The sequence below is a fragment of the Giraffa tippelskirchi genome, chromosome 9 (assembly GCF_054371585.1).
Source record: "Giraffa tippelskirchi isolate mGirTip1 chromosome 9, T2T-mGirTip1v1.2.pri, whole genome shotgun sequence".
In the NCBI taxonomy this organism is placed as follows: domain Eukaryota; kingdom Metazoa; phylum Chordata; class Mammalia; order Artiodactyla; family Giraffidae; genus Giraffa; species Giraffa tippelskirchi.
The window spans coordinates 58,153,008-58,382,685 of NC_137283.1; the positions used below are offsets into that span (position 1 = coordinate 58,153,008).

Here is a 229,678-nt window from a genome sequence, read left to right on the forward strand (position 1 = left end):
CCCACACGGCCAGTCACCACAGCGACATAGCCTCCCAGAACTGGGGCCTTACCCCGGAACCACACTCATCATCGGAATGACCCGATGACCCAGGTGCTGCTGTGGGGACCGCCTCCATCACCTCCGACAGAGTGCGAGCCCCCGAGAGCAGACTCCCTGCCTGGCACTTCCGCCCTAAAGTGGCACCAGGTACGCTGCAGGCACTGAGAACCCACCCTGAGCTGGGCCATGTGGGCTCACTTAACCAGGAGGCCCTGGACCACTCGCTGGTCTCTGCCGCTGACCCAGGGGCAGCGTGGCAGTCTGGGTCCCCCTGACAGGCAGTGAGCTCATATCCGTGTGGCGAGTCCCAGGGGCACCCTGGTTGGCCCGTCCTGAGCCGAGACCCTCCAGGAGCCCACACGGAGGATGCATGTGGGGTCAAGTCACAGGCCCCCACCTTGGAGGCCAGGGCTGGGACCGCACAGAACCCTATGGGCTGTGATGGGTCAGGCCCCAAGGGAGACTTCCTGTTAGGTGAGGAGGAGGGAAGAGGCGGTCCTGGGCATGCATGAATGCACACACGCGCTCATACATGTGTTGGATGCACACAAACACAAAAAAGAAAGAACTGGAAATAATGTATTCGTTGATTAGGGAACTATTAGAAAACTACATCATCACCTTTAAAAGAATGTTTAAAACACAGATCCACGGAGATGCAAAAAGATCTCAGAAACATATTGTCAACTGAAAAAAATCAAATAATAATAGAACAGGATCCCGTTTATTTTTTAAACTACAATTATATATGTATATGTATGTGCATTTCAAAAAAGGTCAGGACAGAAACAGACCATTTAAAAATGATTATGTCAGAGATGGGAGCATGGAACGGCAGGGGGAGGGTTAAGAGGACTTCGGTTCTGATTCTGAACCTCCTCCGCTGCTTGGTCTGGCACAGGGAGCCGCGTGCAGGTCTCCTATTTAGAGCTGGGGTAGCTTTCCAGGCTCGGGGCTGCTCCAGCGGCTCCTTTGTGTGGCCCCCACCCCTTCACATTCACGCCTCTGCCCCCCCCCCAGGCTCCCGCCCCATAACCCGCTTCTGTCAGCCAGGATCAGCCCTCACAGGGACAGGGTGCTTCCCGCTGTCAGCACGCTGATGCACAGAGGCCTGGGCTTGCTCTTCTTCCTGCTGAAAGCTAACAACTGGACCTTTTCCTGGCTCTGAAAATGAGCACAATAGAAGACAGGATTGCCGCTTCTGCCTGATGTGCCGTGGGGGCACACGCCTGGCACCCAGGACGTGCTGCTGTTACCTGCTTGCTCTGCACAGGTGTGGCCAGGTAAGGGACGGTGGGGGCTGACCTCAAGGACCCGGAGTGGAGAGGTGCAGGGGGTAAGGCAAACCCAGCCTAACCCCATGCAGCGTTAGTAAGCATGGCGGCCAAGAGCTGGTCAGTCAGTTCAGTCTCTGCCACCTCATGGACTGCAGCACGCCAGGCCTCTCTGTCCATCATCAACTCCTGGAGCCTGCTCAAACTCATGTCCATTGAGTCGGTGATGCCATCCAACCATCTCATCCTCTGTCGTCCCCTTCTCCTCCTGCCTTCAATCTTTCCCAGCATCAGGGTCTTTTCCAGTGAGTCAATTCTTCGTATCAAGTGGCCAAAGTATTGTAGCTTCAGCTTCAGCATCAGTCCTTCCAATGAATATTCAGGACTGATTTCCTTTAGGATGGACCGGTTGGATCTCCTTGCAGTCCAAGGGACTCTCAAGAGTCTTCTCCAACACCACAGTTCAAAGCATCACTTCTTTGGCTCTCAGCTTTCTTCATAGTTCAACTCTCACATCCATATATGACTACTGGAAAAATCATAGCTTTGACTAGATGGACCTTTGTCAGCAGAATAATGTCTCTGCATTTTAATATGCTGTCTAGGTTGGTCATAGCTCTTTTTCCGAGGAGTAAGCGTCTTTTATTTCATGGCTGCAGTCAGCATCTGCAGTGATTTTGGAGCCCCCCAAAATAAAGTCTGTCACTGTTTCCACTGTTTCCCCATCTATTTGCCATGAAGTGATGGGACCAGGTGCCATGATCTTAGTTTTTTGAATGCTGAGTTTTAAACCAACTTTTTCACTCTCTTCTTTCACTTTCATCAAGAGGCTCATTAGTTCCTCTTCACTTTCTACCGTAAGGGTGGTGTCCTCTGCATATGTGAGGTTATTGATATTTCTCCCGGCAATCTCGATTCCAACTTGTGCTTCCTCCAGCCCTCCATTTCTCAGGATGTACTCTGCATATAAGTTAAATAAGCAGGGTGACAATATACAGCCTTGACGAACTCCTTTCCTGATTTGGATCCAGTCTGTAGTTCCATGTCCGGTTCTAACTGTTGCTTCTTGACCTGCATACAGGTTTCTCAGGAGACAGGTCAGGTGAGCTGGTATTCCCATCTCTTTAACAATTAAAGAGATGGCCACGGAGGGCCTAACTGTTACCTGGAGGCAGGGGCACTGGGCAGCCACCAGGGGTTTGGGCCACTGGGGGTCAGACATGTGTTCTCAGAGATCCCGGGGGGTCTGAGGGGACACAGTGGAAGCAGAGGCGCAGTGAGACGCAGTGTGCTCCCCCTGATGGAGCCCAGTCTCCACGCCAGAAGCCTCTCCAGGCCCCTGGGAACTGTCTTCTCCTGACCTGTGTCCTTACCTACACCCTGCGCCCTGGCCCTCCTCCCTTCCCTCCTGAAAACACAGGACCAAACCAGGAGGCCTCGGGCCATCCAGAGGAGCAGACCCCTGTGGTTTCACCTGCCCAGCACCCTGCCCCCTCCCTGTGGCACCCACCCCCATTTCCTCTGCAAGCCCCGCCCCCGCCAGCCGGGGCCCCGGGGAAATGACGCCCGGCTCCTCCGTCCTCTTTGTGGGGGAGAAGCCCTCGTCCTGAGAGCCTACAGCGGCCAACGGCTGGCTGAGCCTGACCCAGGAGGGCACACACGGAGCAAGCGGGGGAGGAGGTGAGGGCAGAGCATCTCCGACGCCTAGCGCAGCCTACCTCGGCCTCTAAGCAACTCAGACCGGCGTGAAGGCTCTCTCCCGAAGCGGCCGCGGCTTCCCGCTGCCCGCCAGCCCTGCGTCCCACTGGTCGTGTTCCAAAGCCGTGGCTTGGGACCAGGCTCCTCAAGCTTGGAATTCCAGGGCACCCTGTGGCTCCAGATCACTCACAGAAAGGGGACACAAGCCACGGCCCCCGACGGTGGAAAAGCTGTGAGTGGGATTTCCGTGCAACCCGGGGACTCCAGGCTGTCGGCCACATGGGAACAAGTTTCAGGGATGGGGTCTCGGGAGAGAAGGAGGGAGGGAGGCGGAAGGGCCTGTCCACTGGTCACCAAGCAAGAACCTCAGAACACAGGACACCCCGCTCAGCCGGGCCCCCCCAACCCCCCGCACCACTGGCTTCCTAGGCCTCCTCAGGCAGAGACCAGGGTCTCATCTCAGCCCTCTGTGGTCAGAAGAGAAGAGTTGGGCTCAGATCAGGACTCCCCAAGTCACTTGGCAGGTGGGTGGCGGAAGCGGGGTCCCCACCCTCGGCTGCCCCCAGCCCCGTTTTCCTTCTCCTCTCTGCACACACGCCCTCTCCCGCCCCACGTGCTCTTTCCGCTCTGCACACATATGGCCGTTGCAGCACCTCCGGGCCCCCAGGACCACTGGTCACGCTTGACCCGGGGGCTCCCTCCTGCTCTCCCAGGCTGGTCAGCCAGCCCCAGGCCTGGGGCATGAGCGGTCATGATGGCCAACCCAGCACATGGCGGGCCCCCTGGCTTTTGCTGCGCCGTCAGCCACCCAAAGGAGAGGCTCACACATAAGGAGATGGCCACACACTGGCCATGTGATACTGTGGGCACCAGTGTGAGCACCCCGCTGCCCGAGGGCACCCCGGGCATGAGGCCCTCCAGGCACAGCCTTGCCCCTGTGTGTCTTGTCCCCTGCGGGCCAGCCCGGCCTGTCCCCATGGAAGCTGGGCCATGCAGGAGCTGCGGTGGATGGTATAGGCCTCCTGAGACCTGGACAGGGAGCCAGAGCCCCGTCACCTCGGTGACATCCACCAGCCAGGGCGGGTCCAGTGGCCCAAAGGCAGGGAGGGGGCCTGACCGGAGGGGCTGCATTGCACAGAAGGGCAAGGGTGCAGGGAGGGGCCGCAGCATCTTCGTGAGCCATCAGCCACAAATTCCCAAAACCCGGCGAACGTCAAAGGGGTGCTTCTGCAGAGCCTCTGCACCAGGGCTCTAATGAACCGTCTTCGGTTTCATTATGAACAAAAACCTGAGCGAGGTCCAGATCCTGCTCAGGGCTGCCAGCTTCAGCCCTCTGCAAGACACAGTTAATGAGTGCTTTTTAGCAAAAAATGAATGAAAACGCTTCCCACTTTAAAGACGCTTGGAGAGTTCTGGTACCAGCAACTTGGCAGACAGCAAGCCCTGACAATCCCCTGCTGCAAACACACAGAAAGAGTAGATAAAAATCCGACAAATATTCCTCCAAAGGCAAGTAGAGCTGATAGGAAACAGAGGCAGGGAGAGATCCAGGATCTAGACCCGGAGGAAAAGTGGATCAGCCACAAGCAAGAGGGGAGCAGCAGAAAACCGCGTCGCTGGGGTGGCTTGGGCTGGGCGCGGGGGCGATCTGCTCTCAGAAGAGCGGGGCTCAGATCCCGACGATGCTGCAGGGGCCGGCGGGAAAGTCACGGCCCCATGCAGACCCAGCTGAAACGGGGACCCCTTGGAGGGGAGAGACTGAATTACAGACAGACAACAGGCAGACCACACGCAGAGACAGAACGCGCGCCACAATCTGCGGCAAACAGCCCAGGAAGCCGACCGTCTCCTACAGACGTGGACCCAGGTGTTGGGCCTGCCTCCTGCAGGTCGCACTGGAGGGAAGTCAGACCACGGGCTCCAGCAAGCTGTCCGGGAAGTCAGATGACAGCCCTGTAAGGCTCTGCCCCAGATGGCTCAGCAACCGACAGCGTCCCTAACCCTGGCCCTGTTTCCAACTAAGCACCGGCTGGAGAACCCAAGTACATGCCTGACCGCTCTGGGACTCGGGCTCCAGCCTTCTCGTGGGGCTCCCCAACCCCCCGGCCTACCTCTGAGTCCCCTGGGTGCAAGCAGTGCTGGCCCTCTCTCCCACGACAAAGACCTCTGCTCCCTCTTCTTCAGACGGCCTCCGTGATTTCTGTGAAAGGAAAACCTCCCTAAAAGCTGACTGTTTCTGACAATCGTCTCCAAAGCAATGACCCAAATAACACCTTCCAACAATATAAGGGGGTACACATTAGACACAGCTATCACTGCATTTATTCTCAGCAGACTGAAGGAAAACCATAAGTCATCTTCGTACATGTATAATAAGCATTTTAACATGATTTAATGGCCATTCACAACAAAAACTCTTAATAAAACAGGAGCAAAATGGAACTCCTAAGTGTGATACAAAGTATACATGAAAACGTACTACAGAGTCACAATTAACAATGAACCCTTAGGGCTTCCCTGGTGGCTGTCAGTAAAGAATCTGCCTGCAGTGAGGGAGACCCAGGTTCGATTCCTGGGCCAGGGACGATCCCCTGGAGAAGGAAATGGCCACCCACTCCAGTGTTCTTGCCTGGAGAACCCCACGGACAAAGGGGCCTGGTGGGTCACATGGGGAACCACAGCCCATGGGGCGGCAAAGAGTCGGACACAACCGAGCGACTAACACACAATAGGAACATCACCCACTTAGAGTCAGCAACGTGACAATGACAATCACTATCACCATAGCTACTCAACGTTGTATGGAAAGCCTCAGCTTGTGTAGTAAGACAAAAGGAAAATGAATAAGGATTGGAAGGGAAGCAACGAAAATTTTCACTACACACAAATTAAAAGCTCAGCTCCACTGAAAGTCCTGGAGAACCTACAACAAGCTATGCAGGGAAGGACCCGAGATCCAAGCACAGACACAAACCGTGTCTCCAGGTCACAGGAGCCACAGGTACAGCAGTGAGAACATTTCATTTAGAAAGACACCAAGAATGATAACAATACATTTGTAGGATTAGAAGGAAATCTAACAAAAGAAGTGCATGATCTTTCTGGAGAAAATTATAAGACTTCATTGACAAACACACAAGAAAACCAAAGTAAATTAGGCAGATATGTCACAAGCCTGGGTGAGAAGACTCAGTATCATAAAAATGACAGTTCTCCTATATTGATCTATAAATTTAATTTAATCTCAATTAAATTCCAATAGGGAATTTTATAGAACATGCACACTAACCCTAAAATTTATGTGGATGAACAAAAGACTAAGAGTAGCTATAACACTCGGAGCACAGGGGTGTGAACCTGCAGAGATGAGTTATTAAGATTGACCACGAAGCTTCAGCACCCAAAACAGTGAGATGTCGGCCCAGAGAGAGGAGGCCAAAGGGACAGAACAGGGAGCCCAGAAGAGGACTCACAGGAGGAAAGAGTCTGCAGACCAGAGGGCAGGCAACAGGAGACAGAAATCCCTGAAGAAAAAAGGGAAATCGTCAACTCAAATCTTACAGCATTTTTTTAAAGATACAGAATTTAATGGTGAAGAACAACTATAAGGCTTTTAAAAATCAGGAACATATCTTCATGTTTTATGGAATAAGACACAAAATAACAAACTAAAAGAAAAGAAAAGATTGACAACTTTGAGTACACTAAAGTTTACAGCTGCTATAAGACAAAAGACACAATAAACTAAAGAACAAGCTACAAACTAGGAAGGAGGTCGGGTGTGCACATAATTAACAAAAGATTTTGATTCAAAATACATGAGGAGCTGCTACAAGTCATAAAGAAAACGCCCAACAGCCCAGACAGAGAAGAGGCAGAAGGCAGGCACACAGCTCACAGGGAACATACAGAAGGCAGGAACACAGAGTTCGCAGAGGAGGGAAGGGTCACCGGAAAACAGGAGGAAGGTGGGCGGCAGGGCAAGGAGATGGGCACTGAAGGGTGTTTCGTCTATTCTCGCGTGTGTACTGAGCACCTGGATGGGCCAGGCATGTTCTGCCCCTGGAAGTCTGATTCCCAGACAGATCCACCTTCCACATCAACAAAGACCAGACGTGAGAACAGACTCCAAAGCCGTGGGTTTCAGGGCCACGTGAATCAGAGCCACAGATCTGTGGCGTATGTGTAAGTACAGAAGAGGCCTCGGGATCCTTTCAGATCGGGTAGGGGTGACTGATTCCACACCCCAAATGTAGACCTCAGATTGTGAGACTGGAGCATCTCTGCATGAAAGGATGGGGCAGACGGTGCTAAGACCTTAGCAAACCTTTGAACTATGACCCCAGTACCCAGCCTCCAGTACTGGGAACGGCCAAATTCAGATCGAAGCTGCTATGGTTTCCGGGATAGTCTCAGACTTTGGGAGGTGGGGTCATCCGTCCTGAGGGGTCCGAGGGTAACCTGCCTGAGAACGACACTCTCTTGGAGTAACATGGCAGGGTCAGCTCCCTGATGTTCCAGAGCCCTCCTCCCTGGAAGTAAGGCCTTGGGTCCAGGCCTGGCCTCCCACCCCATACAGTCAGACGACTGTCTGGTATGGCAGCCTCCGGAGATGGTGTGAGACAGCCTCTCTGCCCCAGCCCTCACCCTGTAACCAGGCGACACTCAGCACTCGCCATCGAAGCTTCCTTTACCACAGAGAGAGCTGAGGAGCAGTGCAGACGCCCTCAGCCAGGTAGCCGAGCATGGCTACGGCCTGTGCTCTCTGCGGAATGTGGTGCAGCACTGCAGAGTCAAAGCAGACTCATGCTTAGAACAGAGGGCGGGAGACCGGCAAGATGGAATATACATTATTTAGCGAGACAGGAACCCATGCAGGCAGAGAACAAGGATGTGCCTGGGAACGAGAAGCATGGAACTCAGGGCAGCGGTTTCTGCTAAGGCTGGGGCGGGAGGAGGGTGGGGAAGAGACTTGGGGGGCGCGTGGTGAGTCCTGCTGCTTTAAATCACACACACACGTGCACATGTGCGCACGCATGCACACGTACGCATGCACGCACACACATGTGCACAACATATACATATGCACACACGTGTGCACGCACACTGCACGCGTGCACACGCATGCACACACTCTGAAGCACACAGGCAGAATGCTGACCAAGTATGTGTTATCTACCAGGGTTTGTCATTTTACTCTCAATATTGTTTGTGTGCTTGCCACATTTACGATCTAAAACATTAAGTCCACTGTGAACGCGCATGGGACCCAGGGGCTGAAGTGTCAGGACCCTGAGGTGAGACATCTGAGTGGACACCTGTCCCTTGTGTGCTGTCAGGTCCAGGACTGAGCACATTGACCTGCCTCCCAAGGGTGCTACCAGCATCACCGAATAAAAGGAAGCTGGAGGCCATACGCCGAAGCAGCCCAGTTAGGGTTTTCCTAACTGCGGGACTTCTCAGAGCCTTTAACAAGCCAACGCAGAAGTGACTCTCCAAGAACAGGACCACTTCCTGCAGAACAGTGTGGAAAACACCAGTCCACCAACAAGCGTGTTTCCACATTTCCCGCACACGTAGCCTCCTGTGTGCTGGATTCCTGCATCAAAGCCCATGGCAGTCAGGTTTCTGTCCTGCTCCTTCACATCACTGGCCTCACCCCTGCTGAGACACAACCTGCAGGCTGGGCTCCCTGACAGCGTGAGGCAGTGTACTCAGACCCACAGTCCTACATGGAGGCTTCAGGGGATGTGAGTCCTTATCCTGAACCCCTGCCAGGACTCTGGACGCTGACTGATGCCCGGGGCCCAGACCCCACTCAGAGTGGGCTCACACCACCCAGGAAGGCAGGCCCACAGGGCTCACCTCACTCCACACAGGGACATGGCTCCCCTCCAGGTCAGCCCCCAGACTCCCAGAATCAGGTGGTCAGAAGAGCAGCCTGTGTGTGCCTTTCCTGGACACACCCAGGTCTGGACAGATGCAACTGAGCTGGCTATGTGGCTGCAGAAGAGATTTGGTCTTCCCTGACAGACTGACATCCTCGGGGAATTAAGTGCAGGATGCGCTTAATAAATCCATTATCCTGCCACCCAGCTGTGCCAGATGGGAAGACGACAGTGAGAGGAGGGTCTTACACCAGGAGGCCTCCAGAGCAGACAGAGATGGAGCCCGTTAATTGCCAGACCACAGACTCGCCAAAGCCCCCCACAGAACGGGGCCAGGGCCTGCAGAAGGGGGGCTGCAGAGCACGGGACTCATCAAACGGAGCAGGGACGGAAAGCGAGGAGCCCAGTGGGTCCCCCTGACTCTCCCTGCCCAACACAGACGGATCCCTGTTCTGATGTCCAAGCAGGTCTCGCAGGCATGGGAAGAAGGGCACTGACTATGGTCGAGATGGCACCACTGTAGCACAAAGGCCCACTATAGCACCCACTTTCTCTCCTTCCACCTTTCAGCTGCCTAGGCACTGTGTGTGGGAAACCAAATTAATTTCGATTGCATGAGAAGGAAGAGTCAAAAATCACTCAGAGATATTACAGCAACAAAAATGGCTAAGAACCTCCAATCTTTCTCTCCTGCATAAAAGCAGTGAGAACTCTTGTCAAAACTGGGCAGTATCAACATTTCAGAATTCTGAATTTAACTGAAGTGTGCAGCAATCTGCACAGTGTTTAATTTTTACTGATTTCAGTAAGACCAGTGAGTGTTTTGCCATCAGAGTGTGTACCTATCCATCCCTCCCTGCCTAGGGCTCCATGATGCCTTGGGAACCCACACCCCACAACAGTCATGGTGAAAACCAGAAGCCAGGCAGCCAGGGGGTGGCAGGATGTGGTGGGTGCTCCTCTAGGGCCCCACCCTCAGAGAACCATCATTTTTTGTCCTGTCTGGTGGCTACTTTGAAAACCCCACTATCCAAACTGTCTTTATGTGAGCTGACTCCGAGTTCACTCAGTGCAAACAGCCTGTCTCCCGGAGTTATCTGCAAAAACAATCAAGGGCAGCTGCTGAACACTGCAGATGCCGGGATGACAGCTGGGGCAAACGACAGGTTAACAAAAAGCTTGAAGGAGAAAGCTGGAGAGGTGAGATATCCACAGGGACACTGAACTTACAGAGCCCTGGGATTTAGACGGCCACGCCAGAGCACAGGACTGAGTGGGAGCAGAGAAAAGACCCGAGGCGTCTCGAACCTGCACACGCAGGCAGCGAAGCCCAAGATGGAGTTGTAGACTGCAGTGGCAAGAGCTGAGGCACACCCTAACACACACACAACCCCTCTGCAGAGAGCAGGGGAGGTGTTGGTTCCCTGGATTTAGAGAGTCTCTGTGCAAACATTCAGTTCAGTTGCTCAGTTGCGTCCGACTCTTTGCGACCTCATGGACCGCAGTGCGCCAGGCCTCCCTGTCCATCACCAACTCCCGGACTTTACACAAACTCATGTCCATTAAGTCAGTGATGCCATCCAACCATCTCATCCTCTGTCGTCCCCTTCTCCTCCTGCCTTCAATCTTTCCCAGCATCAGGGTCTTTTCCAATGAGTCAACTCTTCGCATCAGGTGGCCAAAATATTGGAGTTTCAGCTTCATCAGTCCTTCCAATGAACACCCAGGACTGATCTCCTTTAGGATGGACTGGTTGGCTCTCCTTGCAGTCCAAGGGACTCTCAAGAGTCTTCTCCAACACCACAGTTCAAAAGCATCAATTCTTTGGCGCCCAGCTTTCTTTATAGCCCAACTCTCACACCTATACAGACTACTGGAAAAACTGTAGCTTTGACTAGATGGACCTTTGTTGGCAAAGAAATGTCTCTGCTTTTTCATATGCTGTCTAGGTTGGCCAGCTGACCGTTAAACTAACAAAAAGCTTCCTTGACAGCTAAGCCAGGGAAGAATCCGCCTGCAATGCAGAAAACCCAGGTTCAATCCCTGGGTCAGGAAGATCCTCTGGAAGAGGGCATGGCAATCCACTCCAGTATTCTGGCCTGGAGAATCCCACCACAGACAGAGGAGCCTGGTGGGCTACAATCCACGGGGTAGCAAACAATTGGGCACAACTGAAGCAACTTAGCAAACACACACATAGAGAGCAATATGCGCGCTGACGGACTTCAAGTGTACATAGACATCACTGGGATAACAGTCATAGACATCACTGGGATAACAGTCATAGACATCACTGGGATAACAGTATAAAAGAAGAGGAAAAAGAGCTACATTTAGCAAAGACTTTGTATACTATTGAAATGAGCTGATATTAACCCAAATTAGATTGTGGTAAATTAATAATATGTTCCCCAGACAAGGTACTAAGAAAATAACTCCAAAAAATATACAGGAAAAGCAATGGAACTAAAATGACATATGAACACATCTGCTTAAAACACACAAAAAGACATTAATGGAGGAACAGAGGAATAAGAAAGAAAGGGCAGAATGGCAGAAATAAGTCTTACTTTATCAGTAATTATATTAAATGTAAATAGATGAAATACTTCAATTAAGAGGCAAAGATTGGCAAAATGGACATTTTTTAAAAACATGATTCAGTCTATAATGTCCACAAGAGACACATTTTATATTCAAAGACAAAAATAGGTTAAAAGTAAAAGTGTGAAAACCTCCACCTCACACCACACACAAAAATTAACCCAGCATACTGAATGAGTCGGAGGTTCCAAGACAAACCTAAATGCAAGGGCTGAAACCGTGAAATGATTAGAAGAAAACACAGGGAGAAATCTTTACGACCCTGGATTAGACAATGATTTCTTAGGTATGATCTGTAAAGTTCAAGCAAGCAACCAAAGAAAAACAGATGAATTGGACGTCACAAAAATTTTAAAGCTTATGCTTCAAAAGAATAAAGTAAAAAGACAACCCACAGAATCAAAACTATTTGCAAATCGTGTATCTGGATAGCGTTCTAGTAATCCAGAATATATAAAGAGCTATTACAATTCAACAACAAAATAAATAGCTCAACTTAAAATGGGCAAAGATTTGAACAGACCTTTCCTCAAAGATCTACACCCAGCAGTTTTCTCTGTAGGTCGGGTGGCACTCGGCTGTGTGGGCCACGATCTCCACTTCAGGCCAGCTGAAACTTGGCATCTCCTGCTGTTCCTGATGGTCTCGAAAGCTCCACCCCCCTCAGTGACCCTGGCCCGTGGGAGATAGTGCTTCCTGCTGAAATCAAACTGTGAATGAGGGCTCTGGTCACTCCATTCTGCCTGCTGGTCCTTTCAACTCCTCCAGGATGCTGCCTTTGCCATTGCAGTGTGGACAGCACCATAGGAAATGACAAGAGAAGCATGCAGTGCACATCCTGGGGACAGGGGAGCCGACCCAGGCCACCCAGCACCCAGAGGACACGTGCCCAGCCCCTGGGGTATGAAGCCAGGGCGCCTGCTGCAGGGGTGCACCCCTTCCCCGCTCAGAGGCAGATTCCTGCTTCTCCCAGAGCAAGGCGAGGAGCTGGGGGACGGAGGAAGTGGAGCTTTCATCTTACGGTGGCCAGCCAGCTGTCAGTTCATCAGACAGCTCACGCCAGTCCTCCCAAATCCAGGCCCACTTCCCAGACACATGGCCCTAACTGCTCACCCAAGCCCTCGCCCTCCCTGACATTGGACAGTTACTGTATGCATGTCCAGGACTTCTCAGTGGGCAAAGGGTGCCAGGCCCACCTGGCTCCAGCCCCAGCTGTGACTTTGTCCCCCTGCCAACCAAAGCCCCACACTGGAACCGCTGACAGGCACCCCATTCCTCGTATCTGAGAATCGTCACGTTGCCTGGGGCCTTCAGCATCACGACCACCAGCCAAGGGGAGAGCCTCCCATGTGTCTGTCTCCTATTTCTCAGCCTTGCTGGTGACAAGAATCTCATTGAATCCTCACAACCAGCCCAAGGTCAGGAGCCGCGGCCATCCTGAGAGCGGATGTGAAACACGAGCTTCAGACAGTGGTGGTCAGTCTCCGGGGACTCAGCCACAAGCGGGCCTGGTCTCCCCAGGAGAGCTCAGGGTTCCCGCGTCTGAGAGCTCATTACTCTGGGGCTGTCAGTCCCAGCTTCTGAACAGCGGGCCCAGGCCTTGATCGTGGCTTTTCCCTGGGATTTTCCCCAGGCAGCTCCTCCTCCGCTGCTCAACAGGGAAACGCAATTCAGCCGATCCAGCTGCTTGCTACCTGGACTTAAGCAACCTGCTTCCTGCTGATGTGACTGTTCCTTTTCTCAAAGGAGCAGCACAGATGTCCTCTTCCCTAACGCCTGAAGTTACATGGATGCTCTTCAGGTTTTATTTTTGCAAAAGGGTGGGGTGGTTTCCTCCAGGGCTTGGAGTGGCTGTGCAGTGACCAAGGATCTGGGCCACCCCGGGTCTCTGGTCTCTAAACTGCCCCGTGGAGGGGGGACCCTGGTGGGCAGGAGCAGAGCACACACCTAGCTTTGCAGTAGTGGAATGACCCTCCTCTTTCCCCCACACGCAGGGCCCATCCGGGGGGCTGCCTGTAGCCCAAGACAAGGACACAAGGATGAGGAGTCCAGGACCGAGGACCAGAGCCCCAGAGGAGCAAGGCTCAGGGGCCTCGGGGTGGGGCCGGCCCCTCCGTCCACACCGCCGGAATGGCTTATACTCACTCTCAGTCCCTGACAAAGGTGCCATCGGCCAGCCTCCAGCCAGGCTCCTGACACCAGCTGGGCCTGTCCTGCTCCTGCTTGTAAAACCCAGTTGTGAAAAGAAAGCAGCTCAGTCTATGCAGGCCCCACCCTGATGCCTGCTGCCCCGGATATCTGACTGGGCTCCTCACCCCTCATCGCCCCCAGAGGATGTGTGATCTGCTGCAGCAGCTCACCCAGAACCACCCCCAACAGGTCTCCTCATCCCTGAGCTGCACACACCCTGCTCCTTGGCTCTGGACTCCCACGGGCCTCCCCAGTTCGGAGTTGAGCCCTGTCTCCTCTCCCACTGTAGAATCCCCGGACCCATCACAACAGACCTGCCATCTCTAATGAGTACCGCCGAGTACTTTCCCTTTGACACTACCTTGACGCTTCCCAAGCCCAGAACTTCAGCGTGTTACTCATCCTTCACTAAGATCTACAAACGTAAAGGCGCAGCTACTGAAAGAGGTGCTCATCGGAACCCACCCATACCAGCCCAGGTACCCGAGCAATGTAGTGGTTAGCGGTGTGACCCCGCTAGCCCTGGAGACAGTCTGTCAGCAGAAACCAGGTGCTGAGAACCAGGAGAGCTGCAGAGACCCAGGCCCGGGGTCTTTGGCTTTGGGATGGTGAAGGGCCCAGAGATGAAATGCTAGACCACCCTGAGAACCGTCCAGCATTGTTCAGATCTAGCACTGCATCTGGACCAACAAGTTACCCCAGCACAGGCCAAGGCTGTGTGGCAGAGACCGCGGGCCCCTCTGTGCACCCTGACCAAGAGCCTTCGTCTGGACAGTGTGCACAAGGATGGTGAAGTGATGGGTGGTGCTATCGGACCACACACGAGATCTGAAACTCCTGACCCCTCAGCAGGTAAAATGAGTCAGGCAGTGACTGAACAGCAGACTTCCATGGAAAACTGCTTCATTTTGTACTGCAAGCCCAAACTTTGTTGTTATGCCAGGTATCTCTTGACTTGCTACTTTATTCATGCGTGTGCACTGCGTTGCTTCAGTCGTGTCTGACTCTCTGCGACCCTATGGACTGTAGCCTGCCAGGCTGCTCTGTCCATGGACTTCTCCAGGCAAGAGCACTGGAGTAGGTTGCCATGTCCTCCTCCAACTTTATTCATAGGTGTTGCGATGTCTTTCAACAGTTTTCTGTCTATGGTTTAGATTAAGTTAACAAAAACTTAGTCTGAAGGACTTAACTGCTGTTGTGCGGTTGCTAAGTCGTGTCTGACCCTTTGCATTCCCATGGACTGTACCATGCCAGGCTTCCCTGCCCTTCACACACAAACTCCAGGAGTTTGCTCAGATTCATGTCCATTGAGTCGGTGATGTGATCTAATCATCTCATCATCTACTATACCTTTCTCCTTTTGCCTTCAATCTTTCCCAGTATCAAGGTCTTTTGCAGTGAGTCAGCTCTTTGCATCAGGTGCCCAGAGTATTGGAGCTTCAGCATCAGTCCTTCCAATGAATATTCAGGGTTGATTTCCCTTAGGATTGACTGATTTGATCACCTTGCTGTCCAAGGGACTCTCAAGAGTCTTCTCCGTACCACATTTCGAAAGCATCAATTTTTTGGCACTCAGCCTTCTTTATGATCTAATTCTCACATCCATACATGACTAATGGAAAAACCATAGCTTTCACTATATGGACCTTTGTCAGCAAAGTGATGTATCTGCTTTTTAATATGCTGTCTAGGTTGGTCATAACTTTCTTTCCAAGGAGCAAATATCTTCTAACTTTGTGGCTGCAGTCACCATGCAGTGATTTTGGAGAATAAGAAAAGAAAATCTGTCACTGCTCCCACTTTTTCCCCTTTTGTTTGCCAAGAAGTGATGGTATTAGATGCCATGGCTTTTAGCTTTTTTAATGTTGAGTTTCAAACCAGCTTTTTTACTCTCCTTTTTCACCCTCATCAAGAGGTTCTTAAATTCCTTTTTACTTTCTGCCGTTAGAGTGGTATCATCTGCATATCTGAGATTGTTGATATTTCTCCTGGCAATCTTAATTCCAGCTTGTGATTCATCCAGCCCACATTTCACATGATGTATTCTGCATATAAGTTACATAAGCAGGGTGACAATGTACAGCCTTGTCATACTTCTTTCCCAATTTGGAACCAGTCACTTATCCCATGTAAGGTTCTAACTGCTGCTTCTTGACCTGCATTAAGGTTTCTCTGGAGACAGGTAAGGTGGTCTGGTACTTCCATCTCTTTGAGAATTTTCCACAATTTGTTGTGATCCACACAGTCAAAGGCTTTATCATACACAATGAAGAAGAATTAGATGTTTCCCTGGAATTTCCTATGCTTTCTCTATGATCCAACGAATGTCGGCAATTTTACCTCTGGTTCCTCTGCCTTTTCTAAACCCAGCTTGCACAGCTGGAAGTTCTTGGCTCACATACTGCTGAAGCCTAGCTTGAAGGATTTTGAGCATTACCTTGATAGCATGTGAAATGAGCAGAAATTTACAGTTGTTTGAACATTCTTTGCCAATGCCTTTCTTCGGGATTGAAATGAAAACTGACCTTTCCATTCCTGTGGTCACTGCTGAATTTTCCAAATTTGTTGAAATGTTGAGTGCAGCACTTTAACAGCATCATCTTTTAGGATTCAAAATAGCTCAGTTGGAATTTCATCACCTCCACTAGCCTTGTTTGTCATAATACTTCCTAAGGCCCACAATTGACTTCACACTCTGGGATGTCTGGCTCAGGTAAGTGATCACACTTACCTCGGGGTTATCTGAGTCATTAAGACCTTTAGGTATAATTCTTCTGTGTATTCTTGCCACCTTTTCTTAATCTCATCTGCTTCTGTCAGGTCCTTACTGTTTCTGTCCTTTATCATACCCATCCTTGCATGAAATGTTCCCTTGATATCTCCAATTTTCTTGAAGAGAAATCTAGTCTTTCCCATTCTATTCAGTTCGGTTCAGTTGTTCAGCCGTGTCTGACTCTTTGTGACCCAATGGACTGAAGCACGCCAGGCTTCCCTGTTTATCACCAACTCCCGTAGTCTGCTCAAACTCATGTCCATTGAGTCAGTGATGTCTTCCAACCATTTCACCCTCTGTCGTCCCCTTCTCCTGCCTTCAATCTTTCCCAGCATCAGGGTCTTTTTCAATGAGTCAGCTCTTTGCATCAGGTGGCCAAAGGATTGGAGTTTCAGCTTCAGCATCAGTCTTTCCAATGAATATTCGGGACTGATTTCCTTTAGGATGGACTGATGGGATCTCCTTGCAATCCAAGGGACTCTCAAGAGTCTTCTCCAACACCACAGTTCAAAAGCATCAGTTCTGCAGCACTCAGCTTTTTTTATGGTCCAACTCTCAGATCCATACATGACTACTGGAAAAACCACAGCTTTGAATAAACGGACCTTTGTTGGCAAAGTAATGTCTCTGCTTTTTGATATGCTGTCTAGGTTGGTCATAACTTTTCTTCCAAGGAGCAAGCATCTTTTAATTTCATGGCTGCGGTCACCATCTGCAGTGATTTTGGAGCCCAAGAAAATAAAAGTCTGTCACTGTTTCCACTGTTTCCCCATTTATTTGCCATGAAGTAATGCGGCTGGATGCCATGATCTTAGTTTTCTGAATGTTGAGCTTTAAGCCAACTTTTTCACTCTCCTCTTTCACTTTCATCAAGAGGCTCTTTAGTTCTTCTTCATTTTCTGCCATAAGGGTCGTGTCATCTGCATATCTGAGGTTCTTGGTATTTCTCCCAGCAATCTTGATTCCAGCTTGTGCTTCATCCAGCCTGGCATTTCTCATGATGCACTCTGCATATAAGTTAAGTAAGCAGGGTGACAATATACAGCTTTGATATACTCCTTTTCCTATTTGGGACCAGGCTGTTGTTCCATGTCCAGTTCTAACTGTTGCATCCTGACCTGCATACAGATTTCTCAAGAGACAGGTCAGGTGGTCTGGTATTCCCATCTCTTTCAGAATTTTCCATAGTTTGTTGTGATCCACACGGTCAAAGGCTTTGGCATAGTCAATAAAGCAGAAATAGATGTCTTTCTGGAACTCTCTTGCTTTTTTGATGATCCAGCAGAAGTTGGCAATTTGATCTCTGGTTCTTCTGCCATTTCTAAAACCAGCTTGAATATCTGGAAGTTCACGGTCATGTATTGTTGAAGTCTGGCTTGGAGAATTTTGAGCATTGCTTTACTAGTGTGTGAGATGAGTGCAATTGTGTGGTAGTTTGAGCATTCTTTGGCATTGCCTTTCTTTGCAATTGGGATGAAAACTGACCTTTTCCAGTCCTGTGGCCACTGATGAGTTTTCCAGATTTGCTGGCATATTGAGTGCAACACTTTCACAGCATAATCTTTTAGGATTTGAAATAGCTCAACTGAAATTCCATCACCTCCACTAGCTTTGTTTGTAGTGATGCTTCCTAAGGCCCACTTGACTTCACATTCCAGAATGTCTGGCTCTAGGTGAGTGATCACACCATCATGATTATCTGGGTTGTGAAGATCTCTTTTGTACAGTTCTTCTGTGTATTCTTGCCACCTCTTCTTAATATCTTCTGCTTCTGTTAGGTCCATACCATTTCTGTCCTTTATTGAGCCTATCTTTGCATGAAATGTTCCCTTGGTATCTGTAACTTTCTTGAAGAGATCTCTGGTCTTCCCCATTCTATTGTTTTCCTCTATTTCTTTGCATTGATCACTGAGGAAGGCTTTCTTATTTCTCCTTGCTATTCTTTGGAACCCTGCATTCAAATGGGTATATGTTTCCTTTTCTCCTTTGCTTTTCACTTCTCTTCTTTTCACAGCTATTTGTAAGGCCTCCTCAGACAGCCATTTTGCTTTATTGCATTTCTTTTTCTTGGGGATGGTCTTGATCCCTGTCTCCTGTACAATGTCACGAACCTCCACCCATAGTTCATCAGCCACTCTGTCTATCAGATCTAGTCCCTTAAATCTATTTCTCACTTCCACTGTATAATCATAATGGATTTGATTTAGGTGATACCTGAATGGCCTAGTGGTTTTCCCTACTTTCTTCAATTTGAGTCTCAATTTGGCAACAAGGAGTTCATTATCTGAGCCACAGTCAGCTCCCGGTCTTGTTTTTGCTAACTCTGTAGAGCTTCTCCAATTTTGGCTGCAAAGAATATAATCAATCTGATTTCAGTGTTGACCATCTGATGATGTCCATGTGTAGGGTCTTCTCTTGTGTTGTTGGAAGAGGGTGTTTGCTATGACCAGTGTGTTCTCTTGGCAGAACTCTATTAGCCTTTGCCCTGCTTCATTCTGTACTCAAAGGCCAAATTTGCCTGTTTTCCAGGTGTTTCTTGACTTCCTACTTCTGCATTCCAGTCCCCTATAATGAAAAGGAAATCTTTTGGGGGTGTTAGTTCTAGAAGGTCTTGTAGGTCTTCATAGAACCGTTCAACTTCAGATTCTTCAGGATTACTTGTCAGGGCATAGACTTAGATTACCGTGATATTGAATGTTTTGCCTTGGAAACAAACAGAGATCATTCTGTCATTTTTGAGATTGCATCCAAGTACTGCATTTCGGACTCTTTTGTTGATCATGATGGCTACTCCATTTCTTCTAAGGGATTCTTACCCACAGAAGTAGCAAAATGGCTGTCTGAGGAGGCCTTACAGATCACTGGGAAGAGAAGAAGAGAGAAAAGCAAAGGAGAAAAGGAAAGATATTCCCATCTGAATGCAGAATTCCAAAGAATAGCAAGGAGAGATAAGAAAGCCTTCCTCAGTGATCAATGCAAAGAAATAGAGGAAAACAACAGATTGGGAAAGACTAGAGATCTCTTCAAGAAAATCAGAGATACCAAGGGAACATTTCATGCAAAGATGGGTTCGATAAAGGACAGAAATGGTACGGACCTAACAGAAGCAGAAGATATTAAGAAGAGGTGGCAAGAATATGCAGAAGAACTATACAAAAAAGATTTACATGACCCAGATAATCACAATGGTGTGATCACTCACCTAGAGCCAGACATCCTGGAATGTGAAGTCAAGTGGGCCTTAGAAAGCATCACTATGAACAAAGCTAGTGGAGGTGATGGAATTCCAGTTGAGCTATTTCAAATCCTGAAAGATGATGCCGTGAAAGTGCTGCACTTGATATGCCAGCAAATTTGGAAAACTCATCAGTGGCCACAGGACTCGAAAAGGTCAGTTTTCGTTCCAATCCCAAAGAAAGGCAATCCCAAAGAATGCTCAAACTACTGCACAATTGCATTCATCTCACATGCTAGTAAAGTAATGCTCAAAATTCTCCAAGCCAGGCTTCAGCAATACGTGAACTGTGAACTTCCAGATGTTCAAGCTGGTTTTAGAAATGGCAGAAGAACCAGAGATCAAATTGCCAATATCCACTGGATCATCAAAAAAGCAAGAGAGTTCCAGAAAAACATCTATTTCTGCTTTATTGACTATGCCAAAGCCTTTGACTGTGTGGATCACAATAAACTGTGGAAAATCCTGAAAGAGATGGGAATACCAGACCATCTGACCTGTCTCTTGAGAAACCTGTATGCAGGTCAGGATGCAACAGTTAGAACTGTACACGGAACAACTGACTGGTTCCAAATAGGAAAAGGAGTACGTCAAGGCTGTATATTGTCACCCTGTTTATTTAACTTATATGCAGAGTACATCATGAGAAATGCTGGGCTGGAAGAAACACAAGCTGGAATCAAGATTGCCAGGAGAAATATCAATAACCTGAGATATGCAGATGACACCACCCTTATGGCAGAAAGTGAAGAAGAACTGAAGAGCCTCTTGATGAAGGTGAAGGAGGAGAGTGAAAAAGTTGGCTTGAAGCTCAACGTTCAGAAAACTAAGATCATAGCATCTGGTCCCATCGCTTCATGGGAAATAGATGGGGAAACAGTCGAAACAGTGTCAGACTTTATTTTTTTGGGCTCCAAAATCACTGCTGAAGGTGACTGCAGCCATGAAATTAAAAGATGCTTACTCCTTGGAAGGAAGGTTATGGCCAACCTAGATAGCATATTTAAAAGCAGAGACATTACTTTGCCAACAAAAGTCCGTCTAGTCAAGGCTATGGTTTTTCCAGTGGTCATGTATGGATGTGAGAGTTGGACGGTGAAGAAAGCTGAGCGCCAAAGAATTGATGCTTTTGAACTGTGGTGTTGGAGAAGACTCTTGAGAGTCCCTTGCACTGCAAGGAGATCCAATCAATCCATCCTAAAGGAGATCAATCCTGGGTGTTCATTGGAAGGACTGATGTTGAAGCTGAAACTCCAATACTTTGGCCACCTTATGCAAAGAGTCGACTCATTGGAAAAGACTCTAATGCTGGGTAGGATTGGGGGCAGGAGGAGAAGGGGACGACAGAGGATGAGATGGTTGGATGGCATTGCTGACTCGATGGACATGGGTTTGGGTAGACTGTGGGAGTTGGTGATGGACAGAGAGGCCTGGCGTGCTGCAATTCATGGTGTCGCAAAGAGTCGGACACGACTGAGCAACTGAACTGAACTGAATTAAATTTACACATTTCTGTCCATTTTAGTTCACTGATTCCTAAAATGTCAATGTTCACTCTTGCCATCTCCTGTTTGACCACTTCCAATTTGCCTTGATTCATGGACCTAACATTCCAGGTTCCTATGAAGCATTGTTCTTTACAGCATTGGACTTTACACCGTCACCAGTCATATCCACAACTGGGTGTTGTTTTCATTTTGGCTTTGTCTCTTCATTCTTTCTAGAGTTATTTCTCCAGTCTTCTCCAGTAATATATTGGGATCCTACAGACCTGGGGAATTCATCTTTCAGTGTCCTATCTTTTTGCCTTTTCATACTGTTCATGGGGTTCTCAAGGCAAGAATACTGAAGTGGTTTGCCATTCCTTTCTCCAGGGGATCACGTTTTGTCAGAACTCTCCACCATGACCTGTCCATCTTGGGTGGCTCTACATGGCTCAGAGTTTCATTCCTAAGATCTTCTCCTGCTTGACCATGTCCAATTTACTAGATTCATGATCGTAACATTTCATATTCCTATGAAATATTGTTCTTTAGAGCAATAGACTTTACTTTCACCACTAGACACATCCAAAACTGGGCATCATTTTCGCTTTGGCCCAGCCACTCCATTCTTTCTGGAGCTATTAGTAATTGCCCCCTGCCCTTCTCTAGTAGCATATTGGACACTTTCTGACCTGGGGGGCTCATCTTCTGGTTTCACATCTTTTTGCCTTTTCACACTGTCTGTGGGGTTCTCAAGGCAAGAATAATGGATTGGTTTGCCATTTCCTCCTTCAGTGGACACTGTTTTATCAGAACTCTCCACTCTGACCTGTCTACCATGGGTGGCTCATAGCTTCATTGAGTTTTGCACGTCCCTTTGCCATGAAGAGGTGCTAGTTATTAGAGAAATGAAAATTAAAACCAGAAAGAGATGTCACCTCACAACCATTAAGACGACCACTATCAACAGAGAGGGAGGAAGGAGGAGAGGGAGGGAGGGAGGAGGAGGAGGAGGTGCTGGGCAGGATGTGGAAAAACTGGAACGTCTGGGCACTGCTGATGGAATGTGCAAGGGTGCACGCACTGTGGAAAACCATATGAAGTGTCCGCAAAACTTAAACACAGCATTACCATACGATCCAGAACTTCTGAGTACATACCCAGAAGAACTGAACACTTGGATTCAGATATTTAGACACCCATGTTGATATAGCAGCATTATTCACAAAAGCCAAGTGTCCGTGGAGGAATAAATGGATAAGCAAAGGGTGGCCCATTCAAACAACAAAATACTATTCAGCCTTTAAAAAGGAAGGACATTCTGACACATGTGACAACATGGATGAACCCTGAGGACACTGTGAGCAGTGAGATCAGCCTGTCACAAAAGGACAAATAGTGTCCAATTCCACTTACAGGAGGTCCCTAGATGAGTCAAATCCATAGAGACAGGAAGTAGAGATGGGGCCAGGGGCTGGGGGAGTGGCGGGGAGTTAGTGTTTATTGGGGCCAGAGTTTCAGTTTCACAAGATGAAGAGTCCTGGACATTGGCCACACGATAATATGAATGCACTTAACACTAGTGAACTGTACACTTAAAAATGACAAGGTCGGTAAATTTTACATTATGTGAATTTGACTACAATTAAATTTTTTTAGAGAAACAATAATTAGACAGTATATCCTTAGTGAAATAAATCTAAGAACTAAAAGAGGTAATAAGAGAGAAACATACCAAAAAAAAAAAAAAGTAACATAAGCAAATTAAAAAAAAGAACTTCCAGGACTTCCCTAGTGGCCCAGGGGTTAGACTCAGTACTGCCAATGCAAGGAGCATGGGTTTGGTCCCTGGTCGGGGAGCTAGATCCCACATGCTGTGGGATGGCAGGGGGGCAAAAGATTATTTTTTAATGAAGAAAAGAAAAAGAACTGCCTGCGGTGGGCTGTAGGCCAGGGGAGCTGTGTGCTCATCTTCTAGCTCTGGTTCTTCCAGGCTGTGACACAAGACAGGGTCTCAGGGCAGTGGTCACTGCAGGGCAGGTCAGACCCCTGGGCTCAGAGGCCCAGTGAATTTAGAGGTCGACCTCCCCCAGCACCTTGCCCCCCTAGGGCAGGTAGGGGGAAAGGAGCTAGAACTTTCCTGAGCCCCCCTTACTGGGTACTCGGTGTGGGGTGGGAGGCTTTCCCAGGGACTGGGGGTCAGAAAAATCAACTGCCACTCAAGGTGCTGGGCACCCCCCCGGGGCTCCCCCTCCTGGGCCTCCCCTCCCAGGACTCCCCTCCAGAGCCCAGGCCTCCCCTCCGGATCCTGGGGCCTCCCTCAGCCCACGCAGGGTCAGGAGGCCTCCAAGTAGTCAGGGTGGAGCACTGCAGGGCCAGCCCCTCAATCCCGTCTGGTGCCCCAAGTGCCAAACCAGTGCTTCCCGTGGTTCAAAGGAAGCCAGAAATCGGGATTTTTATGCAAACTACACAGAAGTCCCTGGTAGCTCAATTGTAAAGAATCCACCTGCAATGCAGGAGACGTCGGTTCCATTCCTGGGTCGGGAAGATCCCCTGGAGAAGGGATAAGTTACCCACTCCAGTATTCTTGGGCGTCCCTGGTGGCTCAGCTGGTAAAGAATCTGCCTGCAATGCGGGAGACCTGGGTTCAATCCCTGGGTCGGGAAGATCCCCAGGAGAAGGGAAAGGCTGCCCACTCCAGTATTCTGGCCTGGAGAATTCCATGGACTGTATAGTCTGTGGGGTCGCAAAGAGTCGGACACGACTGAGCGACTTGCGCTTTCACACAGAAGTCCAACTGTGAGCCCCAAACTGAGATGAACGAATAACGGGAGAAAGGACAGTGTCCAGCCACCAGTTCACGCCCTCAGGCCACGAAGATGACTGTGCAGGACAGGGGAAGGGCCCAAAGGGTGACCAGGGACGGTGACCCCCGCTTGGGGGAGGGACCTGTGGCTCTGGGGGCCGTCAGAGCCCGCAGGTGAGGCTGGCTGGGCTCTGGGCTCCGTGCCTGGGTGGGCGCCTGTGGACAGAGCGTGGTCTGGCCCGTTTCACAGGCTCCGCCGCTGCCTGTGCGGACTGGCCTGCGCCCGGTCAGTGGGGACCGCGTGTTGGGGCCACCCCCTGCTCTGGCTGAGCGCAGACACCCACTCGGGCCGGCGTCCCCCACACCCCTGCAGCCTTGGAGCCCGGACTCTGCCCGCAGGCCGCTCACAGTGCTGCGCTCCCAGGCAGCCGGGCAGCATCACCCATGTGGCCGAGGGTGGCCTGGACCCTGCAGCCCTCAGCCCTGTGCGGGAGGTGACTGCAGGGCCTTCAAGGAGCTGGGTTTCGGAGGGGAAGGCAGGCTGACCCAGGGCATCTGCCTGTGGGAAGGTTGCTAAGGAAACCATCAGAGGAGCCATTCCAGGCTCATTGATCAGTAGAGGGGAAAGGGCCTGGGGAAGAACGGGGGAGGGGTGCCAGGAGAGCCGCCCTGCGGGACACTGCCCACGCCCACGCCCCACTCCCCGCGGCAGCAAAGGCGCGCCAGGCAGCGGAGGGAACACGCTTGAGAGCTGGATCCGAACATGGGCGTTGGGCAAGGGCCTGGCTCAGCTGAGCTGACCTCTAGAACAGCCCTTGGGGCTCCCGGGTGAGCCAGCAGAGCATCCAGCAGTGGCACAGGCGCACGCAGGCGCCCTGTTTTGCTGGGACCGACCCAGCGCGAGGCCTGGGAGGGAACCCACCTGTTCCGCAGAGGACTGGGTTGTCAGGAGGTGTTTGCACTGCGGAGTGCAGAACAGGCCTCCTCAGGGCCCAGGGAGCCAGGGCGCAGACTGATCACAGCTGGGCCCCTCTGCGGTCTGCCCCCTGCGTCCGGGGGCCCCAGGGATGCGAGCGTCCGGCACGGCTCAGCGGCATTCTGGGTCCCCAGGCCCTTTGCCCACCTCAGCCTTCCCACTCTCAGGCCAGCCTGTCCTTCCTGCCAGCCCCTCACCTGCCTCAGACCCTGGTGCTTGTGACGCACATGGGAAGTCAACTTTGCACACCTGACAGCCCACCTCTCTCACTACAGTGGGCGCCCCTGTCCTGCCTGGGTGCCTGGCAGAGAGAGGGCCCCAGGGTGACCACCCACCCCGGAGGTGGCCTGACTGCAGGAGGGCCTCACGGTTGGCAGCTTGCTTTCCAGCCCAACACCCTCAATGCTTCAGCCTCTGTAACTGCCCCCCTGCCCCAGGGATCCCCCCTCTGCCCCGCCCCCGCTTTGCTGAGAAGACCCCTCCCTCTCTTCCGGGGGTCCCGTATTCCACCCCGCCCCCGTGGTTCTCAGAGTTTCCATGGTCTTTGCCTGCCCGGCATGCATAGCAACTGCCCCAGGCATTCGTGGGGTCCCCCAACCCTTGGGCCTTCACCCTCAGTTCCCGGGTGTGATCAAGCCTGGCTGGTCAGGGACTGTGTTTTCTTGAGTAGAGTGCCATCTGACCACGGGGACGTGGTCCTGTCAGAGCCAAAAGCCATGATCCTGGGACGTTGGTGGCAGCTGTTGGAAAGAGAAAGTTTCCCACTTTATTGATTTGCTGGAGTGACTGAAGAGACCACAGCTGGGCACTAGCTTGGCCGGGGGTGGGGGGGCACCTCTCAGAGCAGAGTCAAGGGATGCAGAGAGGCCTGGGGGCCCAACAGAAGCAGTTGCTCCGGACACCCCCAAGGCCTCCCCTTTTCTGCCCCGGGACCCTGTAAACACCCTCCTTTTCTTGGGCCACTTTGAGTTGGTTTACTGGCACTACTGCCTCTGCGACCGAGTTCAGCCCATTCAGGGTCACAGCCGGCTCTCTGGCCCTGTTTCCCCACAAATCAAATGGGAGGACTTTGAAGCTCCTCTCAAGTCCTGCCCAGCTCTGACACATGGAAGGCTGGACACCTAAGATCTGGGCTGATTTGGTTTCAATCGGCATAAGCAGGAAAGGAGGAACAGACTGGCTCATGTAACCAAAGAGTCCAAGAAACAGTTTCAGGTATGGCTTGATCCAGGTGCTCACCCAGTATCATCTTTGTCGCCATCCTCCTCCGGGCTGGCTTATGTTTCAGGTAGTGCCTGCCTGGCCCAGCACTTCCAGTCTACAGTTTAACCCCAGGCTATAAAGAAGGCTGAGCACCGAAGAATTGATGCTTTTGAACTGTGGTGTTGGAGAAGACCCTTGAGAGTCCCTTGGACTGCAAGGAGATCCAGCCAGTCCATCCTAAAGGAGATGAGTCCTGAATATTCATTGGAAGGACTGATGCTGAAGCTGAAGCTCGAATAATCTGGCCCCCTGATGTGAAGAGCAGACTCATTAGAAATGCCCCTGATGCTGGGAAAGATTGAAGGCGGGAGGAGAAGGGGACGACAGAGGATGAGATGGTTGGATGGCATCACTGACTCGATGAACATGAGTTTGAGTAAACTAGGTCAGACAGTGAAAGACTGAAGAGCCTGGCGTGCTGCAGTCTGTGGGGTTGCAGGGAGTCAGCCACAACGTAGTCAGTAAACAACAACCACACCAGGTCCCTGGAGTGCTCTGAGCGGCTCTTGACAGAAACCAGCCCCCCAAGGCATTAGGATGCTCCTGGCACCAAGTTTGGTCACACGGCCAAGTTAACAAGGAGATGGAACCCTGAAATCCCACCCATTGGGGTGTGGGGCGCTTTTGAAAAGCAAAGGAGACCAGAGACGTTCTCCACACGTCCACCTCCCTCCTGCTAGGTCTGCGAGGTCAGGACAGTGTGCGGCACATGACCTGAAGCGCCACCCAGGACGGGCCCCCTGGAGCCTCCCATTCCCACAGGCTCCTGGGCCTGCGGGAGAGGGTCAGAGACGCCCAGCACGGCACTTCCTGCTTCACAGGAGCCTCCCAGAGCTGTCTCCTGGGGCCCCACTAAGGAGATTACGGCCCGTCTTTTAGTGAAACCCCGAGCCTCTGGGCCAGCTCCACTAATCCCGACAAAGGATAACAGGCCCCTAATTAATTCTCCGAATCTGACGGTGGCGCGAACACCAGCCAGTTCGGCCGCCTTAATGAGTTTAATCGACTGGACTTGATGATTTTATTCGAAACCCAGGGCCGCAAATTAAGCTCTTAAAAATGCACTTGAACTTGATTGGCAGCAGTAATCCCAACAAAGTCTGTTTAATCCTTGGGCTGCCTGGGCAGGGGCAGTCCGTGAAGGACTGGGGGCCCCAGAGTGCCTGCCGCGTGCGCAGACCCACTTCCTCAGCTCTGGGGTGAGGTTCTTCTGCCTTCTGACTCCTGGGTCAGCAGGGATCCCGGGAGCCAGGAGGCGGGCCCTGCCCCTAGAGCCAGAGGTGAACTCCTACATACGTATCAAACCCCAACCCAAACCTCTCCCCAGGGATCTTCCCACCGCTCCCATCAGATCCACGTGCTCCTGCTGCTGGGTCTGCATGCCTGCCCCCTGCCAGGAGCAGTGGCCTCGTCCTGCTTGTCACCAGGTCCAAATTCCCCTCTGTGTGCTGCGTGCTGAGTGCTGGTGGTCAGCTTTGCACAGAGGGCCCGCGCACGCCTGTCCCACTGCAGGAGAGGGGTCCCCATGCTGGCCGCAGGGCTCCCCTCCCTGTGTCCACGCCCTGGGGTGGGGGGTGACCCTGCCAGTGCTGAGCCTTCTGTCTCTCCTGGAGGACGAGCCCGGCCAGCGCACTGGCGTACGGGAGACCCCACGCAAGAGAGCCAGTCATCCCAGCAGAGCTACCCTAGAGCAGCTGGCCCCAGCGGACCCACAGCTGACCGCTGGTGCTGGAGCAAGCCCAGCCCAGCCCACACTAGCCCACACTGGCCCACCACCACTTGGAGAGAGAGTCAACGTTCTGTTGGGACCACCCTGTGCAGAGGCGGCCTGACACCCCGACACAGCGGCACACGGGCCCCTCCCTAGCGGGCAAGGCTGCCTCGGTCTCCAGGCTCAGCACACCCCCGGCCTGGGCCAAGCCAACCCCCGGCCCAGCATGAGCACCCACATCCCCGCCCAGTCCGTCACATGGACCCACCAGCCAGGCCCCCACACTTCTCTTGGGGAGCAGGGCCGGGAGCTCTTGTTCCTTCACCACAGAAGGCAATGGGCGCTGTGACCAGCCCTGCGGATCCAGAGGTGGGGATGCCCTGAGTAAGACACGCACGCCTGTGTGCAAGCACACACACCAACACGGGTCACCAACATGGGTCACCAACACGGGTCACCGACACGAGTCACCGATACGGGTCACCAAGCCGGTCCTCTGGTCGCCGGACAGCTCGTACTCCATCATGTGCTAAGAAAGCAGCTTGAAGAGGATGTGGCAAACCAGCTTCTTTATACTTTCCCAAGTGTTTCCCCATCGAGCTGGGGAAATCTCCCAGTCTCCAAGTGTTTGCAAAGCACGCTGTTGGCGAGAACACAGGAAACACACCGCCTACACTGCTCAGGGCTGCCTCGTGGGGCAGCTATTCAAGGGTAGTCGGAGGTCCCATCAGGCAGACCCTGCGACCCCATCTCCAGGTCTGCCCGCGGACGCACCTACCCACCTGTGACAGCGTCAGGGCGAGGCGGTCCCTGCCGTGCTCACGGCAACCCCAGGACAGGAACTGCCCCGCGTGTCCACCTTCGTTTTCACACCCACACGTAGACCCGCGATCTGTATTTAAATAACACCAAGAACAGCTGTGGAGGAGAGTGGATGCCTGCTGTCCATTGACAGGGGACCCCCTGCCCACCCACTCAGCCCTGTTCCTGCTGGCCCCATGCTGCACCTGCCACGTGCACGCATGCATGCCCGGGGCTCCCCTCCCTTAGCGGCTCCTCGCACTGAGCCCTGAGAAAACCCAAAGCAGCGTCTGGGGCTGGCCAAGCAGCTCCACGGCCCGAGGCCCCCCCAGGGCTCCCAGCTCCTCCCTCCTGCGCGTGAGCCCAGGAAGCAGGAGGCTTTGATGAAATTTTCAAGCCCCATGCATCTTTCAGGAGGAGGACTGGACGGGAGGAGACAAGTGTGGAGTGGGAAGCTCCCCGGACGCTCCCTGCAAGGGCTGGGCCTGGGCGGAAGCAGGGCCCTGGGTAAGAGGGGCACCAGTCAAGGCAGACCAGCCACCCGCCTCCCTCCTGCGGTGGTCTAGGGCGAGGCTGCTCCCCACTGCCCAGCCCCGGCCCATAACGCGGGCAGCGGGCAGGCAGAGGGCCAGCTCCCTGGTGCCTGTGTCCTGGGAGGCTGAGGCCGGCCCCAGCGCGCTCACACGCAGGCCGAGCGGCAGCGCACCCTCACCTGCAAGGCTTAGTGCTGACCCTCCCCCTCCCAGGCCCCAGGTTCCACAGGCCACCAGGCGATTTGCAGGCTTTTGCCTGAGAGCCTCCCTCACCCTGTCTGTCTGTCCACGTGTGAGGTCACCAGACAGCCCAGTGGCTGTAGCTGGGGGAGCTCCGCAGAGAGGGAGGTGCGGGGCTGCAGGGATGACGACATGGCCCGGGCAGGGGCAGGGCAGGCCCAGCACTGGGCCCAAGTGGAGGCTTTGTTTCTGGAAATCCCTCTTTTTGGAGGGATGGGCTTTGGGGAGAAGAAACTGGGATTTTACTCACAAGTTTTAAACTTATTATCCGCGTATCACTTTCCTGAAGTCTGTGGTTTGAATTGACCTCTCTAGAAATCTTACTTCACCTGCTCTTTTCCACCTTCTTTTGGTTTTATTTGAGAATGGGTGGGTCTCTTTTGTGTTATCACGCGGGAGGGGGGGTGTAGAATCATTTAAAGTGCTGTCCTTTTGTTTTACTTTTATGTTCATTTTCACTCATAACAACTCAGCTGTTAATTTTCATGTTCAGTCTGCGGTTTCATGTACTTAATACACCATGTCGTGGGTGTTAACTCCGTCCTCACTCATCTCTGCTCCAGCACCTCGCGGGTTGCTTGCCTTTATCTCTTCACCTTGAATCTCATTTTCATATCTTTTATTTTATGATTCTTTTACATTCTAAAGACTTCATCTTTGTTAGGTTTAAGTCCCTTGTTTCGAGATCTTATGTCAGGCGTTCTGATAACATCCATTCTTTCACTGTTATGCTTAATTCTGTGTTTTACCTTCAGCAGCCTCCCTGTGAGTCACCGAGTCTGCAGCCCCTCTTCTCACTCGCCCCTGTGCCTCGGGGGCCTCCTCGCGACCTCAGCTCCGCCTGGGACAGGGTGCGGGAAGCAGGGCTGTGGGCGATCGCAACTTAGACGGGGTAGGGGTGGGGCTGTGGGCAGAGCCAGCACGGTGGGGGTGAGGTGGGCGGGGCACGGGCGGGGGTAGCACAGGGAGAGGCATGGGTGGAGCTAGTAGAGGCCATGAGGGCGGAGCCAGCATGCTGGGATGGGGTGGGCGGGGCTGTGAGCAGAGCCAGAAAGGTGGGGGTGAGGTGGGCGGGGCTAGAAAGGGGAGGGGGCACTATTGGGGAAGCATGGATGGAGCCAGTAGAGGCCACGTGGGTGGAGCCAGCACAGTGGGACTAGGTGGGACCGAGCGGTGGGCGGAGCCAGCAAGCTCGGTGTGGAGCTGTGGGTGGGGGCAGGGCTATGGGCGGAGCCACCCCGCGGGGGCGGGGCCCTTTTCCCTCCACCAGCCTGAGCACCCAGCAAGATCCTCTCTGTGGCTTCAGAACTTGCTCCTGAGCCAAACCCCTCTCTGGGAGGTGGTTTTCCAGATCTGAGGGACATCCACCGCCACCCCCAGAGGGCACACAAGGGAGCGTGTCCTCAAGCCCCGGCTCGCCACCCATCATTCAGATGTGCCTGTGGGGTGGGGAGGTGGGTGTGCCGAGTTCTCCACACAGCACAGAAAGAGGCCTGAGTCGACCTGGGTCCTAACACAGCTTGCCCATGCCCTAACCTCTGCGTGGATCTTTCTTTAAAGGCTCAGGGCAAGATTTTATCAAAATGAAACATCCCCAAGCTTCATTTTTAACGCACGGGGACAATAAGACAGAAAAGGGGGACCACTAAATTCCAACGCAAGACACACGCATCAGAGGAGGACGATGCAGCCTTGCAGAGCACCCCCCACGCCAGGCTAACGGGGGAAACATCCAAGTGATTATGTACATTTGTCCTGGATCCTCCTCCCCTCACGGTCCTGGCAGCCAATTTCAGCACCAAGCTCAGTTCAGTTCACTCAGTCATGTTCGAATTTGCGACTCCATGGGCTGCAGCAGGCCAGGTCTCCCTGTCCATCACCAACTCCCAGAGTTTACCTAAACTCTTGTTCATCGAGTCAGTGATGCCATCCAACCATCTCGTCCTCTGTTGTCCCCTTCTCCTCCCATCTTCAATCTCTCCCAGCATCAGGGTCTTTTCAAATGAGTCAGTTTTTTGCATCAGGTGGCCAAAGGATAGGAGTTTCAGCTTTAGCATCAGTCCTTCCAGTGAATATTCAGGACTGATTTCCTTTAGGATGGACTGGTTGAATAGTTCAAGGGACTCTCAAGAGTCTTCTCCAACACCACAGTTCAAAAGCATCAATTTTTCCACCCTGAGCTTTCTTTATGGTCCAGTTCAGTTCAGTTCAGTCGCTCAGTTGTGTCCGACTCTTTGCGACCCCATGAATTGCAGCACACCAGGCCTCTCTGTCCATCACCAACTCCCGGAGATGGGTGTCCATCGAGTTGGTGATGCCATCCAACCATCTCATCCTCTGTCGTCCCCTTCTCCTCCTGCCCCCAATCCTACCCAGCATTAGGGTCTTTTCCAATGAGTCAACTCTTCATATGAGGTGGCTAAAGTATTGGAGCTTCAGCTTCAACATCAGTCTTTCCAATGAACACCCAGGATTGATCTCCTTTAGGATGGATTGATTGGATCTCCTTGCATTCCAAGGGACTCAAGAGTCTTCTCTAACACCACAGTTCAAAAGCATCAATTCTGCGGCGCTCAGCTTTCTTTACCGTCCAACTCTCACATCCATACATGACCACTGGAAAAACCATAGCCTTGACTAGACGGACTTTTGTTGGCAAAGTAATGTCTCTGCTTTTAAATATGCTATCTAGGTTGGTCATAACCTTCCTTCCAAGGAGTAAGCGTCTTTTAATTTCATGGCTGCAGTCACCTTCAGCAGTGATTTTGGAGCCCCCCAAAATAAAGTCTGACACTGTTTCCACTGTTTCCCCATCTATTTCCCATGAAGTGATGGGACCAAATGCCATGATCTTAGTTTTTTGAATTTTTTTTAAAATTTATTTACTTTAGTTGGAGGCTGATTACTTTACAATATTGTAGTGGTTTTTGCCATACATTTATGAATGTTGAGTTTTAAGCCAGCTTTTTCACTCTCCTCTTTTACTTTCATCAAGAGGCTCTTTAGTTCCTCTTGGCTTTCTGCCATAAGGGTGGTGTCATCTGCATATCTGAGGTTATTTATATTTCTCCCAGCAATCTTGATTCCAGCCTGTGTTTCATCCTGGCATTTCTCATGATGTACTCTGCATAGAAGTTAAATAAGCTGGGTGACAATATACAGCCTTGATGTACTCCTTTCCCTATTTAGAACCAGTTTGTTGTTCCATGTCCAGTTCTAAGTGTTGCTTCCTGACCTGCATACAGATTTCTCAGGAGGCAGGTAAGGTGGTCTGGTATTCCCATCTCTTTCAGAATTTTCCACAGTTTGCTGTGATCCACACAGTCAAAGGCATTAGAGTAGTCAATAAAGCAGAAGTAGATGTTTTTCTGGAACTCTCTTGCTTTTTTGATGATCCAGCGGATGTTGGCAATTTGATCTCTGGTTCCTCTGCCTTTCTAAATCCAGCTTGAACATCTGGAAGTTTTCGGTTCACGTACTGTTGAAGCCTCACTTGGAGAATTTTGAGCATTATTTTGCTAGAGTGTGAGATGAGTGCAATTGTGTGATAGTTTGAACATTCTTTGGCATTGCCTTTCTTTGGGATTTGAATAAAAACTGACCTTTTCCAGTCCTGTGGCCACTGCTGAGTTTTCCAAATTTGCCGGCATATTGAGTGCAGCACTTTCACAGCCTCATCTTCTAGGACTTGAAATAGCTCAGCAGGAATTCCATCACCTCCACTAGCTTTGTTCAGTGTTTCTTCCTAAGGGCTTCAAGAAAATTAGAGATACCAAGGAAACATTTCATGCAAAGATGGGCACAATAAAGGACAGAAATGGTGTGAACCTAACAGAAGGAGAAGATATTAAGAAGAGGTGGCAACAATACACAGAAGAACTGTACAAAAAAGATCTTGACCCAGATAACCACGATGGTGTGATCACTCACCTAGAGCCAGACATCCTGGAGTCCAAAGTCAGCAGGTGGACCTTAGGAAGCATAAGCACCAAGGCTGTTCCTAAAAGCTAAGCCCACCTCGTGCACCAGGGCCTGCGTGTTAGTTTCCTGTGTGCACAGTCACCACAGATGTAATGACTTCAGGCAACAGCCATCTCGATCTCTCAGCTTCCTCCGGTCAGGTGCTGGCCTGGCTCGGCTTGTCCTCTGCCAGAGGGCTTCCCAGAAGGATCAAGGTGCCAGCCAGGCTGGGGTTCACTGAGACTGGGTCCTCCTCCAGGTTCACTCTTGCCGGCTGGTGTGAGACAGAGGCCCTGGCTCCTTTCTGGCTGTCCATGGGGGCCTCCCACAGTGTGGCCCCACTTTCTCACAGCCCAGGAACAGTCTGCGGGGGCACAGCAGACTTGCTGTGACCAAGTCTGATCAGAGAAGTGACTGCTCCACCACCCCACTGCCATGTAATGTAACTGATCAAGGGGGCAGCTACCCTGCTGAACCACAGGCTCTGCCCATTTTCAAAGGAAGGAGATCACCGGGGCTGTGTGCCCCTGGGGACTGCCGTCTCGAGCCATCTCAGAATTCTGCCCACTGCAGCCTGCAGGTGTCTCGGCATTCCTGAGGGCTTCCGATCAACAGCCCTGAACTCTTCATTAATTATGAATTTTGCCTAGCAACCACTGCCAAGCAACAACTCTTCAGAAAGAAATGTTCAAAGAATTTGTTGGTTGCTGTGTGGTGGAGATGAGGAAATGAGTGTCAGCGGGTGCTGGGCTGGCCAGCGTGTGGGCAGCCCTCTGGCCAGGCTGGGCAAGTGTGAGAAAGTCCCATTACCCCCTCTGGATGTCAGGTTCTCACCTGTCAAACTGGGATTACATCTAAACTCTCTGACTTGAAAGATGAGCAGATCCAAGGCTGCAGGTGGGAGGGGCCCTGGGGGGGGTCCCCAAGTGCATCAGGAGAATGACTGATCCCAGCAGACATGTTCTTCCTTCCACACTCACTCAGCACCTGCTTCGTGCGGGGCCCAGGGACCCTCTTCCCCTAACTCATTCACTCGCTCCCTCAGTGACTCACAACTAAAAACCTGTCATGTGTCCAGCATTGGGACAGTCACATTCAGGAGAGGGGAAAGAATGAACAAAATAAATGAGTAATTATATAGCATGTCAGCTGGTAAAGGTTCATGAAGATAATTAAAGCTGGAAGTGGTCAGAGGGCGTTATCAGGGGGACATGGGGCTATAATTTTATACAGAGTGCTAAGGGAAGGTCTCGCTGGAAGAGGAAGCTCTGAGTAAAGACCAGACAAAGGTGAGGGAGCAAAGCAGGCAATGTAAGCACCTGGGGCCAGCGTCCAGACGGGGGCACCAGTAGACACAGAGGCCCTGAGGTGCAGCGACTCTGCCTGACCGGCCGGAGGCAAACTGGGAGGCAGACCCGTCTGGAAGACGCTGTGACAGGGCGTCTGAAGGTGCAGCCCCGGCAAACCCCGCGGGAGTGAGGAGGGCCAGGCACCTGGGCCAGGTGTGAGACAGCTTCCCCTCCCACCACGACAACTCCAAGGAGGATTCTGCCAAAGGACGGCAGGTCGGGAAGGAACGTTGTTCCCTGAGAACAGAAGAGCACCCAGAAACAGCCCCACACGTCCGCAGCTACTCCGTTTATAACCAGGCGATGCTGCAGGTCAGCAGGACAGGATGGTATTTAAGTGTAGACGCATTGTACACACAACGTTGATGTCAGTTCAGTTCAGTCTCTGAGTCGTATCCGACTCTTTGCGACCCCATGAACTGCAGCACGCCAGGCCTCCCTGTCCATCACCAACTCCCGGAGTCTACCCAAACCCATGTCCATCGAGTCGGTGATGCCATCCAACCATCTCATCCTCTGTCATCCCCTTCTCCTCCTGCCCCCAATCCTACCCAGCATTAGGGTCTTTTCCAATGAGTCAACTCTTCACATGAGGTGGCCAAAGTATTGGAGTTTCAGCTTCAACATCAGTCCTGCCAATGAACACCCAGGATTGATCTCTTTTAGGATGGATTGATTGGATCTCCTTGCAGTGCAAGGGACTCTCAAGAGTCTCCTCCAACATCACAGTTCAAAAGCATCAATTCTTCGGCGCTCAGCTTTCTTCACCGTCCAACTCTCACATCCATACATGACCACTGGAAAAACCATAGCCTTGACTAGATGGACTTTTGTTGGCAAAGTAATGTCTCTGCTTTTAAATATGCTATCTAGGTTGGTCATAACCTTCCTTCCAAGGAGTAAGCGTCTTTTAATTTCATGGCTGTAGTCACCATCAGCAGTGATTCTGGAGCCCCCAAAAATAAAGTCTGACACTGTTTCCACTGTTTCCCCATCTATTTCCCATGAAGTGATGGGACCGGATGCCATGATCTTAGTTTTCTGAATGTTGAGCTTCAAGCCAACTTTTTCACTCTCCTCTTTCACCTTCATCAAGAGGCTCTTTAGTTCTTCTTCACTTTCTGCCATAAGGGTGGTGTCATCCGCATATCTGAGGTTATTGATATTTCTCCTGGCAATCTTGATTCCAGCTTGTGTTTCTTCCAGCCCAGCATTTCTCATGATGTACTCTGCATATAAGTTAAATAAGCAGGGTGACAATATACAGCCTTGACATACTCCTTTTCCTATTTGGAACCAGTCTGTTGTTCCATGTCCAGTTCTAACTGTTGCTTCCTGACCTGCATACAGGTTTCTCAAGAGACAGGTCAGATGGTCTGGTATTCCCATCTCTTTCAGAATTATCCACAGTTTATTGTGATCCACACAGTCAAAGGCTTTGGCATAGTCAATAAAGCAGAAACAGATGTTTTTCTGGAACTCTCTTGCTTTATCGATGATCCAGCGGATATTGGCAATGTTGATGTAGTATCACGTAATTTCATAACAGAAAGTAAAGAAGACTGCAACGTGCATTTGCTATCATACAGGTTGAGAACACACAGGAGAAGAATGTCGTGAGGCCTCCTCATGTTGGTCACTCACTGGTGACACCTACCCAGCCCCTCTGGCCCTCCTCCAGATGAAGCCCGCAGCTGCCACTGGCCGCCGAGGGCTGGCAGCCTACGACACGCCTGCGGGCACACGTGCTCCCGCCTCACCAGGAGGGCCAGTGTGTGTGCTCCTACAGCACTGCCAGCACCACTAGCGGGAAGGGAGCCCGGACGTCAGGGCGTGGCAGAGCAGGAGGCGGGGGTGTGGGCATCCCCCCCACCTCTCGCCCCTTGATGCTTGTCGTGTGAGTTCTGTCTCACAGGCCATGCACTTACAGCACCTGCTGTGGTCCACGAGCCTCTGCTGGCAACCTCTGGGATGCACGCCCATCCCACAGACATGGTGGTCCCACTGTTATCAGGTAACTTTCCACACAACACTCACTAAACTAAAAGGGGTGGTGGTGCTGGACTGTTAAGAAAACCCTGCCCAGTGTCCACTCCTGGGTATGCTGGGGAGGAAGGGGAGAGCCCAGTGAACTGATCTGCAGGGACAAACGCCTGCCAGAAGGGGAGCCCCCAGCCAGGACTCTGAGGGAAGTCAGGGGCGTGGGGGAAGCTCCAAGTCACAGGGGAGATGCGATGACCGACGGAATCATGAGCGACCACCGTGGAGACGGGAAAATAGCTTGAGGAATCAAAATGTAAGAAATTCCTATCAAAATCTTACTGTGACATTCGAGGAGAATAAAATTTGTGTGAAGTCTCTGATTTGTGTAGAAATTCAAACAGAGCCAAGACAGCAGTGTCTAGCAGAGGTCTCAGAGGTGGGTTTAATGAGCAGGCAGGCGGGTTGGTCTGCATGTAAACAGCCCTCAGAGCTTTCCGCCCCTCACTCGCCCTGGGCTGCCGACGGGACAGACGTCTGGGTCTGCCATGCACGAGTCCTGAGTGAGGCAAAGTGAGAGGAGACCAGCAGAGGCACACACTGCTTGGGCACCAGGCTGCGGTGCTGGCATCTACAGACCTAAAAATGTCACACGGTTTTTAGTAAAAGGAGAGAGCTCTAAAGTCTCATCAAAAACAGAACAGTGAAATAATTACACTACTTCCAGGTTATAACATACTATACAGCTATTAAAAAGGAAAGGCGTTAACTCTGTGGGAGAAGGCGAGGGTGGGATGATTTGAGAGAATAGCATTGAAACATGTATATTACCATATGTGAAATAGATCACCAGTCCAGGTTCAATACCTGAGACAGGGCGCTCAGGGCCAGTGCACTGGGATGACCCCGAGGGATGGGATGGGGAGGGAGGTGGGAGCGGGGTTCAGGATGGGGAACATGTGGACACCGGTGGCTGATTCATGTCGATCTATGGCGAAAGCCACTACAGTATTGTAAAGTAATTAGCCTCCAATTAAATAAATTTTTTTTTAAAAAACGGAAGGGGCCATGGGACTTCCCTGGTGGTTGAGTGATCGAGACTGCGAGCTTCCACTGCAGGGGGCACTGGTTCGCTCCCTGGTCAGGGAACTAAGATCCCACACGCCTCGTGGTACAGCCAAAAATTCAAAAAACAACAACAGAAAGGAAGGGGCAGGACTTCGAGGACTGACATGGGAGGATATCGGGGTCGGGAAGAGAGCGGGTCTGCTGCACCCTGCAGCCACTGCAGTCACATCAGGGCAGTGCTACAGGTCTGTGAGGGCGACCACCAGGGAAGGCAGGACTGGGTGGGCCCCCATCTCCATGCAGACCCCACAGCCCGGCCACCCAGTGGGAGCTTTGCAGCTGAGATGGGCAGGCCTGTGCTCCCCTCCTGCTGCTCCCGGACCAGCTCTCCAAGAGACACGATCTTGCCTCAGAACCCGACGCCACCTGCTTACTCTCCTCGCAGGCGGGGATCTAGAAAGGGGTTCTAGAAAGCGATCCATGAGGCACGCCCTACATCTGCCCACGTGGTGCAGTCACAGTCTGGGTGGGGAGTGTGCCCACACAGGTGTGTGCTCTGGGTCTGTGATGACCCACGTGCATCCACAAACACCAGACACACACACTCCTGCCAGTTAACAGAGTGACATCTGGGAAGTGAAAGTGGCAGCAGGTAGTGAGAAAGTATCACCTTTTTCCTTTTACTTGACATGCTCCTGGAATGTTTAAAGGATCTTTTCTATCTACTAGTTTTATATTTATAAAATAATTGAGGGATTTGGGATAAAGGTGATAGACTGACCATATGAGTTTCTTTCTGCTTTCACCCAAGACCATACTAAAAGAATTCAAGATGTTTAAACATTTGAACCCACACAGGAAACATCAGAGGCAACGTGGTGGCTAGAGGTTTTCTCACCTTTCGGAAGGTGTGAAAAAGGACACCTGACTTATAGGCCAAGAAAGTCTTGACTCCAAGGGCTGGTGAGGAGAGCCCCTGAGACTCCAGCAGGAAAGGAAAGGGTGCCAGGAAGAAAGAGGGCTGGACAGTCTCCATGCATCCCAGCCAGTCCCCGTGCGGCCTGTGCCTGACTCCTGGCAGACACCACCCTCAGGGCAGGACTGCAGACTTGCTCCAGGGGGTTGCAGAGCGGGGAGGTGAGTGCAAGGGGCACAAGGGTGAGGCCAGGGCCGATGCAGAGGGGCCACCCCCAGACTCCCCACCCCACATACGAGCGGCAGGAAGCAGGCTGTCCACCTCTTCCACCCAGTGGAAGATCAGACATCTGGCATTCCCCCAATAAAACACTGCCCCTGCCAGCTCACCAATTAAAACCCCAGCCTGAAGCACAGAGCATCCAGTTAGCTTAATTGTGAATGGAACGCCAAGGATGACCAGACATGTGCAGAAAGCCCAACATGAAGGACAGAGAACACAATGACCATAGAAAAGGAAAGTGAAGCAACCAAAGCCAAGTAGGAGACAGACAGAAACTTTCCCAAAAAATGCTAATTAGTATTCTTATGGAGACATGAAAAATGCTACCTGCAGTCCATAAAACAACACTATGGTCCTTTTAAAAAACAACAGTACCGAATGCTGGTGACAATGTGGAGCAACAGGAACTCTCACTTGCCAGTGGTGGGAATGCAAAGCTTTTTTGGAATGCTAGAGATTTCTTACAAAGCTCAACATAATCTTCCCATATAGTCCAGCAATCATGCTTCTAGGTATTTACCCAACTGAGTTGAAAACAAATGTCCAGGCAAAAACTACTGCGATATTTAGAACTGTTAAAAACTGGAAGCATTCAAAATATTTGTTAGTAAGTGCATGGATAAACAAATGTGGTACATGCATACAATAGAATATTCAGTGATAAAAAAAAAGAAATGAGCTATTGAGCCACAAACACAAATATGTATGTATATGGAGAAACCTTAAAAGCCTATTGTTAACTGAAAGATGCCAGTATGAAGATATTACACACCATATGATCTCAAATTTACAACATTCTGGAAGAGACAGAACTACAGAGACAGTGCAAAGGTCAGTGATTACTAAGTGCTGACATTTTTAGGTGAAATTATCCTGCATGAGACTATAAATGGTGGATACAAGACAATATGCACTGTCAAAACCCACAGAATATACGACACTACCTGTGAACTATGGACTTTAGTTGACAATAATGCACTAACGCTGGTTCATTAAATGGAACACGTATACCACATTAATGCAAGATGCTAATAATCAGAGAGACTAAGTGTGAGAGGGGCTTCCCAAGTGGCTCAGTAGCAAAGAGTTCACCTGCCAATGCAGGAGATGCAGCAGACGTGGGTTCAATCTCTGGGTCGGGGAAGATCCCGTGAAGGAGGAAATGGCAACCCACTCCAGTATTCCTGCTTGGAGAATCCCATGGACAGAGAAGCCTGGCGGGCTACATAGTCCAGAGGATCACAGAGAGTCAGACACCACTGAGCAGACATGACAAGTATGAGAAAGGCAGGTTCTATGGGGACTCGCCACACAATTCACTCAATTTTTCTATAAATCTAGAACTTCTAAAAACATTTAATTTTTTCAGATGACAGCTGGAAAAAAATGAACTTCAACCCTACCTGTCATATAAAAATTAACTCAAAATGGATCATGGAATTTAATATACATGCAAAACTATAAAACTTCAGAAAAAAAAAAAAGAAAATCTTCAGTATGGGGAGCTAGTGCTTAAACTTGTCAACAAAAGCATGATCCATAAAAGGAAAAATTGATAAATTGGGATTCATTAAAATCAAACACTTTTGCTTACAAAGGACCACATTAACAGAATGAAAAGGGAGGCTACAGACTGGGAGAAATAGCTGCAAACCACAAGTCCAACAAAAAATTAGTTACCTAGAATATATAAAGAACTCTCTAAGTAAAAAAACCAAACAATCCAATTAGAAAATGGGCAAAAGACATAAACAGATATTTCACTGAGGAAGACATACAGATGGCAAGTAAGAACACAAAAAGATGTTCAGTATCATTACCATTAGAAAAACGCAAGTTAAAACTGCAATGAGATAAACCTATCACAATAGCTAACATTTTAAACAATGATAAAACCAAATGCTGGTGACAATGCAGCGAAACTGTATCACTTTCACACTGCTGTGAAACGGTGTGGTATTTCAGGAAAACAGTGGCTGTTTCTCATAACACTAAACACGTAAATATCATCAACTAACTGCATCATGCATTTGTCACAGAGAAATGAAAACTTATGTTTCTGCAACAATCTGAATATGAATATTCAGAGCGGCTTTATTTATAAGCCCCAAACTGAAGTATTTCAGATGTCTTTCAACAGGTAAATGGTTAAACAGACTGTGGTCCATCTGTACCATGGAATCCTGCTCAGCAATAAAGGAGCAGATTACTGACACAGGGACAACAGGGTGACTTTCCGGGGGATTACACTGAGTGGAAGAAAGCCAATCACAAAAGCCTTCACACTGCATGATTCCATTCACATACGCTCTTGAAATGACAAAATTACAAAATTGGAAAAGAGATGAGTGACTGCCCAGGACCAGGGATTGGGGGGGAGAGGAGACTGTAAAGGGTGGTGCAGGGATCCTGGTGGTGAACATTCTGTGTTCTGACTGCATTAATGTCAGCATCCTGGTTGTGATACTTTCCTACATTACCAGTGGGAAACTGGGTGAAAAATACAGGTCTCTCTGCATTATTCCTAATTACATGTGACTATCTCAAAATAGTCTCATTGGAAAAGTCTCACTGACTCAATGGAAAGACCCTGATGGTGGGAAAGATTGAAGGCAGGAGGAGAAGGGGATGACAGAGAATGAGATGGTTGGATGGCATCACTAACTCGATGAACACGAGTTTGAGCAAGCTCTGGCAGTTTTTGATGGACAGGGAAGCCTGGCATGCTGCAATCCATGGGGTTGCAAGGAGTCGGACACGACTGAGCAGCTGAACTGAACTGATCTCAAGATAAACAGTTTAATTAAAAATATAAAACTATGACAATGCTGTTTTTAAAAAATATCTATGTGAGGACTGGAAGATAAAGTTGAAGAAACCTAGCAGGAAGCAGAACAAGAGGAAAAGGAGATGGAAAATAGGAGAGAAAAAAAAATTCTCAAAGAATTAGTCCAGATGGCCCCTCATTTCTTAACTGGAGGCCCAGAAAGACAACAGAGAAGATACAAGGAGATAGAAATTGTTTGGATGCCAGGATTGGGGAAGCCATGTAGAACCGAGCCAGCTCGTGCTGAGTCCCAGAAAGGCTGGGAATCAGAAACTCCGGGTTCCTTGGGGCTGGGGCTGGCTGCTGGGTGGCCTTGCTCCCCACCCATCTGCGCAGGCAGGGCATCCCCTTCCCCACCCACAGAAGATGACAGATGTAGTCTCATGGAGGTGAGGCAGAGGCTCCCAGGGGGCAGCCGTGAGGCTCCTAACTGAGAGAGTGGGGAGCAGCAGAAAGTCTATACATGGGGTCATGAGATTCCAAACCCCACACGCCATGCATTCACAGTACACTCACCAGGGGGAGAGCGTGGGGTCACCACCAGGAGGAACACCCATCTACAAGACCCACCCCAAACACAGTCTCATTCATATGCTTTTAACTGTGTGAAGTATAATCCATGCACGGTGACACACCCACATCACCCGTGTCCGGCTGGATGGACTTTCACTAACTCAGCACATCTGTCCCCACGTCCCAGCAGCCCCTCATCCCCGGCTGGCCCCACCAGGTGCTGACGTCTGATGACACAGAATCCTTTTGCTGTTTTCAGGGTTCTGTAAGTGGAACCATGCGTGTGCACTGTTTCTGCTTAACATCACATTTGTGAGAACTGCCTGTAGGAACCTGTGTACAGATCACTCACTGTCACTGCAACACACTATCCACTGTGGGATACACTGCTTCATCCATCCTACCGTCCATGGGCACTGAGGTGACTTCCAGGTTCAGCTCTTAGATACTCATGTGTTTAATCAGCTTTTAGTGCCTCCCATTTAAATATGAATAGACAGGTAAAGATCACCAAACGTGAAAAACAGAGGGTCTCAGAGGACCTCCAATACAGGCAGCAGAGCAAAACTTGAAAGTGAAACTAAAATGAATATCTTCTGAGCAATACGGAAAGATCCATAAAGGAAACAACAAAGGAAATTCAGGGAACAATTTCTAAGGAGTGCTCAGAAAGTAAATCTGTGGGAGCACAAATTTTATCATTAGGATGACTGGAAGACAAATTTGAGGAAATCTTCCAGAGAGTAAGATAAATGGACAAAGGGAAGAAAAGAAAACCAGACTGTGGATCCAAGATGTCCAATGTTTGAATAACAGGAATCAGGGAGACTAGAGAAAACTCAGCATAGAAAACAATAAAAGAGAACATTCCAGAACTGAATAACCTTAGTTACCACATTGAGAGGCCTCGTGAAGGGCCCAAAGAATGAAAAAAGACCCAAATTAAGACACATCCACACCACAAAGGCTTGCGTGGGGCCAACACAGGGCACATGAGGTAGGGAGGCCAGTGGCATCCACTTTCTCAGAGCAACATGGAATCTGGAGGAGCCCCATATACTGAGGGAAAACATACTCCTACCTGGAATTCAACACCCAGCCGTGTTACTATCAAGGATAAGTGCAAAACATGCATTTTAAAGGGTAACATAAAACACAGGATTTATGAGCACCACGGCCTCAAAAGTTCTGCCTCCCCAAACACATTTATGAAGGAGCCCCTGGAGGATGCACTCAATTACACGAGGGCACAAATTGAGGAGAGGGGCATGGGGACCCCAGATGTGGGGTGCACTCAGGACAAAGGAAACAACACCACCCGCCAGGTTAGCACCCTGGGCTCCAATTTAAGTTGGTAGATTACCTAATGTGTTTGAATAATAACAATAACAAACATAGGGCAATTCCAGGGGGGGAAATGCATAAGGAAACAATGTGATCAGAGATACTATGAACAGGGCACAGGATTTTTGTTTTAAGCTTGATGTGCTATAATTTGAATTTTTAAACTATACACATTTTATTATGTTAAAAAATAAGTACAGAAAAAGTCTCTATTCACAATTCAATTAAATGAGGTAAAACCAATATAAAGGCCCTTGGCCTGGAAATTTTAAAGCTCTCTCTTAAGCAACATTCGGATTAAAAAAGAAATCAAAACCCACACTTGGAATATCCAGATATACTAAAAACAGTACAGTGGAGTTAATGCTCCTCAGAAAAAAATCCATAGCCTTAAATATTCATGTTAATAAACAAGAAGCAATGAAAATAATTGAATTAAATACCCTTACAATTCTGATACCAATTCCAATGTATGTGTTTTTATAACACCACCAAACAATTCTCCAACACCAGCTGGGGGGTCCTGCAATTCAACCTGGTTGAAACTACCTGGAAGGACTATCAGGTCAAGGGCTCAGTCTCACAAGATGTCCCATCCCTGTGCCCTTGCCCCCCAGTCACACATTCAGATCGTCCCTGGGCTCCCCTCCTGCCCGCTGTAGATTGGATGTGCCTACGACCCTCTCCTCGGGTTCGGTTAATTTGCCAGCCAGGCTCCAAGAGCTCAGAGAGACGTGTCACCTACAAGATAACGGATTTATTGCAGGAGATGACTCAGGAACAGCCGAAGGGAAGAGAGGCACAAGGCGAGGCCTGGGTTGTTACAGGAAAGATGACAAATGATAGGCCCCAGGTCAGCAAACTGAGACGTAACTCCAGTCTCGGCTTGCCCAGAAACGGGGTCTTAAACCAGACCGCCCGCACCTGCTGGGGAAGCTCCTGACCCCTCTGCAGGACTACGGCCTTGCAGTGAGCAACCCGCTTCCCCGCCTGAATCACCCTGCTGCCCTTAGAAGCCTTTCAGCCCGCACAGCCCCTCCGGGGCCTCTCCAGCTGCTAACCGGCTACTGCCATTCTCAGGAATGGAAAACGAGGCCCATTAGAGCTTTCAAACCGGCTCAGCTGAATTCCCTTTCCTGACAGGAAAGGGACACAGGCTACCTTCCCCAAGCACACCCCACTCTCTGTGGATGGCCACATGCTCACCCACTAGGAAGCTCTCCGCACCCTCTCCTTGTGGCTTTCTTGGGAGCCCGGTTGAGTAAGTGACAGCCCACGGGGCACTGATGTCAACCTCTGGCCCCTCTGCGCTCCCCTCCTCGGGGCGGGAGGGTAGGCGGCTGTGGAACCGAGTAATTCCAGCCCTCTAAACCCCTGCGAGGCGCCGCCATCCTTACGGGACCAGTCAGCTTTCCAGGTCAGCTCAGGAGCGGAGACGTCCCCATCCCTCCCGTCACTGTGGAAATCCCCAGGTTTCAGTCGCTCGAAGCCAGGCGTGGGGACACAGGAGACACCACGATCCCACTCAGGAGGCTAGACAGACAACACGACCCCAGCGGCTCTCTCTGGCGAACGGCGGGTCTTACGTTCCAGCCCCGGCCTTTCGGCCGAGCAGGGGGAGCGGGTGCGGTCCAGCGGCAGCGGTGTCCTGTCTGGTCTGAAGGGCCGACCGGACTTGGTCCGACCACCAGTGGGCTGACAGGCATGGCCATGAGGAGCTGTCACCTCCGGCCCACCAGCGGGGCCTGGCCAGGCACGAGTGGCCACCGTGAAAACGGCCTTGGCCAAATGTCCCTGCCGCCTGAGGAGGACCACGTCGGAACCGCCCGGCGAGGCTCCCAGGCCCGCGGAAAAGACACGTCATAAACGCCTCCCCGTTGGCATCTCCGACTTGGAGTGGCCGGTCGTGCTGCAACAGACGACCTGCCAACATGCTGCCCAGGAAGGCCCAGGGCTCGGCCGGGCGCTGCCAACTGGCCACGCGGCACTCCACGCGGGGAGGCGGCCACAGGCTCCACTGCAGCCCGGCCCTGGAGCTCGGAGCTGCCACGGGGAGAACCAGCGAGTAGCGGCATAGCCAGAACGCAATGCAGGCACCTGGCCAGCGGGGAGGCTTCCAGAAGCTTCAGTGAGCCCGGGGCCTCCCGGTGAGTTCTGGGTCCTTTCTCTTCAGACTTTCCTCCGTGGACTCTGCGAGGTTCTGTGAGTTCTGGTCCCGTTCTCCTCAGACTCTCCTCCCTGGACTCTGGAAGGTTCTGTGAGCACTCCTTCTGTTTTCCTCAGCGGTGGCTCCACGGCCTCCAGAAGGTTCTGGGGGAACCCAGCCCCAAGTTCAGGACGGAAAGCCCAGGTGTGCGCGGTGGGCGAGGAGCCGCTCCACATTCCAGAGCCGGCCAGACCTCCACGCGCAGCCCTGGAGCGAGCTCGTTGCTCCGGCTCCGCACGTGGGAGCCTCACGCGTGTGCCGTACCGCCGCGGGGCGGGGCCGGACGAGGGCAGCGGGAGGTCGCACCCAGGTGCCTGGACTTGAACCGCTTCAGGGTCTTTCAGGGTCCAGCCGTCTTCATGGTGCCTGGCGACCCAGCTGGGAAGGCAGGGGCCAGGTGGACCAGGTGGTCCTGGAGAACGTGCGCATCTGCTCCCTGACAGGGGTCCCCTGAACGAGGTTTTACCACAGAGGGAAATTTTGTAGAGAATCTTCCAGAAGCAGGAATCGGCCTCCCCTTTTTACTGGCCCAGAGCTGTCCAGGCTCCTCGGGACACCCCTCGGGGGCGTTTCTTGGGGTGGGGAGCAGGGACCACACCAAGAGGCCTGGCCGAGCATCCCCGTCCCCAGGCGGCAGCCCCCACTCCTGAGGCAGTTACTCCCTACGCCTCAGCTGTGTGGTCGTGACAAATACCGCACAAGGGGCAGCTGAAACGACAGACATTTCCCTCCGTGCTGGAGGCTGGACGTCTAAGACCCAGGTGTCCGCAGGACTGGTTCCTCCCGAGGCCTCTCGCCTAGGCCAGTGCATGGTCTTCTCCCCGGGTGTGCACATGGACGACCCCCTGTGCGTGTCTGTGTCCTGATCTCTTACAAGGACACCAGATAGGGTCCACACTGATTTTCAGTCAGTCACCTCTTTAAAGCCTGGTCTCCAAATCAGAGCCTCATTCTAATACAAGGGGTTAGGACTTTCACATATGAATTTGAGCAGAGACATAATTCAGTCCATAACACTGCTGTTTAACTAGGGTTGCCAGATTGAGCAAGTAAAAACACAGGACACCGAGTTAAACTTGAATTTCAGAGAAGCAACATGTTTCTGCAGTTTATCTGGGATTCAAATTTAACTAAGTGTCCTGTGTTTTCTCTGGCAGCCTTATGCTTAACAAACCACTCCAGATTCTGTAGCTTAAAATCACAAGCACTAATTACTGCTCACAGGCCTGCAGGCCAACTGTTTGGGGTCAGCTGGCTGTAGGCTGGTCTTGGGTGGCCTTTCCCTGGGCAGCTGGCCTCTCCTCCACTTGGTCTGTCACCACCAACAGGTTGGCCCAGGTTTGTTCCTATGAGCTAGGAGGAAGTGACCCCTGCAAGGCCCTTGAGGCCTTGCCTCAGAACTGGAACAACAACACTTCAGCCACATGATGTGGGTCAGATCAAGTCACAGGGTCAGCCCCGACTCCAGGGGTGGGGAGATGGACCCTTCATCCTATTGGGAGGGGCAGTCTCATGTGTAACATGAAGGAGTAAGGATCAGGGACACTTTTTTTTTTTCATTTTATTGAAGTATAGTTAATTTAGAATGTTAATTTCTGCTGTACAACAGTGATTGAGTTATACACACATATATATAAAAATATACTCCAACATCTTTTCCATTATGATTTATCATAGGATATTGAGTATAGTTCCTTGTGCTATAAAGTTAAGACCTTATTGTATATCCTATGTATCATGGTTCTATTTGCTGATCCCAACCTCCCAGTCCTTCCCTCCCCACCTAACCTCCCCACCCAAGTCTGTTCTCTATGCCTGAATCTGCTTCTGTTTCCTAGATATGTTCATTTGCGTTATTTCAGATTCGACATATAAGTGATCTCCTATGCTATTTGTTTTTCTCTCAGACTTCACTTAGTGTAATAATCTCTAGTTGCATTCATGTTGCTGCAAATGGCATTGTTTCATTCTATTTTATGGCTGAGTAATAGTCCATTGTGTATATGTACCACATCTTCTTTATCCATTCATTCACTGATGGACATTCAGGTTTCTTCTGTGTCTTGGCTTCTGTAAATAGTGCTGCTATGAACATAGTGGTGCCTGTATCTTTTTGAATTAGTTTTCTCCAGATGTATGCCCAAGAGTTGAACTGCTGGATCATATGGCAACTCTATTTTTAGTTCTTTAAGGACCCTCCATACTGTTCACAGTGGCTGCACCAATTTACATTCCCACCAACAGTGTAGGAGGGTTCCCCTTCTCTCTGCACCCTCTCCAGCATTTGTTATAGATTTTTAATGATCATTCCTAATAGTGTGAGGTGATACCTCATTTAAGGTTTGATTTACATTTCTCTAACAATTAGTGATGTTGAGCATCTTTTCCTGTGCCTATTGGCCACAGGTATGTCTTCTTTGGAGAAATGTCTTATTTAGGTCTTGCACCCATTTTTTATTGGTTTTGTTGTTACTGAGTTGTGTGAGCTGTTTGTATATCTTGGCAATTAAGCACTTGTCAGTTGCATCATTTGCAAGTATTTTCTCCCAGTCCATAGGCTGTTTTTGTTTTGTTTATGGTTTCCTTTGCTATGCAAAAGCTTCTAAGTTCGATTAGGTCCAATCTGTTTATTTTTGGTTGTATTTCTATTGCCTTGGAAGAGGGACCTAAGAATATATTGACACAATTTATGTCAAAAAATGTTTTGCCACAATCTCTTCTGGGGGTTTGATGGTGTCTTGTCTTATACTTAGTCTTTAAGTCATTTTGAGTTTATTTTTGTGTGTGGTGTGGTAATATTCTAACTTCATCGATTTGCACACAGTTGTCCAACTTTCCCATTTGCTGAAAAGCTTGTCTTTTCCCCATTGCATATTTTTGCCTCCTTTGTTGAAGATTAACTGACCATAGGCGTATGGGTTTATTTCTGGGTTCTCTTTTCTGTTCCAGTAATCCATATGACTCTTTTTGTGCCAGTACCACACCATTTGATGTCTATAGCTTTGTAGTACTGTCTGAAGTCTGGGAGGGTTGTGCCTCCTGCTTTGTTCTCTTCCCTCAGGATTGTTTTGGCAATTCTGGGTCTTTTCTGGTTCCATAGAAGTTTTAGGATTATTTGACTAGTTCTTTGAAAAATATCAATTTAACAGCGAACTCATTAAATCTGTAGATTGCTTTGGGTAGCATGGCCATTTTAATGATATTAATTCTTCCAACCCAAGAGCATGGGATGGCTTTCCATTTCCTTGAATCATCTTTAGTTTTCTTTGTTCGTCTTTTATAGTACTCTGCATATGCCTTTCACCTCCTTTATTCCTAAGTACTTTTCTGATGCAGTTTTAAAAGGAATTGTTTCTTTACATTCCTTTTATGATATTTCATTGTTAATGTAAAGAAACACAACTAATTTCTGTGTGTTAACTTGTATCCTGCTACCTAGCTGAATTCACTTATCAGTTCTAGTAATCTTTGTGTGGAGTCTTTAGGGTTTTCTCTGTCATCTGCATATGATGACAAATTTACCTCTTCCCTACCACTCTGAATACCTTTTCTTTTTCTTGTCTGACTAGTGTGTCTAGGACATCTAATAATATGCTGAATAGAAGTGGTGAGAGTGGGCATCCTTGTCTTGTTCCAGATTTTAGTGGGAAGGCTTTCACCATTGAGTATTATATTGGCTGTGGGTTTGTCATAAATAGCTGTCACTATGTTGTGATATGTTCCCTTGAGACCCACTTTCATAAGGATTTTTATCATGAATGGATGTTGAATTATTTCAAATGCTTTTTCTGCATCTATTGAGATGATCAGTGGCTGTAATCTTTTCTTTTTAATGATGTAGTATATCACATTGATTTGTGTATGCTAGACCATCCTTTTGACCCTGAGATTAATCCAAATTGGTTCTGGCATATGATCTTTTTTATGTGTTGCTGGATTCAGTTTGCTAATACTTTGTTGAGAATTCATACACCTGTATTCATCAACGATACTGGTAATTTTATTTTTTGGTAGTGTCTTTGGTTTTGGTATCAGGGTGATGGTGGCTTCATAGACTGTCTTTGGGAGTGGAACAGGGACACTCTTGCAGTCATTCTACCCTGGCAGCCTTGGAGCCACCTGAACTGAGTCCACGGTGACTTCCACACGGGATGGTGGAGTCTGGACACAGAACAAAGTGGGAGCCATAGTCATGAGGGTGGCAGGAATGGTCCTCAGTGTAGAAGAGCACGTGATTTCTCCAAAGCCTGCTCTACAGATTCTCCTCTGAGATGGGTGGTTATCAATCACAACTAATCACAGGCATACATACTGTGGTGTGACTGCAAGTTTGATTTCAGACCACCTCAAAGTAGCAAACATCTCAGTAAGTCAAGTCACATAAAGTCTTTGGGTTCTCAGTGCATGTGACAAGTTATGTTTACACTATACTACAGTCTCCTAAGGTACAATAGGATTATGTCTAAAAAATGTACTTGTCTTAATTAAAAAATACTTTCTTGCTAAAAAATGCTGACCATCACCTGACTAGACTCGACCCTTGTTCAGTTTCTAGAATCCAGTGGTCACAACCCAGGAGCCCAGATCAGGGCAACAGGCCACCTGCTCCTCATGCTGGCCAGCCCGGCAGGTCTGCGAGCCCCTGTGCACAGAGCTGGGACATCCCTTTTCCTAACTCCAAACCAGCCTCCTGGCAGAAGGGGTTCTGAGAGTCAATTACCATGGGAAGTATTTCAGCTGGCAGGAATCCAAGAGTCAAGAGCAGCTGCCTGTCAGCCTTCAAGGGCCCCCACCCGAGATTTAATGGGCTTTATAGGCGCGCTGGGCGTTTGCCCCAGCGGTGGTGGCTCTGCGGCTGTGCGGCTGCTCTCTGACTCAGGGCTGCCCGCCACGAGGAGTGCCCGGGCTTCACACACTTCCCGCTGACGTCTGAGCAGGACTCCCAGCTGTCCGCTGACCTCTGTGGATGGAGGCACAGGCAACAGTCTCAACCGGCAGGGAGTTAAGCTGAGAAACACTCTATCCTCTCAGCTGCTCATGGCCACAGCAGCTCTGGGCAGATGTGCCTGATACCAGGGGCCAGGGGCAGGGAAAGGGACTGCTGGAAAAGATGCTCAGATTTCTACAAGGGCCAGCAAGGAGCCCTGGTGGTTTGTAAGGAACTGTCAGAGGCTGGGACTGGGGCAGTGACACTCCTGGACAATATTCTGTGGCCTGTTTCAGCTCACTCACAGAAATAACTGTGGTGCTTGAGGGGGGCACCATGGAGCCCCCTCGCCTCCCCACAAAGCTCCATGAGTTAGAGGGGTTACAGAAACAAGGGAAGGAAAGAACTGGAAACACATGGGTGGGATGCAGGCTCCCTCACCCACCACCTGGGAAGCATGAGCCCCACCTCCCATGACCTTCATTAGAGGCACGAGGTCAGAGCTGGGGGAACTCAAGCAAAGGGCAAAATTCCACTCAGGGCGGTGTGGTCAGGGGTGAGACCCCATGGCCACGAGGGCTTGTTGCACAAAACAAACACTTCAACAATTTCATGAGAAGATGCTGAATGAGGGGAACAAAGTCCCAGCACCATGGCTGGAGAGGCCAAGAAATGGCCTCTGGATGGTCCCCATTGGAAATGTTGACATCCAGAACATTCTGCCATATCTGTGATGTGAAGATCAGCCAGACGCTGGATGGGAAATGCAGAACACCAAAGATGGAAAGCAAATCCTAAAATAGTCAGTGAAGAACTTTTGAGGAAAGACGGCCAACTTCTTCAGAAGAATGATGGAGCCCATAACAATGGGAGGAAATAACTCAACAGAATTGAATATCTGGAAAAACTATCTTTCAAAGAATAGGATGAAATGAAACAAATTACAGAAGGAAAAATAGTTTTTTCTTTGCACTGGCAACAAAAGAAAAAATAGATATCATGAAAATTGAAAATTTTTATGCATTAAAAAACAGTATCAACAGAGTAACAGGCAACTCATAGAATGGGAAAAAATATTTACAAGTCACATAATGATAACAGATAAATATCTAGAACACACAGAGAATGTCTGAAACTCAACAACAAAAATCCAATTTTAAAAAGGAGCAAAGGATTTGAATAGCTGTTTCTCCAAAGAAAATGTGCAAATGGTTAATAAGCAAATGAAAACGATGCTCAACATCACTAATCATTAGGAAACGCAAATCAAAACCATGATGGTATACCACCTTGTTACAATGGCTACTATCAAAAGAAGAGAAAAACCACAGAAAATAACAAGTGCTGACAAGGATGTGGAGGAATTAGAACCCTAAAACTTTGATAGTGGGAATATAAAGTGGTCCAGCCACTGTGGAAACCAGTATATCAGTTCCTCAGAAAATTAAAACATTTACAGAATAACCATATGACCCAGCAATTCCACTCCTGGCCATGTACCCAAAGGAACTGAAAGCTGGGTCTCAGAGGTATTTGCACTCTCATGTTCATGATGTTTTCACAACAGCTGAAGGTAGAAGTACTCCAAGCTATCCATCCACAGGTGAATGGAGAAACAAAATATGGTCCATCTACACAATGAAATACTAGTGAGACTTCAAAAGGAAAGAAATTCTGGTTCATGTGACAACATGGATGAACCTTAAGGACATTATGCTCAGTGATATAAGCTGGTCACAAAAGTAGAAATATTGTATGATCCACTTAGATGAGGTCCCTAAAGGAGTCAAATCCATAGAGACAGAAAGTAGGATGGTGAGTGCCAGAGGCCGAGGGAAGGGACGTGTTTAATGGGGACAGAGCTTCCACTTCAGAAGATGAGAAAGTTCTGGAAATGGTAGTGGTGATCGCTGCACAACAATGTGAATGTACTTAATGCCACTGAACCTGACACAAAAATGGCGGTAAGTTTTGTTATATGTATTTTACCACGATCTTGAAAAAGTTAAACAGAGTTTATCCCAAAGTGCAAGTCTTTGAAGGGTTCCGTCTTCTGTTTTCCGAGTTCCTTCTCTCCGTCTTTCCCAGGCCCCACCCTGCCTGCTTGCTCTACTGTTTCCTGGGTTCCAACCCAATATCAGATTTCTCATTCTTTTATTAAAAGCTAAGCGTTTAAAACACAACATCAAGAAAGTGAAAATAAAATTTTTTTAAATATTAAAAAAAGTAAACAGAAGGAATTCCCTGACCTTTCGGCACTTTCACTGTCGTGGCCTGGGTTCAAATCCTGTTCGGGGAACTATGATCCCTCAAACAAGCCACGTGGCCTGGCCAAAAACAAACCAAAAAAGTGTAAAGAAAACTCAGGATGGAAGAAGAATTTCTGCAAATCACGTATCTGATAACGGACTTGTACCTGTAATATAGAGAGAACTCTTATAATTAAATAATGAAAAGGCAAATGGGCAAAGGATCTGAGTAGATGTTTCTCTAAAGAAAACACACAGCCAGTAAGTGGCCAATAAGCATGTGAAACGATGCTCAGTGTCAGGAGCCACCAGGGAAATGCAAATCAAAACCACAATACACGACTGCACACCCCCTAAGATGGCAATGGTCAAAAAGGCAGATGATGACTAGTGTTGGTAAGAATTCAGAGGAACTGGGACCCTTGTGCAGTAATGTGTGTGTTAGTCGCCCAGCCATGTTCCGCTCTTTGTGACCCCAAGGACTGTAGCCTGCCAAGCTTTTCTGCCAATGGATTTTCCAGGCAAGAATACTGCAGTGGGTTGCCATTTCCTTCTCCAGGGAATGTTCCCAAACCAAGGATCGAACCCAGGTCTCCTGCACTGAAAGAAGGCAGCTTCTTTACTGTCTTAGCCTCCAGGGAAGCCCCTGGTGCACTGATAGTGGGAAGGTAAAATGGTGCAGACACTGCGGAAACCAGTCAGGTGGTTCCTTAAATTACTAAATATAGAGTTCCCATACGATCCAACAATTCCACTCCTAGTTATGTGCCTGTGAGAATGAGCGTATGTTCACATGAAAACCTGTTCACAAATGTGCACAACAGTATCATTCTTGAGTCAACAACTGGAAACAACTCAAACGCCCTTCAGCTGATGAATGGATGAATACATCCCTGCAGTGGAGTATCATTCAGATGTCAAAGGAGTGAAGCGTGACACAGGCTACCACAGACATGAACCCTGAGAACACGATACTAAGGGAAAGAAACCAGACTCGAAAGGCCACGTATTGTGTGCCTGCGTTTGCATCAAGTGTCCAGAACAGGCAGATCTACGCAGACAGTGAGCAGATGAGCAGGGCAGGAGCCGGGGAGAAAGGGGACGAGTGGAAGCTACCAGGTGTGGGGGCTCTTCTGGGGTAATGAGTTGGTTCCAAAAGGGGCTGCGGTGGTGGTCGCACAGCTGTGTGACCAGGAACCACTAAGCTGTACACTGAGTGCTGAACTATGTGGGACGCGACCAGCAGCTCAGCAAAGCTGTTGAGGAAACAAAAATCAGAGCATTTCCTCTCTTCCCCAATTCTCTCCTCAAACTTGGGGAGATCCACCACAGCACAGGAAACCAAGAAACCCTCTGTTAGCAGAACTCACTCTCCAAAGCAGCAACAGTTAAGACAGACATCAGCGCACACACGCATACCATGCTCTTCACCTCTAGAAAACTGGTCTAGTTCCACTCTGTCCAGTGGAAACAGAAAATGAGCTGGAACAAAGTTTTACATTTTCTTTTTTGTTGTTGTTTTGTTTTGTTTTACGTTTTTTAGTGACCGCACTTAAAAGTTAAAAGGAACATGTAAAATTTAACACCATCTTAGGTAAGCCCGTCTACCCCATTATTATCACTTCAAATATGTCAACATATCTGTGCTTTTTACACGAGCAGTAGTCTCAGCTCAGGTGGTCCGTCTAACTCTCCCAGCAGCGGAACCTCCAGCAGTGAGAGATTCACTCTACATCCCCATGACAGATCAATTTGAGCAAAGCCAGAAAAAGGAATCTGTTGGCTAATTAACTGAATGAAGGCTACAAGAGATCTTGTCTACAGGCGGGGCTGGGTCCAGGAGTTTAGCCTCTCTCTCCCCCTCATCTCTTAGCTCCACACTTTTAAGTTGGTGTCACCCCTGTCCCCAAGGCACCCCACATAAAGGAGTATTCACTCTTTTCAGCAGTTTCAGGGAAAACAGTTTTTCCTGATGACGTGGCATGCTCAGCCTGATTGGCAGGGATGCTCTGACTGGCCAGCTGGGGTCATGTGCCCATCAGAGCCATCATAGCCCTGCTGGAGCACTCCCCTGGTTGTGCTGGGACTCAGGCCACAGAGAGAGCCCAACACCTGCACCCTAGTCCAGCACGGCCTCTGGGGTTGAAGATGCACACAGCACTGCTGGTGTCTTGTTAATGTAACTTCTTAATTGTCTGCAGCTTATTTAATCTTGCTTCCAAGCTTCTGCCCTACTGAGAAGCAGGAACAAACCTTAAACTCTCAAATACCTTAACCTAGTGGTGTTTAACTGGTCTCCTTCGGGGACTTCAGTGGGGGTCCGTTGGTTAAGATTCCACCCTGCAGTGCAGGGAACACAAGTTCGGTGCCTGGTGGGGGAATGAAGATCCCACATGCTGCGGAGCAACTAAGCCCCTGCCTGGCAACTGGTGAAGCCCGTGTGCCATGTGACTCAACTAAGACCAGAGGTAGCCAAATAAATAAATATTAAAAATAAAATCAACAGTCTCCTTTGGGAAAATGTTCAGTTCCAGGTCGCAGTTCGACTTCCCTAACAGGGCTCTTCCTCCTTTTACCTTCTTCCCACCATGGTGGTGGCGTCTGAGGCAAAGGTGACAAGGCTTCCTGACACTAGAAAGGGAGGTCTGCTACTCTCTTGGCCTCCAGGGGAAGTGCCTCACCCACTCAGGGACGTCCTGTACGTCTGGACAGGTTGTGCACTGCACAACTCCACAGGGGTACCATCAACTTAGGCTACAGTGGACACAGGTCTTCCGGGAGTGGTGTGCGCAGCAGCCCGGATCCCGCTCACCTCTGTGCCTCGGCCGGCCTCGCTGGACAGGGGCACTATCCCCCAGCCCCTCGTTCTGCCCCTTCCTCACCAGGTGGGGCAGGGGCCTCCCTTGCCGGCCCCCAACCCCTTGCCTGAGTCCTCGCTGGTGGAACGCCAGTGCGGGCGGCACTGGGGGCAGCCTGAGGGGGCTCTAGGACCCCGGCCCTCTCGACGGCTCCGCCCTCCAGGGCACCATCAGCCCACAGGGTCTCCTCGGGCTGCTCCCCTCTGTGTGGCCCAGGAGGCCGGGTACTGAGTCCGAGAGCCGCACTCCTAGCTGGGAGAGACCTTCCCCAGAGACTTTAGAGGAACGTGTCCCTCAGATAATCCACTCACACAAGGTAGGGAAAAGGGGCTCCTTCTTGCACCAGACGCTGCTCCGTGGCCCACCCCCCAGCCCGTCCCCTCAGCGTCTCACCTGGGAGGGGCGCGGGCGGTGGAGAGTGGGGGAACGTCCGGCCTGCGGGCCGATGGACGAAGCAGCAAGGGCCGGCGGGCTGCGGGGAGGACGTCTGGCTGGGGAAAGTGTGAGGGCTTCGGGGCGCAGACTGCGGCCACAAGGCTGAGGCGTCTTCCCGGCCTGAAGCAAAGGGCGGCGCCCGAAAGCGGAAATGCAGGGTGGGGCCCCGGCTTGTGCAGGTGGTAATTTCGGCTCGGAAGGGTGCGATTGAGGGCCCGTGCTCCTTGCTTCCCAAGGAGCCTAGCATAGCCTCTGCTTCTCTCGGGGCCCGAGGCTCCCCTCAAGGTGGGCCACCTTTGGCCTCGTGTGCTGCTGACCCAGCCTCTGCTCCCTGGTGGAGCACGCCTGCCCGAGTCACCCCGGCCCGAGGGGCACTGCCCCTTCCCCAGGTGGCCCTTCCTGTCTGTCCAGCTGGCTGCCACCACAGGCCCCCGTGTGCAGTCACCGGGGTGTTCCCAGGCCCTGCTACCTGAACCCTGCCTCCCCATCGCCACAGCTTCGTGCAGAGCTTGGCACACAGAAGGGCTCAGCCTAGCGTGCGGGAGCCTTCACGCCGGCCACCAGACACCCCCACCCCGTGCGCTGCCCGGCGCAGCAGGCGAGCCCCGGCCTTGGCAGTCAGGGCTAAGAGCCTGGATGCTCCCACGTGCACGACAGTCACATGGCACCGCCCCCCCACCCCCCATCTCACTTGATTTGAGCGCTGATTGCGCCCAGAGACCCGCGCCTGCTTTCATGTGCCCGCCAGCGGGGCTGGGGCCCTTGGCGGAGCTGATTGCGCCAGAAAGCTGGAGGGGACAGAGCTATGCGAACAGGCCACTTCACACCCCAAAGGGACCGTGTTTGCTAAATTTGTTTCCGATGCAATTTCATGCTGATTACACTGATTTCTCTGGTGATTGAGCCTGGCGCTGAGCTCGCCGCCCCATAGACCGGCTGTCAGGATGGGCCCGTTTTTGGAGCAGGAGGTACTGATGATGATTTATGGGCCACTGTCAGCGCTCTCCGGGTGGAGATGCTGCAGGCAGGCTGGAGCGCCACCGGCTTCTCTGGGGACCTCTTCTGCCGCATGGCCAGCTTTCAGTCCCCCAAGGCCACTCCCCACCATGCCACTCAGCTTTCCTGAGTCTGAGTGGCTGTGAGCTCCATATCAGTTCACTTGGGCAGGACAGTGGCTGAACCACGAGGGGACCATCAGCCTCATCACTGTCATCGCCTGGCTCGGCCTGTAGGTCAGGCATAGGCAGAGGTGCAGGTCGCTCTCTGGGTTCCGTCACACCCTTCCTGTTCTGACATAGGCGGGGGCCCGGGCCAACAGGACCCTCTGGATGGGGCTCAGGCCCTGGTTTAAATCTCAGCTGAAATGACCGGTGGCCCTGGGACAAGGTGTGATGCTAGGCCCCCCACCCTCAAGGCCCACCAAAGAACAAAGGTGGTAGTCCTGGGGGCCCTGCTGCAGTCACCCCTGAGGGCAGGAGCCTTAACACCCTGGGAAATGCTGCTCAGAGGGGCAGGGGGGTGGGGGGAGGTGGGAGGGGTTGGCTGTTCCGCTGCCCTGTGGCTCCACCCTAGACCCCTCCCAGCAAGGAAAACCCGGAGCCTTGAGTTTTAGCAAAAATGTTTACTCTCCTTAATGTGTGTGTATTTACAAGTACTAAATCTGAGACAGTAAAATAGGAAATAGCCGTGTATTTACACAACCTGCAAGCCTAGCGCCGTCAGCCACGCTGCCCCTGGGAGAGGCAGCGGCTGAGGGGCTGCTCAGGCTGCCGAGCGATCGCTCTTCTTTTGGGTGGGGGCTCTGCGGCGTTAAAGGACAGCTAATTGTGGGCTTCGTCTTAAAAATATCTCTCTCTCTAAATATATCTATTCTAGCTTGTGTAGCACCAACGGCGTGAGCCCTCAGCTCCAGCACTGGGGGGAGAGCCAGGCAGGGCTCGCTCAGCAAGGGCAAAGCAGGGGGAGGGGGCCTCTCCTGTGGGCCGGGGCCGGGGCCAGGGCCCGGGTCAAGGAGTGTGGGCAAGCTCGAGGTATATGGAGAGGCCAGGCTCCCGACCGTGGCCGAGCCATCCCTGGTGCTCCTGAGAGGCGTGCGGGCAAGAGCAAGGGAGGCAGCCCGGGGCAGCAGGCAGTAGCAGCAGAGTCCGGGCAGGTGGGCATTCTGGCCCAGCCCCCTGGCCCCAGGACTGCAGAGGGACCCCCAGGGCCGCCTCTGCACAGAGCAGGGCTCCACTCCGTGCTCCAGCCGCCCTCGGTCCAGAGCTGGGCTCAGGGTCAGAGTGCCTGGCAGGAGGATACAGAGGTGCCAAGGGCGAGACAGGCCAGGGGGCTGGGTGACGAGGACTCGGCCTGCTGACTCCCGCCCCGGGAAGGAGGTGCGGCCGTGCTGCCGGGTGGACGGCAGGCTCAGGTCGGCGATTGGCTCGTGTGTAAACAGACAGCGCTAAAGTGCTCGCCCCGACCCGCCTCTGTGCTCTGCCAGGCCACGTGCCGGGCAGGGCCAGCGGCTCCTCGCTCCCAGGGAGGCCCAGGAAGGGGGTGGGGACTGGATTCCGAAGAGGGCGGTGCCGGGGGCCAAGGAGTCCCCTGGCCGGAGTGGGGCTGGAAGAACGGGGGCTTCGATCAGAAGCAGCTTCAGGGAAGACTCTGGGGGAGAGGACCACACACAGGAACCCAGTGCCTGCCTGGCCTGAGCTCCTGCTGGACACCCACCGCGTGGGGGCCCGAGCCCTGCTCAGCGCCCGTGGGGCCTGGGGGCCTCTGACCCCCAGTTCCAGGAGCTTCCTGAGTCAGGAGGTGGCGGACTTCACCCCTCCTCCCGCGGGGGAGCAGCTGCTCAGCTGATGGAGGCGCTCGGGCGGGCTCACACCGCGTCGGGGAAGGCGCGGGGCCGGCCACAGTTAGCTGTCCCTTAAAAGTCCGCGGGGATCTGTAGTACCGTCAAAAAAGTGAATTGAAAAGGGGACGGGCCACTGCCTTCACAAGTGACTGATTAATTAAAAAACATGAAAAAAAGGGGCCTAACAACCTCTAGTATTCAACACTTGCAGTTTTAAAAAGATCAAGTCATACTAAACGCTAGCACAGTCATGCAGGAATCCACGGCCCGCCTCCGGGAAGCTCTCGGCCGAGCAGCCTGTCCTTCTCACGTCAACACGGAGACAGGCTGCCCCGCAGGTAGATGCAGAGGCTGGGGCGCTCCAGCAGGAGACGCTGGCCACACTGGCCACGACCATTTGGTACGGCTGTCCCGGTGCCTCAGTTCTTACTCTAAACTGTAAAATTCCTTCTCCTCCAGTTAACTGTACAGGACCCCACTGGGGCTGGAGACAGGCAGAGCCACATATATATATATATATATATATATGTATATATATGTACAGGTTTTTTAATTAAAAATGTGTACTCTTGCTAGCTGAGGGCAGGGTGGGCAGCCCCGACCTCCAAGCCCTCTGGTCACTGCGTCCTGCTCCCAGCCAGGCCACTGGGTAGGGTCCGAGGCCCCTGCAGCTCCAGCTGTCCAAGCACAGCAGGACTCCCTTGTTCCCCTAAAAAACGAGCAACGTCCCCCAAGCGTCCCCCCTCCAAGGGGCCAGCACGCTGCTGAGGGGCCAGACTGAAGCTGCAGGAAGGTGGGTGGGAGGCTTGGGGGTGGGCGGGAGGCTGATCAGGACGGCCCCGGGGCTCTCCACAGCAGAGAGCTCAGCCTGGGGCAGGGCGGGTTTCGGGGAGGGGAATAAATAAGGGGAACGTGCACTCACAGCCCAGAGCCCCAGGCCCCAGTGGCTCCCAGAGGCACAGCCCTGAGGACAGAAAGGGACCCGAGTCCTTCTGGAAGTTGCCTGGGCCCTGCGTGGAGCCGTCCTGCAGCCCCTCCATAGGAGGGAGCCAGGGGCCTCTCTCTGGGCGAGGTCGACGCAGCGCTCCAGCCTCGACCGCGGAGAGCACGCGGTGAATCGGAGGATGGTGGCAGCGGGCGTGAGGATGTCGGGACATGGCAGGTGGGTGGCAACGGCCCAGGCCGACCTCAGCTCACTACGGCGGGGCCCTGGGTGTGCCACCTCCCCGCCCAGGCCGCCAGCCAGGCCCAGCCCTCAGATTCTGCCCAGGAGACGGGCACACTGGCCCACCCAGCCCCCGGGCCTGGCCCACTGGCCTCCACAGCCTCGCAGCTCTCTCCTGGAGGGCTCCAGCCTCACCCTGGGGCCTCAGCAGTCCCCCAGCTGTCCCGAGAGGGCTGGGTCACACCTGGGCTCCCTGGACCCCTGCCACAGCTCTGGGCGCAGGGAGGGCTGCAGACACCGCCTCACCCACACCAAGGAAGAGCCAGGACCCCACAGGCGGGAAGGGGACGCGGGGACCGGGGTCCAGGGCCGCACACCGGGCCCCAGCGCAGGACCCCCGGCTCGGCGGGACGAGGCTGCCTCCGTGGACGTCCCAGCTTTGGCCGCTGGGCGGAGGCTGCCACCAGGGCCCTCTCACTCACTGCCGCTGGCCAGGCGGTTGGGCCGGTGGCTCAGCTGCTCAGGGCCATGGTGTCCACTACCTGCTCCAGCCTTCCGCGGAGCCGCTGCCGCCTCGCTTGCTCATCCTTCTCCAGGGCCGTCAGGATCTGCAGGGGCGGGCAGAGGCCTCAGGCGGGCTCCGGGGCCACACACAGGCCAGAGCCTGAGGAACCTGGGCTTGGAGCCAGGACTCCCAGGTCCCCAGGGTGTCGCTCCCACACCCCTGCCCCACTGATCTTCCCCTGAAACCACCCAAACGGGGCTCGGGTCCCCTGCCAGCCCTGCAGGTCCCCGGGGGTACAGTGTCTGAACCCCAGGGGTCCTCTGTGAGCCCTGCTCGCTTTGCTGTGTCCTGTGGGCAGCGGCCCCCAGCGGCCGTGTTGCCATCCCCGCCTTCCCCCCATAGCCCCTGTCTCTGTGCCCCCACCAAGCCCCACCCCAGGTCACGGCGGGCTCTCCTCCCCCCGCAGCTCCTGCCCACTGGCCCCGGGCTCAGCATGGCCCCTCCTCTGCTCTGGGCTCCCTCCCCAGCCCCCTCCTCCAGTCTCAGCTGACTGTCCCCCTGTTCTGCTGCCACCCCTAGATCTGGCCCTGTGGCCAAGTCTCTGGACCTCACCGCTCTACCCTCTCGACCCAGGGAACCAGGCTCCTGACCCTCCCCCTCGCCCACCCCACTTCTTGACATGCCCGCCCCGCCTTCCAACCCCTGGCAGTCAGGTTCTGTGTGCCCAGGAAAAGCCCGCACCCCTGACGCCCACACACCCCACAGCCACCGCCACCCTCCTCCTGGGAGGCTCTGTAGCGGGCCTGCCCTGGCCTCAGGACTGGGCCCAGCCGTGCCCAGCGGGCCTCTCCAGCCTGTGGCTCAGTCCTCCGTCCCCAGCGTCTCACGGAGGCCCAGCGCCCGCCCCTAGCAGCAGAGCTGGTATGAAGGCCGAGGACACCAGACCTGTCCAGCAGTCCAGGGCAGGGGCGAGTCTGCACTGACCTCGTCCTTGTACTTGGTGATGTACGAGTAGATCTCGTGCAAGGCGCTCATGCTGTTGAACTGGCTCAAGTGCAGTCGCGACTGCTCGGCCAGGTAGGCGCTCATGTCCTGGTCACTGATGGCGGGCATCTTGGCTATGTCAGCGTAGTACCTGCGGCGGTGGGCGTGTGAGCGTCCCCCAGCCCCGCCCCCAGCCCCACCCCCTCTGCGTCCCCCTCCAGGCCCCCCTGGCCCCATCCCCACCCACACTCACCCCCTCTGAGTTCCACCCCCTCCCGCCCCTGCCTGTCAGCGTCAGCCCCGCCCCAGGCCCACCCCTCTGCGTCCCCGGGCCCCAGCCCCAACCCCGGCCCCGCCCCCTCTGTGACCCCCACGCCAGGCCCGCGCCCACCTCTCCACCCAGCTCTTGTAGTTGGGGATGTCCTTGGCGTAGAGCAGCTTGTTGGAGGGCGAGTCCTTGCCCAGCTTGTGCTCCGACGTGGAGCAGGAGTCCATGAAGGTCTGGGCCACCACCGACAAGCAGGCGTCCGTGATGCTGCTCTTGTGGATGTCGAACACGAACTGCGGGTTCTTGATCACGTTCACCCAGAAACGCAGGGGCAGGCTGCGGGCGGGCGGGTGCAGTGTCAGAGGGGCCTTGGCCACCCCCGGGGAGCGGCGGGAGGGGCTGACCTGTGGCCTCCCCGTCCTCCTGGCTGCAGCCTGCGCGGCGACTGTGGATCTCCACGCAGCCGGGGAGACGGGCCCGGAGAGCCCGGCAGTGAGTGAGGGCTGCTCCCACGGCACCCCCTGCCCACAGTCCCAGGGTGAGGGGTGCACACCCAGAGGCGCTCTCGCCAGGGGTCACTGGTGTTCACAGCCAGGGTCCTCCAGGCCTGAGTGCCTGTTCAGGGCCCAGTCAGCTCCCTTGCTCCTGCCCACGCGAATCTCGGTAACAAGACCAGGAAGGGCTCCTGGAGACAGCTGACCTCCGACCCCAAACGCCAACCTGTATGATAGCCACTAGCCGGGCTAAAACCTCTAGCCGTGTGTCACAAAGCTAAAAATTCTGGTCCTTGGCCGCACCAGTTATGTCGGATACTCCCAGCTGCACATGGCCACATGGCCGGCACACACCTGGAACCCTCCGTCATTCCAGGAATGCCCCTGGACGATGCTGACCTATACAACGCTGCCTCCCCTGTGCCCTGTGGACCCCCTCAAGGTCTGTGGGCAGCAGAGGTGGAGATGAAGGCCCAGGTGGGCTCACTCGGAGAGGACGAGGCTTGGGGAGCAGCAGCAGCACGCAGAGGCCAGGGTGCTGGGAGGGGTCAGGGCACGAGGAGGAAGAGGCCAGAGGCGCAGAGCTTCCGAGAAGGCACACCCTGCCAGGGCGCACTGCCAGCTCTGGAGGTGAGAGCCCGACTGGCAGTGGCTGCTGGCCTGGGGGCCTGGGCTGGGAGGGGGTCACCCTCACTGTCACCCTCACTGATGTAGCCAGCACGGGCCTGGCCCCAAGCTATGTCTCACACCAGCACACCGTCCTGCACACCCAGTGACACGCGGATACACGTGTGCACACACGCTCCTACAAGATGGGCAGCAGATTCTCCTGACGGGTAAGTCAGGGAGGCCCACGTGGAGGGGGATCGGCCCCGCCCCGCCCCGCCCTGCCCCACCGTACCAGTTGCTCTTCCAGGTGTGGCGTACGTCCGCATCGTGGATCTGGTGCTGGTCAGCCTGCTCGTCCAGAAAGTCGAACATGTACTTGATGGCCAGCGGCAGGGCTGAGCCGCGGTGCGCCGTGCTGAAGATGGTCTCGAATAGGTCGTCCACGAACTTCTGCAGCGTGCCCTAGGGGCGAGGGCGGGGGCACAGCTCAGCTGCCGCCCCGCCCCGCCCAGGCCCCGCCCCGCCCCGCCCCCGCCCCCCACCTTGGTGGCCAGCAGCCGTGTCAGGTAGATCTCCGAGACCATCTTGCTACCGCGGTCGCCCTCGCGCTGGTCCAGGTGGTCGTGGTTCTTGACTAGATGCCACAGCTTGGTGCCGCTCTCCAGGTCAGGCGTGATCATGGGCGTGCGCGAGCGCAGGCTGTCCGGGCTGCTGGCTGTGCGCAGCATGCTCTCTGCGGGCACCACGCCGTCAGCTGCGGCGTCCAGCACCCTCACCTGCCCGCCCATCCGCCTAGCTGGGGCCCCTGGCTGAGCCCCAGTGTTCCCATCTGAAAACTGGGGGACAGCGAAGCCCTGGGAAGACATGTGTGACGGCCGTGAGGAGCCCGTGCTGCCCAGGGAGAGGCCAAGTGGCCCACGGATGGGCTATGACTAAGCCGTCCCAGGCAGCCCCCACGGTGCCTGCGGCAAGGGTCCTGTCCCGGTCAGTGGCCTGCCCCCGCCCCTGCCGGCTGGCCCTCACCGTATCTACTGAGGGACTTGGTGAAGGTGGACGAGTTGGAGATGTTGTAGGCGGACGTCTGCTTGGGTACCAGGGCCACCGAGGAGCCGTCTGTCACCTGCGGACGGAGGACCCGGTGACGTGGGAACCACCGCCCGGAGCCGGTCTCCCCCCTGGGCTCAGCCTGTTGGGCCCGGGCACCTCCAGGGCGGCCGGGAGCGCTGCCCACACTGTGAGCGGCGGCCGCGGGTGGCTCACCTGGTAGTGCGCCAGCGTGTTCAGCCTCTTCCAGTCGTTGTCGATCTTGGTGGTGACGTCCTCATCCTGCAGGATGATACGGGCCATGCGGCCCTGCCGCCACTCTGCGGGGGAGGGGAGGGTCCCGGTGCCCTGAGTGGACGCTGAGCAGCAGAGGGGCAGGCCCTGCCTCTGGCCCATGTCCTGTCCGTGCGCAGAGCTGCAGCCCCACACCCCACCCCAGGCGGCCCCGGGGCTGTGTGTGCCCTCCTCCCAGCCTGGTGCTCAGGCCTTCCTCCACCGCCCAGCCTTGTCCACCACGGGACCAGACGGGCCCAGACCGGCTCAACTCCACTTACCCACCCCCTGCTCATCCTCCTGGTGAGCCAGTGAGCCCCCCACCTTTAGGTGCAAATGGGACCCCACCCCCACAGCCTCCACCATCCTGGGGAGGAGCCTGCGAGCCTGTCCAGGATCACAGCCCTGCCCTCCCACCGTCCGGGCCAGTGCCCCTCCCGGGCTCACCCAGGTCCATGTCTCCGGCCTTGGGCCGCTGGGAGTAGGGGACACCCTTGTACACGGCGTCCAGCAACTTCTCCTTGACCTGCGTCACTGTGTCACAGTTCAGCCCCTTCACCGGCACCTCGGGCGCGTTCTCATTCTCCGGGTTCACGCAGTTCAGGGTCTGCGGGTGGGAAGACATGAGGTCAGCTCCCTGCCCCTCGCTGGGCGGTGGGCGGGGAGGGGTGGTGCGACATGGGCGGGGTTTAGGGGTGAGTGGTGGGCAGGGTTTGGGGCGCGTGGCGGGCGGGTGGGTGGAGCTTGTGGTGAGTGGTGGGTGGGCGGGGTTTGGGGCATCTGGCAGGCAGTGGGCAGGGTTTGGAGCGCGTGGCGGGTGGCGGGCGGGGTTTGCAGTGCGTGCTAGTCGGTGGGCGGGGCTTGGGGTGCTTGGCGGGCGATGGGAAGGGTTTGGGGCACGTGACGGGTGGTGGGCGGGGCTTGAGGTGACGGTGGGTGGGCGGGGCTTTGGGTGCGTGTCGGGCGGCGGGCGGGGCTTGGGGCGGGTGGGTGGGGCTTGGGGGCGTGTGGCGGTGGGTGGGGCTTAAGGGAAGTGGTGGGTGGGCGGGTTTTGGGGGCATGTGGCAGGCGGTGGGCGGGGCTTGGGGCGCGTGACGGGCGACGGGCGACGGGCGACGGGTGGCGGGCGGGGTTTGCCGCGCGTGGCCGGGCCCCACACCAGCGTCTTGTAGTCGATCTGCTGCCGGATGAGCTTGTCCTCGCTCAGTGAGTAGCGCGCCTCGCCAGTGATGGCATCGATGGGGCCTTTCTCCATCTGCTGCTTGATGGCACAGTAGAGCATGAAGAGTGGCTCCCCGGCGCACTCCTGCGGGCAGTGGGGCAGGGGCGGGGGTGTCAGGCTCCGGCCCCACCCTGGCCCTAGCCCCACCGGGAGGGCAACTCGGCTCACCTGAAAACCCCGCTCCCAAAGCTCAAGGAGGATGTGAACAAAGCCCTTGACTAGAGACCGTCCCCCTGGTGGATCTGAAACTCCCGTTGGAAAGCTCAGCAGGGAGCCCCGGGGGGCAGGCGGCTTGGTCTCGGGAGAACTGTGGGCTCAGCTCCACTCCTGCCCAGGGCCTCCGGGGCCGCCCGCGGACAAGGCCAGGCCGGGCCCCGACACAGTGTGACTGTCGCCCGCAGGACGTCAGGGACCCCCTGCCCCTCCATCCGGGGCTCCGCAGCACGGTACCAACACAGTCCCAGAGCAGACGTTCGCTTGGGGCGCCTGGGGGCTCTGCGCTGCCCAACCCCCACCTCACGTCCCTCCCACGTCCCACTGCTCCCCCGCCACCCAGCGCACCCCGCGTCTGGGCCTTCGCACTGGTGACCAGAGCTCCGCCCCTCGGGTCTTCCCACCCCTGAGGACCCCCCTCCGGGCCCCACCCCCTCCGGTCTTGCCGCCTCCAGACCCCACCCCACGTGCCTCTCAGAAAGGCTCTCCTGGACCCTGACCCAGGGCACTGGCCCTCAATGCTGTCCCGGCTGCCCGCGCCCCCAGGCTCTGACGCCCCTCAACTGATCTTGCGAGCTTCCCTGCCATCTCCCCTCTGGGCGGAAGCCACCCAAGGGCCAAGTGTGGCGGCTCCTGTCACATCCCCAGTGCAGGGTGGGGGTTGGGGGGGGTCCTCTACAGACACTGCTGGACAACAGGCACCATGAAGGCACAGCTATTGGGGGAGGGCTCCTGGCTGCAACTGAGTCCCTGCCTGGGCCAGACACGGAGCCTCCGTCTCGGCCGCCCTGGGGCTTGGGGGCGAGTGAGGCCCAGGCAGATGGCTGCCCAGCCTGCTCCCGCTCCTCGGCCCAGGAACAACAGCCTGGCCCTGAACCGGGTGCTCCAGGCAGCGTGATTAAAGAGACGGCTGCCCAGGCGTGGGCGTGAGCGCGGTTCGCTCCTCAACCCTCCATCTGACAGCATGCCCATCTCTCAGAGTTCTGTCTGCGAACTTGGCTTCATAGCATCATAAACATATAACAGCTCGAAACCACGAAGTCTCTCTAACACGCAAGCACATCCCACGGGCTGCAAACCACTGTATTTTACAGGAAGCAGCCAACCCTGTCCTGCTGCCCAGCCTGCACGAGGTGGCCGCGTGCTGAGCCGCCTCCCCCAGACCAGCCTGCCCGGCCCTCCGCACTGGAGCTCGCGTCCACCCCTGGGCCTCTGGTCTCCATCTGGCTACCCCTGCCCCGCCTCCATGCCTCTGCTCACCTCACACAGCCCTGTCCACGCCCTCACTGCCGCCCCTTTCCGTCTGTGCCCTGCGGCCCAGCAGGGCTGTCCTGACCACTGAGCTGCAGCGGCCAGCCTCAGCCCCCGGCACAGACGACGGGAAGCTCCACCGCCTTCCCCGGCGTGGGACACCGCCAAGGGCCGAGACTATGTCCACTCGGTCACACAGAGAGGACCAGACCCAGGCCGCCTGTTGCGGGGCTCCACGGCCGCTCCCACGTCCACTGTGGAACACTGACTGTGGGAACACCAGACCCGCCTGCCGAGCCTTTGGGTTTGTCGAGGAAAGTCAGACCCGTGTCGGGGTGGGACAACCTCCCAGCTCTAAAATGCAGGTGACCCAGCGCGCTGCTCATGGCCCTAGTAAGGCCCACTTGGACCCATGTCCAGCCGCCCACAGCCTATATACCCTGTTCCAAGAATAGCCCGGCTCCCCAGGGCCGGTCTCCGGGGCCTGGTGGGGAACTGTCTGCGCAACAACAGGATGAACCCCGGGTGGCTGCTCCCGGGGTTCGACGCAACCCCACCTCCCCCGCCAGGCACCTGCTCAGGCTGGGCCAGTGCCGGGACTGGACACAGACGCCCTGCCTAGGGGCTCCATCTGAGCCTCGGTCTGGGCCACAGGTACCGCGTGAACCCCATGGGGCCTGGCCCTCCACCCCGCTCAGCCACGTGCAGCCATCGACCCCCATGAGAGCCAGGCATCCACCCTGCCTCGGCAGCTGTGGGAGGACAGGACAGCCTCGAGATGCCAGTGGAAAGATGCGTGTCCTGGGGGCATCACGCCAGGGTCTTGGTCCCTGCGTGCCTCCTGGTTGAGGCCCCGTGGCGGGCATCTGCGGCCTCCACCCCCGCTCAGGCCCCCAAGGCCACCCACCTTGAGGAACTTGTACAGAAGGAAGGTGAACCAGTTGGTTAGCATCTTCTCAGCCACTGACTCAGTCCTGGAACAGAGCACATGGGGTGACCTTGGGCCCACCCGACCCCCACTGCCTCAGGGCCACCAGTCAGGCCTGGCCTCAGAGCATGTGTCACCCAGTGACAAGGGTCCCAGACAGGGCATACCCCAGGCGGGTCCCCAGAGTCACCTCAGCAGTGCCTGGGCTGGGCCAGTGGGCGCACTGCTGCAGGGGTGGGCGGGCAGGGGCCTGGGCAAGCAGGGGTCTGGGCAAGCTGGGGTGTAGATGGGCACAGGAATGTCCAGGGCACAGTGGGCAGACTGGGTGTAGGTGGGCAGGTGTACACAGGCACGGGGCAGAGGGCAGGCAGGGAGGGGGTGCGGGCGAGCAGGAGCACAGGAAGGTGGGGGGCGCTGTAGGGTGGCGGCAGGGACCCAGGGGTACAGGTGGGTGGGGACACAGGGAGGCAGGGAGCAGGGGCAGGGACATGGGTGCAGGGGGCAGGGACACAGGGGTGCAGGGGGCAGGTGGGCAGGGACACAAGGAGGCGGGGGGCAGGGGGCAGGGACATGGTTACAGGGGGCAGGTGGGCGGGGACACAGGGAGGTGGGGGGGCGGGGCGAGGACACACCGTCGTAGCAGCAGCTTGGGGTGGTTCTTGCTTTCCAGGTTCTTCTCGATGAGGTCGGACAGCAGCTGTTTGAGCACACCGGTAGCATACTCCATCTCACCCTGCAGGGCCGTCATGATGAGTGAGGCCACGTTGCCGCGGTCCCGCATGGAGAAACTGCGCTGGGCCTCCAGCGTGCGGATGAAGGTCAGCAGGAAGTGCTTCTTGGTCAGCAGCTGCCCGAACAGCGTCAGCGACTTCTCCACGTTGGCCTGAACCTGGGGGGCCGCAGGCCTGCTCAGACCTAGCGGGCAGCGGCCCCTTCTGGCTGAGGGACCGTCCAGGCTTGGGGGTCCGGTCACCCATCACCCTGGCGGGACCCCAAGCCCCAAGTCCTTGCAGAATGGCTATGGCCCGGCAGCTGCCTGAGAAGCCCACGGTGGGCAGAGGTCTGGGCACAGCGGTGAGGTGCCTGCCCCGCCTCCCTCTGCGCAGCACGGCTCCGACAGCTCAGAGGAAGCCCGGAGTCCACTGGGCACCAGGAGTGCCCGTCCACAGTCACTCACGCCAGCACCGACACAAACCCTTGTCCCCACTGCACAGAGGACACTCAAGTCCAGCAGGGGCATGGCTCCTTGGGGTCTCCCAGCACAGAGGTGGGACAAGGGGGTGGAACGCAGGCATGGCTGGCTCCAGGGCCCCATGTGTTTGCTCTTTTCTGCCCCAGAGCTTGTCAGGGCAGAAGGAATACAGGCCCCCACCCCAGGAGGCACACACAGTCACAGCTAAGACCCGTCACACAGCACAGCGGACCGCAACCCTGGGAGACAACACCTGCCAGGACAGGGAGCCCCAGCGCAGCGGCCACCCTGGGAAACAAGGGGCAGCGAGCAGCCCAGGGCACCCGGGCCCCAACCAGTGTGACGAGAAGGCCCGCTGAGGTGCCGCTAGAGGCGGCGTCTCCACCCACAGAGCCATCTGGGGTGAGGTCAGAGCCCCGACATCCTTGGGGTGCAGGGAGGGACGCCCCTGCCCACAAAGCATGACAGACAGGACTCGCTGAGCCCTGCCCGTTCTGAACCGGGGCCTGGGCTCCTGACCGGCCACTGGGGCACCCGTGAGGACGCAGGACCCAGCCCACTCCCCTTCAGCAGGCTGGAGGCCTCACACTGGAGCCGGGCTGGCCAGCGTGGGGGTACGCAGTGGACCAGAGGCCCAGAGAAACTGCTGGGCCCTGGGAGCCTAGGCTAGGGGTGGTTTGCTGGGACCAGGCCCACCCTCCCAGGAAGCCCGGGCCGGCCCCCAGGTCCCCGCTGCCCCAGGACCCCCACGGAGAGGGCCAGCAGCCCACCTCCATCTCCTTGAGCACTGGGTGGTCCTCGATTCCCGGGAAGAGCACGCGCATGGCGTAGGTGCGGTAGTCCAGAAACGGGATGCCAGCGCCGTCTAGGTCGTTGGTCAGCTCGTGGATGTCCGTCTGCAGCTCCGCAAAGGCTGCGGCCAGATCAGGAGTCAAGGCAGGCGCCCGGCCGTGCCCACCCGACACTCAGGGTCTTGTTGGACCCGCCCAGACCCGCCCACCCCACACTCAGAGTTGTGTTAGACCCACACGGCCCCACCCACCCCACACTCAGGGTCTTGCTGGACCTGCCCAGCCCCTGTGTCCCCAGTCCTGACGCAGGGTAAGCCCCTGCCCTGAGCTGCTGCAGACGTAACCGAGATGAGGGCAGAGACTGGGCCGGGCTGGGGGCCCTGGGTCCCAGAGACCGGGGCACTCGTGGCTGCCCTGGCTCCAGTGGCCTGGGAGGAAGCAGAGCCGTCCACCCCTCGGGCCAACGGGCCCCCAACACGCCCGCCCACTTGGGGCGGCTCCTTGGTTCTCAGGACATTCCAGAGCCGTGAGGTGTGCACTGTCTGGTCAGGAGCCAGAGGGCTATGGGCACGTCAGGGGGGATGAACAGGAGCCGGCCTTCACCTCCTCACCTACTGCTGGGCGTCTGCCCTGGGGCCCCTGGTCATCCTCATGAGTGCCCCGCACTGACGCTGCTCTGAGAGGCACGCGTGGGCTGGGCCCCGAGTAGACCCCCCCACCCCTTCCCGCTGGCTGGGGTTACCAGCCAGAAAAGCTGGCTGGCCAGACGGTGGCCAGCACAGGTCCAGGCTGCTGCCTGGAGCCCATGCGTGCACACGGGCGCTGAACCCACCAGGGTCCCTGCGGCCCCACCCTGGCGCCCACCCCTCACACCTACCCACTCGTCCCACAGCAGTCACGCCCTCAGCACTCAGCACTGGGGGGGAAGCCTCTGCTCTGTGGGGATGAGCCACTGGTCTCCCCTGGACACACAGGCACCCTGGGGACGCCCCGGCCCTCCCCCCGAGCCCCCACCCCCAGGCCACTGCTCAGACTTCTGGCCTGCAGAGCCCCTCCCACTCTCAGGTCGGCCCCATCCTCCGGGGTCCACCTCCGGGTTGGGGACTCTTGGGGGCAGGGGGCACATGACCAGGTGGGGGGACACCGAGCCTGCCTGTCCTGTCACCGCACAGGGGAGGAGTCACAGAAGACGGGTTCTGGGGACGTGAGACCTGGCTGGGCTGCAGATCCCAGAGCCCAGTACAGAGGACGAGGCCGCAGCCTGGGCGGGTTTCCCCCACTCGCCCGCTGGTCAGGGCAGACGCCCGCCCCACTGGGTGACTCAGAACAGAGCGGCCAGGCTGACTGCTGTGCGCACAGACAGGTCCCCCACCCCAGGGCCACCACCGGCCCCTGGAGGGAACAACGTACACCAGCTCGTAGATCAATGACCACCCACCATGCCCAGGGAGACGGCGTCACCCTGCCCTCAGCAGCAGGCGTGGTGTCTCCACACCCGGTGTCCGTTCACACGAAAGGAAGACTGAGACTCCATGTGCCCACCCGGAGTCCTCCAGCCAGACTGGGACACAAACGGGGGCTCCCGGCGGGGCCTGTCTGAGGCAGCACCCCACAAAGGCCCCCAGCCGGACCCCTCCACCTCCCTGGACCCAGCCCAGCACAGCAAGGCCGGCGGGAGTGTAGGAGACAGAGAGTGGACTCGGCAGGCAGCGCGGCCCGGTTCAGCAGCCTCAGCCAGCCCCACCCCCTGCAGCCCGCCCCAGGCCCCGCCCCAGGCCCCACCCCCATCCCTGGCCCCCGCCCACCTTCCTTGCACTCCAGGGCCACACGAGACTCCAGGTTGTCCATCTGCAGCTGCAGGCGCTTCAGGGTGCGGTCGGCATCCCGCGACTTGCGCTTGTAGGCGATAAGCACGGCCACGATGACCAGCAGCAGGAGGCCCCCGCCCCCGCCGATGCCCACGATGGCGGGCAGCGTCAGCAGGCTGTCCGAGTACATCTGCAGCACCCCTGGCGAGAACTCGAAGCCGCCAGCCCGGACCTGGGGGTGCAGGCCGCTCGCTCAGGGGGTGCCCGTCGGCCATGGCTCAGGGCCCCGCAAGCTTGGCAGGGTGGGGGCGCAGGTGCCAGGGGGCTCCCTCGGGGTGGGGGTGGCCTTGCGTGCGGTCCCGGGGGTGTGCACACACCGTGACCTTGTGCTGCCCGGTGAGGTTGGGCGACTCGCAGAGCAGCTGCGTCTCGGACACAGTGAGGGCACACGGCGTGGAGCCGATGAGCACCGTGTAGTTGAGGCGCGAGTTGCCGGGCGCCGGCGGCAGCAGGTTGCGGCCCTGAGGGCAGGAGGGGGTGGGCAGGACGGGGTGAGCCGGTCGTAGCGGCCGCCCATCAGCCCCCGCCCCCCGCCAGCCCCGCGCGGCCGACCTTGAGGATGAGCGGCGAGCTGGGCTTCAGCTCCAGCAGGCCGGTGGGGCTGAGCGGCTCCAGCACGGGGTCCGGGTAGTAGAGGAAAGACGAGGTGTTGAGGACCAGCAGAGCCCGCACGTCGTCCATGACGAAGCCCAGCTCGTCCGGCCGCTCCCCCAGCTCGGGCGGGCTGCGCACACCGTTGTCTACTGACGGGGCCCGGCACACCATGGTGGTGTCGTTGTACACCAGGCAGCTCTGGGGACGCGGGACAAGGACACTGGGCTGGCTGCTCCACAAGGGTCCAGGCGCCAGCAGCGGGGCTGTGGCCACACTTGGATGCCCACCCTCCCTGGGACCCCCAGGCGTGGCCTCGACGGCAGGCGTGGGGGACAGGGCCCGGTGGGGACTCACGTTCTCCCTCTCAACACCGCCGTACTTGGCCCGGATGCGCGGTTCGCGGACAGTGGCCAGGTTGGTGCCAGTGACTGTTAGGAGCGTCCCTCCACTAAAAGATGAGGGCGGTGGGGGTCATGGGTGGGACATCCTGGCCCCCTCTTCCCAGGGCCCAGCACAAGCAGGAGGGACAGACACCCCACCTGGCCCCCCAAGAGGCAGTCAAGGGTTAAAGCCTCTCGGCACCATGCTGGGTGGCGGGACCATGTGAGAGCTGAGCCCCGAGCCGGGTGCTGGTCTCTGGTGGCTCAGGACTGGGGTCGCGGGGCTCAGGGTGGGCAGATCAAGGGCTGTGGGGCTCAGAGCAGAGGGGTGGGTGGGCGGAGGCCCCGGGGGTGCCCTGACCTGTTGATGCTCCACTCGGGGTCGATCCTCAGGATGGTGGGGTCCTCGGTGTAGTTGTACTTGACCTCTGGGTTGGTGAGCTGAGCGCGGTTGATGTTGACGACTATGGGGACGCTGCCAGGGCTCTGCCCAGGAGGCGTCAGACACCGGATCTCCCGGGAATTCCTCCTGGAGGGGCAGCGGGGCGGGGGCAGTGAGGCACCTCCAACCTGCCTGAGCATCCAGGCTCCACCACCACAGGCTGCGGGCATGTCATTGGCCACGTCCTGCCCTGGCCTTGCCTGCCTCCCCATGACACAGGCCGCCGAGGGCCCTGCCTCCAGACGGCTGAGGACTGTGGGGTCACCTCCCCCGTCAGCCCCGCAAGGGACCAAGTGCTGTCTGTGCCCCTGTGAGGGACGTCCCCAGCTGAGAGGCAGGTCTGGGATCCAAGCTCCCTCTCCAGGGGACACCACCACCCCTGCATCTGCCTCCTCTGCAGCGTCAGCTGATGAGCCTGGCTGTGTGCCTCGATCCGCCGAGCCAGGCCCATGGGTACCAAAAGCAGGCCTGCTGGGCAGGAAGGGGCTCACTGGGCCTCAAGGCAGCCCTGTGGCAGCCCCATCGATTGCCCGGGGATGGCTGGCTGGACGGAGCCTGCTGGGATGCTGCCACGGAGCCCACCGCTTCAACGTGCATCCAGCAGGGCCAGACCCCACACTCAGGACCAGAGCTACACACTCAGGGTCAGAGCCCACGCTCAGGGCCAGAGCCCCACGCTCATGGCTAGAGCCCCACGCTCAGGGACCATGCTCAAGGCCAGAGCCCCACACTCAGGGACCACACTCAGGGTCAGACCCCACGGTCAGGGCCAGAGCCCCACGCTCAGGGACCACGCTCAGGGCCAGAGCCCCATGCTCAGGGACCATGCTCAGGGCCACAGCCCCACACTCAGGGACCACACTCAGGGTCACACCCCACGCTCAGGGCCAGAGGCCCACGCTCAGGGATCACACTTTAGGTCAGAGCCCACGCTCAGGGCCAGAGCCCCACGCTCAGGGCCAGAGCCCACGCTCAGGGTCAGAGCCCCCGCTCAGGGATCATGCTCAGGGATCCTGCTTCCTGGAAGGACACACACGATGCACTCACTCCCCCACTCCCATCGTCTCTGATCTGAAAACAGGCTAATCCTGAGTCCCAGCCATGAACCAGTGAAATGGGCTGCTGAGGTGGGGGTGCTGGGTCACCCCATGGGGCAGCCGGCCCGGTCACCGTCTGCACCTGCCAGTCCCCTCAGTGCCTATACCACAGCCGCCAGGCCCGCACGCGGCAGGCTGCAAACACCAATAATTAGTCTGATAACGGGTAATTACCGCAGGAAAATATTTAAAGGCTCGCTCCATTATCATCCCTAATCTAAAATTATCCACTTCAAGGCTCCCAGCTTTTGTTAAGGTTCCCTTTCTCTCTCAAGAATTTCTCTAAACGCCTGTACCCTGGGGACATTAGCCCAGGGCAGGGCGCAGCTGCCGCCCCTCAGACCAGGCCCCGCCCACCCAGGCCCTGCCCACCTGCTCTGGAGGGAGCCTGTCTGTCTCCATGGTAACCTTCTCCTTTCCAGGTTTCCATAGCGATCACCCCAGCCAGGCTCGCCACAGTCCCCCTTGTTTCCCAGGCAACGGAGGGGGCGCCCAGCCATCTGAACCAACCACCACCAGGGGCAGGCGGGCCGAGCCCGGGGTCCCCACTCGCATCAGCACCACATACCAGGAGAAGGAGCAGGGACGGCCGCCGACCGACACCGCCACATCACTGCCGGCATTCAGGTGGCTGCCCTCGATGCCAATCCAGGTGCCCCCCGAAAGGGGCCCGCGGGCAGGGCTCACGCGGTAAAAGGTTGGCGTCTAGGGAGAGAAGGGACCGGCTGGGGCTCCAGGAAGCCCAGGCGTGTGCCCACTGGGTCTGGGACGGTGCCCCCAGGCAGGGCCCCAGGTGCAAGGGGGCCCCCAAGTCAGGCCCTGGAGATGATCGGTGTGGGGCGGGGGCCATCACTCGAGGTCACCTGAACCCCAGGTCAGCTCCGCGGGCAAGTTGTTGAGGGGGCCCCCACCCCCTGGGGCCTGGGAGGAGGGGTCGCAGGGCAGGAGGGCCGGCTTACCACAAAGGTGAAGCGCTTGGGCGACAGGGCGCGGTAGCGAGGGGAGCAGTCCCGCACACACACTTCCACCAGGGCGTCATGGGCCCGCACGGTGCTGGCGTCCCCAATCTCACAGACGATCCTGTAGGCACGTGGGGGCCTCAGCGGCTGCAGGGCCGGCCCCGCCCACCCACCGGCCCCACCCATAAGACCCCGCCCACCCGCCACCCCACTCTCTGGCCCTGCCCCCGCATGCCCCACCCGCTCTCTGGCCCCGCCCAGGCCCCTCCCCACTCACTGCTCGGCGCTGATGTACTCGCTCTCCACCGGGCTGCACAGCACCTTGCCCACGCGCACACCCAGCCGCACGTCCTCGAAGCGCAGCCCCAGGTTCTCGCCGGTGATGGTGAGCCGCGTGCCGCCTTGCCGTGGGCCTGTCTCAGGGGACAGCTGTGGGAAGAGGGGACAGCTGGGGCGATGGCCAGGTGGCGGAGCCGCCCCACCCCACCCCGCGCCGCAGGCCTGGGAGCACGCCTACCTTGAGGATCTTGGGGTCTGCGCAGCGGCTGCTGCCGTGGCGGGCGTGCATCCATTCGGCGGGCGAGTCCGCGGGGCAGTGGGGACGCAGGGAGCAGCGGCGCTCGGCCACGCACCAGCCGCACTCGAACCGAGGGTCAGCCTTGAGGCAGAGGCCGCAACTCTCCCGCAGGGCGGGACACTTGTACAGGTGGGCTGCGGGGAGGATGGGGGTCAGCAGCCGCCCGCGGGCCCGCCCCCCGGGGCCGCCCCCCACCCGGCTCACCCTGGATGTTCTGCGGGTTGTCGATGACGAAGTGGCCGTTCCACACCACGGACAGGTTCACAGGCAGGTCGCTGACGTCATTGCCCTCGTAGGAGTACTGTGGTGGCAGGAAGAGGGTCAGGCCATGCAGCTGGGCCTGCATGTCCCTCATGGCCACCTCTGTCACCAGCTACTGCTGGCAGGCTTGGCAGGGCGGAGTCTGGGGGCCAATCTGCACCCAGAAGCCAGACATCCCCCCGCCCCTCCCTGCGTCCACCCCCCCCCCACTCCCGCCCAGGCTAGCCAAGGGCCCAAACATCTGCCCCTATCCAGCTGCTCCTCTGCACACAGGCAGCTGCCACACCCACCCTCCAGCAGCCACAGGACCACAGCCTCCAGGGTGACCCCTGCCAGGACACCAGGACTCCCCCGCACTCCCTTGAGCACGTGTCAGGGACGCTTCCTCATCTCCAGGCAGGTGCAACAAGCCCTCTCCTAGGACTGCCCTGAGTGTGACATGTGCGTCCCCAGTGGGGACCCCCCCCACCGCCCCCAGGCTGGGCTGGGCTGGGCTGGGCTCAGGGACATAGCCCTCCCGGGGAGCCCAGGCCCACGCCCAGCTGTGTCCCACTTTCTCAGTTGAAGACTTGCGCTCTGTCCCAGGGCAATCCATCATCATCTTATCTGCAGGAATGTAATTGGATCCTATCAAACTCCCTGATGCTTTCTTTTCCCTTCACATGGGGCTGCAGGAAAGACAAATGTGGGCCTGGGGGGGGACGGGGACAGAGGTGACAGAGGCCCAGGGATGGGGAGAAGGGAGACAGCGGCCTTGGGGAGGCACAGGAAGGAAGGGGAGCCAGAGTGAGAGGCAGGCGGAGGGTGAGGCCCACAGGAGCCAAGGAGGCGGACAGAAAACGGGACTGGCCAGGCAGACAGGTGTGGGGACCCTAGGCACCGGCCGAGGGACAACCTGCCCTGAGATTGTGCTGACTCCTGGGCCCTGGGCCCACTTGGCCAGGACAGAGTGGGTTGGCCAAGAGGAATGGAGCCTGACCTCTGACCTCATGCCTCTCCCCTAGGTTCTGGGGGCCTGGCAGACGACCCAGAGGCACCCACCCACCACTCAGGGCCTTGACCCCTGCCAGGAGGCCTACTGCCCTCCTGAACAGATGGGGAGACCGAGGCCTGCCCGCCTCAGGACCGCCAACTCAGCCCCCTCCCCTCGCCCACCACGAGGTTCTAGCTCTGCAGACACTATCACTAAACTCACGGGATGTGATCAAAGGCCTTGGGGAGGTCACCCTGTCAGATGTGAGGCTCCAGGTGCGGCTGCCTGCACCGGCCACCACACACGGCAGCCGCGTCCTGACACAGGACGCCTCAAAGGAGCTGGCAGTGTCTCCCTGACCTCGGCCCCCAGGGACACACCTCGTGCCCTGAGCCCACCCAGGCCCCTCACCCATGTCTGAGACAGACATGCCCCCTTCAAGGGTAAGGGCGGCTCTGGGTGTGGCCCCTGAGGCCTGCTCACCCAGGCCCTCCCAGCTGAGGGGCTGGCGTGGCCTGCGGGGGGCCCGGGGCGCCCCCTGCACAGGGCCCTTTTGCTAAAGCAGAAACCCACAGCAAGGAGTGCCAGTGGGCGCCCTGGTGCCGAGCGGACTCACCGAGGAGTTCTGGCACTGCAGGCTGGAGCTGTTGAAGCGCACAGCACCGACACGGGCCGGGCCCCCTGGGAGGTGGAACAGGCACTCATACCCCCGCTGGCCCGACTGCGGCTGTGGCAGGTTCCGGGCGGTCAGGGTGATGGGCTTCACCACGCCCACTGGCACGTAGATCTGGGTGGAGGGCAGGATCTGCGGGCAGTCCTGGGGGGACAAGGCTGCAGCTGAGGCTGGGCTGGAGGCGGAGGGCGGCTGCACAGGGCCCGATCGAGCATTGCGCACCCACCCCACACACGGGCACACCGGGGGTGCTGGGGCCAGCTGGCCAGGCCCGGGTTCCGGGCGGCACACCGTGACCTGGGCAGGCCCACCCCTGGGACCTCCACCAGAGGGGCCCCACCTGGGAGCAGCTGACAGGCCCCTGAGGCAGAAGCAGGCATGAGCTCTCGGCCGGGGGCCCGGGGAGTAGGTAAAAATAGTCAGAGTGGGCAGAAAAACAGCCCGGCCCCCAGGGCCAGCGTTTCAGCAACAATAACTGATGCAACGGCCCAGCTTGCTTGCAGCAGGGCTGGAGTGGCCGTGGAGGAGCCGGAGCTGGCCCGCGGGAGCCCCACAGAAGGTGCTTTAAATAGAGACGCTGAAAACAGGCTGCCATCCCTACGTCCCACAGGCAGCTCCCAAGGCGGCCGGGCTGGCTCTGCAGAGGTTTCCGGGGCCCTTGCGGGCACCGAGGGAGCAGGGCAGGCCTGGCAGGCTGACCTCCGGCTGGGTCTGCAGGTGCCCCAGGGGCTGCCTGCGCGTGAGCACCGGCCGGCACGCAGGCCACGTGTGAGCTCAGGCTGTGGCCCCACGGCAGCGGCCAGCAGGCACACGCCCACAGCGGCACTGGGCCAGCCCTCTAGCCCAGGGCCCCCGCTGCCCCTCCAGGTCCCTCAGCAGCCCCAGGGCCCTGCTCCCACCAACCCCTCCCTCACCCCCCCTCTATGGCCGGGAGCCGAGTGCTGCTGCTGTCACCCAGGGGTCTCAGGGCACAGACCTGCCCCCATCAGGCCAGAGCCTCGCTGAGGCCTTGGCACCTCAGGACCCTGGCCCCAGAGAGGGGTCGGCTCGGGCCTGGCCTGACCCCCTTGAGCGGCTGAGGCCAGGCCACGGGCAGACGAGTGGTGTGGACATGAACCCTCCCACGCCCCGTCAGGTCCACATGCGAACAAAGGGCCACGACTGCTGCTGCCCGTCTGCTTACACAGACCAAGGAAGCATCCGGACGATGACCCTCCAGCCTGCTGGCGGAGGCACCACGGTCACAGGTCTCGGGGGGCACACGGCCCTGTTGTGAAACCCCCCCACACCCCACTGCTGCAGAGGCTGGATGGGGGCAGACAGTCCCGGGCCTTGGCGTGGGCGGCTCCCACAGCAAGGCGGCCCCGCATCAGGGGCTCCACACGAGACCCCCCCGCCAGCCCGCCCCCTCCCCACCGCGAGCTGGTTGCCCCCTTGAAGCCAACCGAGCAGAAGCGGGAGTGCAGGGACCCTGAGCCATCATCGCAGGCAGGAAGGTGCTGGGGGGGCTGCGACCCAGGCCCCCACGGCCTGAGCACATGCTGAGAGGAGGGGGGTCGCCCTGGAAGCCAAACCTGACAGGGTGAGGGGTGGAAACATCACATTCCTTAGGGATGGCCCCACATGACCTGGGACCAACTGAGAGGGGGGCGTCCCTGAAGTCAGCCCACCCCCGACAGGCCCCTTGACCCTGATCGCCCCCGCCCCCGCCTGGCCCGAGCAGGGCCTACACTGGCTGTTCGGCGTCCACAGCCGAGGAGGCCCAGATGGCCCTCTGGGGGACCCCCAGGTGGCACGCTCTGCAGGAACAGCTCAGACAGGTAGTGTGACCAGGGCCAGCCCGCGAGGACCGGGCCCCCACCTCACACATCCATTCTGTGGTCACCACCAGCTGGCTCGGCCCACCAGCGGCCCCCAGGGTAGGCTGCACACCTGGGGCACCCACCCGCCCGCCTGCCCTCGGCTCATTCCACCCACTGCCAGCTCATCCCGGACATGCGTCCTCACTGGGAAGTGGAAAAACCAAGGCCCACGAGGCAGGTTGGGGGGGGGAGGGCATCCAGGGCAGGTTCTGTGAGGGGTCCATGCCGGCTTGTCCTCCTCCCCAGGCAAGTCCAGCCCCGCGGCCTGGAACAAAGTCAGGGCTCTGCCTGGCTCCAGAACTATCACCCCTGATGACCATCAAGGACCATGTGGCCTCATGGCAACTCCAGAAACCACGGGACGCCTGTACCTCGGCCCAGCCGGTTCTGTCCACGTGGAACCCCCTCCCCCGACGGCACGCTGGACAGACGGCCCGGACACGCCTTCGGCCTGCAGACCCCAAGCGGTGACCACCAGCCAACGCCAACGGCCATGGTCCCAGGCCGGGACAGCCCTTCCGGCCATCAGCCCGCACACAGCTCCCCTGTACCTTCCAGCCCCGACCCGCGGCCCTGTACCTCGGACACGTTGACGCGGCCCTCTAGGAAGGAGCAGTCGGCAGCGTTGTGCGTGCACACGTGGCGGTATTTGCACCAGTGGCAGGGGAAGGAGCCGCTGACGCAGGACAGGCAGCTGCGGGAGATGCGGGCGGTGAGGCTGGGCCTGCGGCCCCCCCACCGCAGGCCGCGCCTCAGCGCCTCTGCACGGCGGCCCACACTGCCCGCCTCGCACTGCCCAGAGCCGCCTGCTGCCCGCTGGGGCTCCCCACCCCACAGCCCCCACGGCCTGACCATCCCCACCAGCGCCGCCCAACAGACCCTCTGAAGCTGGCACCAGGCCGCTCGACCATCAATACTGAAAATGCATTTAGTGCAGCTGAGAAGCACATTCTTGTGTAACTTTTTTTTTTTAATATATAATTTTACAGCTTCCTTGGTGGCTCAGACGATAAAGAATTTGCCTGCAGCGCAGGAGACCCAGGTGTGATCCCTAGGTCGGGAAGATCCCCTGGAGGAGGGCATGGCACCCCACTCCAGTACTCTTGCCTGGAAAATCCCATGGACAGAGGAGCCTGGTAGGCTACAGTCCATGGGGTCACACAAAGTTGGACACGATGGAGCAACTACTAGAGGCTTCTCTCAATTACCCATCACCCGGCTGCACCACGTGTCAGCCGCACCATGCGGGATCTTTCTGTGGCAGCATGTGGGGTCTAGTTCCTGGACCAGGGACCGAGCCCAGGCCCCTGCATTAAGAGCGTGGAGTCCTAACCACCCAACTACGAGGGACGTCCTGAGAAGCACGTCTTAAACCCTGCCTCTTCCTGATAAACGAAGGTTTAAGCATAGGCGGGACAACCCCAGTAGAAGTCGGCTCCCTGACCGGAACAAGGCTCGCCGGGTGAGGGCCTGGACGAGTCCTGCCCTGCACCCCTCACCTGCAGCTCCAGGGAGCCTGCGGCCCAGCCTCCACACAGAGCCTCACGCCCTCCCAGCCTCTGGAACGCAGCCGCCGCCCCAAAGATCCCAGTCCGCTCAGCACGGGGAGGCCGGACCTCGGTGAGGGAGCAACACCCAGGGCCCTGGTGGGCGCCCGTGAGCCGCCAGGTGGGCATCAGCCTGCTGCTCAGTCCGCAGAGACACAACTGAAAACCCGGGGGCCTCGCCTCAAGGCTGAATCTGCCCAGGCTGGGCACCCTGCCCCACGTGCCCAGACCCAGGGGGACACACAGCTAGGCCCTCAGCGTCTCCCGCCCTTCCTCTGAAACTGGCGTGCTCACAGGAGACCAGAGCCCCAGGGAGAGCACCCATGGCCTGCCAGCCACACCCCAGAGTTCCCCCAACCCAGGGGACCAGACCCTGCTGCCCCCAGGCAGCAGGTCCTGAGTTCCCACCCCCTGGACGGCCATCTCCCGCCTGGACAAAGCAGCAGCAACCCCAGTGCCCTGCCTCACTCTAGTGCCCACCAGGCACAGGAGGTGAATCATCGCATCACACCCCAGCTGCCCTACAAACCGCCTGGCCTCAGGCCTGAGCGAAGGCGCGCGGAGGGCGGGGCACTCACGACTGGTGGACGCTGCAGTTGTAGAAGACGAAGTCCACAGACGCGAACTTCTTGCCCGTCTCCTTGGACTTCAGGTAGAGCTTGACCACACGCTGGTCTCCTGCGTGAGCAGCACAGGCCTGGTCACCAGGCCCCGCGCCAGGCCCGAGAGCCAGGGCAGGGCCTTGCCGAGGACCCTCCCCTCCACCAGGGGCACAGCGTCCACCCCAGCAGGCGGGGCCTGGCTGCAGTCTTTCCCCTGCCACCCTGCTGTGACCACGGACCCCCTGCCCTGCCCCGACGGGAGGGCCCTGCAGCCTCACCCTGGCCCCGCGTGATGGGCGCCACCTCCCGGGCGGAGGGGGTGCGGCAGTGGATCCGGCCGTCCTCCAGGACCCCCTCGGACTCGGTGAAGTCCTCGAAGGAGCAGTTGATGCCGGCTGAGAGGTCGGGCACATTCCAGGCCTGCAGCACGAGCTGGGGGGTGGGGCGGGGGACAGGGTGAGCAGCCTGGGGGGGACCCCCGCCCACCCTGGGCCCCGCCCGGGCCCCGCACCCCCCCCCCGGCCGTGGGCGGACGCACTCACCGGGACCTGAGATGTGGTCACGGACACGTTGCGAGGCTGCACGCTCAGCTGCACGCACTGCAGCAGGTCTGCGGCGAAGCGCTGGGGCTCCATGGCCCGCTCGCAGGCATCCTGGCGGGAGCAGCTGTGGGCGGGGGCGTGGGCTTGGGCAGGAGGCCAGAGGGGCCCCAGGCCACCCCGCACCCCATCCTGATCAGGGGCGCCGGGCCTGCGTCACTCGGCAGCTCACGGGATGCCCACTGCCCCCAAGCGGACCCAGGGGAGCTACCACTAGGCCGGGGCCTCCAGACTCTCTGCAAGGCCGCCCGGGCCAGACTCACATGCTGTGCAGGACACACCAGCCACAGTGGGGGTCCCGGGACCCCAGGCACAGCTCACACGATGTGTACTGCACGCAGCTCTCCACGGGCACCCGCGTCACCTGGTGGAGGAGCCTCGACATCAGTCCCCCCACAGACACCGGAAGCCCCTGTCTCAGGCCTTCCTTCTGCCTGGTCCACTCAAGGGTCACCCTGGTCCCGCCCGAGTCAGGCCATGCAGACCAGCCTCTCTGCAGACAGCAGCCAGCCCAGGAGATGGTTCTGTCTGTCCCGGGAGTCAGCCGGTCCCTCCTGCCCTGCTGCTCCCGGACATTCCCGAGGGAGCCACGGGCCCCAGTCCTCAGCCAGGAGGCGGGCAGGCCTGCTCACCCCCACCTCGGCCGCTCTCAAGGCAGAGTGACTGAGTCACCCGACAGCAGGGGCCAGGGCCAGGGGGCAAAGGAGGAGGCAGCCGCCAGGAGGGACGGAGACCTGGCCTCACCTGCCGCTCCCACTGCCAGAGGTCAGCAGGCTGGGTGGAGAGCAGCGGCCGGCTCCAGGCAGGCTGGGCAGAAGCAGCACAGCGCGCGGCCCGGACAAGCTGGCCAGGCCAGAGCCAGGGGCCTGGGGCCCGGACGCTCCCCCTCCAACACCAGCCCCCGGCTTGGAGGCATCCGTCGGGCGTTTGTCCCCAGGGGTGCCTAGTTGGTCAGGGAGGGGATCCGGTGGGCTGGTGAGCACCCTCCCCCAGCTCCCGGGGTGCCCACCTGCTTCTCTGTCATGGCATATAGGTACCGGCGGTCAGGGCTGAGCACCAGGTCACGCAGAATGGGGCTGCCCTCCTGGGCCACCACGCTCTCGTAGGCCAGCGCCGGCCAGCCACCGGGGTTCGAGAGGTCCACCAGGATCTGTGGGAACGAGACCCACGGTGTTTGTGTGGGGGGGTGGTCTTCCTGCTCCAGCCCCACCCAGAGGAACCTGGCAGGACCACTGCGTCCGGCCCAACCTTGTCAACCGACGCGGACCACAGTCCAGGTGTGGGGATCCCCAGGGACAGGAGGATCACCGCCCAGCACCCGACCCCCCTGTCTCGAGCCACATGGCCACAGCCCAGGGCGGGGCAGCGGGCCCAGGCAGGTGTCCCTGAGGAAGCACGTGGGATGTCTGGTGCAGACAGAAAGTACCCCCCACCCCCGGGTGGGAGACTGAGTGAGGGGCTGCTCCGGGGGGGGACCCCTGGCTAGAAGGCAGGAGGGCAGGCACTGCACCGGCGCTGAAAGGTATCCTAAGCCCCGAACAAGCTGGGCGCTAATCAGCCAGCTCTTCCCTGCTGCTCACGACGCTGCAAGTATTTTTAGCTGCTTTTACCAAACAAATGTATTTAATTAACAGCAAGACCCAGGGGGCTTTCCAGATTTCCAGAGACGGGACCCGTGGGGCAATGTCCTGCCCGATCAGTCCAGCCCGCAAGGCCGGCTTAGGGCTCCTCCCAGGCCCCGTGGGACCCCCCGCCCACCGCCCACCGCCACCAAGCAGCCCTGCTCCGTGCCCCCCGCTCGCAGGATGGGGCAGGGCGGGCCTGACTGGCCGGCAGACGCCTCTGGTTCAGGCCAGCTCCCACGGGGGCGGGCGTCCCCGGCGGAGGCCATGGGGCAGAGGGAGGGGAGGGAGGGACGGGGGGGGGGCGGGTGCCGCATTCCTGAGGGCCCACGGCCCCCCTACATCCGCTCAGCTGCCGCCCCGCCAGGCGGGAGGGCTTAAGTCAAACCAGACCCGGAAGAGGCAAGTCCAGCTGGGTGGGGCAGGCCGGGCTGGGCCTAGAGGTGCCCAAACAGCCTGGGAGAGCCAGGGGGCCACAGCAGCCCAGCCTCCGTCTCCAGGCTGGGCCTGGAGGGGACCCCCAAAGGCAGCCCCAGGCCAAGGAGGCCAGGAGTCCGACCCACGCCCAGCCCGGCTCAGACTCACCCTGGCCATGCAGGCTCTGCCTCAGTGTCCCCCCCACCCCCTCAGTGATCCCCCCACCCCCTCAGCGTCCCCCGCCCCCCACCCCCAGTGCAAGGGGGACGGGAGCCTCCCCCCACCCCACAGCCACTCTGGGACTGAACGACCCAGCAGACGGCGCCCGGGTGAGCAGGCCCCACAGCAAACCCCCAGAGCCAGCCAGCCAGGCCAACAGGCCCAGGCTGGACCGCGGCCAGGCGGCAGGGAGGAGGGCAGGGCAGGGCGCTGGGGACTCAAGTGACCTGCGTCGAGCCCTTTGCAGGTGCACCGCCCACCCTGGGACCCCGGGGACACCTGCCTGAGCCCTGACCTGACTGACCACACCCCAGACCTGGGCAGAGGCCCCTAGGGAGGGTGCTGAACTGGGCTAGTCCTGGGCCCCAGGCTCTCCCTGCAGACGCCCTGACCCTCCCCGCTCAGGGCAGAGAGCCTGGGGGCGCCCACCCCGGGGGATGGGGGAGACGCTGCAGGGAAGGCCTGCGTGGGGGGCGCACTCGGGCAGGGGTGTGCTGCGGCCAGCCAGGTTCCGGAATGCTGCCGCCCCCAGGCCCGCAGCCGCGGGCTGACCGACTCCAACAGGTGGCTGCCAACAGCTGCGGCCGGAGCGTGCCTGTCCAGCTGTCTACCCACCAGGCGCCGTCCACCACCCACCTGCCAGCACGGGGCAGCCCCTGGCCTCTACACACACGAGGCTCCCCCGTTTCTGGAGGGCACAGAGCACCGGGGGTGGGGGCTGGGGAGGCAGGTGCCCCATGCTGCACACCGGGAAGCCCCTGTAGTCAGGCTCAGCAGGGGCCCAGCCCACTCGAGTGCCAGTCAGGGCTTCCGACCAGTCCTGGGGCCCCCACGAGCCGCCAAGGCTGATTTTAGGGCTGCCGGGGCCCTGGAGCCCACAGAAGGGGAACCCTGTGTCCCCAGACCTTCCCAAGAAGCTGGGAGCCTGGACTGCTGGCTGCACCTGGGGCAAAGCAGGGGAGGGGGGTGGCTGGCTGCCAGGGGAGCATTCCAGGGAGAAGGGGCTTGCGGGGCGGGCACAGGGCCAGCCGGCTGGCAGGACCGCAGGACACACACACTCCTGCCTCCAGCTGCCACCCGAGGGCCACCCGCCGGGGCAGCAGGCCTGCAGAGCTTGGGGGAGACGGCCACATGGGCTGGCCCCGCCCCAACCTCCTGGCCGACAGGACCCCGGAGCCCAGGGCACAGCACACGTGGGTCCTGCACAGGGACCCCGGCCCCGGGGGCCGCAGCCGGCTGCCCCCACACCCTTCGCCGTGAGGCCCTGGCCAACGGCCGCGGGCAGGCAGCTGACGGCCGGGCCAGGTCAGCTGTCTGTCCAGCCTGGAGCCAACAAAGGGTCTATTCTCCAGGCCAAGGGCGGGTGGGGGCCCCGGGGAGGACGTCTGGGCCATGCAGGCTGCTTGCCAAGGCCGGCACGCGCCCTCGCCGCCCGGAGGCAGGGGGCTGCCCGGCTTGGCCCTCTCAGGAGGGGAAAGTGCCCGGTCCCGCCCAACCCAAGACACAGCCCGATTCCTTGCTGTGAAGCCAGGGCGCCCTGGCTGACCCCTCCTGGTCTCCAGGCAGAGAACAGGGCAACGGGCCGCGGCAGGGCTGAGACCGCACGGGCGCCCTCCTCCTGTAGATGCAGGAGCCCAGCCTGCTCCCTGCCCCCAGGGGACAGCAGCCCCTGCCCCCCACCTCCCTCCCGGTCAGGCCTGAGGCCCTCAACAGGCCCTCTCCCGGACCCTTCCCAGGTCCCACCCCTCATGGGCCACCTTGGCACCCCCTGCTCTGGCTGGGGGCTGGTTCCAGGCCCCTTCTCAGGTCCATTCTCAGGAAGGCCAGAAGGAATTTGATACTGGAAAAGCAATTAGCAATTTCCTCTTGGCGGTAATTAGGTAATTAAAACACGACTTGCAGGAGGCCTGATGGATGTAATTGGGCCACACACACCTGGTGAGGCGGGAGCTGGGGTCCCAGGAACCTCATGTTTCCTGCCCTCAATTTTCAACACACAGACCGACCAACACAAGCAGTGGTCCTCCCTGACCCTCGGTTTCCTCATCTGACAGCAGATAACCCACTCACCGGACTGAGAATAAGAACTTCACAGCCCCTGATGGGTGGTGGCGCTTGGAGGGGGGGGCCCCCTGAGGCTGAGCCCTGCCATGGAGGAGGGGACAGCTGTGCGGGGAGTCCACCCACGGCTGCGGAGGCTGCACAGAGCTGGGACGGGGGCCGCAGAAGTCGCTGGGCCTCCTCTCACAGGCAGGGGCCATGGCCAGGGACGCCAGAGCAGGCAGCGGTGATCATCTGGCCAGATGCCCTTGCCGCAAGCCCCTTGCCCACCCCCTGCTCCACCCCCCTTGCAATGGCAGCTGACACGGTGACCCTACTTTCCAGAACCACTGACCCCCCCAGGCCAGACCTCTATGGTCTCTGCTGCCCACTGCAGGGTGCCCAGAGATCTGCCCACCGCGCGCAGAACGGGCCCGACCCCTCCTGCACGGCGAGGGCCCCTCTGACCTGTGAGCCCCGTTTCCACCCCCGGAACACCTCCTGCACCCCGTCCTGCAGAGGCCTGGCTGTGAGGAGCACGGGCCCCCCACGGATGCACACAGACGGTCAACATGAGGCTGGGAGGCCTGTGCAGGGATCCCCCGGGGAGGGGCTGCTGGACCACCCTGGAGGCAGCGACCCCCCCCACAGCCACCCAGCTTTCAGGGTCTCCCAGGTTCAGAATCCTGGGGCAAGGGGTGGGGGGCTGTTGCTACCTTTCCAAGAGAAGCTTTTGGAGACGAGACCCCTGGAGAGGAAGGGGAGTTCCCATCCCCGCAGCCCAGACCCTGAGCAGCCCACTGTGGGCGCTCTCTGGGGGCGCGGGGCAGTGGCCAGGGCTGCCCGGGACGCAGCAGTGGTCCCTCCACCCTGCAGGACCCCCGTGGCAGGGCTGCGCTCACAAGGGCTTGGCCGTGTCCCCGCCCGGCCCTGGCCCCACAGCCCCAGGAGGACAGGTGCCCCACCAGGCCCACATTGCAGGCTGGGGAGGGCAGGGGGCACCCCTGGCAGGAGTCCAGGGCCAGAGGCCCCCCACCTGCTTCAGGCACCTGGGCCGACTCAAGGACTCCCGGGGGGGCCTGGAGGATGAGCAGGAGGGGCGGGGGGGTGCTCAGGGTGCGAGCCCAGGAGGGGGCTGCGGGGGGCAGGTGCAGGTGGGGCTCGGGGAGGGCTGGGACCCAGGGGCACCCCAGTCAGCCCGCGGCAGCTCTGGTTGGCAGCTCTTCAGTTAATTGGCTGCAATTTTACACAACGCTGTTCGGAGGTGGCCTGGAGCCAGCCGTGTCCCCAGAGCTCCCCGAATCACTGTTTAAAGCCCAGGAAGGACCAGCTGTGGGGAGGATGGGGCAGGTCCGTCTCAGCGCAGCAGGCCGGGCAGAGGCGGGGGAGCCCCAGGCCCAGACTTCAGGAACGCAGGGATATGGGGCGGGCAGGAAGGGCCTGCACTGAAACCCAGGCCCAGCCCTCCCAGGCCCAGAGGAGGGAGCTGGGAGCCTGCAGGGAGGGGCACCGCTGGCCGCTGGGCCCTGGACCACAGCCACCTCCTCCCCCAGGCCGGGTCCGGATGACTTGGGAGGGGCCGGGCAGGGGCAGGAATTAGGAATTTGCTGCCAAAGGCCAGGCCAGGGAGAGGCGGGCACCGGCCGGAAGCAGAGCCCCTCGAGGGGGTTGAGGCTGGAGGCCTCGGGTGGGAACTTCAAGTCAAGGAGCCGGCGGGCGCGGGGACAGAAGGCCGACCCAGTGCGGGGATGAGAAGCCCCTTTCCCTGCGCCCAGGTGGCTCCAGCCCCAGAGGGGACGGAGAGGCCGGGAGAGGCCTCCCGAAGGTGCGCGCCCATCCACGCAGGGTGCGCAGGGGTCACGCCTCCACAACCAGCCCAACTCGCAGCCCCGGGTGTGGCCAGGCCCACACCCCTAGGAAGGCAGTGGGAGGCGGGTCCAGGAGGCGGGGTGGGGGGGGCTGGGGGCGGACGGGGGGCCTTGGCTATCACCTCCTTGCTCCGGACGTGGAATCTGCTCATGGGGGCCCGGCCACTCCGAGAGCCGCTCTGAGAGCCACCTTGAGGCCTCAGGTTCCCTCAGCAGGACGGGGGCAGCAGGTGAGGCCGGGATGCAGCAGAGGGAGGCAGGACTGGACCAACCCGTCCTCCCAGCCTCACGGGGTGGCCTGTGGGCAAAGTTGCTCCCTGGCCAGCTGCCGACCAGCTCAGCGGCCACCAGGAGGGGCCCGCAAGCCCCAGATCCCAGCGTTCTAGCATTCTGCTGGGCGACGGGCTCGAGGGCCCTCCAGGAATGTGTCCCAGCAGCTTCACCCATGGCCCCACCCCAGATGGGCTCCCATGGCAGGGGGCAGAGATGGTTCCCCAGAGCGTCCCCAAGGGGTCCGCGGGCCCTCTCCGCTGCCCCCCAGCCCCGGGGCAGCAGGCAGAGCCCTGCTGGAAGCCCTACCCCCCAGGTAGAGCCAGGACAGGGGGTCACGGGGGGAGGAGCCGGCCTGCCACCCCCACACCGCCCTTGCACTGCCACGGGCAGGACCCCGCAGCACCCGGCACGGGGTGCCCTCGGCACAGCCCCCAGGGCCCACGGCTCCTTCCACAGGTGGAAAAGAGGGCGCTGGGGGCGGCCCTGCCCAGAGGCCGGAGAGCCAGCGGGCACCGCACAGGGCAGGGACCAGGGACCTGCCCGCCCCCTCGGGCCGGGCACCGGGGCTGAGCAAGCAGAGTCAGGGCCCAGCCCCCACCCGGCACCCGCGGGCCGGAGCTGGGTCAGCAGGCGGCCTCCGCCAGCTGTTATTTCATCCACCAGCCCTGCCCCCGCGCTGACCCTCAGGGCTCCAGGCACCCCCAACCCTCCGCCAGAGAACTGCCCCCATGGCAGCCGGCCTTCCCCGGGCCTGGCCCCTACCCACGCACCCAGCCACTGCTGACACCCGGGCGGCTGCCACCCCAGGACGCCCGCGCGTGCCCAGCCTGGAACCAAGTACAGAGATCTGGAACCAGTGGACGGCCCCACCCCGCCCCTGCCCCACGCACCCCCGGGCCGGCCCGTGGAGGGGCCCGGGAGCTGCCCCCTCGCTGGGGCACCCCAACAGGCTCACTGCAGCTAGGGGCAGGCGGGCCGCCAGCCTCACCCTGCCCTTGGCCCTGTGTCTCTGGGCAGAGTGCTGCCTCGGCGACACCCGATCCTGGGGGGAGGGGGCGGCCCGGCTGGCCCCGCCCTCGCCCCAGCAGTCTCCTCCTCCGAGGTCACCTCCAGGGGTGCGCAGGCCTGCAGGCCGACAGGCCCTCGTTGGCCCTAAGCTGCCACAGGCCTGATCCACCCCCAGGACCCAACGCCCAGCCAGGACCTCGACACGTGCTGGACGCAGGACCGCCCAGGGAGCGCAAGGAAAGGAGGGTCCCGGGGACCGGGGCCCCCTCCCCACCAGGACAAGCGCGGAGCAGGCACTGGCGCCCCCAGCTCTGACCCCTGGACGGTCACTGGGCCCCCTCCCCACCAGGCCACGTGGAGCAGGCGCTGGCGCCCCCGGCGCTGACCCCGCGCTGACCTTGCGGATGCGGCCGCTGCGTGTGCCCACGAACACCACCGTTCGGCCCCGGTAGTCGTAGGCGGCCACGGCTGTCAGGCCGTCGTCCTTGTCCACGAACAGGGGCGTCCCCTCGATGGTGACCGTGCCGCCCAGGGGCTGGTTGAAGTCCTGCCCGCAGAAGTCGTCGTCAATCTGCAGGGGCTGCAGGGGGGGGCAGGGGGTGAGGCCCAGGCCGTCCCGCGGGGAGACACTGCGGCAGTGCGGGGCGGCAGGCGGCAGGCACAGTTGCGGGGGGCCGTGGGGAAACCGAGGCCCTGGGAGCTGCCTGAGCAGCAGGAGCCGGGGGTGGAGGGCACCTCGGGCGCCCAGCAGGCACAGGCCCCGCCCCCCACTGCGGGGGCCAGGGGCACGTGGGGAGCTGGGGCGCTCACTCAGGACAGGACGCGGGGTGACACCTAAAAGTCAGAGGGAGGGGCCGGCTGAGAGGAGGCGTCTTCTGGTGAAGGAAGCAATCGATGGATAGCATAGCAGGTTCCGGAGGCGGGCGGGGGGCGGGGTCAGGCGGCTCCAGGCCGGGCAGAGGCTTGCGGGGGCGGGGGCGGGGCGGGGTCCAGGATCCTGGCTTGGGGACCGAGGTGGGAGGGCCCAGGGAGGATGGGAGGGGCAGTGGGGGCCGTGCCCAAGAAGGGGCGCACATAGAGCATACAAGGACCTCAGCAAGGCGCCCCGCAGGCGTCTCCAGCTGCACCGAGGAGACCCGACGCTCCTCGGTCAGAGACAGGAAAACCGAGGCCAGAGACGGGCCGGGCTTTCCCGGGGCCACCAGCAAGTCCCGGGCAGCAGAGGCGCTGGAGGTCCTCTGAACAAGCCCTCACCCACTACGAGTCTGGGGTCTCCCGTGGAAGATTGTCCTTTCTGGGGGCGGGCAACAGACACTCCTCCAAAAGCAGCTGGCCCCAGGCTGGCCCCGTCAGGGCCTAGAGACAGGGCAGACAGAAGCTAGCCGATGGGCATTGAGCAGCCCCCCAGTTACCACCCCCGGCCCACGAGAGGTGCACAGTCAAGCACCAGGAGAGCAGAGAACAGAGCCTCTAGATGGGACCCTGAGAGGAGACGGTGCCCACTGCCCACCTGACCCTGGTCTGGACCCAGCTCGCCCCTTACTGGCCACGTACCCTGGGCGTCATCCCACCTCTCAGTGGCCTCATCTGTGAAACAGAGACAAGACCCGGCCAGCCAGCGCCCAGAACAGCGCCAGGCACAAGGGCGGGTGCTCACCGAGTTGATGCAGCCCAGCTCCTTGTTGAGCAGCCAGGGCAGCGAGAGCTTGCCCTCGCCGCGGTAGCAGGACTGGATACGCGCCTTGATCTTCTCCTTGATGGCCCTGAGCGTGAAGAGGCACAGCACCGACTCCCGCGGTGGCTTCACGCGGTTCTTCTGGCCCTGGGCGAACACGGTGAACAGCACGTCCTCGTCCTCGGCCAGGCCCAGCTGGTGGGCCAGGGCCCGGCCTGGCCGGCTCAGGTAGGCGTCCTGCACCAGGCGGTACTCCACACCTGCCTGCTCACAGCCAATGGGGAACTCGACGTAGGAGTAGAACTTGGGGTCGTCCACGCACAGCCGCACGATCTTGGATGTGAAGAAGTGCTCGCCGGCAGCGTCGGGCGAGGTCAGCTGCGTGTCCAGCTGCAGCGTGAGGTAGTACACGAAGTGCTCACTGCGGAAGCTGTACACGTAGTAGATGTCAAAGGCCGGGAACTTGGATAGCGTGTCCGAGGGGATCTTGAGCTGCGAGGACACGAACTCGTCCTGGTACACGAAGCCAAACATCTCCGCGTCCTCCTCGTTGGCCATGAGCCGGCGGCTGGACAGCGTGGGGAAGTACTCGGACTTGCCGTCTATGGGCGTGCCCACGAAGAGCTTGGCCTGTGCCTGGCCAGGCGGCCCGGCGATCAGCACGCCGGCCATGCTGCCCGCCTCGCGCACACCCGACAGGTAGTGCTCCTTGCGGTGGTGTGGCTCGCCCAGCTTGAAGAGGTCGTCTAGGCGCAGGAACTGGCAGATGCCCTGTGAGGCGCTGCCGCAGGCCAGCAGGCGGTTGGCGGGCTGGTCCAGCAGCAGCAGCTTGTTGACGTTGTCGGTGCTGCCCAGGCCGTGCGGGCAGGACTGCACACTGGGCGGGGGGTAGCACTTCTCGTTGTCCTCCACTGGGCCCGTCACGTGTGCCCGCAGCAGCGTCAGGTTCCCTGACAGCTTGTAAATGCGGTTCACGGCGCCCACGTACACCTCACCCGTCTGCTCGTGGACCACCAGATGGGTGAGTGCCCAGTCGCTGGCAGTGAAGGTACGGAAAGGGGGCTGTGGACCCCCGCCTGCCTGGGGCACGCCCCCCAGCAGCAGCAGCAGCAGGATCAGCAGCAGAGCCCGCGGGCTCAGACGTGGCAGCAGCATGACGGGCCGGGGCCTCCGGCCGAGGCGCTTGGGTCCTGTGGGGCCGCGCATCACGGGAGCCTCAGCCCTGCGGGGAGGAGGGACAGGGCGCATCACCTGCACCGTCACTGAGCTCCCAGTGACCATCTTCCGCCAGGATTTCCCACTCATGGAGTGCGGCCTAATCCTCCAGGAGATGCCAGAGGGACAAGGGCAAGCCCCTCCCCGCCTGGAGCCCTGGGAGCAGCTACACGGAGCCCCAGACTCCGGCAGGCAGCTCGGGCCACCTGAGCTCCACCACTGCCCGGGCCATGGCCGGGGCAGAAGAGAGGGACCCAGGACCAGGAGGTGGGCAACCAGACCTGAGCCTGCCCACTCCCCCCAGGGAGCAAGGCTCCCGGCTCCAAGCTCCCACAGTGGTGACCGCCTCTCTGCCCGAGCGCCTTGTGGGCTGGACGGTGCTACTCGCAAGTAGTAGAGGACACTCGTGTGGCCCCTGCAGAAGGCGGCTTTCCTAACAGCCACGCCGGGGCCACACGCCGTGGCCACGCCCCCGCGCCTGGCCACGCCCCCAGCTCCGCTCGCAGAGACCACGCCCCGACCCTCGCCCCGCCCCAGCCCTGCTCTCTGAGGCCACGTCCCCAGTCCTTCTCGCTGAGACCCCGCCACGCCACGCCCACTGGCCCCGGCCCCGCCCAGCTCTGCTCTCTGAGACCACGCCCCCGACCTCGCCCCGCCCCCGCTCTGCTGTCTAAGACCCCGGCCCCGCCCTCCTCTCTGAGCAGTACCCCTGCAGCGGGGCAGCACGCACCTCCCACTCCCAGCCAATGGTTGTCCCTACCCCGGGCGGGAGGCCCCCAGACCCTGCCCCGGCCCAGCCTCCTTGCAAACAATCTCATCTCCCCACAGCCCGGCAGCTGGCAGCTGGCAGCCACACTCCAGGTTACGTGTAGCCTCTGGGGCCCGCAGCCACGTGGTTGACCGGGTCGCCGGCGGCCTGGGTCTCCCCGTCTGTGCAGCGGTGACCACGAGGCTCCTCTCCCGGGTGACAGCGAGCAGGCCAGGGTGCCTGCTCAGGTTCCCACCTCAGTTGTCCTCGAATCTGCGGGCTGAGGGTAGCAGCCGCGAGCTCTCCAGCTCTCATCCCTGTAGTCTGATGCCCGAGCTGTCCCCAGACACTGTCCCCAGGAGCACGAGAGCTGCCTGAGCCCCAGAGGCCAGCCCAGGACCTTGCCCTTGTGAGTGAGTGACTGGGCCTGCCCCCTACCCCAATCTCACTTCCCACACCCTCTTCCCCTCAGGGATGCTGAGCCTTGAGAACTAAGGGGGGGCGCTGGTCAGCACCCCACAGGTGACAGGTGGAGGCCTGAGGGGGGGATGCTGAGCCCCCAGAGTGGGGGGGCTCTGGCCAGCATCCCACAGGAAAGGCACCAGGGCATGCTGCCACAGGACCCTCCCCGCAGGCTGTCAGCTACCCCCTCAATCCCCGTCCAGACGTCCCCAACAACTATGGCTGCCAGGGACCTCCCAGGCGGTAGGGAGAGGAGTCCCCAGCCCCTGCCCCCTGCTCAGGAGCCCAGGGCAGAGCAGAATCGGAGAACAGGCTCCTCAGGACTCGGCAGGGCCTGGGCTGAGTGCTTGCGAACTCCAAAGAAAACATGAATTACTCACCGTTTATCAGTTCAAAGCAGGCCTGCAATTACCAGGGGCTGGGCTCTCCCCTCCTCCGGATAATTATACATGTCCTAATGCAATTACTGGCCCTACTTTTTATATTAAACAGGAGAGACCCAGCTGAAGAAGCGCCATCCAAACTCCAGCCTGGCCGGGGGCCCGCTGCCCCTCCCCCAACAGGGCTGCCCAGAGGACCAGTCAGGGGTACGGGACTGCAGCCAGGAAAAGGGGGCCTCACGACCACTCCCTCACAGGGGCCACTGAAGACAGCTGGGGGACTCCCCCGACCCACGAGGAACGGGGCCCGCGGCTCAGAGAGACCCAAGGTCACCCAGCTAGTTGTGCACACTCCTACGGAGACCTGGACTCCCACGGGCCTCTGCTCTGCCCAGGAAAAAATGCATTCATTCCAGAGCGGCTGCTGGGGAGGGCCATGCCGGCTGGGGGGAGGGGAGCCCTGACAGATGCGAGCTCTGGGCCCGCGCTGGGGTCTGGGGAGGCCCTTCCACCTGCTGGTCAAGGACCAGGCCTGGCGCTGGCGGGGGAGGGGCACCCTGGGCGCAGAGCAGCAGGAGCAAAGGCCGGGGTGGAACCTGCTGGACTGCACAGGGGGCAGTGAGGGTGCCCGCAGCACCAATCAGAGCCAGGCCGGGAGGGAGAAGCTGCCCGGGGCACAGGGCTGGGTGTGCCAATGGGAGGTGAACAGGGCAGGGAGCGGCCCGGCGGCCTCCACGCCCGCACAGGACCAGCTCAGCCGTCCACCAGGGCGTGGAGAGCGCGCCACCCGCTTCTCTCCCGGGCCCGCGGCCACCGCCGCTCCGCTCCCTGAGAAACAAAGGCCCTCAGAGGCTTCTTCCCAGAGGGACGGCCCCAATCTTCCCCCCCGCCCCACTGGCCAACCCCCCAGTCACATCTGGACCCTACCGGGGCTCGGATAGCTTGAAGCATGGGGGATGGAGAAGACAAGGCATCCTGCCCAGGGGTGCCTTGTCGGTCAGCAGCCGGCGCCAAGAGCTGCCCCGTCACCCCACCTCCCCCACACAGGCCCCCGGAGGTGGTCCCAAGCCGCCTGCTCCCCTCCAGGCCTGTCTGAGGGGGCCGGAACCCAGGGCACTCAAGTCCTGCTCCTCAGGAAAAGTGCCTGCTCTTCGGCTCCCCCGACCCCATTTCACACTGGGAGAGGTTCTTAGCGGTGAGGAGGGGCTTACAACACACCAACCACAGCAGAGCCAGCAAAGGGCAGTCGGCTTGGTTCACAGCTCTCATCCGTCCCCCACCCTCAAGAACACAACCTCAGCCACACCGGGGCTGGCCAGGCCTCTGCAGCACTGTCTCCTCTACCTGAAAGGCCCACTGGGGGACTCCCAGGCCCCCTCCCAGGCCGACTTGCTGCCGGGCCTGAAAGAAATCACTGGCTTCCCAGTTTGCCCCTGGCGCAGCACCTGGTCTCCCCTGCACACCCCAAATCAGCAGGGCGCCAGGGGACCTGCCTGGGCGAGCTCCCCAGGGCCCGAGGAGCAAGGCTCAGCCCACCCCGCGCAGACCCTGAGAACCGGCCTCGACTCGGAAAGAGGTGGGGCAGCGCGGAGGGCCGCATCGCCGAATCCCAGGCTCGGGGGCTGAAGGCTCGGTCCACGTCCCCCAACACACACCCCTCTTTCTTTCAAGGGGCGTGGCTCCAGCACCCCACAGATGAACCAGGGGCAGCTCTGGGCCCTAGACGGCCGCCGGATCCCCTCTCGACCCCTTCCCGGACTGTCCCTGTGGTCTCAGAACGGGCGTGGGTCCCCAGAGTCGCAATCCCCTCCCCGAGGCCGCCCGATCGCGCCCCGCGGCCGCCAGCCCCGCCGCCCACCAGGCCCAGGGCCGCGCAGGAGCCCTCGGAGCGGCCACGGGAAGCGACTGACCCTGGAGAGGCCCCGCGCGGGGCGGCGAGGAGGCCGGGCGCGCGGCTGGCGCACCGCCCCTCCCAGCCTGCGCGGGCCTGCGGGCCTGGGCGGACCGGCGCCCACTCCGACCCCGCGGGCCTGCCGGCGCCGGACGTCCAGCGCGCTCCGCCGACCAGGGCCGGCCGAAGGGCCCTCCCGGCAGCGCTGCAGCGAAGTTTCTCTCCGCCCGGCTAGGAGGAGGCGGCGCGGCCCGCGAGCTCGGCGGGTAGGGTCCCATCCCGGCCGGGCGGGGACGCGCGGGATCAGCGCCGGTGCTGTGGCCTCGCCCGGACACGCGTGAACCCGGCGGGAGCCGCAGGGACACGCGCGGGCGCGGACACGCGGGGGCGCGGACACGCGCGCCGCCGCCCCCCCTCCGCGTGCCCCCCGCCCGCAGCTCGGCCGCAGCCCCGAGGAGGCCGGCCCGGGGCCGCCCGGAGCCCGGACCCCCGCTGGACCATCGCCGGACCCCCTCCCGCCCCGCCGCGGGGAAAGTTGAGCCCCTACTCACAGGCTGCCCCGGGGCGCGCCCGCCGCCGGCCATCGTCGCTCGCCGCCCGCGCCGCTGCCCGCCCCTGTCCCGCCGCGGGGCCGCCGAAGCCGCGCAGGCCGCCCAGGACGAGGCCGCCGCGCCCGGGCTGTGCTGCGTGGCCGCCGCCGCTGCCCAGCATGAATGGGGCGCCAGGCGCGCGGATGCGGACCGGCCTCGCTCTCGCCGCCCGCGGAGCGCCGCGCGCATGCGCCGCCCGGGGGGCCGGGCTGGGGCGGGGCCTGCGCGGGGGCGGGGCCACCGGCGGCCTCCAGGGGGCGCTCGATCCCCGCCGGACCGGGCCCACCGCACGCTGCAAAGGGCAATACCGCCGCCGGCAGCCGCTGCCCCGGAACCGGACCCAGATGCGGCCGCGATCCAGAACGGCGGTCTCGGCTTGGGATCCTTAGGGAGCTGCGGGGCGCGCGGCCCGGGAGGAGGCCGAAGGGCTGGGTGCGGGGACTTGAGCGAGGCGCTCGGGGCGGCGAGTGGGGTCCAGGGGGCGCACCGGGCGAGGGTCGCGGGGCTAGGCAGGGGGGCGCACGAGGCAGGGGGCAGGACGTAGGAGCTGGCTGGGGTAGGTCAGGGGCGCGCCGGGCGGGGTTCGCCAATCCGAGGTCTTACGGCGGCATGGCAGGGACTGTCGCCGTGGCCGCTCCCCCGCAGCAGCGCGCGCGCCCCGGAAACGTCCGAAGGTGGGTCCGTGCGGGGGCACCTGGTCAGGGCGAGGCGAGGCGGCAGGAGCCGTGGGGACGGCTGAAGGGCCCGGGCCGGAGTGCGGGGGGACGAGCTGGGACGGAGCCGCGGCCGCCGGATGGCGGCGAGCCAGGTGGTCACCCGCAGGAGAGGGACCCCGCAGGCCCGGGCGAGCCCCTGCCCCTCCCCACCTCCAGGGTCTGAGTCCTGGATTCCGAGCTGCTGTTCTCCATCTTCTGTGGGTCTGGCACGGCTGGTTTGACGGGATGTCGTGCTTGTCTCCCGCCCAGCGACATCTGGGGACGTGGGGACGCGGTCTGTGCGGTGGGGGCCCAACCCAGTGGCCGGAGTCCCTGGAAGGTGTGCGGATCCCAGAGTGGCTGGTTATGGGCAGCAGGTCCACCCGTTCTCAGAGCCTGCCCTGGGCCCACACCCCCCTCACTCAGCCCCTGGAGTGTTTCCGGCTGCACCCCACCCACCCCCCTACACCCTGCGCCCTGTTCCTAATTCCTGTCACCTGTGGGCCCCTCCGCGAAGGACCCCTGACCGTGACACAGCATCACGCAGGGCCATCCTTCCAGGCCACGGATAAGGCACTCCAGACAGCAGAGCTGGTCGTCTTTATGACCCTTGGCCACCGGAGGAGTTCTTCAGCCTGACAAACATAAAGAAAAATAGGGGTCAATTTGACTACCTTCATATTGTTTGCTTTTGTTCATTAAAAGTTACCAGAGGAAATATCAAGATAAGCCAGGCCCTAGGACAAGACATTTGCAACACCTGTACACTTGACAACAGCCGCATAGCCAGGATTTAGGAGGGTCCCCCAAGAATCAACAAGGAAAGGCCACAATCCATCAGGGACCCAGGACAGAAAGCCCAACACGCAGAGTGTTGGAGCAAAAATGGCAAATAATTGTTGCTCCCAAGAGCCCCACACGGTGGGTCTCTGCCCCCGGGAGGCCAGTCCAGTGCAGATGGAGGGGGGAGCAGAGCGAGGGACCTTGGGGGCTGGAGGCTGCGGCCCAGGCGACCCCCTCTCCCTCACATGGAGGGAAATGAGTCAGCGGGCACTGTGCTCTTCCTCCTTGGGTTTCCTGTGTGGGTTTCGCTTCTGTTGCCATTCGAGAGGGCAGGCAGTGTGTGGGGTTGTGGGAAACAATCGCAAGAGCCAGAATCAAATCCATTGGGGGTGGAGCGAGGGGTGGGGGCGCTTCCAAATGTCCTTCGGGACTGCTTCTGCATTTCTATCTCAGAGCTTTGTGCAGGAGCAACTCTGGGGGGCCTCTCCCTTCCCCAAAGCAGAACGCCTTCTGCTGCTGGTGGTGAGGAGGTGGCTTGGGGGAGCAGAGAGGGCCAGACAACCTAGCCCCTTCGCGGGTAGCCATGGGTCCCCTGCCACCGGGCCCAAAGCCAAGGAGGGCGGCCCTACTTCCTGCCTAGCCTTCGCCCCCAGCGGTCACCTCCTGCCCCCGGGATGTGCAGGCCTCCTTGGACATAGCCTCCCCATTCAGCTCCACACAGACACGGATGCAGCCACAGGGGTTGGAGGAGGGAGGGACCCTCCTGGGCAGATCCTCCAGGGGCTCGCTTCACACCTTCCCACCCCACTCCCACCGTGTGTCCACAAGCGCACGTGGAGCCAGCCTGGAGTGTGCAGTGCCCTGAGGGGTGAGCGCTGGCCACCACTGGGCACGTAGGGTGGCTGCAGTCACCATCGCCTTCTGGGAAGCCCACTCCGGCCGCTGGGTGGGGCGAGGACGGGGGTCTGCCAGGGGGCAGTGTCAAGGAGACGCAGATGGAGGGGTGCGAAGAGAGCCGTGTCCCAGAGCAGGAGCAGGGCTCACCCAGGTGCAAGCCCTGAGGGAGGCCCCCTGCCCCGCCCTCCCTCCCAGCAGGCCCCGTGGTGGAGTGGACGGGACTCACCTGACCTGAGCTCCCAGGGGGTCAGGGGAGGTGCAGGGGGTGGGGCACGCTCCCCCCCCCATCCCCAGGCTGTGCTGCCCAAGGTCACGCCCACACTGGCCTCTGTGCCTAGTGGCCTTGGCAGCTCCGGGTGCTCCTTGCCCAGCAGGTCCGGGAGGAGTCCCAGGATGGACCCTCATGAGTGGGCTCGATCACGGGCCCCCACGGACCAGTCACTGCAGCCACAAGTAGAGCCTCCCAGGGCCGTGCTGGTGCAGGTAGCTCTCCGAGCGAGGACGGCTTCAGGGAGGGAGTCCCCAGAGAAAGCCCAGGTGCAGGCATTAAACAAGCCACTGGAAGCGGGACAGACAGGGCCCCAGCAGACTGCCGGCCTTCTCCCCCGGGTCCAGGGCCTGTGCCCCTGCTGTGCCCTCGACCAGGGGGGCCCCCACTGCTGCCAACCTCTCAAGGCTCAAAGTGCCCTCCACCTCCAGGAAGCCTTCCTGACTGCAGCTTCCTTGGGCTTCCTGGCCCACTCTCAGCCAGTGGTGGTGAGCCTGGGCTCAGAGTTGCCGTCCTTGGGGAGGTGGCCAGCTCACTGTCAGTATTACACTGTAGGGAAGACAGGAGCAGAGCCCCTGCCCGCCACTCCACAGACACCCCTGAGCGCCGTGGGGGCTCAGGGTCACCTTGTCCTGGGGCTGCAGAGTGAGATGGCTTCAGGGGACAAGTGGGTGACCGATGTAAACAGTGACACAGGCTGGCTGGTGGGTTCCTGCCCCGTGGAAAGCAGGGACGCAGCATCGGGCAGGCTGGAAGGAACCCACAGGGAGAGCCCCGCCAGGGTCTGCAGCTGGCTTAGCACACGCCAGCCCCATGGGGTCCCGAGTGGGTGCCTGTCGCCCTGGGGGTCACAGGCAGCTCACAGGGGACGGTCCTTGGATGGCTGCCCTTGGCAGAACCGTGGCCTCCACCCTGGGGGGGGCCCAGTGGCCCCTGCACCCCAGCCCCTGGGGTGAGAACCTGGAAGCAGCCCCAGCCCTCTTGCTGCACTGAAATTCCCAGGAGGCTGCACTCCTACCCAAAGTAACCGGCAGCCCGGCTGCCCACCCCCACAGGGTCAGAGGAGGCCAGCTGTGAACCCAGGGTGGAGACACAGACAGGGGTCTCAGCCCACAGCCCCCAAACGTGCAGGACCCCACCCAGGTTGCCATCAGAGCAGCACTGGGGAGCCAGCCTGGGCACACATGGCCGACGGACGCCAACGAGCTGGTGACATGAGGGAGCGGCTGGCAGGACCCTCCAACCAGGAGGAGTCGGGGAGCGAGAACCCAGGGCTTCGTGGGGGCTGCGCCGCCACTCCCGCTGCCGGACGTCTCAGCGCAGAAGGGCCACGCCTGGGATAGCCACGGCGGGGACGCGGACACGCAGGCAAGTGACAGGCGCCACCACTGAGCATCAGATGCACGCTGGACGCAGCGCTGGACTGGGTGCCACTGCATGCACGCTGTGGCGGGAAGGCAGCCAACAGCACAAACGAGAGGGCACTAGCATCACGTCCATGCCTGGAACTTCTCTGACATGACAGCTTTCGGGGCTGGAGCAGGTTCCAGGGGGCAGTGTCAGCTGAGCGGGGCCAACTCTGTGTCCCCGTCGCGGTGATTGTTCCCGGAGCGCTCTTGTGGCGGGGGACACAGGACGGACACACACCAGGCGCGGGCATCAGCACCCACGCTGCAGGACAGTCCCCTGGGGTGTGGGCGCTGGGGGTTGGGAGACGGTGCGGGCCTCCGCCTGCCCTAACGCCCCGGGAAGCCATCCCTGGAGATGACGGTCACCTCCAAGTAGGCAGGTGAAGGGGACCCTCCATGGCTGCCCCTCTGGGAGCAGAGCTGTGCCCGAGGCCTCGTGGCCGGGCAGGCTGGATAGTGGACGTGCTGCCAGTGGAGACCACCACGGGGGCCTGGCCTGGCCTGCCACCCCTCCTGACCTCGTCCCTGTGATTCCAGTCTTCAAGTGCGTCACCTCCTCGGAGACGCCCCTGACTTGAGTCCCCAGCATACCAACACCCTGCTAGTTCACACGTCGGGGGGCAGGGGGGCCCAGGAGGCTGGGGGCCTCGACCCAGGACGGGAGGCCAGGTACCAGCCCGAGTCCCCACTCCACCGCTGAGCTGCACAGCTGGGCAGGCCAGCCCCCGTCTGCTGGACGCAGTGCCCCTGCAGTCAGACGCAGACCCCCTCCCGGGCCCACCCCACGCCCCTCGGTGGCCGCTGCCCGTTGGCACAGGAGGACTCAGCGCAGGCACAGCGGTGGAGGAGAGGGAGGCTGGAGTTTCCAGGGAGCCTTTGGAGCCACCTGAATTCCCCTGCATGCCACCCTTTCTGGGAAAACCCTCCCTGGGGGAGGTCCTGCACCCTGGGGCTCTGTGTAGGAGAGCAGAGGCTTCCGAGGCAGAGACTCAGGGTCCCAACACCCCCAGCTCCGTGCCCGCCAGGGCCCCACCCCTCAGCGCCTTCTGCGGGTCTCGGGGTCACTGTGAGGGCCAGAGGAGCTCATGGGGACTCCCCAGCCGCCTTGGCCTTCCCTCGTCCTGCCCGCCCGCAGGGAGGGGCCATGAGCGTCCCTCTCCTCGGCGAGAACCAGGCTCAGGGGCCCCTTCCTGCCCCCCACGCTGTGTCACACGGAGTCTGTGATTTCCCGAATCTACCACGAGCTCCACCGGCAGGAAGGGGCCATGAGCATCCCTCTCCTTGGCAAGGACCAGGCTCAGGGGCCCCTTCCTGCCCCCCACGCTGTGTCACGTGGAATCTGTGATTTCCCGAATCTACCATGAGCTCCACCGGCAGGGAGGGGCCGTGAGCGTCCCTCTCCACAGCAAGGACCAGGCTCAGGGGCCCATTCCTGCCCCTCATGCCTTGTCACAGGGAATCTCTGTGATTTCCCAAATCTACCACAAGTTCCGCTGGCAGGGAGGGGCTGTGAGCATCCCTCTCCATGGGGAGGCCCCTTCCTGCCCCCCACGCCTTGTCACAGGGAATCTCTGTGATTTCCCGAACCCACCACGGGCTCCGCATGTGATGCTGTTCCCTGTCACCGTCACCCTGCTGACCTTGCCCAGGGCCCCAGCCTGGCCCTGCCTCTTGCAGGAAGCCTCCCTGAAGCCCTGCCCACCGACTGATCAGCAGCAGCCCTAGGCCCATGGGCTCTGGACCTCAGGGTGCAAGTCAGCACCTGGGTCTCCTCCACGCAGTGCCATCACGGGGTCCCTGGCAAGGAGAGTGAGGAGCAGACAGGACCAGCCCCCCGTCTCCTGTCTCCTTGGTGGGGAGGGCTGCAGGCAACCACCCCCCCCCACACACACCTTGGACACAGGCCCTGCGAGGGGCAGGGGGCGGCAGGGAGAGGCAAGACCTGGACACAGCGCCGCCTCAGCCCCATGCACTGTGGGGCAGGCGGGGCTTCTGGGGAGACAGATACCAGGGGTGACATTTGAAATCTCTAGTGGCCAGAGTGAACACCAGACAGAAAGAAGATGGGAACAGTCCTGATGAAAACCAGGCTCCGCTTCATGCAAGGACACATTCACTGACGTGGATGCCTGCCTCAGGCGCGGCTGGCTCCAGGAGCCCAAGCGTGTCCCTGGGCGTCTGTCTCTCAGCTCCACCTTCTTGCGTGTGCATTCTCGGGGGTGAAGGCCCCAGCAGCACCCTGGGCCCACTGGAGTCGTGTGACTGCCCCTTCCCCCTGGCTGGGGGCGGCAACCCCGATTAGACAGCTGCTCCACAACCCTTGACTTCCAAGAGCTCTGGCCTCTTGGGTTTCTAAGCAATTAAAACAGGGCTTTTAATTATTAAAATATTACACTCATGGTAAAAAAAAAAATCCAAGTGGTTCATGAAGGAAGCCCCAGGAAAAGCCACCTCCTCCCCGGGCCCCCAGGTCACCTTCCGGGAGTGTGCTGTCCCTAGCTCCCCACATCTTGGCAGAGACTTGTCCAGGATACCCCTGCCTCTCTGCAGAGAAGACCCGCAGCACCCCTGCCCCCAGCCGCCTTTGCGGGCCCCTGTCTCCCACTAACAGGTTTCAGAGATGGTCCAACAGGGCCACCTCGGGACCTCTCGTCACCCTCCTGGAACCCAGCAGGTGAACCAGCCGGTTCCGAGGCGACGCCCCAGGAGCCGCTCTGTGGTGTGACCCAACAGGACTGTGGCCGAGAGGACGGATCCCGCTGGACACCTGCAGCCCTCAAACCCCCAGAGACCTGGGTTACAGCCCTTCTGAGGCCCCGGGCAGCGTGCTGTCTGCCCGCAGCCCCACGCTGCACCCAGAGGGGGCGGGAACTCTCCAGAAGGTGGGCGATGCAGGCCCTTCATGGGGCCCGAGGAGGAGGAGAGTGGCGGGCCCTGGTCCCCACATCTGAGCCCCTCGATCAGCTATGCCGACAGCTTCCTTCTGGACTTCCTGTCACATGAGCCAGCGGACCCTTCCCACCTGTCCACTCGAGCGGGGGTCTGTCTCTCGTGCTTCAGGGTCCAGTCTACCCAGACCCCGGGGCTTGAGGCTGTCTGGGGTGTCGCCCTCCCTCTGCGGGCCTCCTCATGGGTGCCCGCGTTTTGAGGCTGAACACCCATGTAATCGGTCTATCTGTTCCACAGCTAAACCCCAGCAAACATGTCTTCATAATTAGTTGGTGTTTATTTACCAGGAATAACCAGCCCATTAAATTTAATGAGGCAAGTTGTCAGGTACGGAGAGAAAGTGTCTTCCTGGAGTGGCACCCAGACCTGGCGGGCTGGCTGCTGGTCTGGGTGTGGGCAGCCCCTACTCCTGGCCCTTGGCCCCCCAAACCCTCTGGTCCCCCCACGTCCCCTCGGCAGGCTTCACATCCCCGCTGCCTGCTGAGCAGGTATGACGTCCTTTGCTCAAGTTCGACCCAGTAGAGGGGTGCCCACTGGGCCGCCAGCCAGCAGGGAGCGAGGGCAGAAGCCCCCAAACGCAGGCGCGGGTCGGCACTGCCACGAGCCACTGGAGGCGGGGGCAGTGGTACTAGAGAGGCATCGCAGTCAGTCAGGAAGAGAAAAGAGTCACATAAACCCCCAACCAGACAGCATGACCTGAGCGCAAAGAAACGCGGGGCAATGCAAGGGCGCAGCCTCTCCCCGTCCTCGGGGCCCTCTCCACCACTGAGCTTCTGAAGCGATTCCCGAGCTCCAGGCTGTCTCCGGGGCCTCCTGGCCGCGGAGCTGGTGGGCAGAGCCCGTGAGTTGCCTTGTCGTCCATGCCGTGATCAGCGCAGCGGAGGCGGGGCTCGGCTCCCCGGAGAGTCCTCCCCTGAGCGCCGCGGCCACGACGGAGGCCCCAAGTCGGCACTCGTGCTGGACCGCAGGCCTGGGGCACGGACGAGGGGGCCCTGGGATTCCTGGTCCGTCCCTGGGTGGACAGGAGCGTTGGGTTGCCCATCAGGGGCTGACCCTGGGGCCGGCATTGCCCACAAGGGAGGGCGCGGGGGGGCGGCTGGGCACGCGGCCTCTGTGCCCACTCCGCCAGGCAGTCACTGGGTGCAGCCCCGGCCCCAAGTGTGACTCTGGCCAGGTGGCTCCTGAGCAAAGCTACTTACCGGAGGGAGTGGACTCAGGTCACAGGCCGCACGCTGGAGTGGCCTGAGGGGCCTGGGTGGCAGTTCCCCTGCCCTCACCAAGCACTGACCATGGCCACCTGTCATGGCCCCAAGATGCAGCTGTGAAGGCGGGAGCAGCCGCTTCCCCTGGGCTCGGCCTCCCCTGGGTCACTGCCCACCACCAGCCGGGGTGGCAGGAGCGACCCGCTGCTGCGCACGTGGGGCTCATCACCACACTCGCTGCAGGCTGTTGCCCCTCCAGGTCCTTGGGGACCACCTCCGTGGCTTCGGTCTCTATCTCAGTGGTCGGGACTTTCTGGTTCCCGGCTGGACCCTGGACGTCCCAGCGGCCTGTCACACTGACCCCAGTGACCAGGTGCGATGGGAACCCACCCTGCGGACGGTCACCCAGTGGGACCTGGGCCAGCACGCCTGCCCCAGGGCCACAGCCATGCTGCACTCCCAGCCCCTGCTTCCTGCCACGGATGGCCACGTGCAGGGCCTGGAATCACACGCCCACACGCGGGCTCAAAGGCACACACATGTGCATGCACCCCCACACACAGCAGTGACACTCGGGGGCACAGCCCGCAGCCACCCTGGGCGGGGCGGGGGGGGCTCTGACCACCGAAGCCTGGCTCGGACCCTGGGGAGCCCAGGGAGGTGCTCGGGCAAGAGGGAGCCAGGGCAGGAGCATGCGGAGGGCATGGCTGGCTGTGAGACATGGGCACACGCTCACAGGAGTGCACACACATGCGGACGGTGCACACAGGCCACTGTACAGCTGCGGCGAGCCCGCCTCCCAGGTGGGAGACTTGGAAGCTGGATGCGGCCCTGGGCACCAGAGGCTTCTGCCAGGGCCTCAGAAGGGCCATGGGGGCTCCAGCTAAAGGGTCCACGAGCTGGTGACCTGCGACCCTCCCGCTGACCACAGAGGGCCAGCCCCTCCGGGCATCCTGCCGCCCACCTGGCTGCTGCCATCTCTGCCTGTCTGTCCCCTGCTGAGCCAAGGACGCCGCCCAGGTCTCTGGGGGGCATCTCCTCAGTCCACTTGCAGCTGGGTGACCTGCCCTGCCCTGGACGCTGCTCCGCCCTGGTCCCGCACCCAGCCGTCACCCCCCGCATTGCCCCGTCCCTCAGTCTGCGGTCACCAGCACCAGCTCATCCGGCCGGAAGTCAGCCTGGTCCCCCCTCCCCACTCAAGTCCAGTCCTGCCAGTTCCAGCCCCAGGCTCAGCCTGGTCTGTCCCCTGACCTGCCCCCACCCTCCTGAGGGTCATCACGACCTCAGGCGTCTGCGAGGCTCTACTCCGGCCCATTCGAGCCCCCCCTCCTGCAAGGCCACGGCAGCACCACTCAGGGGGATGGTCTCTGCAGGAGGCGCTGGGGGCAGGGGCATGGCTGTCCCTCAGGGCCTGGCCCGGGGCCTGGCCTGGGGCTGCAGGGGTCGCGCGCAGGAGGAGGCAGCGCAAGGACAACCAGGCACAGGACGTCTGCTTTATTTGTCTGCGAGCAGGGCACACACACGCCTTCTCCAGCACAGGGGTGGGGGCGCCGGCAGCGAGGCCATGGCCCAGGTCTGGACTGTGGCCCTACAGCAGGTCTGGGCTTCAGGCTCCACGTCGCGGCAGGCCAGGCACGAGGCTGCATCAGCCCTGCAAGGAGAACAGAGTCCAGTCGCCGGGCGCGCTGACCCCCGGCTCTGCTCCCCCAGGGCTGAGGGGGGGCGTCCTCCCCAGTGGTCCCCAGGCCTGGACGGAGCCCCTGCGGCCTCCCGCCCCTGCCCTGGGCCCAGCCTCGGGCCAGAGACCCACTTCCCTCACCCCATGCGGCTCCCTCTGCTCTCTCTGTGGAACCCCCTCAGCAGCACCGTCCACAGCAACACGGGCGGCAGGGCTGCAGCTGGCCCGGGCCCGGGGGACCCGCGGGCACCTGCCCCTCTCTGGAGCCACAGGCAGCCTGGGGCTCTCGGGGGCCTGGGGGTCGGCAGGGAAGGTCAAGGCAGGGCTTCGAGGTCAGCCCGGGACCTCCACGACCCCCTCCCGCCCCCAGCCCAGGGCCATCAGGCTGCACGCTGCCGCTCTGCCTCCCACCGGGTGCAGCCCACAGCCCTACCCCGTATCGGGCCCCCTCCCCTGCCACCCACAGGGCAGGGCCTGGCTTGACCCTCCCTCACACGGCTTCGGGCGCCCACCGGCCATCCCACCCGAGCCCGGGGTGGAGGCCGTGCATACCTTGTGAGCTGAGCTGACGCAGTGCTGGTAGGCCCGCACCAGGTCGGCGCACAGCAGCACCTCCTGCAGGTGGTCACGGTAGCAGCGGAGGATCTGCGCCTGCAGCCCGGAGCACACGGGCTCCACCCTGCGCGGCCTGCGGACACAGGAGGGGCCTTCAGTCACCCCAGAGGGCCCGCGGGGCTCCTCGCCCACCGCCCTGCTGTGGGCCCGCTTCTCCCCCGGAGCTGAGTTCACAGCTAACACACGCAGGACACAGGACATGGGAAGACCACGGCTCATCCACGGCTCAGAGTGGAGACGCCCAGACCCCTTCCCGGGGAATCTCCGCGGCAATCTAGGGGGGTCACAGTCCCTGCTGTCAAGGGAGGCCTGGGCCACACACTAGGCTCCACACGCACTCATCTGAAGAATGGCTGCCTTCTCTTTTTCAAAGCATGAAGCAAACACAGAAAGCAAAGCAGAGCTCTCAAATCAGCTCCTTTCTGACACCTCCACCACGGCCCCTCCTGCCCTCTCCTCCCTGGGCCCACACACCCTCCCGCACACACTCACACATGCACACACATACGTGCACACACTCACACATGCACACATATGTGCGCGCACACACACGTGCACACACTCAGCGTGCACACACGTGCGCACATATGTGCACATACAGTGCACACACGTGCACGCACACACATACACACATGTGCACGCACACACGTGCACATACGTGCACACACTCACAGCGCCCACATACTCACACGTGCACATATATGCACACACACAGCACACACACATCGCACACACTCACACGTGCACACACATACACGTGCACATACATACACACACGTGTACACACACACACTTACACATGCCCTCACGCCCCAGGGCGTGTGTGCTGAGGACCCTGCCACCCGCAACTCCAGGCGGGGGTGCGTCTCTCACCTCCCACCCCCTACACAGGAACCGGCAGTTGAGACCAGGAGGCTCCGAGACACGCGTTCAGTGTGTCCAGGGCTCCGGGCGGGTCCACACGGAAGCCCTGGGGACAAGGCTGAGCTCAGGAGCTGGGGAAGGACCCCCGCTCCTGTCCCCGGGACCTGCAGGGGGACAGTGGCCCTGCCCCAGGTCCAGTCCTGAAATCCAGCCCCCCGCAGGTACCGGGACGGAACGCTGCTTGTGGCACAGCTCAGACTGCCCGTGTCCGCGGGTTAAGGCAGGAGGGGGGCTCAGCAGCCGTCACCCCATTCTCTGACCACCCGGCCCCCAATGCTGCAAGATGCCCTCCCCTCCGAGCCCCAAACCCTCTGACATGGACGAGTCTAATGGAAGGCCTTTCAAATGCCTCTGGACTGGCGTCCCCTCTCCATCGCCCTCCCTGGAAACAGCTCCCTATGTGTTTTCCTCTGCCCTCCTCCACCCCTTGGCAGGGAGCCCTGCGTCTGAACAGGGCTCCAGCCTGGCACCCCCTGCGGTCCTTTCAAACTGGCCTAAATGGGGCGCAGGGGGGACTGGGGGCTGGGAGAGGCTGGAACCTCAGGATGTGACCTCAGCTGGAAATGAGGTCTTGGTGGATACGGTGGGTTAGGATGGGGTTGGCCCCTGATCCAGTGTGACGAGCATCCTCCCAAAGGAGGAGAGACACAGACCTCCAGGAGAAGCCACGTGGTGCCAGAGCAGAGCCTGCAGAGATGCGCCCACGAGCTGAGGACGCCAGGCCTCCCAGCATCACGGAAGGTGGACACGGAGGACACAGGCCCGAGACCCCTCGAGCTTCCGAAGAAGCTGCCTGCTGGCTGCAGAAGCCCAGGAAACACATGGTCAGCAGCGTAGGGAAGTGGTGGAGTGCCGGCCGGATGGAAGCCAGCAGGAGGCAGACGGCTGGCCAGCCCTTTCTAACAGAGAGGGACCCATGTCCTCCGCGACAGAGGTCTCCTTGGCAAGCGGCTCGGCTGGGAAGGATGCCTCCAGGCTGCCTTGGCCGTGCCTCGGGTCCAGGTCGTTCTGAGAACCAGCCTGCCGGGTCTGAACCCGCAGAGCAGCCCATTCTGCAGGTGGGGACGCTGGTATCAGAGGGGTGAGGCGACCTGCCCGAGGCCACACCGCATGAGACGTGGCGAGCGTAACAGCCTGCCTATCTGGCTGTACGGCCCCCAGGCTCCACCCTGCGTCCACTGAGATCCACTTCAGGAGCGGCTGTGGCCAGGGCAGCGTGTCCTGAAGGTGCAGCCGGGCCTGCCCGGCCCTGACAGAGACGGACGTCTGGCCCCTGGGAGGCTCCCAGCCCCGCAGCTGTGGTAAGACGCCTGCTCCCGCATCCACTCTGCTGGCGTGGCTCAGGAAGGAGGTGTCGGAAGGACCTCTGCCAGCGGGTTCCACTGCAGCCCCCAAGGGGAGGTTATGTCAGCAGTGGTGATGGGAGAAGTGCAGCGATGCGATCTCGTTGGTGGAAGGAGTGGTCACACCCTGCACGCCCAGCACAGGAAGCGAATACAGCCGAGGCCTGGCGCCTATACCCTCTCTGCCAGTTCCCGACCTGTCAGCCTGCCACCAGGACCCGTCTCCACTGGTCACACTGTGTCTGCGTGCACACCACATCTGGGTCCACCAGCGTCACAGCGGCAGCCGCCCCAAGCCCACAAGTCCCCATGCTCGCCCGCTGACCATATGCACTCCACGAGCCTGTGCTGGGGGGCGCACAGGGCCTGGGGAGAGCTGGGGGTCCCTCACCCGGCCCGACCGGCAGTCACCACTGCAGGGAGGTGGCCATGCCCCGGGACGCAGGGGGCACTGCGGGCTGCTGGAGGAAGTGAGGCGGACCCCGCTCGCTCCAGTTCCCGTGGCCCTGGGCACCTGTCCCCTCCCCCGGGTCCTCTGTCCTCACTCAGTCGGCCCCACCTGCCCCGACCGCCTGTTCCCTCCCGCCCACCGTCCGCTCTGCCCCAGCCCCTCCCCGCTGGTGGAGCCCCACACCCTCGCGGGACACGCGGCCCTGGGCTGTCCCCGCTCTGCCAGGCCCCCTCCTCCAGGCTGCTCCCGCCCTGGACGCTCCGGCCCTCTCGGGGGGCCCACCCTGCGCCCCCCTCCTGAGGTGCCCTGGCCCCCGGGCAGAGCCCGCTCTCTGGCACAGGGGACGGAGGTGCCACAGACACCAGCTCAGGCCCCCGGCCTGTGCCCGCCTGCCCATCGGTCCACGGGGAGATGGCCAAGGCCACACCTGGGCCTCTCCCAGGGCTGCTGCAACACGGCAGGAGTGACTCCCCAGGCTGCTGCTTGACCCCTGTCCCCAGGACACTCACCCTCAAGGTGCCACCTGGGCACTCCCCGGGGACTCTGGCCGGCGCCCCCAGTGGCCGCGTGCAGGGCTATGTAGGCTCAGGTCCCGCGTGAACTCACTGCCAGCCTCTGTGCCCCCGCCCGGCCCCGCTGACTGGAGCCAAGTGTCCTCGACCAACCACGTCACCTCTGGTCCAGCCGACGCGGGCTCCCAGGGGCTGCGGCCAGACCAGCGCGGAGCAGCCAGCTGACCGGGGTGCCCTGCGGGCAGGACCAGCCCACAACCTCTGTGCCCAGGGTCCCTGCCTACACCACGCTCATACCAGATGACCCCCCAAACCAGCTCAGGGACGCTGTGTCCCCAAGAGCCCCGACGCCTGCCTGCCCCCTCCTGAGGTCTTCTTGGCTGGTGGGTGGGCCTAGGCTGACTCACCAGCCCCTCCTGGGGGGCTCCATGCGCCCAGCCCCAGGGGTGAGGACCACGTGCCCCAGGGCCCTCACAGGACCTGCTGCCCCAGGCCTGGCCCCACCGGACCCCAGCATCACCAGCTCAGACCCCTCCCTTCTGGTCACGGAGGTGCTGGAACAGGAAGGGCCACGGCCAGCCCAGGGGACGCGTCCGTGGTCTGCGGCGAGGCTGCAGACCGGAAGGGCTCTGTGGTCAGGGAGCGCAGCCTTGGGCGGCGAGTCACCAGGTCAGAGGAAGACGGTGCTTTTGTCTCGAGGGGGGTGGTGAGGATGCAGACTCGGATGTGACCAACCGGGTTCCTGGGTTAATGCGTGAGTTCTTATTCCTGAGACCTTTCTGTGGGTTTGAAATCACTTCAAAATAAAACCTTACATGCATGGCCATTTGAGATGACTGAATGTATTCGAAAGGATGCATGTATCCCTGAAAGAGACCACCAAGGTCCCTTTTCAGGCTGGGACAGGGGCAGGGGGAGGTGTGACAAAGTGATCCTGCATCATCTGATAAAAGCACTGGAATAAGCTCTCAGGTGCAAGGACTTCCTCTGCTGCATATCTTATGTCTTAAATAACTTGAGCGGCAAGGTGTGTTTACACATATTGGGAATGCGCATGCTGGCCCCTGAAGAGTCCAGAAGGAGACCCCAGGACAACGGTGCGTGACTGGGTGGGGTTTACATCACTGCTGACAGCACAGGGCTCCCCGTCGGGGAAAGAAGCAAGGGGGGTCTGTACCTCACACTCCACACCTGAGAAGCCACAGGGGCGTCACCTGAAGCACAACGGAGTGGGGAATAAATCATAGCAGGTGTGTGTGCACACGTGTGTTCTCTGACCAACAATTCCCTCTAGAAGGATTGAAAGCTAAGTGCATGAAGTCAGATAAAGCTGTCTGTCATAGTTGTTATTATATCAGTAAAAGAAAAAAAAATTGGGAAGCTTCCCAGTCTCCTTCAGTAAGTAATAAACTACATAAATTCTGACGCTAGGACTTCCCTGGTGGTCCAGAGGTTAGAATCCACCTGCCCACACAGGGGACACAGGTTCTGTCCCTGGTCTGGGAAGCTCACACTCCAGGGGACATAAACTACATCCGTGAGCACAGCTACGGGCCTGTGTGCCTGGAGCCTGCGCTCTGTGACAGGGAAGCCCACACACCCCGAGAGGAGCGGCCCGCCCTCCACGCTGGAGGAGACGCATGCAGGGCGACCAGGACCCAGCACGGCCACAAGTACCAACAAAAATTCTGCAAGCTTCGAAGGAAAATTCCGACCTTATGGGACAGCAATACGGTATTTAAAGTGAACATATAAACCCACGTTTACAGACACAGAGACAGGTCCACAGGAACTAGGGGAGGGGCGTGACGTGTGGGTTTCCAGGAGCCCAGCGACGTCCGACAGCGTGTGACTGTCCACAGAGCAGGCAGAGACTGAGGGGACAAGGTCCAGGGAGGGTCTGCCTGCCCCGCCCCCCGCTGCCCCAGGAACACCGCCCCCCCCAGACTCACTACGCAGGGGGCTGAGAGTGACCCACTGTGCCCAGGCCAAGCGCACACACACACACACACACACACACACACACACCCCGCATGGGAGGGCCCAGGCCTTCAACGTGAAACCTACGTGAACTCCTGGGCTGAGCACTTCCTGCCACGTCAGCCCAAGCAATAGCTGGAGCCCACTGTCCCTGAGGACCCAGGCCTGTCCACCCCTCACCGAGCGCACTTTACCTCCCTACCAGCTCCATTCACCGTGTGAGAGATTCGCTATGCTGCAAATCACCCTTCCTAATTTTCCTTAATTCCTCAAGATGCGTTCTGCTGCCTTTGACAAAATAAACGCAGCTTCACTACTCATTTTTACCATATGAAAAGTGTCATAAATTTTATGTCCAGAATGAGCAGCAAGCTTTGTATTACAAAAGTCCTATTTTTCCTCTTACAGCTTCAACCAGACTTTTGGCCTTTGCTTAAACAGGCATTTGCACTAAGCTGCACACGGTCCTGAGCGGATGCACAGAATCCACAATAATAAACCTTGAGAGCAAAGGGTCTCCTGTCACCGGGCTTCCCCTGCTATGCTCTCCAGCCATGCACCAGATATGGCTGAGGCGTGTCTCACCAGAGGTGCTGTCCTCCCCTGGGACTCCAGCCTGGCCCCGAGGACCAGGCACCCGGGGACCCTGGGCCCCCAGGACTGGCCACCCCATGAGCCAGGGCCCCAAGGACTAGTTACTGTTTAGACCTGGGCCCGGAGGACTAGTCACTGTTTAGACCCGGGTCCCCAGGAATAGTCACCGTTTAGACCCGGGCCCCCAGAAATAGTCACTATTTAGACCCAGGCCCCCAGGACTAGTCACCTAAAGTTTACACCCAGGCCCCCAGGACTAGTCATTGTTTAGACCCAGGCCCCCAGGAATAGTCACCGTTTAGATCTGGGCCCCAGGGATTTGTCACCTGAAGTTTAGACCCAGGCCCCCAGGACTAGTCACTGTTTAGACCCAGGGCCCCAGGAATAGTCACCGTTTTAGATCTGGGCCTCCAGAACTAGTCACCATTTAGATCTGGGCGTCCAGGACTAGTCACCATTTAGACCCAGGCCCCCAGGACTAGTCATCATTTAGACCTGGGGCCCCAGGACTAGTCACTGTTTAGACCCAGGGCCCCAGGAATAGTCACTGTTTTAGATCTGGGCCTCCAGGACTAGTCACCGTTTAGATCTGGGCCCTAGGGATTAGTCACATAAGTTTAGACCTGGGCCCCCAGGACTAGTCACCATTTAGACCCGGGCCCCCAGGACTAGTCACTGTTTAGATCTGGACCCAAGGGATTAGTCACCTAAAGTTTAGACCCAGGCCCCCAGGACTAGTCACCATTTAGATCTGGGCCCCAGGACTAGTCACCATTTAGACCCGGACCCCCAGGACTAGTCACCGTTTAGATCTGGACCCCAGGATTAGTCACCATTTAGACCCGGGCCCCCAGGACTGGCACCGTTTAGACCTGGGCCCCAGGGATTAGTCACCTAAAGTTTAGACCCGGGCCCCCAGGACTGGCCACCGTTTAGACCTGGGCCCCAGGGATTAGTCACTGTAAGTCTGTTGGGGCGGATGGGGCTTGCGAAGCAGCAATTGCACCTGGTTCAAGATCGCCTAGCGGCCAGCACGGCACAGGCTGGTGGGCCTTAACGCAGACCCTGGAGAGTGGGAGGGGCACAGAGGACTCAGCATCACAGGCCCGGGGGCCCCACGGCTTTGTGTCAACACTGACATCCTGCGGGCAGAAACCAAGACCCAGGGGAAACCCGGCTTCTGCTCTGGCCAATGTCCCGCGTCGCCAAGACACGGCACAGCTGTGCAGGCACCAGGGACCCAGAGTCACGTGCAAGACGCACGCTCTTTCCAAAACGACTCCCAAACCCGAGTGGCTGTGTCTTTAAAACAAGGAACTGAATGTCATAAAACTGGTTTTTGCCATCTAGAACCAAAGTGACCCCGTTTTTTAGAAAGTCCGTATTTCTAACCAACATGGAGAAGTTTGCCCCTGTCTGAGGCACAGTCAGTTTCCCTGACCAAGAAGATAGTATCAGAGGAGAGAGGGTAGGCCCGGCGGAACGCAGCGGGGCTCTGATGGTGACACCTGACGGGCACGGGCCAGGCCCCAGGGCCAAGGACCCTGAGGAACTGCCACGAGCCAATGCAGTGACAGGGCGACTTGCCCAACGGACGGGGAGGGAAATAGTGTGTTACCTTCAGTGAACCCCCGGGGACTCTGACCACTGTCCCCAGGAGGCGCCCAGGAGGCGGTCCCCAGAAGAGCGCGGCAGCCACGACCAGCTCCGGGGGTGCAGGGGCTTGGAGGGGCCGTGCCCACGACACCGCCAGCAGCCTCTGGGAGGAGCTGGAGGTCAGCTTGCCAGAGCGTGACCCCAACAGTCAGTAGGGTACAGCTGGCAGGACTGCAGCGTCCGTCGAGGGGCCGCCCACGGCTCCTGTGGTCTCGGCCTGCCCCAGGCAGTGGCCCCGAATCTCCCCTCATTTGCGAATGCACGGGGGGTGGGGGTGACAGCAGAAGTGATGTTTGGGGACAGGTTCTGAGGAATCACTGCCAAGGGTGTACCCCCAACTTCCCAGAGGCTGGACAGCAGAGAAGCCCCAGAACCAGGGCCCTCGACTCCCTGGGGTCTGACCACACCAGGGACCCAGGTCCTGTGCTCCTGGGCGATAATACCTATGGCCTCCGGAGAGCACGCAAGAAGCCCCGGGGCGGCAGTGGCCAGCCTGGGCCCTGCACACCGTTTCTCTGGAGGTGGACCCTCGGGACAGAGGGCTCCCGGGTTCTAGCACTGCAGCCTTCCGCTGGGGCCTGCGGACTGCTGCCTAGACCTCTCACAGCCGTGCACAGAGAGCCACAATCACCACGCTTCCTGGAGCCCTCGTTCTAGCCTGAGGCACGCGGGCCTGGAGACGACATGGGCCCTGGGAGGTCAGCAGAGCCGCGCCCTTGTCACCGTGCGAGGCCCGCTGTCCGGTCCCACGGGGCCCTGCGGACCCTCCCAGGTCTGCACCCCAAGTAACAGCTGCGTCTGCCTCAGGCTGCGCCGTTTCCTGACGCTCCGCCCCCAGGCCCCCCCTTCAGGAGGACAGACACGACGCTGTGGCTCAGCCCTATGCTGCCCGAGCTCCCCCGACCAGTGTCCTGCAGAGGCGTGTGGCTCAGGGCCAGGCCACCCCAGAACCCCCAGGACCACGGGGCCAGTAGCACCCCTTCTTGACTCCCTGGGGGTCTGAGCCCACAGGACACGCAGGACTTGGGCCTGGAGTGGCTCTGCCCCGACCCCTGGCACGAGACAGACGCGGGGGCCTCGGAACAGGAAGGGACGCGTCCCGTCAGTGTTCCTCCAGAAGCCCGGGATGAGGTGCAGGGGCGGGTTTCCCCGAGGGGCAGTTTTTAGACATGGCTGAGCTCGCGGGGAGGAGGAGGGGCTCTTACTTGATGGTGCCCTCCACCTTCGTGGCTGCCTCGTGGAACTGCTGTGACGACAGCCTGTATGTCTCGAGGTTCTGCGGAGAGAGCACAGAGCCGCCCGGTCACCGTGGAGGCCTCCCTGCACCCCGCTTGCCGCCCCGCCAAGCCCACAGAGCCGGTCCCCTGACAGTACAGCAGGCGGGCCTGGCGCCGCAAGACTGGCCGCGGCCGCCACGACACACAGACCCTGGCCTGGGTGTCGCACCCCCACGAGCGGGGCCCTCCCCCACCTCTAAGAGAGCTTTATCGACACATAGTCACACATGCGACTCGTGACCTCACAGCACAGGCTGCTCTGGGGCTACACAGGCACCTAGAGACTGCGGGGGCCCCCAGCCCAGGACGTTCCCTGTCCCTCGGGGCGCCTGCTGAGCCTCCGTCTGGTGCAAGCCCGTCTTACAGGGCTCTGCTGCCCAGAGATCTGAAGCGACTTACCCAAAGCCACACCCCAGGTGCAGGTGCCCAACCCCAGCCCAGGACGCTGGCCTCACTGCAGGGCCCGCAGGCCCTGGGCACATGCTGCATGGGCCAGCGGGGCGGGGGCATCCCCAGTCAGTCTCCCCACTTCTCTGTGGTGGGCAAGCGGCCTCAGCCCACTGGGCCAGCAGCCCACACGCCACACTTCCAGGGGAGACCCACGCACGACTGCCCCCAACACCAGCTCCCGTGAGGCCACAAGAGGGCTCGACGTCTCCCAAGACGCCGCGGGAGAAGCCTGACCCAGGGCTGCCTTCAGACAGCAGCTAGGTGCCTGGCTGGCCTGCACAGGCCTGGGCCCACACTGCAGGAGAGCTGGTCACCCTGTGCTACGGATGGGCAGACACAGGCTCTGGCCTTCCAGCTCCCGCGGGCACGGGTCACACAGGCCCTGTGAGCAGCAGGTGAGGGGGTGAAGGCACCCACAGTCGTGGAGCCCCTGCGGCCTGTCAGCCTCCCAGCCCAGCACTGCGACTCCAGCTCCATGGCAGACACAGGCGCCCTGGACCCCTTGGACCAGAGGAGGCGACAGGAGGCCGGGACAGAGCTGGGCAGGGTGGGCGCCAGCCCCTCAGACCCCATCCTCAGGGGCTGGGGTGATGGGGGGGCACCAGGACCAGGCCCTCAGCCCTATGCTGGCCCCTCGGCCCGGGGAGCCGCCTCCTGGCGGGCACGTGGAAGGGGCTCCGAGGAGCAGCGGGGCTCAGGAGGGGCAGGAATCGGCTCTGGGCCGCACTGGGGGGCCAGCTGTTGGGCGCAGGCCCCCACCCCAGCGACGACATGAGCCCCGGCTCCCCCAGCACATCCCTCCCCTCTGACCGGGACACAGCTCAGGCCCCCCGATGAGCGGTGGGGCTGAACACTCAGCGCAACAGGAAGGAAAGGAACGGGGCTCCCCTCACCCCCTCAGGCTCCCCTGCGGGGACGTGCTGACGCCCGGCCTTCCCCAGGGAGTCGTGTGGCTGGATGGGCCCAGGGGCTCCGACCTGCGCCTCCACGCACGGCCTGGCCGCGGGGACCTGGGTCCGCAGCTGGGCAGGCTGTGGTCTTGGCCTGTGTCGGGTGAGGTCTGTCACAGGAAGAGCCCGCAGGCCGAGATGCACCGATAACCCCAGAGCCGTTGCCTCCAGGACCTCAGGACTCAGAGGCCCGCCTCTGCCTGCCCTTCGACCTGCCTGGAGCGAGCAGCGCCCTGCGTCCACCCAGCCTCCTGGGGCCACAGCAAGGTGTGTCTTCTGAGCCTGCAGCCAGTGAGAGCAAGACCCGCACAAGCTCCACGGACGGGCTTCGGGAAGGACGGGGAATCCACCCCCGCCCCACCGTGCCGGGGGTCCCCCCGCAGCCAGACCACCGGGACGGCAAGGCTTCATTTCTCCGTCTGGTGGCGCCATGACGACCCAGCCCTGCTGCCCCGGAACCCAGTGGCACTGCGTCTCCTGCACCTGGTGGTCGCCTGTCCCCTAAAGCAGACCCAAGGATTTCAGAGCCCCCTCCTCCGCCCGTGAACAGCCGGCCTCCCCTGTTCCCGCTGCTCAGAGTGAGTCTGAAACCAGAAGACCTCATCTCCATTAATTAAAGCTGCCATTAAAAATTAAATAACGTGAGTAAGAAGGTGTGAGCCTTATCTCCACGGGCTTTAAGAGTCACAGTGTTTCTTCAATTACTTCGTGAGCAGTTTCCATATTTCATCCTGTCTGATTTCTCCAAGGGCCTGGGTTCTCAGATCAAAAGAGAGGGCGGGGTGCCACTCCTGCATGAGGACCCCTGGCAGCTGGAGCCCCAGGGGGCCCGCGGCTCTGCTTCCCTGTGCCCTGAGGGTGGTCACAGGGGCCCTCCCTGTAATGTCGCGGGAACTGCCGCAGGGGCCATGGAGACGGTGTGTTTAAAACGCTCGGGGTGGGTGGGCCTGCACAGAGGAAACGATGAAAGTCTTACACACTGAACACCCCAACGCACGGCAGCCAAGGGAAGTCCCTGGAAGGGAGGCTGCGTTTCCCGGAAGAAAGCTCCCCACAGGAGGGAGTTCCAGCTGTGTCGCCCCATCCATGCCCAGAGCTGCTGGCACTGGCGGTGCCCAAACAACGGCCCCCAGGAGTGGCTGAGGGGGAAGCAGGGCAGATCCCCCAGGGCACGGGGACACGGGGCACACAGTCTGGGCTGAGAGCCGAGAGCCGGGCCGGAGGAGGGCCAGCGGAGGGCCAGGCCAGGATGAGGGGCTCGGACCCTCCCCCAGGAGACAGCATCTCACCGAACACTTCAGGAGAGAGGAAAGACAGCCACAGCCCTGCTCTGCAGCCGGAGAAGCGAACAACACATGGGGACACGGGCCAGGGGCTTCAGGTGGACCCCCAGGCTGGGACCAGCCAACTAACGGGCCCTCCAGGCCCAGAGCGGGGCTTTCCCTGGGGCCCCCTCCCGCCAGGCCCCCTCACAGCCTGGATCCTTCCACGTCCTCTTTCCTCACCCGCTGACAGGCTGCTGGCGGGGCCTGGCCGCACTGTGAACTGCTAATTGGAGTGTGGCGCTGGCTTTAGGTGAGAGCCCCCTGTGAACACCTGCTCTCAGGAACAGTCAGAGAGGAGGCGCCCTGCCGCTTCCTGCTGCAGCCTCCCGAGGCCCGGGCTCCCCTGGGCCGGGCTGAGCGTCCTCGCACGTCGAGGGGCTGCTGAGTGTGGCTGGGGCTGCTGCTCGCCCTCACAAGGGGGAGAAAACCAGCGTCCTGGGCAGCTCTGTGTGGACAGTCTCCCTGTAGATATCAGTGTAGACACATGGGCACACACACACACAGCACTAGGCCCACGTGGCACGGGGTCTATGCTCGCGCTCTGTGACAGGGCCCTTCAGGACGGGGGTCGGCCCAGGCTGGGAACGCAGGCGAGGGGCTGGGGCATGCGAGCTCTGCGATGGTGGAGGGAGGCTGGCCGCCAGGCGGGCAGCTCTGTCCTCACAAAAGCCTGGCAGCCAGCCAGGCCTCCACGCGGGTCAGCTGGTTCTCACACTTGCAGAAACATATTTGGCTAAATGAATAGCTAATTAGTTTGAAAACAAAATGCACAGCACAACAGAAAATTAAAAAGAATTTTTCAAAATGAAGAGACAAAATTTAACTCCACTTCTGTGACTTACTGGTGACCCAACCCCGAGCAAAGGGCCGCAGGCTCAAGGTCCCAGGACCGCTCCCTTAACACTCCAGCTTCTCCCTGCCATGGACAGCTGGAGGACCAGGAGCCACACGGGGAAGGGACTCAGGCCACAGGGGTACTGACCAGGCTCCCCATGCAGGGGTGCTTGGCATTGAGACAGGGCCCCGGGCCCAGAGGATGCTCCTGCGGCAGTGACTGCTGACACCTGCTTCCCAGAACATGGCCCCACGGCTGAAAGCGTCCCCGTGCGGTCAGCCGGGGTGTGGGGCCCACTGGAGACCAGGTCAGGGGCCTGCAGCAGCTGCGCTCTCAGCCTCTCTGACAGGCGGACTGGCCCAGGCACTGCTGGTCAGCGAGCTCCCGCAGACCTCAGTGCCCGGGACGCCTGGGAGCACAGGGGTACAGAACCAGGGCCCCCACGGGTAGAACAGCTGTTTTCTAAAGTCCCGGTGCCCTCGGTGGGGTCCTGCCCTCCGTGTTTCCCCATCCTTGTAGCCTCACACCTGCAGGCCTCAGCCCTGGAGCCACAGGGCCGTCTGAGTGCAGCCTGTGGGCTGGTGGGGGGTGGTCTGGGGTAGGCCCAGGCATCGGTGTTTAAAGAAGTTCCCGGGGGGGTCCCCCGGGCACCCAAAGTGAGCCTGAGGCTAAGCCTGCTTTGCTGCTGACAACGCTGTGCCATCAGCCGTGGCTGTTACTCCACAAAGAACTCCACCCTCTGAAAAACCTGGCTTTATTCCCAAACTGCAAACTACAGAGGAGCACTACGTTTCCCAGCGGCTTGATACCTGCAGTTTGAGAACTTTTAAAAGAAAATCAAAGGAAGAAAGAGGGCGGACTGTCTCAAGGGCCCTGTCGCCTCCGAGGTGACTGGGAACACATCCACGCCCATAGTCAGCTGTGCAGAGACAGGCCTACTCCTGCTCCTCCTAAACGGGTGAGCCTTCTGCATGCTGTCACCTCCTCTGACGCCAACTTCTGATATCAGGACAACTTCAAAATGCTGCCAGACAGCAGGCTTTGTGGGGATAACACAGCTCAATGTGCTGCTGCTGTTGTTCAGTTGCCCAGGCATGTTCGACTCTTTGCGACCCCATGGACTACAGCACGCCAGGCTCCGCTATCCTTCACCATCTCCTGGTTTGAGTTTGAGCTTGAGCTTGTTCAAACTCATGTCCATCGAGTCAGTGATGCCATCCAACCATCTCACCCTCTGTCACCCCCTTCTCCTCCTGCCTTCAATCTTTCCCAGCATCAGGGTCTTTTTAAATGAATCAGCTCTTCCCATCAGGTGGCCAGAGTATTGGAGTTTCAGCTTCAATATCAGTCCCTCCAATGAACACTCAGGACTGATTTCCTTTAGGATGGACTGGTTGGATCCTTCAGTCCAAGGGACTCTCAGGAGTCTTCTCCAACACCACAGTTCAAAAGCATCAATTCTTCAGCGCTCAGCTTTCTTTTGCCTGGAAAATCCCATGGACGGAGGAGCCTGGTAGGCTGCAGTCCATGGGGTCGCTAAGAGTCAGACACGACTGAGCGACTTCACTTTCACTTTTCCCTTCATGCATTGGAGAAGGAAATGGCAGCCCACTCCAGTATTCTTGCCTGGAGAATCCCAGGGACGGGGGAGCCTGGTGGGCTGCCGTCTATGGGGTCGCACAGAGTTGGACACGACTGAAGCGACTTAGCAGCAGCAGCTTTCTTTATAGTCCAACTCTCACATCCATACATGAGTACTGGAAAAACCATAGCTTGGACTAGACAGACCTTTGTTGGCAAAGTAATGTCTCTGCTTTTTAATATGCTGTCTATGTTGGTCATAGTTTTTCTTCCAAGGAGCAAGCGTCTTTTAATTTCATGGCTGCAGTCACCATCTGCAGTGATTTTGGAGCCCAAGGAAATTAAGTCTCTTAATTTTTCCCCATTGTTTCCCCATCTATTTGCCATGAAATGATGGGACTGGAGGCAATGATCTTAGTTTTCTGAATGTTCAGCCTTCTTAATGGTCCAACTCTCACAACCATACACAACTACTGGAAAAACCATAGTTTTGACTATACAGACCTTTGTTGACTCAATGTATATGAAGTGTAGATTATTACCTAAGTTAAAGAGAATTCCCTCCATTACTGCGAAAAAATGACTAACTCAATTAAAGCACCATAAAGGCTCTCGCTAAGTGTTTACGAATGCTTGTAGGAGACTCTGGAAAAGGGTTTCCTTCTTTCCGCTCTGACTTTATCCACACGAGGAAACCAGGCTGTGATGAGCGCCTGCTGTATGCCAGCCCTGAGTGCTGTCACACAGCTCACCGTGCTGGTTCTGCAGGCAGAGTCCACTGAGGCTGGGAGCTGGATGCACCAGGCAGTCTGCCCGGAGCCTCCTCCGTGGAAGAACTCGACACACAGAGCACCAGATGCAAGCGAGGCTTTAGCTCCTTCTACACAAAGGACACCTCAACCAGCTGAGACAGGAGCTCCACAGCATGGGCACAGAACATGCATGAGAACCCCATGCATGTTTGCTCTCGGGGTCTGCAAACACCAACAGGAGACGTCACAGCACCCCGGAAAGCCAGCGGGTTCTCGTGGAAGCCTAAAGTCTGGGTGCATAGGACCTTTTAAAAGGTCCTATGTTCATATCCACAAATAAAGCCCAACAGACGCGGAGACAGTGAACCAGCAGGAGCTCTTAAGTGGGACAGGCTTGGGGTCCATGTTGCTGGGCTGTGCTTGGAGGCCTGGCAGCCGGCACATGGGTCCACAACAGGCTCTGAGCAACTTGAAAGACCAAGAAGAGAGCGAATAAGTACATAAGACGCAAGATACACCCCCAAAAGACCACTTCCAGCCCAAGCAGCACGTGACAGCCGCCCACACAGGCTGGGGGCCGTCTGCTTGAGGAGGGGGAGAGGATAGCAGGGCTTGGGGGCCCGCCTGTCCACCTGCTCACCTGCTCTCTCCTCCTGAAGCCACTTGAGTTGCTTTAGTCACCATGGCACTTCAGCCCCCAAACACTTCAGCCAGGTGCCCCGAGAGCGGAGGAACTCTGATTTTTTAGACAAACACTGGACAGCTACCGCAGCGGGGACCGTTCATGCCCACAGGAGACTCCCGACCACTGGAAGCAGAGAGGAGCTGTTCCTCATGAGCCCCCGACTCAGAGCCCGTGAGCCTGGCAGACAGCCGCTGGACGCCTCAGTTTAGGGGAGAACCTCGGCCACGTGAGCTGAGGAGGGGTGCTGGAAGACTCCCTCCCAACACGCAAGTCACGGCTTTTGCCTGAATTAATTCTCACCACAACAGCGGTGAACGGGTGACAGTCCATCATTCCCTCCACGTCGATCAGTTGTTCTTTTGTAAAGACAGTTTTCCTGTCCTTTCCTCCTGTTTCTGGAGGGTTTTGTATCAGTTTGGGCTTAGATTTTCTTTTCAAGATCCACCATGTTATAACCGTTGTCTGTCATCACCCACTGTGTCGTGCGCACAAGGCGTCTGCTCCGGCTCGGGGGACCGCTCTCAGGCCAGCTCCCGTGTCCCGTGTGGACGCGCGTGGCCTCGCTGTGCTCTGAACACCCCTCAGCATTTCACAAGGAAAGCTGTCTGCCGCCCCAACAGGTACGCAGTGCCGTCTAACTGCAGGTCTAATCTGCATCTCTAACAGCTAATGGTTGGGAAACTCTTCTCATGTGCTCATCTGCCATCTATATATCCCCACGGTGGATTTTTCTAATTGGATTGTGGGCTTTTATATATTTAATTTTGGGGAGTGCTGTCAGAGTATCTTCAATATTCTAGATCACAGCCCACACAGGGCTGTTTGGGGTGTGCTTTGCAAATGTTTTCCCCCATCTGTAGCTCCTCTTTTCATCCTCCTCACGGGGTCTTCCATAGAACCAAAGTTTTTATTTTGATGAGGTCTGCTTATGGATCTTGCTTTTGCTGGCTTTAATCTCAGGATCCAGATGTTGCTGGCACACAGCGGTCTGTAATGCAGTGGATGCTTGTGTGTGGATCTTGTGTCTGGTGACCTTGCTAATGCCTTCATTCATTTCAGGATTTTCTTTTCTTCTGTTGGGCTCCTCTGGTCATCCATGAAGATGGTCGGGTCACATGAAAGCAGGGACTGTCTTGTTCCTTCCCTTCTGACCTACAGCCTTCGTTTTCTCCTCCTTGTCTCACTCAGGCTGGTGCCTGCCTGGTGATGGCCACCCCGCTCCCACGTGGGGGACGGACATTTAGAGTCTCACCTTTGTCTCTGCTGTCAGCTAAGGGTTTGGGGACTTGTCTGTCTCTTGTCTCATGCTAACCAGTTAAGGTGGTTCTCTTCCACTCCTGATTTTTTTTTAATTAGTTTATTTATCTATTTTTTAACTTTACAATATTGTATTTGTTTTGCCATACACTGACATGAATCCACCATGGGTGTACATGTGTTCCCCTTCCAGAACCCCCCTCCCACCTCCCTCCCTATCCCATCCCTCTGGGTCATCCCGGTGCACCAGCCCCGAGCACCCTGTATCGTGCGCCGAACCTGGACTGGCGATTCGTTTCACATATGATAATATACATGCTTCAATGCCATTCTCCCATATCATCCCGCCCTCGCCCTCTCCCATAGAGTCCATAATACTGTTGTATTTATCTGTGTCTCTTTTGATGTCTCGCATACAGGGTTATCTTTACTGATTGACTAAATACCATATATATGTGTTAGTATACTGTTTGGTGTTTTTCTTTCTGGCTTACTTCACTCTGTATAATAGGCTCCAGTTTCATCCACCGCATTAGAACTGATTCAAATGTATTCTTTTTAATGGCTGAGTAATATTCCATTGTGTATATGTACCACAGCTTCCTTATCCATTGGTCTGCTGATGGACATCTAGGCTGCTTCCATGTCCTGGCTATTATAAACAGTGCTGCAATGAACATTGGGGTACACGTGTCTCTTTCAATTCTGGTTTCCTCAGTGTGTATGCCCAGCAGTGGGATTGCTGGGTCATATGGCAGTTCTATTTCCAGTTTTTTGAGGAATCTCCACACTGTTCTCCATAGTGGCTGTACTAGTTTGCATTCCCACCAACCGTGTTAGAGGGTTCCCTTTTCTCCACACCCTCTCCAGCATTTATTTCTTGTAATCTTTTGGATAGCAGCCATTCTGATGGGTGTGAAATGGTACCTCATTGTGGTTTTGATTTGCATTTCTCTGATAATGAGTGATGTTGAGCATCTTTTCATGTGTTTGTTAGCCATCTGTATGTCTTCTTTGGAGAAATGTCTGTTTAGTTCTTTGGCCCACTTTTTGATTGGGTCGTTTATTTTTCTGGAATTGAGCTGCAGGAGTTGCTTGTATATTTTTGAGATTAATTGCTTGTCCGTTGCTTAGTTTGCTATTATTTTCTCCCATTCTGAAGGCTGTCTTTTCACCTTGCTTATAGTTTCCTTTGTTGTGCAAAAGCTTTTAAGTTTAATTAGGTACCATTTGTTTATTTTTGCTTTTATTTCCAATATTCTGGGAGGTCGGTCACAGAGGATCCTGCTGTGGTTTATGTCGGCGAGTGTTTTGCCTATGCTTTCCTCTAGGAGTTTTATAGTTTCTGGTCTTACATTTAGATCTTTAATCCATTTTGAGTTTATTTTTGTGTATGGTGTTAGAGAGTGTTCTAGTTTCATTTTTACAAGTGGTTGACCAGTTTTGCCAGCACCACTTGTTAAAGAGATTGTCTTTTCTCCATTGTATATTCTTGTCTCCTTTGTCAAAGGTAAGTGTCCATAGGTACGTGGATTTATCTCTGGGCTTTCTATTTTGTTCCATTGATCTATATTTCTGTCCTTGTGCCAGTACCATACTGTCTTGATGACTGTGGCTTTGTAGTAGAGCCTGAACTCAGGCAGGTTGATTCCTCCAGTTCCATTCTTCTTTCTCAAGATTTCTTTGGCTATTCGAGGTTTTTTGTATTTCCATACAAATTGTGAAATTATTTGTTCTAGTTCTCTGAAGAATACCATTGGTAGCTTGATAGGGATTGCATTGAATCTATAGATTGCTTTGGGTCAGTTCAGTTCAGTTCAGTCACTCAGTTGTGTCCGACTCTTTGCGACCCCATGAATTGCAGCACGCCAGGCCTCTCTGTCCATCACCAACTCCCGGAGTCTACCCAAACCCATGTCCATCGAGTTGGTGATGCCATCCAACCATCTCATCTTCTGTCGTTCCCTTCTCCTCCTGCCCCCAATCCCATCCAGCATCAGGGTCTTTTCCAATGAGTCAACTCTTCGCATAAGGTGGCCAAAGTATTGGAGTTTCAGCTTCAACATCAGTCCTTCCAATGAACACCCAGGATTGATCTCTTTTAGGATGGATTGATTGGATCTCCTTGCAGTCCAAGGGACTCTCAAGAGTCTTCTCCAAAACCACAGTTCAAAAGAATCAATTCTGCGGCGCTCAGCTTTCTTCACCATCCAACTCTCACATCCATACATGACCACTGGAAAAACCATAGCCTTGACTAGACAGACTTTTGTTGGCAAAGTAATGTCTCTGCTTTTAAATATGCTATCTAGGTTGGCCATAACCTTCCTTCCAAGGAGTAAGCGTCTTTTAATTTCATGGCTGCAATCACCATCAGCGGTGATTTTGGAGCCCCCAAAAATAAAGTCTGACACTGTTTCCCCATCTATTTCCCATGAAGTGATGGGACCAGATGCCATGATCTTAGTTTTCTGAACGTTGAGCTTTAAGCCAACTTTTTCACTCTCCTCTTTCACTTTCATCAAGAGGCTCTTTAGTTCTTCTTCACTTTCTGCCATGCTTTGGGTAGTATGCTCATGTTCACTATATTGATTCTTCCAATCCATGAACACGGTATATTTCTCCATCTATTTGTGTCCTCTTTGATTTCTTTCACCAGTGTTTTAAGTTTTCTATATATAGGTCTTTTGTTTCTTTAGGTGGATATATTCCTAAGTATTTTATTCTTTTCGTTGTGATGGTGAATGGAATTGTTTCTTCAATTTCTCTGTTTTCTCGTTGTTAGTGTATAGGAATGCAAGGGATTTCTGTGTGTTAATTTCATATCCTGCAACTTTACTATATTCATTGATTAGCTCTAGTAATTTTCTGGTGGAGTCTTTAGGGTTTTCTATGTAGAGGATCATGTCATCTGCAAACAGTGAGAGTTTTACTTCTTCTTTTCCAATCTGGATCCCTTTTATTTCTTTTTCTGCTCTGATTTCTGTGGCCAAAACTTCCAAAACTATGTTGAATAGTAGTGGTGAGAGTGGGCACCCTTGTCTTGTTCCTGACTTTAGGGGAAATGCTTTCATTTTTTCACCATTTAGGATAATGTTTGCTGTGGGTTTGTCATATATAGCTTTTATTATGTTGAGGTATGTTCCTTCTATTTCTGCTTTGTGGAGGGTTTTTATCATAAATGGATGTTGAATTTTGTCAAAGACTTTCTCTGCATCTATTGAAATAATCATATGGTTTTAATTTTTCAATTTGTTTATGTGGTGTATTACATTGATTGATTTGCAGATATTGAAGAATCCTTGCATCCCTGGGATAAAGCCAACTTGGTCATGATGTATGATCTTTTTAATATGTTGTTGGATTCTGTTTGCTAGGATTTTGTTAAGGATTTTTGCATCTATGTTCATCAGTGATATTGGCCTGTAGTTTTCTTTTTTTGCGGCATCTTTGTCAGGTTTTGGTATTAGGGTGATGGTGGCCTCATAGAATGAGTTTGGAAGTTTACCTTCCTCTGCAATTTTCTGGAAGAGTTTGAGTAGGATAGGTGTTAGCTCTTCTCTAAATTTTTGGTAGAATTCAGCTGTGAAGCCATCTGGTCCTGGGCTTTTGTTTGCTGGAAGATTTCTGATTACAGTTTCAATTTCCGTGCATGTGATGGGTCTGTTGAGATTTTCTATTTCTTCCTGGTTCAGTTTTGGGAAGTCATACTTTTCTAAGAATTTATCCATTTCTTCCAATTTGTCCATTTTATTTGCATATAGTTGCTGACAGTAGTCTCTTATGATCCTTTGTATTCCTGTGTTGTCTGTTGTGATCTCTCCATTTTCATTTCTAACTTTGTTGATTTGATTCTCCCTTTGTTTCTTGATGAGTCTGGCTACTGGCTTGTCAATTTTATTTATCTTCTCAAAGAACCAGCTTTTGGCTTTGTTGATTTTTGCTATGGTCTGTTTTTATTTTTTATTTTTTGCATTTATTTCTGCCCTTAAAGAATTTTTAAGATTTCTTTCCTTCTACTAACCCTGGGGTTCTTCATTTCTTCCTTCTCTAGTTGCTTTAGGTGTAGAGTTAGGTTATTTATTTGGCTTTTTTCTTGTTTCTTGAGGTGAACCTGTATTGCTATGAATCTTCCCCTTAGCACTGCTTTTACAGTGTCCCATAGGTTTTGGGTTGTTGTGTTTTCATTTTTGTTTGTTTCTATGAATACTTTGATTTCTTTTTTGATTTCTTCCATGATTTGTTGGTTATACAGCAGTGTGTTGTTCAGCCTCCATGTGTTGGAGTTTTTAATTGTTTTTCTCCTGTAATTGACATCTAATCTTACTGCATTGTGGTCAGAAAAGATGCTTGGAATGATTTCAATTTTTTTGAATTTACCAAGACTAGATTTATGGCCCAGGATGTGATCTATTCTGGAGAAGCACTCCTGATTTTCTAAGGGTTTTTTTAAATCATGAATAGAGCTGATTTTTGTCAAATACTTCTCTGGATCAATTAATATGATCCTATGATTTTTCTCTTAGATTGTTAGATACGACAGAGCTCACTGATTTTCAGACACTGACCCAGTGCACACCCAGAATAAACCCCACTTTGTATACTGTGATGTACACATACATGGTGTATAATTTTTTTCATACATTGATGAATTTGGTTAGTAAACTTTGGTTGAGGACTTTTGTGTCTAATTTCATGAGAGACATTGCTCTGTAGTTTTCCCTTGTCTTTGGTTTGGTAACACTGCTTGTCTGACAAATATGGCCTCATGAAATGAATTGGGAAGTTTCCCCTGAGCATCTGCTTTCTAGAAGAGATTGTGTAAAATTGGTCTTAATTCTTCTTTGTAGAGATCTCCAGAGAAACCATCTGGCCTGGAGAGTTCTTCTCCTGGAGTCTTATAGTCATGAAGTCCATTTCTTCAGAGGTTACAGGACTATTCTGTGTATCACCCTCATCTGGGCTGAGTTTTAGCAGTTTATGGTTTCAGAGAATTGGCCCATTTCTTCTCCCATCACAGACTCTACAAGCCTGAGGTGGGGCTTCTCCACCCGCTTCACGTGGCCGCGGTGTCTGTGGGGACACAGCCCGCTCTCCGAGAACTGCCCCATTTCTTCTCCATCACAGACTCTACAAGCATGAGGCAGGGCTTCTCCACCCACTTCGCGTGGCTGTGGCATCCATGGGGACTCAGCACGCTTTCTGAGAACTGGTCCATTTCTTCTCCATCACAGACTCTACAAGCGTGAGGCGGGGCTTCTCCATTCCCTTCACGTGGCCATGGCGTCCATGGGGACTCAGCCCGCTTCACTGCTGCGGGGGCGCATGTCTTCTCCACACCTTCTCATTCCTGCTGGAGGCTATCAATTTTATCAGTTTTTCTTCCCAAGAACCAGTGTTCTGTTCCATTAATTCTCTCGGGTGTTTTCATCTCATGATTATATTTTTTGTTATCTTTTATTATTTCCTTTCTTCTACTCGCTTGGGGTTTATTTTGCTGTTCTTTTCCTAATTTCTTGAGATTTTGAAACTTTTCTAATTGAGGGATTTCCCATTCAACCCTGCTTTAAGTTGTAGCCCATATATTTTGATATGCTGGTTTCAAGTCTTTCAAATTTGTTATGGTTAGTATAATGGCCCATGATACAGACTATCTTGGTCTCACAGGTGCTTGAAAATATATGAATTTTGCTGTTGTTGGATTATATGTCATTTGGACCCTTTATACCCTCGCTGGTTTTCTATCTGTTGCCGTGAAGAGGGTGGTAAGGACTCAGACCCTGATTTGAGATTGCTTCTGCACCACTCGTTTCCGCTCCACGATGTAAAGCCTCTCTTTGGTGCAGACTCACCGAGGATCGCAGTGCCCTCCTGGTGGACTAATCCTTTCATCACGCAAGTCCTCCCTTGTGCCTAGTGAGTCTCTTTGCTCTGAAGCACTGTATCTGATATCCCCTGGTTTTCTGGATCGATGTTTACAAGATATATTTTCTCTCACCCTTTTCCTTTGCATCTGGCACTGTGTTCGAGTTTCTTATAGACAGTGCAGCTCTGTGAGCGCATGTGTGTGTGAGAGAGAGAGATCGTCTCTCAACCTCCAGTGTTCACTGGGTTATTTAGACCATTTACCTTTAGGATGATTACTGACAGCCAGAGCTTAAGTACAGCGTTTCATTACATATTTTCTGTTTGTTCTCTCTGTTCCTCCGTTGTTTCTCTCTTCTTTCTTCCTGTGGGTTAAACATCTGACTTACTAATAGTGTGTCTGAGTGACTGCTTCATCTAACTTTCTCAGCTGCTGCGCTGTGTAATATCACAACACACACGTAACATACAACCTGCTGCTACTGACGCTCAACCACCCAGAGTAATGTCTGCAAGCCTTACCTCACTTATATTCCTTCGTCTTCTCCACTGTCTACAGTCTGCTTGGATGTATGCAGACTGTATATATATATATATGTGTGTGTATATATATATATATGTATGTATTTATATGTGTATATATATATATATGCATTTCTGTATATGCATTTGTCTCACATCATAACTTGTTACCTTTTTTAACAATCAAATATATTTTAAAAATTACTGTGACAAAAGATAACCTTGTATTTATCTGCACTTTTAATTTGTTTTCTGTTATTTCTTTTTTGTTCATATTCCCAAATTGTTTCTTTCATCCTTTTCTTTGTTTCAAGAACTTACTTTGCCACTCTTTACAGGTACACTGGGCGGCCACACCTTCTCCCAGCTCTCTGTGACCTGAGAACGTCATTTCCTCCTCATTGCTGAAGGATACGTTTGGTGGGTGTAGAATTCACAGTTCAGAGTTTTCTTTCAGGACTTGGTAACAGACCGCTTCCTTCCGGCCTCAGTGATGTTAGACGGGGTTCCATCACCCATCACATCAGTGTCAGGAACACCAATCTTCCCTGACTGCTTTCAAGTCCTGTCTCTAGTTTTCTGCTCTAGTTTTCAGAGATCTCACGATTGTGAGGGGAGATGTAGCTTCCCTTGGGTTTCCTTTGGAATCTGCTCGGCATCTGGAAACAGAGCCTTGACTGCACGTCTGCACCCGCCTGGTTCCTCTGAGACCCCGGGGCAGCCACTTGCTGGGGGTCCTCCGGCCAGTGCAGCCCCCCCAGTGTTTCCAGGTGGGAAGGTGTCTCTGGCCTACAGGCACCAGGGCCACTGCTGGCCAGCGGCTCACGGACGGTCTGGGTGGGAGCAGGAGCAGGACCTTCTCTCTGGTCCACAAGGCGAAGCACTCCTCCCGGGTCAGTGCCCCCAGCTGCCCCACAGGCCTGCTGGGGCAGGACCCCCGGGCTCTCACAGGAAGAAATGCATGTCTGGCCCCCAGGGATGAAGAACACTTCTTGGGGCCACGTGTCGGGGGCTACCCCCCAAACTCCAGTGTTGCTGGGGGCTCCCTCTTAACCTGGGGGAGCAGAAGCCCGCCTGGGCGGCCGTCTGCCACAGCTTGGGCCTGAGACGCTGGCCCTGGGAGGGCAGGTGAGCACACGGGCCACCCCACTGCTGCTCCTCCTCCTCTCAGTCCTCGGGGCCCCTCACCGTATCCAGGGCTCCCGGCTGCCCCTGGGGGGGAGCAGGGAAGAAGAACCTGGCCATCCCCCCCGGCTGCTCCCTCTCTGCAGGCTGCTATCTACCTGACAGACAGCTGGGTTCATTTAGTTCTGCTTCTATTAATTTTTAATCCCATCTCTGTTGATTTAATTTTTTGAATATGCAAAATAGCAACATGGTTCAAATGTCCAACTACTTATAAAAAATATACTCAGAGACATCCCTCACCCTCCCTGTCTTCTGAGCCCAATCCCACTCCTTGCTTGTAGGTAAAAATCTTGTTAGTTTCTGGTTTATCCTTCTTGAGTTTCTTTTTGAAAACTGAGGAGTTTTGAACACCACTGTCGTTTTTCTCACTTCAACAGAGGCATGATTTTGGCCTCAGAATCTCAGCCAGCAGTTAATCGTTCACAGCCCAGCAACTTAAAATCTTTGTAATCTGCATGTTTCCCTTTCAAAACCCCTTCAGACGCCTCTCAAATTCCATTTAAACCCACTCTCTGCTTTCTGCTCAACTCCTCCATCTGTTGACTCACTTGCCTGCTCTCCCCCTTTAAATTCTACTGATGCAGGTTTTTTCTGACTTTCCTCATAGTTCTCATTCTTCCTTCCACAGTTAACACGTCTGAGAGTCATCCAGAAGAAACAGGGCGTTGCCTCGGCTGGAGTCTGCTGTGAGATCTCTGTGAAGCGGTGTGTCTCCCAGGAGGACGGTCACAGGGCAGGGGAGGAGCACGCTGGACAGCGCTACCCACGTGCTCACAGTCACGTGCTCACCGTGGTGGTGGGGCGGTGGCGTGCTCAGGGCACCACTGATAGACGGAAGACCTCCAAAGTGCTTGTCCAGGGTCAGAGGAGCCCTGCCGCCTCGCACTGTGCACGGCCCAACAGCTGGGCTCACTGCCCCCACCAGACCGCGCTTCCCACCAGCTCTGCCCTGAGCACTGGCTGTGTGCCCATCGCTGAGCTCCCCAGGCCCCTCCCAAGCACCTCCCCAAGGCCTGCAACACGGCTTCCGGGTCCAGGGCTGGTGGAAACCTGATGGAAGGGGTGTCTCTAGGGGTCACTGGCAGCACCTTCTATCAGCTTCTCCACCAGCCAACACGTGTCCCCGCGCATCCACAGGGATGCAGCACTGTCCCAGGCAATGCCACAAGCTGGGAACCAACGTCCAGGTGCCACCACGTCGTCTGTTTACCTTATGGATGCCTGGCGTTCTCATCGGAGGCCAACATTTGCTGGGTGTGACCCTCTGAACAGGAGGCGGGATGTCCTGGGTTCCTCCTGGGAGAACAACAGGAAGCCAGGCCCACAGAGTCCATGGGGACAGTCCTCCCAGAGGTGGGGACAGGCCGGAATACTGTACATCCCAAAGCACCTCACATAAGATGTGAACTGCTTTCTTGAGACTCTCACTCGGGTGAATAAGCCAGCCTTCCTCTGCTTGAGCTGAGAAGCCAGGACCCTGTGACTCTGAGACCTCTGAGACCCCTGCAGACACTAGGGTTTACTCAGAACGGCTCCGGGTAAGATGCTCCCAGGAGCCCTGGTGTCCCTACAGACGACAACAGCCCCACGTGACCCCTGGACAGTGCCGGCGGCTGCCAGCCATGGGGGCGGAGCCTGCCCAGCCCCACGCCCACTGTCTGGAGGGGGGCCTGAGCTGCTGCTGACAAAGGTGGGACAGCCTGCCTCTGCAGGGACCTGCGCTGGGCGTGCTGTCCACAGAGGGCCCTTCCCTCCCCCTCTCTGCTCTGGGTCCTGCAGGGCTGGTGCTGGTCCTGCAGGGCTGGTGTAAGAATGGTGTCCTGACCTGGCGCTCAGCGGGGCAAAACGACCACGTTGGGGCAGAGCCAGGGCAGGGGCCAGGGGACTGAGCTGGGCCAGCAGAGGGGAGAGGGAAGGGCACACGAGGCCGGACCAGGTGACGTCCAGGGAGGGGCGAGGAGGCACGGGGCAGACGAGGCTGTGAGAACTGTGGACGGGGACAGGGGGGTGGCCACCGGGCCAGGAGACCATCAGGAAACGCAGGGCTGGATGAGGCGAGGGGACCCAAAGGCCAGGAGAGGAACAAGCGGGAAGACCTGGGCCTTTCCTGCGGGGGTGTCCTCACAGGAGACTGTCCGTGCAGGACGCGAGCCCTTCACGCGGGGCTGCTGCAGGGGCCTCACACGCCTCCCACACACTCCACACAGGCTGGGCCGTCCTGCAGAGTAAACGGCGGGGACACAGGGGTCACAAAGCCTGCTCCCCAGAACACAGGGCCGCACTCCGTGGCTCCCCGGGTTCTCCTGCTTGACGATGCCGAGCACACGGCAGGTCAGACGGTGTCCTCGGGGCAAGGGCCTTGGAGCCTGACCTTCCCGCCCCCCCCACCAGCTTCCAGCGCCTGGGAGTCCAGGATGACCAGCCGCGGTTCCAGTGTCCCTAAACGGGTTTCCACCATCAGTGTCTAAGCTTAAGAGGAGACGGAAGGAAAAAAGAGGAGCTTGACACAGCCAGTCCCTGAAGCTGTGTGCACAGAAGCTGAGAATGTTAAGGTCTGAGCCTTCAACAAATGAGGCCGAATTTATATAAAAATACAACAGCAACAGTTCCCGTTACAGAAACAGAGCTGTCCCCGGAGAAGGCTCGCCCGCCCCACCCCCCACCCCCCAGAGTCCCAGCTCCTGTTGTGAAGGGCTGGTGTCTAAGCATCTCCAGGGGTCTCCTGGACACTTTCAGTAACTGCCCACGACCAGGTAGGCAGACCCCACTTAGAAGAAGGGCCCCTCAGCACAAGTAGGGAGTCTGGACGTGACCAATGATGTGGGGCAGGTGGAAGGGATGGTGAGGACACAGCAGAGGAGGGTGGCCCGCTGCCTGCGCGCCTCACACGCTGGCGTACCCCAGACACCGAGGGCCCTGGAGGGCAGCCACAGAGCAGGCAGCGACGTGCTCCTGCCCCAAGGCGAGGCTCCACAGGCTGCAGTCAAGCCCACGAGACACCGCCAGCCTCGAAGCTCCAAACCGAGACGGCGCCTCCAGGACCCAATGGGACAGTGGGCACCAGGGCTTGGCCATGGGCTTGGGCACAGGGAGAGCCACACACTCACCTTCCAACCGTCCCCCGCCACATTCTCAGGCGTTCGTCTGAAAACGCCATCATGATCAACAAAGCAAGCCCCCCAAACAGTGAGCAAGTTACGAGTGGCTTTTCGAGGGTCACTGTGGGCCTGGAAAGGAGCAGGTGCTGTGTCTCCACGTCTCGTTCACCTCAGAGGCTCACCCTCAGGAAAGCAGGATGGGCTGCTGATTACCGCTCCCAGGAGAATCAGCAACCACATGAGGCTACTGTACGTGAGGCCTCACTCCCGACACCTCCCAGAGCGGACCGCGGGGGCGAGTTCCCTGGACCCGTGGGACCCACCTGCCTCTCCAGGCGCCGCAACTGCTCCTTGCAGAAGGCGTCGTGGCGTCTCAGCTCTGCCTCCTGACTCTCCAGCTCCCTGGCCTGTGGGGAGAGCAGAATCCAGTCAGCTGTCGGCGACTTAGGAGCCAAAGCCCACACGGTGCCAGGCCGCCCCCCGCCATCCAGGGAGGACCCTGAGGCACCGACGCGGGCAAGTGTGTTCCCAGCACCTGGTGCCCACAGGCTCCACAGGCAGGAGGGTGACTGGACCCCATCATGACGCAGAGAAAGGGGTTTCAGTGCAGCCCCGAAGTTCAAAGCCCCAGGGGCAGGGGTGGGCAGGGAGGGATCATGTCTGGGCAGATGCGGGCCTGGATGGGAGCTGGACAGCCCCCGGGCTCACAGGAAGGAAGCACCGCGCACGGGTATCACCAGATCACGCCCAACATCCTCCTGCCGAGCAAACCCCCTGTGTCTGGGCCAGGGGTCTGAAGGGAGCAGCATGGGAACCCAGCGTCCTAGGGGGGCAGCTGCCCTCAGCCTCCTGACGGAGCAAAGAGAATGGCCAGTGCACACGGCCCAGGGTCACGGACCCGTCCCAGGGTCACAGCAGGCTGAGGCTGAGCTACCCGGCCAGCCCCCTCCCCACCCTCACCCAGCTGTGGACCCTCAACAGCCCCCGACCCCAGGCAGGCCTCGGACAGGGATGCCGCGTCAGACAGGGCAGGCACGTCCTGCTCCTCGTGGGGAGGCTGCGTCCCCGGAGCCCTTGGGCCCTCCCACTCAGGGACTCCAGCCCGCCTCCGCCTGAGAAGCATGAGGGCTGGCCTGGCGCAGAGGCTGTAGAACGAGCAGGTGTCGGCACCCAGACCAGCGCCCAAACGGGGACCCAGGCTTGGGGGACAGGCGACAAGAGTCCGTGGCAGGCTCGTGGCGGCGGCCCCAGGTCAGAGCAGAACATCAGCAGTGCTGCCCTGTGCCACGCAGGCCTGAGAAGCGGCGGGGCCCCGGGGAGGGGCAGGGGCTGGGGGGAAGGTGCTGTCTTCATGAGGCTCAGACCCCAGCAGACAGAAAACAGATGATGGCAGTGGCCAGGGGCTCGCAGGGCAGTGGCCACCTTCTCCCGAAGGACGCTTCCCAACTGTCTTCTGGGGAAAAGCACTGAATAAAGCACACTCTGCCCAACATGGAAGTAAAACGTCACCACTGTGCAGGCCTGCTTGCAGGTCATGGTCCCTGAAGGGAGAGGGAAGGGCAGGGATGATGCGCGATGCAGTCAAGGGAGCAGGTGAGCGCACTCAGTGCACCTGCTCTGCTCCAAACATGGAAGAGACGACCACGGGGGCCAGGCCACGCTCACAGACAAGATGCGAGCATCCAACGAAGCAGACGGGCACGCAGGCCTGGGCAGGGCTGGGCGGGGTCCAGCTTTGCACCCAGAGCCCAGGGCTCCCCCGGAACAAGAAGCTGACGTGAAAATCCTGAGGATCCCACGTCAGGCCGTGGTTCTCAGTCTGCTTGAACTTGCCTTCAGGCCAGACGCCCAGGCTCCAGGCCCGTGAACCCCAGGCCATACCTGGGCAGCGCGGGACGGGCCTGTACCAGGGCGGGTGTAAGCCGCCTCAAACATGCTCAGAAAGGAGACAAGAAAACAGAGAAACAAAGAAAGGCCACAATCAAAGCTTCAGCTCAAAACAAGCCTGCAAACCAAACTCCAAACAGTGTAAGCTCAGAAAGGCTGTCAGCAAACCAGCAGTCACTGCAGGTTCACGTGACGGGACACTGTGACACGGAACTTGTAAAAACTTTTTATTATGTAAAAATATGTTACTGTATTAAAATAATATTAAATAAACCCAGATATTACAATCATATTAAAATATATTGAATAATATAAATGTATAATACTTTTTAAAAACCAGACAGTCATCACTAAGCATCAGATGATAAACAAGGGGAAATCCTGCTTTGTCTCTGGTGTCCACCCTCTGTCCCCCCAAGTCCCTATAGCAGATCACGCCATGTGCACGCATTTCAGTATTTTTCTAACAGATAAAGACTTCTATTTTCCTAAACAGAAACAGCAGCATTGCATACCAAAAAAAAAAAAAATGAATTCCTTAACATTATCAAATATTCACTCACTGTTCAAATTTCCAATTGATAAAGGAATTTAAACATGTAAGTTTAAGGTGCTTAAAAAGGTAAATGAACTTCTCATTAAAAAAAGAAGAAATTATGGAACAGGCAAGCCACCACACAAAATAGTATAAATTAAAATTCCTTCAAAACAAGGAGACAAATGCCTAAGACAAGCCCCAAGCTGAGGGCAGTAGAGGAAACGAGGAGACGGGGGCACAGCACAGAGACGAGGGGCTGGGAGACTCGAGGGAGGGCACAGAGCTGAGCCCAGTGCCCCGTGTCTGCTCAGGATGGGGGCACTGGGGGGCGGCAGCAGAAGAGGAGGGGATGGGGGGGGTCTGAGCAGATGGAGGGGCACCGGGCATGGGGGCTGGAGGAGAGGAGGGGAGGAGAGGGCAGAAGAGAAGAGCCCACGCAAGGCTGCAGGAATCAGGGATCGCGGGCTCTGAGGGGATCACCAGGGTCCTGGGCCCGGCGCTCAGGCCCAGAGTGACGAGCGGAATCAGGGATCGTAGGCTCTGAGGGGGTCCCCAGGGTCCCAGGGTCCTGCGTTCGGCCCTGGAGTGATGAGTGGAATCAGGGATCGCGGGCTCTGAGAGGGTCCCCAGGGTCCCAGGGTCCTGCGCTCAGCCCTGGAGTGATGAGTGGAATCAGGGATCGCGGGCTCTGAGAGGGTCCCCAGGGTCCCAGGGCCCTGCGCTCGGCCCTGGTGTGATGAGTGGAATCAGGGATCGCAGGCTCTGAGGGGGTCCCCAGGGTCCCAGGGCCCTGCGCTTGGGCCCGGAGTGACCCCCAAACCCTGATGCGCAGCAGCAGCCGGGCGAGAGACAGCAGGCTCCAGGGAGGCCGCAGCCGCGGTCCCAGTCCAGCGGCCCCCACTCACCCACAGACGTGAAGCCCACCCACCTGGGGTCACAGGCTGCCTTCTGGGGACGACCCCGCAGTGCGGAGCTAAGGAGCCTTGGCCCAGCAGCCTGACAGGCAGCCGCGAGAGGCCAGGGCAGGGGCCAAGCCACGACCAGCCCAGCCCCACAGCCACTGCGCCGTCACAGGCAGTCACTGCTTAAAACCACTCAATGTGTGACTTGTTATCTGTCAATAATTAATATAAAACGCAAACCAAATAATCTTACCCTTAAAGAAAAAAATTCCACTTTGGATAAAAGAAAAGAAAAAGGAAACCCTACTATAAGGCACTTATCAGAGACCCAGCCCCCTGTACCGAGGATCTCACAGAACAAAAGAAAACCCTTCACCGATATAAATACATAGTGCAGGGCCCACTGTTCTGATTTGTTTACCCAAAAGTTCAGTGTTCAATCAAAAATTTAAACACACAAACAAAACAATAACGATGTACCACAAGAGGAAACACTCCACAAAGCCAGCTGTGACAATGGTCCGGATGCTGAAGTTAACGCAGAGGGTCTTTAAAATAACCATGATTAATACGCTGGAGAATCCAGCAGGAAAGGGTGGGCACCACAGGGGAAGTGGCGGAGACGTCCCACAGGGAGGCGGGCACCCCCCTCACCCCCTCGCCGTGGCTGATGGCCCCTGCTGGCCTCAAGATCCTGTCTCTGACCGCGGTCTCTGACCATCCGGCGTGACGTGTCTGAGTGTGCATGCCCTGAGGTCTCCCCGAGCGCTGCCCTACCCAGCATGTGGCCTCCAGCTTCCCAGGAAAACGTCAGGAACTTTTCAGAGCCTCCTACATCCCTCCTTTCTCTAGCTTCTCTTCCCGAGCATTTGGGTTACCCCACTGTTTGCACCAAACTGTCCCCCACCTGTCAGGTGGCCACAATGTTCAACAACAGGCTCTGATGGTTCACAGAAAACGCCCCCAGGGGAAAGGCTGTTTCCACTGGGCAACCTGAGTTAATGGCCAATAAGGCTAGCCTTGTGAGTGGGGTCCTCCAGGAAACCCTCAAACAGGAAAAAGGATGCTGACCTCTGGGGACGGGGCTTTAAAGGATTCCAGTCCTTTTCCAGTCCTTTTTGGGCTTCCCTAGTGGCTCAGATAGTAAAGAATTTGCCTGCAATCCAGGAGACCTGGGTTCAATCCCTGGGTCAGAGCGATCCCCCAGAGAAGGGAACAGCTACCCACTCCAGTATTCCTGCCTGGAGAATTCCATGGACAGAGGAGTCTGGTGGGCTAGAGTCCATGGGTCACAAAGACTCGGACCCGACAGAGGGACTGACACACACGCAGTCCTCCTCGGCCTGTGCATGGCTGCCAGGCTGCTGGGTTTCACCATGAACGTGTGTGCTGGTTTTCAAGGTCACTGGCTCAGTTGGGGAGAGGAGGATGGGAATAGGACATTTTGAAATGCCACAAGCCTCGCTGTCCTTACTGAGATTCACCATTTTTTTCCTGAATGAATGCTTCTGGATGGCTACACGCCTTTGGTCAATTTTCAGTTCTGAAAAAAACAGGCTCTGAGCATCTTCATTGCTTTTATGCAGGAGAGGGTCTTCAGAGGCCCCTCCTCCACCGTCACTGACACCACCCAAACTATAGAACAGAACCAAAGGGAAATGCGAGAGATCGTGGTTCACTAGCAGACTTCGGACAGAGCAAAGGGCCCGTGAATATGGAAACGAGTCATTAGAAATTATTCAGATTGAAACACAAACAGACAAAGCACGAGAAACAGAATGGAACCGGGCCCCCAAGGTCTGTAGGAAGCATCAAACGACAGAGCACACGTTTATCGAAGTCCCAGTAGGAGAAGAGAAAGACGGGCAAAAAAATGAAGAGATAAAGGCCAAGAATTTTCCAAAATTAATTAAAGGCCACAAATAGATCTGAGAAGCTCAGAAAAATCCCAGGCAGGGAGCTTCTGTGAAGTTCTTAAATAATTCCTGAAGTAACTGAACATTTTTTGAGCATAGATTGTTACAGTCTTTTTTTAAAAAAAGTAATTTTGAGAATAACTACTAAAAAATGTAACCAAAAAAGGCACAAATAAAAAGTCAGTAGAGAAGATAAAAGGAAATTCTAAAATACACTGATTCATCTCCACCCTCTCCCTGGAAAGAAATCTACAAGAAAGTAGCAACAGAGGAACAAAGGGCAGACAAAAGGAACAAAACAAGTACCAAATGGTGGATTTAAAGGCACCCATACCAAGGATCACACTAAACACACTTAACCCTGTTAGCTTCCTATTGCTATTGCAAGAACTTACCAAAAACTCAGTGGCTTAAAACAATACAGATTTATTCTTGTACAGTTCTGGAGGGCAGAGGTTCAGGGGGTCTCATTCAGCTAACGCCGTGGCAGCAGGGCTGCCTGCTCTTGGCAGCTCCAGAGAAGAACCTGTTTCCTCACCTTTCCCGGCACCCAGGGGTCGCCTGTTTCTTGGCTCCTGGCATCATGGCGCCCGGAACTCTGAGACTATCATCATGCCTCCTTCTCTGCCTCTCCTGTCTCCCTCTTTCCTGATGAGGACACTGGGCTCCCCTGGGTAATACAGGGTCATCTCCCCGTCATATATTCTTAAGTTAGTCACACCGCAGAGCCCCATTCACCAGGAGAGAGGACATCATCACAGGCCCTGGGGATCAGGGCGCAGACATCTATGCGGGTCATTATTCTGCTAACCATACACCCCCAGGCAAAGGCAGAACTCCAGCTACACGTTATTCATTAAAATAATGCAAAAAGGTTTTTAGAAATGGGAAAAGGGTGCAGAGGGCAGACTAAGTATAAGGAAGTTGGTGAAGCTGTATTAATATCAGATAGAGGAGAATTCAATACAAAAGACGTTACCAGACATAATATAAAGAAGGCAAGTTCACAGTCATAAAAGAGACAGTCAAGAAGAGATAACAATTATAAATGTGTACCCACCTAATAGTTTTTTCCAGTAGTCATGTATGGATGTGAGAGTTGGACCATAAAGAAGGCTGAGTGCCGAAGAATGGAGAAGACTCTTGAGAGTCCCTTGGACTGCAAGGAGATCAAACCAGTCAATCCTAAAGGAAATCAATCCTGAATATTCATTGGAAGGACTGATGCTGAAGCTGAAAATCTAATACTTTGGAGTCAGAAGAACTGACTCCTTGGAAAAGACCCTGATGCTGGGAAAGATTGAAGGCAGGAAGAGAAGGGGACGAGAGGATGAGATGGTTGGATGGCATCACTGACTCGATGGACATGAGTTTGAGTAAACTCCAGGAGATGGTGATGGACAGGGAGGCCTGACGTGCTGCAGTCCACGGGGTCGCGAAGAGTTGGGCACGACTGAGCGACTGAACAACAACAGTGCACCTAATAACAGAAATCCCAAATACATAAAACAGATTTGACAGAGCAAAGAACGTGGACAAACCCACAGTCATAGTCAGAGACTAACGTCTCTCACAACACTGACAGAACTGAACCAGGAGGGTGCCTGTGACAGAGAAAGAGGAGAACCAGACTGGGAATCACAGGCGGGCTCCCCTGCGCGACCCCGCATCTGACCTGCAGATCTGACCTGCAGACAGGTTCCGCAGCGGGAGAGAAAGAGAACTAGACCCGGAATCGCAGGTGGGCTCCCCTGCGCGACCCTGCATCTGACCTGCTGGGCCCACACTCTGCACCCTCACTGCCTCTCAGCAGCACCCAGACACGGGGCGGAAGGTACAACTTCAGTTACATCAGAAACGGGGATCAGAGGTGACTCCTCAGCAACAGAGCTGAGGCAGCAAAAAGCAGTGGTCCCATATAAAAAGTCAACAGACAGCAACTCAAGTGCTTCTTCAATTCATCCAACCATCTGGTGAGGAGGGAGCAAGTAAACCCATTTAACAGACAAGCAAACTGAGGCACAGAGTGATGAAGTCTCCCAGAGCCATCCAGCGAGGACGCGCAGAGCTGAGATGCCACCGTCACAGACTCTCCCCCGGCCCCTAGGACCACACCAGGGAGGCAGAAGCCTCGCAGGCAACAGGCTGCGGGCCTAGCCTGGGGAGCAGGAAGGTGTGGGGGAGAGACCAGATGTGCTGACCCGAGCCAGCCAAGAGCTCTAAGCAGGAGCCTGATACGATCTGACTGATTTATGCTTTAAATCCAGCTCATAGAAGCTGACCCGGAAGGCTGCTGCCCAGGAGGATGGCCTGACCCTCTCTCGTCTGGCGCAGGCATCTGCGGCGGCTGCGAGAGCTGTCCCTGCACAAGGGCAGCCCGGAGCCTCACGGAGGAAACCCTGCAGCCTTCAGCTGCGCACCTCTCACAAAGGAGCGACGGTGAACAATCCCCGCCCGCTCCCCCAGGGGCAGCAGCAAGGCAGGGCTGTCCTGGTGTCGCTGGAGATGAGCAGGCTGGAGAGACGGGGGCGGGAGGGGGCCGCCCATTGCTCCTCAGGGCTGCAGCACCCTGAGCTCAGAGACGGGCTCACACAGCCCATACCTGGGCTGGGGCCCTCACATGGAACCGGGCTGTGGACAAAGGACCCAGGCCCCAGGCTAAGCCGGCCACTGCGCGAGGGGCCCACCCCTCTGCCCAGCCCCTGCGGAGGCTCCCCGAGCATCCTCCTTTTGGATGTGAGCCGACAGGTCCTCAGAGGGGAAGAGTCGGGGACCCAGCCCCGGACTCACGGGAACGGGCGCGCAGTGCCCTGGTCACACCCTGAGCCTATGCCTGTCTGGAAGCAGGAGGGTGAAGCATCTGGCCCCCAGAGAGACGCGGGCTCTGGGCAGCGCCATGCCCCGCCCCGTCGGTCCCCATGACCGGGCGTGACCACAGGGTGTGGGGACTCAGAACAGTGGCCCCGGCGCTGGCTCGGGGCCTCGGGGCCTCGGGGGTGCGGGACGGAGGCCGTTCTGCTGGCCGCTGAGGACAGGGAAGGTGCGGGGCGTGCGGAGGTCTGCTCAGTACCCTGGGCCCCTGGTGGGTGACACTGAGGCGCTGAGGGACCCCGGCTCCTGAGCACACCGCCCCCCAGGCAGGCCAGGCTCCGGGACTCCACTCCTCCACTAAGGCACCTCTTCCCCTGCACCACACCGGCCAGCCGGGCGGACTCGCCGAGGCTCTGCCTCCCCTGGACCCTCTGGCCCCCCGGGAAATGCCCACCCTGGAGGGTGGGGGCAGGGGCATGCTGTCCCTCCTGGTGGGGCTGGGCACCTGGCTCAGGTGCCGACGGCCCCCGGACCTGGACCTTGGGCCAGCCTCCCTCCCGGCTGCCCTGCTCCCAGCAGCGGGGCTGGTTTCACGGCCACGTCAGCACTGGCTGTCATCCCCCTCCTCCCCTCCAGGCCAACCAGAACCCCACCTCCCCCGCCTGGACACCCAGAGCACTGACTCCCAAGTATCGCTGCACTCCCTGATTTGTCGATCCCCCTGCAAACATCCGCACTTTGCAGGGGGAGCCCGAGTCCCCCTGTCTGTCCGGCAGGACATCTGGTGGGTGGGCATCGACCACATGCCCTTGGAACTGAACTGACACGCACAGGTGATCAGAAACCCAGCTCAGGCCCCCACATAAGGCCAAAGCCTTCAAGAGTCTCCAGGGAGCTGACCCACTTTGCTCTCCAACAAACAGCCCCTCCCTGGGACTGCCCCGTGCACACACAGCCACGCTCGTGGCCCCCTGCTGCTCCGCAGGGCCCGGGTCAGAGAGCCACAGCAGGCTGGGCCTCGGTCACTCAAGGCTGCCGCTGCTTGATGCTGCTCAGAGCGAACACGCTGACACCCGTCCCGAGCGGTGCAGACCTTCCACCCGCAGGAGGGGTTGCCAACCCGGGCCAACAGGAGGTGCGCTGTCCCGATGGGGGCAGATCCAGCCAAGCACCTGCAGCGCGCGCCCCGACCCCCAGCAGAGCTCCCTTCGCTGGGAGTGAGTGCGGGCCGTCACCCTGCTGAGAGCCGACTGTGTGTGGGCGTGTGCACACGCGTGCGTGTGAGCCATGGACACTGCCGCCTCCCCTCACACCCCAGCCCCCAACACGGGGACTACCCTGGGCCCCGGGAGAGCACTCCTGAGGGCGGAGTCTGCAAGCTGCCCCACCCACAGGGACGACTGGGAAGCCAGAGCTCCAGCACACAGACCGCGCTGGGGCGGGCCTGCCCTGTGTGGCCCGTCCTCCTCTTCCTGGCCTGCAGCAGTTGGGGTCACCTGGCCCCACACCAGCCCCCCGCCAGGTCAGGCCGCCAGTGCGGGTCATTTGCGTCCTGTTCCCGGGGACCCAGGAAGCAGAGGGAACCAAGCAGCCCCCCGCTGGGGACGGGCAACTCCAGGAGCCCGAGGCCTGCAGTCCCCCTGCCTGTCTGCCCCGCAGAGGAGCAGCAGGCAGAGCGTTTCAGGCAGGGACACGGACACTCAGGATCGACCCCCCGAAGGCCAGTCTCTGCTGGGGCTGGAAGCTGGCGGCGAAGAGGATGGAGATCCCGTGGCCAACGTCCAGTTCACCTGAGAGGCGAGGAAGCAGGCCCGGGGCGTGTCCCTGATGGGCCTCTCTGAGCAGAGGCTGCAGGAGGGGAGGACGCATCTCCCAGGGGCAGCGAGGGGCAGGGAGCACCCGGCGTGGCCTCCAGGTGTTGGGAGCAGAGGGTCCCGGGAGGGATGGAGGCAGAGGCTCAGCTCACAGGGGAGCGATCACCGGGCCTGGCTGAGGCTGCCCGCATGCCTTTCTGGGCAGGACTCCAGGAGGGGGCAGAGGGTCCTCCCAGCCCCACCCGCTGCCGGACCCCCAGTGTCTGGGGACACAGGGCACCCACAGGCCACATGGTGGAACTACTCCTCAGGGACCAGCCACCCCGACAAGCTGTGCGCGAGACAGAGGAGACCCCCCAGAAGGGCCCAGGGCAGGAGCAGAAGCTCAGCCAGGCAGCAACGACAGAGGCTGCTCCACCCAAATGACCCTCAGGAATCTCGCCTTAAAGCCATCAGGTGCGATTCAGCACATCAATGGAATAAAAGGGGATAACATATGGGCATGAACAGATTCAGAAAAGCAACTGATAAAACTCCACATATACTCATGGTAGAACAGCAACTCACCCCAGAAACATGACAAAGAGCATGCAGAGAACCTGCCCTCACACCAGACTTGACGATGAGAGACTAGGCATCCCTCTGCATCCACAGCCAAGAGAACACTGTCCAGACAATGACGAGAACAATTTTTATTCTCAATTGTCCTGGAGGTCCAGCCAGTACAAAAAGGCGAGAATGTAAATGAAAATTTTAAAAATTCCCATCCTGGAACTTGAAAGGAGAAAGTAAAACTGCCATGACACTCAGATGACATGACTGTACATAGGAAAACCTAAGGAAACGACCCTGCAGCATAGAAACTAATAATAATACAATAATAAGTGAATTTATCAAAGTCACAGGGTACAAGGTCAATATATAAGAATTAATCATATTTCTATGTTAGTAATAAATTTAAAAAATAAACGAAATGAAAAGCAATACCATTTTCATTAGCATCCAAAAATATAAAATGCCCAGTAATTTTTTAATATAAATCTAACAAAAAAGATCTGATATTACTGCACAGAAATCTATGAAACGTTTCTGAGAAGGCCTAGACACAGAGACAGTGAGACAGGAAGAGAGGGGAGAGAGACTGCAGACTCGAGCATGTTCTGACTGCAACTCTCTCCAAGTTAATCTACAGATGTTGACCTGACAAACTGATTCTAACATTGATACAGAAATGCACAGAACCTAGAAAAGCCAAATAATCTTGAAAACAACAAAGCTGGAAGACTAATATACAAAATGATCAGACCTACCATACAGCTACAACCATAAGGAGCACTACTGACCCAAGAAAAGAAAGGGACTGAACTGAACAGGGTCCAGAGACAGTCCTGGCACAGCCAGCTGCTGAACGACAGAGGTCCTCCTGCGATCCAAGAGGGAAGAGCAAGCTTTCGAATAAATGTATATCCCTACCTGCACCTTGACCTAATGAGAAAGATTTTTAAAAGTTGAAATGCAGTATCAGTAGAATCCCTATCAAAATCTAAGCTGCCTTTTTTCTTCTGTAGAAACATAAAAATACGCCCTAAAATTCACATAGAATCTCAAGGAATCCTAAAGAGTCAAAAGAGGAAGAAAAAAGTCAAGAGGATTCACACCTGTTGACTTCAAAACTCTCAACAAGCTCAGTGGTAAGACAGTGTGGTGGTGATATGAGGGCATATAAACCAACGGGAGGAATTCAAGTTCAGAAATAAAGGCTTATCTTTACAGTCAGCTGATTTCAACAAGGGTGCCAAGTTCACACGATACAGAAGTAACAGTCCTTCAGGGGGACAGGATGATGCCAACACAACAGGACATCTATGAGCAAAAGAAGGAAGCTGGACTCCTACCTCGCACCACACAGAAAAACCTAAAATGGACCAAAGACCTAAATTTAAGAGTTAAAACTTTAATACTCTTAGAAGAAAATATAAGGGTACGTCTTCATGTCTTTTCATTTGGCAGCACATCCTCAGATACGACACCAAAACCACAAACAATCAAATGAAAAAACAGATCAGTTGAGCTTATCAGAATTTAAAACCTTTTTGTTTCTAAGGACATCACCAAGAAAGTGAAAAGATAGGCACAGAATGTGTGGAAACATCTGCAAATTACTATTTCACAAGGGACTTGTATGCAGAACACAGAAAGAACTCTTACAATTCAAACATAAGAAGGGCAAATGATCTGAATAAACTTTTCTTCAAAGAAGATATACAAATGGCCAATAAGCGCATGAAATATAAAGAGCTGCCACTCACACCCCCCAGAACAGCTACAGTCAAGAGTCCAGACAGTAACAAGGGTCGACCAGGGTACAGCAAGGCCACACCCACACGCTGGAGAGGAGCTGGGACAGGGAGCCTCGTTGGGGAACAGTCTGGAAGAGCCCCAAGAGGAGAAAGGTAAGAGTCACCAAAAACGTGTGTCCAACAAGAACCCATTTATGGATATTTTTATAAGCATTATTCAGGATAACCAGACTGTGGAAACAATCCAAATATCATCAGCTGATGAGCAGAGAAATAAACTGTGGTCTATCCAGACAGTGGAGCACTACTTGGCCATAAACAGGAATGAAACACCAATACGTGCTGCAGTATAGATGAACCTTGAGCATATTATGCTCGATTTAAGTAGCCGGACATAAGACCACATATTACATGATTCTATTTACATGACATGTTCAGAACAGGGAAATCCACAGATACAGAAAAATCAATGGTTTCTAGGGATGGGGTTTGGGGGAATAGGGCGTTATTGCTAATGGTAATGGTTTGGGGGGATGGTGTGAAATGTTCTAGAATCAGTGATGATTACTCCGAAATTCTATGAATACTGTATGCTAAGAACAATAACCTGCATGTCTTAAAAGGGTGAATTTTATGTGAATTATACCTACAATAAGCTGGCATTTTCTAAGTGCTTCTAGAAGAAAACAAAAAATGAAAAATATCTTCATGACCTAATATAAGCAAAGATGTTCTAGACAGAAAAAAAAGAAATAAATGCAGAAGAAAAATCTGACAAATGGGACTTAACAAAAGAGATTACTCTGAGAGTAGAGAGGCAGGCCCCAGACCGGGAGAGGAGAGGCACGTTATGTATCTTCAACAAAGGCTGGATTCAAAATATATAAAGAACGCCTACAAACTGATAGAAAAAGACAACCCAAATTTTTTCTAAATAGGTAAAAGATTTAAACTGACATTTCACAGAAGAGGCTATTTAAATGGCCAATAAACATTTGAAAAGGTACCCTGAAAAGGTACTCAACCTCCATAAGCATCAGTAAATGCAGACTACAACTGTGCTTCTCCGCCAGAGGAGTCCCAACGACAATATCTGACAGTGAGGAGGGCGGTGAGTTGGTTCACACGGTCAGCAGCCGGTCTGTCCTGGCGTTCACTTCCAGGTTAATGTTCTGTGTCTGAACCGTGTGCATACGTGCTTTCCAGAATAAAACATCTGACTTAAAAAAAAAAAAACGAAAGGGGGGTAAGGACCGGAGCCCAGGACCTCACATGCTATTGGAGGGACTGGAAATCCATACCAGCATTGAAAAGCACTGGGTGGCAATCCCACTTTGGGTAAAGCACCAGAAACCAACACTTACATCCACAAAGGACAGGTACGAAGACACTTGTTCCTACATCACCCATTCAGGACCCAAACTGGAAACAACTAGGTGTCCACACGCGGCCTGGCTGTGAGCAGTGGTCCCTGCAGACAAGGAGACAGCACCGGCAGGGCAGCAGGGGAGAGCACGGGGAGCACCGCGCGTGGCGGGGAGAGGGCCCCGGGGCGGGAGGGCGGCCCCTGTCACCCGCAAGTACCGCTCACCAGGAGGGGTCAACGGGCCCTCGTGACACACAGCTGACCCAGGTCTTCAGCCAGCCGTGCTCACACCTGGGGAGAGCCCTGTGCCAACCGGATCCCCATGCTCCTTTCTATGCTGCAGTAAAACATACGTTTACATGAATACGGTATACATATATTTAAAGCCCTTGGGCAGCTAAGAAGGTGGCCGGCTCATTAGAATAAGAGCCTCTGGCAGACGGAGGGCAGCTCCCTGGAGAAGGGAGCCTGGTGGAAACAGGACCGTGGGGCCTCTTGGGTGCCCACTATCCCAACAACACAGCTGGCGAGGGGCAGGGCCACGATCGGAACCCAGGCTGGCCTCCAAGCTGGCTCCTTCCTCTGAGCCACATGGCCGGCTACGACGGAGGAAGCCCAGCAGCTGACTGGGCAGGTGCCTCACGCTGGCTGGACCCACGGCTCCCGCTTGGCAGGGGGCCCCTCCAGAGTCAGAGTCAGGCCTGCAGGCCCGGGGACACAGCCACGCTCTGGGCCTGAGCTGTGCTCCGGGGTTCCCCGCGTGGGGCTCTGGGGCCGCTGGGGCCAAGGGCACACACCCACAGGCAGGCGCTCTCATGCACCTACGGGCAGGCACGCTCATGCACCCACGGGCAGGCGCGCTCACGCACACACAGGCACCCCTGTGAGGCAGACACCCCAGAGGCCTCGGTGAGCGGCGGCCACCCTCACCTCAGGCCACTCGGCAGCGAGGGCTGAGGAGCACAGACTGGACGGCATGGCCAGCCGCTCCTGCCTGTAACCACGGGGTGGGTGACTCGTCACAGCCCTGCCTGCATGGCCTCGTCACAGGAAGGCCCTGCAGCTGACGGTGTCCTGCTCTGCCGCGCCACTCCAGCCCTGCCACCCCCTGAAGCTGGAACCATGTCACACAGCACGCAGGACCTGGGGGACAGGAGAGCCACATGCTGCCCTTGGACAAGGGCTCAGCGAGCACATCCGGGCGGCTGTCAGGAGTCCAGGATCCGGAACCCAGCTGGTCTCCAGGCACTCTGGAAAGAGCCTGCAGCCCCGCTCCCATCACAACGTGGTGAGGGGCTCAGAGGACAGGCTGGCCCTGCGGGAAGGGCAGAGCCAGCGGAAACAGACACGGGGACAGAGAGGCCAGAGCCACCTGGACCCACTGGCAGCGGAAGCCGACCTGCCAGACCCAACCTTACAGCCCCATCTGTGAGCCCACCTGGCCTCCCCAGAGGCCCCGGAGCAGACACAGCCCCGCGGCCAGCAGCCTAGTCTGTGTTCACTGAGGCTTCCCCAGGCCCACGGGCGATGCCGGGCCATCCCAGAGAGCGGGCTCAGACCCAGGGAGGTGGGGGTGCCTTCCGGGAGAGCGGGCTCAGACCCGGGGAGGTGGGATGCCATCCTGGAGAGCGAGCTCAGACCCGGGGAGGCAGAGTGCCATCCTGGAGAGCGGGCTCAGACCCGGGGAGGCGGGGGTGCCTTCCAGGAGAGCGGGCTCAGACCCGGGAGGTGGGGTGCCATCCTGGAGAGCAAGCTCAGACCTGGGGAGGCGGGGTGCTGCCCTGGAGAGGGGGCTCAGACCCGGGGAGGCGGGGTGCCTGCCAGGCTGCGTCTGCGTCCCCCCACCCAGTGGGGCTCCAGGCTGCAGCCCGAGCTCGGGGTAGCCACAGCCAAGCTGTCATGTGGGCAGCGGGAGAGGCCATCCTCCTAACTGCCGAGGTGTGAAGGCCACCAGGTTGCCATGGTGACTGGTCTCCAAGCTCACTGGGCCGCACAGACAGGCTACTGCTTCATGTGCCTCCATTTATTTCCTCTTAGAAAACACGCGTGGTGTAGAGGCGCAGGCAGCGCAGCTAACAAACGTGATGAAAGTCAGGCCGCGGGGTCGAGGGCGCCACTCACTCTGCGAGACCGAGGTGGGTCTCTGGGGACATGCTCCCTCAACAGAGCCCGGAGCAGGAGAGGGGCCAGCGTCAAGCCCCAGGGCGCCCGTCTGTGGAGCAGGAGGGCAGCTCATCCCCAACCCCCTGGACAGAGGGCCTCGCAAAGCACAGGAGCAGAGGGGAGAAGGCCCCTGCGACAGGCCACCCGGGACCGCACACGAGAAACCCGCCTTCGGCCGCCGCTCCCAAGGGTCCGGCCACCCCGACCCTGTACCAGGCCCCCAGGCCGTCTGCTGGCCGGGAGGCCCAGTGGGAGGCAAAGGCCCAGGGACGGGCCTGAGCCTGCTGGCGGCCTCGGCATGGCCCAGCCCCCCGGCGGCGCTGACCCGGACCCAGCAGGAAAGAGGCGCAGACACTGGGACTGCCTTGTAAGGGGCCTTGCCTCGCCTGCAGGAGCACAGACGTGAGATTGCAGACTGCTGACAGGACGGAAACCGACTCTCGGTGCCCTAGACGTGGCATTCTGACATCCGCCAGGAAAGCTTTTCATTAAAAAAAAAAACCAACTGAGGAAAATCTATCTGGCAAACCCCAAGGTAGCAGACTGCAAAGAGAAAACACCAAGACTGCTTCCCACACGCCCTGCACCCCTGGCTTTCACTCATGGGTCCAGTTGGTGAGGGGGCTCATGGGCCCTGAGTCAGGGCACCAGGTTCCCCCAGGCCCCAGGACAGCAGGCGCCGAGGCCAGTCAACCCCGTCTGCCACCCCAGAGCCGTGGGCCCCGGGGGCTCCCGCCTGTGGGCCACTCACCCGTCAGGGAACCAAGCCCCTCCACCTTCCAGACAGGGTGATGCCAGAGAAGCCCACTGCCTGAGCCAAACCAGAACTAAGCCCTCACACCCTACATCCCCAGCCCCCGGATCTGCCAGGACGTGCCATTCTCATCACCTCTGTGCTTGACCACTCTGGAAAAATCTGACGAGATGAGCAACTCTAAGGTGCCCAATACTTGAATCAGCCAGAGGCAAATTCTCCAGCTCCTAAAATGCAAGTTGAAACGAAAGGGAAAAAGACGGAGACTGACTGAGTCCCACGAAACACATCAAGTGCATCACTCAGGGCTTCCTGCCTCAGGTGTCAATCCCAGGGTCGGACACAGCACACCCGGGGCTCCTGCCGAGGTCCTCCTGCGCTGTAGGAATTCCTGTGCACAGCCCACCAGACTGCGCGCTCCAGGGCAGCGGGACACATGGCCAAGGCCGCTGTGAGAGCTGGCTCTCAGCCCCCAGGACGGACACTCCTCTGTGGAGCTAAATGAGACTGGAGAACCTCCAGCTGAAAAACCGTAAGACCAGAGGACCCAACACATCAGCTGACACGTCTCTCCTGACGTACCTGTTTTCCACTTTTTAACCCAACGTGACAAACACTTGCCGATGTCTAGTTCACCAAGCACTGCAATAGAGACTAGATTTACCAAGGTAAACAGGACACCCCCTCTTCAGGACATTACAGTCGGGAAACCAACGGGGAGTACAACCCGCTTAAAACAAGTCTGCTGTGGAAAGTACAAGAGCAGGAAGCATTACGAGCCATCAGATCTCACTGTTGACACCAGAAGATGGAGACGTGGTTACACACATATGTATGTGTGTGTGTATATACAAGTTTTGTATGTTTACATTACCTGTTAAAGAATCACTAACATTTTAATGCCCATTTATATTTTATCAGATTCATTACCACTTTTGCTGGAATTACTTCATCAAGTTATTCTTTCAGAAAAAAACTGGATGTTATAAACTTTATTCATATCTTTACATGAGAAAGTTTGAAAATTGTAACTTTAAAAAGAATGGTTTAGAATGAAAATTGGGGAAAAAACACACAAAACAAACACAGTCCCAGAAAGAAAGAAGAAAATATGTGACTCAGAAAGAAATATTTGCAGAAATAATGATTTAAAACTTGGCAAAGTTGGTGGAAAAAACCTTACAGACTCGAGAAGCTGAATCAATCCGAAACCGGGTGAACCTAAAGAAATCCACTCCCAGACAAATCACAACCCAGTTTCTGAAGACTAAAGACACAGGAAAATCTTGAAAGTAGCCACAGATAAATAGTATGCTACCTACAGGAGAATGACTGAAGCAACAGTGGGCTTCTCACCAGAAACCTCGGGGCAGGAAGAAGCAGCACGTCTTCCAAATGCTGAGAGAAAAGAAGCCACGAACCCCGAAGTCAGCATCAAAGCGCCTTCTGAATGAAGGAGAAACAGACCTGATCGGTGAAGGAGACTGAAAAGAACCTGTCCCCACATCTCTGCTCTGTCAGAGGCAGTTTGTTTTAAGGAAGGAAGTGCCGTGGAAAGAAATAGAAATAGACGAGGGGAAGGGAGTGGGGAAGGCAGGGAGGGGACGCTGAGGGAAGCCTGGGGCATCAGGAATGAAGAAAGTGATGGAAAGGAAGCCAGGACGGGTGTGCTTCTCCTCTCAGGTGTCAAGGATTATCAGAGAGTAAAGACTGCAGCACTGAGGTGGTTCTCAACATACACGTGAGTAATTTCATCAAAGCGGGAGGGCGAACGCATTTAAATGAGGTGAGGCTTCCACATCCCACTTGAAGGGCTACGATGCTGGCACCAGGAGACCGTGGCAAGCGGGTCTGTGGAATCCACAGAGCAGTGTCAGAACAAAGAAATGAAACTCAAATTAAACCTCATTCATCATGCAAAAAAGACCTGAAAACAGATTATAGATCTAAACTGAAATGTAAAACGATAAACCTTCTAAACAAAAATACAGGTGAAAAATCTTCACGACCAAGGGTTAGGTGAAGAATTCTTAATTATGACATCAAAAGCATGATCCACAAAAGAAAAAACTCATGAGCTGGACTTTATCAAAGTTTAAAAGCTTTGTTCCGAAAGACAGAGAAATGTTTGCAAATCACGTTCTGATACAGAACAACATGCAGAGGCCTCTGTAAACTGAACAGTGAAAAAACCAACCATCCAATTAGGAAACAGACAAAAGACTTGAACAGACACCTTGCCAAAGAGTATCTACAGATGCTAATGAGCACGTGACAAAATACTCGATGTCGGAGGTGACTCGGGGCGAGCACATAAAGCACAGTGAGCCCCCGTGCGCACCAACCAGAACAGCGAACGTTTTATTTACTGACATCTTTTCTTCTGAACACTGCTCATGTCAGGCACGGGAGGAACACACGGAGACTGGATCACCCATACATGGCCATTAGGAGCGTAAGATGGTGCAGCCGCCCGGGAAAGCTGCCTGGCCGTGTCCTACAGCATTGAGCACACACGCACCAGATGACGCAGCAAGCCCCTCCCATGTGTCTGTGCGGAGAAGGTCAGGTGTACACAGAACCCTGGGCATGCATATACAGACACTGCGACTCTACCTGTAAAGTCAAAACCTGGACACAGCTCGGATGGCTTTCAAACAGGCAAACAGGCACACAATCTGATAAACCCACACAGTGCAGCACCACTCGGCAACCGTATGGGCCAAAGTGCTGAGGTATCAAGCAACCCGATGGATCTCAGAGCAGAATAGAAACCCAACCTGAAAAGGTGACACATTGTAATCCCACTGCCATAACAGCCTCAAAATGACAAAATTATGCTTCACAAACAGACACAGGGTTCCTACCTCAGTGCTAAAGGAAGGGGGTTTACAGGGTTGATGGGACAATTCTGTGTCCTTGACTGTGGGGGTGGTTACGTGAAAAAATGTGTGTGTGATAAATACTTATGATAAAATTTGGCAGACCTGTACACCAGAACCCAGTAGTGACATAGACAAGGAGTGCGTGTGAGAGCTGATGGCCCTGAAGGAGGTCAGGGTCAGCTGAGGCTTCGCTGCAGCGTATCCTCCTGGCTGTGACCTCTGCTCTCCGACCGGGCATGGCGGGCGGGCCCATCAACCGTGTCCACACCCCAGTCCCCAGGCTGGAGGGGATGAGATCACCCTGGACTAACTGGCAGGCCCAGGGCCACCACAGGAGCCCTTAAAAGCACAGAACTTTTACCAGCTGGGGGAGATCCAAACCCGAGAGGGAGCCGACACCTGCTGCCGGACTGAGAAGGCAGGGCTCATGGGAAGGTGCTGGACTCTGCCAACAGCCAGAGGAACTTGCAGCCTCCTTGCGCCCAGCGCCCCAGCAAGGACCGAGGCTCCAAAGCACCGTGGTCGTGTCCTGGGGGACTCCAAGCCCAGGATCCGGCACTACGTCGGACTTCTGACCCACAGCCACAGTGCTGTTTCCAGCCAGGAAGCAAGCAGCAGCTTCTCAGGACAGGAGCGGAAAGTGACGCAGAGCAGTCTTCAGCTGGGTGCCCTGGGGACACTGGTGACCCCGGGAGACAGTTTCGTTTGTTACCCAGGGGCGCCACTGGCATCTAACGGGTGGAGGACAGCGGGGCTGCCAAACATCCCGCTGGGCACAGGACGCAGCCCCTAGCAAGGGCCTGTCCAGTCTCAAACATTGCTGCGCTGAGGAGAGACCCCGGGCTGCGGTGCACGGACAGCATCACCACTGGGGAGGAATGTGGGATCTCCACACTGTTTCTGCAACTTCTGTTTGAGCTAAGATTGTTTCAGAATTTAGATTTTTTAAAATAAACACACATAATCACAAGGACAATAGATGGGGAGGCACAGCATCCACACCACTAGAGGTGGGTAGACAATAAAGTTCTTTGGGAATTTTGGGCAAATATAAGCTAAGGGGAAGGAGTCGACAGAGAGGAAAAAATCAAATATGTAAGACACTAATGAATAAACCTGAAGACAACACAAAGAGATGGAGAGATATAGCATGTTCCGGATTGGAATGTTGTTAAAATGACTATACTGCCCAAAGCAAGCTACAGATTCAATGCAGTCCCTAGCAACATACTAATGGTATTTTTCACAGAACTAGAACATATAATTTTAAAATTTGCATAGAAACACAAAAGACCCTGAATAGCTAGAACAATCTCGAGAGAAAAGAATGGAGCTGGAGGAATCATACTCCATGACTTTAGACTATACCACAAAGCTACCCTGATGCTGGGAAAGATTGAGGGCAGGAGGAGAAGGGGACAACAGAGGATGAGATGGTTGGATGGCATCAACGACTCAATGGACATGAGTTTGGGTAAACTCCGGAAGTTGGTGGTGGACAGGGAGGCCTGGTGTGCTGCGGTTCATGGGGTCGCAAAGAGTCGGACACGACTGAGCGACTGAACTGAACTGAACAAAGCTACAATGCACAGAACACTATGGTACTGGCACAAAAACAGATACACAGGGACTTCCCTCTTGGTCCAGGGGTTAAGATTCCACTGCAGGGAGCACAGGTTCTATCCATGGTCAGGGAACTAAGATCCCACATGCTGCTCAGCCAAGAAACAAAAAAGGCCACTCTAAAAACAGACACATAGATTGGTGTAACAGGACAGAGAGTTCAGAAATAAACCCATTGTCAGCTAATCTACCACAAAGAAGCCAAGAATATACAATGGAGAAAAGAAAGTCTCTTTAATAAGTGGTGCAGGGACAACTGGATAGCTCCATGTAAAAGAATGAAACTATAATATTCTCTAACACCATATACAAAAATAAACTCAAAATGGATTAAAGACCTAAATGTAAGACAGGTACTATAAAATTCCTAGAGGAAAACATAGGCAGAACACTCTGACACACATTACAGCAGTATTGTTTTAGATCTCTTTCCTAAAGGAAATAAAAGTAAAAATAAATAACAAATGGGACCTAATTAAATTTAAAAGTTTTGACACAGTGAAGAAAATCATTGACAAACGACAAAACAAAGGATAACCTACTGCATGGGGGAAGATATCTGCCAGTGATACGACCAACAGGGATTAATATCCAACATATATAAGCAGCTCATACAACTGAACATCAAAACACAAACAACCTGGTTAAAAAAACTGGGTAGAAGAACTGAATAGACGTTTTTCCAAAGAGGAAATGCAAACAGCTAACAGGCATGTGAAAAGATGCTCAACACTGCTAATCATCAGGGAAATGCAACTCAAAACCACAATGAGCCATCACCTCACCCCTGTCAGAATGGCCATCATCAAAAAGAACCAATAACAAATGCTGGAGAGGGTGTGGAGAGAAGAGAGCCCTTGTACACTGTTGGGTGGGACATAAGCTGGTACATCCACTATGGAGAACAGTATGAGGGTTTCTCAAAAAATGAAAATTGAACTTCCATCTGATCTAGCAATTCTACTCCTGGTATTAAAAAAAATACCAAAGACACTAATTGAAAAAATACACCCACACCCATGTTCATAGCCGCATTCACAATCCCCAAGGTATGGAAGCAACCTAAGTGTCCATCAACAGAGGAACAGATAAAGAAGATGTGGTGTGTATACTGGAATAAAACTCAGTCATACACGTGAATGAAATTTCGCCATCTGCAGCAAAATGGATGGACTCAGCATCAAGCTAAGTGAAATAGAGAAAGACAAAGACTCTAAAACATACAACCAAGTAGTGAATACAAAAAAGAGAAGATTCAAAGATGCAGAGAAGGAACCAATGGTAACTGGTGCGGGGAGGGCCAGAATAGGCTGGAGAGTGGAAGGTGCAAACTACTGGGTGTAAAAGAAGCTCACAGGTATATGTTGTATGACGTGGGGAATATAGCCGATATTGCATAATAGCAGTAAGTGGAAAGTGACTTTAGAAAATAAAACATTATACACACACACACACACAGATATAAACATGAGGAAGGAAGGACACTGGTGGACGAAAGTCACAGGACAGACCATTCCTAGAACCCCGTCAAAGCACAGGTCCGGGGCGGCCGTGCGTGAAGGCAGAGCCCCAGGTGCCATTGGGTCCCCACCTCCACGAACCACAACCCCAGGCTCAGCCCCTCCGCACCGAGGTCAAGGTTGTGAATCTGACCCTAGTGAGTACCACAGAGGCCCCCCACTGACCTGGCGGCCTGCACAGCTGATGGGGCCCCAGCCTGCACCCCCACTCTCACAAATGACAGCTGCTGACCACGGGGTACGTGTGGCTCCCACCGCGGGTCCTCACTGGAAGAGACAAGCAGACGGGACGCAGGACTGAGCTGAGGGCAGGGCTGTCGGAGGCACACACCCCGCCGAGGGGTTTCCCAGCACACTCCTGGTCCAGAATGCACGGGCCCGGCCGGGAGCCCCAGCGCCGCATGGTGTGAGCACTGATAGGCCCCGGAGCCCATCTGAGGGACGGGCCTCCTGCACGCAGGGTCAGCAGAGTCCACAGGACAGGCACAGCAGTGTCCTGAGGAGGGCCGGGCCCGCCGGGGCAGACGTCCGTGTGCATCCGGTCTGCCTGTCTCCTCAGGCACGCTCCTTGACTGCAGGGTGCTGGACGCCTCGGAAGAGGAGGACGGGCGGACGGGCGGTGGGGACACGGTAGACCCCAGGCTGCCCCCGGCTCCGGAAGGGGCGCCCGGCCAGGCTAGGCAAGACCCTCTGCCCGAGTCCCGCAGGACCAACCGCTCCCCAGGTGCACACTCTTCTTCCAGGCCTCCCCGCCCCTCAGCTTTCCCATTGCCGCAAGCCTCCTGGAACCTTGCAGGATCCTTCCCACACATGTGGGCTCTCACGGGTGTCAGCAAAGGCAGGCTTCCGTTACCGGCGGGACCCGATCAGAAGCCCGTCAGGTTGGAGTCAGACACGGCCGGGACCCCTGTCCGTAGGGCCGGTGACATGGCCAGCAGGGACAGGTGGGGCCGGCAGCCTGCGCGCAGAAGGGCAGAGCCGGCCCCAGGATCCCCAGGGGGTGGCGCCATCCAGAGACCCAGAGAAACAAGGGCCCGCACGGCAGAAACGCCAGGGCAGCCCAGCACAACGAGCAGGTGGCCCTTCATTATTCAATTACTCACTCTGTAAATCGAGAATTAATGTTCACGGGGCTGGTGACTGACATAATTACAATTTAAAAAGGGCAATTAACCTTCTGCTTGTTCCTTGCCTCGCCGGGAACCGCGGGCTCGTGGGCACCAGCACAGCTAGGAGAGGGCTAACATGTGGGCAAGCACGCCCAGCTTCCCTGCCCCTCCACCCAGCCCAGGGTCCCCACCGACTCCCGAGTGGCTGCAGGCAGCACGAAGGCCTGGGGAGAGGTGGGCAGAGCGGGGGATGGTGGGGCAGTCAGGGACGGCAGGGGGCGCACGGGGGGTCCTGCTGTCTGCCCGCGTTGCTGCAGCCGCCCGGGCCCTCCGTGATGCCCTGCCACTCGTGCAGGCAGACGCCACCGACCCCAGAGAGGCATTTCTGGTCTCTTCTCTCGGTAGACCAACACAGAGTTCTCCCGAAGGACACAGCCTTGGGGGAAGCACCCTGAAAGTTAAAGCCCCGTGACCCAGCTCTACTGCACGGAGCCTGGGTCTCAAAGCAACCCCTGGCCACATCAGAACTCACTGCTTCCCAGCCCTGAGCTCGGAGGTGGCCGCGCCAGCGGAGATGTCCCAGAGCACAATGTCTGTTCTGGCCTTGTACCCACATCCTGGCAAAGGCCTGCAGCTGATCTCGGGGGGCGCAGGCCCTCTGCCAGCCTCAGGGACAGCTGTGACACCTTCAACCAGCTCCAGGGGCCCACTGGCCGCACCAGCAATGGTCTGAGGGGGTCAGGGTCCCAGGTCGGGCCAAGGAGACCTCAGCGTGAGTCCTGGGATAGCAGTGCTGCCAGAATGAAGAGACAAGTCCATCCATGAGCCTGCCCTGTCCTGCCTGAGATGCTGGGGGAGGACCTGGCCCAATGTGACCTGGGGGGGGGGGCGCCAAGGCCTCAGGTGCAGAGAAGCAGCTGTCTTTCATGAAGGATGACAATGCCCGCTGGGCCGCCCGTCTCCCCACAGCTGGGAGCTCTGTGCCCTGCAGCCAGAGGCCATGCTGACCCGGGAGGACAGCAGAGCAGCCCCATGAGCACAGCCTCCCCACGCGCCTGACGAATCCCACGGCTGAAACGCCCTCACAGACAGGACGGCCAGGGTCCCGGCATGCAGACCCCGAGGCCCCCGTACATCCAGACATCCAGCCAGGGTCAAGGGCAACCCTCCAAGGTGAGGAAGAACCAGGCGAAGGGTAAGAGACCGCTGGGGCTTTTTCCTGCAAATGTGTCAACTACCTCTGGACAAGCGACTAAGAGACAGGTCAGCTTTGAGACTGGTCAGCTTTACCCCAAGACGGCAGGCAGTCAGAGGAACAGCTGAATAGCATTTTGTACTTGTTGGCTTTTGAGCAATGTCGATGTATTCTCTATTCATAAATAAAATTATACGTGAAAGAAACTAATAGAAAAAAATAAAAGCTGCCCTCCTCCCCCTGTAGGGGTTTCTCTAACCTTCATTATGCCAGTGCCCGGGTGATTTCTGCAACATCTGTGCGTCTCCATATTTAGTGCTGACCTTAAACTCTACCTTCACTTTTTCACTTAAGTTGCTTTTAAAACTTTATATAGCTAGCAAAAGTGGGAACCCGTGATCACGTGCAGAAGCCATGGCTTAGAGAGATCATGGAGATGCCCTGAGCTCTGGGGGGCGGACCCGAATCTGACACACATGCTGCTAAAGGGAAACCGCGTTACCAACACAAACGGCACAGTGAGATGTTGCTTTTCAAATAATCAGACGGTAAAATAAAAGTGAAAAGGAAGAGCCCAGGCCCTGTGCTGCTTCCTTATTGTAGCCTCAGCGCAGAGGGCTCCCACAGGATGGGCCCTGCTGAGACACAGGCAGCAGGAACATCCCAGGGCTGCACCTCTCACACCATCCCTTGGTGAGTGGGGAGGCAATCAAAGACAAAGACTTCTTCTTGCCCTGGGGAGTTTATAGCCTACTTAGGCAGAGATAGTTTCATTGAGTTAGACAAGGCTGTGGTCCACCTGATCAGATCGGTTAGTTTTCTGTGACTGTGGGGCCACCCGAGACAGACGGGTCATGGTGGAGAGGTCTGACAAAACGTGGTCCACTGGAGAAGGGAATGCAAACCACTGCAGTATTCCTGCCTTGAGAATCCCATGAACAGCATGAAAAGGCAAAAAGATATGACACTGAGAGATGAACTCCCCAGGTCAGTAGGTGCCCAATATGCTACTGGAGGGAGAGAAATAGCTCCAGAAAGAATGAAGAGACGGAGCCAAAATGAAAACAATGCCCAGTTGTGGATGTGATTGAGGATGGAAGTTAAGTCCGAAGCTGTAAAGAGCAATACTGCATAGGAGCCTGGAATGTTAGGTCGATGAATCAAGGCAAATTGGAAGTGGTCAAACAGGGGATGGCAACAGTGAAGGTAGACATTTTAGGAAATAGTGAAGTAAAATGGACTGGAAGGGGTGAATTTAACTCAGATGACCATTATATCTACTACTGTGGCCAAAAATCCCTTAGAAGAAATGGAGCAGCCATCATAGTCAACAAGAGTCTGAAATGCAGTATTTGGATGCAATCTCAAAAATGACAGAAGGATCTCTGTTCGTTTCCAAGGTAAACCATTCAATATCATGGTAATCCAAGTCTATGTCCCGACCAATAATGCTGAAGAAGCTGAAGTTGAACAGTTCTATGAAGACCTACAAGACCATCCAGAACTAACAACCCAAAAAGATGTCCTTTTCATTAAGGGGGACTGGAATGCAAAAGTAGGAAGTCAAGAAATACCCGGAGTAACATGCAAATTTGGCCTTGGAGTACAGAATGGAGTAGGGCAAAGGCTAATAGACTTTTGCCAAGAGAATGCACTGGTCATAGCAAACTTCTCTTCCAACAACACAAGAGAAGACTCTACACATGGACATCACCAGATGGTCAACACCGAAATCAGATTGATAATACTCTTTGCAGCCAAAGATGGAGAAGCTCTGTACAGTCACCAAAAACAAGATGGGGAGCAGACTGTGGCTCAGATCATGAACTCTTCATTGCCAAATTCAGACTTAAATTGAAGAAAGAAGGAAAACCCACTAGACCATTCAGGTATGATCTAAATCAAATCCCTTACAATTATACAGTGGAAGTGACAAATAGATTCAAGGGATTAGATCTGATAGACAGAGTGCCTGATGAACTATGGACAGAGGTTCATGACACTGTACAGGAGACAGGGATCAAGAAAAAGAAATGCAAAAAGGCAAAATGGCTGTCTGAGGAGGCCTTACAAATAGCTGAGAAAAGAAGAGAAGGAAAAGGCAAAGGAGAAAAGGAAAGATATACCCATTTGAACGAAGAGTTCCAAAGAATAGCAAGGAGAGATAAGAAAGCCTTCCTCAGTGATCAATGCAAAGAAATAGAGGAAAACAATAGAATGGAAAAGACTAGAGACCTCTTCAAGAAAATAAGAGATACCAAGGGAACATTTCATGCAAAGATGGGCACAATAAAGGACATAAATGGTACGGACCTAGCAGAAGCAAAAGATATTAAGAAGAGGTGGCAAGAATACACAAAAGAACAATACAAAAAAGATCTTCACAACCCAGATAACTACAATTGTGTGATCACTCACCTAGAGCCAGACATTCTGGAATTCGAAGTCAAGTGGGCCCTAGCAAGCATCACTATGAACAAAACTAATGGAGGTGATGGAATTCCTGCTGAGCTATTTCAAATCCTAAAAGATGATGCTGTGAAAGTGCTGCACTCAATATGCCGGCAAATTTGGAAAACTCAGCAGTGGCCACAGGACTGGAAAAGGTCAGTTTTCATTCCAATCCCAAAGAAAGGCAATGCCAAAGAATGTTCAAACTACCACACAATTGCACTCATCTCACATACTAGTAAAGTAATACTCAAAATTCTCCACGCCAGGCTTCAACAGTACGTCAACGGTGAACTTCCAGACGTTCAAGCTGGATTTAGAAAAGGCAGAGGTACCAGAGATGAAACTGCTAACATCTGCTGGATCATCAAAAAAGCACTAGAGTTCCAGAAAAACATCTATTTCCACTTTACTGACTATGCAAAAGCCTTTGACTGTGTGGATCACAATAAACTGTAGAAAATTCTTTAAGAGATGGGAATACCAGACCACCTGACCTGCATCCTGAGAAATCTGTATGCAGGTCAGAAAGCAACAGTTAGAACTGGACATGGAACAACAGACTGGTTTCAAATCGGGAAAGGAATACATCAAGGCTGTATATTGTCACCCTGCTTATTTAGCTTCTATGCAGAGTACATCATGAGAAATGCTGGACTGGATGAGGCACAAGCTGGAATCAAGATTGCCGGGAGAAATATCAATAACCTCAGATATGCAGATGACACCACCCTTCTGGCAGAAAGTGAAGAAGAACTAAAGAGCCTCTTGATGAAAGAGGAGAGTGAAAAAGTTGGCTTAAAACTCAACAAGCAGAAAACAAAGATTATGGCCTCTGGTCCCATCACTTCATGGCAAATAGACGGGGAAACGACTGAAACAGTGACAGACTTAATTTCCTTGGGCTCCAAAATCACTGCAGATGGTGACTGCAGCCGTGAAATTAAAAGATGCTTGCTCCTTGGAGGAAAAGTTATGACCAACCTAGACAGCATATTAAAAAGCAGAGGCATTACTTTGCCAACAAAGGTCCATCTAGTCAAAGCTATGGTTTTTCCAGTAGTCTTCATGGAATTGAGAGTTGGACTATAAAGAAAGCTGATTGCCAAAGAATTGATGCTTTTGAACTGTGGTGTTGGAGAAGACTCTTGACAGTCCCTTGGACTGCAAGGAGATCCAACTAGTCTATCCTAAAGGAAATCAGTCCTGAATATTCACCGGAAGAACTGATGCTGAAGCTGAAACTCCAATCCTTTGGCCACCTGATGGGAAGAACTGACTCAATGGAAAAGACCCTGATGCTGGGAAAGACTGAAGGCAGGAGGAGATGGGCACGACAGAGGATGAGATGTTTGGATGGCATCACCAACTCAGTGGTGAGTTTGAGTAAACTCCGAGAGTTGGTGATGGACAGGGTGGCCTGGTGTGCTGCAGTCCATGGGGTCACAAAGAGTGGGACACGACTGAGCAACTGAATTGAACTGAATAAGCATGTGAAAAGGGTTTTCGACACCATTTGCTGTTAAGAAAATGCAAATCAAAACCACATGGAGGGACTGCCTTGGAGATCTAGTAGTTAAGACTCCAGGCTTCCACTGCAGGGGGCAATCCCTGGTTGGGGAACTTAAGATCCTGACTGATGTGCCATGCATCCAAAAAAAAAACCACGATGAGATGCCAGTTCATACCCTTAGCATGGCTCTACTCAAGACATGACAAGTACCAGTGAGGATGTGAAGACACTGGAGCCCTCCTACACTGCTGGGGGATGTAAAATGGTGCTGGCAGCCACTTCAGAAGACCATCTGGCCATTCCCAAAAAGGTTAAACACAGAGCTACCCTCTAACCCAGCAAGTCCAGCCCCAGTATACATCCAAGAGACATGAAAACATGTCCTCAGAAGAATGTGTATACAAATAGACAGTACTTCTAACAGTTGAGGAAGAAGCAAAGCTAATAAATAACCCAAATGTTCACCAACCGATTCCTAGATACATAATGTGGCACACTCACATGACAGGATATTCTCTATCAGTGAAAAGGGATGAAGTACTGAAGCCAGGCCTCGGCATACAGGAACCCTGACACCATCAGGCTAAGCGACATGCCAGACACGCAGACCACACGGTGACACACACATCCAGCACAGGCAGCCCCCAGGGACAGGGACGGGAGCGATGCTCGTGGGAAGAGATTCTGGGGGTGATGAAATTACCCCCTAAAATTAACTGTGCTGGTGGTTACACAACTCTAAGAACACACTAAAAGTCACAGAGGTGGACACTTTGAGAGAGACTTGTGTGGCTAGTGAGTCGTATCCAATAAAGGTATGGAGACCACAACTCTCCCCGGTGCACAGGCAAGCCTGCTACGGGGCCTCCACGCGGCTGAGCCTGCCCCTGCTGGACAGCCAGGAGCCAAAGGCCATCCCCAACTGCAGGCCACCTCAGTGGCCGTGCCTCCCGGAGGGTCTCAGACCCCAGCCCGCCCTCCCACCCGCCTCTGATGCTGGGCCCGGCCAGCTGCCCAACGTGAGTGTGTCCAACAGAGGGGGCTGGAAGAGGGATGCAGACAGAGTGGAGCGCCCACCCTGTCCTCTGGCCTTCCCCTGCCCCCTCCATCACTGCACCCCCCCCCCAGCCGCACGGGGCCTCAGGCCGCAGCAGCTGACTCCATCTGCAGCTTTCCCCACACCTGCAGGATAGACTTCACACACACCCTCCCTGAAACGCTGGGCTTGCAAGGGGCCCAGTCTGGGGACTGAGACCTCTTCCCTGACCCCTAGTCCGAGGCAGGAGCTGCCTACTGGGGTGGCTGCCCCCATCTCATCCTTCCAATAACCTAGTCAGCATCTACCTAGTCGCCAATTTTTGATATCAAATTCCCTGTTCAAATGACCCATGGTTTCTGTCTCCTGGCTGGACCACGACTGACACAACAGCTGACCACTCACCCAACTTTCAGTTCCCACTCAGGGGACAAGAAGAGGCACATGACGAGGACAGAGAGACTCAGGTCAGCAGACACGGGGAGCACACCGCTTCCGCTCACAGCCAAGGAGGCAGAAGCGAATACTGTGAGACGCCACTGCTGCCTGTCAGACCCACCAAGATCCAACAGGCCAACAGTCCCCAGGGCCAGCATGCAAGCCTCCCACACCGCTGGCAGCAGCACGCTGTGGAGAGGGGCTGATAGCAGGGGTCCAGAATCTCTGAAATCTGAGTCTGAAAAAATTAGACACTGCAGGAGCAGAGAGGCTTCTTCCTCTTCCTCTGCCATTCAGCTAAGGCTTCTGAACATTACACACAAAACAGACCTGAGAGGTGGAGAAACAGGGGCATCTGCTAGGATCTCAGGACAGGGCAGTACATTTCCTGCTTCCTGTCTGCTCCCTATAGCCTGGACTGGGGGATGCTCAGGGGGATGCCAGTGGGAGTGACCAAAAGCCCCCAGGAAAGCCAGCTTTCCCAGCTAGAGGACCAGGAAACGAGCAGCCAGGCAAGACACAAATGGCCAGATGGGAGCCACCTGGCTCACGTCTGACACAGGAACCACCGCAGCCCACGCTTGCCAGGCTGGCCCCGTCACCTTCCTCTGACGGGGTGAGGGGACGAGGGCAGGCTGACCCCCTGGCCAGTCCCCAGGTGGTGAAGCTGGTCTCCACTCTCCCCCACCCCTGCAGGTGGTGTCACAGAGGCCACGGGGGGCCTAGCTTCCTGGTTGCTGGCATCCGCACATGTAATCAAAAGACACAGAACTACCTGTGACAATGCATGATTCCCTGCTTTCATACTGCACTGCAGTCATACAAGATGTAACTCTTGGGAAAAACTCCATGAAGGGTACACGGGGCCTTGCCCCACCATCAATGCAAGTTCCTGTGAATCTACAATTATTCCCCCAAAATGGTAAAAACAAAAAAGCCATATAAAGAAGCATGGGAGGACTTTCTAGGGAAAAGGACATGTTCTGTAATCTCATGGAAGTGGTCGTTAGGTGGTTGTTAGATGTTACATTTGCCAAGGTCATCAAGCTGACACTTAGAGTGTATGGACTTTACTGTATATACATTACATCTCACTCAAGTTATTTAAAATAACGAGCTATTTAAATACCTACATCCATATCAATACTAATAAAATACATAAACAAAAGTGACAGAAAATAAAGCTCCTTTTTCTATTAATGCAACACTGACAACTAATAATGTAGAGGAAATTATAAATATACAAAATGACCATTTTGCAGCCACTAGCATATTGATTCAGATAAGAATTGGCAATGGAGAGAGTGGCTCCAAGCTCTCATCTTTCCACAAAAACTTGGAAAAAGAAAAAGCAGAAACTCTCAGAGCCAACTAACAGCCACCAACTGAATGCTAAATCGAGAAAAAGGCAGCATGAAAACAGCAGGAAAACTCAGTGGCATTCTCCAGTGCCCTCCTCATGGTTTCCAGCATGGGGCCCCGGATCCAGGCTGCAGGTTCATAAAGCAACCACGCGCACAAATATCTAGGCCCGAGATAAGGCACGTGCTCAGGCAAGAGTAAAGAGGCCTCCGACCTATCTCCTCGGGCTGGTCTCTATCTCAGCACACGCTAGCTGACTGCTGAAAGGCTTCCCCAGCAGAGTCGATCTGCAAGGACTGGGAAAGGGCTTGGGTTTTCTTTTCCTCTTCTATTTTTCTGGTGTTTTTGGTTTTGTTTTAATCCTTCGTCAGAAAAGGAAGTGTCTATCAAAACATTCACTGAAGACAAGCTAAAGAAATAGAGATTTCAGACTACACACAATAAAGAATATAGTCTTTGCAAAAATAGTCTGGAAAAGTCACTAGCAAAGAGGAAAAATCTGATTTCCAGAGTTATGACATTATCATATTCAAATGTCCAGTATTTAACAACAGCAAAAAAAAAAAAAACAACAAAAACCCTCAAACGGCATACAAAAAAATTTAGAAGTGCAGCCCATTCAAAGGAAAATAATTGACAGAAACTGTCTCCAAGAATGGTTTCCCGGGAGGCTCAGTGGTAAAGAATCTACCTGCCAATGCAGGAGACTTAGGTTTCATCTCTAGGTCGGGAAAATCCCCTGGAGGAAGAAATGGAAACGCACTCCAGTATTTTTGCCTTAAACAGTCCCATGGACAGAGGAGCCTGGCAGGCTACAGCCCATGGGGTCACAAAGAGTCAGACACAGCTGAACACAAGCACGATCCCCAAGAAAGCCCAGACATGACACTTATTAAACAAAAGTCACTTAAATACGTTCAAAGAAATAAAGGAAAGCATGCACATCTAAACACGGAAATGAGGAAAGTGACAGAGAAACAAAATGAGAATATCAATAAAAGACACAGGATCTACAAAAAGAACCAACTAAACATTCCGTGGCTGAAATGAGAATTCTTTAAAAGGGCTGAGCAAGTAGAAGAAAGAATTAACAAACATAAAGACGGGACCAATCAAAGTACTGAGTTTGAGAAGAAGGAAGAACAGTGAACAAAGCCAGAGGAGCCTGTGGGGCACGAACATCTGCATGAGGGGAGAGTCAGCAGGAGAGGAAACGGACAGAGGGGCAGAAAGAGCGTCTGGAGTGGGATGGCTAAAACTCCCCCAGCTGATGAGATACATGAATCTGCAAATACAAAAGGCTCAAAAATTTCAAGTATGACAAACTCAAAGACACCCACACCAAGATATATTATAATCACACTACTGAAATGAAGAGAAAATCTTGAAAGCAGCAAGAAAGCACTGACTTGTTATACACAAGGGATACTCAGAAAGATTCACAGTTGATCTCTTTTCGGAAATCATAAAGGCAAGAAGACAATGGGAAGACACAATTTATATTGGAAGGGGAAAAAAAAAAACCTTTCAACCAAGAATCCTATATCCAGCAAAAGTGTCCTTCAAAAATGAAGGAGAAGGGCTTCCCTGGTGGCTCAGAACCCACCTGTCAATGCAAAAGACATGGGTTCAATCCCTGGTTCAAGAGGATCACACATGCCATGCAGAAACTAAGCCTGTGCTCCACAACTGCTGAGCTGGTGGTCTAGGGCCCAGCAGCCACGACCACCGAGCTCACACGCCACAGCTACTGACCCCAGAGCCTGCGCTCCACAACAAGGGGAGTCACAGCATGAGAAGCCTGTGCTCCATGACTAGAGAGCAGCCCCCACTCACTACAACTGGAGAAAAGCCCACGCAGCAGTGAAGACCCAGCAGAGTCAAAATAAATAAACTTTTAAACATGAAGGAGATGGACTTTCCTGGTGGTCGACTGGTTAAGAATCCGCTGTGCAATGCAGGAGACACAGGTTCTATCCCTGGTCAAGGAACTAAGATCCCACATGCTGCGCAGCAACTAAGCCAATGTGCTGCAATGACTGAGCCTGCACACCAGGACCAGAGAGTCCATGAGCCACAACAAGAGTTCGCACGACACAACGAAGACTGCCAACTGCTGCAACTAACATCCAATACAGCAAAATAAAGTAACTTTTTCAAAAAATGAAGGAGAGATTAAATTCCTATATGAACAAGATCTGAAACAGTTCATTATCACTAGACTTGCCCTATAAGAAATGCTGCAGGGAGTCCTTCAGGTAGCAAAGAAGAGACACTAGAGGGTAACTTGAAACTGTATGATGAAATAAGACCTAAGGTAAATACATGGGTAAATAGCAGGGAGGGAACACAGCTCCACCCTTCAACAGAAAATTGGATTCAAGATTTACTGAGCATGGCCCCAGCCATCAGAACAAGACCCAGTTTCCCCCTCAGTCAGTCCCTCCCATCAGGAAGCTTCCACAAGCCTCTTATCCTTCTCCATCAGAGAGCAGACAGACTGAAAACCACAATCACAGAAAACTAACCAATCTGATCACATGGACCACAGCCTTGTCTAACTCAATGAAACTACGAGCCATGCTGTGTAGGGCACCCAAGACTGATGGGTCATGGTGGAGACTTCTGACAAAACATGGTCCTCTGGAGAAGGGAATGGCAAACCACTTCAGTATTCCTGCCTTGAGAACCCCATGAACAGTATGAAAAGGCAAAAAGATAGGACATTGAAAGATGAACTCCCCAGGTCGGTAGGTGCCCAATATGCTACTGGAGATCAGTGGAGAAATAATTTCCGAAAGAATGAAGAGACAGAGCCAAAGCAAAAACAACACCCAGTTGTGGATGTGACTAGTGATGGAAGCAAGGTCTGATCCTATAGAGAGCAATACTGCATAGGAACCTGGAATGTTAGGTCCATGAATCAAGACAAATTGGAAGTGGTCAAACAGGAGATGTCAAGAGTGAACATCGACATTTTAGGAATCAGCAAACTAAAATGGACTGGAAGGGGTGAATTTAACTCAGATGACCATTATATCTACTACTGTGGCCAAAAATCCCTTAGAAGAAATGGAGTAGCCATCATAGTAAACGAGAGTCCGAAACGCAGTACTTGGATGCAATCTCAAAAATGACAGAATGATCTCTGTTCATTTCCAAGGTAAACCATTCAATATCACGGTAATCCAAGTCTATGTCCCAACCACTAATGCTGAAGAAGCTGAAGTTGAACGGTTCTGTGAAGACCTACAAGACCTTCTAGACCTAACACCCAAAAAAGATGTCCTTTTCATTATAGGGGACTGGAATGCAGAAGTAAGAAGTCAAGAAACACCTGGCTGCTACTGCTGCTGCTAAGTCGCTTCAGTCGTGTCCGACTTTGTGCGACCCCATACACGGCAGCCCACCAGGCTCCACCGTCCCTGGGATTCTCCAGGCAAGAATACTGGAGTGGGTTGCCATTTCCTTCTCCAGTGCATGAAAGGGAAAAGTGAAAGTGAAGTTGCTCAGTCGTGTCCGACTCTTAGTAACTCCATGGACTGTAGCCTACCAGGCTCCTACATCTATGGGATTTTCCAGGCAGGAGTACTGCAGTGGGGTGCCATTGCCTCCTCCAAAGACATACAGAATGAAGCAAGGCAAAGGCTAGTCGAGTTTTGCCAAGAGAATGCACTGGTCATAGCAAACACCCTCTTCCAACAACACAAGAGAAGACCCTACATATGGACATCACCAAACAGTCAGCACTGAAATCAGATTGATTATATTCTTTGCAGCCAAAGATGGAGAAACTCTGTAATGTCAGCAAAAACAAGACTGGGAGCTGACTGTGGCTCAGATCATGAACTCCTTATTGCCAAATTGAGACTCAAATTGAAGAAAGTAGGGAAAACCACTAGGCCATTCAGGTATGACCTAAATCAAATCCCTTACAATTATACAGTGGAAGTGAGAAATAGATTTAAGGGACTAGATCTGATAGAGTGCCTGATGAACTATTGATGGAGGTTCATGACATTGTACAGGAGACAGGGATCAAGACCATCCCCAAGAAAAGGAAATGCAAAAAGGCAAAATGGCTGTCTGAGGAGGCCTTACAAATAGCTGTGAAAAGAAGAGAAGCAAAAAGCAAAGGAGAAAAGGAAAGATAAACCCATCTGAATGCAGAGTTCCAAAGAAGAGCAAGGAGAGATAAGAAATCCTTCCTTAGTGATCAATGCAAAGAAATAGAGGAAAACAATAGGATGGGAAAGACTAGAGATCTCTTCAAGAAAATTACAGATACCAAGGGAACATTTCATGCAAGGATGGGCACCATAAAGGACAAAAATGCTAAGGACGTAACAGAGAGATTAAGAAGAGGTAGCAAGAATACACAGAAGAACTAGACAAAAAGATCTTAATGACCTGGATAAACATGATGGTGTCATCACCCACCTAGAGCCAGACATCCTGGAGTGTGAAATCAAGTGTGCTTCAGGAAGCACTACTACAAACAAAGCTAGTGGAGGTGTTGAAATTCCAGCTGAGTTGTTTCAAATCCTAAAAGATGATGTTATTAAAGTGCTGTACTCAGTATGTCAGCAAATTTGGAAACTCAGCAGTAGCCACAGGACTGGAAAAGGTCAGTTTTCATTCCAATCCCAAAGAAGGGCAATGCCAAAGAATGTTCCAACTACCATACAATTGTGCTCATTTCACATGCTAGTAAAGTTATGCTCAAAATCCTTCAAGCTGGGCTTCAGCAGTGTGTGAACCAAGACCTTCCAGATGCACAAGCTGGGTTTATAAAAGGCAGAGAAACCAGAGATCCTTTGATTGGACTGGATCCAACATTCGTCAGATCACAGAGATAGCAAGGGAATTCCAGAAAACCATTGACTTCTGCTTCATTGACTATGCTAAACCCTTTGACTGTGTGGATCACAACAAACTGTGGGAAATTCTTAATAGAAGTACCAGATCACCCTAACTGTCTCCTCAGAAACTTATATGGGGGTCAAGAAGCAACAGTTAGAACGTTACAGGGAACAACAGACTGGTTCAAAATTGGGAAAGGAGTATGACAAAACTATAAACTGTCACCCTGTTTATTTAACTTACATGCAGAGTACATCATGCGGAAAGCTGGGCTGGATGAATCACAAGCTGGAATCAAGATTGCTGGGAGAAATATCAACAAACTCAGATATGCAGATGACACCATTCTAATGGTAGAAAGGGAAGAACAACTAAAGAGACCCTTTTTTTTTTTTAATCTGGGCTTCTTTAATTAAAGGTTCTCCCATTAATAGGACCACCATTATGCTCTGAAACACTCCACCCCTTCTTTGCTGTCACATCCTTTGAATATAGACATTGGCGAAAATGTGTTTCCCAGAACAATGTGTACTTTAATCAAAACTTCCGAGCTACTAGTTTAGCTTAAGGAAAAAAATCATATAACCTAACCAGCAAAGTCTTTAGCAAACCATTTACATATTAATTTTTCAAATATATGTGTACATTTGACCCTTGAACAAAGCATTGGTTAGGGGCACCATCTCTTCAAAAATCCTTATATAATTAATTTTAGAGTTAGCCTTTTGTATCTGTCTACTTTCACGCTTAAGGATTCAACCAACTGTGGATCACGTAGTATGTATTTACTGAAAACAAAATCACCCCTTGCCCCCTGCAGTTAAACCCATGTTGTTAAAGGGTCGACTGTGTATTCCTAGCTGGGAACCCTCTAATTTCTGAATTCTGGAACAAATGAGCCATTGTCACACAGACTACAGACTTTTTGCACAAACTCCCCTCTTATGGGACTTCCACAAATTTCTACGAACGCCTGGCATTCAGGGCATTGTCACCCCATAGAGCAACGCACCACAGAAAGATGAAGGCTGGGTGACTGGCTTAGCAGCAGATCAAGGTAAGCAGGTAAACTTGACCAGGTTAAGGACCTGAATACAGATCCCCTTATGCTATTCAAGTTGTGGACTTTTATTAAAGTCTTCATGTTGCCACAAGAGGAATGCACACCTTAGTCTAAGTCACTTCCGGATGCACTCCTCACTCTGCTAGTTTCCTCCCCATTTTTAAGACACCAACTTAAGCCATTTGCCAGGCTGAATTAATCAAACACAGATGCCCTAATTCCTCGCCCCCACCCCTAAGCTATGCAAACTGGGGAGACCAAAGACAGAAATAAGATGTACACAACCCCCACTCCATCTGGCAACATATATTCAACTTGCTACATAAAGTATAATTTCCATTTTATTGTCTTTTCAGAGAAACCAGTATTTCTTCAGTCTTTAAGGACTTGGATCCTTACATGGGCTTTGGTGGAGGATGTGGAGCAGCACCCACAGGTCTAAATCAAGGTGGAGGTGTTCGGTCCTTCCGGGCTTCCTGAGAGTGATTCCTAACTACCTTGCTGTGAATGGCATAACTCATGCAGTAATGTAGTACTCATGCAGTAATGTAGTTTCACATACAGCTTGGGAAGCACATAGGCGTCGAAAACACTCACTTCAGAAATGTCCCTGCGGCCTCTACGATGTTTCGAATGACGAACTTCTTAATGGCCTTATCCTTGGGCACGCATTGGGCACAGTTGGTGCAGCGAATAGGCTGCACATGGCCACAGCCCTTTTTGGCACGACCGTTGTTCCTTCTTTTCTTGGTCATCTTGGAAGCACGGAGGCGAGAGAGCCTAAAGAGACTCTTCATGAGGGTTAAAGAGGAGAGTGAAAAAGCTGGCTTCAAACTCAACATTCATAAAACTATGATAATGGCATCCAGTCCCATCACTTCATGGTAAATAGATGAGGAAAAAGCAGAAGCAGTTGACATTTTCTTTTCTTGGGGTCCCAAATCACTGCTGATGGTGACTTCAGCCAAGAAATTAAAAGATGCCTGCTCCTTGGAAGAAAAGCTATGGCAAACCTAGTCAGTGCATTAAAAAGCAAAGACATCACTTTGCTAACAAAGGTCCATCTCATCAAAGCTATGGATTTTCCAGTAGTCATGTAGAGATGTGAGAGTTGGACCCTAAAGAAGGCTGAGTGCTGAAAAATAGATGCTTTCAAACTGTAGTGTTGGAGAAGACTCTTCAAAGTTCCTTGGACTGAAAGGAGATCCAACCAGTCAATCCTAAAGGAAATTAATCCTGAATATTCATTGGAAGGACTGATGCTGAAGCTCCAATACTCTGGCCACCCGATGAGATGAGCCAACCTATTGGAAAATACCCTGATGCTGGGAAAGATTGAAGACAAAAGGAGAAGAGCACACCAGAGGATGAGATAGTTAGACAGCATCACTGATTCAGTGGATATGAATGCAGCCTGACGTACTGCAGTCCATGGGGTTGCATTGAGTCAGACACGACTTAGTGATTGAACAACAGATACAAACGACTAAAACAAGAAATGAAAGTGGCAACTGACTCTGCAAAAAGTAAAAGGAGTGAAAGAAAGCACTATAAACAACTGTATGCCAACAACTCAGGTAGTAACCTAGAAGAAATGTACAAATTCCTAGAAATACACAAATGGCTTAAACTGAGTCAAGAATAAATAGAAAATCTCAAAAGACCTATCACAAGAAAGATGTTAAAGTCAGGAATCAAAAACCTCCCACACAGAAAAGTCTAGGACCAGACAGATTCACGGGTGAATTCTACCAAACAGTAAAAGAATTAATCCCAATCCTTCCCAAACTCTTCCCAAAAATGAAAGAGAAAGCCACAACTTCTAACTTCTTGTACAAGACTAGGTAAGTCTGACGCCAAAGCCGGATAACAACATCAGAAAAAAAGATACAAGCCAATATCCCTTAAGAATATAAAGGCAAAATCCTTAACAAAATACTATTACACTCAGTAGTAAGCCAATCCCAACATCACAGTCTAAGAATTACACACCATGATCAAATGGATTTATATCAGAAATGCAAGGCTGGTTCAACATGAGAAAAAATTTTCGATAAAATACATTGCATTAATTGGATGGGGAACACATGTAAACCCATGGCTGATTCATGTCAATGTATGGCAAAAACTACTACAATACTGTAAAGTAATTAGCCCCCAACTAAAATAAATAAATTTATTTTAAAAAAAGGGAAAAAACATGTAATCATCTCAACTGATGCAGAGAAGGCATCTAAAAACCCAAAGCCTTTTTATTTTAAAAACTCTCAGAAAAGTAAGGAATAGGTGAACACTTCCATTAGTTATTAGTTCTAATAGTTACAGCTATTATTAATTCTAAGGCTATTAAAACTAATGAATTCAGCAAAATTGCAGGGTACAGGGCCAACACTCAAATATCAGCTGCATTTCCACACACTAGCAATGAACAATCCAAAAATAAAATTAAGAAAGCAATTTCATTTACAATAGCATAGAAAAGAATAAAATACCAAGTAATAAATTTAACAAGAATATGAAAGAATTATACTCTGAAAACTACAAAACATTGGTGAAATTTAAGTGAACTCAATAAATGGAAAAGCACCTGATGTTCATGGTTGCAAAGAATTAATATTGTTAAGATGTCAGAGCATGCAGGCATGCTAATTTATTTCAGTTGTGTTTAACTTCGCAACCCTATGGACTGTAGCCTGCCAGGCTCCTCTGCCCATTGGATTCTCCTGGCAAGAATACTGGACTGGATTGCCACGCCCTTCTCCAGGGGATCTTCCTGACCCAGGGACGGAACTCACGTCTTTAACGTCTCTTGCGTTGGCAGGCAGGTTCTTTACCTCTAGCACCACCTGGGAAGCCCTAAGATGTCAGTACTAACAGTTTAATGAAAACGAAAGTGAAAGTTGCTCAGTCATGTCCAACTCTTTGTGACCCCATGGACTATACTGTCCATGAAATTCTCCAGACCAGAATACTGGAGTGGGTAGCTGTTCACTTCTCTGGGAATCTTCCCAATCCAGGGGTAGAACCCAGGTCTCCCTCATTGCAGGCGGATTCTTTACCAGTTGAGCCACCAAGGAAGCCCAAGAATACTGGAGTGGGTAGTCTATCCCTTCTCCAGCAGATCTTCCTGACACAGGCATTGAACCAGGGTCTCCTGTATTGTAGGCAGATTTTTTACCAGCTGAGCTACCAGGGAACAGTTTAATAGTATCCTCCTAAACTTCACATCTATTAGAACTTTAGAATGCAGCCTTCCTTGGAAAGACGTAATTATTACGATGAAGTCACAATGGGTCAGGGTGTGTCCTAAATCCAACATGACTGGTGTCCTTACAAGAGGGAGATATGGACAAAAAGACACGGCGTGGGGGGTGGGGACAGTCATGTGAAGAGGGAAAGAGACTGAAGCCAAGCCCAGGACATTAAGGATTTCCAGTCAACACCAGGAGGTAAGAGAACGACACGGAACAGATTCTTCCTAAGATGCATCAGACTCATTATGGCCCTGAGAATCCTTCACTTGTCTATTAGGCCATCCCAGTCTGTGGTACTTTGTTACGGAAGCATTAGGACACTAATAAACCATCTAAAGCAATTCTCAAGTTCAATGCAATCCCTATCAAAATTCCAGTATTTTTCTTTCCTGTTAATGAAAAATCAACCCTTCAGTTCATATGGAATTGCAGGGGGACCAAACAGCCAAAACAATCTTGAAAAAGAAGAACAACACTGAAAGACTCACACTTTGCACTTTCACTTTCCTGCAAAGCTGCTGTAATCAAAACAGTGTGGTATTGCTGTAGGGGCAGACACAGGCCACCCGAAGAGAACTGAGAGTCCAGAAATAAACCCATATCAGTTCAGTTCAGTTCAGTCCCTCAGTCATGTCCAACTTTTTGTGACCCCATGGACTGTAGCACACCAGGCCCCCCTGTCCATCACCAACTCCCAGAGCTTGCTCAAACTCATGTCCATCAAGTCAGTGATGCCATCCAACCATCTCATCCTCCGCCATCCCCTTCTCCTCCTGCCTTCAATTTTTCCCAGCATCAGGGTCTTTCCCAATAAGTCAGTTCTTCGCATCAGGTGGCCAAAGGATTGAAGTTTCAGCTTCAGCATCAGTCCTTCCAATAAATATTCAGGACTGATTTCCTTTAGGATGGTCTGGTTGGGTCTCCTTGCAGTCCAAGGGACTCTCAAGAGTCTTCTCCAACACCACAGGTCAAAAGCATCCATTCTTCGGCGATCAGCTTTCTTTATAGTTCAACTCTCACATCCATACATGACTACCAGAAAAACGATAGCTTTGACTAGACAGACTTTTGTTGGCAAAGTAATGCCTCTGCTTTTTAATATGCTGCCTAGGTTGGTCATAGCTTTTCTTCTAAGGAGCAAGCATCTTTTAATTTCAAGGCTGCAGTTACCATCTGCAGTGATTTTGGAGCACAAAAAAATAAAGTCTGTCACTGTTTGCATTGTTTCCCCATCTGTTTGCCATGAAGTGATGGGACCAGATGCCATGATCTTCTTTTTCTGACTGTTGAGTTTTAAGCCAACTTTTTCACTCTCCTCTTTCACTTTCATCAAGAGGCTCTTTAGTTCTTCACTTTCTGCCATAAGGGTGGTGTCATCTGCATATCTGAGGTTATTGATATTTCTCCTGGAAATCTTGATTCCAGCTTGTGCTTCATCCAGCCCAGCATTTTGCATGATGTACTTTGCATATAAGATAAATAATCAGGATGACAATATATAGCCTTGACATACACCTTTCCCAGTTTGGAACCAGTCTGTTGTTCCACATCCAGTTCTAACTGTTGCTTCCTGATCTGCATATAGATTTCTCAGGAGGCAGGTCAGGTGGTTTGGTATTCCCATCTCTTGAAGAATTTTCCATAGTTTGTTGTGATCCACACAGTCAAAGGCTTTGGTGTAGTCAATAAAGCAGATGTTTTTCTGGAACTCTGGTGCTTTTTTGATGATCCAACAGATGTTGGCAATTTGATCTCCGGTTCTTCTGACTTTTCTAAATCCAGCTTGAATATCTGGAAGTTCACAGTTCACATACTGTTGAAGTCTGGCTTGGAGAATTTTGATCATTACTTTGCTAGCGTGTGAGATGAGTGCAACTGTGTGGTAGTTTGAGTATTCTTTGGCATTGCCCTTCTTTGGGATTGGAATGAAAACTGACCTTTTCCAGTCCTGTGGCCACTGCTGAGTTTTCCAAATTTGCTGGCACACTGGCATATAAACCCATATATGTGTGGCCAACTGATGCTGGGCAAAGGGGGAAAGACCATCCAATGGAGAAAGAATAGTCCCTTCAACAAATGGCACTGGGATAGCTGGATGTCCACCTGCAAAAGGATGAAGTGTTAGCCCTACCTCACACCATACAAAAAAATTAATTCATAATGGACCAAGGATCAAGACCATGAAATTCTTAAAAGAAAACACAAGAATAAATCTTCATGATCTTTTAATTGGAAATAGATTAGATGTGACACTAAAGGCATGAGCAACAAAATAAAAAATAAGTTGGACTTTGAAAATAAAAACTTTTTGTATTAAATGACATTACCAAAAAGTTATCAAACAAAACACAAAGCAGTCTGCAAATCACATATGAGTAGGAACTTATATCTAGAATATATAAAGAACTTATAATAATTTTTTAAAAATAGCATTAAAAATTGCCCAAAGTATCTAAATAGACATTCCTCTGAATAAGATATATAAATGTCTGAGTAGTGCATTAAAAGATGCTCAAAATCATTACTTATCACAGAAACGCAACTCAAACCCACAATGAAATACCATTTCACATCTAAATGGCTTTTTCAAAAAATAGGACGGCTATTTAAAAAAACAAAATGGAAACAGAAAAGGATAAATGTTGGTGAGGAAGTGGAGACATTGGAACCCTCATACATTGCTGGTAAAAATGTAAAATGGTACAGCTGCTATAGAAAACAGCATGACAATTTCATGCTCAAAGTGTTAAAAATAGAATTCCCATATGATCTAGCAATTTCACTACTGGGTACATACAGCAAGGGAACTGAAAGCACAGTCTGGGGGAGATATTTGCACACCCAGGCTCACAGCAGCAATATTCACAACAGCCAAAAGGTGGAGGCAACCAGATGTCTGTGACAGGTGGATGGATAAACAAAACAGGGTCTACACATGCAGCGGACTGTGATTCTGCCTTTAAAAGGGAGGAGATTCTGACACCTGCCTCAGTGGATGACCCTTGATGACATCACGCCCAGTGAGGCGAGCCAGTTAGGAGAGAGTAAGTCCTGTGTGCATGACTCCACTCACACACAGTCCCCTGGGCAGTCGGGTTCATAAGACACCGTGTGGAACAGGGGCTGCTAGGGCTGGGGAGAGGCGGGGCGCTCTTGGTCATGGGGACAGTGCTTCTGCATAGAAAGGTGAAAAGTTCTGTGAAGCTGTGGTGGTGACAGTTGTGCAGCAGTGTGACTCACCGCAGTGACACTGAAGTTCACATGTAAAACCATTACAATGGCAAAGTTTATGAGATATATACTTCAACACAGTAAAAGAACGATTTTAAAATGTGAAGAATGTTACGAACAGAATAGAAAAGCCCTGGCTAAAGGGCTGGAGACGGCACAGCGCACAGTCCCAAAGAGTGACCACCAACTTTTAACCCTTCTGCGAGGGGGAAGGAGCTGTAAGACAGAGACGTTTGGACCACCTCACCTCACCCGAGTAAACAAGCCTCACCCACACTTGGAGACAGGCGGCATCACATGCCCCTGAGGTCATTCACCAAGGGGAATGCAAGCTCTGAACCTGTGAGGGATGACCAGACGCACCAAATGCAGGGACACGCTAGACAAGCCCAGGCCTAGACCCTCAGCACCCCCAGTGACACGAGAGGACGCCTGGAGCCAGCGGCCATTCTACAGACGGAGGGACACTGCAGCCTGAGATGCTCAGTAGTCAGCCCTCAGGGACGCGACTGGGCCTCCCAGGAAGCCTGCACCCGGCCTCCGTGTCAGACGCAGGGCACGGTCACCTCGCCATCGTCGGGGAGGAGAATGTTCTCGTTCTCAAGAGATGAGGTCCTCGAAGATGTGGATGAGAGGACAGGACCTGCAAGGACCTCACAGGACCAGCGGTCAGCACGGCGGTCAGCACAGGGATACAGGAAGATGACCCCAGAGAGATGACCCCATCATGTGTCCCCAGAGGAATGGTACAAGCCAGGGAGAAGCTGGACGCGGGAGCTCAGCAGCAGGGCTGGGGCAGGGCATGGAGGAGCTAAGCCACTGCAGAGCCCAGAGGAAGAGCAGAAACCTCCAGAGTGCCTGAGGCCACCCCGGAAGACAAGAATGGAGCTCAGCCTTTCCAGAACTCAGCATCAGTGACGCAGCCAGGCAGAGGGTGGACGTGCTGGGAGCAGGCACCCGGCCTCAACCTGAGCAGGGTCAGCGCGGCCTCCCACTGGGGCCTCCACAGACGGCCACCTCCCCGCCCGGGCGCCACCATGCACAGCGGCTGGAGCAGCAGAGCCGAGGACAAGTCAGCCACGAACTGGCTTAACAGAGACAGGAGCTCACCTCATGCTAGAGGAAAGGCACTGCTTGGAGCGACCCCACAAGGCCCCACCCAAAAGGCCCTCCCCACACACCGCCCTCTCCCCAGCTCGCTTCCCCACAGGAGCGCCGTCACCCTGCCCTGAGCCTGCTTCCAGGCTGGATGGCCGGTCAGCAAGACGCAGTGGAACATGCTCTGATTTGCTCTGAGACATGAGATGGAGTTCAACACCACTGTGATTTGTGATGCCATTTACATAATTAAACATACAGACAGGGGTCTGGGAGGTGGGGTATGGCTAATGGAGTTACAGAGCTGCTAAAAATAGCAGGCAGCTGCCGGCTGGAGGGGACATGGGGTGGCATCTGCTGACGGGCACTGACGGCCACAGGAAGACCTGTCAACTCACCCAGGGTCTCCTCTGTTTAGCTGTGCCTTTTAATCAAGATTTTAAAGTTCCCAACAGACATGGAGCAGCAGCTGCTGGCAGCCTGTTTTACAGACGACAAACTTAAGGTTACAACAGGGCCACACAGGGCTTGTGGAAGAGGTCAGCTCGTCCTGAGCTCCAGCTCAGAAACCTGCAGACAGCCTACAGCTCTCAAAAGGCCTGACGGGGATCCACCCAAGCCAGCTTGGAAGTTGGCGTACAGCCCTGGCTGGGTCTGTGGATGCCACATACTTTCTTTCTCCTCCAGCTCCTTCTCTGCTTGTAAGTCTGAACACTTGCCAATGTGTAAAGGTTCCCATAAACCTCCACACCCAGCTTGGCACCCCCAGAGCAAGGGCGCAGGGGCCGTGTGAGCACAGGGGGCCCAGTCCTCCCAGTCAGCCGTCCTCTAAGCCCCTCAGAACAGGCTCGGGTTTCTGGCCCGTGCCCCCCGTGCGGAGTCCCTGCGGGACACCCTGTGCTCGGCAAGACCCCTGCTTCCTGCCGAGTCCTGGAGGTGCCCCTGGGCAGTGAGTGCCCCTCCGGGCCATGGGTGAGGGTGGTGACAGGGTCTGCATGTCGGGAACAACATGGCCCTGGTCTGACGGGCCCCCGGAGTCAGGACTCTTCCCAGAGGAGCCCGGCTCCTTCTCACCTCACGGTCTCTCTCCCCGACCGTCTCCAGACGGGGCAGAGCCTTTCTTTCTGGAGGCAATGTCCCCAAGTACAACTGCAATTTAATGCAGGAAATCATTAAGTACTGTCTGATTTTTTAAGGATTCTTACCCATGAGGAAATAAACAGGAGGAACAGGTAGAAGTGTGTGATCACTGGCCAGTGTGCAGGCATACGAGGACACAACCCAAACCCGTGGGACGCACTCCGGCCTCCCCTGACAGGACATGTGAGGTCTCCAGGCCCAGGTCAACAAGGGGCTGTGATGAGCTGAACCCAGGAGGCGGACGGGAGGAGGCTGCACCTAGTGAGTGCTGCATGCCCGCTCCTGCCCCCACAGACCCCCCCCATCCTCCAACCCAGAAAGCTGCCTGCTGGCTCCTTCACTTCCCCCCCGCCCCGCTCACAGGCCACCGCTCCACTTTCCAGCACACCCGCGGCCCAGGGGGGTGGGGGGACACCCTGCGACCCTGCAGGAGAACACAAACGCAGGAAAGGCATGGAGTTAACCGAGTCATGTGCTCACATGAATCCCACCTCAGAAGACAGAGCAGCGCCCCGGACCTCCACCCTCCCACCCCTGCTCTCTCCTCCCAACACCCACCGCCTGCCCCGTTCTCCGGGGGCTGCCGTGTGCTCCCCACACCCACAGGCTCGGGGCTGCCCAGCCCGTGTGGGCCTAACAGAGCAGAGGGCCCTGGGCTCACGAAAGCGCTGTGACCCAAAGGAACTGGGTGGAACACAATGTCCAGGGCCCACCACCTGTGCCCAGGCTCCCCGAGGAGGAGGGGGTAAAGAGGAGCTGCCCGCACCTGCGCCAGGATGCCAGCCGGCCAGCCCCCAGCGCCTGGGGCCCTGGTGGGGATTCTGTGGGCAAGATGATGAGCACCTTCCCCAATAGCTGGAGTGTTTGACAGAATCACCCCAGAGCCTTCAGCACCGGACCCCCGCCCGGGATTCCAGCCCACAGAGCAGCTCGGGGAGGCTGAGCATCCTGGCCACACCCGGGGGTGTCATCTGGGGCCTGGCCCACTGCAGGGCTCTGGGTGGTGGCCCCTGGAACCTCACAGAGCAGGACCGAGTATGTCCCTGCCCCACGGCCGGGGCGCCCTGCAGCAGGCAGCACCCGAGCAGGTCACAACAACGAGGCACAGGGATGCTTCACACATTTAATGAGAACAAACTCTCACACACTGAGTTTACAAATAAAAGGGACGACTGCTACTCTTTTCTTAGACTAATGGAATGTTCCATTTTTTCCCCTCAAGTCATACAAATATATCTGCATTTAATGAGACAGTTGTGCCTACCTGTCAGGACTAAATAATCAGGCTGCTAAAAAGAGAACTACAGTGACTCTAGTACAGATACACTGCAGAATCCCTGGGGAGCCTGGTGAAACTACAAGATTTCAAGGAACATGTAAGACACTTCCTGAGGCCACGTGTGTGGGCCAGCCCCAGAGATGACCCCAGCCAGCACGGCCAGCCCAGAGCCAGGACACACGCTAGGGGCTTTCAGACACGGGCAGCGGCTCAGGTCCACGGACAGGCCTGCCCCTCACTGGGCCCCAGGCCCCCAGGGGGACAGGCTGCACCAGGCAGGCTGGGAACCAGCTCTGTACAGTCCACAATTGCACAGCGCCTCCTGATAAGGTCGCTCTGCCACGCGCCAGCCAGAGTGGACCTTTCAGGGACTGGAGTCTCCTGTAACCCTTCCCCTCCTGGATGTTCGCTGGTCCCTCTGCGCCTGATGTCCACCCTGCGCTCACCCTGGTACCAAGAGCATCACTCTCCACCTCCCGAGGCTCCTTTCTCCCTGCAGACTCTCTCTCCAGACACCAGAAGACAACCACCCCTCAGACCTCCTGGTGGCCACACCCCCGTTCACTGGGAGCTCTTTACCCAGGGCCCTTCCAAGGGACAGCCTGCAAGCTGCCTCCCTTCAGTTTAGCTTCAGTTCAGCCGCTCAGTCATGTCCGACTCTTTGCAACCACATGGACTGCAGCACGCCAGGCCTCCCTGTCCATCACCAACTGCTGGAGTTTACCCAAACTCATGTCCATCGAGTCGGTGATGCCATCCAACCATCTCATCCTCTGTCTTCCCCTTCTCCTCCCACCTTCAATCTTTCCCAGCATCAGGGTCTTTTCCAATGAGTCAGCTTGTCGCATCAGGTAGACAAAGTATTAGTTTCAGCTTCAGCGTCAGTTGTTCCAATGAATATTCAGGACTGATTTCTTTTAGGATGGACTGGTTGGATCTCCTTGCAGTCCAAGGGACTCTCAAGAGTCTTCTCCAACACCACAGTTCAAAAGCATCAATTTTTTGGCGCTCAGCTTTCTTTATAGTCCAACTTGCACATCCATACATGACCACTGGAAAAACCATACCCTTGACTAGACGGACCTTTGTTGACAAAGTAATGTGTTTGCTTTTTAATATGCTGTCTAGGTTGGTCATAGCTTTTCTTCCAAGAAAGAAAGGGCTTTTAATTTCATGGCTGCAGTCACCATCTGCAGTGATTTTGGAGCCCAAGAAAATAAAGTCTGTCACTGTCTCCATTGTTTTCCCACCTATTTGCCATGAAGTAATGGGACCAGATGCCACAATCTTGGTTTTTTGAATGTTGAGTTTTAAGCCAGCTTTTTCACTCTCCTCTTTCAGTTTCATTTAGAGGCTCTTTAGTAGTTCTTTAGTCTCTTTAGTTCTTTAGTTCACTGCGGTGGCTGAAGACCGAAGACCAAATTCATGTGGAGGAATGTGGTCCCTGAGGGGAAACCTGGGGCCCAGCAGCAGTGGCACAGGCGAAAGCAATCTCCCCTGAACCCAGTCAGGGTCAGCACACAGGCTTCTACTTGGCAGCCAAGCCACTCGAAGCAGCTCACTCTGCAGAGGAGCCGCCAGTAAGAACATTCCTGGACAGGCTGGCCTCTCGTCCTGCTCCCTCCTCCGCCAGCACGAGCTCCTGGAAAGCAGCTCAGCCCAGATGGGGCTGCCGGGTGTCCCGGTCCAATGGGCACAGGGGTCTGAGTGCCTGCCATGGCCGAGCGTGGGCACAGGGGCTGAAGGGGACATGGTGCGGGCCTGACCCCGAGCCTGGAGGAGGCAGCATGCCCCTAGTACGGGGGCACCGAAGCCTGTCTCCATCCACCTGTAAACAGAGATTGAAGCCCGGGCCCACAGGATGCCACCCCGCCGGGAGCTCTCAGCCCAGGGAAGGTGCCCCTGTGAGGGCCCTGCCGCCCTGCCAGGTCTCTCGATGCCCCAGGTCCGGGGTGGCTGGGCTCCAGGTGCATGCTAGAGTGTCACGGCCCACGACGGAGAGAACCAAGCCTGCAGCCCGACTCCCTGTTCATAGGGAAGGTGGCACAGGAAGGCTCTGGGCAGTGTGCCCGTCTGCCAGAAAGAAAGGGGAGGTGGAGGAGAGGCAGGAGCTGCTGGTCTCCCTCTGGGAGAAGAAGGCCAGGCTTGATCAGGCCAAGGAGCCCAAGCTCTGTGGCGTTTACCTGGGACCTACCCGGCGGCCCGTGAGCTGGAGGCACTCCACAGCTGAGCAGAGGCCGCGGCCTTCAGGTGCGCACCTGTAGACCCCACCTCGTCAGCCTTTGGGAGAGCGCAGCAAAGCGCCCGTACCCTCAGCAGGGAAGTCCGGTTCAGAGGCCAACTGGAGGCTCCTGACAGCCGACAGTCAGTCACTCTGGGAAGGTCTTGTCGCCAATGTTGGCTGACTTCTCTGGGCCTTGGAAAACCCCAGGGTGGCCAACACCCCAGCGTCCACCCGTCCACCACAGAGAAGCCAGGAGACGCCGCCCACGGTGCCAGGCCCGGCGGAGGCACTTGCCAAGGGAAGAGCCACCTCATCCCCACCCGGCCGCCAGCAGGGAAGACCCCTGGGAGGGGGGCTGCAGACTCCTTGCTGGCCAGGAGAGCTGCGACTCTCCTGCTCTAGGAGTAAGTGGCCTGCGGACGGGAGCTTCCCACCCGGTCCCACTGCTGCTGCCCGATGGGCCGCGAGGGCCTCCTGGTGAGAATGTGGCAGAGAGAGGACCACCTCCAGGCAGCTCCGCGGAGGGGCTGGAGGGCAGCTGGCGCCCGTCCCGCTGGACACACCTGCCCCCGCCCCTCCCCTGGGCAGGACACAGGCCGAGGCTTCGCTCTCCAGGCACAGGTGCAGGGCGGGGGCCAGGTAGGGAACGGCCTCCGGAGGTCCTGTCCTCCCGCCTGGCGACTCCCTCAGCCGCCCCCACCCCAGCCAGCGTGGTCCAGGACTGCCCCCTCGTGGGCCCAGCACGCGGGACAAGAGAGGCTGCGGGACGCGGCCCGGTTCCCAAGGGCACCGGACGCTGGTGTGGCAACACCCACAGCCACCGCCCGCCGCGGTGAGGGGGTGAGAAGCAGGAGGGTGGCCAGGTTCCTCCCCACCTTCCCAGACCCACATAGGCGGGGCCGCCTGGACTCCTGGCCCCTCGAGCACAGGCAGGGCAGAGGCAGGAACTAGGGTCCCATCTGGGCCAGACTCTGCCATGAAATCTCTAGCACGGAAAGCCCTCTCCAGACCCACAAAGAAGCGAGCGTCACGAGGCATAAGGGGGGTCTCTGGGTTGGGTGGGGTAGTGGGGGCTGCAAGGAGGCAGGCCTCAAGTGTGTACCCCCCAACCCCACCGAGCTGACACGAGGGAACCATTCTGTCAGCCCAAGGAGCCAAGCACCCGAGCACCTTCTGTGCGTGATCTCAAGACTCCACAGACAACCTAGGGGCCTCCAGGGCACAACCACCGCCCCCTAAGAAAAGGGACTTCAAGAAACAAGTGGCGACCAAGGAGGACAGCCAGGATGTGGGGCTCGTCCCAGGTGTCTGGCTCCTGAGCCCAGGCTAGGCCACAACCTCCAACAGCAGCTGCTGGACACAACCGGAATTTTCAGTTCTCCGCCCTGCAGTCCCAGAGACCCCGCACAGCTCATCCCGAGGACACTCGGCCCTCAAATGCCTGACTGGGCGCGTGCACCGCGGCTCATCCTCCCAGGGGAGGACCGCCCGACCACCCTGGTCCGGACTGTCACCTGGAGGAGGCGCCATGCACAGGGCCTCCCCCTCACACACCTGCTCCCAGTCCTCACGGATGCTGGGACCCGGGACAGCGCGCTTGCCTGAGGCACGAGGGCCCACCAAGCACCGCACAGGCCCCGGGCCCTGCTGGTGGCAGCGACACACCCACCTGCCCACCCTCTGCCCCGCACACCTGTCCACTGCTGCTCAGGCCCCCTGCCCACCAGTCTTCTGTCCAGCCCACCGCAGCCTCTCAGCAGGACTCCAGCAGTCTCCTGTTGATCTCCACACTAACCTTCTGGAAACCATCCCAGGCACGACTGCATCCGGCTGCGTGCCCCCAGGCCCATAAGCCCCTCCACGTGCTGCCTTCTCCCCAGGCATGGCCCCAGCTCCCCAGCTCACTGAGCCTCTGGCCCTGGGGCCCCGGGTGTCCCCCCCCACAATGGCTCAGGTCTGCTCCCCAGAGAAGGCCTCACTGGCCTCCATCTAACGAGGTCCTGCTCCTCCTCTAAGTTCCCAACCCTCAGGCGCCTCAAGCTTCCCGGTCTGTGACCTGCTGCACGTGTACCTTCCGGGGCCTGTCCTGCTCAGCTGGCCCGCAGCCCCCGGCGGAACAGGACAGGGTGGGAGGCGGGAGGAGCTGGCAGAAAGAGGGGCACAGAAGGAGAGTTCAAAGACCAGGCAGCAGCTTCTTGTCGAGGAACCCATGGAGGAAACGTGAAGAGAGTCACCACATTTGTTGAGTCTGAGATCAAAGTGCCAATGGGTGTGAAAACCAGACCTCAGAGTTTGAGAAGCCAACTCTCATCACCAGACACCATGGCCTAAGGCTGGGCAGAGGGGATAGGGCAGCTCCAAGGGGCAGCCGCCGGGACCAGGCAACTCCTGAGGGGCCAGGGAAGACGAGGGTTGGGGGGGGCAGGCAGGACCGAGTCAGTGGGTGTGGACAGGCTGGCACGGCGCCACGTGGGGTGAACGTGGGCCCCCGAACAGAGCCAGCAGAGGCAGGAGCAGGAGCAGGGATGGAGCCAGGGGTCGGGGGCCCAGGCGCAGAGGACTCTGCGGGGTGGACGGAAGACGAGGGGAGGCGGGTGCAAGCCTCTGGGGCCTTCAGGGCCAGGCTCCCCCCACAGCTGCTCTGTGAGGTATGCAGCTCCTCTTAGAGGTATGCAGATAACAACCCTGACCGCATTCCTGAGCTGCTTACAGATGCTGAAACCTGCACCAAGGAGCCAGAAAGACTGGGGATGTTCACCCCCCGTCCCCTGCCCCCCGCTCCCCGGTGGCTCCGCCTGTGACCTCACTGTCAGTCTGTCAGAGAATTGTGCAAGAGCTGATCAAAGACCCTGAGACCCACCCCCTACCCCCACCCAACCTGGCCTTTAAAAATGCTCTCCTGAAACCCTTCCAGGAGCTGCGGGCAGGGAGGAGTTGACCCACTGTCTCCTAGTTCTGCCCTTCCTGCAATAAGCCTTTCTCTGCTCCCAACTCTAACGTTCCCGTTTGTTCCACCTCATGTGCTTCGGGTACATGAACGTGGGGTTGGGAACACGCACACAGGGGGACCACGCATCGACACGCAGCAGCTCACTGTGGCGGCCCTGCGCACAAAACAGGCCCTTAGAAGTAGGTTACAGACATTATTACCTTTCCCTGTCATTAGTTTTATGAACTTTCCCCAATAATGAGCTCAATCATTCTCTCATGTAGAAGAAGACTAAATAGCCACACTGCAGAAGCCAGAGCAAGGAGCACACTGAATGCCCGCGACACTCAGCACCCTGGACAGGGACCCTCCAGCCAGTGGCAGGCGCAGGGTCAGGGCCCCGGGGGTCAGGAGGCAGGGAGGAGAAGGGCCCAGCCAGGACCCAGGCTCCCCCGTCCCACCTGCAAGGACCCCAGGAAGGCAAGAAAACCCTCTGCCCCGCTCAGGTTCTGCTCCCATCCTTCCCCTCCTACCTAAACCCTCCAGTGCACAGCTCTGACACCATCTCCACTGAAGCAGCTGCAGCACACAACCAAGAGCAGGCGATGCCGTGGTCTCGCTCCCCTCCGCCAGAGCTCCCACGGTGCCCTGCTCCCCTCCGCCGGAGCTCTGATGGTGCCTCTCTGCATCTGCTCAGGCCGAGCCACTGCCCGACCTCCAGCCGAAGCCCAGGCACCCGGAGGTGCAGGAGGCGGCAGCCACACAGCCTCCCAGAGGCGCTTCTCCAAGTTGGCACCCCTGACACAGCCCCAGGCCGGCCCCCACTCCCCCAGCACTGCACGTCCCGGGTCAGGCATGACTGGCTACCCTGGGCCCTGCGCCCAGACCCTGTCTGGACCGAAGCAGGGAAAGTGGCTGCCGGAATCCCACCTGGGGATGTGCAACAGGAAGCAGTAAGCTCCCAAAGGGAGTGGGGCCTCCAGGTGCACTAGGAAGTGGACAGTGACCAGTGGAGAGCGGGGCCTCACAGTGAGTCAAGGACGCCTGCAGAGAGAAGGCAGCCTCGGCCCCAGGAGCTCTGCCTGCTGGCAGAAGGCACCATCCACCCAGACGTCCAGGGGAGTCTTCACTCTAAAGCTGCCCTTCATGGAAAGAAACCCACACCTGCGCTGGAGGCGGGAGGCCCCTCCCCATGGTGGGTCTCCTCTGGGGACGCCTGGGGGCGGGGCAGGAGGGAAGCTGTGAACCCCTTGTGCTATGATGCCCATGATCCAGGTGAGAGTCCACACCCGCAGGCTGCAATGTTCACCAGGTCTCCGTCCCCGTTGTCAACATTTCTGCTCCGTCCAAACTGATGAACCCTGTGCATCCTGGCCAGGCCCTTCCCTCCTGGCTGTTGGGCTGCCTGCCCCCCGCCTGTCTCCACTGTGACAAAGCCCAGGCTACAGGACCCCGGCTCCCAGTCCCTAGAAAGACACCCTCACCACAGAGAAGCTGTGATAGGGTCCAGGGCCCAACCGCCACTCCCTGGACCAGCGGAGCCAGGAGGGCTGCCTGGGGACCCGCACTCACCAGCTGGGCCAACTGCTGCTTCTCCTGGTCCACACTGCCCTCCTCATGCCGCCGGGTCACGCTCCGGGGCTTCGCAGCTGCCTCTCTCTCTGTCGTGGCCACACGGACCAGCTCGTCCTGGACCACAGCCTGCTCCCAGTCACACCTTGGCCAGAGGAGAGATGGAGACACAGATGCAGGCGCAGCTCACGCAGCTGCTGGGGCCAGGGACGTGAGGGCCAGCAGGACGCCGTGGCCGCCAGAGAGGGTCAGGCACCAGTGACGGTCCCCAGGGGGCTGAGGGGACACTGCCCCGCATCCTCAGCCAGCTGAGGAGCCGGAGACCCAATGCTCAATGAGAGAGCCGCAAGGCAGGGGTCCAACCTCACCATCCGAGGCCCCTCAGAAACAGGCTGGGGACAGCCCACCTCCCGCCCCACCAGAGGGCTGCAGGGTCAGGAGTGGCGGCCTTGGTTCTGAGTGTTCAACATTCCGTCCTGAATGCATCCCTCCCCTTGGACCTGTCTCTAGTCTCCCTAGTAAAATCATCCTAGAGAAAGAAAAAAGTGGCTGAGACGGTCTTAGAAATGCACTTTATCGGGGAGTAAACAACTCAGAGTGAAAAAGGCTGTGGCAGGTCAGCCCTGGGGGCATGGCGGGGGTGAGGCCCTCAGTATCACACTCTCTGCCACCTCATGGCCCCAGGACCGAGGACCAGACATGGTGCCTTTAGCACTAAAAATGCTCACAAGGCAGGTGTGACAAATGGAAGATAATTAGAAGACTGGGTAAAAAGAGCAAGACAACAAAATTTAACACAACTTTGAAAAATATAAGACTAAATTAGAGGAAAAAAGACATTTGAAAGAAATAGTCCAAAATGTTAATATGGGATGATGAATTTCCGGTGATCCTTTCATTTCATATATATCCTAAGTCTTCATTAGCATGTGTTACTTGAACATTTTTTAAAATGCTTAAAAGCATTTTTTTTAAAAAAAAGATTCTGGTTAATTGTTTGGAGGAGGCCTCTGGGGATTAGGGACTGGACACTCTCAGAAGGTGGGTCCTGACCTGAGATCACAGGACGGACACAGTTGTGCTGACCTGCAGAGGGGGCTGGCCAGCATGGCTGACCTGGGCCCCCCGCCCCCCGAGGGTACCTGCCTGCATCCCAGTTACAGAGGCACAGCCTTCCGGCTAAAGACGAGTCCCTCAGTACCAGTCGAGGGCTCGCTGAGCCACACTGCGAGGACCCCACACCAGCCCTGAGGACCCCGAGGCCTGGAGACAGGGTGCGCCCGGGGCCTCCGCCGCTGCCTACTAGCCCTGCCCCGGCCAGAGAGCTCGTCAGGCTGAGGCCTGCGCTGGGGAGGCACCCACACCGGAGCCAGGCCACGAGCGAGCTCCTCCAAACACAGCTGCACACACCCACAAGGCCACGGAGCCCCACCCTCCCACACCCGGAATCTCCTTGCCGTCACACGAGGACAAGCGCCACCTAAACCGCAGGCCTGGCATCCCACCGACGTAGGCAACAGCGGCACCAGACCCCCTAGTCTCTGGGCAAGGAGAAGGCACCTGGTGGGGAAGGCATAGGCCCGGGCGAGCGGGCCCCCAGCATACCTCTCAAGGCGATCCACCTGCACCCTCGGGGGCCCCCGGCCACTGCCACACTCCGGCCTGGGCGGTTTCGAGTCTGTAGAGGTGGAGAAGAAAAGGTCAGCAGCAACCCATGGCCGGAGGGAGGCACAGCATCACCCGGAGGGGCATGGAGGGGACTGTGGATGGACGTGGTCACGGTGGTCACCCAGGAGGGGGCCCGGGAGGACACCCCCGGATGGACGTGGTCACGGTGGTCACCCAGGAGGGGGCCGGGAGGGGACTGTGGATGGACGTGGTCACGGTGGTCACCCAGGAGGAGGCCGGGAGGGGACCGTGGATGGACGTGGTCACGGTGGTCACCCAGGAGGGGGCCGAGAGGGGACTGTGGATGGACGTGGTCACGGTGGTCACCCAGGAGGGGGCTGTGGATGGACGTGGTCACGCAGGAGGGGGCTGGGAAGGGACTGTGGATGGACGTGGTCACGGTAGTCCCCCAGAAGGGGGCCGGGAGGGGACTGCGGATGGACGTGGTCATGGTGGTCACCCAGGAGGGGGCCTGGGAGGATGCCCCCTGGATGGACGTGGTCACGGTGGTCACCCAGGAAGGGGCCGGGAGGGGACTGCGGATGGACGTGGTCACGGTGGTCACCCAGGAGGGGGCCCGGGAGGACGCCCCCTGGATGGACGTGGTCACGGTGGTCACCCAGGAGGGGGCTGGGAGGGGACTGTGGATGGACATGGTCACGGTGGTCACCCAGGAGGCGGCCGGGAGGGGACTGTGGATGGACGTGGTCATGGTGGTCACCCAGGAGGGGGTCTGGGAGGATTGCCCCTGGATGGAGTGGTCACGGTGATCACCTAGGAGGGGGCCCGGGAGGGGACTGTGGGTGGACGTGATCACGGCAGTCACCCAGGAGGGGGCCTGGGAGGACGCCCTCTGGATGGACGTGGTCACGGTGGTCACCCAGGAGGGGGTCCGGGAGGATGCCCCCTGGATGGACGTGGTCACGGTGGTCACCCAGGAGGGGGTCTGGGAGGATTGCCCCTGGATGGACATGGTCACGGTGATCACCTAGGAGGGGGCCCAGGAGGGGACTGTGGGTGGACGTGATCACGGCAGTCACCCAGGAGGGGGCCTGGGAGGACGCCCTCTGGATGGACGTGGTTACGGTGGTCACCCAGGAGCGGGCCCGGGAGGACGCCCCCTGGATGGATGTGGTCACGGTGGTCACCCAGGAGGGGGCCTGGGAGGCCACCCCCTGGGTGGACATACCCTGGGCCAATGCTGAACACAGTTCTGCCCTGCTGTCAGGAGGGAGGTGCCCCAAAGGGCCCTGGGCATGTCCTGCACAGACAGGGTGGGGAGTCGCTGGGCAGTGTGGACGCCTGAGTGCAGTGACCGACACCCCCTCCTACATCTCGGCTGCTGGAACCCAGGCACCCTCCCCAGGAGGCCAGCCAGCCGAGGGAAGCTCCCCGTCTCCACACTGAGAGGTCAGCGGGGGCTTAGCCTGTGTCTCTTGGGCCCCTTCTCTAGGGCTCTGACCTGAACATGGCCAGCACCCCCGGGAAGGAAGTCTGTGCGTCATTCCACCTGCGTCACCTCGAGTGTGACAGCACTTCAGGCTGTCACAGGAGGCCTTCCTTCCTGCAGCAAGAACCCAGGGATCTCCAAGCAAACCCGTCTACTCTCCTCTTCCACCACATGCTGACAGTGAGGTTCTGCTCCCCCCGTGACCCCAGCTTCAGTGTCCCCACATGGCAGAGACTTTGGCCAACGTCTCTGCCCCCTCACGGGCGTCCACGCTCAGCCACGTGGGCCACAGGAGACCCGGCAGGAGAACCAGGCTTTGGGAGGAAGGTGGGGAGGTGGGTGCTGCTCCCAAGACCTTCACAGATGCCAACCGCAGAGCTGGGGGCTCAGGCCCTCGGGAAGGGCCCCTGGGGCAGCACCCCACTGGGCACACACCTCTCCAGAGGGCCGGGCAGGCGAGCTGGAGGTCCTCGCCAGGAGCACGCAGGAGGCACTGCTGCCCGGTGGGGGTCTGACGGAATGCTCCCTGGACTTAGCGACTGACTTACAACAGCTCTCCTGAGGTAAGATTTACCACATTTTTGCTTTCTACATAGTTTTCCTTTCTCATGACTACAAAAGTAACATGTGCACCCACTGTAGAGCCCGTGGCCAGACCCCTCTGGCCAAGTTCCACGGCATCGTGCCGGTCCTGCCGCTAGTGATGCCACGAGCGAGCCAATCGTCTGAGGGGCTGGGCCCTGGTCATGGATGTGACCATCTCTGCACGTTTCCCTGCAGCCATCAGAGGGCTCCACGGCCCTTCGCAGGTGAACACTGCTCCTACTTACCTAGTTTCTCACTCATTCTTCGTTCATTTTTTCTAAACTGTCTCTAATTTTACAGTCATATTTCCCACACTTCTTCATTTAAAGTTTGCTCATATTTCGACCTCTGACTTCCTGACATGCACCTGGGGTATGGTGTGACTTAAGGGTTTAATTTTAACTTCTTTTTCTATTTAGAAAAATTAAAGTAAGAAACTTTATAAAGAAAATTATAAAGAAATTTGGAAATAATAAATTTTTATAAATTAAAAATAAAAGTTTAATTTTAACTTCTCTTAACTTTCTTTATCAGTAAAGCAAAAGCAAACACTGCTTTTGAAAGTAAAAGCAGGGACTTCCCAGGCGGTGCAGGGTTTAAGAATCCGCCTTGCAATGCAGGGAACGCAGGTTCGATTCCAGACACCACGACTCCTGGGCCTGAGCACCACAAGCAGAGAGGCCGTGCACAGCAAGGAAAGATCCCAGACGACCCAACGAAGGTCTCACGGGCTGCAACTAAGACCTGGTGCAGCCAAATAAATAAATATCTTACAACATATAATAAAAAAGAATCCTAAAATCAGCCCATTTCAGGGCAGTCCATGCACACCGACGATTCTCCAGCTTTCAGAAAGTCAAAACTCATTCACCGTCAAACATCAAAATACTTTTGTTAAACCAAAACCACATAATTTTTTTTGGTCATGTAGCATGGCTTTCCGGATCTTAGTTCCCCAACTAGGGACTGAACCCACGTCCCCTGCAGTGGAAGCTCGGAGCCCCAACCATTGGACTGCCAGGGAAGTCCCTAAGGGGTATCGGGAGCCCCAAGGCAAACAGTACAGGGGACGGGGTGTCATGAGGCCCGGCCAGCAGCGCAGGCCGCCACACCAGGGGACCTGAGGTGAGCAGAGGCCCCCAGCCCCCGTCCCTGCACTTCACATTCCAGAGACAGGAAACCACTCACGGGTCCTCAAGCTGGTGAGGCTGCGCTGCGTCTGAGCCGCTGCCTGAGCTGCCACCAAGCCTGAGCCCCCGCCACCCCATCCGCAGGGCTGTACCTCAAAGTTCAGTTCCCGTGCCAGCTCCCTGGAGCCCCCGAGTAACAAGCCCTCTGCTCGCTGTGCCACCGGGCCCTGATGGCGCTGGAGTCCCGCGGGCACCTGACACCGTACCTGGCAGGGTCACACAATCAGCTCCCGACAGGCTGGGCCTGCCTGCCGGGAGGGTTCCTGTCCCTGCCTCCGTGTCCCAGCACAGGGCTCACGACCACAGAGCCAGCAAGCAGGTTACGCCGAGTAGACAGGAGGGAGCAGCCCCCTGCGAGCTGGCACCCCAGCAGGGCACATCAGGGGAGAAGGCAGCTCCATTGTGAGGCTGGGTTCCTCCAGCCTTTCGATGTAAAGCATGCATGTCCCGTCGCAGTGGGGGACCCAGATCCTCACCAAGCTCTGTATTTAACCAGCTGCCACAAGGACTTCTCCAGTCTGTAACATCTTAACACTTGGCACTACCCTTTCTCCACTCTTAAATGTGCTCATTCCTTTGTGTTTGCTAACAGAAATTACTTTGAGAAAAGCACAGGCTTTTCCTCCTGTGACAGACACACCAGTGGGGAACAAAGGCCCTTCCTGCCTGGTGCAGGCGGCTCCGGGAGGGCTGGGGGGACCCCGGGGGTGGGGTGGCGGCCCTCCCGGAGCCCAGCGCGACCATCCCAGGAGCAGTGCCAGGACCCCAGGGCGAAGGGCAGGTCATAGCTCTGAGGACACCAAGGTCACCCCATCACTGCTTCCTCCCGTGCAGAGAGGCTGGCACAGCGGGGAACGCAGCCCTAGAATCAGTGGTGGTCATGGAGGCTCTGAGGACACTGCTGTCCTTGAACAGGTGCACGCCCCACGCAGGTCCCTCACTCCTGGGAAGGGCTTCCTGCATGCACTACCCAGGGCTCAGGGGTGCTGTCTCCAGGAGGAACTCTCCACCCAACCCCCACCCAGACCCACCGCCCGCCCTGGCCTACCTTTCTCCCGGCCTCCAGCAGAGCCAAGGGCAACAGCTGGAGGGGTCAGCGGCCCGGCTCTGGGTGGCTGGCCAGGATCCTTCATGCGATTGACCACGTTTTCAGACAGCTGTGGTAAGGATTGAGGGGAATGGTTAGATTACAGAACCCTGCAGAAGTGAAGATGCCCCTCACCCACACCCCGAATTTCTGAGCAGACCACCTCCTCAAGACCAACTCCCATAAGGTACTGAATACCACACAGAACCGCTCGTGCAGCCCGGCACCCACCAGGCGAACGCCACACCGGGTCTGAGCTCCTCGTGCTGGCTTCCCGGCTGCACCCACTGGCCACATACTCAGGGCACCCTGAGCTCCCCGCTTCTCACCTGCCCTGACACCAGCACCCCACCCTGAACAGGTGCACGTCTCTACCTGTGTCCACCCCACCCTTCTCTGGGGGCGTCCAGGGTCCTGCCATGGACAGCACCAAGTTAAGGACCTTCTCTCCCACCCCACTGATTAAGGTCAAACCTGAATGGTCTAGTGGTTTTCCCTACTTCCTTCAACTTAAGTCTGAATTTGGCAATAAGGAGTTCATGATCTGAGCCATAGTCAGCTCCCCGTCTTGTTTTTGCTGACTGTACAGACCTTCTCCATCTTAGGCTACATAGAATATAATCAATCTGATTTCAGTATTGACCATCTGGTGATGTCCATGTGTAGAGCCTTCTCTTGTGTTATTGGAAGAGGGTGTTTGCTATGACCAGTGTGTTCTCTTGGCAAAACTCTATTAGCCGTTGCCCTGCTTCATTCTGTACTTCAAGGCCAAATTTGCCTGTTACTCCAGGTGTTTCTCAACTTCCTACTTTTGCATTCCAGTCCCCTATAATGAAAAGGACAGCTTTTTTGGTGTTAGCTCTAGAAGGTCTTGTAGGTCATGATAGAACTGTTCAACTTCAGCTTCTTTAGCATTACTGGTCAGGGCATAGGCTTGGATTACCGTGATATTGAATGGTTTACCTTGGAAACGAACAGAGATCATTCTGTCGTTTTTGAGATTGCATCCAAGTACTGCATTTCAGACTCTTTTGTTGACCATGATGGCTACTCCATTTCTTCTAAGGGATTTTTGGCCACAGTAGTAGATATAATGGTCATCTGAATTAAATTAGTCCATTCTGGTCCATTTTAGTTCACTGATTCCTAAAATGTTGAAATTCACTCTTGCCATCTCTTATTTAACCACTTGCAATTTACCTTGATTCGTGGGCCTAACATTCCAGGTTCCTATACAATATTGCTCTTTACAGCATCTGACTTTACTTCCATCACCAGTCACATTCACAACTGGGCACTGTTTTCACTTTGGCTCCGTCTCTTCATTCTTTTTGGAGTTATTTCTCCACTGATCTCCAGTAGCATATTGGGCACCTAGCGACCTGGGGAGTTCATCTTTCAGTTGTTGGGAGCCGATCTGGAACTACTGCCGGGTGACAAAGTCACGGCACCAATCAAGAAGAAACTGCAAAGCGGTTTCTCTCCAGGATCGGAAACTTTGCTCCTTCCTGTTTCTATGCTTCTGTTGTAGCTAGCTGTGTTTCTTTCTTTCTGTTGGGAGCCGTTCTGGATCTATTGCCGGATGACAAAGTCACGGCACCAATCAAGAAGAAACTGCAAAGCGGTTTCTCGCCAGGATCGGAACCTTCCCTCCTTCCTGTTTCTATGCTTTTGTTGTGGCTAACTCTGTTTCATTCTTTGATGGCTGGAGTTGTAGGGGCTTCCATGATGAGATCATGAGAGTTCAATAAAAAGAAAAATGATCCCTTGCCCCAGAGAAACATTCCAAAAATGATTAAATCTACTGAGGCCCCTGACTGGTGGGTCCCTAACATTCAGCCAGGGAATAAGGTCATGATCATTTGGAAAACAAGCCCTAAGCCTATTGTGACCTGGCCTCATGAGGAAATTGTTATTGATGACTGGAAAACTTGGGTCATGTATCAGGGAAAGTTACAGAAACTAAGCCAATTGCCTTTTCCCCTCAAAATCTAAGCACAAACAGAAAAGATATATATAAATTGTATTGTAAATAGTATCTAGGTAAACTGCAAAAGATTTCCCCTTGCCAAAAATAGTCTTGTGGTATGTGGGTAGATGGTAAACAAGCCACCACTGACAATGGCTATACTATGAAAAACTTTGCCCTTAGCCTTCACTATAGTTTTTAGTCATTGAAGCAAGATGCTGTACTCACTGTAGTAGCAGGCTGTACAAAATAAACAGATGGAATAATATGATTTATAGATTATGTTTTAGTAAAATAAAAATAGGTTTCGGGGTAAACATGTAACCAAAATGTGACAATAGACTAGGAAAAAACTTTTAACACATCTTAGAATCAGGGGATGTTGATCTCAATGGAAAAATATTTTAAGAATCATTACATAGAAGATCATATGCTATATAAATAGAGACTAAAGCAATAAAGAGTGTGGTCTTTAGGCCATCAAAAAAAACTCTGTCTCTTTTCCTTTCGCCGACACCGTTCATCCCTTGGGGACCCCTGGACCAGCTGGAGCGGGACTCCGGCATTCAGTGTCCTATCTTTTTGCTTTTTCATACTGTTCATGGGGTTCTCAAGGCAAGAATACTGAAGTGGTTTGCCATTCCCTTCCCCGGTGGACCATGTTTTGTCAGAACTCTCCACCATGACCCATCCATCTTGGGTGACCCTACATGGCATGGCTCATAGTTTCATTGAGTTAGACAAGGCTGTGGTCCATGTGATCAGTTTGGTTAGTTTTCTGTGATTGTAGTTTTCATTCTATCTGCCCTCTGATGGATAAGAGGCCTGTAGAAGCTACCCACTGGGAGAGACTGGCTGTGGGGGAATCTGGCTCTTGTTCTGATGGGCAGGGCCATACTCAGTAAATCTTTAATCCAATTTTCTGTTGATGGGCAGGGCTGTGTTCCCTCCCTGTTGTATGGCCTGAGGCCAAACTATGGTAGGGGCAATGGCAGTAATGGCAACCTCCTTCAGAAGGACTTACACCTGCACTGTTGTATTCAGTGCCCCTGACCTCGCAGCAGGCCACTGTCAACCCACGCCTCTGCAGGAGACTCCTGGACACTCACGGGCAAGTCTGGCTCAGTCTCTTGTGGGGACACTGCTCCTTTCTCTTGGATCCTGGTGCACAGAAGGTTCTGTTTGTGCCCTCCAAGAGTCTGTTTCTCTCTTTCCCCAGTCCTGTGGAAGTTCTGTAATCAAATCCCACTGGCCTCCAAAGTCAAATTCCCTGGGGGTTCTCAGTCCCTTTGCTGGCTCCATTACTTGTTGCAACGGGTACACTCTGGGGAAGTGGCTCACATCCTACCAGCCCCATCTAAAGGTCTGCAAATATCGTGAGGGCTGGGGCCACTTCTCCGTCCCTTCCAATTCCCCCCAGGGCCACACTCACAGCAGAAAATCCAGCGCGGCCTGACTCACTCACCCTGGCTCCCCCGCGACCACTGGATAATCAGGCTTTCCTTCGTGGAGGAAGTGAAGTGGGCCAGAGTGTCGTGAAACAGTGACTGAACGAAACAGCCCGCGAGGGAAGAGGCCAGTGTGACAGCCCCTGAGAGCGTTAAGTCACTTTGCTGAATGCCCAGTACAGGCGCGGCATCGCAGAGCACAGGGAGGGACATGTTCAAAAGAGGACCTGAGGATGGAACACACGGCAGCAGCTCCACTCCAGGGCTCCAGAGAGGAAAGTGCTCCCCGTGTGCACAGAGGCGCTGGACTTGCACAGGAAGAGGAAATGACATGGGTATGCAGGACAGGCAGTGGTGAGAGAAACGACGGCGTGCCTCCCGTGAGACACCGCACGACCGTCGAGAAAGGCAGGCAAGACACGTGCCCGTCAGAGTCAGAGGACGTCTCGTGTATCTCGACTTTGTAAAACAGATTCACAATTAAAGAGGCAGACACGCACTTGGCACACACACATTCTCCAGCGTGCACATCCGCTCAAGCGCACCTCACACACTCCTGAGGCATATCCTACACCTGGGCAGGAGCAGACAGGCCAGGACTGTCACTTTCAGCACTTTTGTGCTGCAGTTTTTTACCATGAACATTTTTTTAGCAGCTATAATTAAAATAATAATAATTGAGCCCCTCTGGTATTTAATCAAATAGCTAGTTGATGATTATGAGACAAGAGAAGACCAAGTACACACAGCAGGGGAAGAGAACTGAGAGTCCAGAAAGAAACCTACGTATCCGTGCTTGACTGATGGACAAGGTGCCAAGACCACTTAATGGGTAAAGAAGAGTCTCATCAACAGACGGTGCTGGGACAGCTGGCCATCCAGGGACAGCAGGATGAAGTTAGACCCCCACCTCATACCATATACCAAACCTGACTCCAAAGGGATCAGAGACCAAAACACAGCAGTTAAAACAATGTAACTCTCAGAAGAAACTAGAGGGGTAAATCTTTACGACCTTGGCTTTGGCAGTGATTTTGTAGGTATGACACTGACATCAGGAGCAATCAAAAAGAAAACAAATATATTGAACCTCATCAAGTTAAAGCGTTTTGTTTTTCAAAGGACAAAATGAAGCAAGTTCAGGGACAACACACAGAATTTTCAAATCACATATATGACAAGGATATGTACCTAGAATATAAAAAGAACTCCTACAACTCAATGATACAAAGAAAAATAATCAAATTAAAAAATAGGCAATGAATCTGAAAGATCATGTCTTCAAAGAACATACACGAATGGCCAAAACCAAATGAAAAGATGCTCAATATCCTTAGTCAAGAGAGATATACAAGTTCAAACCACAAGGAGATACCACTTCACACCCACTACAATATCCATCATCAAAAAAGTCAGGTAGTAGCAAGTGTCGGCCAGGACATGCACAAGTCGGAACCCTAATACCCTGCTGGTGGCAAATAAATGGTGCTGTCACCATGGAAACCAGTCTGCAAGTTCCTCGAAAGTTTAACACAGCATCACCGTTAGACCTGACAGTTCCACTCTTGGTACCTGCTCAAGAGAAATGCAAATTCACATTCACACTCATCTGCACCTGTGAGTTTATAGCAGCATCATCTGTAACAGGCAAAGGTGGAAAAAAACTCACACGTCCAGCAACTGGCATGGGGGATGAGTAAAAATAATGGAGTATCAGCCACAAAAAGGGATGAAGAACTCACACAGGCCACAGCACAATGACCTGAGAGCACCACGCTTAGTGATGGAGTCTGTACACTGTACATCCTACTTGTGTGAAATATGCAGAACAGGCAACTCTCCCGAGATGAAAGGAGGCTAGCTGCCTCGGGGCTGGGTGAAGGTGGAACAGGGACTGAGAGGTGGGTTTTTCCACACAGCATTTGATATCTCTATTTCAAAACACATCATTAAAAACCAAGAAGCATGTGAGTGGTGAGTGCTGAGAAAAAAATAAAATACAGTCCTGCAGGGCCAGGCACACATGAGGATGGTGGGAAGACCCCTCAGAGGAGATGGCACTAATGGGGACCCCTTGCCCTGAAATGAGGAGGCCTGCCAGGCTCACGTATTAAGAATCAAGATCTAATTCTGAGCAGAGCGGGAGATGAGTGCAGACCTCTGAGAGGAGCCAAGTCTGGCCTGTCTGAGAGCCTGATGGAAGCCATGTGTTAGGAAGAGGTAGACCAGATGACCAGGCCAGAGAGGCAGCCCAAGGTCAAAAGCTCACTGAGTCTGGGAGCAAGGGAGGCTGTGGCAGGTGGGGGAGCTCTGCACACGGGAGGTGGGCTCTGGTTTCTGCATTCCAGGCCCCCAGGGGGACCCACCAAACTGCATCACCTGGTAAGCAAGGGGTTAAGGAAAACATTGGCAAGCTTCTCAGTGGCAGGAGGAGATTTGTAATATTTTTTAATGTTGCTACAAAATAAAGCAAGGAATATTTTTAATCAACAAATACACACAGACACACACACAGTAGTCATGCGAGAATAAACACCATCTGGGCAGTGCTCCCTGCTGCAAGAGAACCAGAGTGGAGGGCCCAGAGCAGACGGGTCTGGGACCTGGGGCCTGAGGCCACTGGTCACTGTGCTATCAGAGCTGGTCACGGGGAGCTGGGAGCGGTCAGGGGGCGAAGGACCCAACCCCGAGCAGTACTGGGAAGGAGGAGCCCACCCACACCTAGCTGCGGGGCCCCAACCCACTCCTCCCTTCTGGAAGCTCCCTGTTTCACACCTGGAAACGGGGCTGGCAGGCTGAAGCGGCTGGTGCAGGGCGAGGACAGGGGCTGCGGGCCAGATGGGCCTGAGTCAGAACCCAACCAAGCCACCACGAGCTGCCTGACCTCGAGCAGGGAACCTCATCTGCTCCGCATGCCCATCTGTGACACCGCAGTAACTCACGGTGCAAGCAGTCACATGCTGAGCTGCACAGGGCAGCCCCAAGGCCCACAGGCAGACAGGGAAGAGATGGGTACCCGGAGGACATGGGCTGAGCGGGGGCACAGGGGCACCACACACCCACGGGTCCTCGTGGGAGGGAGGTGGCCTGGGTGGGCTGCAGGGCTCTAGAGAGGAAGGGCATGGCACAGAGGGCAGCCCCCAGAGAAACCCAGACGCTGCTCGCCAAGGGCCAGGGAGGATCGGGGAGGAGGCTGCAGCTGCTGCGAGCAGGCTGGACAGTCGGCAAAGCGGGGAGAGAGGCTGAGTCCAAGGAGGGCAGGAGGAAGAGGACGCCACGGGGCACAGGGACCCCTCGGTGAAGAGACCGCACACCTGGCTGGACACAGGCGCGGAGCGGGGAGACCCACAGCACAGTGCACACAGCAGGGCCTCGTTCCTACAGAGATGGGGAGGCAGCACGTCATGGAGGCTTGCGAGGGCCTGGAAGGGTTCAGTAAGGTGGCAACAGCTGGGCTGTGAACACAGATGCATCCCACAGCCTTTCAGGAAAGGGTGAGGGGCAGGTGACTCCCCCTCGCTGGAGAAGGTGTGTCCTCAATGAGCACAGAAGCACGGCATGTGCACATCCTGAGTCCGGCCCAGCAGCTTCTATCCATGGGAAAATGACACGCTGCGCAGCAAGGGGTGAACCTGGGCAAGAAATCAGGGACGCTGGGGCCTCAGAGCAGGGGCACACTAGAGAGCGCACAAGATGTTCCCACAGTCTGGGAGGGGCGGCAGCTCCCAGCTGTGGGAGGAACTCGACCCGGCAGGGGCCAGGGGCTCCCCTGAAAGACAGGGATGTGATCAGCCCAGCCCAGGCAGTGGGCACCTCTACCTGCCAGGCTCCCGGGCGGGCCCACCCCACTAAACAGACGAAGGTGTGCGTGCTGGCGGCGACACAGCTGACCCAGAGCAGCACAGACAGTCCTCAGCATGGAGGCCACAGGCAGAGTCGGGCCCTGAGGGGCCACTCGGTGAAGGCAGCCACGGGGAGCCCGGCCGCAGCGAGGGGACAAGTCGGCTCACACAGCAGGGCGGGTCCCAGGAAGAGAAGGTCTGCAAGCCGCCTCTCCCGCCATGGACAGTGCTTTACTGAGCCCAGGGTAGGCGGTGGAAGGCGGAGCATGCATGTGTTCACCAACAGCCTACTTAATCAGGGAAACATCAACATGAAAATCAACAGCTTTCAGTCTGAGAAAGCGACCCCTCTAGACTCCTGTGAGAGGCGGCCGTGAGAAGGCTGCTTCCTAAGCACCGCTCTTCGCATCACGCAAGGCTCTGGGTGCCCCAGGTGACGGTCCTCACATGCTCACGCTGGACGCTGGGTGGGGGCCTTCACGCGTCGCCTGCCACGCCTTCCCTCCCTCCCTGGCCCACAGCTCCTGCGAGCAGGCCGACAAGGCCCGGACAACCAGCCCCAGGTGGCACTGCCCTCCTGTGACTCTAAGAAGATGCCTCTGCTTTGCTGCAGCAGTTGCCGTGGAGATTGTGTTGGCTAGTCCTTCAGTTTTCTGTGAGCTGAAATTAGATCCACAGATTAAGTCCAAGTATCTGGACAAGAAGAGTCCTGGACGGTGGCGACTGCCAGCGCCCCAGGGGCCTGGCAGGTGGCAAACACGGGCGAGGCGGCCTGGCAGTAAGAGCGCAGCCCAGGGAGGGCAGTGACCGCACAGCTCTAGCCAAGGGCTGTCACACGGAAATGCAGACCAGTCCTATGATTTGTACACCAAAGAACTAACAAGTGAATTGATGCAAAGCCTCCAAGTTTCAGAATGTTGTGAATACCCTGAAGTTCCTGGGCTGATGATTTCATTCAAGAAGGAAGGAGCTGGTGGCTTAACCCTCTGTCCAAGGGTCCTGCTTCTGAGCCTGGCTCCGAGTCCCATGCTAGAGCCAGAGACCAGGAGCAGAGCTCCCTCCCCCCAGAGCATAGGCTGCAGGACCCGGGATGGTGACCTCTGACAGTACAGAGGGAACCTGTGAACAGGTCCTAAGCCTGAGGAAGAATTTCCCCAAGGAAGGGGCGAGTTCTGCAGACAGAGGAGAACAGAAGCCTGAAATGGCAGGGCAGGAGCACACATCCTCCCCGAGGAACAGGCGATGAGAGGAAGTGGTGACACCAGCACACAAAGGGCCCTGAGAGTCAGGCCCGGGAACTGCTGGAGGCAGCGGGAAGCACCTAAGAATGAGATGGAAGCGGGCTGCATCCTCAGCATCAACCCTGGAATGATCACTGACCCAGCAGCTGGTGGGGCCACCTCTGAGAGCAAAGCCACTGGACCCACAAGGGAGGAATCTCCATTCCAACTGTCTGGATTCTATCACCACTGCCTGATACCTGCTGAGAAGTAAAATTTACCTTTTCAAAACACATGACCCTGCTGGCAGTAGCAAGGACAGATTTCTGGGAGGAAAGCCTGTTGGGAGAAAGAACAATTTATCAGAGGCGCAGGGGAAGGAGGGGCGGGCCTGACTGAGATCAAGCGTTCCTGAGGGGAAAGAGGAGAGGGTAAAACAGAAGCAGGGGAAGGGAAGATGCAAGAGTTGTCACTGGACATAGAGCAAAAGCGCACCCAGCCTCCTGGGTGAGGACCGGCTGGATGGACTTTCACATGTGAGGAACATGACGAGTTCCAGAGAGGCAGCAGGGGACACATGAGCCCAGGGGACATGGTGAATTACCGGTGCTGGGGGAACCACAGGGAGACCCGGCCAGCAGCATCAGGACAGCTCTGGGCTGGGTTTAGAATCCAGTCACCAACAGCCCACAATAAGGACGAAGGAGGTGGCCGGGGCGGGGTGCAGGAGGGAAGGAGGGCTGGACAGGAAACGCTCTGCAGGGATGGCAGTGGGGTCCTGGAAACCGGGGGGAGCACAGGAGACGCACAGTGACCTCCCTCCAGGGTGGAACCCGCGGGGTCCAAGACCACCCGGAGAGCAAGTGGACTCGAGATGAGCCTATAGGAGCCAAAGTGGACAACCCCCTTATGTTTACATTAATTGAACTGTTGACCCAGGAAGATCTTCAGCACTGCTCTGCACAGTTAGAGGTGTTAGCATGGAATTTCACCTTCCATGAGGGACACATCCCAAAGTGTGTCCTGGCGCTCACACCATGTCAATTCATTACTGGTTACACCACGGTACTACCCAGAGGACATGACAGGACGGCCAGAGGTGCCCTGATCGCCAGCTCCGCTGTCCTCACACATGGCGAGCCTGGGAGCCCCAGCCGAGGAAAAAGGGCACCATCCCACCCTCAGGACAACTCTCGCCCTCAGCAGCTGGGGCCCAGGGGGAGGGACCGGAAGTGCTCTGCTCCCCTGCAGGATCAGCTCCTTTGTGTCCAGAGACCTCAGCACCAGGAGATGTGGTGTTCTGGGAGCATCAAGGAGAACCCACCTGGAAAGTGTCCAGTCTGGGACCAGCATCCAAGCCACACTGCCAGACTACACACCCAGACACACACATGTGCTCGCAGCAAAGCTGGGGAGAACTGGGTTATCTGACTCCTGGCTGTCTTAGTTGGTGTTTCCTGTTGTGACCCATCCACAGCACTGACCAATGGTCAGTGCTGAGCAGGGCGAGAGTGGGGAGGACTCATGACCAAGCCAGAGAGGCACCTGTGCTGAGCACAGCCTTGCCCAGCATGTAAAGAGGGAGACGTGGCCCCCTGGGAGTCATGGCTCCAGGCCAGGTCCCCTGGCCTCTCCTGTTCTCCACACTAATCCTAACAGGTGCTAAACCAAAGGATGTGATGTAATGTGACACAGTCAGGAGTGTTGACGGTCGCACAGAGACATTCGAGATGCATGTCACTGGGCAACGGCAAGGTGGAAAAGAAAGTCTGCTGCACACATGTGGAAAGGGTGAAGCCTTGAAGGATTGAAAAGCAGAGGAGTAAGGCTCTCACTGGTCATAGCAAACACCCTCTTCCAACAACACAAAAGACTCTACACGTGGACATCACCAGATGGTCAACACCAAAATCAGATTGATTATATTCTTTGCAGCCAAAGATGGAGAAGCTCTATACAGTTAGCAAAAACAAGACCGGGTGCAGACTGTGGCTCAGATCATGAACTCCTTATTGCCAAATTCACACTTAAATTGAAGAAAGTAGGGAAAACCACTAGTCCATTCAGGTATGACCTAGATCAAATCCCTTATGAGTATACAGTAGAAGTGACAAATAGATTTAAGGGACTAGATCTGATAGACAGAGTGCCTGATGAACTATGGACAGAGGTTCATGACATTGTACCGGAGACAGGGATCAAGACCATCCCCATAGAAAAGAAATGCAAAAAATGCAAAAAAGCAAAATGGTTGTCTGAGGAGGCCTTACAGATCGCTGGGAAGAGAAGAGAAGCGAAAAGCAAAGGAGAAAGGGAAAGATATTCCCATCTGAATGCAGAATTCCAAAGAATAGCAAGGAGAGATAAGAAAGCCTTCCTCAGTGATCAATGCAAAGAAATAGAGGAAAACAACAGATTGGGAAAGACGAGAGATCTCTTCAAGAAAATTAGAGATACCAAGGGAACATTTCATGCAAAGATGGGCTCGATAAAGGACAGAAATGGTATGGACCTAACAGAAGCAGAAGATATTAAGAAGAGGTGGCAAGAATACACAGAAGAACTGTACAAAAAAGATCTTCATGACCCAGATAATCACGATGGTGTGATCACTCACCTAGAGACAGACATCCTGGAATGGGAAGTCAAGTGGGCCTTAGAAAGCATCACTACGAACAAAGCTAGTGGAGGTGATAGAATTCCAGTTGAGCTATTTCAAATCCTGAAAGATGATGCTGTGAAAGTGCTGCACTCAATATACCAGCAAATTTGGAAAACTCAGCAGTGGCCATAGAATTGGAAAAGGCCAGTTTTCATCCCAATCCCAAAGAAAGGCAATGCCAAAGAATGCTCAAACTACCGCACAATTGCACTCATCTCACACGCTAGTAAAGTAACGCTCAAAATTCTCCAAGCCAGGCTTCAGCAATACGTGAACTGTGAACTTCCAGATGTTCAAGCTGGTTTTAGAAAAGGCAGAGGAACCAGAGATCAAATTGCCAATATCTGCTGGATCATCGAAAAAGCAAGAGAGTTCCAGAAAAACATTTATTTCTGCTTTATTGACTATGCCAAAGACTTTGACTGTGTGGATCACAACAAACTGTGGAAAATTCTGAAAGAGATGAGAATACCAGACCATCTGACCTGTCTCTTGAGAAGCCTGTATGCAGGTCAGGAAGCAACAGTTAGAACTGGACATGGAACAACAGATTGGTTCCAAACAGGAAAAGGAGTACGTCAAGGTTGTATATTGTCACCCTGCTTATTTAACTTATATGCAGAGTACATCATGAGAAATGCTGGGCTAGAAGAAACACAAGCTGGAATCAAGATTGCCGGGAGAAATATCAATAACCTCAGATATGCGGATGACACCACCCTTATGGCAGAAAGTGAAGAAGAACGAAAGAGCCTCTTGATGAAAGTGAAAGAGGAGAGTGAAAAAGTTGGCTTAAAGCTCAACGTTCAGAAAACTAAGATCATGGCATCTGGTCCCATCACTTCATGGGAAATAGATGGGGAAACAGTGGAAACAGTGTCAGACTTTATTTTGGGGGGCTCCAAAATCACTGCTGAAGGTGACTGCAGCCATGAAATTAAAAGACGCTTACTCCTTGGAAGGAAGGTTATGGCCAATCTAGATAGCATATTTAAAAGCAGAGACATTACTTTGCCAACAAAAGTCCATCTAGTCAAGGCTATGGTTTTTCCAGTGGTCATGTATGGATGTGAGAGTTGGACGGTGAAGAAAGCTGAGCACCACAAAATTGATGCTTTTGAACTGTGGTGTTGGAGAAGACTCTTGAGAGTCCCTTGGACTGCAAGGAGATCTAATCAATCCATCCTAAAGGAGATCAGTCCTAGGTGTTCATTGGAAGGACTGATGTTGAAGCTGAAACTCCAATACTTTGGCCACCTCACGCGAAGAGATGACTCACTGGAAAGGACCCTAATGCTGGGAAGGATTGGGGGCAGGAGGAGAAGGGGACGACAGAGGATGAGGTGGTTGGATGGCATCACTGACTCGATGGACATGGGTTTGGGTAAACTCCAGGAGTTGGTGATGGACAGGGAGGCCTGGCGTGCTGCAATTCATGGGGTCACAAAGAGTCGGACACGACTGAGCGACTGAACTGAACTGAAGGCTCTCAGGTCACAGGTCGCCAGCTTGGGTGAAAATGATCCTCAAGTCGCCAGTCCAACCACACAATTCAACACGCACATACTAATGATCCAGAAGCTAGTGAGTAAGGCAGTCTGCACTCCCCAAGCTTACGGAAGAAAAACAGGCTATAAGGACGCAGAGGAAGGGGTGATGAAGAATATTAAAAGATAAAATCACCAATCTGATAAAGAGTAACTATGAAAAACCTACAGCTAACATACTCAGTGGTATAAGACAATGTTTTCTCCCTGAATTCAGCAGCAAGACATGCGTTCTCACTACTTCTACTCAATGCTGTGGTGGACATTCTAGCCAACACAACAAGGCATGAAAGCAAGGGCATCGAGACAGAAAAGGAAGACGTAAAACAGTCTTCATTTTGCAGGCACCATGATCATACCTACATAAACCCTAAGGAATACACACACACCAGAAAACCCTACTAGAGCTAATGAATGAGTTCAGCAAAGGTGCTGGACACAGGATCAATATACGAAAATGAACTGCATTTCCATACGCTAGCAGTGAAGAATTCACAAGTGAAATTAAGGAAACAATCCCATTCATAATAGCATCATAAAGAATAAAATGCTTGGGAGTAATTTTTAAAGAAATGCAAGCCTTATACACTGAAAGTATAAAACACCACCGAGAAAAACTTTAAAAGATCTAAATAAAGAAAAAGAGATTTCATATTCACAGACTAGAATACTCCATATTGTTAAAGTGACAATTCTCCCAACATAATGTTACAGATTCAACACAAACCCCATCAAAATCCCAATAGGCTTTTTATAGAAGCTGACAAATTGATCTTAAAATATGTGTGGACATGCAAAGGACTTAAAACAGCCAAACAATCATGAGGAAAAAAGGAACAAAATTGGAGTCTTATACTTCCCTATTTTGAAACTTTCCACAAAGCTTCAACAATCATGACGGTTTTGTACTGGCAAAAAGACAGACATAAGCATACAGATCAGTGGAATTTAAATAGAATTGAAAGTCAAGATATAAATTCGGAACCTTATGTTTATGGTCAACTGATATGTTCACCAAGGTTCCAAGGTAACTCAGATGGGGAAAGGGTAGTCTTCTCAACAATGGAGGTGGAAAAATTAAGTATTTCATACCAAAAAAAAAAAAAGACTGACAGAGTTCAACAAGCTCAGGTGCTTGAGCCAAATCCAACTCAAAAACTGATTTTATAAATAAAGTTTTACTGGATCACAGCCACACCCACTCATTTTACATACTGCCTATAGCTGCTTTCACCGTAAAATGGCAGAGTTGAGTAATAGTGATAAAGACTTTCTGCTCAGCAAAACAGAAAGTATTTACTTCCTGGTCATTGACAGAAAAACTGCCAACACCTGACTTAGAGCCTTACTTCACAACATCCACAAAATTTAACTAAAAATGGATAAACGTAAAAGCCGAAACTATAAACCTCTTAGAAGAAAACACCAGCAAAAATTTCCACAACCGTGGGTTAGGCAAAGATTTCTGGGATATGACACCAAAGTCCAACCACTGAAAGAAAAAAATTAATAAACTAAACCACATCAAAACTACAAATATTTGCACTTCAAAGACACCATTAAGAAAATCAAAAGACAAACCACAGATTGGGAGAAAATATCTGCAAATCATAACATCATAAAGGGCATGTAACCAAGAAATAAAAAAATCTTACACCTCAATAATAAATAACCCCATTAAAAGCTATTAAAAGTGGGTAAAAGATTTGAATACACATTTCACCCCAAAAATATGTGGGTGGAAAGTAAGCACAAGAAAAAACATCCAACATGATTAGTTATTAGGAAAATGCAAATTCAAACAAGATACCATTTCACACTCAACTAGAATTGCTATAAACAAAAAGCCAGTAACAAGGGTTGGTGAGGATATGGAGGAACTGGAATCCTCATACACTGCTGGGGGAAATGTAAAATAGTAGAGTCACTTTAGAAAATAGTTTGACAGTTTCTTAAAAAGTTAAACCTAATAATTCACCAAATTTAAAAACAGAGTGACCTAGCAATTCTACTCTTAGGTTATTTATCCAAGAGAAATGAAAACATTATGTTCACAAAAAAACTTATACACAAATGTTCACAGCAATATTATTCATAACAGTCAAGAACTGGAAACAATTCAAATGTCCATCATTGTTTGACTGAATAAATAAAACCCAGAAAGTCCATATGAGATGCCATTTGGCAATAAAAAGGAATTACTAAGACACATCACAATGCCGAGGAACCAACATCAAGACCATTGTTCTCAGTGAAGGGAACTAGACATGAAACATTTATGATGTATTTATATGAAATATCCTGAAAAGGCAAAAAAAAAAAAAAAAAAAACCGAGGCAGAAGGCTTAGTGGTTACATGGTGCGGGTAGTGGGAACGGGGAGTGACTGCATATAGGTACTAGGGACCTTTTTAGGCTTTGTAATGTTCTAAAATTCCATTGTGACAGTTGGTCAACTCTGTAAATTTGCTTTAAAAAAAACCTGAAATGGTGAATTTGATATGTAAAATAAATTGCAGCAAAGCCATTTAAAAAAAAACTCATCATCAAAGAAAATCTTTCTAAAGCTCCACCTGTTTAGAGAACCACCATGTTGCATCCAGGGTAAAGTGTAACAGCCCTGCATCACCTGTCCAGCCTCATCACCTGGCCATGTCTCTCCACCATCCCAACTGTATGGCTGCCAGCACACAGGCTACGGAGCTGGAAAGTCTGAGCTTCCAGCTCTACCACAACTTGGCTGTAACCACGGGTTCCTTCCCCTCCTGAACCTGTTCCCACACCTCTGAAACAGGGATGAGATCTCACAAGGTTAGCCTGGGGACCAGATGACACAGCACCCTGAAACCACTCAACTCAGAACAGTGCTCTCTCCACTGGCCCAGGCCATCATTACCGTCACCTCCTCCGAGGAGCACTGTTTGACCAGCCCACCAGGAAGCCCCATCGCTCTTATCCTTTTTGTTTCCTTCATGGCCCTTGCAGGGGTTTTTTCCTTTTTTTCTTTTTTTTCTTTCTCTTAGTCAGTTCCTCATCCTGGGCTGAGGACTCCATGGGGACGGACCTTGTGCTTTGTCCCGTTGTCTCTGCCAGGCCAGCCCCAGTTCACAGTGAGCACTTGCTAAGGTGGTGGGGTAAGTGTGGTACCCAAGCCTGCGTGGAGGGCACATGGCCTCAGGTGTGGGCACATGGGGACTGTCCCTCATGTCCCACTACCTCCTCCAGTCTTCCCCTCAGCAGTGCTCCAGACCTGCCTCCTGGAGCAATGAATGATGGTGAAGATGGTGTAGCTCTGAGAGTGAAAGGAGCCTGGAGACATGGCTAGAGCAGCAGCCTTGAGGAGTGACTTGGGCAGGGGATCAGGGGTCAACTGGTTGGAAGAGTCTACATGCTGACAAGAAAACACAGAAGAACTATACAAAAAAGATCTGAATGACCCAGATAACCACAATCGTGTGATCACTCACCTAGAGCCAGACCTCCTGGAGCGAAGTACAGGCGAAGACATCCAGACATCCTGGGTGAAGTCAAGCGGGCCTTAGGAAGCATCACTACAAACAAAACTAGTGGAGGTGATGGAATTCCAGCCTGAGCTATTTCAAATCCTAAAAGATGATGTTATTAAAGTGTTGTACTCAATATGCCGGCAAATTTGGAAAACTCAGCAGTGGCCACAGGACTGGAAAAGGTCAGTTTTCATTCCAATCCCAAAGAAAGGCAATGCCAGAGAATGTTCAAACTACCGCACAATTGCACTCATCTCACACGTTAGTAAAGTAATGCTCAAAATTCACCAAGCTAGGCTTCAAAAGTACGTGAACCGAGAAATTCCAGATATTCAAGCTGGATTTATAAAAGGCAGAGGAACCAGAGATCAAATTGCCAACATCTGCTGGATCACAGAAAAAGCAAGAGAGTTCCAGAAAAACATCTACTTTTGCTTTATTGACTTCGCCAAAGCCTTTGACTGTGTGGATCACACCAAACTGTGGAACATTCTTAAACAGATGAGAATACCAGACCACCTTACCTGCCTCCTGAGAAATATGCAAGTCAAGAAGCAACAGTTAGAACCAGACATGGAACAGACTGGTTCCAAACTGGGAAAGGTGTATGTCAAGGCTGTATATTGTCATCCTGCTTATTTAACTTCTATGCAGAGTACATAATACAAAATGCCAGGCTGGAAGAAGCACAAGCTGGAATCAAGATTGCCAGGAGAAATATCAATAATCTCAGATATGCAGATGAGACCACCCTTATGGCAGAAAGCAAAGAGGAACTAAAAAGCCTCTTGATGAAAGTGAAAGAGAAGAGTGAAAAATCTGGCTTAAAACTTAACATTCAAAAAACTAAGATCATGGTATTCAGTCCCATAACTTCATGGCAAATAGATGTGGCAACAATGGAAACAGTGACAGACTTTATTTTCTTGGGCTCCAAAATCACTGCAGATGGTGATTGCAGCCTTGAAATTAAAAAATGCTTGCTCTTTGGAAGAAAAGCTACAACTAACCTAGGCAGTGTATTAAAAAGCAGAGACATTACTTTGCCAACAAAGGTCTGTCTAGTCAAAGCTATGGTTTTTCCAGTAGTCATGTATGGATGTGAGAGTTGGACCATAAAGAAAGCTGAGCACAGAAGAATTGATGCTTTTGAACTGTGGTGTTGGAGAAGACTCTTGAGAGTCCCTTGGACTACAATGAGATCAAACCAGTCGATCCTAAAGGAAATCAGTCCTGAATATTCATTGGATGGACTGATGCTGAAGCTGAAACTCCAGTACTCTGGCCACCTGATGCGAAGAACTGACTCATCTGAAAAGACCCTGATGCTGGGAAAGACTGAAGTCAGGAGAAGGGGATGACAGAGGATGAGATGGTTGGATGGCATCACCGCCTCGATGGACATGAGTTTGAGCAAGCTCCGGGAAGCTGGTGATGGACAGGGAGGCCTGGTGTGCTGCAGTCCATGGGGTCGCAGAGAGCCGGACATGACTGAGGACTGAACAAAACTGAACTGAACATGCTGACAGGCAACCAACTTTAACTGAGTCACCTAAGATGGCTATGTGAGGGGCACAGGGAACAGTCACATACAGGACTTTCTGGCCATGTGCACACCTCCTCTTACTGGAGGATGACATTAAACATACTAACTGAAATGACATCTTTATGTATTTCACACATGCTTGCTCAGAAAAAAATGGAGGTGAATATAATTGCAGCATTTTACATTAATTAAATTTTTTTTTACCTTCGTTGGAATTAGGGCTTGAACTCAATATGTAAATTTATGCCAGTAAGTGTGCAGTCCATGAGGTCGCAAAGAGTCGGACATGACTGAGCAACTGAAGCGTGCAAACTAGCAAGGCCTTGGCACATAATTTTAAGGGAACTAGAGGGCTTTCCAGGACCAGGCAGGGGGGTTAAATACAAGAGGTCTTTAGGAATGTTTAACTTTCTCTGAAAGAGCAGGCAGGTGCTCTTTTGCATCCACTTTCTATTACATTAATTTCTCATTTGATTTATCCAATAACCTATTCCAGTGATTTTTACTAACCTGCTTAAAGACAAGGTGGACTCCTCAACCTCAAGTCACTTTGCTAGCATAAAACTTATGCCAACCAATGCACTGCCATCACCTCCTTGCTCTGGTTTCCCTCTCTCAAATTAGACACACGAGTGGATAGAAGGATGGATGGATGGATGGACAGATGGAAGGAACGGAGGAAAGAACGGAGCGAGGAAGAGAGGAAAGAAAGGGCTCTCGCAGCTTGGGGCCATCACCCACCTGTACACCTTTGCACAAGTCAATCTCTGATGAGTGTGCCCAAAGCTCCCTCTAGTTTTAACAGTTTCTGGTAGAAATAAGCAGGGTACTAGTGCCATGCCTAGACAGTGAGAGGCTGTCACACTTTTCACAGTGCCTTACATATCACTGGGGATGTACGTGGGTTGGAGCTTGGAGCTGCGAGAAAAGGCTATTGCTTGTCCTGGAAAGATCTGGGATAAAGTCCCAGAAGTAACACCTTGAACAAGCTGCCTAACCTCTCTAAGCCTGATTCTCCAGTTTTAAGGAGAATTTATACTTTGCAGAACTGCTAAAAGAACTAGAATTAAAATGTACCCATCTGTCATAAAACCCCAAAGAGATGATGCTCCTCTATCAACTTAAAGGAGTTCCCTCAGAAGCCTCTGACTAACCGAACTTTCCAACACTCCCCAAACCAGATAACAATAGTGGGCAAGTGCCCAGACAGAGCCTGGAGCATCTTTCTAAATTCTGACTCAGGTACTGCCTCTCACCTTCCAACAGGAGCTGAGCTGTCTTCTCCCCATTTTGTCTTTGCCCCAAGTCAGGTCAAGACTGGATAACACCTAGTAAGCACCAAATATGCTAAGTAGTCTAGGCAGAGAATAGAGGACCCCACAAAACACTGTACTTTTTCTAAACACATGCATACATATCATATTGTCCTAGGCAGCATCTAGGATTATCACAGCGTCTTTTTTTTTTTTTTAATGATGTGGTGACTGAGACTCAAAAGATAAAGCTGTTCACTCCAGGTCACACAGGTAATGAGCATCTCTGGAGACGTCAGAGCGCTTGACTTCCTTTTCTGAGCCACCTCCCTAATTAGTGAATTCACCAAGGCCCGGCTGGGTGTCCTTCCATGGACCCTTGGTGCCTGCTTCACTGGGTTCTCCATTTCATCACTCAGCACCGGTTTAAAAAGCACCCACGACATGCGAGGCACAGGTGCAGGAGGAAGGGGGCTCCTGAAGGCGGCCTCGCTCAGTGCCAGCTTGCTAGCTTGACGTGAGAAGTACTTCAAGCGTCAGTGCCTCAGCTGTCCTCCATCCACAAAATGGGCCAACAGAAGCCGACTTCTCAGAGGGCTGTGGAGAATTAACTGACAGCACACCCGCAAAGGGTGTACCACAGCCCACGGCCCGGGCTGAGGACCCGAACATGAGCCTGGGGAGGCTGTAGTCAGACAAGAGCTTTGGCCTCGAGGCGCAGACACTGCGGCAGGAAGCACAATTAAGAACTAAAGCCTACACATAAGTTTTAAATACTGGTGAGCGAGAGCCGCGACAAAACCCCGGGGGTTTTGTGTGACAGGGGGGGTGGGCAGGCGCTTCAGACCTTGTCACGGAAGGATGCTGAGGTGAGACCTCAACCACAAGAACTAAGGAGGGGATTTGAGGGAAACTGGGGGCGCGAACACAGCCCCGTGCGGGGGTCGCGCGCGGAGCACGTCGCACCTCGACGGACGAAGAGGCCTTGAGGCCAGCGAACGGGAGGCGGGGGTTGGGAGGGACTGGCACGGGGGAGGGGGTGGGGGCGTTGGGAGAGGCTGGCACGGGAGGTGGTCAGTCAGGTCAGCAGCGCAGCTCCGGAACTCAAGGGGTGCAGCTCGTCATCCTCTTACAGGCATCGTCGTCCGAAGGCGGCGAGGACGCGGATCCGGGGCGACAGTCCAGGCAACGAAGCCCCGCCCCCCATCTCCGCCCATCCTGTCACCCGGAGGAGACCGGGCCCGAGGCGCCCTCCCCCTCGCGGTCCTCTCGCGGCCGAGCGACGGCACGCCTCCAAACGCCCTCCCGCCGGCCGCCCGCTCACCCGGATGCCCTGCAGCACCCGGACCCGCTCCTCCTCGTCCATCCCGAAAGACGCCCTGCGGCCCTCGCGGCTCTCGGCGCTGCCCATGGCGGGAGGCGGCTCAGGAGCGCCGGCGCTTACGGGACCGACGCCACCTGCCAACAAAACTGCGTCCTATTGGCGGCCGCTCGGAGTCCAGCCAATCCCGGCGCGGGCCGCGGGGCATTGTGGGGGCTGTAGTCTCGCGGCGCCTCCCGCCGGATCGGGAGCACGAGGCGCGGCGTCCCAGTTCAAACAGCCAGCGGCGGGATGGCTGAACGAGGGGGACAGGTCAAGGGGGCCAGGACACCAAGGAGGCCGCACCGGGTGGGCGGAGCCGCCGCAGGTTCGCGGTGAAAAGGCAGCGAGCGGGCCTGTGACTGAGCGTCCTCGGCGCTGAGGAAGACGACGTCGCGATGCGGGAGAGAAGCTGGCCTGGCGGACGCTCCTCTCGGGGGGGAGGCGGTTGGAGGAGGTAATTCGTGCGAGGCCCCTGAGGCGGGAGAAGGAGGCCGAGGGCCCAGCTCGGAGAGCGTGAGGGAGCAGAGCAGACCGGAGGAGGGTAGCCAGAGCGGCCAGGGCCTTGCCAGCAGGAGGACGGGAAACGGTCCTCAGCGTTCAGGAGACACGCGACGTGCCGGAGCGTCATGTTCACGCCTGTCTAGCTGGGTCACACGTGTAATGGACGCGGTGACCAGAGAAGTGCTGACATTGATCTGCCAAAGTGCGCCCCAAGCGGAGTTTGGAATCTGGAACTGGGGCACCCCCTGAAGTGTCCCAAGGAGGAAAGAACAGAAAAAAGAAAACCAACAAGGAGGATCTTGGAATGCAGGGACGGAAAAAGAAATAGACCTTTTTTAGTCCTTCCCTCCCCCATGTTGTAGCCATTAAGGAATTTCAGGTCCTCCTGAGCAGTATAACCCGAGTCCCCTTCTACCCCGGTAAGGAGAAGGTATTTGCCTTACTTTTCCTTCACCTAGTATACGTGCCTCATCCAATCAGCAAATGACCGGCAAGACCCCTATCCCGCTGCTTGCACCCTGGGTATAAAAATGGACCAAGGACCCCCTATTCAACTGTTGGCTCGCCCTTAAGCCAACCCTCTGTTTTAAGTGTTTCCCACTCTAATAAACTTTATTTCTCTCTCATTCTGTCTTGTGTCTGGAAATTCTTTTCCAGCCCGCAATCGGACCATGACACCCCCCATCCTGACTGCTCCATGAAATAGTAAGGGTCATTTGGCCCTTCTTGGAACCTGAAAGGGCAGGGGTGAGGAGGAGAGGGTGGAAGAGAGAGTAAGCGGCTCTGAGTTGAGAGCAGCGAGTGGCAGGCAGGGGGGAGCCTAAGAGGATTTTTATTCTCCAGAATAACAGGGACATTCACCGGTTTCCTTCAGATTTCTTTGATTAGCAAATCTCCCTGCATCCCTTCTGTCCGCTGTCTCCTATAAACAGAGCCTGAGTACGGGATTCAGGTCCAAGTTGTTTATTGGGGGAATACCTCAGGAGAAAGCCTAGATGCCATCAAATTTGTGAAGCTCTCTGCAACCCCACCGTGGAGGACATCTTTGCAGTAGCTGTGGAGATGGTTGACAAGGCCCATCCCTGAAGCACAGCCTGGTCAACATCCAGAGTGCTGCCTGCCCTTCACCACCATCTGAATGTGAGGGAGACAGTAGCAGCCTCCCCACTGCCCCGCCCTGGCAGACACTGGTGGTTGGGGGAACCTCCTCTCTCCAGCCTCCTCTTTCCACAGGGAGAAACAGGCATTAGCATGACACTGGGGTAGAAGTTCCCGTGGGGACTCTCTCCCCTCCTCTCTGAGGTTGGCCTGCCTGCTCAGAGCAGGTGCTTCCCACGTGGAGGACTCAGGGCTGAGAGTCTGAGTCCATGAAGGATGGAGGCGCTTCCCATCTGCCTGCCTTACAGGTTGGACGTCTCTCCTCATGGTGTGGGTATGGAGGTGCCAGGCCTGGGCTAGTAGCATCACATCTGCCGAGCGCACCTCCTTCAGCCCAGATGGAGGGAGCGGCGCAGAAGGCCACTGTCCCTCTGAGCAACAGAAGAATCTCCCAGAAGCCAGTCTCTCCTGGAGTGACACTGGTCACCCCAGCCAGGGCCAGGCCCCGGCAGAGGGGCAGGATGCCCTGGGCGGCTTTGACCAGCCAATCACTCCCGGGGTCTGACCGAACCAGCCGCCAACATCAGGTAAGGGGCCCCCTTATGGATCCGGGGTCAGGCAACCCTCCCAGCCTCCCACGGTCCCAGGCAGGGCGGGGTGGCTGCCCTCGCTCCCTGTTGTGTGTGCCCGGGAGGGCCCCGGCCGGCCGAGGCCACTCCACCCCTGCGGGTCCCCTGCAGGCTCTCCCGACACCCAGGAAGTGTCGCTGGGGAGCAAGCCTCCAGGCAGGACCTGCCTCCCCCACGCCAGGTTCCTTTTCACTGCAGCTTCGGCCTCAGGAAAGGATGCTTCGGGGGAAGAACCGGCCAGAGAGGCACCTGGGAGCCGAGAACCTGCGCCCCAGCGCGGCCCCAGGACGGGCAGCCCCTGTCGCGGTTCTCCCGCGGGCAGCTTGCTGCACGTGGCCGCAGGGACTGGGGGACCGCGAGCTCAGTGGGAAAAGAGGGGCTTGGTTCAGCGAAGGCGCGTGTGCCACGGGCTGCGGCGGAGTCGGCGGAGCGGAACCGGTCTGCTTATGGCTGCCTCATCGCCAAGAGTTCCCTCCTTAGACTCCCCCCGCGCACACGGGCGCGCGCGCGGGTACACGCTTCAGGTACCGACGTGCACGCGCAGTTGCACACGTGCGCGCGCCCCAACCGCCCCAGCTGTAACCTGAGCTGAGCTTCCCGTCTCTCCAGCACAGACTCTGGCCCCGCTCCGAGCAGACGCTCCACCTCGGGGCGGGCACAGCCAGGCCCAAGCTCGCGGAGCAGCCTGGGCACCGCCACGGCCTCGGGGGCCGCCCACCCGGACCTGCCTCGGCGGCTCCCCCGGAATGTCGCGTCCCCCCGCCCAACCTCACACTGCTGTGTTTTCTTCTCTCCTGATAAGATCACTCTCTGGATCGTTGTTGCCTGTTATTTGTTTATGGTTGATCTCCAGGCATTACCGCCCACACAGCTCCCAAGACAGAAGCTTCAAAGCCGAGGGACTGTGTCGGCTTCATTCGTTCCGGAGTTCCTAGCACCTGGCACGGGCCCTGGGACGGACCGCGTGCTCAGGAATCGGCAGTGGCTGGCTGAGTCACTGACCCACTTGACCGACTGACTGACTAGGCTCCCCTGCTGGTGAGCCAGCGGCTCCAGGTTCAGAGAGCCAAGAATCTGAGTAATTGAGAGGAGAGGTTTTCATTTCAGTCCCAGCTGTGCTGCCCAAGTGGTGGCTTCAGCAAGTTTCTTCACCGCCCTCTGCCTCAGGGTCCCCATCTGTAAAACAGGCAGAAGCCCAGTACCCACCTGTAGCTGTGATGTGGGATTGGCTGAGCTGATACAGAACAGCACAGGGACCCAGAACAACACCTGACAAAGAGGAAACATTCAGTTATCACTAGTTATTGTTACACTATCCATCATCCAAAGAAACCTCCTGAGTTGGGGCTCAGATAGGGGACATGGCTATGAGGTCGCAGAGATGGGATTTGAACCTGGTCCAAACATCTCAGAGGATGAAGCCCTTTCTAAGGCTCCACCGGGCTGCAGCACCTTCCTGGAAGTGTGGTCTGCCTGGCCCTTGGGTGTGAGGCTTGGGAGCTGGGATGAAGGCCCAGCAAACTGTGTGGGCCTGGGAGAGGGGAGGAGAGGTTGAGGCCCCAGTTCCCAGACCTGATGGAAGACCATCCTGGCACTGGCTCCCCCACTTCCACCGCCTGCAGCAGCACCCCCTCCCCATCATGGGACTCTTAACAGGGTTCTATGAACTCATTAAAATGTATGCACAAACTAAGGAAACAACATTGCACTGTAATAAGAGCTACAAGTTGACACAATTCCTCCTAGAGCTAGTGGTCATTCTGGCTGCCTGCGTGGCACAATGGTTTTCTAGACTTTTGCACCTATTAGCAGGGGAAGGAGGTGCCCACCTGGGAGTGTCGGGTGGGGTCTGAGTAGCTGAAGGGGCCTCTGGTCAGAGCTGCCTGTGCCTTCTCTGCATTCAAGGTCCCACACAGAGCTGGGGCCACGCCAGAAAGTGACTGAGGACCGTTCCCTTTCCTCCCATCATCTCTAGCACCTCTCTCAGCCAAGCTAAACAAAAATACCTTCCAAATGGAAGCCTTGTGATTGCTGCAAGATAGGCTTCCTAGGTTTTCACCAGTGTGAGAGAGAAGAAAATTTTCTTTTAATTTTAGTTACAATTCCCTGACTGTTACTATATCTAAAGTTAAGCATCTTTTTATTTACATGCTGGTTATTGATATTCTTTTGGGCTTCCCAGGTGGCGATAGTGGTAAAGAACCTGCCTGCCAAGGCAGGAGACCTAAGAGACACAGGTTTGATCCCTGGGTTGGAAACATCCCCTGGAGGAGGGCACTGCAACCCACTCCAGTATTCTTGGCTGGAGGATCCCATGGACAGAGGAGCCTGGAGGGCTATAGTCCACGGGGTTGCAAAGAGTCAGACACGACTGAAGCGACTTAGCACACATTATGCCGGATAGACTATTTTCATATAGATTGCCGCCAATTATATAGATTTTTATATAGCTCTTATCCTTTATTGAAGATTTCATTGTTTTGCCACTGAATTTAAAAAGCCAGCTTCATGGTAAACTATTTTCCACATGTACACAGTACATTTCTCGATTTGTTTCTCTATTCTTTAGCTATTTTTAGAGCAACTTACCACTGATTTAACTGCTATAACTTCATCAAGTATTTTGAATGTCTCACAAGGAAACTCCCCTGATTGTTTTGCCTTTTAAATTTTCTTGACCATCTCTGGAGATTTCCCTTTAGAGGGAAAGAAACCATTGTGTTATATATCATTACCAGTCTACCTGAGAGTTCAGCTGGGGTTCTGTTGGAATTATAGATTAATTTATGGGAGACCTGATATAGCTTACTCTTCTTGAAGGCCATTCAGTAAACTTTGGTAGCTTTCTTTATTTAGTATTTAGACATTTTTATGAGGTTTCTCTCTAAATATTTTATGGAATTTGTTTCTCTTAAGAATGAGTTCATTTTTCATTTCATTTTCTAATTGGTTTTTGCTAGTATGTAATTAAGCTATTGATTTTTCTATGCTGATCTTATATCTGGCTGCACTGCTAAACTCTTATTGGTTTGCCAATTGATTTTCTTGAGATGTTTCTAGGTAGATGATCGTATGATCTGCAGATAATCTCAGTTTTGTTTTTTTTCCCCAGTATTAATGACATTTTCCTTCATACTGGCTAGAATCTCCAATAAAAAGGTTGAATAGCACAATGATAGTAACAGTGACTCTATTTCATTACCAAGTGGTGACAATTACTGTAGAGTTTCAATGCCTCTTATCATACTAACAAAAAACCTAATTTGCTAGAAATTTTGTTTTTTTATCATAAAAGTACATATGTTGAACATTTTCAAAAGTGCTTTTGTTCTCTATGAAAATAATTACGTGGTTTCTCTTGTACTCTAGAAAAGCAGTGATTTAAACTGGTAGATTTTTTCCTAAAGTTGACATCTACTTGCATGCCTGGGATGGCTCTTAATATATGGCTGAAGTGAATTTGCTAAACCGTTTTTTTTTCGCCACGCCTCAAAGCATGTGGGATCTTAGTTCCTGGATCAGGGATCAAACCCACACCCCCAGCATCGGAATCATAGAGTCTTAACCACTGGACCGCCAGAGAAGTCCTGAATTTGCTAACTAAAAAAAAAAACAAAAAACTCACTTGAATTTAAACTATGACACTATAAAAATGTTCTGTTCATCATAATTTAAAATTAAGAACACGTAACACATTCTGTTAATAAAAAACATAATATCTACATATTTTGATATTTTTAATGGAGAGAAATAGAGAAAAAAAAGTTAACAAAAGCAGAAAAAGCACGCTTTCACAGAAACATATAGACACAAAGAAAAAACAATTTGAAACTAAAGACAAGACAAATTAGAGAAAAGGCCAAGAGACTCACAAAACAGATATATTCAGAAGAGATACAGTCGGAAAAGGCAAAAAATAAATAGATGTATACACAGTTATAGTGGTAAGGAATCCACCTGCCAATGCAGAAGATGTAAGAGACTTGGGTTCAATCCCTGGATGGGGAAGATCCCCTGGAGGAGGACAGGACAACCCATTCCATTAATCTTGCCTGGAGAATCCCATGGGCAGGGGAGCCTGGCGGGCTACAGTCCATGGGGTTGCAAAGAGTCAGACATGACTAAAGCAACTTGACATGCACACATACACAATTATTGGGCAGAGAAGAGGGAGAAGCAGGCAGGGCTGGGAAAACACACTGAGACGCAGAAAAAACAGAATGATGGTTAGACCAAGAGTGACTGTACGGACAGCACCACATCGTCTGTACGACCCTCAGGTCTCTGTTCTGTACGGCACGTTATTTAGGTGTTCTGTGTTTGTGTTTATGAAGGAGATTGACATACAGCTTTATTTTCCTGAGCTGTTCTCTTTTATCTCTTCATCTATCGAAACAACTATTTCATGGATCAGATGCATTGCTCTTATTTGTATCTCAGTCACTTCTACTTTAGTTTTAATTACATAATTCTACTTTTTGGGATTCTTTTAATGGTTTTTAAGTAGTTTCTTGATTTGAAAGTTTATTTCCTCTATTTTCAATCTTTTCTGTTTTCTAATAAATGCATATAAGGCCCAGGTACCTATTCCTTTGAGTACTGCTGTTGCAGAAGAAGATTCTGTGATATGGTACATCTGTGATCATTTAGACATAAATAGTTCACACATTATATATTTTAATTTTTGCATTAATCAAGAGCTATTAAGATGTTTTGTTAATTTCTAATTTTATTGCATTTCAATCAGCCTAAATAGTAGCAGCTTTTTGCAGCTGAATAAGATTTCCCTTATGTCAGTGCACAGGTCAGTTTTTCAGAATATTCCATTTGTGGTTAAAAGATATTTAATCTCTGTCAGTTGAGTAGAAGGGTGGTTAGATTAAGCTCATTACTTATTTTATTCAAATCCTCTTTTTACTTACTTTTTTCTATGAGAGTTTTGTCAAAATTGCGCACTAAGACATTGAGGATCTGGTTTTTTTCTATTTGTAGTTCTGCCCTGTTCTGGCTGCATATATTTACAAGTGGTGCTTTAAATGCAGTAAAATGATCATTGGTTACACTGTCTTCAGCATGACATACCCCTTTCTTTTTATATTAAACGCTTTGACCTTAAATTCTATTTCATCTGAATTTAAAACTACCCTCTTTTTGTTTTATCAGCATTTCTTTCCTTCACATTCATTTTTGCTGGATTATTTATTTTAGATATTTATTTCACATAGTTTGTACTTTTATCCAACCAGAGTTTTTTCTTTTAATTAATTTATGTAACCCATTCACACCTAACGTGATGACTGATTTTATTAGAAGTGTTTGCTCCCTTTTTTTGGTTTGGTTTTGCGTGTATTATACTTTTTGTTTTTTCTCCCCTTTCTTACATTTTGCTATACCAACTGAATTTTCTTAATCTTCTCACCCTTTAAAAGTGCTTACTTAAGGTTACATTTAGAAAACACTATCTGTAGTTAAATCACCCAACAAGTCAGACAATACAGTTGTCTACTCCATTTACCGGTTCTCTAGAATTTGTGTTCCGTGATTATGCTATTTTTTCATTAAAGTGTAGCACACATACTTTACACACCCACATCTTAGGTGCACAACTTGGTGGATTTCTCAAGGTGAACACATCCCTGCCAACAGGACGCAGAGCGACACAGAACACCACCAGTTCTCATCAAGCCTCTGTGACGCCACCTTCATTCCCACCATAGGTAAACAGCAGGACCCTGCCATCATCACCGGTGTTAAAGTCTCTCAGCCTACACGTCTGAGTCCGCATCTGTTCCCTCGTGTCCAGCTTGTTGTGCTCAGCATCAGCCCCTGCAACTCCTCCGCACAGAAGCGCGTGGCACTCCTGCTGTCCTCGTGCCGTGCAGACGCTCCTTCTGCAGCTGTGTCATGAGTGGCCCCTTCTACGATGGCAAACGTTTGCATTGTCCCAGGGTGTGGAGGTTGCAAACTACATGCTCATCCCAGCACCCGTCTTTTGAAAGAGGTATCGTGCACTCCTTTTGGGTGCTCACCCGGGACAGGGCAAGACTCTTCAGAGTTTGAGGACACTGTCAGTGTTCCAGGTGGTGTGTCACACTGTCATTTAAAATATCTTACTTTAAACAACTGGTACTCATTGGCTCTGTTTTTTAAGTATTTATTTTAATTATTTATTTGGCTGCACCAGGTCTTGGGTCTCGCTGCAGCATGTGGGGTCTAGTTCTTGATCAGGGATTGAACCCGGGCCCCCTGCATTAGCAGCGTGGAGTCTTAGCCATTGGACCACCAAGGAAGTCCCAACGCTCATTTATGCGTTAAAAAAAAAAATAGCTTTTACTGTTTTGCCCGATCACTGTTGTACCCCATCATTTCTCTTCTGTAGAGCTCATTGCCTAGCAATTGTGTGTTTTTAGAGAATGTCTGTGGGCCTTAAATATTTGGCTTCTTGCATGCCTGGAAATGTCTTTATTTTGCCATCACAATGAATGATAGTGTCATAATAGTTAGACTTCATATAAAGTTATAGATTCCAACTGATTTTCACTCAGAACTTTGAAGACACTGTTTATTGCCACTTTGATCTCTTGAGGGGCCCTCAGTCTCAGCATTCTTTCATTTCTTCAGTTTGGGGGGAATGGCCTCCATCGTTTCTTGGAACATCTCTCTTTTCTCTCTTTCCAGACCTCCTGTGTGATGTGTGATGGCTTTTACAATATTTTTTATCTATCCTTCATGTCCCTTGACTTTTATTTCATGCTTTCTATTTCTTTGTCCTTTTATGATAATTCCTTGCTTAGTTTCCCTAGAATGTGAACATTCCATTTTTGACCTTTGGTTCTCCCTAACTTAGCAGTCAAGTTTTTGACCTTTGGTTTTGTTTGTTTGTTTTTTTTTAACAAAGGCTATATACTTGTGCATCTGTCTGAAGCCATTAATTACACTCAGAATCCCTGTCCTACTTTCTCTATAAAATTTGCTTCCTCACTCTTTTGTTGTGTTGCTCTTTAGAGAACATGCTGGAAAGGCTTTCTTGTTACATTCAGAGTCTTGAATCATCTCACAGGTGTGCGAGTAGGTCTGCGCCGTTAGCGGCACCGGTGCTGGAAGGGACAGGGATCAGACGGTCAGCTATCTGGTGGGAATGGGGTCCGCCCTCAAGCTACAGACCCTTGCCTTCCACTCCCCTTTCTCCCCGCTCCCAGGCACCCCTTCCCACTGCCCCCTGGCTTACAGGCTGGCTTGGTGACTCCATAAAGGAATTGGTTGGTGGGTCCGTGGGAGTCAAAGCTGGGTAGAGGTGTCATCCCTAGGGGGAGAAAGAGGAGAAGGAGAAAGCCAGGACGTGTGGAAATTCTTCTAAAGCCCAAGGGTTCAGCCAAGAAAATGAGACCAAATGGCAGAAGTGGCCAAAAAGGGAAAACCTAGCATGGCGCAGGTGAACGCGGCCGGCAAGTGAGGACGTGACCCAGGAGGCTCTTGTAGGGTGCCGCTATGTGTTCGTGGCTGATCTTTCTCAGCCATCCAGGGACTTGAAGGTGGATGGGTGGGGTTAGCCCAGAGCTTCTTGGTGGGATGAATGGAAACCTGTAGCCCCAGCCCCACTCCCGCAGGACGAGCCCCGAAATGCTACTCTTTGGACTCCTGAGTCCGCCCCTCTTTGGATTTCATAAGATTCAGGCTCCGTGTCTTTTGTTTCTCTGAGGCTCAGTCGTGTCCAACTCTTTGCAAGCCTTTGGACTGCAGCCCACCAGGCTCCTCCCTCCATGGGACTTTTCAGGCAAGAATGTGCGAGGGGGTTGCCATTTCCTCCTCTAAGGAATCTTCCAAACCCAGAGATCAAACCAATGTGTCCTGTGTCTCCTGCATTGCAGGTGTATTCTTTACCTGCTGAGCCGTTGGGGGAGCCCTCTGCTTCTCTGAGACTGGGATAAATCCAGTATAGTGCCAGATTCATAGGCCTTGTAAATAGAGAAAACCCCAGATCTTCCTCCAAGCCCAGTCTTGATGTCTCTGCAACTTAGAATTGCACTCTCGTGTGTGTCATAAACATCTTGCCTGCCAGACCTAAGAAATTCACGCACACTCTGTGGCTGGTTGAGTTCCTGCCCTGAATCTGTAGGTATCCTTCACCACAACTTGACAAAAGAACGGTGCTCTGAGGCCTGTTTTATAGGTTTTCTATTCTACAGGTTTTCTGCCCATTACTACCATCTGTCAGAATCACAAAGCAGTAGTATGTATGCATTACTGTTGGTTGATTTTATTTAGGCACTAATTCTTGTCCCTACCTACCCGTTTGTCACATTTGGGGGCTTCCCTGATGGCTCATCAGTAAAGAATTTGCCTGCAATGCAGGAGCCACAGGAGACGCAGGTTCCATCCCCAGAAAGGGAAGATCCCCTGAAGAAGGAAATGGCAACTTGCTCCAGTATTCTTGCCTGAAAAAAGTCCCATGGACAGAGGAGCCTGATGGGATACAGTCCAAAGGGCTGCGGAAGAGTTGGACATGACTGAGCACAAGCACCTACCTACCTAATGGTTGTCACTGTTTAAAAAAAGGAGAAAGAAAAAGGCAAGAAGCACACCCACCCCTCCTCTCAGAAAATTCTCACTCATCACAGTTTAAAGACAAGAAGCACAAATAATTCTGCAAGATAAGAAAATACAGAAATAAAACCACCAGGATTCTAATGAACAACAATTGCTGGTCATCCAGTTTAGATACTGGAACTTGCAGAAAGCAGCCACGTTATCAATAACTATTACTCTGCATCTTCAACCTGCAGATGCGACACCTCTACGGTTGAGGAACAAAATGAATTCTTTAGGTGAGGTCATTTGTGCAAGAGAATGGGAACCGAATCAGGGGCCAACGTGCTGGCTCTAGTTTTATGAGGCCACAATGACCAGTCCCTGGGAGGACAAGAGAAAGAGCGGTGAGTGACAGCACCCCACCTCCCAAAACACAGCCAGCTCAGTCCCCTCCTGGTCATGTCCCTGAGCCAGCCCTTCCAGGGAAACCAGTGGCTGCACTTGGATATTTCACAGCAGGAAAGCAGCTAAGGGAGTGGTCTCAAAGCCACGGTCAGTAATTCACTCTTGTCTTCTGAACACCGTCTATACCCACCAAGCAGCCCTCCAGCTCCCTCAAGCTAAAGGACACGTGTCCAAGGAGGGAGTCATGGCCTGAGACAGGCACGGGCGAGACAAGATGAAAACCGCACCCCTAGACCCCCACCCTGCACCCTCGCCACTGTGAACCTTCCGTTCTCTGGTTCCACTCCTACCTTCCATGAGAGTCAGCCACAGGGCCAGCACCGACTCAGCACTGACCCCAAGGCCTGCTCCCCGAGTTCCCGGGACTTCCAGTCTGGGAAAAGGGCATGCCGACATTAATCAGAAAATCACACAAGTGTAGCATTACAAACTATGGTCTGTGCAAGGGTCTTGAGAACCTGTCCGAGTTTGGGCTGATGGCAGACCATGGTCCAAAGCTGTTTACAAGGGGTGCGAGTCCTGGGCCCGGCTCCCAGAAGGCGTGGCGCCTCCCTGCCCAGGCCTCTGGGGAGAGGGGCCATGCCATGCAGGTGCCCTGCAGCCGTGGGATGCAGAGAGCCCCATGCTGCCCCGGAAGGCATCCTTCTCCGGACTTTCCACCCCTCAGCTCACTGTCTCTCCCTCTCCTCAGCCCCACCCCCTGCCAACTTTATGTTGCATCTCCCTTCAGTTCAGTTCAGTCGCTCAGGTGGGTCTGACTCTTTGTGACCCCGTGGACTGCAGCACACCGGGCCTCCCTGTCCATCACCAGCTCTGGGAGTTTACTCAAACTCATGTCCATTGAGTCGGTGATGCCATCCAGCCATCTCATCCTTTGTCGTCCCCTTCTCCTCCTGCCCTCAATGTTTTCCAGCATCAGGGTCTTTTCAAATGAATCAGTTCTTCCCATCAGGTGGCCAAAGTATTGAAGTTTCAGCTTCAGCATCAGTCCTTCCAGTGAATGTTCAGGACTGATTTCCTTTAGGATAAACTGGTTTGATCTCATTGTAGTCCAAGGGACTCTCAAGAGTCTTCTCCAACACCACAGTTCAAAAGCATCAATTCTTCTGTGCTCAGCTTTCTTTATGGTCCAACTCTTACATCCACACATGACTACTGGAAAAACCATAGCTTTGACTAGACAGACCTTTGTTGGCAAAGTAATGTCTCTGCTTTTTAATATACTGCCTAGGTTAGTTGTAGCTTTTCTTCCAAAGAATAAGCATTTTTTAATTTCATGGCTGCAGTCACCATCTGCAGTGATTTTGGAGCCCCCAAATAAAGTCTCCCTTGGCCACCTACTAAGATATGGGCTCCAGCTAGTCAGGACTTGTCTGGGCCTCAGTTTCCTTGTCTGTGAAAGGAGGGTAATCCAGGTAGCTAAGACAATCAGAAGCAGTTGTGGGGTTTCAACGGGTCAGTATAGGCCAAGCTACAGCGCACTTTCTATCCGTTCTTCCTTAGGATGATGCCTGTGCTCCAGCCTTCGGGCGCAGGACCTGATAATTTAGGATCATCGGGGCGCCGCCACCGGGCCCCACTGCTCCGTGGAACCACCCAGGGTTCACACAGCGTGCTCTTAACCTGTTTTCTCGGTGAACTCGAGACAGGTTCGACCTGTTTCGTCGCTGAGCGAGAAGACGTCCTGCGGAGGCCGGGCCCGGTCCCGGGGCGCCCAGGTGCGCCGGCGCGGGCGGCGGAGACGCACCTGCGTCCAGGTGGCTGGAGAGGACGCGCCGCCCACTGCCCGCTTCCTGAGCGGCCACTGCCGCCTGGCGGCCGGTCGGCTCCAGTCCCCGCTCGCTCCAGCGTCTGAGCCGAAGAGAACCCCCCGGGCTGCGCATCTCCCCGCGGGGGCCCGGGGTTGGCGGCTGCACCCGCCGCCCCGAAGTGGACTTTGCCCTCCCCGCGGAGTCACCCCCGGGCCTGGGCCGGAGGCCACGTGCTCTCCGCGGGAGGCTCTGCGGCCGGTGAAAGCGGACCCTGGAGCCCCCCGCCCCCTTTCCTGGCGAGCTGGTGGCCCCGGTGCGAATGCGCCACCTTGCCCTCCCTGGCTCTGTTTATTAAGGCCTCTGTGCAGGGCTTTCTGGCCACGCTAGTGGTAAAGAACCCACCCGCCAAGGCAGGAGACATCAGAGTCGTGGGTTAGATCGCTGGGTGGGGAAGATCCCCTGAAGGAAGGAATGGCAATCCACTCCAGTATGCCTGCCTGGAGAATCCTATGGACAGAAGAGCCTGGCGGGCTACAGTCCATGGGGTCGCAAAGAGTCAGACATGACTGAACTGACTTAGCACACAGCACATCATACTTATATATAATATTTATATATACTTATATATAATATGTATATATACTTATATATAATATGTATATATACTTATATATAATATATATACTTATATATTATATATACTTATATATAATATTTATATGTGCAATATTTTTATTATTTATATATATGCAATAATTTTATATATAAATGAGTTTTGACAACAGTATATGTCAAACTTCTAAGCATTCTTTCTAGTTTTCTAATTGTTTTCTTGTTTTAGTTATTCGTATCTTCTTTAACAACTTAAGATATAATGCATATGCCATGCGATGTACCCATTTAAAGTATAAACTCACAGGCTTTTAGTATATTTACGGAGTTATGCATCCATCCACGATTTTTTTTTTTTTTTTTGGCTGTACTGGGTCATCCTTGCTTCCCTCAGTTTCTCTAGTTGTGTGCACAGGCTTCCCTCGTGTTGGCGTCTCCTGTTGCGGACCAGGGGCTCTGTTGCTCTGTGGCCTGTGGGATATTCCCAGATCAGGGATCAAACCCGTGTCCTCTGCATTGGCAGGCAGATTCTTAACCATTGCACCACCAGGGAAGTCCCACCATCACCACAATTTTAGAACATTTTTATTCTCAAAAAAGATCCTATAACCCTTAGCTTTCACTCCCCAAGCCTCCCTTTCTTCTCCCCTACTGCCCAGCCTGAGGCAACCACTAATCTACTTTCTGTATCAATATCTTCTTGTCTCTGTCATCTGGTTCCTTGACTCT

At 55.1% G+C, this 229,678-nt stretch overlaps 2 protein-coding genes, 2 long non-coding RNA genes and 1 pseudogene across 6 annotated transcripts; 1 reads left to right on the plus strand and 4 right to left on the minus strand.

Moving 5' to 3' along the window:
* Positions 1-58,108: 58,108 nt before the first annotated feature.
* On the minus strand, positions 58,109-97,153 carry PLXNA1 (plexin A1). Its single transcript, XM_081526158.1, has 32 exons — positions 97,014-97,153; positions 91,749-92,988; positions 90,489-90,671; positions 83,654-83,794; positions 82,908-83,008; positions 82,588-82,711; positions 82,324-82,477; positions 82,022-82,121; positions 80,476-80,590; positions 77,978-78,178; positions 76,332-76,428; positions 76,068-76,261; positions 75,828-75,979; positions 75,551-75,671; positions 75,160-75,296; positions 73,414-73,581; positions 73,027-73,120; positions 72,631-72,870; positions 72,396-72,539; positions 72,016-72,250; positions 70,190-70,332; positions 68,860-69,116; positions 68,207-68,273; positions 65,773-65,919; positions 65,061-65,220; positions 64,557-64,660; positions 64,320-64,416; positions 63,839-64,029; positions 63,589-63,758; positions 62,317-62,529; positions 61,926-62,076; positions 58,109-61,044 (listed from the first exon to the last, which is right to left on the minus strand). The coding sequence occupies exons 2-32, from the start codon at positions 92,970-92,972 to the stop codon at positions 60,949-60,951; spliced, it is 5,721 nt and encodes a 1,906-aa protein (XP_081382284.1). The 5' UTR covers positions 92,973-92,988; positions 97,014-97,153; the 3' UTR covers positions 58,109-60,948.
* Positions 97,154-106,734: 9,581 nt separating this feature from the next.
* Positions 106,735-215,480, minus strand: CHCHD6 (coiled-coil-helix-coiled-coil-helix domain containing 6). 3 transcript variants are annotated; one of them, XM_081526624.1, is made up of 10 exons: positions 215,326-215,480; positions 211,164-211,301; positions 194,971-195,079; positions 190,635-190,707; positions 189,030-189,174; positions 135,117-135,200; positions 116,214-116,284; positions 107,486-107,621; positions 107,075-107,227; positions 106,735-106,906 (listed from the first exon to the last, which is right to left on the minus strand). In XM_081526624.1, exons 3-10 carry the CDS (start codon positions 195,053-195,055, stop codon positions 106,901-106,903), a joined length of 753 nt encoding a protein of 250 aa, XP_081382750.1. In that variant the 5' UTR covers positions 195,056-195,079; positions 211,164-211,301; positions 215,326-215,480; the 3' UTR covers positions 106,735-106,900. The 3 variants fall into 3 exon arrangements, with proteins under 3 accessions (XP_081382750.1, XP_081382748.1, XP_081382751.1); XM_081526622.1 differs by lacking the exon at positions 211,164-211,301; XM_081526625.1 differs by lacking the exons at positions 107,075-107,227; positions 211,164-211,301.
* On the minus strand, positions 145,339-150,259 carry LOC145520357 (uncharacterized). The gene is made up of 5 exons (XR_014064424.1): positions 150,088-150,259; positions 149,258-149,321; positions 148,553-148,664; positions 148,326-148,432; positions 145,339-148,181 (listed from the first exon to the last, which is right to left on the minus strand). It is a non-coding gene; the product is annotated as an uncharacterized LOC145520357 (long non-coding RNA).
* Positions 172,626-173,064, minus strand: LOC145520356 (small ribosomal subunit protein eS26 pseudogene; annotated as a pseudogene).
* Positions 215,481-215,568: 88 nt separating the features above from the next.
* On the plus strand, positions 215,569-220,771 carry LOC145520358 (uncharacterized). The gene is made up of 2 exons (XR_014064425.1): positions 215,569-217,550; positions 217,791-220,771. It is a non-coding gene; the product is annotated as an uncharacterized LOC145520358 (long non-coding RNA).
* The last annotated feature ends 8,907 nt before the right edge of the window (positions 220,772-229,678 follow it).

Excerpts from the sequence above, each read along its gene's own strand:
- PLXNA1 (XM_081526158.1), bottom strand. The coding sequence starts at position 92,972 with ATGCGCGGCCCCACAGGACCCAAGCGCCTCGGCCGGAGGCCCCGGCCC. Across the intron at positions 90,672-91,748 it reads AGCTGGGCTGCATCAACTCG|CCCCTGCAGATTGACGACGA; the intron begins GTGAGCACCCGC and ends CCCCCCCTGCAG. Across the intron at positions 82,478-82,587 it reads TGACCACATCTCAGGTCCCG|CTCGTGCTGCAGGCCTGGAA; the intron begins GTGAGTGCGTCC and ends CCCACCCCCCAG.
- CHCHD6 (XM_081526622.1), bottom strand. The coding sequence starts at position 215,412 with ATGGGCAGCGCCGAGAGCCGCGAGGGCCGCAGGGCGTCTTTCGGGATG. Across the intron at positions 195,080-215,325 it reads GGGTGCTGCAGGGCATCCGG|CTGTCTGAAAACGTGGTCAA; the intron begins GTGAGCGGGCGG and ends TCCTTACCACAG. Across the intron at positions 107,622-116,213 it reads AAGGTGGAGGGCACCATCAA|GCCGCGCAGGGTGGAGCCCG; the intron begins GTAAGAGCCCCT and ends CTGTGTCCGCAG.